The 288,358-nt window shown below is 38.4% G+C and overlaps 5 protein-coding genes across 15 annotated transcripts in view; 2 read left to right on the forward strand and 3 right to left on the reverse strand.

Moving 5' to 3' along the window:
* Positions 1 to 12,703: 12,703 nt before the first annotated feature.
* Positions 12,704 to 128,792, reverse strand: RNF121 (ring finger protein 121). 2 transcript variants are annotated; one of them, XM_051987462.1, is made up of 9 exons: positions 128,714 to 128,792; positions 88,661 to 88,698; positions 78,597 to 78,738; positions 61,286 to 61,440; positions 55,325 to 55,432; positions 45,880 to 46,000; positions 25,359 to 25,492; positions 19,930 to 20,031; positions 12,704 to 15,146 (listed from the first exon to the last, which is right to left on the reverse strand). In XM_051987462.1, exons 1-9 carry the CDS (start codon positions 128,771 to 128,773, stop codon positions 15,026 to 15,028), a joined length of 981 nt encoding a protein of 326 aa, XP_051843422.1. In that variant the 5' UTR covers positions 128,774 to 128,792; the 3' UTR covers positions 12,704 to 15,025. The 2 variants fall into 2 exon arrangements, with proteins under 2 accessions (XP_051843422.1, XP_051843423.1); XM_051987463.1 differs by lacking the exon at positions 88,661 to 88,698 and adding an exon at positions 92,174 to 92,211.
* An 87-nt stretch (positions 128,793 to 128,879) lies between these two features.
* Positions 128,880 to 177,969, forward strand: XNDC1N (XRCC1 N-terminal domain containing 1, N-terminal like). 6 transcript variants are annotated; one of them, XM_051987456.1, is made up of 18 exons: positions 128,880 to 129,401; positions 131,622 to 131,750; positions 132,894 to 133,049; positions 134,081 to 134,222; positions 135,139 to 135,294; positions 137,791 to 137,957; positions 140,176 to 140,261; positions 141,508 to 141,674; positions 143,696 to 143,789; positions 144,370 to 144,491; positions 160,557 to 160,721; positions 164,717 to 164,891; positions 169,207 to 169,299; positions 171,963 to 172,155; positions 174,164 to 174,291; positions 174,509 to 174,581; positions 176,765 to 176,894; positions 177,343 to 177,969. In XM_051987456.1, the coding sequence occupies exons 3-18, from the start codon at positions 133,005 to 133,007 to the stop codon at positions 177,831 to 177,833; spliced, it is 2,427 nt and encodes an 808-aa protein (XP_051843416.1). In that variant the 5' UTR covers positions 128,880 to 129,401; positions 131,622 to 131,750; positions 132,894 to 133,004; the 3' UTR covers positions 177,834 to 177,969. The 6 variants fall into 6 exon arrangements, with proteins under 6 accessions (XP_051843416.1, XP_051843415.1, XP_051843418.1 ...); XM_051987455.1 differs by lacking the exon at positions 131,622 to 131,750; XM_051987458.1 differs by lacking the exons at positions 131,622 to 131,750; positions 160,557 to 160,721.
* A 23,017-nt stretch (positions 177,970 to 200,986) lies between these two features.
* Positions 200,987 to 210,872, reverse strand: ART5 (ADP-ribosyltransferase 5). 2 transcript variants are annotated; one of them, XM_051987465.1, is made up of 5 exons: positions 210,699 to 210,872; positions 209,330 to 209,462; positions 204,121 to 204,850; positions 201,462 to 201,494; positions 200,987 to 201,364 (listed from the first exon to the last, which is right to left on the reverse strand). In XM_051987465.1, exons 2-5 carry the CDS (start codon positions 209,384 to 209,386, stop codon positions 201,261 to 201,263), a joined length of 924 nt encoding a protein of 307 aa, XP_051843425.1. In that variant the 5' UTR covers positions 209,387 to 209,462; positions 210,699 to 210,872; the 3' UTR covers positions 200,987 to 201,260. The 2 variants fall into 2 exon arrangements, with proteins under 2 accessions (XP_051843425.1, XP_051843424.1); XM_051987464.1 differs by having other exon boundaries at positions 209,330 to 209,401; positions 210,699 to 210,868.
* A 3,058-nt stretch (positions 210,873 to 213,930) lies between these two features.
* On the forward strand, positions 213,931 to 277,837 carry ART1 (ADP-ribosyltransferase 1). Of its 3 annotated transcripts, XM_051987467.1 has the most exons (6): positions 213,940 to 214,097; positions 225,191 to 225,256; positions 271,372 to 271,486; positions 271,742 to 272,513; positions 274,374 to 274,415; positions 277,229 to 277,837. In XM_051987467.1, exons 3-6 carry the CDS (start codon positions 271,424 to 271,426, stop codon positions 277,330 to 277,332), a joined length of 981 nt encoding a protein of 326 aa, XP_051843427.1. In that variant the 5' UTR covers positions 213,940 to 214,097; positions 225,191 to 225,256; positions 271,372 to 271,423; the 3' UTR covers positions 277,333 to 277,837. The 3 variants fall into 3 exon arrangements, with proteins under 3 accessions (XP_051843428.1, XP_051843427.1, XP_051843426.1); XM_051987468.1 differs by lacking the exon at positions 225,191 to 225,256 and having other exon boundaries at positions 213,931 to 214,097; positions 277,232 to 277,837; XM_051987466.1 differs by lacking the exon at positions 225,191 to 225,256 and having other exon boundaries at positions 213,941 to 214,097.
* Positions 277,838 to 285,390: 7,553 nt separating this feature from the next.
* CHRNA10 (cholinergic receptor nicotinic alpha 10 subunit) overlaps positions 285,391 to 288,358 on the reverse strand; it is a 9,607-nt gene continuing 6,639 nt past the window's right edge. The window contains exons 5-6 of one of the 2 annotated variants that reach the window (XM_051987470.1): positions 286,470 to 287,002; positions 285,391 to 285,970 (exon numbers count right to left, since the gene is read on the reverse strand). In XM_051987470.1, coding sequence (XP_051843430.1) covers positions 285,504 to 285,970; positions 286,470 to 287,002 — 1,000 coding nt within the window. In that variant the 3' untranslated portion in view covers positions 285,391 to 285,503. Of the gene's footprint in view, positions 285,971 to 286,469; positions 287,003 to 287,034 lie in introns of those variants that run through there. The other variant, XR_007952198.1, reaches the window with a different exon arrangement.

Consider the following 288,358-nt stretch of genomic DNA (forward strand, 5'->3'; position numbering starts at 1 on the left):
AAGGGGCTCTCTGTCCTCCCCTTGAAAAGCTCCAGTAATGGGACACTTACTACTTGCTCTTCTATTTTGAGACTGTTGTAATTGTTCAGAAATTTTCTCGTTATCTGTATAAGCCAAAATTCTTCCTCTTTGCAGCTTTCCAATAAGTATTTACTAGCCTTGCTCCTGTGGTTAACTAGAACGTTGCTAATTCCTTTTCTTCATGACAAGAAAGATCCTCAGAATCTAGTTGGGGAGATGGGATTTCCTCCAGTGAGGTTAATGACAGTAAAAGAGAGAGATCACAAGATAGTTTATGAGCCACGTGAGTAAGAAGAGATTACAAGAACCCTATGAGTTCTGAAAGTGGGTGGGTTGGAAAGATTTCTTGGAGCACATGGAAATCTGCTTTGGACAAACAGTGAGATTGGGAAAGGAAGAGAGGAGTAGAAGAGATTGGAACATGTCTGTAAGCCATGATTAGGAAACCAAGAAGGTCAAGGACTTCATTTCCCAGAAGGGCATTTCCTAATATTCCTGTCACCAATGATGGTATATTAACTCACTGGAGAAAATTTTCCCTTTTTTAAACACAGGTAGTAAATATACTATAACCCGTTTTTATTCACATTGTATTTCTCCACCTTCAAATGTGACTCTCTAAAGATCTTCCTGTTCCAAAATTCCCAGACACCGTGCACCACAAGATTGACAGAGTACTTCCCATGGCACTAAATTTATAACTCAGCAACTCCGGAGTCGTCCCTCAATCTCCACAGCCAGGGTTGTGTGGCAATAGACGAGTGAGCCAGGAAGAGCCTGTCCATTTAATAACTTAGAGAAGAATTAAGGAGAAATGCTTTATTTGAGTAAGTTTCTTAGGGACTCTGCTAACTATCCCTTGGACTTTAAGTGAGAGAAAGAAGGGCTTTATTTAATTATTTTCTTTTCTCCTTTCCAACAGCAAAACTGCACCATATCTCGAGCTCCTGGCAGTGAGAATATTTTCTTGCCGGATCCTTGATTGTCAGTACATGCTTATGAGTTTTATATTTTAAATATTTCTTCTATAATAGAGGAAATAAATAGCTTTCATAGCTAATATCTCATTTGTATTTTGAGAACCTTTCTTAGAAGGGTTATTAATCTCCTTGGGAGAGAGTCCAAATGAAATGGGAAAAATTAGTCCTTGACCAGTTGATTTTTCCATTCAGCATGTAATCCCAGAAAATGAGATGGTCAATCTTTAAGCAAGGGCAGCTAGTTGGTGCAGTGGATAGTGTTGGGCCTGAAGTCAGAAAGACTTCCCTGAGTTCAAATTGGTTCTCAGACACCTCCAAGATGTGTGACCCTGGGCAAGTCAAAATGAATTGTAGAAAGAAATGACAAACTACTTCAGTATCTTTGCCAAAACCCAAATGGGTTCATGAAGAGTCAAACATGCTAAAAAAACAAAACTACTAAACAACAAAAGTAAGCAAGGAGCAACAGAGATTGATAAAGGATTAGTGTCTAACACTCAATTCATAAACATTTATTTAGCACCTACTAAATACAAACCATCTCTGTCTTCAAGGAGTTCACAATCTAATGACGAAGACAATTTTTCTGCCTCTTTAGGAAGTATGGCTCTCTGTCGGAATTAGAGAAGCAGCTTTGTTGGCTGGTGGGAAAAACGACCACTTCTTTAATCACCTTTAAAAAGCTAGTTTGCTAAACGCTGAAGTTAATGCAGCCAAGACTAGCTTATGAAGTATGTCCCTCTGTGGGTATCAAGAAAAAAGGAGATAGGCTCTCCATTCTCATACTCATTAGCCATGACACTGGAGCTACTTCCTGAGTGAGAGAGAAAGCATTCTGTGGGGAGCAGAGACCTCCCTACTCTCAGAAAGATAACACAGGAGACACACAGTCAGTCAAGTTCAGTCACCTGGGAGGTGGGGACCAGCTTCAGGAAGTGGGTTCTCTCAGAGTCAATGAGATCCATCTGTGGACTGGAAGAGCAATAGCCCTAGCAGATGAGAACTGAGCTTCATGGAGGAGCAGCTCCTGGGAGCATGGCTCATTGACCTGACAAGCAGAAATACTGTGGCCAGAAGAATGTAGCAGGAGGGTTCTACAAGAAGAAAAAGTAGACAGGAGTCCTGGAGGAATAGAGATAGGGTTGTCTTGGCTGCATGTGTTTCCCTACATGTGGATCATTAAGTCTGAACTCACTCTTCCTGTGGCTGGCTGGCTGTATTTGTGAAAGAGGAAAGCCCTGGTTTTATAGGAGGGAATGTTTTGGAACTATTATTATTTTGCCATTTTATGAAATATCATTACTTTTGAGGTCATTGTATCTACTTGCTGTTGGGGAGGGGGGAGTCAAGACTCATAAGTTATATGATTTTTGGAGGTTTGGACCAGAAATTGTTCTAGTAGCCACTCTTAAGGAAACAGAGCCATAGACAAGAGCAATATCTAAGCTCTTTTAGATTTTTCCCATAGTCAAATAGAGAAACTTGATCCTTTCCCTTTGAAGTCGGGCCATCCTCAAGAGGATTCTTCTAGGTTTCATATGAGTCAAAAGTTGGAACCCCTTGGGCCAGAAGGCACATTTTAAAAATGAAGTTTTCCATCAAGGAGCAAATGCAAGAATCATTGTGTGCAATTTACAGCATCCCAAATTCATCCCAACCCACTATTTTCTACCTATTCAAATCTGAGCCTATTTCACTATGTATTATACAGTGGATGAATTCAAAGTGGGTTGTCTGCCCAATGCACATCATAATTTAATAGATCACTCATAAAGTCTTTATAAAGCTTTAACATACTTTTAAAATCTGTTTCCTTTTTTCCTCCCTTTGGTTGATAATTACATCTTCTGAGACCTTTTCCATTCTTTTGAAATCTTTTACTATTTCACCTGTTAAGACTCATCACTTGAGAGCCATCATCACAAATGCATGGATTTCTTTTGGGTGTTCATGATCAGATGTAGCTGCTTTTCCTCTGCTCCTCCTCTGCTCCAATGCCTCATTTCCCCATTTAGCACCTCAGCCACAGAGCTGTCAGAAGTCCACACGTATAAGATTCTAATTGTCATCGCTGATGAGAAGTGATTGATTTAAGAAATGTCAAATTGATTTCATTTTGCAACTCTATGTTGTTTTCTTTCTTGTTTTGTTTATAAAAGCTTCTTGGGGCTTGGCTGAGTCTTACAGCTAAGTTCTCTGCACTTTCGCTTCTGTACTGCTGTTTGCAGGTTTGTGAGGTGATCCAAAGCTTATAACCTCCTGCCATTTTCTATCATAATCTTTTGCAAATGAGCTCAGGCTCTAAACACATGAAGCCCAGGGCTGCTGCATCTCCTCGTTTACAAAGGAATCCAATGCATTTACTAGTACGTGATCTTGGGCACATCATTTATCCTTTCTGGGAGCCTTAGTTTCCTCCTCTGAAGATTAGAAGGACTGGACTAAATGACTTTCCAGTTCAAATTCCATCATCCTACGACCGAAGGGATTTCTGGAATCTTTACAGTGACTTTCTTTTTCTTTTAAACTTCCTCTGAACTTCTCAAGAAACAGCAGGAATCAGGATCAGTGCCAATTTTCCCGTTTTCCCAGAATCAATGGCTTGTCTAAGTAGGCTGGATTGGAGCTGTAATCACTCCCGGTGTCTTCTCATCTTCATTTCTATTAGCTCAGTGCTGATTCTGACTTTTGTTTTACTAAAAGACTTGGCTGCACATGATTCTTAAATAACTTCGTCAACAATGAGTAATTTCCTTTCTAATTTATTACTTTCATTTTTGAAGAATGTTGTTTCATTACTTAACTCAATGTCCTCTGACTTAAACTCATAGTCTTTTTTTTCTTTTAGACTCAGATAGTCTTGAAGTTTCTGAGTAATCAATTCACAAGGATCTAGCCTCGGCACGCTTCACTCCTAACCCTACTCTCCAGTTCATTCTTCTATCCGATCCCATCTTCACAGTGAAATCCTCGAGGAGCAACGTGCCTCTTCTCTTGGAAATTACTTGGAGCTCTCGAGGCTCTTTGGGGAGGGGACGAGTCTCTGAATCTTGATCTGGCAACAGGATTGAGTAGAAAAGCTTCAATGATCTTCACCACAATTCTTCCTGGATGCTACAACCTGAGAGGAACAAGCATCCAGTGAAATGGTGTCATATGAAAGCCTTGTCTTGCTCTCTTCAAATGCTGCTTTCATTTTTCATATTTCAACTAGTGGAACATTGAGTCCATTTGCAATGGTTCTTTGGTCATTAGCTAATAATAATGCCGAGCACTTATGTTGTACTTTAAAGTTCGAAAAGCACTATCCAGCAAGGTGACTCAGTAGATAGGTCTGCAGTCAGGAAAACCTGAGTTCAGATCTTAGCTCAGACACTTCCTGTGTCACCTTGTAAATCTCTTAACCTTTATTCGCTTCAGTTTTTTTCGCTGTACAACGGTGCTAATAGTAACCCTACTCCAAGAGGAGCAAAAGTGATATTTGTAAAGTGCTTAGCACTTAGTAGTGCTTTATGAAACATTAGCTAGCATTATGTCAGTTGATCCTCTGCGATGCTGGAAGATGCTATTTTTAGACCTATTTTACAGATGAGAAAAAGGCAGAGATCTAAATGCCTTACTCAGTTTCATGCAACTAGTTAAATTCTGAGACAAAGTTGGATTTTTCTGACTTCAAATTGCACTCTTTGACCTGATGATTCTCCTAGCTGCTTGGGAATGCAGCCTTTCCTACAGTTGGTCTCCAGCTTACATCTGTAACCCTGGCTCAGACACCAAGTTCCTCAGCTTCCTCCCCGCATCCTCCAGGAAAGCCCAGCACAATTTTCTCTCCCATGAGTCTGCTCAGTTCCCTGTTGATTCCCTCTGGCTTTATCCTCTGCTTGCTGGGGACAGGGGAGGGCTCTGCTGTCTTGTGTTTTCCCCGCGTTTCGGATTGGGGGACAGACAGCAGCTGAAGGTATTTCTCAGGTAGGGAGTGAGGGCTGGAGAAAGGTTAGGAGGGAGCTCAGGCTCTAAGACCGACTCAGAGTCCTCTGACCTCGACGAAGGGAAATCTGAGTCCAAATTCAGAGAACCCTGAGAATACTTAGAACTATGTCCTCGATCTCCCCCCATTCACTGAGAGAGATGGTGAACTCATCAGGGACACACAGTGATCTGTATGGTGGGGGATTAATTTCACAAGTACCCTCCTCATGTGCACACACACATTACACTGACCATCATTCTATCCCAGAAACACCTCAGGTCTGAGGGCGAGTCCAGGGTCCTCCAGCTGGGGGGTCCAAAGCCTCGAGCACTGGCCAGGTGGACATAGGCACTGGAGTACTTCCAGCCAGAGGCTCTCCTTCCAGGCAGTGCCCAGTGCCAGGATGTTTCTATGGCTAGGACCTAGTCTCTCCTGTGACGACTGAGCTAGCACCCAGGACACCCCAGAATCATCCAGAGTCAGGATAAGCAAAAGTCTTTAATCTTTATTCTCGGTCCCCAGACACAGGATTGAACAGGATGAAAGCAGATTCTCTGCGACCACCTTGTCCCTCGTCTACCGCCAACTGTGTGTCCCTCACTAGTATTTCTCCATCCCCTAGTCTCTCCTATAATCCTCTATACACCAATCATTGAGCCAGTACGGATAATGGAAAGGACCATTTTCCAAGCATATGCCCATATAGTACTGTCCAATCAGTAGTTAACCTTAAGCGCTCAGCAGTCCCAACCTCAGTGCATCAACCCAATAGTTTCAGCCCTCTACATCTCCTGCTTTCTTTTGTTTTAGAACACAGGTGGTCACACCATCCCTGACTTCTCAGGGAGTTGAGAACCCCAAAAAGTAGGTGATCCCACCATCCCTGACTTCTCAGGAAGGGAGGTGAAAGCACCGAAAAAGAGATAATCACACCCTCCCTGACATCTCAGGAAGGGAGATGAAAAGCACCAAAGGGAAGTGGGGGTTGCTAGCAGGTTTCTCAGCTGAAGGGTCTTATTAGAAACAGGTATGCACAAACCCATCAGTATGGGAGGTATTACACAAGCACATAGCAATAATGCAGAGGTTATTAGTGATGACTCTCCCCACAGTCAATGCAGGCTCGATGTGGTATATCAAATATGAATTATACATGCAGGTAGTGATATAACAATATGAATCAACATAGTGTTGTAAAAGATTTCCAGAAGTCCTAGAAGGAGGGTATGTAAACAACAGTCACACATACACCTTCTTCAGCAGCCAAGAGATAGTCCAAAACCAATCTATTGTCCATTGCTTCACATATCAGGGAATCCAATGATCCCCCCAAGTTTTTGAAGTCCTGCAACAGTCTTATATCTCAGAGAATCCAATGATTCCTGAGGGTTTTGAGGTCCTACAACAAGCTTGTCATGTCTCAGAGAATCCAATGATTCCTGAGGGTTTTGAAATCCTACAACAATCTTGTCATGTCTCAGAGAATCCAATGATTCTTGAGGGTTTTGAAGTCCAACAATTTTCCATGTACATGAGTCAAATGCCATAACTGCCATCCTCTTTCAGTGGTGGGCACAGTCAGCAACGGAACCATCCAATGTTTCTTGGGTCTTTTCCTTTGTTTTGAGGGTCTGTTCCGTCTCCCTCCGATGGACAAGGCAAATATGGCTTGTTGGCACCTATCTGATTACTTCTCCATCTGTAGAGATACAAGCAAACCCTCTCCCCTAAGCAGTTAGCCTATCTGGTCCTTCCATTCACCACTTTCTGGGTCTCTCCATATCACCTAGTGATTATCTAAAGATAGTGGAGCTGTTCGCACTGGACACCGCCCTTCCAGTGGGTTATAAAACCTGTCTGCCGGAGCCAATGCATCTTTGTCAAAAATCAAGAAGTTAATAGTATAAAGGGCTAGATTTAGTAGTTCTGTAGGGTTACCCTTTCTTTTGTTTTTGGAGGATGTCTCTGTTTCTCCTCTCTACTATTGCCTGACCTTAAGGATTAAAGGGTATGCCAGTGGTGTGTAAAATCTTATACTGTGCACAAAAGTGTGCAAAATATTTAGAAGTATATGCAGGACCATTGTCTGTTTGGCTTCTCTGTTCTTAAGGACAGTTTTTGTACTGTAAGCACCTTAGGGTATACTTCGTATCCTAAATATTGAAAAGGAGCATGTCTTTGAAGTTTTTCTGGAGCTATGTACAATTTGTAGTTCCATGGTCTTTTGTAGACATGCTTCTAATATTTGTTCCTCAAGTGCACACCCCAAGATATCATCCATGTAATTTAATAACATTACTTTTGGAAATGCTTTTTTTACTGGAGTAAGAGTAGCAACAACATACATTTGACACATAGTGGGGCTGTTTTTCATTCCCTGTGGCAAAACTGTCCATATCTTTTATAAGGCTTAGATAAGTTAGCACTGGGCATTGAAAAGGCAAATCTTTTCATATCCTCCTTATCCAGAGGGATAGAATAGAAACAATCCTTAATGTCTATGACCCAAAGAGGCCACTCTCTAGGCAATTGAGTAGGAGATGGAAGTCCAGGCTGAAGACTTCCCATAGTTTCCATCTGTTCATTTACTTTTCTTAAATCAGTGAGCATCCTCCATTTTTCCGATTTCTTTTTTACAACACTGGGGAATTCCAAGGACTTAGAGAAGGTTGTAAATGTCCTTGGTCAAGTTGCTCCTGTACTATATCTAATAAGGCCTGAATTTTATTGCTACCAAGGGCCACTGTTCTATCCACACTGGTGTATCAGTTTTCCATTGGATAGGAACAGGTGAAAGTGTTGGCAGGCCTTCGACAGCAGCCCTGCCTAAAAACCAAAATACTCATTTTTAATTGTTGTAAAACATCTCTTCTCCACAGATTGATGGGGATTTTTTCAACTATAAAAGGAGTAAAAACTCCTATTTCGCCTTCAAAAGTCCATCTCATAGGGGCAGCACTAACTTTAGCTGCTATTGATCCTCCTACTCCAGACATGTAGGTGTCTGCTTTAATCTTTGGCCAGTGACTGGGCCAATTGGCACCTCTAATGCCTGTATGATCCGCACCTGTGTCTTCCAATCCTTCCAATGGTAGGCCATTTATATAGATCGTGAGCATAGGTGGGTCAGCTGTTACAGCTGCTGTCCAGTATATTTCTGGATTTTGTGGTCTGGAGTCAGAATCTGGGTGACTATCACCAGATTGCTTATTAGGATTCTGTATGAGAAAACTTGATGCTATTACTTTTCCTGGGTGATAAGTCACACATTGTCTACCTGTATTAGGGACTGGGATATTATCTACACATTCCCCAGTTTCCCACATCAGTGTGTGGATGGACACTGTTTTGTACATATAAAAAGGAGGTGAAATGGTCAAGCCTACTGTGCCTGGAGGCAAGAGATCCATAGGCTGGAGAGGAACAGATTTCACCTCTCCAGGGAGTATCTCAATTGTCCCAGCTGCATACAGCTCTATTCTCCCCAATTGTAATCTCTTTCTCCCATCAGGTTGCTTCCTGGCTGATTGGTCATGTCTGGGTACTGGACTTCTAGGCACTCTCTGGGTGCACCATTGGCTGCCATCATGCCCCAAGTGTTTTTTGCCTTGGGCCCTGGGGCTGGGCCCCTCATCCCGTTTCCCTGAATCTGTCTACATTCTGATACCCAATGGAAGCCTCTGTTGCATTTTGGACATGGGGTATTGGGTCTTGTTCTCCCACCCTGTTTTCCCATTCTATCTCTATACCAACATTGAGCTTTCAGATGCCCTACTTTTCCACACTGAAAGCATCTACGAGTCTCTCTGGAAGTCCCTTGCCAGGAGGGACTCTGTCTCCCCATATTTGGATTTTGGGAAGTCTGCATCATAGCCTGGCTATAAAAGACATCTGTGCCCACTATGGCACAGCGTCTTATGATCTCTTCTAAAGGAGCATCCTTGCGCAGTCCTAGTATAATTCTTCTGCAAACCTCATTAGCATTTTCCTTAGCAAGTTGCCTTATCATAATGTCTGTTACTGCATTTTCATCATATGTTACATATGACATCTGTCTGCAGATGTCCCACAAAATCAGCAAAGGGTTCATTTGGCCCTTGTGTTATTTTTGTGAAGGCCCCCCGCTTTTCGTCTTTATTGTGGAGAGAAGCCCACACTTTGATAGCAGCAGCAGCAGTTTGCTCATATGCTGCTAAGGGGTAATTAATCTGTACTGAAATTTCTGCGTAACAACCTACACCTGTTACTTGGTCACAGGTGACTGGAGGATTAAGTCCACTATGACTATTTTGCTGGGCTTGTATCCTACAGAGCTCACTATATTCAGAAAGCCACAACAAGTTTTGTCCAGTTCTAAGCATGTCCTTGCTATAGATTTCCAGTTCCTAGGGGTTAAGACTTCATAATTCTGTAATAACATCTTAATATAAGCTGATGTATCCCCATAAAGAGTGCAAGCCTTTTTCAGGTCTTTGAGGATTTCTATATCAAAAGAAGTGTATTTTCTACTTTTTTGACCTGAAGAGTCAAACTGTTGAATCACTGGATACATTTCCATTTGCAAATCACTTAAATTTGGCCTTCTTCCCTGCCTTTTGCAATCTAGTCAGAGGAGGGGGTGATTTTTTGGGGGAGGTGCTGGTGGTGTCACTACCCCTCCTACTACTCCTCCCCCCTCCATCCCGGAAGGTGAAGTTGATGAGGGTGTGTCAAGAACCAGTGAGAGCCAGAATCACCACCCCCTCCATCCTGCCCTTCATCCTCGCTTAACTCCTCATGGCCTCTGGTGATATCGCTGTTAATGCCTCCTTTGTCCTCCTCATTTTCCTCACATTTCCTCATCTGGCCATTTTTAGAATTTTCCTTTTTTCTATAACTAGCAGGAGTTTTAGGGCCAATGGTATTATGTTGTATGTATAAAATGTCTCTCCTTGGAAATTGAACAAGGACCTTTATCATTGTAGTATTCGCATAATTGCTCTCCTACCAGCTTCCAGTTATCTGGCCCGATCTCCCTTTCCTTTAAGAACCAGGGGGACATGCATTTTAATGTACCCAACAGTCTAGCCATCTGCAACCAAGTTATGATTTATCCTTGTCCCTTGATCAGCTTAAGCATGCTTTCTATAGCACCTGCTTGGGGTGAGGGGTGGGGGTAGGGGTGGGGGAGAATCTTTTCCCAATATCTGCCCCATTTCAGCTAGAAAAGATTACTAGTTTAGCCCTTAACAAAGTAAGTTCCCTGTTTGTCTATTTAAATACTCACCCTAGAGTCACCGGAGACTTCTTCAGTGAAGTTAGGGTCCTTGGTTCCCACGCTTGGGCGCCAAGTGTAACAACTGCGCTCGCACCCAGGACACCCCAGAATCAGCCGGAGCCAGAATAAGCAAAAGTCCTTAATTTTTATTCTCGGTCCCCAGTTGCAGGATTGAAGAAGATGGAAGCAGATTCTCCCCGACCGCCTTCTCCCTCGTCTATCCCCAAGAGTGAGCCCCTGGCTAGCTTTACTCCACCCCCTATTCCCTCGCCAATCCTCTATACACCAATCATTGAGCCAGTACGGCTAGTGGGAAGGACCATTTTCCAAGCATATGCCCATAGAGTACTGTCCAATTGGTAGTTAGCCTCAAGTGCTTGGCAGTCCGGACCTCAGTGCATCAACCCAATAGTTTCAGCCTCTACACTCTCCCATGGGGGAGATGCTGGCCCTGCCCTCGGAGGGCTTCCTGGCTGACCAGTTCTGTCGCTGCCTTATCACACCACAGCGAAGGTGGGACCGGTTTCCCACTCTGCTCGGCTTCCCTTTTTGGCCTGGGAGCTTCCTAATGCTGACTCATGCTTCATGCCCACTTGCCTGTCATTAGAGGCATATGAAAGATCACTCCTGTCCCGCTCTGCGTTTCTGGTTCTTCCCTCACATGTCCTACGTCAATTCCAGAAATTTGGGGCCCATCTTGAATCATTTTCCTAAGTAGGCTCCAAGTCCCTCAAGGGCGGTAGTCATGCAGTCCCTTCTCCAAACTCCCAGTGCCCAGAAATGAGCCCCTGTGTGCCTGACTGGCACAGGCGTCCCAGGGGGAAATGGAACTCAACAGTACAGTCTCATGCCAGTTCTGGTGAAGTTCAGACACCCAGGATCAAAGACTTCTTTCTAGTTTCAGTCCCTCCTTTCTCTTCAGGTCTGTTTCTTTTCTCCATCTTTGCTTCCTCTCCTTCACTTCCACCCTACAATTTGGAATGTCCTTCATTCCCCAACCAGTTCCTGCTCTGTCCCCACCTTCCCGCTTCCATTGTCTTCCGTATCTTATTCCTACTCCTAATATTAACCAATCTCTACTTAGCTTTCAATTGCTTGGACATCATTCCCATTACAAAACCATCTTCTCCGGCTACAGGAAGACAAATCAGATCTAACATGTAAAAGGCGGCTTGCCATCTAGGGGAGGGGAAAAATCAGAGCAGAAGCGAGTGCAAGGGATAATGTTGTAAAAAATCACCCTGGCATGGATTCTGTCAATATAAAATTATTAAATTAAAAAAAAAAAAAAAAGGAAGACAAATCAGGGTCTTCTCCATTTTGCTGGCAGGCCCCCGAGGCTCCATCAATGGTTCTGACACTGAATGAGTAGCACTTCTTCCATTACCTTTGATGAAATAACAGTAGACTCTAAGGAGAAGCTGCATCAGCCCAACTATGACTGCAGAGGCCCACCTGAGTACAAGGGGGTCGGTTAAGAGTATTTCCTGGCCACTTAGCAAAGTGATTTTCCTAAAGTGTGGGTCCAATCGTGCCACTCCCACTTAAATGCTTGTGACTTCTCATTTCCTCTAGGATCAAATACATAATCCTGTTTGGCATTCAAAGCCCTTCATAACCTGAACCCCTCCCACCTTTCCAGTCTTTTTACATCAATACTGGACTGATAGTGGTTTTTTGACTTCCAGGAACAAAACAATCCATCTCTTGGTTCTGGGCATTTTCTTCAGCTGTTCCCCATGCCTGAAACTTTCCCTTCTCCAATGGATCCGCTGACCTTTCTGGCTTCCCAAACTCTCTAGTGCCTTTCCCTCTTCATTCCCATTTATCCTATACATAGCTCACTTCGTCCCAATCTCTTCATATACCGTCTCCCCCATTAGATTTTAATCTCTGTGAGGGCAGGGACCACCTTTTGCCTCTTTCCTAGTATTTAGCAGAGTGCCCAGTGAATGATGCGAATTGCAGCAGGATCTGTCCCAGACATCTGGTATTTGCTGATGTGCCAGACTTGTGGGATTGAGAGGTCAGATCCTTCCCACTGAAATTGTTTTGATATATAGTTTGATAGCCCTAAAAGCAGGGCGTGTTTCCTTTTTTTGTCTCTGCCTTAAATTTAAGACCGTATTGATTTCATGCCTAAGCATATTTTCCCTAAGCCCGATATAGAGATGAGAAAACTGAGAACCAGTGAGGATAAGTGACTTTATGTGACCTGAAGCAGAGGTTTAGGGAGAAACCTAAGTGGGCAGGAACAGGCTGGCAAAGAACCTGATGGCTGGCTCTGTCTTCAAAGAAAATAGCCTCGGATTGTGCCTCCTCCTTTGGGTAGTGATCCTGTGGGGTTCTTGTAACCTTGGACAAATGAACTCATGTCTCATTGGTGCAGGAGGCTCTGGACACAGGGATAGAGCCAACTAAGTCCAGTCCTTCCTGGAGCAGCATGGGAGAAGCCAAGGAAAAGGAACTCAGGAATTTTCTCTCAGCTCTCTGGGTTTTATTAAAACTGGAGTTGTGAGAAAGGTTGGGCCCAGCACCTCTCAGGGGGCAGTCTCCAGACTCTGGAGTTGACCCCAAAAGCTGAAGGCTCCCCTCTTCCCAGTCTGGCCTTTGCCCTCCCATGATCCCCACCCATATCCCCCACAACTGCAACAACAACAGCAACAAGAAAAACCTACCAATAATGGCCCTCCCTCCCTCCCTGTGAAATTGGTGGGGGTGGGGGGTGGGTCAGCTTTGTGGCCTCCAGTGCAGGAGCCCAGGCAGACACGGGGGGGGGGGGGGGGGGGGGGGAGAGGGGTCCTTCTTCCTCTGAATTAGTGGCAGCCTCAGCCAGCCTGGGGGCCGTGTGTGGGGAAGAGGAAAGCAGACTTCTGGGACGAGATCCTTCAGAGCAGAGAAGGGGGAAAAGCTCCCAGTTGTAAGTCCTGCAGTTTCTGTGGGGCCATCTTCTGTTCCCGCCTTCCTATTATTATTCAATAATATTGAAGTAAACCCTTCTGACTTTAAGCAGCATGGTGTAGGTCCTGGCTAAAAGCTGTCACCCCAATATTTCTAGCCTTGGAGGGGCTTCAGCTCACTTTTCCTATTGAGGGCACTATCCCCAAACCCTCGTGGAATCATGGATGCTGAAAACGTTCAGATACGCAGAGCTGCTGATTGGCCAGGTTTATAGTCTGCTGAGCCTCAAAGATCCCGTGTCAGTAACTTCCGCCTCCCCTGCCCTGCGCCATCATCGGCCGGTAGATAGCCAGACTAAGTAGCAAATGCATCCAGCCCTAACGTCAGGGGCCCCTTCCCCGGGTTGGCCTGTTCCCAGCAACAGACACAGATCCAGGAGTCTGAGAGTCATCATTAGGAGTCTCTGCCTTTGCCTGGTTCCGTTTCTTTTTTGCCTTTGGCACATCCATCACTACTTCCAATTTTGCTTTGAAACTTGCCTCACCACACATGCTTTCAAGCTTTCCTGCCGTGACCCACATAAGTGTCCAAGGCCCCACTAGGGCTTTTTCCCAGGTCTCTGGAGCTTTGGGTGGCAACCCTCCAGCTGGTCAGGGACAGTGATGGCTCTTTTAGGGCACCTACACACCCAGATGACAAAAATAAGACAACCCCCACCTCCCAAAGTAGGCCATGAGGGACTCCTCAAGGAAGGGGTAACTCTTTGCATGGCTGGGTCATGAAGCTCTTCCTGAGGGGACACTCTTGGCTCTCTCCAGAGCTCCCCAGGGCAGTAGAAGGGCCACTGAATGCAAATATTTTCAACTGAGATCTCCAAACCACCAAGTCTTGAATTTCCAACTTTGAAAATGTCAAGAAGGTGTGAGGAGGTAGGATGTAAGTGGATGTGTACCTGTGGGTTTGTCTGGTGGGAAAGGGCAGAGTGCAGGGGAAAGGATGGCTCATAGCTTTGGAAAACTACATCCGGAGGAGAGACCATTTGTCTTGGAAGAAGGTCCCACTCAACCTGATGGAGGTTGCTGAAGACCAGGAGGGAAGGCACCCAAGGCAATATTCCCTCCCAAGAGCCACCCTAGCTGTGCAGCACTGTCACCACCAGCCCGTGACCAGTTAGGAGGGGATGGGGCCTGCAGCTAATGGTACAAAAGGCAGCGCAGTCTCCGCGCCTCACAGCTGCAGACAGCCCTTCCAGCAGATTCCCCGGCTGTGACCAGCTCTTTGGAACGCCACTACCCAGGAACCCTGACTGACAACCCTGCTTAGCCACGGTGTGTGTATGCGTGTGTGTGTTTGGATTTTCAGGCATTGAAACCCCCCAAATCAGCACACCATGCAGGGTCAGAGCTCTTTTCAGAGCTGGGGAGACCCTCTTTTAGGAGTTACACTGAGCTTCAGGAGGGAGATGACTTGTTCAGGGTCCTGCCTGGGACCCAGGCCACCCCACACCTTCCCATTTCAGTCTGGGGCTCTCAAGCCGGCAGACAGGGATGAGGAAGGGGAAGAGAACAGGGAAGGGAGGAGGGGAAGAGAGGGTGGCTATCACCACCTTAACATTCTTGCAATAAAAAAGGTTTTTAAATATAGTCATTAAAATAATTTTCTTTTAAAAAGAACCTCCCTGTCTGGGAGTCCCCAGACTGGGCTGGGGTTCGCTGCCACACCCCCAGACACAAGAGTCTGCCCCTGGAGTCGAGGGAGGGAGTGTTCAGAAGCAGTTGCAGGACGCCGAGGTCTCTGGCAGCGGTGCTGGAGGAGGGGGCTGCCCCAGCCCGGGGCTTGAGCTGGAGGGCGGCTGGCCCCTGACCCCTGTGCCCAAGCTTCCCTTCTGTGTCAGGGTTACTCCAGACCCAGGGTGTAGTTGATTCCCTGTACCAGTCCGATGATGACTGGCTGCCAGGCCACGAGGTAACGGAGCCAGTCGAGCAGCTGTCCATACATGACATGAGGCCGCTCCCATCTGCAGTGCACGTGGTTAAAGAAAAGGGCCACAGTCCGAGAATAGGCACGACGAGGAGGCTCTGGTGGGTTAGACCAGCGGTCGGCCAGGACCGCAGGGACATTTCTGATTCATGGCTTGGTCCTCCCTGGTCAGTGACACACCGAGCCTAGTCACCAACTTCCCTGACAGCCCCACATAAGACAAACTCCACAGAGAGGGCTTCTGAGCCCCAAGAGAAACTATGAGACAGAGGGGAAGCGAAACTCTTTCCTAATAACTGCCTCTCCCCAGTCGTCTCTCCCTGAACCAAGAAGGGTTTACATCAATTTGGGTGAAAAATGGAGATGTGTATATAGCAGAAGAGAGGACAGGGGAAAGGAAAGAAGGAGTAGAAGGGCAAGAGGAAGGAACAAAAGGGAGAAAAGAGTGGAGAAGAGATGGAGACAGGAGACATGAGAGGAGGGAGAAGGGAAGAAGAAGAGAAAGAACAATTCAGAGATGCTGGACTAAAACAGATAGGAGGTATGAATGGGAAGGAGGAGCCAAGACTATTTGGAGAGTTGCTCCTGAGTTGCTGATTACAAGGGAAAGAGAAGCAAATCCTTTCCACTTTCCTTGGATCAAAGGATTTGAATTAAAATCCTAGCACTCATTCTCTTCAGGCTTTCATTTTTTCCTCTACAATCTGAAGGGTTGCACTGGATGACTTCTAGGTACCCTTTAGTTGGAGGTCAAAGTATCCAACATCTTTCTTTTTCCTGCCCACTAGCCAGGGTTAATTGGAAAGTGGTTGTCTCTTCCCCAGGTGTACAAGTATTCTCTACTTGGATCAGGCAAAAAACCCCCAAAAAACAACAAAAAAAACCAAAACCAAAACACACACCCTGCTGGCTCACAGGATATGGCTATACTGGCCATCCTCCCAAATGCTCCATGACCAAGGACAAGATCTGCAACATGAGGGACTATGTTCAGACCCTCACTTAAGATTCTAGTTAGGACTCAGCTGTGGAGAAGCTGAAGTGACTACGATATATGAATATGAATAAACCATGGGGGCAGGGCGGGAAACTGAAGAGAAAAAGTAGCTTAGTTTATCTTGAGAAAATCTGGAGGTGAGAATGGAGAGAGGAAGATTGTGATCTTCAAGCCTACAAAGGATCACAAAGCAGTTAATGGTTCTCAATCATTCTGACTTCAACTATAGCAGGAGGGTCTGAGATTAAAACTCACAAAGAAAAAATACAAAGAAAAATTCCCTAATTTTCAGAGGAAAATATGGGGAGAGATGTTCGACTATCTAGCTTTTTGAGTAAGGAAGTTGTAATATTTCTTCTTTTTGTTCTAATTCTAAGTGTCTGATATGACTGCCTGTAACAAATTAGAGATGTCAGCAGCAGGAGCTGTATGGATGCTAATTTGAGAATCTTGGAAACCTAAGAGAATATTTAATCCAAATCATACCTAAGGAAGAATCCTTTCATTAACATTCCAAACAAATGGCACAGAAGAGAGAAGACACAGGTAGAAAGCAATTTATGTGGAAAAGGAGGATGTTTTAGTGATCAATATGGGTAAAAAGGATATGACAAACAAAAAATGCTAATGCTGCATAAATAGAAGCATTATATGCAGGATGCAAGCAGTGAGCAACTCTTGCTCTCTACTAGGGTCAGACATATTGTGTGCACCTCTATATCATATTTTAGGAATGGTAGTGACAAACTGAAACACATTTTGAGGAGAGTGGCAAGAATGGAGAGGAAACTGGAAAACATGAGAAGCAATTGAAGGAACTGGTGCATGTCTTGAGTTTATTCTGACAGTTTGGAGATTTTTGGTGGGAGGAAGAGGGGTTAGTGTTTGTAAAGAACAGACTCTTTTATTACTGTTGATAATATGAGTTCTGCTACTTCAAATACGTCCGTAAGGTTCTAGAAAAGACCACTTTCCTGGGAAAACAACTAAGGCAAGAAAGAATTATCTGGCAAGTGGGTATAGTGGTAACCTATATTATGATTATGCATTAGTTCAAGAACTGTCCTATCACTTCTGTCAGTAAGGTGAGAATTAGGGTAGAGTTTAGAAAGTCTAAAAATAATAACTCAGCTGGAATGGTCCATAGAGGGTGCAGATTTTTTATAAGGAAATGAAGTAATCTATTCTTGATAATGGGAAGGGATTAGTCTCAAAGTCTTAGAAAAACAAATACAAATTCATGTTGTAGCTGAGTGATAATGGACAAATCATTTAGTTTCTTCATCTGCAAAATCAAAGTAACAACATATGCAATACCTACTTCACAAGGCTGTTGTGAGCAAACATGAGCTATTCTAATGCAGCTTTGGAAAATGCTATCTGGTCAGTGATGGCTAGAGTGGGAGTTAGTTGACTAGTCTTGGGGCCTAGTCTTAGTCACTAGATGAAGAAGTTGTCATTGTTATAAAATCTTTTTAGGGCTGAAATAAGGAAAAAGAAGGGCCATTTAGCCCATTTCCCCAAAAAATGTGCCAGCCAAATCCATACATGGTTGGACTGTGGTTATTTTGAGGAAAAAAGGATATATACACGAAACTTTGTGGATTTGATATTTCCTATTTCTTTAATACCGAAATTTGAATAGTGATTCAAAAATTTATAAAATACTTTCTCCAATAAGGGTCCTTTTGAAAACCCCTCATTGTGATTGGGCTGAAAGGATTTACTCAAAGGAAGACTTAGGGAGCTAAGGGGAAAGAAAAGTCCTCTGGCGTTAACAATACTGGCAGCTGGAGAAACCAAGAATTTCACAAGTGGGGAATGGGAAACTGGGCTATTAGAGAAATGAAAACCAAAGTTCTCTTTATACTTGGAGGAGTTATACAAAATAGGGAATATCCATGTCCTTGACAACTCCAGACAATAGAACTTAGAGCAATTGGAGGAAGTTGGGAAGTGTACCAAAAGAGTAGTTTAGCTCAACACTTCGAAGTGCTAAATTTCTAAACACTTAGAAGAGCTAAACTACTCAACACTTAGGTTATCCTAAGGTAAAGTGCTGGATCTGGAGTGAGAAAGAATTAGGTTCAAATTCTGTCTTTGGGACTTACTAACTGGGTGACTACAGACAAGCCAATGAATTTCTCTAAGCCTGTTTCCTCACCTACAAGGAGGGAACAACAACGCCCATAGTTTCTCCCCCATAAGATTATTATGAGGTGCAAATGAAAAAATGTCTGTAAAGCACTTTGTAAATCTTAAAATGCTAGAAAAATATGCTTTGAATATTGCTTTTCATAACAATTAGATATCCCCAAACAGGCCTGATCTTGCTGCCAGTCAGATGCTGGCAGAGAAGTTACAATGATTTATGGCATTTTTACATTTTACAAAATAACACTGCTTTGGGAAGGGAATGCTACAAAACTTCTATATTCCTTTCTCATTCTGAGGCAATGGATACAAAATTACTTTGAAAACTCTAGTTTGCCATTTATCTGTAAAAGGCAACAAGAGGGCATTGGATGTCCTACAATCAGGAGAGCTTGGTTTGAATTCTGGCTACAATTCTTTCTGTGTGATCCAAGGCAAATCATTTTGGTGAATTCAAATTACTCATCTATAAAATACTGCAACTATCCACTAACCTTCACTGGGATAATAGAGCCTTAAATGTTACAGAATTAGAAGTGAGGAATATGTATGGACTAATTAATAGCAATTGTAGAGAGAAATTATAGTAGAGCATTTTACTGTGGTTAAAGGGGACAAAGAGCTTTAAACCAGATTTGTCCCCTGGTATGATGTAATAGAAAAAGCATTGGACTTCAGAGCCCAAATACTATCTTGTCACTTTTTTAGCTGAGTTTCTAAGCAAGTCACTTGACTTGATGCTGCTGCCTCAATTTCCTTATCTATAAAAAGATTCCTGCTCTATTTTACAAGGTTGCTGTGAAAGTTAAATGAGATTATCTGAGGTAGCTTTGGAAAAGACAAAATGCAATAGCACTGCAGCTGATAGGATTGCTATTCTATCAAGGACAGGACAAGGAGCTAAGTGGGGTTGAAATGAGAGACTATGAAGGAAAGCCAGGCAGAGCTAGCTGGGACATATGAGTCCTTTCAGAGCTGGACTATGACTCCTTATGCCTACAGTGAAGAAATTATGGTATTGGGAAGGGATTAGTCTCAAAGTTTTAGAAAAACAATAACAAATTCATGTTCTAGGTGAATGATAATGGGCAAATTTCAATAAAGTGGCCTAAGAATGTGTTGCCATTGGTGACTTCTTGCTGAGGAGTCTGGGAAAAAGGAAGGTTAAAGGACAACAGGGTTCTGGTCCTGAGGCTTTTGTGCCCAAGTTTGATAACAAGCAAGAGTCATGTTGGCATGCAGACCTTAGCTGAACCTGTGAGCAGCATCTCTTCCCCACCCTATCTGGTATTGTCCGAATGGCTGAGATTCTCTCAAGTGGCCCATGTGACAGATCCACTCCTAAGGAAGGATTACTGGGAGAGAAGAATCAATACTGCTAGCCAGTTCGGGGAGGCTTGTAGTAAGACGTCTGGGTAGGAGGTTAAGAAAGAAAAAAGGGGCTGATGCAGTGAGGGTGAGTATTGAAGAAAGTAATTTTGAGGGCCAATGTGTGGGTCTTGCTATGTTTTCACTAGCAAGAAGCCAAAAAACACTGAAAATTAACTCCAGACCAAGACACTCCATCAAAGGGCTCCTCCTAAGCTCACCCCACTCCTTTGTTGCCCAGCCTTCCAGAAAGAGTCCTTGGGAGGGAACCCATTGATCCAGACCAGGCCCAAAAGGATACGGGTTACTGAACATCCGCTTGAGATCCACCTTTTCTTTGCAGTAGGGACATGTCTGCTTCTTTCCCACAATACACCATCCACGGATGCAGAACTCGTGAAATCTGAGAACACATGATGGTTAAGAGAAACTAATAGAGAGAAGTGAGTTTATTCACCATAGCAAAATAAACAAAACAAAACTCCCCAAACAAAAACCCTTGGGCCAATTCAATTTATCTCCAAAGGATAAGCATTTCCCTGTTGAACCCATCTTCCACCATGGTTCTGGTTCTGAGCCATCATGAGACCCAGTTTCCAGCATGGCTAGGAAACCACAGTAATCACTCTGAGGGAAGAGAGACATTTGAGAATGCCTTTCTCTCTCAAGTAGTCTACCTCAGTCTAAAGAGGGAATGTGCTAGGATCCACTCAGCCTGCCAATGTGAAATGAAGGCCTCACTTTCAAAATTTTTTATTTCTCAAATCAAAAACTCTGCAGGTTTATCTTTTCGTCAAGGTTGGTGTTATCCCACTGATGGAAAATGAGGGGCTATGCCAACAACTGGTAGCTTTTCCCAACCTATCAACTCCCACCCTTTATCTTGTCCAATGATTTCTGGAGCACTTTCACCCAGTGATCCTGTTCCTGCCCCCATGATCAGGACCAAATAGAATATGCCAAATTCCTCTTCCCATGACAATCCTTCAAATTTGAGGACTACTGTGTCCTGTTCTGCTCTCCTCCTGAAGTCTTTTCTTCATCAGGCTAAACATCCCCAGTTCCTCTATTTCCATTTCCCATCTCAGTCACACTCTCATGAAGGTTTTCCAGCTTGTCTATGACTTTCTTAAAATGAACACAATATTACTGATGTGTTTTTACCAGAGTGTTGCCAGATCACACTCATACTGAACTTATAGGATACAAAAAACTCCACATCTCTCCCACTCTGTATTGAGGTGATTTTCTTGAAAACAAAAGTAGAATTTTATATTTATACCTATTCTATTTGATATTTGATTCAGCCCATTATTTTAAACTGAGTTCATCTTGGATACTAATCCCTCCTACCTTTGTGTCAGCCATAAACCTGATAAGCATATCATTTATACTCCCATAGCTACATCACTAAAAAAAACACAGAGAGGCAGAGGGATAAGGAAAAATCCTTGAAGCATTCCAGTAGAGACTAACTCCCAAGTTAATGTAATAATTATTGTTTGGATCTGGTCTTTCAGTTTATGGAACTACACTGTTTAAATAGTTCATCTCTCCAACTTGTCCATGAAGACAGAATGAGAAATTCTGCTTTGCTAAAAATCTAAGGATACCATATTTTCAGAATTCCTATGTTTTAGTAGTGCTGTCCAAAAAAAAAAAAAAAAGGAAGTTTAATCTGAAATGAAACTTTTCCTTCATGAAACCACAAGAGTTATCATTGATAACTGTATTTCTAAATGCCCACAAGTCATTCCTTTAATGCTTTCTAAAATTACACCATGAATATAAGTAAAAGTCACTGGACACTATTCGTCCCACTTTTTGGCAAATGAGGACACTTGTCCTGTAGCAATCTTGTCATGATTCTCTAAAACCTTTCAAAGATCACTAATGGAATCTCCTCAATAATCATATCACTTCCTACCTAAATAGCCTGCTGACTGGTAGTCTTGCTTCAAGGCTTTTATCTACTCCAATCCATCTTTCATTCTGTTGTCAAACTGATCTTTCTAAAGTACAGTCTGATGATATTATACTGCCCCTTAGCACACACATACTTTGACTCCAACTCCAGTGGCTATCATCTCCAGAGCTCATATAAATCCTCTGGGTAGCTTTTAAAACCCCACAGAACTGGGCCTTTCCCTACCTTTCCAGTCTTCTACCTTCCTCCCCTTCAAAGACTGTGAGTGGCTCTTCACTTCTTGCTATTCCTCAAACGTGGCATTCCCATTTGCTGATTGGGCATTTTCTCGGGCTGTCTCCCATTTCTCGAATTCTGAACTTTTCACCTCCACCTCCTGGCCACCAAGTTTCCTTCAAGTGCCAGCTAAAGTCCAACATTCTTCAGGAAGAATTCTCCTCAATTCCCCTAATCTAGTATCTTTCCTTCAGTGGATTTTCTCTAATCTATTTTATCTAAATTTTGCTGATGAATAGTTGTTTGCATATTGGGGAGCAGGATTGCCTTTCTTTGTATCCCCAGCACTTCTGAGAAGCAGTAAGGAAGGATGGATTTATTAAAAACCTACTATGTGCCAGGCACTGTGCTAGGTATTTTACAAATATTCTGTCACTTGAACTTCATAATCTTGGGAAATAGGTATTATTATTGCCTTCATTTTACAGTTGAGAAAACTGAAGCTGATGGAGGTTAAATGATTTGCCCAGGTTTACACAGCTAAGGATCTAAGACAGGGGTCCTCAACCTATGGCCTGCAGGCCAGGTGTGGCAGCTGAGGATGATTATCCCCCTCACCCAGGTCTATGAAGTTTCTTTATTTAAAGGCCCACAAAACAAAGTTTTTGTTTTTACTATAGTCCGGCCCTCCAACAGTCTGAGGGACAGTGAACTGGCCCCCATTTAAAAAGTTTGAGGATCTCGATCTAAGATTTGAACTCCAGTCTTTCTGACTCTGGGCCCAGTATTCTATCGCTTTGCCATCTAGCATTCTGTGGGAGCTGACTGATTAATACTAGTTCACTGACTTATATGCCAATTCTATTGGTATGTAAGGATATAATTTGGTCAGCTCTTGTGAGATAAACTGAGGGCAGTGAGACACTGCTTTACTTTTTCCTTATTAATTTGTGAACCATTTTTTATTCTTTTTCAATACCAAAGATCATTCTTCTTGGAAGAAAAAAAATAGAAGTAAAATAAAAATTGAATCATCCATTCTTTATTGTCATCTCATCCACTCCAATTAAAAGTTCTATGCCCTTTTTTTCCTTTGGTGTGGCAATTGGGGTTAAGTGACTTGCCCAGGGTCACACGGTTAGATGTTAAGTGGCCCAATATGAACTTAGGTCCTCCTGACTCCAGCACAGGTACTCTATCCATTGTGTCCTCTCGGTGCCCTGGTCCTATTCCTAAGCCTTCTCTTATTCCCCATATAGGAAAAAACCATCTCCCTTTCTTGTCCCTAGTATTTATCAGTAGCTTTGTGTCAATCCAGATATTAGCACTTATGATATGGTCAATGCTATACTTCTTTAAATTCTTGTCTTGGTGTGTTCTGTACACATCTTTACTAAATATGGTCAGATGAATTTCCTGTTCAATCACATTAGTTTTTTTAGGCAGCTCCCTTTTTTTCTTTTCAAGGAATTAATTTATGCTAGTCTCTTCAGAATTATACATTATGGAAATGTTCCAATAATAAGATGTTCTTGGGCCAATTTTCACTCCAAAATATTAGGCCATGGGATCCTACCTTTCATTTCTCTGAACCCTTTGAAATTCACTTACCTAAAATCTGGGATGTGAAACACATTATGCTCAGCTTAATTCTCCATTGCATAATTCTCCATTCCTAGCATTAACTCTATAATGGATCAGTCACTCCCTCCAAAACTCTTATATCAAAATAATCAGTTCCTATTCATTTATTATCTGCATTGGACCCCAGAATAGTAGTCATCCACATCATTATAATATCATGCTTTTTTTTATAATTTATTTTCCAAACACCTCATCAAATCCTTCCTACTTTTGAGTAATTTGTAGCACATTTCCATGACAATAACATTTAATAATGGTTCTTCCACTGCTTCTTCCTATTCAAACTCTTCCTACTATATTTTAGCTGTCAGATTCCAGGTTTTGACCTAACAGAACTTATAATATATATTATATATATGCATATATATAATATATAATGCTATTAAACCATCCATTCTATCTATATTCCTTTAGAAGCCAGTATGCCCTTCTAGAATCATTTTTCAGTAACGAATTCCATTCTATTATACCCCACTTAAACCCATAAGGTCAAACTGGCCTCCTTAAGTTTGGATATCAGGTTCAGCTAGATGGCACAATGGATAGAGCACCATCCCTGAACTCAGGAGGACCTGAGTTCAAATCTGGCCTCACAGGCTTAATACTTCCTATCTGTGTGACCCTGGGCAAGTCACTTAACCCCAATACAAACAAAAAACCCTTAAGTTTGGATATCTAGTTCAACAACTTAACTACTCATATTTTCTACATATGTGAACAAAAAGTTAAGGTGAGAAGCTTCATAAGTGAAATTTCTTCTCTGACATTCTCTCCTATGAATTAGTGGTCCTCTCTTCTTTTTATCCTTTTTCCAGTGGTACCAATTACTGCCTATCTAGGGGGGAAGTTTTTCTCACCTCCTAAACCCTTTTCAGTTTAAAACTCTCTAGATTACAGTTTAAAGACTTTAAATATTTAAAAGTAGCTTTTCTTAGGTATATACTATCCCTGATCAAGAATCCATAGACTTATTTTAAAATGTGGTTAAGAATTCCAAATCCTGTTCTTGGATACCATCTTCTTAACTAGATAGCCATTTCCCAAATCTACCTTTCTCTTCTTAATCTCTTCTCTTCCCTTCCCTTCATAATAGTGATGAGTAGACTGTAAGGTCTTCATTTTTTTTTCTTTGGTCTAGGGCTTCATAGTTCTTAGCAATGTTTCCCAGGTTCCTTTTGGTAACTTTCCTCATCATATTAACACAACATTTGTCTTCATATTGATATTCTGAAATGTATGGTAATTACTGAGTTGGACAAGTCTTAGAAACCTTCTGATACTTCCAAGGTTCATGTCCAGGAAAGATAGCAGGCCACTTTACTGTATGCTAGTACAGTCTCATCAAATAGCCATCTTGGCACATCTCAGGAAGGCGTCATCAACCACCACCACTTGTCTTTTTTCTCTCTGACGATCTCTCTGGCACGTTTGGATCCATATCACTGTTCCTCGAAGCACAAGAAGTTGCTTCTTCAGATAGTCCTGTTCTACCCATGACTGAAAAAAACTTAACTCTAGCACTTAGATATTTGGTGGTCTCCCTTCCTTACTTCATCTGTCATAATTTTCTATTCTACTACCAGGTTAGAATTCCCTTGGATCTTGTTACATTTGCTATCTTATTTGTCCTCCTCCATGAAGGATTTCTTCCATTTTTCTTGGAACAATTCATTCCCCATCAGTAGACTGTGAACTATGTAAAGAAAGACAATCTAAACTTTGTATCTCCCTCAATGCTGAGCATAAGACTGAATATTATTAGTGTTTAATAAATGCTTGCTGAATTTAACTGGCCTGCTGTTCTCCTTCACCCCCCACTTGTGGCTAGCATGGGTCAGAATTGCAGGCCTCAATTAGCCTGGTGACATGGATACCACCCTTTCCTTTCTCCAAGGCCAAAAAGGGCAGCCTGGTGGAAGGAGTGTGGACACTAGGCAGGATACACATGGTTGCAGGACAGTCTGTATGTGTTCTCAATGATTCCCTCTTCATTGACATCTACGAAGATCTGCTGCCCGCATACTGCACAGACGCTGTCTGAGAGATGCTTGGTAGGCATCCCCGATGCACTGTAGAACTAGAGGTGAGAAAGAGACAGAGGGAAAAAAAAGCAAGAATGAGTCTAAACTCCTTGTATATAGCAGAACAAAACATGATCATTATCTTGTGAAAAGAATGCTGGAGTTGGAACTGGGAGATCTAAGTTCACATTCAGAGTCATAGAATCATAGATTGAGGACTGGAAGGAGCCTTAGAGGTTATCTAGTTCAACACCCCCATTTAATTATGAGGAAATGGAACCCTAATATTTACTAACTGTAAACCTGAGCACACCATCAGTTTCCTCAATTGTAAAGAGAGGATAATAAGGGATATACTACACCTTCCTCCTTTACTTCTAGTTTTTTAGTCACTTACCCTAAGGCCCAAGGTGGTTCTGAGATAAATGCTCTAGAAAACCTTCAAGTACTAGAAAAATGTGAGCTATTATTACTATTTTAAACAATAACATGGATTGATAATGGTTGCTGATATTAAATCTGTCAATAGAGAGGAAAGCAATGTGATGAACCGGGATTCAGAAAAACTGGCTCTGTTGGCAGTGGACTTTAAGAAAGTCTCATTTAGGCCTTAATCTCCTTTTCCATAAAGAGAGAAGGGTAGATTAGACTATCTCCAAGTGTTTTTTCCAGCTCTTGACTTCTATGGTTCTATGACATTTTAAATAGATGGAATACTCCTCCCCTTTCCTGACTCCCAAGGGTTCATGAGGAGGTGGAAAGACATTTTGTGAAAAGCTGGGAACTCCTTGGAAAAACAATGCTATCTCAGCATCAGTACTAAATATCCTTATTTTATAGGACAGGCATTTTATATCTATTCTTGCAGTGAGGGAAGGATATGGAGTCAAGGATTAAGTAGATAAGGAAATCATGACTGAAATACAGCCAAGATTACTACTGTACTTGGCTCTGGTTTTGCTGGTCCCTGGGTATTTCTTTAAAAGAAAAGGAGAAAACAATATAGACCTACCAATAGGGTCCCAGATCTCCTGTTCAAAACAGAGACCACCAATAAAAACAACAGCAACCACCCTTTATATCTGTATAACTCCTTACCATTTACAAAGTACTTTCGCATTCATTATCTGGCTAGCTGTGTGATCTTGGGCAAGTCACTTCCCCATTCTAGGCTTCACTTTCCCCATCTGTAAAATGAGGTTAATTGGATTAGATGATCTCTAAGGTCCCTTCCAGCTCTAACTTGTGATGTGGATAGTTTTACCTGAATGTCCTGTCAGCACCACAAACTGAACATGTCCACACTGACTGATCACCTTCTTTTCTTGAACTTAGCCCTCTGCCTCCCAACCCTCTAGTTCTACAAAGGATGTCACTATTGTCTCAGGTCCCCAGACTAAAACCCAGGTTATCTTTACACCCTTTTCCTGGAATATACAATGAGATACCAAATCCTGTTAATTCTGTCTTCTCAATATCTTTCATATCTGAACCCTTCCCTCATCCAAACTAAATAACCTAGTTTGGATCCTTCCAGGACTATTATAACAATCTAACTGGTCTGTATGTCTTAAATTCACATAACTACACTAATGAACTTTCTAATGAACTATGCAGATCAAGTTGTTCCTCTGCCGCAGAATCTTCAGTGGCTTTGTCTTTCCTATCTAAGGTCCTCTGGTTCTGACCCACTTTTCCAGCTTTATAAAATCCCCTGCCATCCACTTTAATTCTAGTCCAATGGGATTACTTCCATATCGTCTTACCATTCTCTTTCATTTCTATGCCTTTGTTCATGATGTATCGTATACATAGAATCTTTCCTATCTCTTCTGTCTGCTGAATACCATTTATTGTATGAAGCTTTTCCTTGGTCACCATCCCCCAGCTAAAAGTGATCACCAAATCCTCAAACTTCTGAAATTATTTTGCATGGTTTTTGCATGAAATTGATTTTTTTTAACCTAATAATGAATCTTATTAGTTTTAGTCCCAATGTTCTATCCTAATCCAGATCTGTTTGGATCATGACAATAGAATCAATTCTTTAAGATGGTTTTGAGTCTAGCCTCTGCCACTATTCATATATTCACATATCTGTAATGGAAAGAAATATCTGCCAAATATCCCCTAACTTTCCTCACCAGTTCAATTTAGCAAATGTTTAATTGCTTATAAAGGACGTGTAGTGACTTGTTACATATATACAGTAACAATCAGAGAGAGAGAGAGAAAAAAAAATTTAAGTGTATGCAAGCAAGAGGGCATGCATATATAGGTCTTACTCTCAAGGAGCTTACAATTTAAAGGGAAGCAGACAAATCACTGACAAAAGAAAAAAATTCAAAGGATCACTTTGGATTCAGCATTTGTTAATTATTTAAGTTTGTAAAGCTCTGTAATATAAAGATGAAAGTGAGATGTCCTTGGGCTAAGGAATTTATAGTCTAGTTGGGAGGAGTGGGGAGATGAGACTATAATATGCAGACAAATATTTACAAAATAGACCATGATATGAACAACAAGAGCTGTTAGACATCATCTTAAATCAAGGTTGGATGTTAAGTATTTTGAGGAGGAAATTCTTTTTAAAGTATATATTAAACTAGATATCTGGTCATAAAAGAGTTTTGAAAATATGAACTTTTTAAAAACTAGTCTGTCTGGAACCATTTCTATAGGACACTAGGGAGAGAGCAACGTAAGCCAGTAATGCCCATTCTAAAGAAGAATCCACAGAAAGGAAATGTGTCCTATTCATCTATCAATTGTGGATTCTACCAAAGTCACAAAGAGGCTTATTTTCTTGGGATGTTGGAAGGTTTATCCTGGGAAGTATCTTAGAATCTGAGAACATAAAGGGAAATGGCATTGATACTGTTCCAAGGGAAAATCCCTTAGGATTTTCCAGCCTCAAATCTAAAACTAGCATCACTTTAGAATACAGGAGATACACTGGATTTTCCAATAGGATGGGAGCCAGGTTTACTGAAGGTCCAATTTGACTTCTTCATGATACCAAGTTCTCCGAGGTAAAACTCTTATCTTCCTTCTCAAATTGTTCACAGCACTTTAAAAAAATTGCTCTAACACCCTCTGTATACCTAGATCCTTCCTTACTAAATTGCAAACTCATCAAAGGCAGAGACTGACACTTGTAAATTTTTCATCTCTAGTGTCACATGAGGACACACTGCCTATTGCAGACACTAATAAGTCTTATGAGCTGAAATGAATTCTAGTCCTAATGATGACACTAACTTTCTTCTGTGTGATACTTGTGCTCTCTGGGCCCTGGCTTCATCATTAAAATGAAGATGATCTTTAAGGTGCTCTTAAGCAGTGATATGTCATTGTTATAAGAACAAGATGATCAGAAGAGGCTACGAAAAATTGGTCATTGGCCAAAAGATAGATATCAGGATAGAGTTTCCTCTAGAAACTCATATCAAAACAAGAAATGTTTTCCATCTCCTAGAAGAGAAGTGATGGACTAAATATGGAGAAAGACACATTTTTGGCTATGATGTGGATATCAATTCTGCTTGACTATGCACTTTTTTTTTTTCTTTCACCAGCAAAGGAGATAATGGAAGTGGGAGAGAAAAAATAGAATTTGATGTGGGGAAAAAAAAAAAAAAAGGAATTGATCATAGCTAAGCCCTAGTTAATTCTATGTTTTCAGGTGGGACAAAAGGAAAACAATAAATCGTTTCCATTTTCACAAAGAGATTTCAGGAATAAATTCAGAGAAGGAGCAGGTCTCCTTTACATTTTCTTATCAAAGGAGAAGAGGAAATCCAAGAACTTTATAGAGAGAAACATGGCACCAGAAGTTTAGAGCTGGAAAGACCTTAAAGACTATCTAGTTCAACCCCTTCATTTTGTAATAGTAGTAGTCCACTGTATGTGCCAAAATGTTTGTGGCAGCCCTGTTTGTAGGGGCTAGAAACTGGAAAATGAATGGATGCCCATCAATTGGAGAATGGTTGAGTAAATTGTGGTATATGAATGTTATGGAATATTATTGCTCTGTAAGAAATAACTGGCAGGATGAATACAGAGAGGCTTGGAGAGACTTACATGAACTGATGCTAAGTGAAATGAGCATTATCTATGTGATACTTGTGCTCTCTGGGCCCTGGCTTCATCATTAAAATGAAGATGATCTTTAAGGTGCTCTTAAGCTCTATAGCACAGTGATATGTCATTGTTATAAGAACAAGATGATCAGAAGAGGCTATGAAAAATTGGTCATTGGCCAATAGGAAATCATTATATACTTCAATAACAATACTGTATGAGGATGTATTCTGATGGAAGTGGATTTCTTCGACAAAGAGAAGATCTAATTCAGTTCCAACTGATCAATGATGAACAGATGCAGCTACACCCAAAGAAAGAACATTGGGAAATGAGTGTAAACTGCATTTTTGTTTTTCTTCCCAGGTTATTTTTACCTTCTGAATCCAATTCTTCTTGTGTAACAAGAGAACTGTTTGGTTCTGCATACATATATTGTATCTAGGATATTCTATAACATATTTAACATGTATAGGACTGCTTGCCATCTAGGGGAGGGGGTAGAAGGAGGGAAGGTAAATGTCGGAACAGAAGTGAGTGCAAAGGATAATGTAAAAAATTACCCAGGCATATGTTCTATCAATAAAAAGTTACAATAAAAAAATAAATAAATAAAATAAAAATAGTAATCCAGGTGGCTTTTAACATTACAAATTTTATACCACAGGAATACGAATCTAAAATATTTGTCAATATATATTTTTAGACATTATCTCATAAAATTACTATTTTAATACTTAGGTCTTTTCACAGAATTTTAGTTCTGGATGGGACCTTAGGAAATAGCTTTTCCTCCTTAAAGAAATTATTTTGCAGATGACAAAACTGAGATCTACAGAGGAGGAATGGTTTGATCAGAATCACACTCCAGTATTGGGATATAGAATTACAAAATCTCAGAGATGAATGGGATCTGAGAGATGATTTAACTTTACTACTTCATCTTTATCATCTCTCTTGAAGATTTTTGAATAGGAATATCTCATCTATACTTTCACTAACAGATAAGAAAAGCAAGATGATCTACAACTTCATGAAGGTAAGTAGCAGGTCTTCTGACTTGAAATCCAGTGACTCTTTTATGTCACCAATGATTTACCCTGCAGATTAGCAACCAAACCCCACTCTACATCTTTCACCACCTGATTCCTTATTCCATTCCCCTCAACTCATTTACTCCAAAATCTCAACCAATGCTTCCACTATGCCCTCTGTAATACCTGTTATATTGGCAACAAACTTGATTTCATCTTAGATCTTTTCCTTTCCCATTCCTTCAATCTTCTGACTCTGAGACTTGGCTTGCCCTGATGACATAGTCTTCCTGGTTACCCTTTCCAGCTCTGGTTGCATTTATTGCCTTTGGTTTAGTGGTTGGGGTGTGAAAGTTGGAATATTTTTTACTCCCAATCACCACTTCCATGTTCTCCCCTTACTACCATTACTCAGCAACTTCTCCTTCTTTAAAGTCCACACAACCAACATCTTCCACCAAAAGTAAAATTCTGGTAGCTTTTGTATTTCCTGTATATTTCCTTTTTTTTTTTTTTTTAATTTTTTAATAACTTTTTTATTGATAGAATGCATGCCAGGATAATTTTTTACAGCATTATCCCTTGCATTCACTTCTGTTCCGATTTTTCCCCTCCCTCCCTCCACCCCTTCCCCCCAGATGGCAAGAGTCCTTTACATGTTCAATGGGTTGCAGTATATCCTAGATACAATATATGTGTGCAGAACCGAACAGTTTTCTTGTTGCACAGGGAGAATTGAATTCAGAAGGTATAAATAACCCGGGAAGAAAAACAAAAATGCAAGCAGTTTATATTCATTTCCCAGTGTTCTTTCTCTGCGTGTAGCTGCTTCTGTCCATCTTTGATCAATTAAGGCTCTCTTTATCGAAGAGGTCCACTTCCATCAGAATACATCCTCAAACAGTATCGTTGTTGAGGTATATAATGATCTCCTGGTTCTGCTCATTTCACTCAGCATCAGTTCATGTAAGTCTCACCAGTCCTCTCTGTGTTCATCCTGCTGGTCATTCCTTATAGAACAATAATATTCCATAACATTCATATACCACAATTTACTCAACCATTCTCCAATTGATGGACATCCTTTCATTTTCCAACTTCTAGCCACTACAAACAGGGCTGCCACAAACATTTTGGCACATTTTCCTGTATATTTCCAATATATTTCCAGTATATTTATAATCTTTTTCTCTTCCCCAACTCTGACCTCTTACTAGGGACTTTAACATATATATTGATACTCTCTCAAATGTTTTAACCTCCCAGCTCTTCAGCCTATTTCACCTCTGATGACCTATTCATCTACCCCACTTCAGCTATACACAAAGATGGTCATACCTTTAATCTTTTCATCACTCATAAATGTATAATCTCTATGTTCAAGAACTTTGAAATTCCCTTATTTGCATTCAAGTAAGTGACTTTCCAACTTTTTCCTCTACCTAGCTATACTAAACCTCCCTCTTCACACCGTGATGGCCAATCCCTAGATCTCAGTTCTCTCCTAGGCCATCATATCTGCACTAGCTACTCTTCTTTTCTCCATATTAAGCCCTTAGTGAAACAGTTCAAGTTCATGCTGTCTTCTTCTCAAATCCCTTGACTCTTTGGCATATCACTGATTGTGCCCAGCTAACTTCCAGCAATGGATCACTTTCAACACGTCTTTCCTTCCCTAGGAACTGTTCATTAAACAAAATGGGGAAAAAAAAAAAGTAGAGGAAATGATAAACCATTCTAACTAGGTTCACTATAAATTTATGCTACATAATCAAATACATATGAACTAAATGGTTTTTTATTATTATTAAAACTTTGTTTTCAAAACATATACATAATTTTCTTTTTTTAAATAAAGCCTTTTATTTTCAAAACATATGTATAGATAATTTTCACCATTCACCCTTGCAAAACCTGTTGTTCCAGATTTTTTCCTTCCCTTCCCTAAATGGCAAGTAATCCAATATATGCTAAACATGTATATTTTCACAATTATCATGCTGCACAAGAAAAATCAGATCAAAAAGGAAAAAAATGACAAACAAAATGCAAGCAAACAACAACAAAAAAAGCGAAAATACTATGTTGTGATTCACACTTAGTCTCCACAATCTGCTGAGTACAGATAGCTCTTTTCATCACAAGACTACTGGAAGTGGCCTGACTCATCTCAGCGCTGAAAAGAGCTATGTCCATCAGAATTGATCATCGTATAATCTTGCTGTTGATCTTGTACAATGATCTTCTGGTTCTGCTCATTTCACTTAACATCAGTTCATGTAAGTCTCTCCAGAACAATAATATTCTGTAACATTCATATACCATAACTTATTCAGCCATTCTCCAACTGATGGGCATCCACTCAGTTTCCAGTTTCTAGCCACTACAAAAAGGGCTGCCACAAATATTTTTGCACATGTGGGTCCTTTGCCCTGTTTTATGATCTCTTTGGAATACAAGCCCAGTAGAAACACTGCTGGATCAAAGGGTATGCACAGTTTTCATAGTTCTAAACTGCTTTCCAGAACAGCTAGATGAATTCACAACTCCACCAACAATGTATTAGTGTCCTGGTTTTCCCACATTCCCTCCAAGATTCATCATTATCTTTTCCTGTCACCTTAGCCAATTTGAGAGGTGTGTAGTAGTACCTCTAACTGAACTAAATAAGATACAGGGTGGAAACACTTTGTAAACCTTAAAATTTTATGTAAATGTAAATCATTATTATTATTAATAAAATTCCAGAGCGCTAAAAAGTATTATCTCTATTACAAAGAAGAGGCAACTAAATATTAGAGAGAGTTAAGTGACTTGCCAATGGATCACTTATTAGTGTTAGTGACAGAACAGAATATAGTCTCCTCTAGGTTCAGTGTTCTATTACACTACAATGTTTCCATTACACTTCTAGTAGTATTAGCTTTGGACTAGAACATGTTAAGAAAAAGTACTAAAAGACTTTTCACCATTCACCCTCGCAAAACCTGGTGTTCCAGATTTTTTCCTTCCCTTCTCCTGATATTTCACTATAGCCCATGACTACTAACCATCTTAAAGAGTGTTTTTAAGCTTTTTGTAACTTTATTCCTTTGTTTGTCATTTCAAACACTTATCTACATTCCATGCACAATAGTAATACTGTTTAGAGAGGCTCAACTTATTTCCAAAAACAGCAGAGGGAGAGAGGGAAAGAAAGGACAGATAACGTGAATATGAATAGGACACAGATCAGACCAGACTATGCTTCCTATCCCATTCATAGTCCACCCAAGCCATCTTGCCATCTTTTTGCTGCTATTTGTATATAGCTCCAATCCCTGAGTCTCTCTTTCCAACTCTTGCACTGGTCACAAATCAATTGCATCATTGTATTTGAAAAGTATAAACCAACTGACTACTCCACGCATCAACTTATCATTTCTTTTTTTTTTTTAACTTATCATTTCTATAACTTCTCAGAATAAAATGCTTTTTCCTGCCTACATAGCTTCCTATCTCCCAGACAATATTTACTGGATCTCATCTGAATATAAGTACCTTAAAGACAGGGACTGCCTTACTTTTTGTGTTTACATTTTCTGTGCTTAGCACAATGACTAATACATATAAGCTTTAAAAAAATCCCCCCCCCTTTTTGTTCCATATTTGTAGGGGATGTTAACAAGATAAGCAGGATGCTCATGGCATTAATATCAAAAATCAGAAGATCATTAAATCTCTCTGGGGAAAGGGAATAAACAATTTATATAGTACCTACAGAGTGCTAGGTACTGTCTTTAGTATTTTTACAGATATTTCATTTGACATTCACAGCAACTCTCTAAGGAAGGTACTATTATTATCCTTATTTTACCACTGGGGAAACTGAGGCAAACAGGTTATGTCATTTGTCCAAGGTTACACATACAGTTAAGTGTGTTAGGCCACATTTGAACCTAGGTTTTCCTGAATTCAGGTCCAGCACTCTTTGGTGCATGGACACAGCAGTCCATCCCATAAGCCCACCTGTCAGAAAGGCTGAGGCTGGCCTATGTCTTAAGGTGTAGAGAGTTCTGTTGTCAAGCATCCATACTAATGACATCAAAAATAATGAGTCAATGGAGGAGGGGAGAGTGGCTGCCAGCTTGTTTAAGGAAGAGGAAATGACTAAAGCTGGAAGTGGAGAGGCCAAAGCTCTTGTGCCAACTAGAAGATCAGGCTTGTCACTAACTAAAGACTATACTTCCAAGGTGAGATAGCAAAACGTAGTGTTTTAGAATTAATTAATGAAAAGGGTGAAGAAATCTCTCTGCAGGTTTCATGCCTAGTAAGTAAAGTAGCCCAAGATGGAAATGCTCATTTGATCATTTTTCAGAGTTTTATATGATGACATGTGTGAGAGAGTAAAAGAAAAGATCTATTTTTCTAGGCATTTCTCAAATAGTACAATGGACAGCCCACCAGGATTGCTCTCTCCCTCCTCCTCTTCTCCCCGCCCCCCACTCTACTCTAGGTTCTGCTATTTTTTCCATTTTAACTGGTGCTGGCAGAGTTCTGTCTCAGAGACACATCATTCATTCAATAAATATTTACTACTATGTGCAATCCCAATTCTAGGAATTGGAAATATCAAGTTGAATAAAACTTATCTTTTTCTTTCTCAACAGTATTTTCTTTTTCCAAATAGAAGTAAAGTTTTTAACATTCATTTCTGAAAGATTTTGTGTTCCAAATCTTCTTTCCTTCTCTTCCTTATCACTCTCCTCCCTTAGACTGCAAGTAATCTGATACAGGTTTCACATGTAAAATCCTTTTATCCTCTTGAGGGGAAGGGAATAAACATTTATATAGTACCAGAATGCCAGATACTGTCTTAAGTGCTTTTATAGATATTATTTCCATATTTGTTATGTTGTGAAAGAAAAATTAGACTAAATTAAAAAAAAAAAACATACAAGAAAGAAAGAAGAAACAACCCCACTCCCCAAAAAGGTATAAATACTATGCTCGGATCCATATTCAGCCTCCTCTCTCTGAATATGGATGGCATTCTCCATCTACTGGAATTGTCTTGGATTTCTGTATTGCTGAGAAGAGCTAAGTCTATCATGGTCGATCATCACATAATCTTGCTGGTACTGTGTACAATGTTCTTCAGTTTACTTCACTCTGAATCAATTCATGTAAATCTTTCAAGCTTTTCTGAAATCAGTCTGTTCATCATTTCTTATACAACAATAATATTCTATTACATTCATATACTATAACGTATTTGCCATTCTGCCATTGATGGGCATCCATTCAATTTCCTTGTCATTACAAAAAGAACTGCTCTTTCAAAACAATAACACATATATCTTGACCCTGTTTAACTTAAAAAAGACCTTGGTCTAGTCAGAAAAAAGCTGGCCTTCAGGAAGGTAAGCAATTGGCTTGGCTTAAGGCTCAGATGTATGCCTTTCAAATGCATCTAGGAAGCAAGCTGTTCTAGTCTCCTAAAGCCCATACTAATTTTCTTGGTCCTTCGTATTTCCTACATGGGGCACTCATTGGGGACTTTGTAAACATTTCACTATATTTAATATGAATGCTAAGGCTCAAGACTATTTAGCAAAGTGTAGTAGGGTGTTAAGGGGCGGGTCAGTTCTCCAAAAGCCCCCACAGCTGTGAATCATAACACCCCTGAAAGAATTGCAAATCAGCCTTTACTGACCCAGATGTTGCTTGTGGATTGGGAATGAAATAAATTGGAGGCAAGAGAGAAGAGAGAGGTCAGAGAATGCAACTGTCTCTCAGTCTCCTTGTATTGTTATCATCCTCTCACATAAAGGGATCTGGTTTGCTTGTCAGAATTAGATCCCCAGCAGCCACTACCAGGTGGTTCCCCTAACAAATGGCACCCAAAATTGTGGTATATGAATGTTATGGAATATTATTGTTCTGTAAGAAATGACCAGCAAGATGAATACAGAGAGGCTTGGAGAGACTTACATGAACTGATGCTAAGTGAAATGAGTAGAACCAGGAGATCATTATACACTTCAACAACAACACTGTTTGAGGATGTATTCTGATGGAAGTGGATTTCTTTGACAAAGAGAAGATCTACCTCAGTTCCAACTGATCAATGATGGATAGAAGCAGCTACACCCAAAGAAAGAACACTGGGAAATGAATGTAAACTGTTGGCATTTTTGTTTTTCTTCCCGAGTTATTTCTACCTTCTGAATCCAATTCTTCTTGTGCAACAAGAGAACTGTTTGGTTCTGCACACATATATTGTATCTAAGATATACTGTGACATATTTAACATATATAGGACTGCTTGCCATCTGGGGGAGGGGAAAAATTGGAACAGAAGTGAGTGCAAGGGATAATATTGTAAAAAATTACCCTGGCATGGGTTCTGTCAATAAAAAGTTATCATAAAAAAAAAAAATAGCACCCAACATGGGACATAAGAAACAAAGAAGCAGCAACACTTAAGTTCCTAAGTAGGATCCTCCCAGAAGAGTTCCTTCGGTAACCCATGGAGAAGGAAAGGAAGAAGAGACCCTGGTAAGACTTTTTCAGTTGTGGTAATTAAATGGGCCAACACATCAAAGGCCCAAGCCAGGAGACTGATGAGGGACTTATGAAAAATGTCTACTCTGGGGGCAGCTAGATGGCACAGTGGATAGAGCACCAGCCCTGAAGTCAGGAGGACCTGAGTTCAAATCTGACCTCAGGCACTTAACACTTCCTAGCTGTGTGACCCTAGGCAAGTCACTTAATCCCAATTAGCTCAGAAAAAAAAAAAAAAAAAAAAGAGAGAGAGAGAAAAAGAAACATGCCTACTTTGACTACAATCTTCTCCATTTGTCAGAAAGTTTGCCTCCATGACAACTCACAAGATTCAACACTTACTATAGCATCTTACCCTGCAACCATCCAGAGGAACAGGATGGAAAAGACTGACAATGCTGTTTGCATTCCTCAGAATGCGGACTCAGATAACAGCCGCTTCAAAAAACTGGACAAACTTACTGACCATGTTGTTGGGGGAAAAATAATTGTGTTGCCATAAAACAAAAAATGGGGAATTGCTAAGGACCATGCCTAAATGTGAAGGGACAGGTCAATTCTCCAAAAGCCCCCATGCACAGCTGCACCATAACATACTTGAAAGAATTGCAAATCAGCTTTACTGTCTCAGATGTTGCTTGTGGATAGGGAATGAAATAAATTGGAGGCAAGAGGGAAGAGGAGAGAGGTCAGAGAATACAACTGCCTTTCAGTCTTCTTGTATTGTTATCCTCTCACATGAAGGGATCTATTCCCAGAAGCCACTAGCAGGTGGTGCCTGTAACAGTAGGGGAAAAAGAAAAATCACACTGGGTAACTCTTTCCCATAGCAGAACATGCTTCTAAACTATTTTGAGGTTCATATGTACATAGTCTCTGCTGGTCAAGTTCTTTACTATGTCCTCCTGTGTCACCAAGCTCAGTAAATTAATGACTGCCGAAACTTGAAGCCTCAGCCTTATTTGCTATGCCTTTAAGAAGGCTCTTTCCTTTACATTCATGACCTAGCAAATTCTCCATTCCTTTAATACACTTTTTCTAAGTGCATAATAAATGTTTGCTGAATGAATGAAAAGATTTCCAGGAGTATACTGTACTCCTTGTACTACCATGGCAAATCACTTAATGTCTCCGTGCTTCAATTTCTGTACTTATAAAATGATGGGGTCCCTTCTTGTGCTAAAGCTATGATCCTGTGAATGCATGATCCCAAACACTCCTAAGATAGTGAACTCTAGTTTTTAATAATGCTGCAATCAATGCTATTGACTCTGCAACCTCTTCCTGGACAGTCTCCATTTTCTCTGCTTCTACTACTTTCCCATTCCCCTTTCTCAGCCCTTCTCATTTTACCTGGACTATTATAATATTCTCTCCAAACAACTGTCAATCAATCATGGCATATGCTGCTAAAAAACAATAGGGCTCTAGTCATCTGTCATTTCCTATCTCATGGAATCATTTACTAAGAATTTGAAGGGGCCTCAGTGGTCATCTAGCTCAACCTCTATATGAAAGGAATTCTCATTATACCTGACAAGTAGTCATCTGGCATCTTTTGAGGACACCCAGTGGACTTTTGGATTCTAATTATAAGGAAATTATTCCTGATGTCAAATATAAACCTCAAACCTTTTCTGGAATTTCCCTCTCCAAGAAATCTAATCCCTTGTCTAAAGCAGGTCATCCCTGACAGTGGCTGCCATATCAGTGGCACTCTGATTCATAGTGAACTTACAATTCACTAAAATCCTTACATTGTTTTCAGAACTGTTATCTTATTTTACTTTCCCATCTTATTCTTGTAAAGCTTATTTATCCAATGACAACTTGTGAAGATCTTTTGGATTCTGATTTACCCATTCACTGTTAGCTATCTCTCCCACCTTGGAAATTCAATGGACACCTCAACTAGACCTTTTGCCAACTCACTAATAAAAACGTTAAACAACCCAGGCTCAAGCACAGATCCATAGGAAACCTTACCAAGCTGACACGATCCATTAATAGCTCTTGAGTTTACTTATCCAATCAGTTCTAAATCCATCAGACTATATCATCATCTATCAATAGCTCTCCATATTCTCCATAATAATGCAGAGATATTTACCCTGTAGTCAGCCTGTTTGTATATACAAAGTTGTTTGTATATTGCTTTCCCCATTAGATTATGAACTCCTCAATGGTAGGCACTATATCTTTCACCTTTCTTTGAATTTTCAACACTTAGCATAGTGCCCCCAAATATAGCAGCTGCTTAATAAATGTTTATTGACTATTTTTAATTCTACTAGTTGAGTAATCCCATCAAAAAAGGAAATGAGGTTAGTCTGACATAACTGATCTATTCTAGCTTCCCTTTCTTGATGTTCATAGTCTCTCTTTAATGATTCATTCTAGACTTTCCCAGTCAGTCAAAAAACATTTACGAAGCATCTATTACGTGCCTGGCATTTTGTTAAGCAATGGAGATACAAAGAAAGGCAAAAGATAATTCTTGCCTACAAGGAGCTTATGAGGGAGACAAAAATGCTAACAACTACGTACCAACAAATTGTGTATAGGATATGAGTTGAAAACAATCCTAGATTGTGATCCTGGATGACTAGGAAGTGGTAATAAATTTGACAGTAATAAGGAAAGTGGGGGGAAGGGAGTATTTGAGAGGAAAAAATTCAGACGGGATATTTTGCATTTAAGATGTCTATGGGAATGGAGTTCTAGATGTTTAACAGACAGTGGGAGTTGAGGTATGGAGAAGACAAGAGAGAAGTTAGGGATGAATAAGCAGACTTGAGAATCATCAGTACAGAGATGAGAATCAAACAATAGAAACTATTTCAAATGAATCAGAATAAATAGAAAATAGAAGGCACAGGACAGAGCCCTCTAAGGATGATGTGGCATAATCTGGATCAAGACCCAGTGAAGGGTTCTGAGAAGGAACAATCAGATAGTTAAAAAAAGGAATGATAGGTAGTAGGGATGGATGGTAAAGTGAGGGTTTTTTTGGATGATGAGAAGAGGAATAACTTCAAATTTTCACTGAAATATAGGGCATTTCTCAGCTGAGAGAGTGGGATTAAAAGGAGCTATAGACATTTAAGTAGGTATGAAAATATTTTGAAAAGCTACTATGATGAATGAGATAATGAATTAATTAGGAAAGAATAAAAGAATTGCCTTGCTACAATAGGGATCCAGTTAAGATTATAGTCAAATTCACTGGTCTAGAATTTGCAGATTACTTACTTTGTGTCCTGCCTTCCTTTCTCGGGTGTGTGAAAATTCAGACATTTCCCCTTCTCTAATTTTGTTTTTTAATACTTCTCTTTTTACTTAAGCCTTTCAAATACCACTGACAGTAAGTCAGCATGATATCTGCCTGTCCTTTCAGGACCCAAGCATATATGTACTTTATTTGGACCCGGTAATGCCAGTTCATTAAGAGAAGTTAGTTGCTCTCTTGCTATCTCTTTATTTTAGGTTTTTGAATCACCATCAGTTATATTTTTGTTTTGCACAAAGGACATTATCCTTTGCAGAGAAAACAGAAGGAAAAACAAAACTGAGCAACACTTTCTTCCCTGAATTGTCAGTTATCTTCATTTCAAGTAAAAGTCCTATCCTTTTTATTCCAATTTATTTTAAAATAAGTTATTTTTGTCATCTTTAGTGTCCCTTGATAGTCTCAATTCATCTAAATTTTAGTCTCCCCTACTACTAATCTCACAGATGCCTTCCCCCACTATCTCTTCACCCTTGTCTCAAAAACAAGGGGGCCCTCCTCTTGCCAAGGAAAATCCCTCTATATGCAGAAGTGATCCCATTTCATCCTGTCTTCTCCAGAAGATGGCCTTTCTATCATCTCTTTTCTTTTATTTATCTTCAATTTCTCCTTATCAACTGTCTGCTTTCTTCCTGCCTATTTTTACAGAGTTCTTTTACAGTCATACATTAGTTGTTCTTGTGTCCATCTTAAGTATATTTATTTTTAAAAACCAAGGTTATTTAATGATTCAGTTCTATAACTGAACTATTCAGTTCTATCAATAACTACATTTACCTCTTCAGAAAATTCAATTTTTCCTCCTAATTTGAATTGTTTTCTTTTGAGCCCTCAGAATTTTATTTTTCATCACTTCCTATCCTTGGGCTGATGTTCCTTGAAACATTTACTCCATGGGATTTTATTTTTCTCCTGAACTCTTTGAAATTTGCTTTCCCAAAGTCTAGGATGAAGTGGTCATTTCCTCTCAAGGTCCCCATCATTTCTACCCCATCCACCAGCTCCTCTCTTGAGAATGAAGCCCAGAAGAGAATTTCCCTTTTTCAGTGTAGGAGACTGAATAATTACCAATGAGGCAAGATTGGGAAGTTATTGTCTACTCAACTTTCTGCAGATGTCTGGATCATGGGGATCTGTCACTACTCTATGCCATTCTTTTTGTCTAGGTGAACTGTAGTGTACCCCAATAACTGAAGTTCTTTTTGTTTCTCAAATGCTTGCCACCTTAATCTATACTCATATGAGTATACTTTCTTAACATTTAATCCTATATCACTGTACATTTTCGATCACCAATTTTTTAAAAATAAAACTATATCTAGGTAGGTCACAAGCCACTCAAAGGTTTCATACTACCAAATCTCAGTGATAAACATGAAGTCCAATTTATCTTATTAGACTAGAGAGTCTTAAGGATTTCTGACAGTAATACTATAAAGAAAAACAAGTATGAAAGATTTAAAAACTCTAATCAATGCAATGACTGACTAAATAGAAACAAGGTATGAAAAGACATACGCCCTGTATATTTCCACTGTTATGGATTTAATTTGTTTTAACTCTGCTTCTTTGTTAAAAGACTAGATTCTTCTTTACAGGAAGCTAACAAAACATTAAAAAAAAAAAAAAAAACATTCACAGATCATGGCCTAAGAACTTGTTTCAGAAGCTTTAGTTTCTTATATCTGTTACTCTGAACTTTGAGCATTTGCCCAGAAATCCTGAGGTTCTTCCCCTCCCAGATTTATTTTTAAAAAAATTTTATTTTTTTTTTGGATTAGGTGAAAGGAAATTCTTTGCCTTAATTGCTACCTAGCCTTAACTACTGAATGGGTGCAGCCTCTATCAATCTGAGACCTGTTAAAGAATTTAGCTTAAAAAGACCAAGGTTTCCCATTTCATCCAGGGCCATCTACAGTCATCCTGACTCCCTCTGGCCACTGGACCCAGAAGGTTCTGGAGGGGAAAGTGAGGCACAATTCACTTACATGTCATAGCATTACTTCTCTGATGTTTGTCCTTTGTTTTTGAAGGGGAACAAGACAACAACCCAAAATTGTGGATTTTATTACTGATTCTTTTCTTGGATTTTGTTTCCTGTGAATTTTTGAGTACATCAGCACCACTTTTTTTTTTTTTTTTTTTTTTGGTGGCTATTCTTTATAGTATTTACTTGGAGGACATGCATGGGAAGTATTCTCCTTCCCTCATTTTTTGAATTTTTTATCAAAGTCAAATTCTACTCCAACTTAAACTGTTTGCCATCTATTCTATGCTTCTACCCTACCCTAAATGTAAACTTCTTCAAATTCTCTACCTATTGAAATTATACTCTTTTAACAAAATCTCCAGCAAATATTACCCATCCATTCTATATGAAACTTTCTTTCAATTACCCAGTCCAAAGTAATCTCTTCTTTCTCAGATTTCTAAAAACACTTTGGATCTATTCTATACACTCATCCTAATGCAGCTTTTATGATAGTGATTTATGTACATCTTAAATTATAGCTATTTATGAACATATGATGGGAGGTAATATAGTATAGTAAACTCAAGATCCTAGACTGGCTAACACCCATGTGACTGTGGTCCTGTTTCTTATATGTAAAATAAGGGGATTAGGCTAGATAATCTCTAAGATCAGATTTCTAGATCTTATGATCCTAGTCTTCCTCCTAGACAATAAGCTCCATGAGGACAAGGATTGGATTATTAACTGTATTCTCCACATTGAATACAAGTACAGGGCTTTGTGCAAAGTTCATTACTTTTTAAAGTGAACTATCATCAGAACAGCTCCAAATTCTTCTCCTAGAAGAATCACAGAGAAAAGAATATGAAAACTTGGTGCAATTTTGAGGCTATCTAATTCAACTCTACTTCACAGAGGAAGAAACTAAGGTCAAAAAAGTAGGACTTGCCTAAGATCATTCACCTTTACTAACTAGAAAGAATCTCAAAATATTCCAGATTTTACTGGAGTGACTGGTTAAGTATTAATATGAAGGAAAAAAACCCCTGGAGGGGGTTCCCCTGGATTCCTGGAAGAACACATCATCATTATTATTATCATTGGCTAGGAAGCAGTCCTGAATACTGTGCATTAGAAGCCCGGGAAAGAAATCTGTCTCCTGATTTAGTCACTATATTTAAAAACCAACGTGGAAAGACTGGAGTGAGTCAAAGGTTAAGTAAAGCAAGCAGAGGAACAGAAAGTGGGTATTTGGAAGAGAAGCCCAAGCTTCTCTTATTCTGGAGAAGAGAAAGCCTAAGAGGATGAGTGAGTGACTCTGGAATAGGTTACTCCAGAGGACTGTGGATTTTTCATCATGTTAGAATTTAAGGAAAGGAGAAGCAGTGATCTGCCTGAAATCAGGGCACTAGTTCAGCTGATTTCTCAAAAACTCCTTTAGCCATCCCATTCTGTGATAATACTGGGTGACAAACTTTTGGTGTTTCATTTTATTTCTTTATTAAAAATAAATACTTCAAGTTTTCAAGGATCATTAGTGTGAATCTTTCTCCAACTTAAGCTCATCCCAAACTCTTTATTTTATGCCTTTGAAAATAGGTCAACATATGTTTACTCTGGCCCCAAAAAGCACTCCTGGAGGTCTACTTTGAAAAGAACAATGCTTTCCCTAGGGCTGGTAGACTGGGCTTGCTTTTTCAAAGGCTCTACCCCATATAGGTTAGGCCAATTTTTTTCTTTAAGAATTTTAGTACTGAAACTTTTCATGAGACTTGATTGGCTAAGAAGAGTTGCTGAGGGAGCTTCCTGATTGCCTGAGTACAAAAGGCCATAAAGGGGTTGAACTTCCTCCCTATGGCTTACGACTATGGAATGACAGCAAGAGTAGCACTAAGAATTGGTACCCACCTGAATTAACGCGTTTACTTATTGAATATCTTTGTTTAATGTCTTTCCTCACTGATGGCCAAGTTCTGTTACCTGATGAATGACTTACTAGTTTTTCATTTCATTCAAACTATCAGGAACTAGCCTGTATCAGCAGTCACGATCTAATGATGACTTTGTCTACAATTAATTAAGATGGGTCGTAGATGATGGGCATACAATCTATAGTTGGAATAACCCAAACTCAGTTTGTTCACATTAGCAGAAACTCTGACAATTAGAAAAATTCCTGCAACAATGAAGTATCAGAAGAGATCATGTACATTAATGGTAAAATTTCATTATTGTCATACCTCTAAAGTGGTATGACTTTAGCCAAAACTCAAGAGTTAAGTGGATTGACTACATTCATGTGGCTAAGAAGTAGCAGGTTTCAGGTTCAGAGCTCTTTGTACCATCTCTCTGAATACCAAACTTGGCGTCTCTGACTTTTGGATATAATGGTGGACAAAGGAGACAATATTACAGAGATAATGCTTGTCAGGCACCCATGGTATCTCAAAGCCAGGACTTTGCCTTACTTGGGAGTGTAAAGAAGTGCAAAGTTGGACAAATTAACTGTACTTTATTAATATCCTGAAAGCAAGGGATGGATGCTGAATATTCAAAGTTATTTGAATTCCATATTATATTAAATGAGATCTAAATAAAGTACTTCCTCCCCTGGAAAGTACCACAAAAGTATCAGCTGTTATTCAAATCATTCTTTAAACTGACATTTTTAGTCTATGTAACAATTTTCATAAAAGAGCCATTTCCCTTTTTTGACCTACTAGGCCCTTGGAAAGCAGAATTCTGAAATTTGGTCAACAAAACCAGGTTAACATTTATTTTCATCTTCAATGATGTTAAAAACTTCAACCAAGATACTCAGCCTTTATCTTGATACCTGTTCTCATAATGGATGATATCATTTAGTGCTTTACAGTTTGCAAAGCAGTTTATAAACTATTACTGGATAGCAGCCTGGGTCAATGAAAAGTATAGTGATATAACTGGAATAAAAAGACTTAGGTGAATATTCCAGCTATGACACTTCTAAGCTGTTTTGACCATAAAAATGTCACTCTCTCTAAGCCTCAGCTTTCTTATTTATAAAAGGGGGATAAGAACATTTATACCACTTGCCTAATGGTATTATCACGAGGAAAATAAGTCTTAAATATATGAAAAGAAGGAGGCTATTTTTCATCTGTAAAATAGAAATCATGCCTATAGTCCTAGCTTAAAATTATTTTGAGGCTCAAATTAGAGAATATAAAGTATTTTATAGATCTGAAATCTTTACATAAATTTCAGTTATCATCATTATAATCTCCATTTTACAGATAGGAAACTGAGGCTTAGACTGGTAAAGTGACTTGTTCAATGTTAATAGAATTAGAAAGTGACAGTGTTTCATGTCTTCTGACTCCAAATCCAAAGTCCCCTCCCACCCATCCCCCAAAGTTCTATCATGTTTCCCCCAGTCCAGGTCAGTCTGACCCTTATATTCCCACACCTGAGAAATTATCCAAGGTTCTCTGGTGACAGCACCAGAGGAAGATTTGTTTTTCTGGATGAACTTACTCCTATTGTAGAAGCCATGTAGTCTGCACACATTTCTGCAAAGTCCCTCTCAAGGACTCCATAATAAAGGCCATAAAACAGGAGGGAGATCCCAAAATCCATTGCATCTTCTGGTTTGACTCTGTAAAGGAAGCAGGAGGATCACTTGGAGAAGTGTAGGATTGCCATAGCTACAGCTACATCTAATCTCTGTTTGGGTTGTTCTCTAGGCCTTGCACAAGCCTGAGGCTATAACTGGGGAGGGGAGAAAAAGAGGGAGGGAAGGCACGAAACTAGGAAGGTGAGGAGAGAAGGAGAAGAACATTTAAGTTTGGGAGTGAGGCATGAGAAAATCTTGGCTTTGAGCAAAGTTTGCCTCAGAAAAGGAGAAGCCCTCTGAAGATGGGGATGGAAAAGACTTGGGTTTTCATGACAGTAACATGCCACACTAGGCACAAGGCCTCTCCTTCCAGCTCTAAGTGCAGATAAATCACTAATAATGGGTTGGAAGGCCAACAAACTTGGGAGACAACTGTTTCAGACTACTCTGCTAGGAAATTATTCCTCTATTTCTAACAACCTGATGCTAGTTTTCTCTATTTTAGTGGTCACCACCATGCCTAGGATATCAAGTTACATAGCCTTGTTAGTTCATTTACTTAACAGATATCTATTAAAAAGCCTATGTTAAATTCGCAGTGCTAGGTATTATCCTTGCCCTAAAGGCTTAGCACAATGCCTGATATATAGTAGGCACTTAATAAATGTTAACTGATTGGTTTTAGTAGGGGTAAATAGAACCTATACACAAATATAAGTTAGAAAATCAGTGAATAAAAATTATATAAAAGATCAATGTGATCAGATGAGAGTGAGATAACTTTGAGATAGTGAAAGCAAGGACACTTCCCAGATGAGGTAGTCTATACATAATAGATATTTAATGAGTTGTTGAAGAAATGAATGAATGAGTTGTGCCTTAAAGCAAGGATAGGATGTCAGTTGGCCATTATCAACTCTCTTGCCAGAAACCTTCAATGGCTTCCTATTGCCTTTAGGATAAAATATAAACTACTTTGCCTAGTATTCAAGGACTTCCCCAAAATGGCTGCAAACTATCTTTTCAGACATATCTCACATTATATCTCTACTTCATACATTCTACTTTCCAAACAAGATGGACATCAATGTTTCCTAATCTCAGCTTGCCCTTTCTGTTTCATTCTACCTGCTTCTATGCACAAGTAATAACTCCTGTTAACCCATATTAAAAAAAATAAGAAATTATGTTTCTTTAAGTCCAAGCTCAGGTTTTAAATCTGGGTTAGCTCCCTTGAGGCCTCACAATCAGTCAGGTACTACTATTCTCTGTAGTTTTCCATCTTTTTCAAAGCTAAAAGTAAATTTTCTTCCCTCTCAGACTCTATCTGGGTTTTTCAGTTTTCCTAATTACACAGTACTTCCAACACATGTGTTTCTCTCACCCCCTTCCTGCTCCTCTTCCCCCAAGCCATTTTAGAAAGAAGTTCTTGAGAGACTTTAAAGTGCCATTTCTCATCTTTGAATATGCAGAGCTGAGTAGTGTTGGGCACATAACTAGAGTTTAATATCTGTTGCTAAGTAGGTGATGATGGTAAATATGGCATGGCATTCCTTTTTTTTTTTTTTTTTTTTTTTTTTTAATAATAAATTTTATTTTATTTAATAATAACTTCGCATTGACAGAATCCATGCCAGGATAATTTCTACACGACATTATCCCTTGCAATCACTTATGTTTCGTTTTTTCCCCCTCCCTCCCTCCTCCCCCCCCCCAGGATGGCAAGCAGTCCTATATATGCTAAACATGTTGCAGTATATCCTAGATACAATACATATTTGCAGAACCAAACAGTTCTCTTGTTGCACAGGGAGAATTGGATTCAGAAGGTAAAAATAACTCGGGAAGAAAATCAAAAATGCAAATAGTTCACATTCATTTCCCAGTATTCCTTCTTTGGGTGTAGCTGTTTCTGTCCATCATTTCTCCAATGAAACTCAGTTAAGTCTCTTTGTCAGAGAAATCCACTTCCATCAGAATACATCCTCATACAATATCGTTGTCGAAGTGTATAATGATCTCCTGGTTCTGCTCATCTCACTTAGCATCAGTCCATGTAGGTCTCTCCAAGCCTCTCTGTATTCATCCTGCTGGTCATTCCTTACAGAGCAATAATATTCCATAACATTCATATACCACAATTTACCCAGCCATTCTCCAATTGATGGGCATCCATTCATTTTCCAGTTTCTAGCCACTACAAACAGGGCTGCTACAAACATTTTGGCACATACAGGTCCCCTTCCCTTTTTTAGTATCTCTTTGGGGTATAAGCCCAATAGAAACACTGTTGGATCAAAGGGTATGCACAGTTTGATAACTTTTTGGGCATAATTCCAGATCGCTCTCCAGAATGGCTGGATTCGTTCACAACTCCACCAACAATGCATCAATGTCCCCGTTTTCCCGCATCCCCTCCAACATTCATCATTGTTTTTTCCTGTCATCTTAGCCAATCTGACAGGAGTGTAGTGATATCTCAGAGTTGTCTTAATTTGCATTTCTCTGATCAATAGTGATTTGGAACACTCTTTCATGTGAGTGGTAATAGTTTCAATTTCTTCATCTGAAAATTGTCTGTTCATATCCTTTGACCATTTATCAATTGGGGAATGGCTTGATTTTTTATAAATTTGAGTCAGTTCTCTATATATTTTGGAAATGAGGCCTTTATCAGAACCTTTAATTGTAAAGATGTTTTCCCAGTTAGTTACTTCCCTACTAATCTTGTTTGCATTCGTTCTGTTTGTACAAAGGCTTTTTAATTTGATATAATCAAAATTTTCTATTTTGTGATTGGTAATGGTCTCTAGTTCATCTTTGGTCACAAATTTCTTTCTCCTCCACAAGTCTGAGAGATAAACTATCCTATGTTCCTCTAATTTATTTATAATCTCGTTCTTTATGGCATGGCATTCCTAAGGTGCAATAAATGATGGGAAGTGTTTGGGGCCCGGCCATTACTCCAGTTTGGTCAAAGAACACAAAGTAATATGATGACTACTAGTATGCAATAGAAGGGGAAAGGAAGGGAATAATCATTTATATAGCATTATCATGTACTAGGAACTTCATAAATATTACCTCATTTTATTCTCACGACAACCCTGGAAGTAGGTGCTGTTATAATCATTATTTTACAGATGAGGAAACTGAGGCAAACAGAGATTAGGTGACTTGCCCAAGATCACACAGCTAGTAAATGACTAAGGCTAGAGAGATCTGCATTCAGATCTTGATTCCAGGCCTAGGTCTAGCATTCTATCTACTTCATCACTTACAAATAATAAAGCTAAAAAACTGCTGTGCTGTATATAGAAAGCCCTAAAGGTTTATGAAGAACATGAGAGGGATCTTCAAGTATTTGAAGAGTTGTCCTATGGAAAACATGTACTTATTTTGTTTGGCTACAAAGGAGCAATGTGTAAAAGTTACATAAAGATAGATACTGTCTTGATATAAGGAAACATTTCCTAACAATTATTGCTACAAGTGAATGGGCCACCTTGGGAGGCTGTCGGTTTCTTCTCACTGGAAATGATGGAAGCATAGATTTAGAAGGGAGAGGGGGCCTCTTTTAGTTCCAGCCTCCATTAAGTCCAGCTTCTTTTTGCAGATGAGGAAATGGAGATATAGAGAGATTAAATGATTGGGTGAGAGTTCCACAGATTTTTAAATGAGGGAGATAAGACATGAACCCAGCTCTTCCTGACCACCAGTGTCTCATCAATTATAGCTCCACTATCTTATAACCAAGGTAGGATGACCACTTGATGTTACAGAAGGAACAGATGCGTACTTAGGTAAAGACTGGGTTCCAGACGACTCCAAAATTCCTTCCAAGACTATAAGTCTATGATCCTAGATGAACTTTCTGTTCCAGGCATTGAAGGCCAAAAGAATACCACTGAAGGTTCTGAGGAGGAGAGGGACATGACTGGAGCTAAGCATTAAGAAACAATCTGGCTATAATATGTTGGGTAGATTAGAAGAAGCTAGAGATGGGTAGGCAGGTTAGGATGCTAATTTAATAGTCCAAATAAAAGGCAACAGAGGCAATAACGTCTGTCCTGGATGAGAACATATCTTTTAAAAATCTGGGGATGTCCTCATATATATAAGTGATAAAGAAAGGAGAGCATCTATTAAATTATTTCTGACAAAACTTACCATGGGCATGTTTCAAGAGCTATAACTTGAGTACTGCAGTCATAGGTGGGGCTGGGTAACTGCTAGAAACTGAAGGAAGAAAGGCACATAAGAGTTGTCATCCTTATCAGATGGACAGCAGGAGTCAACCAGGGATTACTGTGCCAACCTGTAAATAAGCTGCCAACTTTGATTGCTTGTAGCACAGTTCTAATGAGCTCAAAGTTATTCTGGGAGAGAAGTTTCATGAGGGAAATAAACTGGACACAGTGGGAAAGGTTCTAGATACTTGTAGGGAAATCTTTATTGGCACCTCTCAACCTCAGCTCAATGTAAGAAACATTAAAGTTCTCTACTTGGATGATAGATAATAAAAACCAACAGAATCCCTGTCCTAAAAAAGCTTGCAATCTTCCAGGGAATACATAACATATATATATATATATATATATATATATATATATATATATATATATATATAAATAGGCTATAAGAAAGAAAGGGCATAGAAAAAGTACTCTTGGTTCTTGAAAAAATAGAAAGACTTCAGTTGGTAATGATGTGGATAGAAAGTAGAAAGTATTTGAGGCAAAAGCTGATCTTCAAGATTGCACAAACCAAATATTAAATGTATCTATGTATATAAAGTAACTAGTAAACTTGAAGGCATCAAAGAAATGTGAGTTATTTTATCATGATTCTTTTTTCCCTAGTAGACTGCAAATACCATGAAAGAAGGGAATATGTTTTAACAGTAACATTCTTTAGAACCCAGCAATATCTTTCTATATAATAGGCATTTAATAACTATGTTACTACATTGGAATGTAATTGCAATCCATTTACATTAGACTGAAATTTGCTTAACAAGACAGTATCTGAGAGGACAATATTCTTAAGTGAACTTGGTAGGGACCACTAAGGCCATGTGTTTTAGGATAACCAAGCCTACAGAGCAGTTTCAATTAGCCAGGTGAGTCCTTCCTGGGCTCATTCCAGAACTGCTCCATTTCCACTTTTTTCCCCCCAAGATCCCAAGCTTTGACCTTCAATGTGGCTAAACTTACAGGAAAGGAATTTGTTCACATCTTAGTCTAAACAAAAACACAGATCAGGGTATTCAGGAAAAGCCAGGCATAATGATAACTATGCCTGTCTGTTTGGAGTTCCCAGAGGAGTGAGAGGCAGAGAGGGAAAAAACACAGGCAAGGGAGAACTGAGAACCTAGATCTGTTTTTGCTTTGGATTCATAATAAGTAGCCCAGTGAATGAGAAGATGTTGATTAGACTCAGTACAAGCAATTAAGAGCTGTCCTAAAATGGAATGGGCTGCCTCTGGAGGTGAATCTTTAAGTGGAATCTATAAAGTTTTATGACAAGCTTTTTACAGAAAGGTTCAAGTAGGAGTTGGACTAAGATGACTTAGAGTTCCCTTTAAGGCCCGATCTTTTTTGACAATATATAAGCTCAAAAGAGAGGAAACTTCCAAGATATATACCATAGATACCTAGGAGGAAGGAAGGATTCAGAGAGCTCTTGCACGCCTATTTGAAAATCATATGCTAAAATTTAAGTGAAAAGTCCAAGTAGTTTAACCAAAATACTGGCCTTGTAAGCCAGTTATGAAGGTAAAACTCCTTCCTAGGACCTATCAGGAAGAAGGCACTACACCCCATTATCAATACCCAAAGCCGATATTCTATTTAAACTACTTCCTGCACACTGAAAAAAAATTCTTTTTTCTTTACAAAATTCAATTTATATACTATTGTTAAGCCACAGTTTTCTTTAACTGTCCTGACTCAGTTTCCCTGTCTCAGTTATCTTAACTGTTCTGTCTCTGACCCAGTAAAACTAAGGATTATTCGCTCTCAGGTTATAAATTAGCAAGATAAAAGAGTAGATCTCCTGATTCTTTTAGGGATTTACAATATTCCTTTAGAATATTCCAAGATCAACCCATGATATCTTTACTTCTTTGTCTCTGGAATTTTTAGGTTTTATGGCTTCCCCTCCCTGATAAAAAAACCTTCCCTCCCTTTCTCTTCTTTATCTCCAAAAAGGTATTTAAGAAGTTGGGGTTCTTCCATTCATTGCTGGAGAATGGCATCTGGCAGCTGTATGCTGGACGCTGGATTCTTTGGGTCCTCCAGCCCTGGGACCAATATGGATTCCTTGGTCCCAGTATACTTATCTCTGTCTGACTGGATAATCTGAGACGAGAGTCCTGTCCAGTCAATCTTACTCTCCCATTAATAAAATATTAAAAACTCTCTAATCTCTCTCCTGCCTCAGTTTCTCCGGCATTACACTATCTCAGTATTAATTTTTTTTAATAAAACAAAAAAATTTTTTCTAAAATATATTACATAATATTAATGTTATTAGACATACTTATTATCTGGAGGGGGAAACATGACCCCCCCAACTATAATTCATAATTTAAAAGAAGAGACAGATCTTTATTCATAGGGCTGATTTATTCCGCTTTCTTTAACTGGAGGAAAACCAGTTTTATATAGTGGCATTTTTTTATCTCTTGCCCAATGGACTGGGTGGAGGAGGGAGAAATGTCTAGGATGGTGATACTAGTGGGAGAGATGTATTTTGTTTTGGGGTCGAGATGGAATAACACAATGGGCTTTATGCTATAGATCGAATTAGGTTTGGGGAATTTTAGGTAGAGATGATGTTGACAGGCTCAAGTATTATCCAACTGGAGTCCTATTCTTAATCTTTCTATAATTTTCTTTTCCATTGTGAGTAAACTCTAGAAATGAACTCTTGTGATCCGGTTGTATAGAGATGAGAAGTTGAGAGAAAATGAATGCTAGAATTGAGCATCAGAAGGCAGCAAAAGATAGAAAGAATTGTCAATTAGATACATGGGAAGCAAGTTTCTAAATTAAAGGGACAGAGCAAAATCAGGGACCAATAAGGTCAGAATGCAGAACTTGGGAATTTACTAACAAGAAATACAGAGACTAGTAAGAGAAGAAAGGGGTAAAGCATGAGGTCTTCTGGATTGGTTTCTGGAAGAAGTTGATAGTAGAAGGTAAGTTGCTTGAGGATAAGGAAGGTTTCTTTGTAACTTTGGCCATTAAAACAGTGCTCTGCATGGGGAACATGTTTAATAAATGTGCTCAATAAGAGTTGAAGATATGATGCCCTAGGAACTATGGCTGTCAGCAAGGCCTAGAGGCCACAACAAGATGCTTTCCATGGGCTACTGTACCCTCTGATGTCCTTGCCACATATCATCTTGTATACAGTAGTTATATTTATAGCTTAGATCCTCAACTAGGTTCCATTATGTTCAAGAGGGTAAGGCCTATCTTAGCTAAACTTTGCCTAGAACAGTGTTTTACACAAAGTACTAACCCAATAATGATTGTTAATAATGGCACCAATCAGAGAAGCTTCACCAAGGAACAGAAAGTAGAATTGCTTTTCATTTGTTCTAAAATTCTTCCTTAAAGCATGAAAAGTTGTCCCCAGGGGCAGAGAAAAGTTCATATGATAATCTCTGCTTTCTCTTCATAAATTTACACAATCAAGATCTCTACAGTCTAGATCTTAACAAAATAAAGTTCTTCTATCTGAAGCAGTGTGACATTTGAAAAAGTACTGAGCTTTGGAGTCAGAAACTGTAGGCTAGAGCTTCAGTTCTGATATTTAATAATGCATAACTACTCAAAACACATTCATGACTCCCTATTTACATGAGAATTAAAAAAAAAACTCCTTAGATAAGCATTATAGCTCTTCTATAATATGGCTCCAATCTATCTCTTGCAACTTCAATTTCATATTAATCTCCCTTCAGATTGTTTTAGCAAAATGTACTGACTTGCTAACACTTGATCAAATCCTGGCCCCTCCCACATTAAGTGCATTAGTTAAGGCCTCAACAATACTCCTTCTCATCTGCTTGTGGTAATTAACTATTCCTGTGAGGCACAACTCATCCATAAAGACTTCCCTGACTTCCCCTTACCCTCACTCCATGACCTCTAATTCCTCCCTTATCTACTGAGACCATTCCTTATCTGCTCATATGTATCCACATTAGTCCTTCTTGTTAATCTCACTTAGGGCAAAAACCTAAATCTGTGTCGAACTGAACTGAATCACAAGTTAGGAAAACTGGGACAAATTGTTTAACTTGGGCAAGTCACTGACATTTCAGACTCCTCATTCGTGAAATGGGGATAATATTTACATTGCCAACCTCCCAAGTTTACATGAAAGTTCAATGAGAATGTCTGTCAGCACTTAAGAAAAGTCAAATCCATCAGAAGAGTGAGCTTCTTGTTCTTATGTACAGCTGAGCTTGGCCAAATGTATTAGAATTGCCCTCCTTGGAGATTCCAGACTAGTCTTCCACTGCTATTAAAACTTAACAACCAGGACCTAGGAAGCCTGAACTCATAACTGCTCAGGAGACAGTCTTTTCCAAAGACTGTTCACATCCACTTTCTTATCTGTTTCTCACAACAGTCCTATCCTAGGAGAAAGGTAGCTCTTAGAGCAAGGACTTGAGTTCTAATCCCAACTTTGTCTTTGACTTTATATGCAAATTTCTTTCTTCTGCCTCCGACCTTGATGGGTCTCAGGTTCCTTCCCTGGAAGAATGAAAAGGTTGAACCTAAGGATCCCTTTTTAGCTTAAAAGTCGACAATCAGTCATTGCTATTGCTCTTTATGAATGCCTCATAAGAGATTGGATTCCTCTATTGCTTCCCTCCCAATTCTTTGCTCATTAGTTAATTTTAATTATCTAGATTCTTCCAGCTCCTCATTATCATAAAGTACTAAGAATAAGTTCTACTGATAACAGTAACAATTGTCACTTAGATAAGACTTTACCTTCTTTATATCACTGGACCTTCAAAATAGCTCTATATGGTAGGGAAACTTCATTCTCCCATTTTAAAGGTGAAAGAATTAAGGCTCAGGGATGTCATGTAAATCAACTGAAGTCAGAGAGTCATTTCTCCTAGCTCTTGTGCAGGTTCCTTTCTACCACATCCAAGGTCTCAAATGCAAACTTACTTGGTGCAGTGCTTTTAAGCAAGTTAGCACTTAATAAATGTTTGCTGACTGAGTAAATGAATAAACAATCAAATCAACTGAGAACCTCTTAAAGAATAAGGCCACAATCATCCTTCCCCCTACCCAGGAACTAAAGTACAACACACATCAGACATTTACTTACCTGAATAACAAGTTAATCCCAAAGAGGGTGAACATCACAGCCATATAGCCAACAATTCCAGTGGCATAGCTGATTTTGTATATTAGCAAGAACCACTTATAAACCAGCCTAGAAAGAAAACATGGAGAAGGGGAAAGATTAATACAATCAAGTTCTCAGGTCTCTACCAATTTTCTTCCCAAAGTCAACCAACACTAAAGTCCTAAGATGACATATTTTGGAAATGTTTGATTATGCTGAAGAAGTGGCAGGGCTGCTCAGTCCTCACACAGATGAAACTCTGAATTCTGGAGCTTACTTTCCTTAAGTTAATTGGGCCTTGCCAGGACCAGGGAAAGGAGAAGATAATTTCCTCTTTTAAATGTCAAGGGGCAGGTTTCTGCCATCTGGAACAGCAAGAAGTACTGGGTACCATGACCAATTCATCCTTTCCATGGAACCATCCTCTCTTCCTCTGGAATCTTGGTAAGATAGTGAAACAGGCCCTCCCATTACAATACCATACTGTTCTGCTGGGACCCTGAAGTTAGCTTCAAAGTCTCCCTATCCCTAGGGCTATTTCTGGGCTGTTTCTTAATGAAGAAAATTTGGAGAATTCTATCATAACCTTTATGGATTGTTTGGAAGACAGGACGTACAGCAGTGAGATTACATGTCTTGGATCTAAGTTTAAATTCAGGCATGAAGCTATGTAATATAAAGGAAAGAGTACTGGTATTGGGAGTCAGAAAATCATCTATGAATGGGTCCAGATTAGACTCTTGCTAGATGGATAAGTCACTGCTCCTTACTTTGTACCTTGAAAAACTGAATTAACAAAATATTAGCATAACCCTGCCCGTAGTGTTGCTGTGAATAAACTCTTTACAAAGCCTTAATATACTTAAAAAAAAAAAAAAGTGGGACAGAATAGGCTCTCTATATTCTGAGCTTCTCTTAATAGTTTCTTATGATTCTATCATCAATATAGTTATCCAAAACTTAAGTTTTACATGTACTCTAGCAAAAGCCAGGAGAATCAGAGGGAAGGGATATCCATTTCCCTGGTAACCAAGAAATCATTGGAGTGGGTGAAGGATAAAAACAAAATAAAAATAGGGTGCAATGAAAAGAAAAACAGGAATCTTATACAAGTAGGATGTTGGTGTGATGAAAGAAGGGCTGGGTTCAAAAGACTGGATAGAAAGATATAAGACCAAGGGATTTGTCTCATAATAACCTTATGTTGTACACTGGTAATTTTGCCAATCTATTTTGCTGTCTATCCCTTTTACACTCCACAGTACAAATTACACTATCCTAAAGGGCTAGTCTAGAGTGTATGGCTGCTGTTGTTAATGATGTAGGGTTGTGACCTTGTGGTCACAACTTGGAAAGGAGGCTGGTGACTTTCTTTTTTTTTCTTTTTGAGAAGGAAGAGGGGGGGTGGCAGAGGAAACAAGGGAAGTAAGAGGAGACAGAATGACATTAAAACACTGCCCACAAAAAAAGAATAAGCAAGGGATAAAAAGGATGGAGGCCCTACTTAAGGAAACTCAAGTTATGCTCACTTGTCAGAAACATGGGGATTTTAGAGTCTCAATCTCAAAATCTGGGATCACATATTATTCAAGTGTAAGAAGAGAATAAAGACAAGGTTGGTACTGTGGGCCAAATAGCCCAGATTGCTTCTCTACTATTAAATAGCTTCTTGATCCATGAAAAGGCACTTCTCAAACTATCAGCTCCACCCCTTCACTCCCCAGCATGTACTGTGCACCCTATGTGCAAGACACTGTGCCTTTAGAGAATATGTGGTGTGTTAGGAGTTATTTACTTCATATAAAGTGGTGGTAAGAATGCTAGATCAGGGGGAAAAATCATGACATAGAATTAAATTCGATAGCATTTTATGGGAGCGAATGCAAGCCACAAATCTAATAACTGGCCCAGCCAGGACTTGAACTGGCAAGCTTCTTCCTTTAGGCTCCCAGTCTCAAGCTTTTTCTATGACACCAGAACTAGAGCTGTATTACTTACAATATCCTCGTGAAAAACATGGGGAGATTTGGGCTATAAAACTAGAGGAACTTTTCATTGGCAGAAAAACTGGAATAGACTAACTGATGTCAGTTTGGAGAGTGGCAGCCTCTTTAGACCTTTCTCAGACAACTTTTCTCATCAACAATCTGAACAGTAATGCTGATGGTATCACTTTTCAATTGTATGGATGACATAAAATTGGAAGGTGGGGAAGAAAGTATGTTGGAAAGTAGATTCAAAAACCTGAAAGATTTGATAGGCTAAAATTACAGGCCAAAACATAAGAACATGAAATTTCATTATAATAAATATAAAATGCTAAACTTAAAGATCAACTGCTCAAATATAGGATGGGCAAAACATGGCCAAAAAGCAGCTCTTGGGGAGTTTTGTAAATGACAAGATCAATTTGTCAATAGTGCAACATGGAATTCAAAATGTAAATTTAATCTTAAACTGTAAGACAGGGTAAACTCCTCTGTACTTCGAGACAGACATTTTTCCCACAATTAAAATGGACAATATCCCAAAATGGAACGGGCAGGTTTTGTAAGTTTTCTTATACTGGAAATAATGAAGCAAAGACTGGAAAAACATCTGTCAAGGAAACTATAGGGAGGATTCCTATACTAGGTGGGTAGTTGGACCAGCGTCTCAGCTTTGAGACTCTTAAAAATAAACAAATATATTAAACCACTCTGAAAGTTAAGGGACTGAAGAAAATTTAAGGAATAATTATCATAATGACCTCAAAACAAGATGCTGCTGCCAGGGAACTAGGGGAAATCAAGTTAATTACTTAAAAACAAATGGAAATAATTTAATTTTTACCAAATTTTTAAAAAAAGCACGTTTTCAGAGAAAGGCCTGTAATTTAGATAGTGAACAGAAAACACGGTTATAATTCAAGAAAACAATTTAAAAATCAGCTCTGTTGGGTAACAGGATGGTATTAGATAACTGTGACAGTGACTCTACAGTGCACAGAGTGCCAGACCTGAAGTTGGCACTTACCTCACAAAGTAGTTGCAAGGCTCCAATGAGAAACTATTTTGTAGAGTATCCAGCAGCTAACAGGGGCTTAAATGTTTGTTTCCTTTCTCCCTTCACTAGCTCCATGTAATCGTATGCAATTCAATTAACCTCTGTGCCTCTGTTTTCTCATCTGTAAAATGGAGATAATAATAGCACCTATCTCAAAGAATTGTTGGGAAGATCAAATAAGATACTTGTAAAGTGCTTTAGTACAGTGTCTGGCACACAGGGGACTCTTCACAAATCCTTGTGCTTTTTTCTGCTTCATCTTTCTGAGCTTCAGTTTCCTACCTATCAAACTGGGATAACATTCCTTGAGTTTCCTACTACAGAAGCTGACTTTGAGAGTAAATAAAAACAAATTTATAAAAGTGTTTTAAATGGACATAAAGTTTTACAGAAGCAATTGGTACTCAAGAGGGGAGGACACAAGGAGGAAAGCTGATCAAGGAGGACCACATAGAACATTGTGTTCAGTATTGGAAATCACATTGTGGGAAGATAATTGACAAGCTGGAACAGATGCAGAAAAAATGACATAAAAGGTCTGTGAAGGAATTAAGCAATGTTATGGCTAGAAAAGAGATTGGGGGACAGATGTTAATTCTTGCTAATTATTTGAAGGATTGTCAGGAAAACGAAACAGAATAGTCCCGCTTGGTGCTCTAACGCAGAACTAGACCAATAGGTAGAAACTGCAAAGGAAAAATTTAGACTAGGTAGAGGAAAAAGTTCTTAAGGATTAGAGCTGTCCCTGAGTACAATGGGGTTCCTTCAAAGGGAAGTTGGTTTTGTATTACCAGTAGTCTTCAAGAAGAAGCTTCCAAACTACTCACCAGGGATGTCACAAAGAGGATTTTTACTCAGATATCTGTTAGGTTATTACCTTAGAATCTTTCCAGTTTTTGCGCTTTGTGGCACTCTAGTCATGTTTTAGATTGGAGGTGAAAAGAATTGGAAATAAGCCCCCAAACCTGCCAACACTGAGAAACAGGGACTATTCAAAAATTGAGAGAAGAGGGCTAAGGAATGAAGCTTCCAAATAAACCATTCAGATCAGAGCCTCAGATTGCTAGGATGTGTGTTATTGTCTATAAGAGGGACAGAAGTGTGAGTATGGGTCAAAGGACCACGACTAGAGAAAAGTCAGATAGAAACAAAATGTGGTAGGATCCTATAAACAAAATTTTTATGGTAGACAATTTCAGAAAATGATGATAATCAAAGTACTTTTCACTTTGCATCTTAAAGTTAAAACAATTTTTTCCTCATAAACCTGTGAGATAAAAAGCCCTGTGAACCTTTAGAAATAACCATTTGCCTTCTTTCCTGAAAGCTGAACTTACATACAGACATACACAGCATGTCATATGTTTATAGGTAATAGTTATGGATCCATAGAAGTGGATCATGTAACCAAGAGGATATATAGAGAGAAGAGGGCACAGACTAGGGGACGTGACAAGGATGATCTGGAAAAGAAGACTGAGAATAGCCCATCTTATTCAGCAATTAATAGACTATTGTTATTTTATTAGATCAGACATCAAAATCAGTTGAAATTAGGGACAGGGGAATGAAAAAGTCTTGGGGTGTGAGAAAGAATACTAGGGGTAAAGCAAGTTAACGTTCTGAGAGCAATACATAGTTGCACCCTCTTACAGTTTGGGAAGATATTTTATTTTGTTCAGTGTCATAGTTCACAATATTAACTGTAAGCTCAAAAGTGGCTGAATTGCTAGTAGTGGTCAATGTAAGAAGCTTATAAATAATAAACATTATCTTCTTTCTATCATCAATTATCATTGTCTCAATCAGGGCTAGTCCTAACATAGCTTAAAAAAAATACAAATACCACACCAATTTGTTTTTAGCCTTTCTTGTCCATTTCAACTCATTTTGATCTTTGACTCAGGTATTTTGACATTATTTTGCTATCTGCTATACATTTTATTTTCTGCACATTTTATAAATTCTCTAAGAATCCTTATCAGTCTCTTCTATAACTCCCATTTTTCCTCTAAATCAGAACTATTTCCCCTTGTGGATACAGACTTCCTTCTAGAGGGCCTTCCATACTGAATTGACTTCCCTTGCAGAATTTTAGTACATGGGAACCACTTTTCCTTTCTCTCAAACCTTTGAAATCTGCTTTTCCAAAATCTAGGAGATAGGCAAACTAATCTTGGCTCCTCTTTCTCTCCCTATTATTATTATTACTCTTTTTTTTAACATTCAATTTTTTTCCTGTCATCAACAAACTTTAAGAGGGAGTAGTTAGTGTCAAAAGGAACTCATTTCTATTCCAGAAACCAGTTCCTCCCTATAAGTGAAAATCAGATGTAGGATAGAATTCTCTTTCTGATTCCTGCAGATTTTGAAGTCCATCTGGTCCAATTCATCGGTGAAAAAGTGTTCCTTTTAGAACAAACTTTACAAGTGATTATTCAAACTCATCTTGCAGTTCTACAGTGATGTAAAAGTCATTACCAGTCCACTTCACTTCTGACTGAAGAAAATCCAATCCCATGTCTGATCAACTAGTCCAACCCCTTCACTTTGAAGATGAGTCATTCCTAGCCACATTTTGCTTGACTACAAAGATTATAAACTTGAAATGAACTTCTAATGATAAAATGCCCAGCAGGAATCAAAATTGCAGGGTAACAGGGTCTCTGGGAACTCCAGGCTACAATGAGCAGTCTTTTAGAGAGCTAAAGTATTCCATCAGACTTTATAAGGCACTGAAGTGAATTCTGCTCAGCAAATGTACATCAATGGAGGGATATAAGAAGACAGATAAGGAAATGATGAAGAATAGAGTAGCATTCTAAATAAGGCTGTCTCTACAGTGCTATGATTTTATGACCCAACCCTTTCTCTCTTCCCTGACACAATTCTCACCTTGGAGTTGTCTGGACCAAAGGTTTGCGAGTGGCTCGAAAAGTAACAAAGGCGGTAACAGTGGAGAACAGGACCCAGATCACCAGGAACCTCCACCAGTGTAGCTTCACTGTGAAATAGAGGGGGACAACCCACATCTGAAAGAGGGTCACCATCTGAAACACAAACACAATAACAACAGCTTACATAAAGTGTTTTATGTTAGAAAGCTCTTCTATATTTATCACCTCTCTTCATTTCAACAGTATTTATTAAGAATCAACTGTGTACAGAGCTTTCATTATGTTAGATACTGGGGAAATTAAACAGTTTGACTAATATATAACCTCTGTCCACATGGCAGGCAAAATTAATATGAAAAATACACAAATGACATAAAAAGATAAAGGTTAAATACTTGAGGGAAAAGTAGGCAAAGTGTTCAGTGAGAAATACTGGTGAGAAGAATCAGGAAGCAAATAAGTAAAGAATTATGGAGAAGGTTGTTGTAAGTTGGGTCTTAAAAGATGAGTAGAAATTGTAAAAAATTTCTAAGATTCTCCATGCCTAAATATTAAATAACTTCAATGTGAAGATGGGTTGAGATGAGGATGGGTAAAAGTATGAAAAGTATGGTAAGGATATAAAAAGGTCTCTCAAGTTTACAGATTATTCAGAAATACATGGTGTACATGGCTGTACAACAGAAGTACTTTCTTCAAAAGAATCAGGAGGGACCAAACATTACACAAAATGAGTGACTATCTTAACAGAAAGAAAGCATTTGTTTATTAATGTAGGAATTATTTCAGAATCTGCTGTTTCTGTACCATATCAACTATTACTTGGAGCAAAGATCAAAATCATCCCCAAACTAGAAAGAAAAAAGAAGAGAAAGCTTTGCATGCAATTCCAACCATCAGTTGACAAGCATTAATTAGACACCTATCATTTGCTACTCCATGCTAAGTACCAAGAATACATAGAAAGGTAAAGACTTTTAACCTGCTCTCAATGAGTTCACTGTCTAAGGAAAAGGCAATGTACAAAGTACAAACAAGGTACAGACAAGATAAACAGGAAATAATCAACAAAGAGAAGACATTAGATTAAGGGTGACTAGGAAAGACTTCCTGTAGCAGGTGAGATTTGGGGTGCATTTTACAGGAAGCCAAGGAAAGCAGGAAGCAGTAATAAAGAGGGAGGTAACAAGTTCCACAATACCATCTGCTTATTAGGTACTTCAAATGCTGGGGTATGTCATGAGCATCTCAAACCACATTTCTTTTCTTTTTTTTTTTTTTTAAATTTTATTTTATTTAATAATAACTTTATATTGACAGAATCCATGCCAGGGTAATTTTTTACAACATTATCCCTTGCACTCACTTATGTTTCGATTTTTCCCCTCCCTCCCTCCACCCCCTTCCCAAGATGGCAAGCAGTCCTATATATGTTAGATATGTTACAGTATATCCTAGATACAATACATATTTGCAGAACCGAACAGTTCTCCTGTTGCACAGGGAGAATTGGATTCAGAAGGCAAAAATAACTCGGGAAGAAAATCAAAAATGCAAATAGTTCACATTCGTTTCCCAGTGTTCCTTCTTTGGGTGTAGCTGTTTCTGTCCATCATTTATCCATTGAAACACAGTTAAGTCTCTTTGTCAAAGAAATCCACTTCCATCAGAATATATCCTCATACAATATCGTTGTCGAAGTGTATAATGATCTCCTGGTTCTGCTCATTTCACTTAGCATCAGTTCATGTAGGTCTCTCCAAGCCTCTCTGTATTCATCCTGCTGGTCATTCCTTACAGAACAATAATATTCCATAACGTTCATATACCACAATTTACTCAACCATTCTCCAATTGATGGGCATCCATTCATTTTCCAACTTCTAGCCACTACAAACAGGGCTGCCACAAACATTTGGGCACATACAGGTCCCTTTCCCTTCTTTAGTATCTCTTCTGGGTATAAGCCCAGTAGAAACACTGCTGGATCAAAGGATAACTTTTTGAGCTCAGTTCCAAATTGTTCTCCAGAATGGCTGGATATGTTCACAATTCCACCAACAATTCAGTGTCCCTGTTTTCCCACATCCCCTCCAACATTCCGCCTTGTCTTTCCCTGTCATTCTAGCCAATCTGACAGGTGTATAGTGGTATCTCAGAGTTGTCTTAATTTGCATTTCTCTGATTAATAATGATTTGGAGCATATTTTCATGTGGCTATAAATAGTTTTAATTTCTTCATCTGAGAATTGTCTGTTCATATCCTTTGACCATTTATCAATTGGAGAATGGCTTGATTTCTTATAAATTAGAGTCAATTCTCTATATATTTTGGAAATGAGGCCTTTATCAGAACATTTGACTGTAAAAATGTTTTCCCAGTTTATTGTTTCCCTTCTAATCTTGTCTGCATTTGTTTTGTTTGTACAAAAACTTTTCAATTTGATATAATCAAAATTTTCTATTTTGTGGTCAATAGTGATCTCTAGTTCTTCTTTGGTCATAAATTCCTCCCTCTTCCACAGGTCTGAGAGGTAAACTATCCTATGCTCTTCCAATTTATTTATAATCTCATTTTTTATGCCTAGGTCATAAATCCATTTTGACCTTATCATGGTATATGGTGTTAAGTGTGGGTCAATGCCTAGTTTCTGCCATATTAATTTCCAATTTTCCCAGCAATTTTTCTCAAATATTGCATTTTTATCCCAAAAACTGGGGTCTTTGGGTTTGTCAAACACTAGATTATTAAAGTTATTGGCTGTTTTGTCTTTTGAACCTAACCTATTCCATCGATCAACTAGTCTATTTCTTAGCCAATATCAGATGGTTTTAGTAACTGCTGCTTTATAATATAATTTTAGATCTGGTACAGCTAGGCCACCTTCATTTGATTTTTTTTTCATTAATTCCCTTGAAATTCTTGACCTTTTGTTTTTCCATATGAACTTTGTTGTTATTTTTTCTAGGTCATCAAAATAGTTTTTTGGGAGTATTTTTGGTATAGCGCTAAATAAACGATTAGTTTAGGTAGTATGGTCATCTTTATTATATTTGCTCCCCCAATCCAAGAGCATTTAATATTTTTCCAGTTGGTTAGATCAGACTTAATTTGGGTGGAAAGTGTTTTTTAATTTTGCTCATAAAGTTTCTGATTTTCCCTTGGCAGATAGATTCCTAAATATTTTATATAATCAGTAGTTACTTTAAATGGAATTTCTTTTTGTATCTCTAACTGTTGGGTTTTGTTAGTGATATATAAGAATGCTGATGACTTATGTGGGTTTATTTTGTATCCTGCAACTTTGCTAAAGGTGTTTCTAATTGTTTCTAATAACTTTTTAGGAGAGTCTCTGGGGTTCTCTAAGTATACCATCATATCATCAGCAAAGAGTGATAATTTGGTTTCCTCATTGCCTGTTCTTATTCCTTTAATCTCTTTCTCAACTCTTATTGCCAAAGCTAGCATTTCTAATACAATATTATATAGTAACGGTGATAGTGGGCAACCTTGTTTCACTCCTGATCTTATTGGGAATGGTTCAGTTTGTCCCCGTTACATATGATGCTTACTGCTGGTTTTAAATAGATGCTCCTGATTATTTTAAGGAAAAGTCCATTTATTCCTATATTCTCAAGAGTTTTTAATAGGAATGGATGTTGGATTTTATCAAAAGCTTTTTCTGCATCTATTGAAATGATCATATGGTTTTTGTTAATTTGATTATTAATATGGCCAATTATACTGATAGTTTCCCTAATATTGAACCAGCTCTGCATTCCTGGTTTAAATCCTACTTGAGCATGGTGTATTAGCCTGAGGATGATTTTCTGGAGTCTTTTTGCTAATATCTTATTTAAGATTTTAGCATCAATATTCATTAGGGAGATTGGTCTATAATTTTCTTTCTCTGTTTTCAATCTACCTGGTTTAGATATCAGTACCATGTCTGTGTCATAAAAGGAATTTGGTAGAACTCCTTCATTCCCTATTTTTTCAAATAGTTTATAAAGCATTGAGGCTAATTGTTCTTTGAATGTTTGGTAGAATTCACATGTAAATCCATCTGGTCCTGGGGATTTTTTTTTAGGGAGGTGATTAATAGCTTCTTCCATTTCTTTTTCTGAAATGGGACTATTTAAGCAATTTACTTCCTCCTCTGAAGATAACTTTTTGAGAAATCAAGATACAATACAACAAAATCAAAATAAAAACAAAAAGAGAGAAAAAAAAGAGAGAGAGAAATATCTCTTTGGAAAAACAACTGACCTGGAAAATTAATCCAGGAGAAATAATTTAAAGATTATGGTCTATCTGAAAGGGATGGTCAAAAAAAGAGCTTGAACATCATTTTTCGAGAAATTATCAAGGAAAACTGTCCCAATATTTTAGAAGTAGAAGGTAAAATAAAAATTGAAAGAATCCATTCATCACTTTCAAAAAGAGATGCCAAATGAAAACTCCTGGGAATATTATAGTCAAATTCTGGAACTCCTGGGTCAAGGAGAAAATATTTTAAGTATCCAGAAAGACACAATTCAAGTACATTGGAATCAGTCAGGATAACACAAGATTTAGCAGCTTCTCCATTAAAGGACTGAAGGGTTTAGAAGAGAGCAATGGAGCTGGGATTACAACCAAGAATCACCTACCCAGCAAAACAGTATAATCCTTCAGAGAAAAAGGTTCAATGAAATAGAGGAATTTCAAACATTTGTGATAAAAAGACCAGAGCTAAATGAAAAATTTGACTTTTAAATACAAGACTCTAGAGAAGCATAAGGAGGTAATCAGGAAAGTGTTAAGAGATTTAATAGATTTATCTGTTTACATTTTTACAGGGGAGGATGATACTTGTAACTCATTAGAACTTTCTCATTATTATGGCAGTTAGGAGGAGGAAGCATATATAGAGAGAGCACAGCTAAGTTGAATATAAAGGGATATGAAATTAAGGGATAAGATAGGAATGTAGTGGGGAAAAGGAAGGGGTGAAGTAGAATGGTGTAAATTATCTGCCATAAAAAAAAGCATTTACAGTGGAGGAAAAGAAGGAAAGGAGAGGGGGAGTGAGTGAACATTATTCTTATCAGAATTGGCTTAAAGAGGAAATAACATACATACTCAACAGGGATATAGAAATCTATTTTACCCTGCAATGGAAGGGAATAGAATATGGAAAGGGGAGGGTGATTAAAGAGAGGGCATATTGGAGGAGGAAGTTGTTATGGGCTAGAAGGTGGAACAAGATGCTATTGTAATAGACAATGCTTATGTACTGAGTTCACACCTTTAAGAGAGTTCACACCTTTAAGAAAGTTGAAGCCATTAGAGACTCTGGGAGATTCACAAGTCAGGATTCGTCCAGGAGCTCCCACAAGCCCAGAAAGAACCCACAATCCTACTCTCCGAGGCTCCGAGGCGGAGCCAGATTCATTCCATATTCCAACTTTGTGCTAGCTGGAGGCTTTGGAGTCGGAGTTGAGCTAGAGGAAGAAGCTGGAAAAGCTAAAGGACTAGCAACAAGAGCTCTCCGAAACAAGGAGAAAGATAGGCCTCTAAGAAAACTAACTGGGCTATTTTGGAAGAGACATTAAAGGACTGGACTTTAACAGCTGGCTGCATTTGAGGTGATTATTACTCTGAACTGAAATGAAGGCTGCCTCCAGAAACCCCACAAGAAATCTGCTCCCAGAGAACATTGCATTTTAGAGAAGAGAACATTACAGGAAGTGGTCAGTAGCAAAACACTTTGAGGAGGGACAGGGTCAAAAGAGAGAAAGAAGAAATGGGGGGAAATACAGTTAATAATAGTAATTGTCAAATTTGTAAAAAAAATAAAAACCATGCCTGGAAAGACTTACATAAACTGATGCTAAGTGAAATGATCTCCAGAACCAGGAGATCATTGTAAACGGCAATAATAAAATTATGTGATGATCGATTTTGATGGACATGGCTCTTTTCAGTAATGAGATGATTCAGGCCAGTTGCTATGGTTTAGTGATGAAGAAAGCCATCTACACCCAGAAAGAAGACTGTGGGAACGGAGTGTGAATCACAACATAACATTTTCACTCTTTTTGTTATTTGCTTGCATTTTTTCTTTCTTTTTTTTCCTGGTTTGATTTGAATTTTCTTATGTGGTACAATAATTATATAAATATGTATGCATATATTGGATTTAACATGTTTCTATCATATTTAACATATATTGGACTACTTGCCATCTAGGGGAGGGGTGGGGAAAGAGGAAGGAAATTAGAACACAGGGTTTTGCAAGGGTTAATGTTAAAGAATTGTCCATGCATATGTTTTGAAAAATAAAAAGCTTAAAAAAAAAAAAAAAAAAAAAGAGCCATGCTCCAATTGATAAATAATCAAAAGATATGATCTGTGCCCAAAGGGCTATAAATTCACACATATCATTTAACTGAACAATACCACTACTAAGCATGAATATCAAAAGAGATTTGGGTGGAGGTGGAGAAGAGAAGGAAAATGACCTATATGTACAAAAAATATTAAGGGCAAAAAAACTGGATGTTGAGGGGATGCTCATCAATTGGGGAATAGCTCAATAAACTGTGGTATGTGCTTGTGATTGAATATTATTGTTCCATGGGAAAGGATGAGCAGCTTGCTCTCAATTTAAAACAAAACAAAACAAAAAAAACGGAAAGTTCTCTATAAACTCAAGCAAAGTAAAATGTACTGTACACAAAGCAATAGCAATGTTTTGAGATGACCACTGTGAATGTCTTTGCTATGCTCAGTAGAGCACAATCATCCACAATTACTCAGAAGGACTTATGAGGAAAAAGCCTATCCATATACAGAGAAGGAACTGATTGTGGATGAATACAGAATAAAGTGCTCTCTTTCTCTCTCTGATTCTCTCTCTCTCTCTCTGACTGTCTCTCTCATTGTCTGTCTCTGTCTCTCTCTCTCTCATTGTCTCTGTTTCTCTCTCTGTTTCTTTCTCTCTCTCTCTCCTTTTCTTGAGGTCTTTATATTTATTAGGGTGGAAGATCTGTTTTCTTTCACAACTTTACTTTTATGGAAATGTTTTCCATAACTTCACATGTGGTTTCTCAATTGTGGGTGGGGATAAGGGAGAAAACCCAGAACTCAAAAATTTTAAAATCAAATGTTAAAAAAAAAAAAAAAAGTTTTGAATGTAACTGGGGAAAAACATTAAATTAAATTAAAAATTAAAGAATCCATATTACCTAGATTTTGACATGCAGTTGGATAGGTGGCTCACTGACATAGCCATTTAGTGTATCTATACTGGACAAAAAACTAAAAAAGGACAACTTAGACCCCAAGTGGAGCAGGTGTATTTGTCCATCCTGGATAGCATTTGGGTAATTATGCAATACTTTGAATAACTCCAAGCTGTTCTCTGCTGCAAACCCATGTTTTTAACCCCAATATTCTCCAGGTAATGTCATATGGCTCCATGGACCACCACACTCATAGAATAATTAAAACTAATGGTAACTCAAAGGACAATGGCTGTAACTAGGTAACAGCATATTAGTAACATTTTATGCTTTAGAGGTAGTGTGAAGGCATGAAGACAAACAAGGAGGTGGATTACATCATGAGTACAAGGGATAATTAGCATTACTAACAGTTGTTGTACTGGCACAGATGACATTTAAGGAATATGAGCATGGTTTCAATTATATGAAGAGATATTCTGGGATTTGTGGCAGAATGTGAACAATGTTAGAAAGGCTGAAGGGATCTGCTAAATGGGCACATATATTAAGATCTGTATGTAGGAGATAAATTCAAAAATACTGAGTATGAAGCCAGGTGATAGCGAGGCCTAAACACCACCCTCTTCTCTGACCATCAGGGTTAATACATTATTTTTAATAAAAGCTCGTTGAAAGATTGATTGTAGTACCTCTCTCACAGGGTTTTAAAGATCTAGTGATATAATAATGAAAGCAAAGCATTCTGAAAACCTTTAAATGTAATATATTATTAACAAAGCAAGAATTTAAAAGGCAAAGGTGGGAGAAGAGGATGGAAAGTATCAACAATGTCATGAGATTGATGTGAAAACCAGGTTTACTACAAGAGAAATGAACATACATGTGTAACCCAAAGAGTGTCCACATGGATATTTATGGCAGTACAACAAAAGGAAGAGAAAACATGAAGGGGTGGGATATAGGAAGGACAGGTACAGTAATGATAGAAAAAAAGGATAAAGCTCCCAAAGGGGAAGAATAAGGGAATGGCAAAAGAAGCATTTTTTTTCTCTTGGGAACCCCTAGGCTATGAAGACTAAGCTCCAGTTATCTGCAAAGGCCCCCAGCTACACATTCATTTTCTCATCCTGGCATAGACTGGCTGGTACCTGTCTTGCCTCCCAAGGGCATGCAGGGCACCAGCTTGTGATACAAACAACGAATTATGTCAGTGGGGTTGAGGATGGGGGAGGGGTGAAGGGCATTTGTCCTTGACATTATACACATTGATATAATGTAGGTGGTTCTTCATGCTCTGGGTCCAGTGTTTCTGGAAAATATGGCAACTCAAAAGAACACAAGTTCAAGGGACTTTCTTAATAATCATTAAAAAAAGACAGCTAGCTTTGGAGTCAGAGGTCTTTGGTTTGAATCCCAACATTCCAATTTGCTGCCTCTGTGATCCTGGGGTCACTGCCAGGGCTTCTGGTTCTTTACCTATAAAAATGAGGGTATTAATGATGAATGTTGGAGGGGATGCGGGAAAACTGGGACACTGATGCATTGTTGGTGGAACTGTGAATGAATCCAACCATTCTGGAGAGCAATCTGGAATTATGCCCAAAAAGTTATCAAATTGTGCATACCCTTTGATCCAGCAGTGTTTCCATTGGGCTTATATCCCAAAGAAATACTAAAGAAGGGAAAGGGACCTGTATGTGCCAAAATGTTTGTGGCAGCCCTGTTTGTAGTGGCTAGAAACTGGAAATTGAATGGATGCCCATCAATTGGAGAATGGCTGGGTAAATTGTGGTATATGAATGTTATGGAATATTATTGTTCTGTAAGAAATGACCAGCAGGATGAATACAGAGAGGCTTGGAGAGACTTACATGAACTTTTGCTAAGTGAAATGAGCAGAACCAGGAGATCACTTTACACTTCGACAACGATATTGTATGAGGACATATTTTGATGGAAGTGGATTTCTTTGACAAAGGGACCTAATTGAGTTTCAATTGATAAATGACGGACATAAGCAGCTACACCCAAAGAACGAACACTGGGAAACAAATGTGAACTATTTGCATTTTTGTTTTTCTTTCCGAGTTGTTTTTACCTTCTGAATCCAATTCTCCCTGTGCAGCAAGAGAACTGCTCGGTTCTGCAAACATATATTGTATCTAGGATATACTGCAACATATCTAACATATATAGGACTGCTTGCCATCTGGGGAGGGGGTGGAGGGAGGGAGGGGAAAAATCGGAACAGAAGCGAGTGCAAGGGATAATGTTGTAAAAAAATTACCCTGGCATGGATTCTGTCAATATAAAGTTATTATAAAATAAAACAAAATATTTATAAAAAAAAATGAGGGTATTAGATTAGATGGGCTCCAAAGTTTCTTCCAGCCATAGAGCTATGATCCCATGACAGAATGATCTCTCTGGTCTATTCCAACTCATCTGAGGATTTTTTTCTATTTTCTTTGCTCAGAAAGTTTTTTTCTGAATTGTTTACCATTGTTTAACTTATACTCATTTCAGAAGTTTTACTAGAGAGCATAACTATAAGCTAGCATTGCTGCTAATCTCTTCTGACATCTGGTGGTAACAAATGAATATGCAGCTGCAGTATAGAGCAGCTTAGATTTATAAAGTTCCTTACAATTTACAAGCACATTTCTTATTACTTTTCTCATTTGAGTCTCACAAAACTCTGTGAGGGAGGTAAGAGAAAATTATCCTTTTTACTTAAAAGATGAAGAAACTGGCTCAAAGAGAAGAAAAGACATACTTATTTTTAAGTCACACAGCTAACAGGTGGTGAGGAAGCCCAGAATCTGATTGCAAACAGTGTGCTTTCTATACTCTGCTGACTGTCTTCAGCACCAAAAGATGCAATGTCGAAAGGCTGTGGGAGAAAAATTAGACTTGTTCTGTTTGGTCCCAGGGGGCAGAACTTGGATCGAAGGGTCAAAAGTTAGAGGGAAGAAAATTTCAGTTAGAAATAGTGAACTTCTGAACAACAAAAGCAATCCAAGAGTAGAATAGATTGCTTTTGAAGACAAGGAATTCCATATCACTAGACAGGTGTCTACAAGAACAAGGACAAATCACAACTTCACTGAACCTGTTCCTCATAAGTAAAACGAAAGGTTTAGAGTAGATCACCTCTAAGACCAATTCTGGCTCTAAATTTAACAAATAGTTGTCACTTGATTGTTAATTGGTTTTACATGGATATAGGTCTGGATAGCCATTTGTTGGGGGGGAGGGGGAATTGTAGAAGATATTCTAGCTATAATGTGCTGCTATCTAGATTCCTCCTTCACTCAAGATTTTCTATAGCAATCTGCTTGGCAGTGAATTCAGTTGTTAAGAAGTCAATAGGCAAGGGAGGGAGGGGGAAAAATGGTATGTTGGAGGAAGGGAGACAGACAGACAGACAGAGACAGAAAGCAAGAGAGAGAAAGAAAATTAGGTTCAATAAGGAGAAGTAGAATTTATTGAGAGGAAAACTCCAATTGTACATAAAGATTTAAGGGAGAGAATCCAGAACTTTTTTTTTTTAAGTTAAAATCTGACCTCATACCCTTACCAGCTGAGTGACCCAAGTCACTTATCCCTGTTTCCCTCAGTTTCTTCATCTGTAAAAAGAGCTAAAGAAATGACAGCTCACTCTAGTATCTTTGATAAGAGAACGTTCAAAAAAGTAGTCACAAAGAGTTAGATAGCACTGAGAAATGACTGAACAACAACATTGACATATCCTTGCTATTTTAAAAAACATCACTGGTTAGAGCACCAGCCTTGAATTCAGGAGGACCTGAGTTCAAATTTGCCTCAGACACTTAACACTTCCTAGTTGTGTGATCCTGGGTAAGGCACTTAACCCCAATTGCCTCAGAGGGAAAAAAATATTGGAAGATTTAGACACTCTTCCCTAAGAGTAACAAAGTCAGAAGAACAATAATTTTGGCAACAAGTAATGACATCTATTTGGAGACTATTAAAAATAGGAAAAGTATTTTGTGTCTATCAACTTATTACTTTTCCCAGTGTACCTAATGGAACTAAGGAATAGATAATATTAAACTCACTGAAGAAAGAATGAAAACTGATACAAAGGAAGGTTCATGCAGGACACTGCTCCACATTTTCATTTGGACTCTTTTGCCTTCCTTGTAAAAAATTTCATTAGATGCCAATAGTTTTTTTGGGGGGAGTACCAAAAGATGGAGAGAAGAGACCAATGGATGGAAATCACAAAGAGACACATTACAGTTCAATATAAGGAAAACCTTAATAACAATTAATAACAGTTTGCTTCATGATGTAATGAATACTCTATTACCAGAAATATTCAAGCAAAGGGTGAATGGGAGATTATAGAAGTGATTTCTATATCAGGAGAGATATAAGGACATTTAAAATTCCTTTCTACACAGTCTATATATACACCAAAATACTTATAGAAACAATTTTTGTGACATGAAAAAATTAGGGGGAAAAAGCAGATACTCATCAAATAAAAAAATGACTCTGCTGGAAGAAATACATGATGAATACAGAAAAGCATGGAAAGATCTATATCAACTAAAGTAAACAGAACCAAGAAAACATTATATAAAATGACTACCACAATGTAAATGGATAAACACACAAACATATCTGAAAGTGTGGCTCAAAAGAAAAGCTATGAGAAGACATCCCCACTCTACCCCCTTGAAAAGGTAGAAGATCAACAAGTGTACACTGCATAGATTTTTGGACTTTTTCAATATGTTGATCAATTATCATGAGTTTTCCCTCTTTTTTATCTTTTTTTTTGTGTACAAAAAATTATTTGTGATATGGGATAATTTTCTAAGAGGAAAGAGGAAGATGTACTATGGAAATTATATATATTAAAAAAAGAAACAAGAGACATCAATAAAAATGTATTAAAAACAAATCAATAAAAAAATTTTCTTTCTACTTTTAGGATTCTATGATCCTCTTTCTGAATTTATCATGATGGAGAATAGTTAGGGAGTGCCTGAAAGGGGATATTTTAACCAAATGGGAAGTCTAATTCTCTTCCATGAATCTTTAACAAAGCTCCCAGTAAATAATTACCTTCAGAAAATATTAATTACTTTCTCTAGAGTATCTTAAAGTTGAGGACTGAATGAAGTAAGATATTTTTAACCCAAATGACAGAGAAATATTGTGCTTAGTTGAGATTCCCTCTTCTCCTGAAACTAAGGTTACAACAGAATGGTCTGTTGTCAAAATTTTACTTGATTTATGTTGACTCCATGTTACCATTCTTGAAATGGATACTAGCAGAAATTATGGTAAATGTTTAAAAAATTTCTTAGGATTCTATGATTCTCTGTTGTTGTGATCTTTTTCAGATGGATCTGAATCGGTCCCTGTTCGGGCACCAAAATGTGGTGATCTTCTTCCCAAATGCAGCCAGGTGATGAAAGTTCAGATCTTTTATTATCTCCAATATAGCCCGGTTAGCTTAGAGGCCTATCTCTCTGCTTGGTTCCAAGAGCTCTCTCCGAATGTCGCCAAATCCAAAGGTCTGGTCCTTCAGCCTCTGCCTCTGCTTTCTTCAGCCTCCAGCCAGCTCCACTCTTCAACTCATTCCGGAGAAATCCCGACTTGTAGCTTCCTCACTCTAAAGAATTCCTCGACTGGCCCATTGAAGCTCTATTTATGTTCAAGAGAGGGATTGTGGGTTTTCTCCCATAGTGCTCTCTGGCCCAAAGAGCTTCAAGGGAGGTGTGAACTCATTGAACTCCAATGAGTAAAGGTGTGAACACAAGCCTTGTATTAATTAGTTCTACTTAGTACCTTGTTTCAGGTTCTGCCCAAAACATCTTCTTGTAAGATTAGATCAACTCTAATTAGTTAGCAGTTAGTAAGGATTTCAACATCTCCCCCTTTCTTTTGTTAGATGAAAACACCAAAGGAAATAGGAAATCTAATCAGATTAGTGGGTTTCTGAAGGGGTACACATAAATCCATCAATATGGGCCAGAACTTTGTAACAGATATACATGGTATACATAAATCCATCAATATGGGAGGCATTATACATAATTTACAAAAGCACAAAGCAATATAACACAGGCTAGTAGTAATGTAACAACATGAATCAACCTGAAAATTTACACATGTCCATAAGTCCTAGAAATAATCCATAAGGAATACATTGTCCATTAGTTCATGTGCCAGGAATCTAATAATTCCTGTAAGCTCTGAAGTACTGCAAAAGGTCTCATCAACAATTTTTCATCTCAGGGAACCCAATGCTGGTTTTTCAAGAACTAAAACAGTTTCATCTTGTGTCAGGAAATCCAATGATTCCTGAATATTTTAAAAGTCTTTTTAACAGTCTCCTTGTCAGCCATTTGATTCTTTCTCCATCTGTGGAAATATAAGCAGATCCTCTTCCCCAAGCAGTTAATCTAATTCCCTTCTATTTACCAAATTTGGGATTTCTCCTCATCACCTGGTAATTACATTGGAGCTGTTTGCACTGGATATTGCCTTGTTGTCTTAAAAGGCCTGTATTCTTCCCAACTGTAATCCTGATTGCTTTTCTGTTGGTTGATGACATCAGAATCCTGAATTTCTAAAGTCTCTCTGGGTGTAACCTCAGCTGCTATCATGCCCCACCTGTCCTTTGATTGATACTTTGGAGCTGGGCCTTGCCTCTCCTTCCTCTGGGTCAATATACATTTAGAGGCCCAGTGAAAGCCTCGGTTACATTTTGGACATGGGGTTTTGGGTTTTCTCTCACCCTGTCTTCTCATTGTATCTCTGTATCTACATTGAGCTCTCAGATGTCCAATTAAATTGGACTAAACTATTAGTTACCTGCCAAAAGAAACTCCAAAATGAAAACTCCAAGGAATACTGAAGACAAAATCCAAAGTTATCATATCAAAGAAAAAAAAATTACCGAAAACAATCAAAAAGAAAGAATTCAAGTGTTGAAAGTTGCAGTTTGGATATATGGTTTAATAGGAACAACATTAATGGAGCAGACAGCTTAGAATATGATATTACAGCAAACAAAGGATATATCTATCAACCAAGAATAACTTATCCAGCAAAAAATAATAGATCTGTAAAGAAATAGAGGACTTCCAAGTATTCCTGATAAAAAAGTTCAGTGCTATGTAGAAACTTTGAAATGGAAACACAGAAGTTAAGAGAAATATAAAAAGGTAAACATGAACAAATAATGATAAAATTCTAATAGATAAGAGTTCATGGAGTTTAATTAAACAGAAGGCCTAGAAGTATGTAGAACAAAGCACTTTGTTTTGTTTTTAATATGTCTAGATGACCTTAAAAGAATGAAAAGAAAAGGAAGAGGAATATATTGAGGCAGGGAAAGGAAGGATGAGGAAAATTATCTCACACAATTGGGGTATATAATCAGAAGTATATAAAAATAAGGAAGGAGGAGTAGTGGAGTGGCTGAGATTTAAACCTCATTTTCATCTGAACTAGTCAAAGGAGGGAAAATAGCTACACACAGACTGTTGGATACAAAAATAAATTTCATTTAACAGGGAAACAGGTGGGAAAGAAGATAAGGGAGAATTAAAAGAAGGGAAGATTAAGAGAAAGCCTAATAAACCCTAAGGAAAACAAATTCTAAAATAATGTACAAAAATATTTACAGCTGTTTTGAGGTAACAAAGAATGGGAAATTGAGGAAGCGTTCATCAAGTGAAGAATGGCTTAATTAACTATAGTATATGAATATGATAGAACTAAAGTGCTTTAACTCTGTTTCTAAATTCATCATGATTATGGGAAATGATTGGGGAGTGCCCAGAGGGAGACATTTGAAACAAATAGGAAGTCTAAGCAAGGAAAATAGCCCATATCAACAGTGGTAAAACTCAAAATTTGGCTAGATGGAAGCTACAGATGTCACCTTAGTGACAAGCTTTACCAATCATCCTAGCAGTTTTCAGGGCTGGACAATCTGTTATCCTCTTCAATCATACTTTATGTAATAAAAAAGTTATGAAATTGGGCCTTATTAGTAAAACTCAGAATTGAAATAGTAACTTTCTATAGTAATAATGCTATACAAAATGCCTCCTTAAACAACCTGTAAGGTGTTTGTAAATATAAATGTAAAATATTGTTCTACTTTCATTTTATATGAAAAACAGGCTCAGTAATATGAAGAGATTGTCTGAACTCACACAGAAACTATGAAGGCCAGGATTTAAACTCAGTTCTTTCCTAATTCCAACTCCAATGCTCCTTCTACTAGGCAATACTGCCTTTCAACATAAAGAAGACTCCAGAGGTTTATCTAGTCTAACTTTCTACCCATTTAGAGTCAGCTAGGTGGTACATTCAAGAAAGCACTAAGGATCAATCAGTAAGACCTGAGTTCAAATCTAGTCTGAGACATTTCCTAGCTATGTGATCCTGTGTGACATAATCTCTGTCTGCCCCAGCTTTTTCCTCTATAAAATAGTTTTAATAATAGCACCTCCTCCTTCTAGAGTTATAAGGATTTAAATGAGATAATATTTGTAAAGTGCTTTGCAAACCTTAGAATGTTAAATAAATGCTTTTATTGTTGTTATTACTGTTATTATCTAAGGCAGGAATCTTCTCTAGCATCTCCAACAAAGGTAACCAATCAGAGCAATAACATTTGTAAAAAGGCTCTCACTACCTCATTATTTGAATGTTGGACAGCTTTGATTTTTGAGAAGTTATTCCTTAAACTGATACCAAGTCTATCTCATGAGGTTTCTACTTTCTGGTCTCTAAAATTATAATAGGATCAGCAAAAACTAACATTTATATAGCACTTACTTTGTGTCAGGCACTGTGCTAAGAGCTTTACAATTATTATCCTACAACAACCTTTTTTTCTTTTCTAAATGATATTGTCTTCTTAAGTAAAATAGGCACTAGGTCTTATTTTTCTCTTTTTCTGAATTCAGGATTATAATTATGAATACCAATTACTACATTAATTTACAGAATAGTGATTCCCCCAGAGAATTTTGAAATATATGAAGCTATTTTTTCCAGTATTCAGAGGTCATGAGGCTATTGGTTTTAAAATAATAATTCACACTTTAAATCCAGTAGTCTCTTCCTTTTACAAATTTTTTTTTTAGCTCTAATGTCAGTTTTTAAAATATATTTTCTGTTTCTTCCCTTATTATCATGGTCTTAACTATGACTTTTTACTACTGCTAATGTGCCTCTAGGCACATTAATCACAGCAATCTGTAGTTCAAAGTTATAGATATCTAGGCCAAACTCTTCATTATATATAAGTCAAGAGACTGAGGGGTACGGTGGCTTATCTAAGGCTAAACAGGAATAAGGCCCAAATACCCAAGATGTTCATGAGAAGATGTCTTTTCATTCTGGGTTCAATATTTTTTCTTCTGTGTCATGTTGTAGCCTCAACCCACACTCTGAATTTTCTGCTCCTAATTTGTTGTAGATTTAGAAACCAGATATTCACACATATTGGAATTTCACATAAAATTTAACAGTATGAATGGGAACTGAGGGGCTCATGTCTACATAAAAGAAAAAAATCTTTTTTTTTATCATTTTAACTACTTTCATTATTTAGAGATCTTAAAAAACTGTTGGTGCAATAGTTTTTCTTGTATTTGGAATCAAGAGACCTGGGTTCTCTATTCCAATTTCCTTAGCTATGTGGCCTTGGATAAGTCATTTAACTATTCAAGAACCTTAGTTACCTTTTCTGTAAAATAAGGAGAATAGAATGTGTGTGCCAGATGTTTTTCATAGGGTAATTATAAAGAAAGCATTTCTTAATCATTTCTCTAACACATTAAGCTTTATCTTATGGTGATCACAAGTTGAGTTCAAAATTGGTAGGGTAGTACTGGATACACCTTGCCCATCTATTCACATATATTAAAGAATATTCACAAATATTCTGTAGAACTGTTGTCTGTATTTGGGTTATTGAGTTCACACTGAGCTCAAGAGAACTTCCCCAGTGCTACAGGTATTAATGGTTGTCTAGGAAGAACAGAGGGAATGGAGGAAAAATGGCTTACATTGTAGGATCGAGGATGCCTCTGTTTCCATTGCACCAAAAGCAGCTGTGCCACTACCAGTGTGGCGATTAGGATGAGGACCATCTCTGCGTGCATGGCCTCGTGGCCACGGTGCTTGGCGTGCATCCGAGCATGTTCGATCCTGAAAACCAAACAAATGTGTTAGATGAGCAATGGGAGAATTGAAAGCATCCCATCCTGCCACTACAGATTTAAAATTATAGGACATCATAGCTGGAAATGATCCCAGAACACAGAATGTAGAATGTTAGTATAGTACTGGAAGGGACCTGAAAACAAGTATATTTAAAGCTAAGAAAAAAGCCTGTTATTGCAGAGACAACCTTCCTGGCACTGGTCAACCTAAAACAAAGGGAAGCCTAGTTCAGAATGGTTTTAGAATTAAGTCCCTTATTGTAACCTGTACCTAGAAAAATCCTTCCATTCATCTTTTTTGACTTTAAATAACTGTTAAGTAATAAATTCAAGTTGTTGTTCAATTGTTTTTGACTCTTCATGACCCCATTTGGGGTTTTCTTGAAAAAGACACTGGAATTGTTTGCCATTTCCTTCTTCAGCTTATTTTGCAGATGTGGAAATGAAGGCAAACAGGGTTAAGTGACTTGCTTAGGATCACACAGCTATAGATGTCTGAGGCTATTTTTGAACTTAGGAAGAAGAGTTATTCTGATTCTAGGCATTGTAGTGCCTAGCTTCCTGGCTGAATTTAAACCCTCAATTCAAATGACATTTAATTTCCTTCACGAAACTTCGTTGATTTCTCAATTTGATAAGAACCGTTTCTTTCCAAAAGATATGCCTCAATCTCACAAAGTACTGTGTACCTAAATAAAGTTAGATCTAAACAACTGGAAGAATATCAAGCACTCATGGGTTGGCCAAGTTAATATAATAAAAATGACAATTCTACCTAAATTAATCTACTTATGCAGTGCCTTATCAAATTGCCAAGAAATTACAGAGCTAAATATATATATATATAATTCATCTGGAAGAACAACAGGTCAAGGATTTCAAAGGAATTAATGAAAAAAAAATGCAAAGGAAGGTGGCCTAATTGTACCAGATCTAAAATATTACAAAGCAGCAGAATAGTGGATCAATGCGATAGGTTGGGTTCACAAGATACAATAGTCTACAACTACAGTAATCTAGTGTTTGATATACCTAAAGACTCAGGCTTCTGGGATAAGAACTCATTATCTGACAAAAATTGCTGGGAAAATTGGAAAACAGTATGACAGAAACTAGGCACTGACCAACATCTAACACCTTATACCAAGATAATGTTGAAATAGGTTTATGATGTATATGTAAAGGATGATACTATAAGCAAATTAGAAGAATGCCTCTAAGATCTATGGAGAAGGGAGGAAAATGTAAAACGAATAATTTTGATTACATTAAATTTAAAAGGTTTTGCACAAACAAATCAAATGCAGCCAAAATTACAAGAGAAGCAAAAAGCTGAGGGAAAATTTTTTCACAATCCATGTTTCTGTTAAAGGCCTCATTTCTTTCTTTTTTAAAAATTTGTTTTGTCTATCTATTTATTTATGTATTATAGCTTTTTATTTACAAGATATATGCATGGGCAATTTTTCAGCATTGACAATTTCAAAACCTTTTGTTCCAATTTTTCTCCTTCTCCCCTTACCCTCTCCCCCAGATGGCAGGTAGACCAATACATGTTAAATATGTTAAAGTATATGTTAAATACAATATATGTATACATGTCCATACAATTATTTTGCTGCACAAAAAGAATCAAACTTTGAAATAGTGTACAATTAACCTGTGAAGGAAATAAAAAATGCAGGCGGACAAAAGTAGAGGAATTGGGAATTTTATGTAGTGGTTCATAGTCATCTCCCAGAGTTCTTTTGCTGGGTGTAGCTGGTTCAATTCATTACTGCTCTATTGGAACTGATTTGGTTCATCTCATTGTTGAAGAGGGCCATGTCCATCAGAATTGATCATCATATAGTATTGTTCAAATATATAATGATCTCCTGGTCCTGCTCATTTCACTCAGCATCAGTTCATGCAAGTCTCTGCAGTCCTTTCTGAAAACATGCAGCTGGTCATTTCTTACAGAACAATAATATTCCATAACATTCATATATCACAATTTATTCAGCCATTCTCCAATTGATGGGCATCCACTCAGTTTCTGGCCACTACAAAGAGGGCTTCCACATACAGGTCCCTTTCCCTTCTTTAAGATCTCTTTGGGACATAAGCCTAGTAGTAACACCGCTGGATCAAAGGGTATATAGAATTTGTAAAGGCCTCATTTCTAGAATATCTAGAGAATTGATCCAAATTTAGAATACAAGCCATTCCCCAATTGATAAATGGTTAAAGGATATAAACAATTTTCAGATGATGAAAAACTAAAGCCATTTCTGTCATATGAAAAAAATGCTCTAAATCACTACTGATTAGATACACAAATTAAAACAACTCTAAAAATCCTTTTTTTTTTTCATAAAAACCAATGTAAATCCCTCTACATGCCCAAGTAATCCCATTCTGTCTCATCTTCTCCAGTAGACTATTCTTCCATTATTCTACTTCATATTAGCTAAGATAACAGAAAAAGATAACAATGAATATTGGAGAGGATATGGGAAAAACGGGAACATTAATGTATTGTTGGTATTCTGAAATAATTCAACCATTAGAGTAATTTGGAACTATGCCCAAGGGGTATAAAACTGCATACCCTTTGATCCAGCAGTATCACTACTAGGTCTATATCCCAGAGATAATAAGGAAAAGGACTCTCACGTGCAAAAATGTTTGTAGCAGTAATAAAGAACTGGAAACTGAGTGGACGCCTATCAATAGAGGGGAGTAATTTCTAGCAAGTCTGAAAAAGCAGTCTGAAGCCAAATATAAAAAGGGCTTTAAAAAAACAAAGGAATCTGTGGTTTAAAGGCAACAGAGAGTCACTGGATATTCCCGAACAGGGCAGTGACAATCATATGTGTGCTTTAAGAATGGCCCTTTGACATCACCAACAAAACCCAACAGCAAGATATACAAAGAGAAATTCCATTCAGAATAACTGTTGATACCATAAAATATTTGGGAATCTATCTACCAAAGGAAAGTCAGGAATTATATGAGCAAAATTATAAAAAAGTCTCCACACAAATAAAGTGAGACTTAAATAATTGGAAAAATATTAAGTGCTCTTGGATCGGCCAAGTGAACATAATAAAGATAACAATACTCCCTAAACTAATCTATTTATTTAGTGCTATACCATTTATTTAGTGCTATTTCATACTTCCAAGAAAATATTTTAATGATCTAGAAAAAATAACAACAAAATTCATATGGAACAATAAAAAGTCGAGAATCTCAAGGGAATTAATGAAAAAAAAATCAAATGAAGGTGGCCTAGCTGTACATGATCTAAAATTATATTATAAAGCAGCAGTCACCAAAACCATTTGGTATTGGCTAAGAAATAGATTAGTGGATCAGTGGAAAAGGTTAGGTTCACAAGACAGAATAGTCAACTATAGCAATCTAGTGTTTGACAAACCCAACGACCCTAACTTCTGGGATAAGAATTCATTATTTGATAAAAACTGCTGGGATAATTGGAAATTAGTATGGCAGAAATTAGGCAAGGACCCACACTTAACACCATATACCAAGATAAGATCAAAATGGGTCCATGACCTAGGCATAAAGAACGAGATTACAAATAAATTAGAGGAACATAGGATAGTTTATCTCTCAGACTTGTGGAGGAGAAAGAAATTTGTGACCAAAGATGAACTAGAGACCATTACTGATCACAAAATAGAAAATTTTGATTACATCAAATTAAAAAGCCTTTGTACAAACAAAACTAATGCAAACAAGATTAGAAGGGAAGCAACAAACTGGGAAAACATCTTCACAGTTAAAGGTTCTGATAAAGCCCTCATTTCCAAAATATATAGAGAACTGACTCAAATTTATAAGAAATCAAGCCATTCTCCAATTGATAAATGGTCAAAGGATATGAACAGACAATTTTCAGAGGATGAAATTGAAACTATTACCACTCATATGAAAGAGTGTCCCAAATCATTATTGATCAGAGAAATGCAAATTAAGACAACTCTGAGATACCACTACACACCTGTCAGATTAGCTAAAATGACAGGAAAAAATAATGATGAATGTTGGAGGGGATGCGGGAAAACTGGGACACTGATGCATTGTTGGTGGAGTTGTGAACGAATCCAACCATTCTGGAGAACAATCTGGAATTATGCCCAAAAAGTTATCAAATTGTGCATACCCTTTGATCCAGCAGTGTTTCTATTGGGCTCATATCCCAAAGAAATACTAAAGAAGGGAAAGGGACCTGTATGTGCCAAAATGTTTGTAGCAGCCCTGTTTGTAGTGGCTAGAAACTGGAAAATGAATGGATGCCCATCAACTGGAGAATGGCTGGGTAAATTGTGGTATATGAATGTTATGGAATATTATTGTTCTGTAAGAAATGACCAGCAGGATGAATACAGAGAGGACTGGTGAGACTTAGATGAACTGATGCTAAGTGAAATGAGCAGAACCAGGAGATCATTATACACTTCGACATCGATATTGTATGAGGACATATTTTGATGGAAGTGGATTTCTTTGACAAAGAGACCTAATTGAGTTTCAATTGATAAATGACGGACATAAGCAGCTACACCCAAAGAAAGAACACTGGGAAACGAATGTGAACTATCTGCATTTTTGTTTTTCTTTCCGGGTTATTTTTACCTTCTGAATCCAATTCTCCCTGTGCAACAAGAGAACTGTTCAGTTCTGCAAACATATATTGTATCTAGGATATACTGCAACATATCTAACATATATAAAACTGCTTGCCCTCTAGGGGAGGGGGTGGAGGGAGGGAGGGAAAAATCGGAACAGAAACGAGTACAAGGGATAATGTTGTAAAAAAATTACCCTGGCATGGATTCTGTCAATATAAAGTAATTATTAAATAAAATTAAAAAAAAATATGGAGTATATAGACAGTAAAGATCCTGAATGTAGAGTATTATTTCCAGAGGATGAAAGTGCACTTGATGATTGCCATTTATTTTTACTAATAAATTTACATATAGTAAAAAAACAAAAAAAAAGAACGGCCCTTTGGAAACTGTATGAAAGATGGACTGAAGAGGAGATAGGCAGGAAGACTCACTAGAAAGCTATTTTAATAGTTTAGGAGAAAGATGGTGAAGTTTTGAACAACAGTGTAGCTACATGAACAGAGAGGGAGATAGACATGAGAAATATAGAGAGAGAGACTAACAAGTCATTTTGGTAATTGACTGGCTAGCACAGTTCATGAATGAAGCGTCAAGGATGACTCCAAGATTATCAATTTGGGTACCTATAAGATAGGAACTTTAAAGGAAACAGGAAAGTTAAGAAGAGGGATAACTAACACAGGATTTACTGTTACCGAAAAAACCTCTCAATATTATTTCTCCCCAAACATCTTCCTTTTACAAATTTTTCTATTTCTCTGTTATAGGCAACAAGGTTGTAATGTGACAGCTATAAACTCAGAATCATCACTAATATTTTTAAAAAATAAATTTAAGGGGCAGTTAGTGGATAGAGTACCATCTCTGGGGTCAAGAGAATTTGAGTTCAAATCCAGCCTCAGATACTTAACACTTCCTAGCTATGTGACCCTGGGCAAATCACTTTACTCCAATTGCCTCACCAAAAACAAAACAAAACAAAACTTTTTTTACTGCTATCTTGTTTTTATAATATCTGTATTTCCCAATCACTCCCCCTCCCAGAGAACCAGTACTATGTATGTAGAATAAAAAAAGAGGGGAAAAAAATCCCCAAATCAACAAAAATAACCAAATGCACTGAAAAATATTCTACACCCACAGCCCCACACACCTTTGCAAAGAAGGGGTGTAGGGGGCTGGTATCTCCTCATTAACACTTCTATGGGACCAACCTTGGTCATGATATTTTATAGCATTCAATTTCAACTGTTTTACTGTTGTCTTGTCAATTTACTTTACTGTGCTCACTATGTATATTATTTTAATGCTCTTTTGGGATACGGTGTCTTTTGTAATTTGGCATCTTCCTTAGGAGCTAGAAAAGCCTTTTGTATATAGTAAGGACATGATAAACATTTGTTATATTATATTGTAAATACTGTGATTCTGTCACCCTCCTCTGAATGCACTCCAAATTATGATAATAGTTTACTAGGACTGCTCTGCTCCTCCATTATCTCCACACTCTCACTTACCTTCAATCTCTCCTATCTACTCACTGTTTCTCTAATGCCCATAAACATACTCATGCCTCCTCTATCCTCAAAAGAGCTTCAATTTGATCCATCCATTTTGACGACTTATCGGGCCTCTATCTCTTTTTTCTTTCATATCTAAACTCCCTAAGAAAACTATCTACAAGTGTCCCCGTTTCCCTTCCTCTCATTCTTTTCTTCATTCTCTCCAGTCAGGCTTCTAACCTCATCTCTTACCAAAGTTATCAATGACCTATTGACAAATCTAATTAATCCTTATCCTTCTTAACCTCTTTGTAAACTTTTAACAGAGGCTGCAGAAGGAAGTAAGTGTACAAAGATAGCCTGAAGTCAGATTATTAAATACCAAATAAAGGAGTCTTCATTTTATCCTAGAAGATGTCTTCCAAGATTATGCCAAGGATATCCTTAGGACTCCCAAAGCTCTGTCCCGGTCCTCTTCTCTTTTATTTCATTCACTGACCTCATCAGCTGTCATTGATTCAAGCATTTTTAAGAAGACTAATCTATTTATTGAGCCCTAACTTTTTTCTTGACAACACCTGCCTATTAGATATCTAGAACTGGATGTCCCACAGAAATCTTAAACCTTAGCAATCTAAAACCCTCCCCTCTTCCATTATTACTGAAGGTATCACAATCCTTCCAATCAACCAATTTCAATCATCCTTAAGTCTTCACTGCCTCTCATATCCCATAGCCAATCTGTTACTAAGTTCTTTCAATTCTATCTTCAAAACTCTGCCTCCTCTCTAACACTGCCACCACCTTGGTAAAGGCCCTCATCACTTTATGCCTGGACTATGATCTGTGGGTTAGTCCTACCTCAAGAATGCCCCGACTCTAGACCATCCTCTATTCTATCAAATTGAATTTCCTAAAAGAGAAAGTCTAACCAAGTCACTGAACCTTCACCCCCATTCCCATTCAATAAATTCCAGTGGCTTCTTATCACCTCTGCAGTCAAATACAAAAATCTTCAATTTTGCTTTTAAAATCCTTCATAATCTGGGCTCTTCCTACTTTTCCAGTGTTTCTACATTTTCTTCCATTCTATATACTCTGTGTACTTATTTGCTGTTTTCTGAGTTACACTCCATCTCTCAATCTTTAAACTTTCACCAGTGTCCAATTTCTAACTTTTTTCTTTTCCTTTTTCCTCCCCCTGCCTCCTTAAATTTGGAGGCCAGTGCCAAAGCTGAGAAAGGTTACTGATCTTGATTTGTTAGGCAATTGGCTTAGATTGCTTAAAAATTTAAAGGTTTGGAATCTTGCACTTTTGCTTCCTCCCTTTCACTTACCAAAGTTCTTTCTGTACAAAGCACTTTGTAACTGAATCTATACAATTCTTTTGTGTGTTTTGAAATATTGATTTCCAGATAGTTTTAGATTGTGGTTATTTGGAATGGAATTTCCCCTTCTATTTTTGGTTTCCAGATTTTGTTATTATACTGAACTGCTGCTGATTTGTATGAATTTTATTTTATAGCCTGCACCTCTGCTGGAGCTATTAATTGCCTCAATTAATATTTTTGCTGATTCCCTATAAGTTATATCATCATATTGTCAGTAAATAAAAGGAAGGTTCCAGTGCTTCTCCAATTGTATCATGCTTTCCCTCAATTTATCAATGTCCCTCTTAAGGGAGAACTTAATACAATATCCCAGATGTATTTTAAGTATTAAAGAGAAGTATAGAATTATTCCATGACCTGGACATTATCTTATAAATATAGCATTAATTTACTTTAGGAGTTGTATCCTACTAAGGACTCATTCTTAGCTTATAGTCACCTAGCTCTTCAGGTTGTTCTTCCAGTCATGCCTTTCCTATCCTATTTAATCTATTTAATCTAAATGCAAAACTTTATCCCTACTTAATTTCACTTAAACAGGCTGTTTCCTATTTCTTGAATGCATTCTTTTCCTATCTCTGCACTTAAGAATTCTTTTCTTATCGTCCCTGTGATATCTTTTCTAAGTTTCCCAGATGAAAGTATTCTCTCCCTCCTCAAATTTTCCTACATTTTAACTGTAATTCTGCCTGGTCACATTCTACCCTGTGTTATATTTATCTGAATACCACCTCCCTCCTCCCCCAGTTTTGCAAACTCTCAGAAAACATCCAATCCTAAACATACTTAACAAAAAGTTCCTTATATAACATTTCCTAATAAATGGTTGATCTGCCTTCACCTAAACACTAAGTGAAGAGAAAGCCACTACCCAGAGACAGCTCATACTGCCTTTTTACTACTTACTTCAATTTTAAATCTGTCTCTTTTCAACTTGATTTATTCTTTCAAAACTGCATTTTATTAATTATCGTTTGCCATTTTTATTAATTATAATTATTTATTAATCACCAACTATATGAAATGCATAGTGCCAGTCACCAGAGATACAAATAATAAAAGGAAAATGATCTACCCTTTAAATGATTACATTCTAGTGAGAAGGAAACAAGTGTGTAACAAGATTAAATCAATTTAAAAATATACAAAATAATTTTGAGGGTATATAATGGAAGGAGAATATTAACAACTGAATGAATAAAGATTTTGCATAGCTTACCAGAACACAGTAAGTTTTATTAAAAGCTTAACACAACATGTTAGGACAAGCTGTGGCCTAAGGAGTATAAAGTGCAATGGACTATTTATTACTTCCAATATGCTGAAAACTATTCTTTTCAAGATTCTTTTCAAGAAAATGAAAGTTCTCAGAGGACAAGGACTGTCATTTATTTATCTTTGCATCTAATACCCTGCATATAAAGGCCTTTAATGCTCACTAAATAGTAAGACAACTCTGATTATTAAAAAGTTGTTTATTATAATCTGCTTCCAAACTCCTAATTTCTGAATCCTAGGGTTATTGTAGGGTGGAATGTTTTGTTTCTTAAGGGTATTTTCATGCTTTTCCCCCCCACCTTTCCTATCTTCACTGAAAAGAAAAGGAAGCTCGGGTGTGGAACACTGCATATAATAACATCAAACTTTTTTGATAGGTCAGTTAGTCTTGTGGAAATTTTTTTTGGCCTCAGACACTTAATACTTCCTAGCTGTGTGACCCTGGGCAAGTCATTTAACCCCAATTGCCTCAGTAAAAAAAACAAACAAAAACCTTTATTATAAGGAATGTTTTTTGGGGTAGTGGAAAGAGAGATATAGTAGACAATGTAGTGATGTAAAAACAAAAGATAAAAATTTACTTTAAAAAGCAAAACCAAGCCAAAATCTACCATTCTTAAGGTGCTGGACAGAACGTGCTAAAGACTGAATGGCACATGTTCTGGGCAGAAATCTTAAACTTTTTAGTATTTTTGAGGTCTTTAGGGAAAGAAATGATTTCTAGCTTGCCTGTTTACTATGAAGCTGCTGTCAAATATTAGTTTCATATAAAATGATAGGTGTCAGAGGGCCCTTAAGAAGAAGGGTTTATAAACCAGTTTGAGAATTATTTTGATAATTTTAAAAATTAATTGGTTTCTTTTGTAATCCTATGTATTTCATACATTTAAAAAACATGATTTTAAAGAATACTCGGCCTTCAGCAGACTACCAGAGGCATCCGTAACCTGACCCTCTAACTCCAAATCTAGGGCTTTCCTACTATACTACACTATAATATGAAATCAATGGATAATCAGTCATTTTGTTCAGCTCCACATAGGTCCAGTTATTAGGCCATCACATGGAACAGTCCCAGCAACAGCACTTACCTCCATCGTTCCTCAGGGGACAGGTCTGAGAGATCAACCTGGAAAGAAACACCACCAGAAAAACAGTTACTACTACTGTGACAAGACAAATCCTGCTAAACACTTTACTGACATGGCCATATATCTTCAACAATGGCCACCAAGTTCTCTAAAGAAATATAAGCTCATCTCCAAGAAGATGTCTTCCAAGATTATGCCAAGGATATCCTTAGGACTCCCAAAGCTCTGTCCCGGTCCTCTTCTCTTTTATTTCATTCACTGACCTCATCAGCTGTCATTGATTCAAGCATTTTTAAGAAGACTAATCTATTTATTGAGCCCTAACTTTTTTCTTGACAACACCTGCCTATTAGATATCTAGAACTGGATGTCCCACAGAAATCTTAAACCTTAGCAATCTAAAACCCTCCCCTCTTCCATTATTACTGAAGGTATCACAATCCTTCCAATCAACCAATTTCAATCATCCTCAAGTCTTCACTGCCTCTCATATCCCATAGCCAATCTGTTACTAAGTTCTTTCAATTCTATCTTCAAAACTCTGCCTCCTCTCTAACATTGCCACCACCTTGGTAAAGGCCCTCATCACTTTATGCCTGGACTATGATCTGTGGGTTAGTCCTACCTCAAGAATGCCCCCACTCTAGACCATCCTCTATTCTATCAAATTGAATTTCCTAAAAGAGAAAGTCTAACCAAGTCACTGAACCTTCACCCCCATTCCCATTCAATAAATTCCAGTGGCTTCTTATCACCTCTGCAGTCAAATACAAAAATCTTCAATTTTGCTTTTAAAATCCTTCATAATCTGGGCTCTTCCTACTTTTCCAGTGTTTCTACATTTTCTTCCATTCTATATACTCTGTGTACTTATTTGCTGTTTTCTGAGTTACACTCCATCTCTCAATCTTTAAACTTTCACCAGTGTCCAATTTCTAACTTTTTCTTTTCCTTTTTCCTCCCCCTGCCTCCTTAAATTTGGAGGCCAGTGCCAAAGCTGAGAAAGGTTACTGATCTTGATTTGTTAGGCAATTGGCTTAGATTGCTTAAAAATTTAAAGGTTTGGAATCTTGCACTTTTGCTTCCTCCCTTTCACTTACCAAAGTTCTTTCTGTACAAAGCACTTTGTAACTGAATCTATACAATTCTTTTGTGTGTTTTGAAATATTGATTTCCAGATAGTTTTAGATTGTGGTTATTTGGAATGGAATTTCCCCTTCTATTTTTGGTTTCCAGATTTTGTTATTATACTGAACTGCTGCTGATTTGTATGAATTTTATTTTATAGCCTGCACCTCTGCTGGAGCTATTAATTGCCTCAATTAATATTTTTGCTGATTCCCTATAAGTTATATCATCATATTGTCAGTAAATAAAAGGAAGGTTCCAGTGCTTCTCCAATTGTATCATGCTTTCCCTCAATTTATCAATGTCCCTCTTAAGGGAGAACTTAATACAATATCCCAGATGTATTTTAAGTATTAAAGAGAAGTATAGAATTATTCCATGACCTGGACATTATCTTACAAATATAGCATTAATTTACTTTAGGAGTTGTATCCTACTAAGGACTCATTCTTAGCTTATAGTCACCTAGCTCTTCAGGTTGTTCTTCCAGTCATGCCTTTCCTATCCTATTTAATCTATTTAATCTAAATGCAAAACTTTATCCCTACTTAATTTCACTTAAACAGGCTGTTTCCTATTTCTTGAATGCATTCTTTTCCTATCTCTGCACTTAAGAATTCTTTTCTTATCGTCCCTGTGATATCTTTTCTAAGTTTCCCAGATGAAAGTATTCTCTCCCTCCTCAAATTTTCCTACATTTTAACTGTAATTCTGCCTGGTCACATTCTACCCTGTGTTATATTTATCTGAATACCACCTCCCTCCTCCCCCAGTTTTGCAAACTCTCAGAAAACATCCAATCCTAAACATACTTAACAAAAAGTTCCTTATATAACATTTCCTAATAAATGGTTGATCTGCCTTCACTTAAACACTAAGTGAAGAGAAAGCCACTACCCAGAGACAGCTCATACTACCTTTTTACTACTTACTTCAATTTTAAATCTGTCTCTTTTCAACTTGATTTATTCTTTCAAAACTGCATTTTATTAATTATCGTTTGCCATTTTTATTAATTATAATTATTTATTAATCACTAACTATATGAAATGCATAGTGCCAGTCACCAGAGATACAAATAATAAAAGGAAAATGATCTACCCTTTAAATGATTACATTCTAGTGAGAAGGAAACAAGTGTGTAACAAGATTAAATCAATTTAAAAATATACAAAATAATTTTGAGGGTATATAATGGAAGGAGAATATTAACAACTGAATGAATAAAGATTTTGCATAGCTTACCAGAACACAGTAAGTTTTATTAAAAGCTTAACACAACATGTTAGGACAAGCTGTGGCCTAAGGAGTACAAAGTGCAATGGACTATTTATTACTTCCAATATGCTGAAAACTATGATTCTTTTCAAGAAAATGAAAGTTCTCAGAGGGCAAGGACTGTCATTTATTTATCTTTGCATCTAATACCCTGCATATAAAGGCCTTTAATGCTCACTAAATAGTAAGACAACTCTGATTATTAAAAAGTTGTTTATTATAATCTGCTTCCAAACTCCTAATTTCTGAATCCTAGGGTTATTGTAGGGTGGAATGTTTTGTTTCTTAAGGGTATTTTCATGCTTTTCCCCCCCACCTTTCCTATCTTCACTGAAAAGAAAAGGAAGCTCGGGTGTGGACCACTGCATATAATAACATCAAACTTTTTTGATAGGTCAGTTAGTCTTGTGGAAATTTTTTTTGGCCTCAGACACTTAATACTTCCTAGCTGTGTGACCCTGGGCAAGTCATTTAACCCCAATTGCCTCAGTAAAAAAAACAAACAAAAACCTTTATTATAAGGAATGTTTTTTGGGTAGTGGAAAGAGAGATATAGTAGACAATGTAGTGATGTAAAAACAAAAGATAAAAATTTACTTTAAAAAGCAAAACCAAGCCAAAATCTACCATTCTTAAGGTGCTGGACAGAACGTGCTAAAGACTGAATGGCACATGTTCTGGGCAGAAATCTTAAACTTTTTAGTATTTTTGAGGTCTTTAGGGAAAGAAATGATTTCTAGCTTGCCTGTTTACTATGAAGCTGCTGTCAAATATTAGTTTCATATAAAATGATAGGTGTCAGAGGGCCCTTAAGAAGAAGGGTTTATAAACCAGTTTGAGAATTATTTTGATAATTTTTAAAATTAATTGGTTTCTTTTGTAATCCTATGTATTTCATACATTTAAAAAACATGATTTTAAAGAATACTCGGCCTTCAGCAGACTACCAGAGGCATCCGTAACCTGACCCTCTAACTCCAAATCTAGGGCTTTCCTACTATACTACACTATAATATGAAATCAATGGATAATCAGTCATTTTGTTCAGCTCCACATAGGTCCAGTTATTAGGCCATCACATGGAACAGTCCCAGCAACAGCACTTACCTCCATCGTTCCTCAGGGGACAGGTCTGAGAGATCAACCTGGAAAGAAACACCACCAGAAAAACAGTTACTACTACTGTGACAAGACAAATGACAAGACAAATCCTGCTAAACACTTTACTGACATGGCCATATATCTTCAACAATGGCCACCAAGTTCTCTAAAGAAATATAAGCTCATCTTCAAGAAACTTTCCCTTATTTTTCTATCCCATATTGCTCTCTCTCCTCTCCCTTCCAAAGAATATTATCACTCACTTTGGCCTTAAATGTATAATGAGACAATTATTTAACTTTCAGAGCAATGCCATAATGCAGTACAATAACTATTGAGTCAGAAGTAATGGAGTTCAAATCTTTCATCTGTCACTTTCCCTTGCATCTGGTCAAATCCTTCACCCTTTCTGGGCTTCAGTTTCTGTAAAACGTGAAGGCTGAATTACAAGGTCTCTTCCAGCTCTAAATTTATGATCTTATAAAAATTCATACTTATTTACACCACCACCACTCATTTTGGTTCTTAATTACTGATATTCTTATGTTATCCCTTCCACTAAGGCCTTTTCTCAATGTCTTTACTACAACAGAGACTTTGATGGATCAGTGGAATAAAAGTTCCAGAAAGTACTATCAAACAGGACAGGCTTTCAATGTGACTTTGGAAATAAATTTGTGTGCTGGTTATTCAAACACTAGACAAAATAAATTTAAAAAAGCTTACCATTAAGAGAATAATTACTAAATGCTGATTTTTTTTTAATTCTAGTTATCTTTGGCTAAAGTCCTTTGATCAAAGCCTGCAGTGAATGAGTCCCACCTGGTGGAAGGAGGATCCACATCAGTAAAATCACAGATTCTTAAAGTGTTGAAGAATTGAATATGGAATCAAGACTACCTGGGTTAAAATTCTGGCTTTTTAGTTAAGTGGCATTTTACAATTTTTTTTAAACAAAATTAAAAAAATTTTTTTTTTACAATTTTACAAATTGTTACATTTACATTAAAATGTAATATTAATAATGATCACAGGAAAAGCTGACGTGGATATATGAATATACATTACAAAAAAATAGGTAACTTTACAGTTAACAAAGCAATTTACATGACTCATCTCATTTGATACTTTAAACAATTCTGTAAGATAGTCAAAGCAGGTATTATCCCTACTTTGCAGATGAGAAAATGGAAGCTCAGATAAAAGTGACTTATTTTAACATCTTTACTAAGATTCAGCTAGGTCATGAATCTAAGTATGTAGAATCCAAACACAGAGCTTTTTTCATTACACCACAAATACTGCTCTGGTGATTAAATAAAATGATGAAATATAAAGCACTTTGTAAACTGGTATGACAACTATCATTATTATGGACACAAGTCAGGAAGGGGAGAAACTGTTGGTATCCTACACATTTGCTTTCACTCCTTTTAAGAAAGGCAGGATAAAAAGCAAAAGATTGTAAAAGTTGGTCCTTTAATTTATAATAATAAACCTAAAGTTTGGTTAGCACTTGGAAACACAAGTGCTACTCAAATGCTAAAGTAAACCTAGGACTTCGTTTCTACCATCTGTTTCTGAAAGGACCAGAAAGTTGATAATCAACAAGCATTCAAAGGCCCTATTCTCAAGGGTTTCATAGTGTAAACAAGAAATATATGGAGAAAATTGGAAATTACCAACACAAGAAATATATTAGCAGAAAAGGGGATCATGAAGGGTTTCTGGTAAAAGATAGGATTTTAGTTGGGCCTTCAAAGAAACTAAAGATGTCAAGAGATTTGATCCTGGAGGTGACAGGAAGCCACTAGAATTTATTAAATTGGTGAAAAGGTTGGGTAACATGGTTAGATTTGAGCAGATCAATTTCCTGGCCCCTTTCCTCCCCTCATCCCAACCCCCCCATATGGAGAAAGGAAGCTTCAATGGAAAATGTCCCGGTATAGGGAGAAACTAGAGACCCATCAGAAAACTATTGCAATAGTCCAAGTATCTTCTAGACCAGAAAGTTGGGTTATTTAAATAGCATCAAAATTCTCCTCTGGGTAAAATGGTCATTCACTCAGTATAAGAAATCCATAAAGCAAACTTAAAATTAACCTGTAGTAAAATTAACCAGTCTGGAAAGACATCTTCATCCTACACCCTGGTAAAGTTTATTCACATGAAGCCAAATACATTGTAGCCTAAGGTATCTAGTCCAAAATTCAGAAAGCCAGCAACCAATACTGTTAAGCCATGTACTGATTTTCATCCTATAAAATTCTAATTTGTGACCTTTGGTATATAGTCCAAAGCATTAGAATCCAAAGTATTAGAGGACTTCCTCTGGCTCTTTAATATTTCATGCATATCATCAGAATAATCTGCCTATCTTCCTGCTCTTGTTACATGACCCATTCATCTTTTTCCATAATGACCAAACATTTGTTTCATAAAATATATAAGATCAAAAGCTGGAAGGCCCATTAGAAGTCATCTAATCTCTTCATTTTACAGATGAGGAAATAAAGGACTAGAGAAATTCTATAACTTTTCCAAAGTCATAGGCAAATATTATAATTCACGCCTCAAGGTCTGTGTATTGTGCATTGGCCTGTGTTTCATACATACACATATACAAATTTTTCCAGAGCCCTTCCTCCTCCCCTCCTGCTTATCTCATATTATTCCAATATATCCCTATACTATCTCTTCCTTCTAGTAAAGGAAGTCTCAAATAGAGAGGTGGCCCTTCTTGTCAAGGTAAATCTCTACATATATCCTTGATTCTTTCTCTTCCTAACTTCAAAAATTTGCCCTCATTAAATCCTCACTCTATTTTCATTTTCTTCTATCTACTGGCTCCTTATCTGCTTGCTGCCTACTAGCATGACCAGGTTTCCCACATTCTCAAAAAAAAACAAACTTCAGTCGATTCATTCGAGCTAAGCTACCATCCAAATGTCTCCTCTTCCTTTCTCAGTTAAACTGGAGAAAGCCATCTACAAGCAATGAATGTCCTTCCTCTTTACAATCTTCAAAATTGCTGTGCAATTTGACTTCTGACTTTATCATTCGCCAGAAACTGCCTTCTTCAAAGTTACCAATGATCTAAATGCCAAAACCAATGGTCTTTTCTCAATCCTGATCGTCCTTGATTTCTCTGCATCAATAAACAGTAAGTAAGAAAGATCAGGAAAGGATTTTTAGAAAAAGATGAGGTTTTAGATGGGACTTGAAGGAAGCCAAGGAAACTAGAAGGTGGATAATGGAAGAGATTTCTAGACATGGGAGATGGACAGTGAAAATGCACAAAGTTGGGAGATGAATATTTTATTTAAGGAACAGCAAGGGGACTCAGATTATTGGATTTGAGTAGGTAGGGGGTAGGGAAGGGAGGGAGGTAAGCTGTAAGAAGACTGCCAAAAAAAGGATTTTACATTTAATCCTAGAGGTGATAAGCCACTGGAGTATACTGAAATGGGGGATGATATGGTCAGACCTGTATTTTAGGAATATAATTTTGAGAGCTGAGTGGAAGATGGATTGCAGTGGGGAAAGACTTGAAGCAAGAGACGAACCAGAAGGATAATGTAATAGTCCAGGTATGATGGAATGAAGGCAGATGGTGGTGACAGTATTAGGGGAGAGAAAGGGAGCATATAGAAAGATGTTACAAAGTTAAAATTCACAAGCCTTAACAACAGATTGGATATGGGGAAGGTAAGAAAGTGTAGTGTGGAGGATGACAATTAGGTTGAAAGCCTGGGTGACTATTATCAGCATATAAATCATAGTTGAATCCACTGGAAGTGATTAGATTGCAGTATAGACAGAAAAAAGAACAGGAATCAGGAAAAGACTTTGTGAGGGCACCCTTGGTTTGTAGATGCAACTTGGAAGAAGATCCAGCAAAGAATACTGGGAAGGACCAGTCAAATAAAAAGAGGACAGTAGTTTCACAGAAACTTAAAAGAGAGAGAAAAGTATTTAAGGGAGTATGACTGACAGTGTCAAAGGCTACAGAAGTCAAGAAGGATAAAGATTGAGAAAAGGCCATTCAGGTTTGCAATCAAGAAATTATTAGCAACTTTGGAAGAAACAATTTCTGTTGAATGAGGTCAGGAGCCAGACTGCAGAGAGTTACAAGAGTTAGAGGGAAGAGAGATATGAGATAACAGCTAGCAAGGATGGATGGATCAAATGATGATTTGGAGTAGGTTTTTTTTGAGGATGTGGTAGACATAGGCATCTTTACAGTCAGTAGGAAAGCAGCCAGTAGACAGGGATAGGTTGAAAATAAATGGGGATACAAAATTATTATTAAAAAAATAAAATTAAAATTAAAAAAAAAAAAGAAAATGGGGAATGACAGAGGATAAAATGTGCTGGAAAACAAAGAATAGAATGGGATCATTTGTATATGTAAAAGGCTTTGCTTTGTTAGGAGAAGGACCACTTCATTAGATGAGACAAGAGTGGAGAAGCCAATATCCAAGACATTTAAAATTAGGAAAAGAGGAAAATAAAGAGCTCTTGGTGAATGGTCTCAATTTTTTCCCTGCATTTATATGAGACAAGTTTCTTAGCTGAGAGTGTAGGGGAAAGAGGAGTCACAAGGAGTTTAAGAGAGATGAAAAGGTCTGGAAGTCATTGTGGTGAGTGGAATAATGAGTTTATTAGGGAGGTATAAAAAGATTATGATGCCCAATTAAGGATACATAACATAAATCAACTAATTTCAAAGTTTTCATAATACTGCTCTCATTTCTCCTATCTTTCATAGTTTCCTATGCTGGTTCTTCAAACATCACACCTTCTAACCATGGATGTTCCCCAAGTCTCTTTCCTGGACTTCCTTCTGTTTTGTCTCTATACTATCTTACTTGGTGATGTTACCAGCTCCCATGAATTCAATGATCATTGCTATAGAGAATTCCCAGAGCTATACACCCAGTCCTAGTGTCTCTCCTAAGCTATAGTCACAGAACTCCAATCACCTCTTAGACTTTTCTCAAACTGGATGTCTCAAAATCAACATGTTTAAAATAAAACTTTTATCTCTCTTCCTCTCAAGCTCTCCTATCTTCCTGATTTACCATCCTCCTAGCCACACAGATTCACAATGCCAATGTTAAACTTGATTCTTCACACTCCCACTTACCCCATACATTCACAAATCTTATAATTTCTTAGATGATGTAGTGATTAGAATTCTGGGACTAAAATCAGGAAGATTTCCTGAGTTCAAATCTGGCTCAGAAACTTACTAGCTGTGTCATGTTACTTAACTCTATTCTTTCAGTTTCTTCATCTGTAAAATAAGGCACAGAAGGATATGGCAAATTATTTCAATATCTTCACGAAGAGAATCCCAAATGGACTCATGAGAACCAGATATACCTAAAACAAGTGACAACCAACAAGACTGTTTCTACCTTAATCTTTATTTAAGTCTCCTCTCCCATTCATCAATTTCCTTCCTGGACTACTACAATTAACCACAGCCTGGCTCAACTCTCTTCTCCTTTTCTCTCAGTCTCCATTTGGCTGCTAAGATTTTTTCCAAAGGCCTGACCCTTTCTCTCCCTTGGGAATGAATCCCAGTGGTTCCTTAGTACTTGTAGGATCAAATATAAACTCCTTTGGCATTAATACCTCTTCCTAACTTTATCTAACCCCAAGTTTCCTATCTTATCACATTAGTTGGAAGAATGTTTATTAAATGTCTTACTTTCTAATTCATAGAGCCTCCCGCCTAATTCTGTACAGTATTCCAGGCCTTCCCCTTCTCTCCAATACATTTTACATAACTATGCTCTGTTACTCTTAAAACTCTGCCATCTAAGTCTTCCCAATTCACAACTTTTCAAATGGCTCCCCAGCAACCAAAGTAGTATGAGTTTCCTTGTCTAAATTCCTAATTTTGACAAGCAGAAAGGAAAGCAATTAGGCAAGTAGAGGCAGGTCCCAGTTAACAGACCAGGATTATATAGGGGCCTGGACTAACATTCGCTATAGGTTGGAGCTTTGCCATTGTGTGGGACAGATTATAGACCCCTTTCCCAAATTAACTAATCAGAGACATCTTCAGGTACAAAGAGAAAGCATTTATTAAGTAGCTGCAGGGAGAGGCCCAGATACACACCTGGAGCTATCTCAACTCCAACCATGTACTTCTGGAACCTGACCAGCTTGTGGAGGGAAAGGGGAAGGAGAAGTTTAAAAAGCAAAAGACCTGAGTCTTTTCATTGGATAGACTAAAAAAACATAACCATCCTTGACCAATGGTCACCAATGATGTCGGCTTCCCACAGGTCACATAACTTCCTGAGGGTCTGATCTTTAGAGACCATGTGATTCCCTGCAACCAGGGTTCAAAACCTGACCTTCCTGCTCTAGGAATGGGGGTCATGTGACAGTCTCAAAATGAGAAAACTTCATTTAATCAGTCCCATTCACCATTAGTCAGGACAAATGACCTCACATTCTAAGTCATAAATGAGGAAAAAAAATTCCAACCTAACCACATCTTTAGAATTACTAAATTACCTTATCTGGGAGTTTTAATGCCAAGGTAGCCCCAAATTAGTCTCACAAAGAAAAAGTCCCACTCCTTGTAAACCACATGATCTCTGGAGAAAGAAATCTGGCCCTGAAGCACCACCGACCTTTACTCAATTTTCAGAACACTGCCTTTATCTTGGGAGATAGTTTTCACAGTTCACTTAATTCAAGGGACTACCATAATCTGAGACTAATCAATTTCTCAATATAACAACAAATATTTATTAAGTAGCAACTTTGTGCAGAAAACAGTATCTAATTCTGGGAAAGACACAACATTCGGATTCAATAAGAGTGCCTGCTCTCATGGAACTGGAATCTGGTACAACATAAGATATTAAATAACAATATATAAATAAGCTATAATATATAATAGACATTAGAACTTTTGACTAGAAAGTGATGTTAGGTGGATGAACTTTATTTGAAAGAAACAGGACAAGTTAAAATGGGGGAAGTGGTGGGGAAGAGAAGGATGGACAGCATCATATATTAAGAAGATAACCTCCTGTAAGGAAATCCAGGAACCAGGAATAAAAAGCATAGTCAACAAAATGTGGGTGAAGATCAATGATGAATGGGATTGATTGGATGAAGTTTTCTCAGTTTATGAGACTAGGCTTAAATTATATGATCCTCAGTCCCAGGGCCAGGGGAAGTTACAGGAAGTGACCTGACCTACAGGGAGCAGACAACATTGGTGACCACTGGTCAAGGATGGTTCCATCCTTTTACTCTATCCAAATGGGTCTTTTGTTTTTTAAACCCCAACAAGCCAGAAGCTAGTCAGGTTCCACAAGCACATGGTGGGAGCTGGGATGGCTGTGCTTGGGCATCTTCCTTCAAGGACTAAATAAATGCTTTCTCTTTGTACCTGAAGATGTCTCTGATTAGTTAATTTGGGAAAGGGGATCTAGTACCCGTCCCACACAATAGAAAAGAGTGATTCTGTCATTAAGAATATCTCTTATTTATGTTACCAGTCCTACAAAAATAGTTTTTTATATGTATAGATATATGTATATATTGAATGTATATTTGCATAGATACATGTAGATTCTTTTTTCCACAAATACCACTATCATCAATTTTCATAAAAATAATAATTTCCATGTCCATCCCGACAGATGGCCCATAAAAACATCTTTGCAGATACAGATATAATAAATTCCATTGAACAGGAAATCCTATGTGACAGATGCCACTTGTTCAGGTAGCCAAAGTTATTGAACTGGGATGTCCATTCTGATATTTGTGCATGTTGATTACCAATGATCTGTACATTGTTAAATACTAAATTAAAAAAAGAAAGAATATATTTTACAGACTTACCTGAACAAAAGTGAAAACAGAAGAAAAGATCAACAGTCTGGCAAAGAAGAAGCAGCACAACACAGTAATGTTGGGGGTTTAAATTAACTAGACACGAATGAAGGAGTGAATGCTAAATACTATGTAAAGTGCAGGGGAAACAAATACAGAAACAAAGATAGTCCTTGCTCTAAGGCAGTTTATATTCTAATAGTGGGACATATCATATAAAGGAACACACAAACAGAGAAAGATTTTGATTTCTGAAAATTACAATTTAATTCTTTAAAAAGTGGAGGCCAACAATAGGAAATTCTATTCTGGATTTGATTCTTAGAAACAGGAAGGATTAAATTGCTGTGAAAATGATAAAAATTTACAAAAGAGAAGAAAGTCAAAAAGAGTCTTTGACTTAAACCCCAAATTTTAGGAAAGCAGATTTCTGAGTAATCAAAATCTGAAGCTATAGAAGATCCCTAAGACTAACATTCAATAAGGAAAAGCTCATACTCATACTGAGCTGGAGCTGAAAACAAAAACTAAAATTGATTAAAAGTTTTCTAAGTTATATTTGGGAAGAGGCTGTTATGTTAATGTGCTATTAGTATGGTGCAATTGTTACAACCATTTTGGGATTATACCCCAAGGAAACCATTGATAAGAATAAAGCCTGTTATACCAAAACATATATAGCACCACTTTTTTTTTGACAGCAAAGTACTGGAAATAAAAGAGATGTTGTGGCACATAAAGATAATGGAATTATTACTGTGCTATTTAAAAATTATGTATGTCAAGCCATTGTCCAATTGATGAATGGTTAAAGGATATGAACAATTTTTCAGATGAAGAATTTTAGATCATTTCTAGTCATGAAAAATGCTCTAAATCACTATTGATCATAGAAACGCAAATTAAGACAATTCTAAAGTATCAATACACACTTCTCAGACTGGAGAATCCGAATGACAAAAAAAAAAATAGTGATAAATGTTGAAAGGGATGTGGGAAAACTGAAATACTAATAATACATTGTTGGTAGACTTGTGAATTGATCTAACCATTCTGGAGAGCAATTTAGAACTAAGCCCAAAGGGCCATCAAACTGTGCATACCCTTTGTTTTTTTTTTTAAACAACTTTTTATTGATAGAACTCATGCCAGGGTAATTTTTTTACAACATTATCCCTTGCATTCACTTCTGTTCCGATTTTTCCCCTCCCTCCCTCCACCCCCTTCCCCAGATGGCAAGCAATCTTTTACATGTTGAATAGGTTACAGTATATCCTGGATACAATATACGTGTGCAGAACCGAACAGTTTTCTTGTTGCACAGGGAGAATTGAATTCAGAAGGTATAAATAATCCGGGAAGAAAAACAAAAATGCAAGCAGTTTATATTCATCTCCCAGTGTTCTTTCTTTGGGTGTAGCTGCTTCTGCCCATCTTTGATCAATTGAAACTGAATTAGCTCTCTTTATCGAAGAGATCCACTTCCATCAGAATACATCCTCAAACAGTATCATTGCTGAGGTATATAATGATCTCCTGGTTCTGCTCATTTCACTTAGCATCAGTTCATGTAAGTATCACCAGTCCTCTCTGTATTCATCTTGCTGGTCATTCCTTACAGAACAATAATATTCCATAACGTGCATATACCACAATTTACTCAACCATTCTCCAACTGATGGGCATCCATTCATTTTCCAGCTTCTAGCCACTACAAACAGGGCTGCCACAAACATTTGGGCACATACAGGTCCCTTTCCCTTCTTTAGTATCTCTTCTGGGTATAAGCCCAGTAGAAACACTGCTGGATCAAAGGGTATGCACAGTTTGATAACTTTTTGAGCTCAGTTCCAAATTGTTCTCCAGAATGGCTGGATATGTTCACAATTCCACCAACAATTCAGTGTCCCTGTTTTCCCACATCCCCTCCAACATGCCGCCTTGTCTTTCCCTGTCATTCTAGCCAATCTGACAGGTGTATAGTGGTATCTCAGAGTTGTCTTAATTTGCATTTCTCTGATTAATAATGATTTGGAGCATATTTTCATGTGGCTATAGTTTTAATTTCTTCATCTGAGAATTGTCTGTTCATATCCTTTGACCATTTATCAATTGGAGAATGGTTTGATTTCTTATAAATTAAGAGTCAATTCTCTATATATTTTGGAAATGAGGCCTTTATCAGAACCCTTGATTGTAAAAATGTTTTCCCAGTTTATTGTTTCCCTTCTAATCTTGTCTGCATTTGTTTTGTTTGTACAAAAACTTTTCAATTTGATATAATCAAAATTTTCTATTTTGTGGTCAATAGTGATCTCTAGTTCTTCTTTGGTCATAAATTCCTCCCTCTTCTACAGGTCTGAGAGGTAAACTATCCTATGCTCTTCCAATTTATTTATCATCTCATTCTTTATGCCTAGGTCATGAACCCATTTTGACCTTATCTTGGTGTACAGTGTTAAGTGTGGGTCAATGCCCAGTTTCTGCCATACTAATTTCCAATTTTCCCAGCAATTTTTGTCAAATACTGCATTTCTTATCCTAGAAACTGGGGTCTTTGGGTTTGTCAAACACTATATTATTAAAGTTATTGGTTGTTTTGTCCTTTGAACCTAACCTATTCCATTGATCAACTAGTCTATTTCTTAGCCAATACCAGATGGTTTTAGTAACTGCTGCTTTATAATATAATTTTAGATCTGGTACAGCTAGGCCATCTTCATTTGATTTTTTTTCATTAATTCCCTTGAAATTCTTGACCTTTTGTTTTTCCATATGAACTTTGTTGTTATTTTTTCTAGTTCATCAAAGTAGTTTTTTGGGAGTCTGATTGGTATAGCGCTAAACAGATTAACTTAGGTAGTATTGTCATCTTTATTATATTTGCTCGCCCAATCCAAGAGCATTTAATATTTTTCCAGTTCGTTAGATCAGACTTAATTTGGGTGGAAAGTGGTTTGTAGTTTTGCCCATAAAGTTTCTGATTTTCCCTTGGCAGATAGATTCCTAAATATTTTATACAATCAGTAGTTACTTTAAATGGAATTTCTTTTTGTATCTCTAACTGTTGGGTTTTGTTAATGATATATAAGAATGCTGATGACTTATGTGGGTTTATTTTGTATCCTGCAACTTTGCTAAAGGTGTTTCTAATTGTTTCTAATAACTTTTTAGTAGAGTCTCTGGGTTCTCTAAGTATACCATCATATCATCAGCAAAGAGTGATAATTTGGTTTCCTCATTGCTTATTCTTATTCCTTTAATCTCTTTCTCAACTCTTATTGCCAAAGCTAGCATTTCTAATACAATATTAAATAGTAACGGTGATAGTGGGCAACCTTGTTTCACTCCTGATCTTATTGGGAACGGTTGCAGTTTGTCCCTGTTACATATGATGCTTACTGCTGGTTTTAAATAGATGCTCCTGATTATTTTAAGGAAAAGTCCATTTATTCCTATACTCTCAAGAGTTTTTAATAGGAATGGATGTTGGATTTTATCAAAAGCTTTTTCTGCATCTATTGAGATGATCATATGGTTTTTGTTAATTTGATTATTAATATGGCCAATTATACTGATAGTTTCCCTAATATTGAACCAGCCCTGCATTCCTGGTATAAATCCTACTTGAGCATGGTGTATTAGCCTGAGGATGATTTTCTGGAGTCTTTTTGCTAATATCTTATTTAAGATTTTAGCATCAATATTCATTAGGAAGATTGGTCTATAATTTTCTTTCTCTGTTTTCAACCTACCTGGTTTAGGTATCAGTTCCATGTCTGTGTCATAAAAGGAATTTGGTAGGACTCGTTCATTCCCTATTTTTTCAAATAGTTTATAAAGCATTGGGGCTAATTGTTCTTTGAATGTTTGGTAGAATTCACATGTAAATCCATCTGGTCCCGGGGATTTTTTTTTTTTAGGGAGTTGATTAATAGTTTCTTCTATTTCTTTTTCTGAAACGAAACTATTTAAGCAATTTACTTCCTCCTCGGATAATCTCGGAAGCCTATATTTTTGGAGGTAGTCATCCATTTCGCTTAGGTTATCAAATTTATTGGCATAAAGTTGGGCAAAGTAATCCCTTATTATTTCTTTAATTTCCTCTTCATCAGTGGAAAGTTCTCCTTTTTCATTTTTAAGACTGCTAATTTGATTTCCCTCTCTCCTTTTTCTAATCAGATTTACCAAAGGTTTATCGATTTTATTGGTTTTTTCATAAAACCAACTCTTAGTTTTATTTATTAGTTCAATAGTATTTTTACTTTCTATATTATTAATTTCTCCTTTTAATTTTAGAATTTCAAGTTTAATAATTGATTGGGGGTTTTTAATTTGGTCTTTTTCTAACTTTTTAAGTTGCAGGCCCAATTCATTGATCTTCTCTTTTTCTATTTTATTCAAGTAAGCCTCTAAGGATATAAAATTTCCCCTTATTACTGCTTTGGTTGCATCCCATAAATTTTGATATGATGTCTCACTGTTGTCATTATCTTCAGTGAAATTATTAATTGTGTCTATAATTTTGTGCATACCCTTTGATCCAACAGTATCTCTACTGGGTCTATATCCCAAAGAAATAATAAAAAAGGGAAAAGAACCCAAATGTACAAAAATGTTTGTAGGAGCCCTTTTTTGTAGTGTCAAGAAACTGGAAACTAAGTGGATGCCCATCAGTTGGAGAATGGCTGAATAAGTTATGGCATATAAATGTTATGTAATGTTGCTGTTCTTTAAGAAAGGATCAGCAGGATGATTTCAGAAAGGCCTGGAGAGACTTAAATGAACTGATGCTGAGTGAAGTGAGTAGAGCCAAGAGAAGAACATTGTACACAGCAACAAGATTATACAATGATCAATTCTGATGAATGAGGCTCTTTTTAACAATGAGCTGATTCAGGCCAATTCCAATAGACTTGTGATAAACAGAGCCATCTGCATCCAGAAAGAGAACTTTGGGGATTGAATGTGGAGCACAACATAGTATTTTTACCTTTTTTGTTATTGTTTTATTGCTGTTCTTACCTTTCTCATTTTCCCCCCCCTTTTTGATGTGATTTTTCTTATGCAGCATGATAATTGTAGAGATGTGTATAGAGGAATTCAATGTATTTAATAAATGTTGGATTGCTTGCTTCCTAGGGAAGGGTTTGGGGGGAAGGGAGAAAAATTTGAAACATGGGGTTTTGCAAGTGTGGATGTTGAAAACTATCTGCATGTAATAGAAAGCTATTATTTAAAAGTAGGCAGAGACAAGAAAACATAACAATGTAAATGAAAAAACAACCAAATGCACAAAAAAATTAAAAGTAAATGTAACAAAATTATAAAGATCAAGCATGACCTGAATAGAGAGATGTAAGAGGATAACATTAAGTTAATTTCTTCATGAAAGCGAGAGGCCTACAGATATTACACGTTGCACATATTTTCAGACCTTTTCCACTTTTTTATTTGGTTGTGCTAATTTTTTCCTTTTTCTTTTTTTGTCTTAAAAAAAAATTAATTGTTATATGGAATGGCTCCCTGGAAAGGAAAGAGAAATCATGGAAAACCAGAATATAAAAGACAAAAGGAATCAAATAAAAACTTATAAAATTTATAACACTGATTTTTAAAAATTTACTAAAAGTTAAAAAATAAACCAAAATATGTGAACAAAAAGAGGATTACAAAAAAGATTAAACTGCTGATCAGGGTGAATCTAAAGATAATTGACAACAGAAATGATAAAACTGCTTAGTTTTTGTTTTGTTTCTATTTTCTCAGCAAAAGAGAATGATCTTTGGAATGCAAAAGACAGAACCAAAAAAGCTAATAATTGTTGATTCCAAAGAACACCTAATTGCCCTGGATGAATTTAAGTCACCTGTGCAAGATAACAGTATAACTTACAGAAAGAACAACACAAAAGTTATTACTAAGCCTCAGACAACATATAAAAGAGCATGAAAAACAAGAGGCCTGAAGGACAAATATTTAAACACACACACACACACTCTCTCTCTCTCTCTCTCTAAAATATAGGCTAGTGAGCTTTATTTTAATTTTTGGAATGGATAAGTAAGGAGATAACTAGTGAAAAATCTAATTAAGGAATCAGTAATTATAAAGCTCATGAAGCAGTTTTATTAAGGTCATATAATGTCAGGTTATATTTATTTTACTTTATAGAGAAGTTACTAAATTAGTGGGTCAGAGGAATTTCATAGATATTTTAGCCAAGCAATTAATACAGTATTTTATACTGTTCTTATGGAAAAATATGAAGATGTGAGAACTAAATGGTAATATAATTAGATTATTCAGAACTGTTAGAAGAGGCAGACTTAAAGAGTCAATGTCTTCAATGAAGTGCTCCAGGGCTCTGTGGTTATCACAGAACAATTTAACATTTTCGTGAATAACTTAAAAGTCATGGATGCAACCAAACTTTCAGATAACTCAAAGTTGGAAGGGATAATTACACACGCTGAACTACAAAGTCATCTTGACAGACTAGAGAATTGGGATAAACCTAGAAAAGAAATGAAATTAATTTTAAAGATGGCTGCAGCCAGGGATTTTAAGAGGTGGAAATGGAGAGGGAGAACATTTTAGGAAAAAAACAGAGAATGGCTTCATGTCAGGCACCTGGAATAAACAAAAAGTAGAACAAAATGGCTAAATGTCAAGGCAAATATAAATAAAGATAAGACAACTGGAAAAATAGGAAGGGGGGTTATGGTGTTAAGAGATTTACATGCCAAGTAAAGGACTTTATATTTGATCTTGGAACTAACAAGGATCAATGGGACTTACTTATCAGACTTTAACTTAACCGCACCCCCACACACACACTTTTTTTTGAAAGGGGACTTAATGGAATGCATTGAGAAGAAATTTGAGGTATAGAGAGTAATTAGAAAGCTATGCCAATAATGCCTTTTAGAGACTACAATCTAAGGATGGCACTTGCATGAGTAGAAAGTGATGTAGAGCAGAGATGTGAAGGTAGAAACAAAAGGTTGGGCAACTGACATGAAATAAGTGAGAGTAAAGAGTCAAGGATAAGACTGGAATTATAAAGCTGGGGGTATACTTGATAGTTACAGGGACATTTCAAACTGAATGTCCCATAGACAGTAATAGGGAAAAGAAGTGAGTTTTGGGGAAAAAACATCAAGTTTTGCTTTGCATATTTTAAGTCTGAGATGCCTGAGACATAATTTGAAATGTCCAATGGACAATTGGTGATGGAGGGTTTGGAATTCAGGAGAGAGACTGGGACTGGAGACAGAGATCTAAAAATAAATGAACTCAACTAAGTCCTTTTTGGGATTAAGCTTTCTAAGAGAAACAGACTGAAAATCTTATACAATAATTAGATGCAATATCTTCAAAAAATAGATATTTGGAATTAACAAATAAAAGTCTTTGAGAAGAGTTATAGTCTATGAAAAATTTGCCAAAAAAAAAAAAAAAAGTATATCATGCTGGGTCTTAAGCATCATTTAGAAATGCCTAAACTAAAATATAGTCAAATAGAACAATATGAACTGAAGATTATACAGATTTTTAAAACTGTTGAAAACAACAACAGAGAAATTCAGAGAAGATGTAGAAGGAGGTGTTGTTCCCCAGAATAAACTGAAGCAAACATTCTGATGTAGATATATAAATGAATAGCTTACAAAATAAGACACAAGGAGCAGAAAAACATTACTCAGAAGAATTAAGTGACAATATACAAAACCAAATGGAGTATGAATTCAATTTGAGAACTGGAAGCTGAATTCTCCAAAAGGAAAATCTCACATCTGGAGTCTAAGGCAGAACTAGAGAAAAACAGAAATCTTTATTCTCAAGAATACAGATTTACTACAAGATCCTTTCTGAAGAATGCTGGATTCTTGGTACTTCTATGATCCTTCCTAGAAGAAATTCAGTATCTTCTGGAAATAAAGTGTCTTCAGAAAACAGCAGAAAGACCTGCTTTGCAAAGATACTGCAGAACTTCAACCTATATCTTGCTGGGCTTCTCCTATAGGATCTACTTATGAGTCCACAAGAATTTCAAATCTGAATCATGATCCAGTTTCCAGGGTAACTCAAATATTTAAGGAGGTTAAAAAAAATACATGCTTTAAATAAAGGAAGAAATAATATACATTAAAAAAAAAAAAAGTAAATGAACTCATGGAGTTGATGAGAAAGTATACAGCAAAAAGACAGTTCAGCGTGGGGGAGGGACAGAAGGTAAAGGAATGAGTATGACATAAATGAAGATATAGATAAGGAAACTGAGGAATGTCATAGGTAGGAGAAGTAAAATAAATACCTAGAAAGGTACAAGTATCCAGGAGAGTTGGTCAACAGTGCCAAATGCTTCAGAAGTCAAGAAGGAAAAGGATTGGGAGAGAAGGAGAGGAAGGTCATTACATTTTGTAATTAGGAAATGAGGAAATCTTTGGATAAAGCAGTTCTGGTTAACTGACGGAGTCAAAAGCAAGATTGCACAGGGTTTAGAAGACAGCAAGAGAAGAAGTGAAGTTATTGTGTATCTTTTTCACAGTTCAGCTAAGATGGAAAGGAGAAATACAGAAAGATAACCCAAAAGGAAGAAATTAGTAAATTAGAAAACACAGAAGAGAGAAAGGGAGGATGACAATCCATTATACATTTCAAAATTCCCACTACACAAGGCTCATTGGTATGTTGTGGAGAATGGACAAGCATTTGTTAAGTACCTACAATGTGCCAGGCATTACATTAAATTACTTATATCTCATTATCTAAGAATTAACAGCAAATGGAGTTAGGAGAAATAATTACAGGAAAATTAAAGATGGTGATCTTTAATGAAAAACATTGCAGAAAGGAAGAGGAAAAAGAAAGTGAGGAAAAAAATGGGAAAAAAGCTGAAGAGTAGAAAGTAACACTATTCAAGAGAAGCAGGCTGCTATTTAATGGGCACAGTCCTAAAACTGCTATTCATCTTCCAGCTTAATTTGCCTTGTTTTAGTCTAGCCAGGTACAAACCACCAACACAGCAGTGGCTCTGAGGCAAAGGAGAGCCCCACAAATATCTACTCCAAATAGCTTGGAGTATAAGAATAACCTGTTCTGTAATGAGGAGAAACTATGTTAAGAAAGGACTTCTAGGCTGGACCTAAGCAGACATATGAAGAGTTTACCACATTTCCTTTCCAAAAGCAGTCTTGGGGAATAAAGAGTTAGCTTGATTTCTTTAAGCAATTTTCCTGAAATAAACGATTCTTAATGTTCTTTCTTGCCCTTCAATGTGAAGACAATTAAATTAAAACTTCCATTAACACTCCCCCTCTTATCCTTCCAGAAAAGACCTTATCTTTGGCTCTATACTGAATGTGCCTTCCAGAGAAAAAAGGAAGAAGGAAATCTATCAGGCTGGCCTCACTATTAACTGCAGTAAAAATTACCCTGAGAGAATTATAGTTATAAGGGCAGCTGAAGGTCTAATGTCACGGTACTCAAAGGCTATTAACCAGGATTCCAAATGTTACAATGGGCTGCACCTATTTCTTTGGCACACGTGCCAAGGAAAGTTTAAATGGCTTCTGTGAGGGGTGAAAATTAAGTGTTCCAAAAGTCCAAGTTTAGCTCCTGACAATCAATATGCTCAGCAAAGGAAGCTTTAGTATTCTCCCCAAAGGGATCAAAAACAATTCACAAAGCATATGAATTCTTACTACATTTCTAATAAGGGTTGAAGGAGGTAGGTAGGTAGGTCGGAGTATAATGAAAGAAAGTTTTATGGAAGGGTAATGTGAATAAAAGTAATAATTAATAATAATAGAGAACATTTCTAAAATGTCCTACAGCCACCTCCATGTGTGTGACAACCTCTTCTAAATATCTCTGCCTACTGAAATCTGGTAGGGGAAACCAAAACAGGTTCCGAGTTCTCCACAGCTGATAGTGACTCTTCTCTTTCCAAATTTTCCTCGAGTAAATTTAGATTTCTCCTTCATCCTTATTACATCCTATCTGGTATTATATTTATTTGTGAAAATGTCCCTAGTAAACTGCAAACTTCTTGAAGACAGAAACTTTTTTCCATTTTTCTATTTCTTGAGTTAAGGACAGTTTTACAGATGGAAAGTGTTTTGGTATCAGTTGAATTGAACTAACTATACATAAGGATTTTCTTCCCAGGAAAAAGAAGAAAACTGATTTAAGAACAACAGGTCAAACAGGTCAAAAACTGAATTTAACCAAGAGTTCCAGAAAGAGCTAGGCATGAATAAGTTCATTATCTATTGGTATACATTTTTCTGAGTGCTGTAGTAAAACTGTGATGAACTATGTGTATCAAATGGACCAACACAGACTTCAGTGATGACAACCTGAAGCAGACTAAACCTGGTCTCCTAAGAGGCTCCATTCTCTAGGGATCTCTGCTTTCAAAGTTCAGTTACTCATGCTTTCTACCTATTCACTGCTCTAAGCACCAATCCAGGACACTGTGGGCTAGAGGAAGAGAATATACAATTCAGTGGTCAGAGACAATGTGAGATTAAGGACAGATTCTAAGTGATTTTCATAATCAACAAAATGTTAGCTCTTGGCTCTTCCCTAATGCCCAGAACAGTAGGTAAACATTTGTAATGTAGTTGATTCTGTTTACCTAAGAACAGAACCCAGGAGACTCAGGCATTACATTGTTAATTATTATACAGCTAATGGGCATCAGATATAGAGAGGGAAGAATATCAGTTTCTTACAATAAATATTAATAACAATAATGACAATTCATGCTCTTAGTTTATTAAACACTTTCTTCACAATCATGTAAGGTAGGCCAGGTAGAAATTATTAACTCCAGTTTCCAGATAGCCATGAGGTCAGTCTATTGTCACATGGTTAGTCAATAGATACACTAGAATGCAAACTCAGATCCTTAAAGTTTTCAAATTCAGTGCTTTTCCCATTACAACAAAATGTCTGTAGGTCTTTTTGAAGGTTTTTCTCCCAGTCAGGCCTCACTTCTCTCAACCCAATGTAAGCAGCACTTAATCTAAACTTTAGAATGTGGGCCTGTCTTACCAACTTAACTAGATGTAATCAGAGGGTAGTGAAAATATGCCTTTTATTTCGCCTCTTGCTCCCATTCAATAGGGACATAGACCTAAGCATTTTAATGGTATCCACAAATTTTTGTAAATAACTGATAGAGCTACGTTTTTTATATGCAAGAATTGGGCAATTTTGTAAAACTAAAAATGTGACCTAAAGGTGTGGTTTTTTTTTTTGCTGAGGCAATTGGAGTTAAGTGACTTGCCCAGGATCACACAGGTAGAAAGTGTTAAGTGTCTGAGATCACATTTGAACTCAGGTCCTCCTGACTTCAGGGCTGGTGCTCTATCCAATGTACCACCTAGCTGCTCCCCTAAAAATGTTTTTTAACATTTAAAATAAAATTTTACTTCAAAGACTATATATTTATTCATTTAAAGTATTTGTTGACATATTAGTCCCCCCACTGAATGGAAACAAAGAAAAGAAATAAAGGCATATGTCTCCAGGAATCAATTACCATCTGGTTGGATTGAAAAAATATACAAACTTGAGTTCTAAAAGTGGCTCCACTTGCTGGGCACTTTAGCTGCATTCATCAGTTCAAAAAAATCATTTTTGTCACTTTCTCTTCCAGAGTGTAGTCAGTTTTCTTCAATGTAAAAGGAGAGCCTAAAAGGAAAGGCTGACCTTAATCTCTAAAAGGCCATTTTAAAATATGTCATTCTAAGATGATGAGGAAAGGCAACTTGTCATAGTTGGCCCTTAAATCAGAAGACCTGGTTTTGCCTCTGACACATACTGACTGTGTGATCCCAAAAAGTTCATTAATCCCATATTGTCTCAGGCAATTCCCTAAAACTATTAACTGCAAAGCAGATGACAATTTGCATCGATGGAAGAAATTTCCTAAGCCAATATTCTCTCTACCAATGAAATAGCCGATCTGGACAGGAAAAAATAGTCAGTGGACTAGTTGGGACTGGAATTTGGGCTTTGATCCCTGAAATTCAGGAGTTACAGCTCCATGAAAGAGGTACAATTCTCTAACTTGCCAAGAGTTAGAGAACAGGTGGGAATTCAGCAGGCCAACGATCCAAGGATGGAAAGCAGCACTATGAAGGGCATAGAGGCAGAAAAGGAAAGGGAATATTTAAGTATCAGCAGTAGTACAATTTAAATAGACCATAAGATATATGGACTGGGTATATCACAAGATACATCTACAAAAGAGAATGACAGATTTTGGAAAGACTCAAAGTCCTTAACTGTATTTGAATGAATTTATTAAAATTTATTAAATACTTACTATGTACAAAATATTAAGGAAACAAATAGATACCAAAAAAGTCAAATCTCAAGGAGTTCACATTTCTTATGAGGAGATGCATGCAATTTTAGCTATAAGTCAGACGGAAAAGTCCTAAGGTCCCTAGAGTGCAGATGATAATGTATTTTCTTCAATGTCAAAACTATCAGTTTACTTTGAAAGGAAAATGTAAACTACTTAAGATTTCTGAGCAAAACAGAGGTATGATCACATCTATGCATAAAGATGATAGGTCTCCTTTTTTCCTATTATTTTAATTAAAAAAATTTTTTCCCTCAATAGTATTTTATTTTTCTAAATACATGTAAAGATAGTTTTGGGGAGCAAGCTATAGAGTTGCAATTTCATATAGGGACAAGGATTTGTCAGAAAGAAAGGACATGTCAGCTGACCAAGTTATTTGTATAAAATAAGATACTGAGCTGCTGAAATAATAAACTAATAAAAATCACTCCCCCAAAAGTAGTAGGTTAGAGGTAACTGTAAGTACTGATTGTGTGTGCTTACTGAGTTAATTAACATTACCTTTTCCTCAAAGGAGGAGTTTTCTGCCATGGCTTTTTTTTTTTTTTTTTTTAAGTAAGGCAATTGGGGTGAAGTGACTTGGCCTAGGTTCCACACAGCTAATAAGTGTTAAGTGTCTGAGGTTGGATTTGAACTCAGAGCAGTGCTCTATCCATTGTGCCATATAGCTGCTCTAGGGGACAGAAAGAGGGGAACATGTTAAGGAGGAATATACATTGGGAGAAGCAAGACATTTGTAAATTTCATCATCTTCAGCCACTGGGGAGATTGGGGGGAAAGCACAGGAGAGGAACCTTGTGTTTCAGGATAGGAAATAAAAGGACTGCCCCCTGGGTGAATCATCCATTTCTTACAAAAAGTATAAATAAAACAACTTACTCCACACACTCGTGAGTCCTTTATTTTTGGAGCAGGTAACAGTTTTCAACATTCATTTTTGTAAAACTTTGTTTCAAATTTTTCTTTCTTCCTCCTTCACCTCCCCCTCCTCAAGACATCAAGCAATCTGATATAGGTTAAATATGTGCTAAAATAATTAGTTCCAAAGAGGATGAAAGATGGATTAGAGTAGAGATGAGACAAGATCTGTTAGGAGGGATTATGAATCGCTGATACTGAGTGCAGTCCTCTCCTGTAGGGAGCTCCAAAAGGTCTCTCATTGCTGAAATGAGACTAGTACTTCCATAACAAAAGCTCTACTTTTCAACTATCAAGAAATAGACAGTACTTTTCAGGAATGTGGACACTTTCAGAGGTGGTCACGAGTGGATGAGCCTCAAAGCATTTTCTTGTTGTGCTATGCAATTTTCTTAGTCCTCAGGTACTCTGAGGAAGCAGCTTAACCCAGAGTTAAGAAGATAAGAAGGAAAGTTGTATAGTCATATCTCTGAAGGGCCTTAAGAGATAATGTAAATCAACAAACATCTTTTTGTTATACTTGAAGAAGCCTAAGTCCAGAGAGTAGAAGGGAGTTGCCTGAAGTCACATAGGTTGTTAGTAACTAGACACCAAACATGAATGTTGAGTTTCTGACCCTAGTCCAGTGCTCTTTCCACTATACCAAAGAAATGGATGAAAATTAAAGAGGCAAATGTCAGCTTACTAAATTAAGACTTTAACAGCTGACACTGTCACATAATGAAGGTTTACTTGTCCTTCCATAACAAAATGAAGACGACATTACCTGATGTATTCAATTTGAGAGGAAGACTACTTATCTGGGGAGCTAAAGCAAAGTTCCTACTTAAGTAGAAGAATAGATGAACTCGGGGCCCTCCCAGCTTTGAGATTGTATGACTCACTATGGACTAAGTGCTACTCTTTAGGACTACAAATATTAGTGACCTATTGAAACGAGATTTTTCCTGACATCTCTATCTACTACAGCTCCAATGACTCAAGCCATGCTCTCCCTCACTTCCAGCTATATACAACTACCTGACTTCACCCTGACACTGACCTAATTAATGATGTAAATACCTGCCTAGAACCCCCATTGTGAATAGGTACAGACTCACTGCTCATTTTCTCCTACCAGTTTACCTTTTAGCCTGCTCTCCCTTCATCCTGAATTTATTCCTGAATGCCTGGCATACTCCCATACTATCTTATCCTCCCCATTCCAATGATTTAAAAACTTTAGATGCCTTTGTGCAAGTTTTGTTTCCATTCACCACTGTCCACTTTCTTGTTCACATCCTCCTCCATGTGTCACTCAAGACCTGTTGTACTGTGCTCTCTGGAATGCTGGCTCCAACTGGTTAACAAACCTGCTTTCATCTTTAATCTGTTCTTTTTTCACATCACGTTTTTGCACCCACAAAGACTGGTTCCCTTCTGATCATACAGGCTTCATAGCCACTCTTTTCAGCACTTGTTGCACTTTTACTAATACTCTCACTTTAAGTAACCAAGTAATCATAATCTTCCTCGTTTCCCATTGCCACTTCCACTACCACCATTACTCAGTAATCTCTCTTCTTCTAAGGTTCATTCAACCCATATGTTATTACTTAATCAAGAATCCAGTAGTTATTTATTAGGGGAAAAAAGTACTCATGATAATCATTGATCTTAAACAAAGTCAAACTTAACGATATAATCGAGGGAAAGCTACATTATATGTCGGCCATACTAATACTGTTTTAAGATGCATGTTGAAATGTGGATAAAAATGCATGGATATGTGTCTGAGTATATGTAGATATGTATATATACACATAGATCTATGTATGTGTATATAGATCTACATATATGTGTATGGGTCCGTGGGTGTGAATGAATAAATGGATATATCTATGCTTAACCATAGCCTGCTTAAGGGAAGCTGGAGGGATGAAAGGGGGAAAAAAATAATAATAAACTAGATATCTCAGAGACATCTTAAACTTAACATGCAAAACTGAAGTCGTATCTCCTCCCCTCTACCTGGTTTCCCAAGCCTTCCACTCTTCCTAATTTCCCTACTACTAGCTGCCATCCTATGTCTCTACCCTTTTGTGACTAAACTCCTTAAGACCATTGTCTAGAACATTTGCTCCCTCTATTTCTTAACTTTTTATAGTTTAGCTACTAATCTGCCATTCAACTGAAACTACTACCTCCAAAGTAACTAATGATCTTTGAATTTCCAATGTCTTTTCTCAATACTCATCTTTCCTGACCTCTTTGCACCACTGATACTGTCCATCAATCTCTTCTCCTTGATACAATTTTCTCTATAGGTTTTCATGATTTTAAGTTCACTTCCTACCTGTCAGATTGTTCCTTCTCAGTATTCTTTGCTAGATCTTTATCCAGCTAATCCTGGTTATCCTCCAAGGCTCCATCCTTCCTTTTCTAAACTATTTCACTTGGTGATGTCACCAACTCCTGCAAATCCAACTATCATCTTTATGTATATGGTTCTCACATCTATTGTCTATCACTAATCTTTCTCCTAATCACCTATCTCACAATTCCAAGTGTCAAGAACTGGATGTCTCACATATATCTTAACATGTCCAAAACAGAATTCTTTGACTTTCCCATCCAACCCTGCTCTCTTCTTAGCTTCCCTATTACAAGGAGTCCACCAGTCTCACAGTCATCCAGGCTCACCCCTTAGGTGCCATCCTTACCTACTATTGCTCACCTCTCATATCTAAGCAGTTGCCAAGTTTTATAATTTCTAGATGCCTAGTTTATCTATTTCCTTCTTACAGGCAGCTCTACAGCACAACTAACAGAGCTCTTGCCCTGCAGTAATGAAGACCTGAATTCAAATACAGTTTCAAATACTTCCTACTTGTGTGATCCTGAACAAATCACTTAATCTGTCTGCCTCAGTTTCCTCAACTGTAAAACAGGGATAATAATAATACCTACCTCCAGGGTTGTTGTGAGGATTAAATAATTTGTAGAGCAGAGTGGCACATATTGTTTAATAAATGCTTTTTCTCTTCCTTCTTTCCTCTTTTTTTCTTACAATGTCACCAACCTGGTATAGAACCTCACGGCTAGGCTACTGCAAAAGTCTATTGGTTTGTATCCTTGCCTCTAGTTTCCTCTCTAGTCAGCTATCAAACTGATCTTAAAACACAAGTCCAGAGTATAAAACTGTGCATACTCTTCGATCCAATGTTGTCATTAATGATTCTATGTCCCAAAGAAATCATAAAAGAGGGAAAAAGACCCACATGTGCAAAAATGTTTATAGTAGCCCTTTTTGTAGTGGCAAGGAACTGGAAATTGAGTGGATGCCCATCAGTTGGAGAATGGCTGGATAAGTTATGGTATATGAATGTAATGTAATATTATTGTTATGTAAGAAATGATGAGAAGGCTGATTTCAGAAAAGCCTGGAAAGACTTACATGAACAGATACTAAGTAAAGTGAAGAAAACATTGTACACAGATTATGTTATTATGATCAATTATCATATCAATTATATATTATAAATTATGATGGACTTTATTCTTTTCATCAATGTGATGATTCAAGACAATTCCAACAAACTTGCAATGGAAAATGCAACCCACATCTAGAGAGAGAACTATGAAGATTGAATATGGATCAAAGTATAGCATTTTTACCTTTTTTATTTGTTTGCTTTTTCTTTTTCATTTTTTTTCCCTTTTAGTCTGATTTTACTTGCATAATATGACAAACATGGAAATATGTTTAAAAGGACTGCACATATTTAACCTATAAGAGATTTCTTGCTGCCTTGGGGAAGGAGGAAGTAAAGGAGTGAGGGAGAAAAATTTGGAACACAAAGTCTTACAAAACTGAATTTTTAAAACTATCTTACATGTATTTGAGGGAAAAAATACTATTAAGAAAAAAAAAAAGATACAAAAAAGTCCCCCACAAGTCTAGCCTTACTTTTTAATAGGGAAGGAAATATGCAAACAATTATGTTATATATATATCCACTACACCATATATAGATATAGATTATACAGAATAAGCTGGAGATAGTCATACAGGGAAGGGACTAGCATTAAGGGAGATGGGAAAGGTTTCTTTAAAAGGTGGGATTCTAGTTGTGACTTGAAGGAGATTAGGGAAGGTAAAGTAGAGCTGAGAAGGGAGCGTTCCAGATAAAGAGAACTGCCTGGAAAACTGCCCAAGAATTGGGAGTCTTCAAGAAACAGCAAGGAGATCAGTTTTGCTGGACCAAAGAGTTTGAATGGAAACAGCAGATGTAAGAAGGGGCCAGGTAATAAATATAAAAAAGAATTTTACATTTGATTCTGGAGATGATAGGGAGTAAGTGTAGTTTACTGACAAGGGACCACCTCAAAACTTATAGAATGTGATATTTGATTCATTTTGAGGAGAAAAAAATGGTTCAGCAAAGTACTCAAGGCAAGTGGTCAAGTTGTAGAGATTGGCCAGCCCCTGCCACCACTTCCGTTGCTATTGTTCTCTGCTATGGACAGCTTCTCCCCAGGGAAGGTAGTGGTATGCAGATTGGAGCTCATGATGTTGAGATTGTGCCCATCAGCAGGCAGCTCTCAGGACAGTTCCTTTGTGGCTACAGCATTTAGTCACCCAGCTCACACAATAGTATTGAAATGGGCACATAGTCAGTGTGTTCAGAAGGAGAAGCAGGAGCAGCAGCGGTACTAGCAAAAGCAGCAGCAGAGGGAGCATGAATGGCAGAGGACTCAGGACTCCTGGCAATTCCAAGGAGTGGCCAGAGACCTGGGTTGTGGAGTGCATGGGACTATATCTTCAATCTCCACATCCAGGCACTCCCCTTTCCCTGTCCTTCTGCCAAGGAAGCTTGGATGACGTGGAGTAAGGGAAAGAAGGTCATAGTCCCTTTCAGAAAGTGATTTGGCATCAAGTAGGGAAGTGCCCAGCAGGGCTGGCTTGTTTCTCTGAAGCTGGAAGCCCCACTTGCTCCTTAGTAGAACTAGGTGCTGACAGAAGATGTCCTTCTTATGGGAAAAATTCTTTTGGTACTTGTAGTTTTTGCCATCTAGAACCAATTAATAATGAATACTGAGGTACCACTGTGCTTCTAGGATATGTAAACCCCTTTCTTTGGATTTTAAACCTTGTAAAATCTGGTTCCAATATTATCTTTTTAATTTTTTTAAATATTATTCAACACTACCACCAACCCTCCTGTTTGATTTAGTCAAACTTGTCTTCTCTCTGTTCCCTCATTGGATGGAGCTCTGTGTCAGTGAGTTCATCATGGAGGGGAGGGGAATATGGTGCCTGCAAACTTGGAGAGCGCCAACAAGGCTCAATGCTAGGCCAAGACAAAGAAATCCTCAAATTTCTCCTTCACAGAAAGAAGCCATTCACTTTTTACACACAAGAGAATACAAGATAATATGAAGAAAGGAAGAATACTAACCACTAAGAGAATAAAGAAAAACTTCACAATGGAGACGGAACTTGTTTTAAGCATTTGAGGTTTAGTTTTGGGAGTACCCACCACACCTAGAATCCTTATGAGGCATGAAGGGAGCACAATGAATAGAGTTAGGCCTGGCATAAGGAAAATCTGAGTTCAAATCAAGCTTCAGACACTGACAAACTGTGTAACTGGGAAAAATCACTTCACTGCCATCTGCCTCATTTTCCTCAACTGTAAAATCAGGATAATAATAGCATCTACTTCCCAGAATTGTTAAAAAGGACCAAATGAGATAATGAGATATTAAGTGCAATGTAAATGTTATCCATTATTATTATCTAGGTTCAATTCATCAACTCTTCCCAGGTAAGGTTTTCCCAGGTCCCTTCGGTGGTAATATTTACCTCTTGGCCTTCATGCCTAACAAAATTTAAGGTATTACAGGGTAGGAATTCTTGGTTTTGTCTTTGTAACCCCAAAATCTAGCACAGCACCTTGCATACAACAGGTACTTAATAATGGCAGAATTGAATTTAGTCTAAGTGTTGGGCAGGTTTCCTCCTGGCACAGGGTTAGTAGTAATTTAATTTACTTCCCCAATTGGGAACTGGCTATGTCCCAGAATGAGTAAAAAGCCTTCTCACATACAATCTAGACTGGCCAGCCAATGCTGGCTATATAGGGCTATTTCCAGTAGAGTACACATGCTTCCATGTGTTTTCACACCTGCCAGAAAAGTGGGCACTCTTCCAGATGACTGAGTTTCCTCATGTCAAGTCAGTTCATTTTTCTCAAAGTTTAAGACATGTACTTTGTTCTTAAACTCCTCCTTCCCTTCTAGTAGTACACCCCCAGACTCAAGACAATTTGCTCCATGACACAAGTCACTCTCCCATCTAGATTTTAGTTTTCTCTCTGGTAAAATGAGAATTAGGCTAAATTATTTCTAAGGTCTTATCTGGTGCTATTGATGAGGTCCTTAGTAATGAGATAGGATTGACAGAGAAAGACTAAAGTACTGATGGAATTACTACTTTGAGGCAAAACAAGGAAGAGCATCTTTGCTGAATCCCTTTTGGGCATTTACCTCATGGTGTCTTTCCCCTGACCCCTCTCCTCCATGCCACACTCTTCTTCTTATGGCTAACTAACTCTTTTAGGGTATTAAATCCCTTTTAGGATTTAGCTTGCCAGCAAAGAGCATAGTCCAACCTCATGGAGTGATCCCTTTGTCCTGGTTAACTGTGAGTCCCACTAGGGAACTTATCTTTTCCATCATTAATTGTTAAAACCCCTTTCCTTGCTAACTATATGCTCTTCCAACTATTTCATATTTATTTACCATTCTTGGTGTCTATTGTAACTCTTCATTTTGTCTGTAACCTCTTTTAAATAAATTACCTTTTGCCAAAGAAAATGGACATTATGAATTACTCACAACTGAACCCCAACATTTGGCGCCTACATCAATCTCATAATTTGGTGCTAAACCCCAAACACATCATTTGGAACTAGAAATTGCTTTTCTAAATCACATCACTGTAATTTTTCTGCTTTTACTCTAACTATAAACCAATCTTACCATGTCCATCTCTTTCAGTGGACTGGCTCTCAATGCAGAATGCTCTGGACTGGAAAGTCAGAAAATAAGTTTTGATCTTAACTCTTTCACTGACTCACAATGAGACCTTAGGCAAAACCATCTCTTTCCTGAGTCTCAGTTACTCCTATACAGCGAGGATGTTGGATTATTTGCCTTCTTAGCTCTCTTCCATTAGAATTCTGGGTATCTAAGGGCCTGTTACATATAGGAGGCTCTGTAACCACTCCCTCCTTGTGTCCCCTTTTCCAGTTGAGGGTTAGGTTCATTCTGAATGTTGAAGAGGATGTGGGAAAGCTGGGACACTGATACATTGTTGGTGGAATTATGAATGGATCCAACCATTCTGGAGAACAATTTGGAACTATGCTCAAAAAATTATCAAACTGTGCATACCCTTTGATCCAGCAGTGTTTCTACTGGGATTATATCCCAAAGAGATCTTAAAGAAGGGAAAGGGACCCACATGTGCAAAAATGTTTGTGGCAGCCCTCTTTGTAATGGCAAGAAACTGGAAACTGAATGGATTTTCATCAGCTGGAGAATGGCTGAATAAGTTATGGCATTATGGAATATTATTGTTCTGTAAGAAACGACCAGCAAGATGATTTCAGAGAGGCCTGGAGAGACTTACATGAACTGATGCTAAATGAAATGAGCAGAACTAGGAGATTATTATACACGGCAACAACAAGACTATGTAACGATCAATTCTGATGGACGTGACTCTCTTCAACCATGAGATTATTCAAACCAGTTCCAATTATTCAGTGATGAAGAGAGCTGTCTACACCCAGAGAGAGGACTATGGGAACTAAGTAGTTCCCAACATAGCATTTTCACGTTTTCTGGTGATGTTTGTTTGCATTGTTTTTTTTCCTCAGGTTTTTTTTTTCTTTCTAGATCTGATTTTTCTTGTGCGGCAAAATAACTGTATAAATATGTATACATATATTGGATTTAACATATATTTTAACATATTTAACATGTATTGGATTACTTGCCATCTAAGGGAGGGAGTGAGGAGGAGGAAAAAATTTGGAACAGAAAGTTTTGCCAGGGTCAATGTTGAAAAATTACCCATGCACATATTTTGTAAAGAAAAGGCTTTCGGGGAGCGGGGGAGAATGTTAGGTCCATTCTTGCTATTATTCATCCTTTGTTTACTTTCCTTTCCTATCCTTACCTCTATTTTAGTCTATTCAATCTTATCTACTCTTCAATGTCCAACTCAAGTCTCTCATCCTCCAGGAAGCTTCACAGATTCCTTAGAGCACTTATAAATCCTTGTTCTCTCAACATTTTATTTGAATATTTATAGTATCTGAACAACCTTAGGCAAAGGATTATAACTCTTATTTTCCCTATCTTTAAGCTGAGAAGTATATCTCCCCCTCTTCTACAAAGGAGAAAACCGAAGCAATGAGAGATGGATTCTGTCACAGCGAGGGAAAAGAATAAATTAAAGCTGATGATGAAAGCTCATATTTATACAGAAAGGGTTTTATAGTTTCCAAAGTGATTTTACATACATTATCTATTTTGATTTTCAGAATGTTCCTATGGGATAAGGAAAGCAATTCCTTTTTAAATTCCATTTTACAGGTAAGAAAATTGAGGTTCACTATCAAGGGACCAATACCTTGAGTCACAAAACTGATAAAGAACAAAACTGGATCTTAAATTTGGCTCTTCTGACTGTTAAGTAACAGGGCTTTTTCTTGTCAAGTCAGTAAATGTTTATTACATACCTATTATGTGTCAAGCACTAAGAGAAGCATTTTTCACAAAAGCACACAAGGCAGCCTCATAGAGAGAAAAGAAAGCAGTGATGAACACTGAGCTACTTCTCTGGTCAATATATAGTTTTTTTAAAATTTCATGATGTAATTTTGGACATGGTTAAGGTTTCCAAGAACCTTTCAAAGAGTACTACCTGAAGGGTAAAAATGTTAAAGTTGCCCTTTCTCAGTCAAGAATTTCTAGCAATAGTACCAGACATGTTAGAATACGTGAACAATAGTACAAATCCGTTTTGCATTATAATGACAGAGTTTTCAACATTTTCCAGGAATGTACTATGGGATTAAAGCAGGTACTAGACTTTAAAAAAAAAGGAAATAAAATTTCTTCTCTATGATCTTATAATCCTATGAATTTATATGGTGAGAGAGAAGCTATACATTCATTAATAATAAATTAATATTTTCTCTATGCTTTGATGTAATATAGAAGGTATTTTATTCAACATTGGTTCTGCCACTTATTAACTGTAGGATTGTAGACAGGTTCCTCCCACATTTTATATCTCACTTTCTACATCTGTCAAATAGGAACAACAATATTCACAGGCCTCTTGTGAGTAAAGTGCTTTATAAGAGGGAAAAGGCTACAGAAATGGGGGCTATCATTTTTTAGGTAGTATAAAAATACAAAATGTTTTCCAAACCTTGACTGATTTTTTTCAATTCACTAAGAGGTAAAAAGGTATTGACCCTGACAAACAGTCAAGATAGTCCTAGCAGTTATATTTCACAGCTAGCAGCACTCGACTATTTGTGACACAAATTGTGATGGTTCCTGTAGTAGCTACACTGTCAACAACTATAATTCTTGGATTTACTATTCACCATGTTCCACGTTCAAAACTTTTTACTCTTCAATTTGGAACTATGCCCAAAGGGCTATCAAACTGTGAATACCCTTTGATGCGGCAGTATCTCTACTGGGTCTATATCACAGAGGTCATAAAAAAGGGAAAAGGACCCATATGTGCAAAAATGTTGTAGTAGCCCTTTTTGTAGTGACAAGGAACTGGAAACTAAATAGAGGTCCATCAATTGGGAAATGGCTGGACAAATTATGGCATAGGAATGTAATGGATTATTACTGTTCTATAAGAAACAATCAACAGAATGATTTCAGAAAAGCCTGGAGAGCCATACATGAATTGATGCTAAGTGAAGTAAGTAGAACCAAAAGAACAATGTACACAGCAACAAGATTTTGTGATGATCAACTATTTTCAACAATGAGGTGATTCAAGCTAATTCCAAGACTTGTGATGGAGAAAGTCATTTGTATCCAGAAAGAAGATTATTCAGAGGGGACTAAATGTGGAATACAACGTAGTATTTTCACCTTTGTTGTTGTTATTGTTGTTTGCTTGCTTGTTTTTTTCTTTCTCATTCCCCCCCCTTTTGATCTGATTTTCCTTGTGTAGCATGATAAACATGTAAATATGTTTAGAAGAATTGTTCATGTTTAATATATATTAGACTAGAAAAATATATAGAACACAAAGTTTTGCAAGAGTGAATATTGAAAACTCTATTTGCATATATTTTGAAAATAAAAACATTATTTTTTTTTAAACATTTTTTTACTCTTTCCCCTCTCTCAGCATTCATACCCAATCAATTACTAACCCTTGCCGACCAACTTATAGTTGTAATAGACTGCCTCAGAGAGATACTATGGTTGTGGTCAACTTTTGTCTCTGTATTGCAGAACCAAAAAGGATCTGTAAGTTTCTCATGAAAACCTCAACTTAGCCTCATACACTAGATCAAAGAAACAAGCATGACCATAGAGTGACCTTGCCTATTTTTGTTCTACTTATTTGGCTATCACACCTCATAAGGTCAGTTATGTAATATTAAAGTAATAACCAGATGCACATAATGATGGGAATGGGTTTGGGATGTATACAATAGGAGGAGTAACAGGATGCATACCATGATGGGAATGGGCTTAAGGGAACCTTCCAGGGTCAGGATTTTCGGGAAAACAATAACTGACCTTATCTGTAGAAGCACCTCACAGGTGTGACATCTTTATTTGTATCCCTAGCATAGCCATTAGAATCTTTCACTGAACTCAGCTGCTGGAAGGGAAGAGTGAGGCTAATAACTCTGCAGAACTCTGTCACACTAAAATCCAATTCACTTGCAAGTCAAGACAACTCTTTTTAACTCACTGGTCTTCTTGGGAGAACAATGGGTGAACAAAAACAATTGTTCTTTGGCATAAAGAAACTTAAAAATATCTTATTTATTAATCTTTACGCAGATAACTCTTAAGACTTAACCTTTCTCCAGAGTTCCTGTTTTGAATCATCAACTGCTTTACTTCATATTTCCTTCTGGATTCCTATAGCTATTTCCAGTGTAGCATGTCCAAAACAAAATTCACTTTTTTCCTCTAAAACTTCTTAACTTTTTTCTATTAGGGGTACCATTATTCTTTCAGTCACCCATGTTCACAATACCAGTCATTTCCCAATATTTAAGCAGTTGCCAAATTTACTGATTCTACCTCAATAACACTTTTCAAATCTATCCCTTTCTCTTAAAAAAGATCCCTGGCCTAACACTGCTTCTAGGATCAAAAACAAACTCCTTATTTGACATTTGAAGTGTTTCACAATCTGGCTCCAATCCACTTTTTAAAGCATCTATCCTTTCCAGTATTATACAATACTTCTTTTAACACACTTTTACAATCCAGTCAAACTGCTTTCTTAATATTTCTCAAATAAGATAGGTTTTTTCCAGTTTCTTCTATGCCTTTGCTCAGACTGTCTCCTATGCTTGGAATGCTCTCCCTCCTCACCTGATCTTTCTAGACCCCTAGCTCTTTTAATGCTCAGTTCAAGTGCCCTTACCTAAGAGATCTGTTCCAACTACCAGATTCTTAGGATTCTCCAAGACTTCTCAAAATTACTTTGTATATTTTTGTAGTTCATGTGCCACATCCAATAAGAAGTCTTTCCTAACTCCTCCAGCTCTTAGTGCTCTCCCTGCCTCTTCAAAATTACTTTGTATATTTTGCATTTACTTATCTGTTTACATGGTCTTCTCACAGAAGCTTCTTGTAAGCAGAGGGCTGTTTCATTTTTTAATTCGTATTCCGAGTACCTAGCCCAGCACGTTATATATAGGTAAGGGCTTAATAAATGTCTATTAACTTGAATGCTTTCTGATTTCTCTCCAGAATGCCAAAATAAGATACTAAGTATGGTCTTTAAATGGAGAAAATAAAAAAACAAAAAAACAAAATAAGTATGGTCCTTGGCTTTCATCAGGTGGAATCCAGGACCAATAATTTAACTCCATGTAGCAGGAACAAAGCAATTCAAACCAAAAACTCCAGCCTTTTTAAAAATAGTTTTATTCCTCTAAATTAAGTATCTCTTGATAGTCAGCAAGTCAGATAGACTTGAAAGTCTTAAAGTAGGGGAAATTCTACAATTTTAACAATTCACCCTAGGACACAAACTGCAGCACAGGAAACAATATCACCATCCATACAGATGCAATTTCCTCAAGTGGTGTTATAACAAAGTCGAAAAAGCTTGGATTTCATATCAGAAGATCTGAGTTCTAGTCTTAATTCTTGTCAAGTTCTTATATGACTTTAAGAAAACATCTTCCTCAGTTTCACCATTAAATAATAGTCCCTAAGATTCCTCCCAATTCTACTCTACATTCTAAGGGTTCTTCTGGCTCTGACACTCTTTATTCTAGTCAATCTAATGCTATATTCTAAAGTTCCTTTCTATACCAACAACTGAGATGAAATGATACAAGTCAAGGCTTTGTAAATATTAGTTTCCCAGATCAGATATTCTAGGATTCTAAGATCATAGTATCATCAGGATTCTCAGCACTCAGCTCTTTCTTCTAATCATCTCACCAATACAACAAGGCCTTAGTTGATAAAGTCCCATTTCCCAAATTTTAGGATAATTCAAAGGGGGGAAATAATGCATATTCCTATTAAGAAACATGCCCCTTCAAAGCTCCTATGGTGTTAATAACATCTTAAACCCATAATCCTCATAGTAGCTTTACAATTCTTATACATGGCTAGAACCATTTTCCCAAAGGAAATGAAAATGCATCCGTTCTACTGCTCAGCCAAGTTGTTCTTTAGATAAAGAGCTTTCAGGTTCATTTTCTTTGGATAGCTAAGATTTTTATAGGCATATATGTCCTCCTCGAACACAGTTGGAGAGTATGATAAGTAATATTTTAATCGCACATTATTGTATATTTACAAAGGTAATGGGAGAGAACACTGGACCTAGATTTTTGTCACTGCTCTGCCACTAGTGGCTTTCAACAAGTTAATTTCCATTTCTGGACTTATAGATATGATCTTCAGTGTCCCTTCCAGTTCTAAAAAGTTCCAAGATTTTATGAATTGGAGGGAACTTGAGCTCATTTAGTTCAAACAATATCTAACTAAGTAGGAATCTTCTCCAAAACACTCCCAATATCATGGTCACTCAGTCTCTTAAAAGACCTCAGTGATATGGCAACTCACTACCTTATGAATAAGCCTTCCACATTTTTTGCCAGCTTTACTTGTTAGGAAATATTCCTGACATTAAACCTAATTCGATCTCTTGACAACTTCCTCCCTCTGTTCCTAGATCTGTCCTCTGGATCCAAGAAAATTTTTTTTACAGTTTTATGATCCTGATGCCAGATGCAATTACTGAATGCTTTTCTCTGTGGATTAAAGATTTTGAAATTCAAATAGTTACAGGGACCACAAATGCTGGGTTCTTTTACAATACATTATGTTGGCTATATTCTCATTCACTTTCCTTCTAAAGTTTATTTTATAGATGAGGAAACAGAGACAAATTTAGAAGTTTTTACCAGTCTAGAATTTCTAATTAACTAATGGTTTATAATAATAATAGCTTATGTTTATGTATAAGGTTTTAAAGCACTTTAAACACATTTCCATATTGAATTTATGTACCTTATACCTTGATTGTTTTCCCCAACATATAAAACTAAATGTCCTGGATCCATCTCAAGGGACTAGAGTTATATGAAAAACTGGGTCCCAGGTTTAACTCCCATAGCAGGTTGTAATACAACACCACCATTCATTCCAGAACAAACTATAATTAATTATAATATAATGGGACTGAAATTTTTTTCATAACCTGGCCTGACAAAATCTTTATAGGTTCCCCATACATTACTCCCCTCCACATGCTCTATGATCCAAACGTAAGAGTCTACTTTCTGTTTAGCACTAATTGAAGATTCTTCTCCCTATTTCTACATTGTATCCCCTGTGTTTTGCATTAGAATTTCAGAATCCTAGGACTAAAAGGGAACCTCTGAAGGCATCTAGTCCCAAGTTAAAATATTCTTTACAGACAGTCAATCAGTCTGTGTAGGATTGCTCCAGTGACAGATAATCATTACATAAGAGAATTTAGGTCCAAAGTAGGAAAAAGACTTGCCCAAGCTTATAAAGCAAATTAGTAAGCAGAGAACCATGGAACCTGGGTCTTCTATTTCCCCATCCAGAACAAGAGACCATTAAGAGAAAAAGTATCCCTTTCTTAATCCTTACCAGTTTTTCATCTATTCCCTTGATCCTACTGTGAGTCTCTTGGCTGCATTAGTCCAGAGGCTCCTTTCCCCTTTTATGTAAGGTCTCAGACCCATCTCCATTGAACAAAGCGCCTTTATTAACTGCCTAGCAATGACCCAATCTCTACCATTCTATCACACATTCCCATAGATACTGACAGGTAGGTGACTTTCCCCTTGCTCGAAAGGCTTTTTTTTCTCTCCCCACCTTTCCCTTGACACAGCCAACTCTTTTGACTCTTCAAAATTCTTCCTCTTCTATACTAGGGACTTCTGCACCATCTCCTGGATCTGAGTGTATAATCATATATGAGAGACTAAAGGGAACCGACAGGTCTGGTTCAACCCCCTCATTTTATAGAGAAGTAAAGAAGGGCCCCAAGCTGTGAAGTGTCCAGGAAATGAAAGTTCCGTGAAGCCAGACTCTGTCTTATTTTCCTATCACGGCTTCTGGCAAACAGCAGGAGTATAATAAGTGCTTACTAATTGGCTGACTGACCAAGGTCACAGCGACATTTAGTCGCAAAGTGAGGATTCGAACTCGGGTCCTTTCTACTTCCAAACTACCACTGTCTCTCCCACTGTCCCTGCCTCCCCAGCTTTCCCCTTAACGATCTTCCTTGGTCTGTCTCCTCCGCCCCTCTCTTCTCAGGATGCACTCACCCCTCAGTGACCCCTTTAGTCGCCCCTCCTCAGGACACCCCCAACCCCCCTATCCCCAGTCTGGCAGGGTATCCCTCGGGCCCTGCGCCTTCCGAGCTCCTTCGCTGGTCCCTGGGAGCCTTCGAGGGTCCGCCCCCCGTGACTCCTTCAGGCCCTTATTCTTTCCCCAAGGGTGGTCACCCGCTTCCCGGGGGCCTTTCCCCGGGGACTGCTCCTCAGGCTCTTTGGAGGTCCCCCCAGGCTTCTCACCTCCTCCAAATCCCGTTCGCCGGCGGCACCTCCAACCTCCACCTCCACCACCGCCGCCATCTTCCCCACTCTCGCTCTGCGCCTGCGTCCGCCCCCTCAGGCCAGCGCCAGCTGCTTCCGCTGCTCTGTATCTGCTAGCCAATCATCGGCCACAGCTTGGGTCCGGAGAGGTGGGGGCCTCTAAGCAACCTCAAGGAGCTGTCAGCGTTTGAGGGAGCGTCGTCCAACTTCTCCTAGTGGACTATCCTCGTATCTCCCCGAGGGAACATTCACGAATCCTACGAATAATGTAAGCGAAGGTTTTGTTGAGGAAAATTTTCCATTTCTTTCTCTACAACTCTCCCCGATTCCTCGGGAACCGGATAGAGTTTTGAAGAAAGGACGCACTTGGGTGATGCTCCCTTAGAGCGCGCTTACCTCGCACCCCCTCCTTCCCCCGCGACGCTACTCCTGGGGCTGAGAACTACAGGTCCCAGCATGCACCGAAATATTGTGGTATGGAAAGTTACCTAGGAGAATTGTGCCTTTCCTCTCAAAGAGAGTAAAGAGCGCCTGCGCGAAGGCGGAACCTGGGGTTTGGAGGTCGGAGGTCAGAGTGTATTTGTGGCGGGAACTAAGGCGCTCCGGCTGGAAACCTGGCTCTCCCCTGAAGCGAAGAGGCAAGGAGGGAAGGAATGAGGCTGGAAAGGTAGGTTGGCGCCAGCTTGCCTTCACAAGCTCTGAGTCTCGAACTTTAGGAAGATCCCTTTGGCAGGAGTGGGAAGGTATCTGGGTCCGAGAGCCCAGCCAGCTGGCTCCCGCCGCGATTCGAACGGGAGGGGATGAGGCCCTCGGCGAGTCAGATCTGTCAGCACTTACTAACCTCCTCCTATGTGCTAGGCAGAGGCTGCTAGGCAGCGCAGCGCATAGAGCGCCGGGCCCGGAATCTGGAAGTTCAAATCTGGCACCAGACACCTTCTAATTGTGCAGCCCCTGAAACCTGTTTGTCTCAGTTCCCTCATCGGCAGAAGCAGCTTTAGAAGGAGGTGGCAAACCTTGTCACTCTCCCTTCCAGGAAAACCCCGAAGGACCCTCAACGGGGTCGTGCAAAGTTAGACCCACTTGAAACGACTCCATTACAGCAAGGTGTTTCAAGTGCTGAGGATGCAAAAAAAAAAGAGGCAGAAAAAACAAATCCCAATTCACAGTCTGTCGTTTGTACTAAGCAAACAGCTTAATACAAACAATATATACAGGAAATAACTGACAGAGGAAGACCCTAGCATTGGTCAAGAAAGGCCTTGAAGATGGAATTTTAATTGGGATTTTGGTGGAAGCAAGAGTATTGAGAAGCATTCCAGAAACGAGGACAGCCAAGGGAAAAGCTAAGAAACAGGGTGGAAAAGGAAAGAATATGGCCTCACCTCTTCCTCTTGTGTCCTGTCTTACTCTTCTTTATATAGGAAGCTTTTTTTATTTGCAAAACAATTGGAATTAAGTGACTTGCCCAGGGTCACACAGCCAGTAAGTGTTAAGTGTCTGAGCCTGGACTTGAATTCAGGGCTGGTGCTTCATCTACTGAGCCATCTAGCTGACCCAGATTGTAAACCCTTTGAGAGCAGGGATTTGGTCTTTTTCTGATATCCTTAGAACTTAGTACAATGATTATTGAATTAAATTAAAGTATAAGTAGAGCAAAAGGGGTAGATATGAGGATGTAAAGGATAAACCTTCTTTGAGATTCTAGTTAAATTTGAGGGATCTAATGAAGTTGCAGAGAGAAAAAGAAAAAAGATGACAAGATTTAAATCTTAGAGAACATATACTGTTAGGGAAGGGGAGGAGTCAAGATAAGATGTGGGGTAATGATTCCACAGAAGAGACTGAGAAGGGGCCATCAGACAAAGGAAGAGAACAAAGAAGGAACCTAGACACAAAAACTCAAAGAGGGGATCCAGGAGCAGAATGGTCAACAATATGAGGTGGACATTTAGAGATCATTGGGAACTCTGGAAAAAACATACTATACAATGTTGAGATCAGAAGCCTCTTGGCCAACGGTTGTGAGGGAGTGGGAGATGAGAAAGTATTGTCCTGGAGAATATACCTCTTCTAGGAAAGGGAAAAGAGATTAAGGATCATATACATGCTGACCTGCTCTTGCTCATATAACCCACATTTCTTATATTATCCGTACAGTACACCATGCACAGACTTCCTCTGCATACATGCATCCCTCTTTTGCCCTTGTATCCTCACTTATATTCTTATGGGCCCTATAAAAACCTCTCTTTCTACTCTCTTTGGGTTTCAGGTGCTCCCCCTTGCACACATTCCCATACATACTGACTAGCTCTACACACTTGGCTCCATTCCCAGTACTCTCCTCCAACACTCATTTCCTGTCTGCATGCATGTGCCCTCATCGTCCCTACCCACTCCATCTCTGAATCCCCTTACACTGTGTTCTTCTTTCTTACACTATACTTATATGATCAACACTAATGCTCTGTTTCACCCACTTCATCCCTTACCTCACCCCTAATACCACGATATACCATTCCCTGGCAGAGCCTAATACAGACACACCACCCTCAGGGAGGAGTTTAGATTTTATACTGTAGGCAATGAGCAGCCATCAGTTATTTTTGAGCAAGAGAAGAATGTTCATTAGAAAGTAACTGACATGCTTTTTCCCAACACCCTCTCATATGCATTCCTGGACTTGCCAAATACATTTTTCTTTATCTCACTAATCTTTACTTGTGCTCTTTACGCAATACACATCTGTTTTGTTCATGGTTCCACTGAAACCAAATAGCCATACCCATTCCTACAGACCCCTGCTATTCCTTACACACACACACCACAGACAAAGCTACGTGTTTCATTTGTTAACCATGTTTGTGATTGATTTTATCTTGCACAGGCATGTTCTGGATGTTGTGAGGGATAGAGAGAAGACAGGTACCTGTCCAAGAGTTCACAGGCAATTATCATACAAGACAGTGTATAGTTTCCATTTATCATGCTGCGAGATGGGAACTGTATGTGAAAGGTAATAAAACATTTTACAGATGAGAAAACTAAACCTTGGAAGACAATTACCAAATAGCTGATAAATGTCAAGACTATGATTTGAACCCATAATTCCTACATCTTTCTATTATCCTCCACTGCTTCTCAGTGTATGATAAATGCTATAGAAATAGTTAAGTGCAGAGCAGAGATCTTTTAGTGAGATATTCAAAGGCTTCTTGGAAGAGCGAGTTTGAAATAGTGCTTAAACTGTAGCTTCAAATTCATTCAGTAGAAATAGGTTGAATATTCCAAAGCAGAGGGCAAAGGCATAAATGTGGAGAAGCACAGCCATGTCCCCAGGTCAGTGCAAGGATTACCTGGCTGGAATGTGTAAGTATAGAGTGTAAGAAGGAGAACAGTGAGAAATGTGGTTGAAAAAGAAGGCTGGATTAGCATGCCAGAGACCCCGAATGGGAGGTAGAGGAGTGGGATTGTATCCTGTTGGCAGTCAGGAGCCATCAGTTATTTTTGAGCAGGAGAAGAGAATTAGAAAGAGTAATATAGCAGCATGTACAGAATCCTATCTTCATTTTGGTGGGACTTTACAAATTTGTTTTCCTTACATTGATCCTGTGAGGTAAACAAAGAGGGTTCAACAACTTGTCTGTGATCACCTATGAATAGCTCACGTTTTTATGGTTCCTGATGATTCGTTCACAAAGTGCTTTTTTCATGATATCCTGGAGAGAAGCAAGAGAATCTTCATTAGCCCCATTTTAGTGTCAAGGAAATACAGCCCAGCTTCAAAGAGTGTGAAGAACTTGCTTAGATTGTACAGCTGTTGTCTCTTAGAAGGTAGATTGGAAGAAAGGACATTGAAGACAGAGGGGATAGTTAATTTTTTTTGCATTAATTCTCCATATGTTTCTTGGGTGTGCTTCTTTGCTAGAAGAGACTACTCATTTCCCAAAGATCATAACAGGTCTTTGTTTACAATGTCCTTACGTTGTGCTTCGTCAAGGGGTGTCAGTATAAAAACCATGCATTTGACAAATCCTTTTTTTCCCTGTGGATAAACAGACTGTTTCTTTGGACAGTTTCTCTTTTCTTGCTTCATCTTGCCCCATGTTCCCTCCCCATTTCTTTCTCCTCAAAATCATCATGTATCTTTTTCTCCCAGAGACTGAAGGGACCAAGAAGAAGCTGAGAAGGCCAATGTGGTGACAGGGTGTGCACATATCTTGAGAGAAAGGGCTTATGGCTACCTTCTTTCTGTGACCTATGTCTTCTCATGGCTCCTGTGAAGATCAGTCACGTGGTGTCGTTCTCCTCTCAGGTAACAAAGAAAAATTCAGCTAAGGATCTACCCTAGGGGTAATAGATGCAAATCTTGGGCAGCTCTGAGTCAGAGCAGGAGGTGTGGTCCTTTCTTTGGGGAGCTCTAGATCTGATGGCAGGTATACAGCCTTTGATCTGATAGAGAGGACACAGTTCTCCTCTTGGAAAGCTTCCAGTTTGCTAGGGGAGATATGGTTTCTATGCAAGGATCCCTCTACATTCTTAGAAAGGAGATGGCTGAACAGCCATTTGGATGGTCTTATGTAACACTTCTCGCCCCAGCCATTTGTGATAAGCCACATGATGTAGCAAATGGAGTGCTAAACTTGGATTCAGGAGAGCTGAGTAAAATCAATCATTTTATCTCTGTGAGACTAGATCTTTTCATCTATAAAATGGGAACAATAACATTTGGACTACCTACTTCAAGAGATTATTATGAGGAAAGCACTTTTTATAACAACATACTGTATAAATGAGAATTATTAATCATAAGACAGATATTTTTCTTAAATTAGTAATGTTACTAGAAAGTAGAAAGCCTTCCTCAGAGTCAGGAAACTTAGGTTCATATCCTATCTGACACATACTGGCTGCATGATTCTGAGCAAGTAGCTTAATCTCTCGATATCCCTGGGAACTTTTAGATTACACATTACAAAGCACAGATATTGGGGAGCATCCTCTCCTTCTGTAAGGCTGAGGTTAGAAAGGACAACAGTCCCTGAGCCACCCTGGGACTCCTTCCTGTTTGGGAGCAGAGAAGGGAATGACGGAGCTAAGCCCACGAGGGAGCCCCCATTCTGATGGCATAGTTCTAATTTCTTCCTTTGCTATCTGTTCTGCTGTTCCTTCTCAAATAGTTTTCTTGGATAAAATCAAGAAAACTAAGCTCACTAGTTTTCCTTGGCACAAGAAGTTGGGGCTTATTCTCAAGGGTGTCTCTCCCACTCTTAGGAACTCCTTTCCCTCTGGCTCAGTAATGCCTCCTCTTGATGATCTCTACTCTTTTGGTGGCCTCTATCCCAGGACTCCAGGTACCCTGTGGAAAACCTGCTGGACTCAAATGAACCAATAAGACCTTGGCTCAGCTCCCCTCGGGACCACAGTGGGCAGCTCAAAGTGGAGCTACAACTAGAACGAGCTGTGCCCATCAGTTATATTGATGTGGGTAAGGAAATGTAGCCAGGACCCTTGTAGTACAGGTTGGGAGATACAGGTGGCAAGATCAAGGAAGATCCACTCTCAAAATGGGGTTTAACAGTTCTCAAACTTCTTGGTCTCAGGACCCTTTTACGCTTAAAAATTATTGAGAAGCCTTGAAGAGCTTTCATATATGTGGGTTATATCTATCATCATTTAGCACATTAGAAATAAAAATGGATTGTGAAAACAGTTTTGATCTTTGCAGACAAACTGAAAGGATTTCAGACCTCTAGGGGTCCCAAGACCCTGAATGGGAGGTAAACACTTTGACAGCCATTGAACAGATCATTTTGGTTGTAAACACTGAGCAGCTGTCATGTAAAGAGTCATTTCATGCAAGAGAGAGAAACAAGAATGAAAAAATCTAAGTCAGGTGTGGGAGTTAGGGTCCCCATTTTCAGTGATCCCTCAGAGACTTTCTGGTTTGAGACAAATCTACTTTGGGAAATCTGAGGGGAAAATACAAACTTGATCTTTGTATTCAAGAATACCTCTTTTTTCAATCTGAACCAAGAGATAGATCACAAATACTAAGAAATAGTTGTTATCTCTGCCAAATCAGAGCTACGAGTTGCTGAAGGAATTGGTTTGGGCAGAGGTTTCTTGGAGGAGATGGAGCTATATAAACTGAGAAGGTTATAATAGGAATAATCTGAAATGAAAGGACTTGTCAAGGAATTAGCAGAGACTTCTGCATGGGCAGAGGGGTATTGAAGCAACTAATAGTCATTAGACAGAGCCAAGATTTAGGCCTATCTAAATCAAGTTCTTAAAGGAAGAGAGTACTTGTTACAAAAACTAATGGGGCTTGTATTCCATCCCCCAACCAATTGTTAGCTAAAAGGAAGTGTTTCTTACTTCCCTGCTCTGTTTGTTCCTAGGGAACTGTGGCTGCGCTTTCTTACAAGTGGATGTGGGACGTTCCTCCTGGCCTCCAGGCAGGCCTTTTCTGACCTTGCTTCCCATGGCCACACTGATGTCACCTGCTGACTCTAAACTGGGAAAGAACCGTTCTGGGGTCCGCATGTTTAAAGATGGTAAGAGGGGAGAAAAAGAGAGTATGTGAATATTTTTTTTTTTTTTTAATGATTACTTTATAATGACAACATTATTCCTTGCACTCGTTTCTTTTCCAATTTTTTTTTCCCCCTCCCTCCCTCCACCCCCTCCCCTAGATGGCAAGCAGTCCTTTATATGTTGGATATGTTGCAGTATATCCTAGATACAATATATGTTTGCAGAACCGAACAGTTCTCTTGTTGCATAGGGAGAATTGGATTCAGACGGTATAAATAACCCGGGAAGAAAAACTAAAATGCAGATAGTTCACATTTGTTTCCCAGTGTTCGTTCTTTGGGTGTAGCTGCTTATGTCCGTCATTTATCAATTGAAACTTAGTTAGGTCTCTTTGTCAAAGAAATCCCCTTCCATCAAAATATGTCCTCATACAATATCGTTGTCGAAGTGTATAATGATCTCCTGGTTCTGCTCATTTCACTTAGCATCAGTTCATGTAAGTCTCGCCAGTCCTCTCTGTATTCATCCTGCTGGTCATTTCTTACAGAACAATAATATTCCATAACATTCATATACCACAATTTACCCAGCCATTCTCCAATTGATGGGCATCCATTCATTTTCCAGTTTCTAGCCACTACAAACAGGGCTGCTACAAACATTTTGGCACATACAGGTCCCTTTCCCTTCTTTAGTATTTCTTTGGGATATAAGCCCAATAGAAACACTGCTGGATCAAAGGGTATGCACAATTTGATAATTTTTTGGGCATAATTCCAGATTGCTCTCCAGAATGGTTGGATTCGTTCACAATTCCACCAACAATGCGTTAGTGTCCCAATTTTCCCGCATCCCCTCCAACATTCATCATTATTTTTTCCTGTCATCTTAGCCAATCTGACAGGTGTGTAGTGGTATCTCAGAGTTGTCTTAATTTGCATTTCTCTGATCAATAATGATTTGGAACACTCTTTCATATGAGTGGTAATAGTTTCAATTTCATCCTCTGAAAATTGTCGGTGTATGTGAATATTTGTAAGGTCCTATGTCATTTAGTATGAAGGATTGTGTGCTTTATGGGAAGGTATATAGGGCATGTATGTGTTTGTGTGTGTGTGTGTGTATTGGAATATATGTGTATTTTGAGGAAGTATATGATGTATGATATTGAATGCAGAGCTATATGCAAAGGATATAGGATGTATGAGAGAATAGATCTTCTTTGTATAAGAGATATAATCTTAGGTATGTGAATATGTAGACAATGTGATATTAGGTCTGTGTAAATAAAGGATTTGGCTTTGGGGTATAGAGGACAGTATTTGGACTTTTGTATGTATAGGATTTGATGCTAGGTATGTAGGAAGTTATGAATGTGCTAGATAGTAGGTCTATATTGGGATGATGGTGAGGGGTGACAGATATATATAATGTCTAATCATGCAATGGTTCTCAAACTTTTGTTCTCAGTATCTTCATGTTAAAAAAAACTATCGAGGATCTGTTCAAAGAGTTTTTGTTCATATGGGTTATATTTATAGTTATTTACTATATTAGAAATAAAAAATAAATTTGAAGTTGTAGACCCTCTGAAAGGGTTTCAGAGACCCCAACAATTCTTTGGACTATACTTTGAGAATCACTGGTCTAATGTGTATCAGGTGGCAGTGATGGACTTCTTTTTGCAAAGGATCTGTATAAAGTTTGTGTGTATCTATGTAAAAATGATGTGGAATTTGTGTAGCAAAAGAGGACAGATATAATAAGATACAACCTCAACTTCTTGGGTTCAAGGATTGTATCATTTTTATCCTGACATCTAGTAATCCCTTCACAAATGCTTGTTGCTTAATCAGCTAGAGTAGTAATATTCCATGTCACTCCATGGAGCAACTGGAGAAAACCTCTACCTAACGTTGTTTAGCGAGTTTAGAACTCGCAGGTAAAGGGTTCCCAGTCTCTGCTGCATGCTGCCTATAAACCAGCCTTCCACTCCTGTTAGCCCTGTGTTGAACATTAGCCATAGCAGACAGAAGTGATGTGGGATACTGAGAAAGTGGCTGCTGTTGGGGGGCAAGAAAATGGTATTGGTGGAACATGGTAGGAAATGGAGTTAGGAAGGGAGGCTAGATCTATCCATTCTCACGGCTGCATAAGGGCAAGGCTCAGCTTTACCTAGTCAGACCTTTCAAACCAAGGCCTGGGAAAGAATGAGAGAACTTCTGTTTATCTTCTTTCTTCCCTTTCCTTTGATTCCATGACTTTCCTCTTTCTTTCTCTTATTCTCTTTCTCCTCTCCCCTATCATCTTTTCATGCTCCCCAAAACTCTCTTCATTTCTTTTCCTACTACCTTCTTTCCTTTTTTCCCTTTCTATTCCCCGCCTTCTTCCTTATCTTGTCCTTCTGTTTCTTCCTGTCCTCCTTTTGCTACCATTTGCTTTCTCCCCTACCTCCTTACCCTTGCTTCATTTTTGTTTCTCCATAACTTTGTTCATTCCTCCTTCTAATTTTCCAGGAGATTTCCTGGCCCCAGCAGTAGATGAGAGTTGGGATAGGCTTCGAGTGACCTGCAGCCAGCCTTTCAGCCGTCAGCAGCCCTTTGGTCTCATGTTCCTTCGTGTGCGTTCTTTGCTGGAATCCAGAGAAGCCCCTGAGAGTCCTCAAGCACCTGACTACAGCCAGGTATATTGGAAGTTAGAAAAGTACTAGGTGCTTCCTCCTCTTTCTGTGCCATTGTTGGGTTTCAGTTAGAAATCAGAGGACGAGGAGAGTCAGAATCATATAGACACATCCATACATATTTAGAATCAATCACCAAACTTTCACCAATTTTGTGCCTACTTTGTGCCAAGAACTGAATTCCTCATATTTATATAATGGCTTGAAGCTTGCATAGAGGTAATTCAAGTATTCATTGTGTAAAGAAGTAGGTTCTAACACTGTAACCATTTTTCAGATGAGAAAATTGAGGCTACATAAATTACATACTTCTCCATGTTCACATATCTGGTAATTGACTAAGGTGGAATTTGAATCCAGATCTCTTGATTCTAAGTTCAGCACTATTTCTTCTGTCATGGCCAAATGCATGTGTACAGTTACACTCATTTTTTTTTTTTCTTACTAAACTAAGAAACTGTCATGTTCATCTCTCGGTCCCTGACGTATTCTTAAAACAGGGCTTCATCTACATCACTTAATCCTAAATAGTCCATAAGCATAAAGCACACACAGGCAGGAAATGATATTCTGGCATTTCAGTGAAAACTGAAAAGTAGTTTGGCAGAAATTAGATTTAGGCCTATCACAGACACAATAAGTCCCAAATAGATGTAAGAACTAAATATAAAAGGTCACACATCATTAAGATGCTGGAGGAGATAAAATTATGGGGAATACGTAACTAAACAAGGGGTTGAGCTGATCATAAATGATAAAATTATCAACTTCATTTCCATAAAATTAAAAACTTTTTTACATGAGAAAAATAAGTGAAACTAGAGTTAGAGAAATAATTGAGAAAAAATATTTTCAGCAAATATCTCTAAGTAACAGCAAATTAAAATAACTTAAATTTCATCTCTAACTCATCAGATTAGTTAAGATGACAAATGTTGGGGGACATGTGGGAAGAAAGACTCGCTAATGCACTATTAGTGGAGCTATGATTTGTAATTATTTCATTCCTTTTTGTAATAGCAAAGATTAGACAGAAAGTAGATATCAAGTGATTGTGTGTTCGATCTTTTTTCCATCAAGTCTGACTCATTATGATCCAATTTTGGGGTTTTCTTATCAAAGATACTGGTATGGTTTACCATTTTCTTTACCAGCTCATTTTAAAAATAAGGAAACTGAGGCAAACAAGATTAAGTAACTGCTCAGAATCACACAAGATAGTCAATGTCTAAGGTGAGTTTTAAACTAGGAAAGATTAGACTTCCTGACTCCAGATCCAGCCACTAATTGGGAAATGGCTAAGAAAATTATGGAGTTTGAAGTAATATTACTGTATTGGAAGAAATGATGACTATGAACTACAGGGAACTTTGGGAAGACATTTGTGAAGTGAAGCTAATTGAAATTAGCAGAAGCCAGATAATAAAACACCTAACTATATAAGAGTAAAAGAAAACAACATTGAAGCACTTGACTTTAGCAGAGTCTCATAATTGCAGAGGGCTCTAGAGTAGGATTTAAACTTTTTCTACTAGCAAGCCCTTTTGACCTGAGAAATTTTCACATTGCCCTGGATTTATGAGTACATATAATGGATATACATGTCAAAGATTTAATGAGAATGAATTATAACTTCACAATCCCCACATTCAGGTATGAGATCCCATAATTTAAGAAGCTTTGCTCTAGAGAAACCTATCTCCCCCTATGAAGCTTATGTTTTTAGATATGGCCTTTGGGCCATTTTGTTTTTGCCCAGTGTAGTGAATTTGTTACAAGAGATGATTTAATGGATGGAGAAATGGAATCTTAGTGAGTGACAAAATATAAAAAGAAAGCATCAGTTAAACATTTAAAGGCACAGGTAGGGCACATTCAAGAGGGAAAGAAATCAATCTCAAGTTTGTGGAAACATATATAGAAGAATTACACATGTTTAACATATATTGGATTACTTGCCATCTAGGGGAGGGAGTGATAATCCCTGAGTGGGGTGTCAAAAGATTTCAGTGGGCAGAAATGAATAAGAGAAGAGATGGCAGTCCATGCACATAAAAATGGTATATCAATCATAAGTTCACCGTAAATATAGATACTTATAAACTGGATCATAAATTTTGAAGATGGAGATAGGAAAGAGAACTGATAAGCTGATGTTTGTAAATGGTGCCCTCTGGTGGTGAGCATTTGTATTTATGTGTTTCAATCTCCCTTATTAAAGGTGGAGCCTTCTGTACAAGTGCCTGAAGCCAGCCCTTGGCTTGCCAGCCCTGCCATCCGGAGAACATTCTTCCCAGATCCACAACCGTATGTAGTATCAGGGGCAAGAGAGAATGCATTTGAGGGAAGAGAAAAGGCCCCTTTTATGTTGGCTCCTGTGGAACTACTCCTGATCGTCTCTTACCCAATATGTTATTAAAACAGAAAAGGTTTCAGCTTTCATATTGTCCTGGCAAAGGTGTCTGAATAGCAGTATTGAGACCCGAATCTGTTCCTATTCCTTTTCCCCTTCTCTGACCTTCCAAGTTTCTCCTAATCCTAAAGGTAACTTGGTTTTTTCTTCCCTCCCTTCAGGTTTAGTACTCTGGGGCTGGTTTCTTTGTTGCCTCTTCACCCTCCTCACATTCATAACATCTTTATAGATCAATAGATCCAGTCCTTCTGAAGGCACTATTTTATCTGGCAAGAATACTTAGTCTCATACCGTCATAGCCTCTTAATTTGACATATACATAAACTATATCTCCTGGGTCCCCTCCTTCCCCAATCTGAAATAGACTTAACCTTCAAAGTCATAGTTTAACATACATAATATCTTAGCTATAGAGGTGGAAGGAATCTCAGGGGCCATCTAGTACCAGCCCATTTTACAAATGAGAAGACAGAGGCCCAAGATTATTTTCCAAGTACTAAGTATCAGAGTGGCTGATTCCTGACCATTTTTCTTCTTCTTCTTTTTTTTTTTTTTTTAATTTTTTTATTAAAGCTTTTAATTTTCAAAACATATGCATGGATAATTTTCAAGATTCACCCTTGCAAAACCTTGGGTTCCAAATTTGTTCTCTCCTTTCCCCCCACTCCCTCCCCTAGACGGCAAGTAATCTAATATATGTTAAACATGTGTAATTCTTCTATACATGTTTCCACAATTATAGTGCTGCACAAGAAAAATCAGATCAAAAAGGAAAAAAATTGTCAAAGAAAACAAAATACAAGCAAACAACAAAAAGAGTGAAAATACTATGTTGTGATCCACACTCAGTTCCCACAGTCCTCTCTCTGGTTGAACATTTTTCTATGTATGTAATATTGTTGTCAGGTCAGGATCTAGGTATCTGTATAGCCAGATAAAGAAAACATGGAAATGGTATCTGGGTGTCTGTATTAAGCTGGGTATTTTCAGACTGGACGCTCTCAAAGCAGGATCACATTGTTTACTCTGATGTCTTGCCTAATCAAAAAAAGAATATGTAGTTCTGCTAACCATAGAAAGGGCCCTTGATCTTGTGCTTGTAACTGAGCATACTGCCAAGCTCTCTCTCTGCCCCTACAGGAGCCATGGACGAGTGACTGAGCTCAGAAACCGCCTACAGCAGCTGCAGCCTGGGGCTTTGGGGCGCTCAGCCCACATGGTACTGTCTGCTGCCTGCCGGGCCCTTCCATCTACCTCAAAGAGGTGTCACCAAGGAGAACCATCAACCAACCACACAGACAGCCCAGGTCAGACTACCACCCCATGTATATTTTACCCTTGGTTCCCAACTTCTTACTTTCTTTGGCACTTGTTATCTTTATACTCATTTCTCTTGGCCTGGGGCTACAAACAAGAGCTGGCCTACAAACCAGTTTCTGATAGAAAAATTAAAAGCAAGGAAATTAATAGTTTGTATTTGTTTTCATTGAAGAAAGACTAAAAAGGGATGAGTTCTTATTCCTCTAGAAGAAATGAGAAAGGGAAATAATTTGTATATCAATTTTTTTTTAAAGATAAAAAGGGATTATTTATCATTCTGAAGGGAGAAATAAGGGAAATAATAGTATGTATTCATTCCTAATATCCTTTATGGTTTCCTTGGGTATCCTGAGTTCACTTCATGTATTTGTGAGATATTCTCTCTAGGATATCCCCTCTAAGGAAACTAAGTACTAATGGTGAGCCTTGGGTGCCTAGAGGTCTCAAAGAATAACAATTGTCTTTTTAATAGCAGTTTATAGTTCGTTTTTACAGCACTTGCCATACATGGTCTTACAACCACCGCAGCTCAGTGAATTAAGCATTCTGGGTATTATTAGCCCAGTTTTACAGATGAGGAAACCAGGACACAGAAAGTTTCACTAATTTGTTTATGGTCATACTAGCTAGTGGCAGAGATAGTTTCTGAGCGCAAGTCATCCTGGTGCCAAGTCCATCACTTTCCCCTACACCAAATTGTCTCAGGATGAGGAAACTCCAGGTTTTCATCCATTTCATTGTTTTCTCAATTCCCTTAGGAAAGTCATCTAAAGATATCTCCTCAGCAAGTTAACTATGACCTGAGGTAATGGTATTTTGACTAATGGATCCTTTTGGTTAAGAAAGAAGAATATTGAAAAGACAGAATTGAGAATTAAAGAATTTGTCATTGTGTCATTGTGGACACTTTGCTGGGTAACCAGTCCTTGACCATGACAACTTACTTGAAATTCTCCTTACAAGATGTCCACCTTATTTTGTTGTAACTCTATGCTCACCAATCTCCTATATTCTGATTAGAAGCTTCAGATCATATCCATTATGCTATTTGATCTTTGTAATGACTTTGTGAAGTAAGGTGGAGTAGGTCTTAATATCCCCACTTTGCAGATATCAAAACTAAGGTTCACAGAAGCCAAATAACTTATTTAGGACCATACAACTGATAAATGGAATGTCTGCATTTGGAATCCAAGTCTTCCTTTGTTTTTGTTTTTGTTTTTTGTTTTTTTCAGGATATCTAATTACATTTGATTAATGTGGATTTTTCTTTTCTTTTTTCTTTTGATAATTTTTTTCCCCAAATACATGCAGAGATAGTTTTCAACTTTCACCTTTACAAAATCCAATTTTTGTGTTCCAAATTTTTCTCCTTTCTCTCTCCTTCCCTCCTCCCTGAAACAGCAAGCAATCCAATATAGGTTACACATGTGCAATTCTTCTAAACATGTCCATATTCATCATGCTGCACAAGAAAAATCAGATCAAAAAGGGAAAAAAATGAGAAAGAAAAAAACAAGAAAGCAAACAACAGCAAAAAAAGGTGAAAATACTATGCCTTGATCCATAGTCTCCATAGTTCTCTCTTTGGATGCAGTTGGCAATTTCTATCCCACATCTATTGGAATTGCCTGGTTTTTCTTCTAAGTGTTCTTTCCATTGCATTTGAATATATTACATTGTCTTCCTAAACCAGTTTGACAAGAACAATCCAAAAAATAGAATGGAATGCTTCAAAAGAAAGGGAGTTTGGTAAGATTTAGGTAGAATTGGAATGACATTTTTAAGAACTGTTGTATAGAAGTCATTCCTATTTAGATAAAAGTAGTATTGCATTTTCAGATCAATCTATGATTTCATTGATTATGCTAAATCCAGCTTGCAGACCTTTGATTGTATAAAGGTTACTGACATACCAGCATCCAGTTCTGAGAATCTAAATTGTGAACTTGAAGTGCTGTACGTTTGGGGGATGTTGTCATTAGTGATGATGACCTTGGGTTGACAGATGTCCCTGAAGCTGAGGAACTGGGGCCACGGGAGCAGAATTCAGAGAATGAATCAAGGACAAAGAGACGGAAGCTACCAAACCCAAAGAGAAGGTAATGAGAAACCCCACGACACTGCCCCTCACCTGTCTCAGCACTGTCCTCCTTAGCTCCCCCATGTCATCTTTGGAAGGATGTTCCTGTTTCCATGGCCCTCTCCCTAATGTCCTTCTGATGACTGACTATTTTGTGGCTGACTGATCCCAGGGTCTCAGTGGGCTACCAGCTATGGCTACTGCTGAGATGACTGAACATCTACACAGTATCCACAGAAATTGTGACCATTCTTATTCTTTATGGGAGCCTCTGGTCAGTAGAGAGATGTACAGCCCTGTTCAGGGAATGGAAGCCTTCATAAATCCCCTGAAAGGTATTTCTGTAGAGTGGCAATTTATCTGTTGTCCCCAGTTATTCTGGTGTGCAGCTGAAGGGTCTTTCATTGGAAAAGTTGAGAGGATGGGCTGGGGTCAGTCATGGAAAGCTGCTTGGAGGAGCTAGGTTCATAAAAAAGCTTGGATTGATGTTGAGTCCTGGGAGAGGGTCCCTGGAGTGGTAAATACACCTTCAGAGCTTTAATGCCCCCCCTCCCCAGGCCTCTGGCTAGTGACACTGTACTCCACATTTTGTCCTTCAGGCCTCCAGCTGCTGCAGGTCCTCGGCAGTGCAGGAAGATGAAGCCACGACGTCAACAGGCCCCCCAGCCACAAACGGGCAGTGACCCCAGTCCGGAGAGTGGACGGTGCCCCATCTGTGCCGGTAAGGAACACTGCTGCTTCCTCTTACTTGGAGGAACTTGGGCCTGTCCCAAACCCCAGTCATCTAACCAGCCTGGCTAAGTCACTACTGCCAGCACTCCCGGGTTTGGGGGGCAGTGGAGGTCCTCTTTTCTCTATTATTCTCCCTTCTTTTCCCTACTCCTACTTCCCTATCCTGTCTCCCCTTCATTGGGTTGCCCTTTAGTCTAGTCCATCTATAACAGTAGGAGAGGGATCCTCAGAGGAATGTTGTTTGTGCATTTAGGTTTTTAGAATACTTTCTTCCTTTCTTTTTCTTTTTTTTCTTTTTGGAATACTTTCTTGGCCACCACTTCATTACACAGGTTGTTAAGCTGCCTCCTTGAGCTTTTTGAGGGTAGGGACCATCTCACTTTTGTGTCTGTGTCTTTGGTGCAAAGCAAAGCACACATAGTAAGAAAGAAGACTTTGGTTAGGATTTTCACAGGAATGGTGAAAGGTGCCAGGAGGTGCTTGGTTATCACTCTTTCTCAGAGCAAAGTGGGGTGAGAATGAACACAGGTTCAAGGCCCATGGCAAGATGCCCAAAGTAGATGAGACTTGGGACATGAAGGGTGGGGTGGGGCCAGGTGTGTGTGTACTCTCCCCATGCTGCCATCTAGCCTTTAGGCAGAGATCCAAATCTGAGTGCATTAACTCCTCTTCTCTCTTCCCCCCATCCACACCCTCTACCCCCCATTCCCATCCCTGAAAGTGGAGAAAAGGAGTTTGGCAAGAATCAGTTGCATGGGTCACTCCAGACCTGGAGTGAGGTGGGAGTGGGGGGTGGTTGAGGAAAATATGTGACCCTTCTCCCCAAATCCAACCCATAATTGTATATTCCACCCAGAACATATCCCTGTGTATTCCAATTAGAGTACTGATATAGGAAGCCAGCTCCACCATTTCTTAGTCATGTGAGTAATCATATGACTTCAGCTGTCTGAGCCTCCCTTTCTCATCTGAAAGGTGGCAGGAGTCCTGTGCTGTGGCTTTCACAGGGTAGGTATGTGAGGAAAGCTCTTGGTGTACCTTGGAGCACCACAGAGACAAGAGTTCGGGTTTGTTTTTTCACTTATCCAACAAATATTTTGTGTGCATGTACTGTATATAAGAACCTGCCCTGTAAGTAGATACAAGTTAAGAGGCAAAGTTGCCCTTCAGGAGTTTTCTGCCTAGTGAGAGGAGAGCCCAGAGAAGGGTTGCACAAGCTGCTTGGGAAAGGAGGAGAGATTGTGGCTGGTTGTCTCCCATATCTGAAACCACAGAGCTCTTGGGCTCTTCTTAGCTCCTCATCTCTTAGTGTCAGTCAGTTACCAGCATCCCTTCAGTCTCGACTGCCCTCCTTGGACTGCTGTAACAGCCTCCTGACATGTCCCACTTCCACCCTCCTTCCTTCTGGGTGTCCTTTTGAATGCCACAGCCTATCATTTTCAGACTCAGAAGTCTTTGGTGGTTCCCTGTGGCTTCTGAGTAAAGTTCACCTGACTTCAGGGCCCTCCACACTCATATCACCCTAGCCTTTCAGCTTTATGACATATTATTCCTCTGTAAGTTCCAGCCCAGACTGGACTTAATTCTTTGTCCTCCAGATGGAGCTCTGCTTTCCTGTCTCCCTGTCTTTGTTGATCAACCTCAAGCCTGAAATTGCCATGCAAAACAGAGGTACAAATAGTTAATTGAAATCCAATGTGTATAACCATTTAAAATTCAATTTAGTTAGATCGGGGATGAGAAAGATGGAATAGTAGTTGTAAATTAGGAAAGATTTACTTGTTTGAGGAAATCCAAGCCCTAGAGGACTGGTAGGAAGTAAAGAGCATTTGTGTCTCATCAGAAGCAAGAACAGAAGCAATATTGCCAATAGTTATCAATATATCAGCTAAAGCACTCTGTCTAAAGCAGAGTAGCTCAAGATTTCTGGGCTTGTCTTACAGATAATTTCTGGATTCTTACCAACATAGAGCAAATAGCTGCTGAGATGAAAGTCATTAGGCACCTTAGGAAGAAATGACCACTTCAACTTAAGAGTTTGGGAGAGAAGAGAAAGCCAGACAGTCTGACATGCACCATAGGTTGCTGAAGAGCAGTCTTCCAAGAGATCAGAAAAGGGATTGACAGGATCCCATGCCAAATTAAGTCAACCAGTATATATTAAGTAACAGGCATCATGCTGAGCACCATGAATACAAAGAAAGGTACAACACAAGCCTCTGTGCCTGAGAGTCATATGTTTAATGGGAGAGACCTGAAAGGAAGTACATAATGATGTAGCACCTACTAAGTTCCAGACTTTGTGGAGGTAGTTTGCAAATATCTGACTTTTATTCTCATAACATCCCTGAGAAGTACAAGATACAGGTGCTAGAAGCTGAAGAGGACTAGCAATTAGAATTTTTACATAAAGGAGAAGGAATTGTCTAAAGGGAATGATGAGGAACTCCCCCTCCAACTCAGATTAAAAAAAAACAAAAACAAAAAACACAGAAAATGGAAACAAGGACCATTGACAAGTGTGAGCCAGTCCTATAAGAGCATTGTCAGATGTGATAAAACTCAAGTGAACCAAGCCTTGTAAAGAAACCAAGGAACAGTAAGAGGGTTTTATTGTTAGGAAAGGAGACTCAGAGAAGGGCTAGGGCATAGGGTGGATGAAATGATGAATGACTGTGGCCAGACAGGCATCTGACTTCCCCTTCCCTTCTAAGAAGAATGATTTTTGTATGACAGAGGACAGAAAACTTGACAAATAGGGAGTGGATGCCCAAGATAAGGAAGAGAGAGGTAAGATAAATTTATGCCTTGAGGCTCAGATGAACTGTGCCCCAGGATAGTAAAAGAGTACTTAGGGAGGGGAGAGGGAGAAAGTATTGAATTCCTGCTAATGATCTTTGAAGATCATGGGGCAGAACTAGAGGGGAGCAAGCTTCCTGGTTCTCAGAAGCAGGAAGAAAGCAAAACCTGTACAAGTTGTTGAGCTTGATTTCAGTTCCTCACTGAATTCTAAACAACATTACGTAATGGGTTATGAACTACTGAGCTACTATTCTTGGTCTCCAGCAGATGGCTCTGTTGATTGATCAAGGAATGCTTTACAGAGACAATGCGGTAAAAAAAAAAAAAAAAAAAAAAAAACCTTTCTGGAGATCTCCAAGCAAAGGTCTAATGGAGAGCTGTTGAGGACAGGTAGAGCATCCTGTTTAGGTATGTGTTGAATTGTGGATCCTCAGTGGACTTCTCCAACTCTAGATTCTATGAAATGTCCCTGAAACTTTTCTTCATCCTTTCAGTTAGTCATATTTCCCCCTTGAATCTCATGTACCAGTTTGCACTTAACATGTATTGACTCAGCTTATTCTCCCAAACTTATTCATCATTAAAAATTTTCCATATATACTGCAACATATCCAACACATAAAGGACTGCTCGCCATCTAGGGGAGGGGGTGGAGGGAGGGAGGGGGAAAAAAAAATCGGAACAGAAACGAGTGTCAATATAAAATAATTATTAAATAAAAAATTAAAAAAAAAATTTTCCATATATTTGTTGAAAATAGCACCATTCTTCCAGTTTCCTCATTTTATACTCTCAGTTTCATTCTCAAATGTCCAAACAGTTGTCTAGTCTTGTCATTTCTGTCTTTGCTACATCACTCTCATTCTATCCCTACTTTATACTCACACCCTCAGCTGCCCCTCTTCCCCCTTCAGTTATTCATTACTTCTTGCCCACAATTTTACAGTGGTCTCCCTGCTTTAAGCCTCTCCATCTTTCTGGCTTCCTTATACACGTCTCCCCTTTTCACTCTTCATCCATCCAAACTAGCTCTCTCTTTGTTCTTTGCACTTGGCATTTTGGAGCCAGAGTCTTTGCGTGGGTTCTCCCCTAAGTGCTCCCCTCTCACTCTTTACAGAGTCCCCTCATTGCCTTTAGGGCTCTATCCAAGCTCCAGTGCCCCGCCCAAGCCTTCCCCAGCCCAAGACTACTTCATATTTATTTATTGTGCGTTTGCTAGCATATATACCCATGGTCACCCTGACAAAGGGGAAGATCTTTGAGGAAGTACTTGTTCCAGTTTTTATATTCAGTTTTTATATTGCAGTGCCTGGCAAGTAGTAGGCTCTCAATACATGTTTGTCGATTGATTGACAATAGTAGTTTCCTTTTTATGAGTTTTATTCCTCAGAGTATCAGAAAGCTACTATTCATGGTCTCCAGCAGATGGCTCTGTTGATTGATCAAGGAATGCTTCATAGAGACAATGCGGTAAAATGGCGGATGTTTGCTTTAGACCTACGTGCTCTGTGATTCTGGGTGGATCCCTTAAGCTCTCTAAGCAAAATGGGAATAATAATATGTCTCACAAGGTAGTTGTATGGTTCAAATGAGATAAATTATGTAAAATGCTCCACAAACCTTGAAGAACTGTTTAAGTGTGGACTGTTATCATAAAGGTATAAATGACATTTGAGCTAGACCATGAAGGATGGGGTACAGTATCCACAGGCAGAGATGAAGAAGCTTTGAGGCTCTTTGCTAAGGATTATATAGGAAAGAAACAAATCTGATAAGTAGGAAGTAAATGACCATAATCTAGTCCAGTTCAGAAAGGTGTGATACATATTCATAGAGCTCAGGTCATCCAAGAAAGGAACATTGCTTTGAATCTAGACTTCGTGTTGGAAGGCATCCTAGTGGAACAGGGATTTCAAGAGTTATAAGAATGGTTCAGCATGTAATTACTAAGCACTTGCTGTATATAAATGAAACTCCATGTTGGCCAGATTGTGGGTAAGTCGGGAACAGGAAAAGAAGCAGCCTCTGCTTCAGCTTCATGCCTGGGGAGATGGTGCAGCTGTGTTAGCTGGAGGTCAAGGCCTGGCAGGATGGGGTGTGCCTCTCTGATTCAGAGTCCCACAGCTAGGCTAGCTTTTTCTTTGCTAAGGAACTCTTTTTTTCCCTCACTCTGGACTTTGGCTTAGTGCAGGTTTTCATTTCCATGAAAAAACATGCCAGTTTTGTTGATTTCCTCCACCCTTTCCTCTTTCCTAGGGTCCTTCACCTTTAAAGACCTTCCCCTCCATGCTGCCACCTGTGGAGAGAGCTCTCCGCCTCATCCAGGCTCACCCTCTTCCTCATCTTCCTCCTCATTGTCCCCATCTTGGACTCCATCTTCATTGCACCCTGAGCCCTCTCTGGAGAGCACACCACCACCCCCCTGGGTGCAGTGCCCCATCTGCCAGTGCTATTTCCCAGTGAGGGAGGTGGCATGGCATGCCAGCAGGTGTGGGGAACCCCCTGAGAGTTCTTGGATGAGCCTGGACTAGACCTCGCCCCACATGCTTTGATTTCCTACACCCAGCCATTCTGCTAAATTCCAGGAAGGTGGAGGTACAAACTACAAGATAAGCCCTTGAGTTTAGGGGTCCCAGCCCTCCCCCCACTTCCATTTTTATTTTACCCTTGGTTATGGAAAAGCATGAAATGGCAGAACTTAAGGCCTGTGGGATTGCTGATAACATTAGGCTCAGCTTCATTATTATTCTGGGTTGCCATGACAATTGTTGCCAGGATACTCCGCTCTCTGCCAACGTTCTGCCTCTCTCCCAGGGAAGTCAATTTAGATTAATGGATAAACAGACTTGGGCTATGGTGTTCTGCCTCGTGCCCCCCTCCCCCCTGGTAGCAGGAAAGGAACTCAGCCTTGTTTGAAATGATTCTACAATGCGGCAGAACATGTACTGCAATATTAACCCTGCGTTTGCCATGGGAGGCAAGGGAGGAGAAAACAGTGAAGATGTTTTTTATGCAAAAACTTCTGGTTCTCTGGGGAGCTGGCCAAGATGCCTTTTAATTAGTGGTCTGACTGTGTGACCTGAGTAACTCATGAAACCTATTGGATCTCAGTTTGCTCATTTTTAACTAAGGGATTATAAAATCTGCACATCTCAGTATTGCAGGCTTTTTGCAGGTACCCTGCAAGTTATGTCATAGTCTGAAAACTGATTTGTAAACAATAGACAGTAATCTTCACAAAGTATTAGAGACAGACTTGGAGAAAGCTTCCCTCTTTTGCCTCCAGTAGCCTAATGGGACAAGGGGATGATAGAATAGAAAGAACTATGAGGAGGAGAGACCCCACAAGGAGAAGCAGCAGCAGTGGGGAATGGGCTCCCCTTCCCCTCCCTCAGGCCCATACTGAGATAAAAACAGCTGGACATTGAGCCACATGGGTGTCTCTAGGAAGGTCAACATGCTGAAGCAAGTATAGAAAAGAGCAACCAAGATGCAGAGAGGCTTGGAAGTCTTCCCATATGAGCACTGGTTAAAGGCAAAACTAGGACCAATGATAGGAAGGTACAGAGAAAACAAGATTCCATTTAATAAAAGGAAAAACATTTTGAAAATGGCATTGTTTTCCTAAACTAAAATGGAGTCTTTAAAGATATTGCATTGCCCATTACTAGTGGTCTTCCCATAAAAGCTGAATGACCACTTATTGAGGATTTGGGCACAAGTAGGATTAAACAACCTCTATGCTTGTGCTCAAAGGACCCAGCCAAGCTTCCTCCCATCCTGCTGTTCTTCCCCAGTTGCTGTGCCATGTTTGGCCTGCCCTCCTCTCCACCTCAAACTTGCTGTAATACATGTGTTTGATCTCCAGGTCTCTGAGGGGCAAAGCTGGAGCAGAGAATGGGGCGCAGCTGGTCTTGGCAGGGGGCAGGGCCCAGCCTAGGGCGGGGTCTGGGTGCATAAGAAAGTGTTGGGCATCCCAAAGGGAGCAAACAGAAAAAGAAGACCAGAAAGGTTTAAGCCATGGATTCTCTCACGGTAAGGAACTTTGCCACCGCCCCTTTCCATGCCTTCATTGAAGATCTCATGAAATCTCAGCATAGGGCCTGCTCTCCCAGAAAGAAAGTCAGCTACTAGACCAGAACTGAAAATTTTTTGATTAGAGATTAGAGACCCTTTCATCTTTTCAATTTAGAGTTAGAGAGTGAAAAAACTAAGGACAAGAGGGGATATAGACTAGAAATGTTGGAGTCTTGTCTGGGGGAAGGTATTGGAGGGTTTGGAAAAGGACCCAGAGTAGCAATCTCCAGAAGCTCTGGGCTACTGTATACCTGTTTGTTTCAGCTTCAGGGAGGGTGCCTTGTACTGGGGGACTCAAGGGATTCACTGGGGTAGAGGAGAAGCAGCTGGCAAGAAACAACAAAGTAGTTTCCCCACTATTTCAACTTATACTTGCTTGTCCCTAGAAAAGGGGCAGCTGCAGAGATCATTTCTGGCCTAGGCTCATTCAGGGACTGGTGCCAGGATTTAAATTTTAACAGTGGAAGGCACCTTGGAGAGCAGAGCTTTGGAAGCCAGGAATCTAAGCTCCTAGCCCATTATATCAAGTAGCCATCAAGGGAAGGAAGAGTTAGGCGGTCCTGTCAATCTTTGTTCATAGAACCTTCTGTAATTTAGTTTATCTCCCTCTCTTCCCATGAGGCCCTTAGGTTGGGTTGAGTGTAATACAGAGATACATAGAGCTGGGCATGGTGGTGCATACCTGTAACCTTGCCAAGGATTCTGAGGCTGGTGGATCTTGAACTTGTTAGTTCTGAATAGCAGGTATACTATATAGCAACACAGCAGGGCTATGCTGTTGGGTGCTCCCACTCCACTAAGTTTGATGCTAATGTAGTGATCCCTCAGGAGTTAGGGGGGAGGGAGCATCAGGTTGCCTAAAGGAAAGCCTAGTTCAGAAATAGGAGGTCAAAGCTTCTGGGTGGATCACAATGAAATCAAGGGCTTCTGTATGTGGCCCCTGATTAAGATAAGGAAACTTGGTCTTTAAAAAAAAAAAAATTGTTTTTAAGCCACCAAAGTGCATAGAGAGATCTGAGCCCTGACTCATATCCTTTACAAAATAAAACGTAAGAAGTCTTTATTTATAGCTCCTTGTATTATTGCTGAAGGCGTAGTTGGGGGAGGGGGAGGATTGGAACTTGGGAGGTGGTAAGAGAGAGGGCTTGAGTCACTTGTTGGAGACAAATGGAGTAGTCAGGAAAAGACTGACTACTCCACAGGGGAGAGAAATCATCAGTGTGGGAAAATGCATCCCAGCTCAAAAGATTGGAGAGGGAAGAGTGGGCTGAAGGCTCCTGAGGCAGAGATTGGCAGAATCAGAATTCTTGGCATCTGCTTTCCTCTAGCCCCAACCCAACTGGAACGAGATTGTAAACCGGAAACTCCGCTTTCCTGCGCCCCTGCTCAGCGCTATCCAGGAGGGTCGGCTGGGCCTGGTGCAGCAGCTGCTGGAAGCAGCCGGGACTGAGGCAAATGGAGGCGGGGGTGGGGGCGCGGGAGGCCCACAGCGTCAGCTGGAGGAGGCAGAAGACCGCTCGTGGAGAGAGGCTCTGAACCTGGCCATCCGCCTGGGCCACGAAGCCATCACCGAGGTTTTGCTGGCCCAGGTCAAATTTGACTTCCGGCAAATCCACGAGGCCCTTCTGGTGGCAGTAGACACAAACCAGCCTGCGGTGGTGCGCCGCCTGCTGGCCAGGCTGGAGCGGGAGAAAGGCCGCAAGGTGGACACCAAGTCCTTCTCTCTGGCCTTCTTCGACTCCTCCATAGACGGCTCTCGCTTTGCCCCCGGTGTCACGCCGCTCACACTGGCCTGTCAGAAGGACCTGTACGAGATTGCCCAGCTGCTCATGAGCCAGGGCCATGCCATCGCCCGGCCCCACCCCATCTCCTGTTCTTGTCTGGAGTGCAGCAACGCCCGCCGCTATGACCTGCTCAAGTTCTCCCTCTCCCGAATTAATACCTACCGGGGCATTGCCAGCCGCGCCCACCTCTCCCTGGCCAGCGAGGACGCCATGCTGGCGGCCTTCCAGCTCAGCCGGGAGCTCAGGCGGCTGGCCCGCAAGGAGCCCGAGTTCAAGGTTGGTCTCTCCCGGCAGAATGCTCCTCTGGGCCTTGTGGATGGGAGCGGAGGTGCCCGTTCCTGCCTTCAGGAAGCTTGGATCCCAGCGGGGAGGAGGGGGAAGAGCCCCTTCTCTCAGATGCTCCGGTCTTGGTAGGAGTGAGCCGACAGTGTCCTTCCCCGGGGTAGCTCCTGGTCCGAGTGAAAAATAACCCTGCGAATCAGGGAGCTCCCAACATTTGGGAGACAAGACATAGAGCAGAAGCCCTGGTTAAAGGCCCAAAGGGTTACGGGCTCTAAGGGTTCATAGAAGGGAGAGAACGTCGTAGGGTGGAGTGATTGGAGAAGGCTTCGTAAGGAAGAGAGAGTTGAATTCTAACTTGGCTATCAGAAGAGGGAAGAGCTATTCCAGACCCAAGTAGGCCCCCCACCACCGGAGGCTTGGAAAACCACAGGTTGGGTCTAAGATAGAGGGGGTTCCTTTTCAGGTACAGACTGGACAGACTGAGATTCTGTGATTAAGGGAGGTGGTCTAGTCTTTACCACCGTTCTGGGTAGGCAAGGCAGGAGTGATAATCTCCATTTTGAAGAGGGAGTAATGAAGGCCCAGATATGAGATACTGAAGTCTCAGTATGGCATTCTTTGCTGGGACACTTACATACACATTTACAGTAACACAACCACATACTCTATAATAAATGTCTGTAGGCATAGATCTTGTATATTATATAGGGAGTCCAATTTAAACTATTAAATATTCAAGCTGCACTAAACTTGGGATACCCCATAGACATGTAACATCCAAAATAACATGCATCTATATGTATATTATATGCAAATATGAATTATACAACTTGTTAAAATGAGAAAATACACATAAGTATTTGTATCTCTATACATACATATTGAGTTCTTCCAGTATTTAGCACAGTACCTGGTACATATAGTAGGCACTCAATAAATGTTTATTGATTTATTCTTCCATTTGACAGCCCTTCAGATACGTAGATACCTATATATAAAATGCTTCTTTTTGCATTGATATCCTTACCCAATAACTCCCCTAACAGCAGAATCCTCCCATGAAAAACTGAGGTATAATTAAACAAAGTGACACATTGATTATGTCTGGCAGCCTATTTCTCATTCCAATCTGTAGTTTGCTACCTGTCTAGGGAGAAAAGGGAGGTATATATCATCCTCATTCCTCTGGGGTAAAAATTGGTCATCATCCTTTGAGCTATATATACCATACTGTCAAAAATCACATGGCCCTAAGCCAAAGAATCTAGTCTAGATGTCCTCCACTGATTAACCAATTATTTGGCTTCTCAGGGTTCACCAACCCCAGCTGTGACCCTCATCTGGAAGAAGGACCTTGGGTTCCACAAACCCACCACCATCTTTAGGCGTTTTCTTCTTTCAAAGAATCTCTACCTTCTTGGAGGAAGAACTAAGGCTCACCTCTCTTCCCCTTAATATGCTGCTATAGCATCAACATCACAAAATCAAAGAAGGGCTCTCCTGAATTGGAGAGACCTTTAAGGGGCTTCTAGTCTGATCTAGATTTCTCAGTCTTTATCCCTCTTGACCTTTCTGTAGGCTTTGACTGTAATCTACTTTTTAATCATCTTTACCTTCTTCCCTTTAGATTTTCATTACACTGCTGTCTCCTTTTTTTCCTATTTACCTGACTATTCCTTCTCACTCTGCTGTCCTATATCTTTGTCCTATATTCTGGGGGTCTCTCACTATCTCAATCTTTACTAAGACTGGCCATTGTGGTTTTGAATGGTTAATTTTAGGAAGCTTTTTTCTATATGGAGATAAATTCTTCCAGTAGATGACATTACCCCCTTGTTCCTGGTGCTTTTGGAGCTAAGCATGACCCATCTAATTCTTCCAAAGCTTAGCAGTGTCTGGCATATGGTAGGCACTTAATGTTTAGTGATTGATTGTTCTACTTGGTTGCCTTTCAGATACTTGAAAATAGCTGTTTTCCACTTGAATCTCTTCAACATAAACATGTCCACTGCTTTCACCCAGTACTGTCCAAAGAGATCATTAGGGACAGGGCCCCCCAAATATATGGAGAAAAGTGTTTCCTCATGGCCCAGATATCCTGCCTCCTTGGCTAGGGGTCCTGGTGGTGGGTGACAGAAAGTACAGAGTTTGAGTAGAGATAAGCCAAGCTGAAGGCAGAAGATGAGGGAATTAGGGCAGAGCAGACATAGGCAGGTTAAAGCAGAGACTCCAGGCTTTGCCCAGCAGTTGAGCAGACTTAAAGCTTAAAGTGGTCTTGGGAAACCCAGGCCAGAATGGTACCCCCTCTCCCATCTCATAGCCCGAGTACATCGCCCTGGAGCAGCTGAGCCAGGACTATGGATTTGAGCTGCTCGGAATGTGCCGCAACCAGAGTGAGGTCACTGCCGTACTCAATGACCTGGGCGAAGACAGTGAGACCGAGGCCGAGGGCCTAGGCCAGGCCTTTGAGGAGGGAATCCCCAACCTGGCCCGCCTGCGCCTAGCCGTCAACTACAACCAAAAGCGGGTCAGATTCTGTTCCCCTGCCCCATTGCCCTCTCTCCCTCTCCCTGCCCAGCTTGGGATCCTATCTGGTAGCTAGCCCTTCCATCATCAAGACTCCTTGAACCCCAGCCTGGACCCTAACCCTTCCCCCACCTAGCAATAGCCCCAAGCATTCCCCTTCCTAATTCTGAGACCCTAACCCAGGCAACCCACAGCCCTACCATATTCTGGTCCCCTGCTCTCACCCTCAAATTTGGCCTTCCCTTTACCCTCCCTATTCCTCCTGTCTAGTCCCTTCTCCCTATGCCTAAGACAACCAGAACCTAGGTTCAACTTAACCTGCACCCCCATCAGCCCAAATATGCCAGTGTCCCCCTCTAAGGACACCTTCCCTTTCCACTGTGCTCTTCTGGAATCCCTGCTTCATAACTGACAAACTCGCTCTCAGTTTCTTTTCCCACCATCTTCTGGCTCTTGGCCATCTTCTTCAGCACTGACTACACTTTCATCCTTTCCAGGATCCACCAGTTGAGATGGAGGAGTTGGAATATTCCTTGTTCCCCATTGCCACTTTACTTCCTCTCTCCCTCCATCACTCAGTAACCTTTCTTCTTTTGTGATTCATTCAATCCATAACTGTCAGTCAATCAAAATTCCCTTGTTTCCTCAATGAGTTCAGGACAAATAGCAATAGGGCCTGACTGATCCCTCCTCCCCAACTCCTACCCTCCTACAAGGGGACATCAACATACATACTGATACTCCCTCAAACACTCTTAACTTCCAAGTCTTCTACTTAGTCATTTCCCACGACTCCTCCACCCTGCCTCAGATACAAAGAGATGGTCACACATATCTCTGTTTTCACCATCACCCTCAAGTGTTCTACCTAGGTTCATAAACTCTGAAATCTCTTATCCAATCACAATTTGTTATCCTTCCACTTCTCCCTTTGCCTTGCAACCCCAAATCCTGTTCTTAGTTTTCATTGTGACCAGCAATTCTTCCAGCTCTGGCTACCTTCTTCCTCTTTCTCCATCTTGACCCATTAATGAACCAGTTCAACTCCATACTGTCTTCTTCTTTCTAGTATCTCACTCTTTTGTGCTATCTATCTAGCCCTGCTGAACTTCAGCCTAATATTATTACCACCATCTGATACCTTTGCTCTTTTTAACATCCTGATGAACAAAGAAGTTGTAGTGGGTCCACAATAAATCTGTTGTATAATCTTAACTGATCCCTCAATGCCACAAGGCAATCCTTTTAAACTTCCCTATTCAACTCATTATCCCACTCATCACAGACCCTTTTCCCAAACTTTTTCATCTCTCCTCAAAACTACCAATTCTTTGTTTTCCACCATCCTCTTAGCTTATTTATTTATATCATATTTTAGGGAGAAAATAGTTGTTTTATTATTATTATTATAACTTTTTATTTACAAGATATATGCATGGATAATTTTTCAGCATTGACAATTGCAAAACCTTTTGTTCCAATTTTTCCCTTCCTTCCCTCACCCCTTCCCCCAGATGGCAGGTTGACTAATGTTAAATATGTTAAAGTATAAGTTAAATACAATATATATATACATGTCCCTACAGTTATTTTGCTGTACAAAAAGAATTGGACTTTGAAATAGTGTACAATTAACCTGTGAAGGAAATCAAAAATACAGGCAGACAAAAATAGAGGGATTGGGAATTCTATGTAGTGGTTCATAGTCATCTCCCAGAGTTCTTTCACTGGGTGTAGCTGGTTCAGTTCATTACTGCTCTATTGGAACTCATTTGGTTCATCTCATTGTTGAAGAGGGCCACGTCCATCAGAATTAATCACATAGTATTGTTGTTGAAGTATATAATGATCTCCTAATCCTGCTCATTTCACTCAGTATCAGTTCATGTAAGTCTCACACAGAGAAAATTGTAATCATTTTCTGAGATCCCTCTTTTTCTTCCTTCCTCATTTTACATCCATTTATCCCCTCTGTCACCTCTGTCTTACATGGAGAGGTGACCCTTTTTCTTGCCAAGACTGACCCCTTCACATAAACAAATCAAATCATTTCACTGTCTTTTTCACCAGATTCCCCTCATTATCATTCTCACTTTCATTTATCTTCAGTCTTTTCTGTTCTGTTGGCTGTTTCTTTAATTCCTACAAATTGTTCATGTCCTACCTCATCCTCAAAAGTTCTTCATTTGTCCCTGATAGCTGTCATCTCACTTGTTCCATTTTGTGGCTAAACTCTTTGAGAAGACTATTTACATTTGGTGTTTCCACTTCCTTTACTCTCATTTTCTTCTTAACTTTCTATAACATGGCTTCTGATCTTGTCATTTACTCAAAACTGTTTTCTTTAAAGGTATTGGTGATCTCTTAATTAAGTCTAGCAGGCTTTTCTCAGTCTTTATCCCTCTTGACCTTTCTGTAGGCTTTGACTGTAATCTACTTTTTAATCATCTTTACCTTCTTCCCTTTAGATTTTCATTACACTGCTGTCTCCTTTTTTTTCCTATTTACCTGACTATTCCTTCTTACTCTGCTGTCCTATATCTTTGTCCTGTATTCTGGGGGTCTTTCAAGGCTCTATGCTGGATCCTTTTCTCTTACTATACTATTTATCTTGGTCATCTAATGGATTAAAGTACCATCTCTGTACAAATGATTCTCAGATCTAATTCCCAGCCCTGACCTTTCTACCAACCTTTAATCTCACATTCCAATCACCTTTTGGATTTCTTCAACTGAATGTTCATAGAAATCTTAAATTAAAAAAAAAAAATCTTAAATTCATTATGTCTAAAACTAAATTGATAATTTTTTCCACCAAACCCTCCCCTCTTCTGAACTTCCTTATTACTATTGAAGATACCACCATCCTTCCAGTCACCCAGGCTTGCAATCTAAGTATCATCTAAGAGCCTCCCAAAATCCATTTTGTTGCCAAGTCTTATTTCTACCTTTGAAATCATTCTCTCCAATCTACCTCCCTGGTGCAGGCCCTAATCACTCACATCAGATACAGTAGTCTGCTATTATTACAGTCTCCCTGCCACAATATCCTCACTGCAGTCCTTTCTCCACTCTGTTGTCAAATTGATTTTCCTACAGAACAAATCTGATGACGTCACCCTTGTTGAATAACTGCAGTGCCTTTTCTCCTTCTGCACCAAATACAAAATCCTTTGTTTGGTATTCAGAGTCTATCATAAAGTAGCTCTCTCCCCACTTTCCAGGCACTTTATACTTTACTCACCTTAGGTTTTCTCTGATACAGTGACACTGACCTTGCTTTTCCTTGAACAAGGTACTCCATTTCCCAAATCCAAGAATTTTCACTGATTGTCTCCCATACTTGAAACATTCTCCCTCTTATTCTCTCCCTCCTGGTTTCCTTCAAGTCCCAACTAAAATCTCATTTTCTACAAAAAAATTCTTTCCTGATTCCCTTTAATGCTAGAGCCTTCCTTTTATTGATGACTTACTAGTAATCCTGTATGTAGTAGTTTATTTTCTCATTTTGTCTCTTTCCTCCTCCTCTCTTTCCCTATTGTTTCCTATACTTGGAACATTTTCCCTCTTACTCTCTACTCCTGTTTTTCTTCAAGTTCCAACTAAAATCCCATCTTTTACAAAATTTTTTTTCCCTGATTCCCTTTAATGCTAAAATCTTCTTTTTATTGGCTACTTACCAGTGATCCTATAAGTAGTAGTTCATTTTCTTATTTTGTCTTTTCCTTCCTCTTTCCCTTAAACTATGAGCTCATTAAACTCAAAATGAACTGTCTTTTATCTTTCTTTATATCCTTAGTGCTTATTGATTGACCAAAGCTCAAAATTGTAAAATTTGGAGCTAGAATAGATAACACTTTAATTTAAATTTTTAATTGGAACTTTTTGTTTTTATACCACATTCATTTCCAAATAGATCTTTCTTCTTCCCCCAACCCATTGAGTTTTCTCTTATAAGAAAGAAAAAAAAGTCAATTCATCAAAATCAAGCAATTCATTTAGTTTTGTCTGATAGTGAACATAATATGCAACACCCATATTTCACCACCTCTGTAATGAATGGAAGAAGAAGTATTTTCTCACCTCAGAGTCAATTATAGTTAATATTGCTTAATAACTGTAATTGACCTTGAAGTGAGAAAATGATTGTTGTAATCATTGTGTATATTATTTTCCTGATTCTATTTATTTCACTGTTCATGAATTCATTTAAATCTTCTTGAACTTTTTTTATCCCTTCATATTTATCTTTCCATGGTTTTAAGCCTCTGGTTTTGAAGGTAAGGAAACTGAGTTGCAAAAACACTAAGTACCTAAAGTCAGCCTAACCCTCTTGCTGTTACTGACCCCACTTAAATTCAATCCCCACCAGCTCATCAGCCTCCAGTCTTCTTACTTTATCCCAAGTTCTACTTCATTAACAACACCCTAAGCCATAGTCCCTAGGCTTTTCTGATCTCTTTCCTTCCTCCCCTTTAAGCCTCTTGGCATTTGGAGTCAAAAGACAGCCTCAGGGAGGAGGATTGGGTAGGGTCATGGTGGGAAGACCCTGGTCATCTCCTAACTCTGCTATCTGTGTTCAGTTTGTAGCCCACCCCATTTGCCAGCAGGTCCTTTCCTCCATCTGGTGTGGAAATCTAGCTGGCTGGAGGGGCAGTACCACAGCCTGGAAGCTCTTTGTCTCCTTTATCATCTTTCTCACCATGCCCTTCCTCTGCCTGGGCTACTGGCTGGCACCCAAGTCAAGGGTAGGTACATTTTGCCCGTTCCTCATTCTCCATTCCTTCTCTCCCCTCTCAGGAGAGAAGTTGTTCCATGTAAATCAGTTTAACAAGGGGTTAGAATCATGGACCTAAAGCTAGAAACAGACTTTGAAAGTCATCTGGTCAAACTCCCTCCTTTTACACATGAAGAAACTGAAACCCAGAAAGGCTAATTTATTTGGCCAAGGTCACATTAAGTGCTGACCCAGGATTTGAACTCAGGTCCCATGACTCCAAGTTCTTTTCCCTGATCATTGGTGCTCAGTACCATGTCCTTTGTGACCTTCAGGTTGCAGGCTAGCTCTCAGCTCCTCCAGAAAGCCCTTTCTAATTGCCTTGCCCATTCTAATCTTCCCCTTTCTAACCTAAAAATAGCAGCTTCCTCTTCTGGAGCACTCCCAGGTTACAAATCAATTTTTTCAGAGTGCCAATAACCACCTTCTGTGAGGAAGGTAATGAGAACAAAGACTATGTTTTTGTCTCTCCTTGAGTTCCCAGATTTTGGCAGAATGCCTGGCATATGGTGAGTGCTTAGTAAATGTCTATGGATTGATTGATGATAACTCACATTTATCTCAATGAATGACATTAATGAAAAAGCACCGATTAAGCACTTGCTAGGTACAGAGCACTGCGAGAGGCACTGAGGGTGCAAACAAAAACAAGATGCTTCATATTCCATTTGGTGGAAGAACATAGATAGGAGGCTTTAGCTAATGAAATGAGAAAGTTCATACTAATACATCTTCTTAAAGGTCATTTCCACTAATCAAATCATACCCGTTTCTGAAGTTAAACCCTTGGACTGGACCAAGAGTCTTGGAGAGTAGACTTCTGATTTTTAATAGCTTTGACTGCTGAGGATAGATACAGGGGCTGCAAAAAGACCCTGCAGAAGAAATTTATAGGGGACATTACAGATGCTGAGCCTGTGGCAGATTTGCTGGCATGAGGGAGGCTAGTATCCCTGCTGCTGCTCCTGGGGCTGATGGGCTCAATCTGCCTGTGTGCAGCAATTGTCTGGTGGTAGGTGTTGGTGGTCACAGAGATGGCAGACCTGCCTCCCCAAGGGTTGTCCCCCTAGAGAATGACTGTAGGGTGCAGACTGATAACAAGGTTGGAGGCCTGGGGACACGCAGTTAACAGGGCTCTTAGGTTCCATTCCCAGCTGTTTGTCTACCAGAGTCTGAGAGGAGGTGGCTTTTGGAGTGTTGGTGCTAATTTGGCCTGCCTGGTACATGCTGCCTCCTGTCACTTCCTCAGAAGCTTTTGCAGCGTATGATATATAGGGTACTTTTCTCTTATCCCTGTTTTACAAAGGGTGAAACTGAGAATTAAAGAGGTAAAGGAACCAGGGTTAAATGGCTAAAAAAGTAGGTATCAAGCCACACATTCTCTCTCTCTCTTTTTTTTTTTAAATAACTTTTTATTGACAGAACCCATGACAGGGTAATTTTTTACAGCATTATCCCTTGCATTCACTTCTGTTCCGATTTTTCCCTTCCCTCCCTCTACCCCCTCCCTCAGATGGCAAGCAGTCCTTCACATGTTGAATAGGTTACAGTATATCCTAGATACAATATATGTGTGTAGAACCGAACAGTTCTCTTGTTGCACAGAGAGAATTGGATTCAGAAGGTATAAATAACCCGGGAAGAAAAACAAAAATGCAAACAGTTTATATTCATTTACCAGTGCTCTTTCTCTGGGTGTAGCTGCTTCTGACCATCTTTGATCAATTGAAACTGAATTAGTTCTCTTTATTGAAGAGATCCACTTCCATCAGAATACATCCTCAAACAGTTGTTGAGGTATATAATGATCTCCTGGTTCTGCTCATTTCACTTAGCATCAGTTCGTGTAAGTCTCACCAGGCCTCTCTGTATTCATCCTATTGGTCATTTCTTACAGAACAATAATATTCCATAACATTCATATACCACAATTTACTCAACCATTCTCCAAATGATGAGCATCCATTCAGTTTCCAGCTTCTAGCCACTACAAACAGGGCTGCCACAAACATTTTAAGCCACACATTCTCATAATAAGATCAGAGAGCTCTCCCATAGTACATTTCATTTCTCCCATAGTGACCCTAGCACAAGTATCCTGGAGTTACTGATCTTTCCCAGTCCTGTCTCCTTAACTAGACTTTGTGAAGTTCATGGTTGGGCCTGAACTCAGGAACACCTAAGTCCAAATCTAGCTTTCAGACATTTACTAGCTGTGTGACCCCTGGTAAGATCCTACTGAAGATCTCTAGTGAGAGCTACACCATGTCAGGCTGCTGTAGGAGATTCTTTTTTCTTTTTTTTTTAAATTTATTTATTTATTATAGCTTTTTATTTACAAGTTATATGCATGGGTAATTTTACAGCATTGACAACTGCCAAACCTTTTTTTCCAATTTTTCCCTTCCTTCCCCCTATCCCCTCCCCTAGATGGCAGGATGACCAATACATGTTAAATTTGTTAAAGTATAAGTTAAATACAATATATGTATACATGTCCATATAGTTATTTTGCTATTCAAAAAGAATCGGATTTTGAAATAGTGTACAATTAGCCTGTGAAAGAAATTAAAAATGCAGGCGGACAAAAATAGAGGGATTGGGAATTCTATATAGAGTTTCATAGTCATCTCCCAGAGTTTTTTCTCTGGGTGTAGCTGGTTCAGTTCATTTCTGCTCTATTGGAGCTGATTTGGTTCTTCTCATTGTTGAAGAGAGCCACGCCCATTAGAATTGATCATCATATAGTATTGTTGTTGAAGTATATAATGATCTCCTGGTCCTGCTCATTTCACTCAGCATCAGTTCATTTAAGTTTCTCCAGGCCTTTCTGAAATCATCCTGTTGGTCATTTCTTACAGAACAATAATATTCCATATTATTCATATACCACAATTTTTCAGCCAATCATCCCCTCAGTTTCCAGTTTCTAGCCACTACAAACATTCTTGCACCTACAGGTCCCTTTCCCTTTTTTAAGATCTCTTTGGGGTATAAGCCCAGTAGAAACACTGCTGGATCAAAGGGTATGCACAGTTTGATAACTTTTTGAGCATAATTCCAAATTGCTCTCCAGAATGGCTGGATGTGTTCACAATTCTACCAACAATGTGTCAGTGTCCCTGTTTTCCCACATCCCCTCCAACATTCCCCATTATCTTTCCCTGTCATTCTAGCCAATCTGACAGGTGTGTAGTGATATCTTAGAGTTGTCTTAATTTGCATTTCTCTGATTAATAATGACTCGGAGCATCTTTTCATATGGCTAGAAATAGTTTCAATTTCTTTGTCTGAGAATTATCTGTTCATATCCTTTGACCATTTATCAATTGAGGAGATTCTTATATGAAGACATATTAGATGCTTTAGATCCCTTCCAACTCTGAGGGTAGGTGACTCAAAAAATAATAAACAGAGGTAGGGAAGTAAAGTGATTTACCAAGATCATATGGATGAGAAGTGTCAGGGCTAGGACTGGTACACAAATCTTACTAGTCTAAATCTAGTCTACTGTACTGGGTGAGTGGGTGAATTGGTCTGTATTAAATTGAATTAAATTAAATTGAGTTGGGTTGGGTTGAGATGAGTTGGAATGAATTAAGTTGAATTGGGTTGCATTGGATTGGTTTGGGTTGAGGTAGGATTAGCTGGATTGAGTGAGGTTGATTGAGCTGGGTTAGATTGAGTTGAGTTGGGTTGAGATGAAATAAGTTAAGAAGGGATAAATTGAATTGGGTCAGGTTGGAAGGGGTTAAATTGAGTTGAGTTGGGTTGGATTGGATTGGATTTCTTTGGGTAGAGTTACATTGGATCTGGTTGAGTTGGGTGACATTGAGTTGAGTTGGGTTGGTTTCTGTGACATATTCTTAAGTCTATAGTAGATGAATGTTGTCTAATACAGTTAAAAAAATCTGGAGAAGTCTAGTTGCTGGCTCAGAAGCCTCACAATTACTCCTCTTCCCACAGCTGGGTCGTCTGCTGAAGATCCCAGTGCTCAAATTTCTTCTACACTCAGCCTCCTACCTATGGTTCCTCATCTTTCTCCTGGGAGAGTCACTGGTCATGGAGACTCAGCTGGGTACCTTCAAGGGTCGCAGCCAAAGTGTCTGGGAAAACTCACTGCACATGATCTGGGTTGCAGGTATGAGGGATGGTTAGGGAGATGGTTGCGGGGCTAAGGCAAATAACCTCCCCTCTTCCCCCCACCCCGGCTGAGGATCCTTCACCCATGTGGGGACCTCAGATCAGGAATCCTCTGGATTACCCAGAAAATGTCACTCATTCTACCCCAAGATAGTCTTGATGAGACTGAAGACAGTGATTGTTGTTCCTTGAATCTTCTCTAGATCAAGTACACTCACTCAGCCTGGGAATCTTAGCACCCCTCAATCCCTTGTATTTACCCTGTAATGTTAAAAGAATTTCATAAGATTTAGACCTGGGAACTTTAATTTAGCTCATCTAGTTCACTCCCCTCATTTTATAGATGTGGAAACTATGTCCCAGAAAAGGGAAATGACTTGCCCAAGATCACACAAGTTGTAAGCAGCCAAGCTGCCATTCAAACCAGGACCCTCCAACTCGTGCTGTATCACTAACTCCTCTTTCTGAGTCCCTTCACATGAATGGAAAGAGAATCAGAGGACTTGCCTGGGTTTGAGTCTTGGTTCTGACATTTCAATTAAACAACCAACATTTATTAGGAAGCACCTATCAGGTTGCAAAGATAAAACTGAAAAAAATTCCGCCAGGAAGGAACTTCTAGTTTCATGGAGGAGGATGTATACATATAATTAAATACAAAATTCTTTACACAGCAAACGCAAAGTAGTTCTAGGAATGTCTAGAAACTCCCCAGATATAGAGATCAAGAAAGGTCTCACATAGGAGGTTAAATTGAGTCAAGTCAAGAAGCATTTATTAGGTGCTTATGGACCAGACCCATTGTGCTAAGTACTCAGGATACAAAGAAAGGCAAAATCACTGTACCTATCCTCGGAGGAGGTCACATTTTAATGCAAACCACTATGTACATACAAGATTATACAGGTATATCTGTACCTAATTAGAAACTTGGAGGTAATCTCACCTAAACCACAATCTCAGAAGGAAAGAAGTCCCTAGCAGTGGGAGAGCTGGGAAAGGCCTCTCTCAGATGCTGCAGATGCTAATTATGAGCACAGGCAAGTCCTTTTTTCTCTGGACTTTGGTATTATCTTCCTTTGTAAATGGGATTGGAATAGAATAAAAAATCTCTAAGATCTCTTCCAAATCAGCAAGTCTCTGAATCTATGAGGGTGGCCAGTCCTGGGAGGTGACCCCACCTTGGGGAGAGACTTGAGTCCCATGCTGAGCTCTCCCCACCCTGACCTCTGGCCATAGGCTTCCTGTGGTTTGAATGTAAGGAGGTGTGGATTGAGGGCCTACGAAGCTACTTCCTGGACTGGTGGAACTTCCTGGACGTGGTCATCCTGTCCCTGTATCTGGCTGCCTTTGCCCTCCGAGTGCTCCTGGCAGTGTTAGCCAGGTTGCATTGCCAGGCTGCTCCAGATGGCGCTGCCTGTCGCTACTTCACCACAGCTGGTGAGTGCCATGCCCTGAAGCTGTTACTCCTTGTGTTCCAGGACCTCAGCTTCCCCAGCTCCCAAACACTCCTCCCTTGGCAACTGTTAGGTCTTCTAGGAGCCTCCCAAATCCCACAAGGTCTACCCTGCATCAGGCCTCCAGCATCTTCCCAACCCCAAGGTTTCCCACCTTCTCGTTCCCCAGACCCTCAGTTCCTTTACTCTGTGATCCCTAAGTCCTTTAAAGCTTGAATTCTTACTATGCCTCCGCCCTGTGAATTAAAATTTTATTTTGTCAATGAGCAAAATCTCTTTTTTCTCTCTCCCACCTTCCCCATCATTGACCCTACCCAAAAAGGAACTAAAAAGAAAACCCTTGTAACAAATATGCACAATCAAGTAAATATCAAGGGGTTGTCTAAGATGCTTTTTACTGGGCCTCTCCAGAATCTTGTGCCTGGATTTCCTCATAGAATTTTATTTTCTTAACAGACAGTTGTGCTCTAAACCTTCCCCTGACCCAAGTGTCCCTACCCTATGATCTCTAGCCTTCCAAGGTTTTCATAGGTTCATGTTTCCCTTGACCAGTGAGCTTTAGTCCCACTTAGCTTAATGACACCTCATCCTATAATTTCTACCTCCTAGATGCACCCCAGTTTCACAATATGATGTGCCACCACCATATGATGCTCAAGTCTCTTAAAACCCCTTTGGCCCATGGTGTTCCTAAGCTCTCAACTCTTAAATCTCCCCAACCAGAAAATAATAATAATGATAATATCTCACATTTCTCTAGCTCTGAAGTTTAAGTGCTTTACATCCATTAGTTTATTTGATCCTGGGAAACAGAAATTATTATTGTCTTCCATTTTACAGGATGCTAAAGCTTAGGGAAAATTAGTGTTACACAGCTAGTAAATATGAGTCAGGATTTGAATTCAGATCTTTCTAACTCAGTGGTGGTGGTGGAATCTAATGAGCTGAACTTAATCATCTCATATTAGCAGCTAGGTGACAAGGTGGATAGAGAGCAAGACTTGGAGTCAGCAAGATCTGAGTCCAAATTTGGCCTTAGACATTTATTAACTGTGTAACCTTCAGTGAAACACAGAACTTCTTGACTCACTTGATTTCCTCATGTATAAAATGGGGATAATAATAATACCTACCTCCCAAGATTGTTGTGAGGATGACATAATATGTGTAAAGCTCTAAGAAAAGTCAATAAAAACAAAATAAGATCATAAGACAAATTGTTAAGACAAGGTAGGGGGGTAGTGAGAAAAGGGAAAGGAAATTGAGTGTGGAAAGAAATTGGTGAAGAAGAAAGTAGCAGTTCCAGAGTTCAAAGTAGTTTGTCAGACAGAACCCACCTGTAAAATAGGTGGGTTAATCCATCATCCCTCATGGACCAGAGAATGTCACTCTTAATTCCTATGGTGGTATGAGGGAATCCTTCTCACCCATTCCACATCTTCCCTTGAGCAGAGCGCAGTGAGTGGCGCACGGAAGACCCCCAGTTTGTGGCTGAAGTCCTATTTGCCATCACCAGCATGCTCAGCTTTACCCGCTTGGCCTACATCCTGCCTGCCCACGAGTCTTTGGGCACCCTGCAGATCTCCATTGGCAAGATGATTGATGATATGATCCGGTGAGGGCAACTTCTCACGCAGGTGCCTGGGATCCTCAGGATTCTGTGTGGGAGAGGGGAAATCATCTCTTTTTGGTGACTCCCATCAAACTCCTTTGTCTTGGAAAGACCTGGTCATTTGCCCTGGACCTGCCTCCCCACCAGCTGGTCATGGAATAGCAGAATCCTGGTTTTAACCTTCACCTAAACCACAATCTGAAACCTGGCCTCAGGCCACTTCTTAACTTTAACTATGACCTTGAATTCATCCTAAAAATAATGGAATCCCTAAATCTCTGAGTTAGCAGGAACTTCTGAAGGTTTTAAGTCCAGGAAAATGAATTTTAGAATTTCCTGTTTCACCTTAACCTTTACATGACCTTAACACTGATTCTGAATTTATCCTATCACCCTAATTCAGAGGTTTTTTTTCATCACAGACCTCAGAGAGTCTATGAAATAGGATAGGAAAAATAACATTACTAACCAATCATGGAAATTGAATATTTCCTTCAATTACTTAAAAATCTTTTTCTGAGAAGGAGCCTATTCTTCAGTAAACTTCCAAAGAAGTTCCTGACACAAACAAGATTAAGAAGAACTATCCTAATTCTAATTTAAAACCCTTCCTCTGACAAGGGATCTCTGAGACTCCTGATGTTGACCCCTAATTCTATCCTCATCCCTACACAGAAACCAACCCTTATATGAATCCTTATCCATTCCTCCAGAAAGCAACCTTCATTTGAGCTCTCACTCCAATTCCATCTTAACCCTCAATTTCTTTAGGACTCATCCTCAAGTCTTATCCTACTTCTATCTTGCCTTTACTCTTTTTTTCCCCCAAGGCAATCAGGATTAAGTGACACAGCTAGTGTCAAGGGTTTGAGGCTGCATTTGAACTCTGGCTCTCTTGACTCCAGGACTCTAACCACTGCACCTCCTAGCTGCCCCACTAACCTGTACTCTTAATTCATTCTGATCCTCACTCTGACCCATCCCAGTCATCATCCAGAACCTAACCTGGCCTTGGCTGTCACCTCAATTCCATCCTAACTTACCCGGAAGCTAAACTGAAGTTGCAATTGGGTTTTCTTGCTTAACCAACATTTTTCCTGTTCCAGCCCCTTCTGGGCTGCTTCCTCCCAGAAATGAAGACTGATGTTGGGGGATGGGGACCAGACACAAGGGGAAAGGACAGAAAAGAGTCGTCAGCAGTCCCCTTGACCAAAGCCTGACTTCTCTTCCTTACCTTTCTACAGGTTCATGTTCATCCTTATGATCATCCTGACGGCCTTTCTCTGTGGTCTTAACAACATCTATGTGCCCTATCAGGAGACCGAGAGACTGGGCAAGTATGTGGGCTGGGGGCTGGGGAAGGAGGTGGGATTTGGGGGTGAGTAGGGAATCCAGAGGGTATAGCCTGGGAAAGTGGGCAGACCTCCTAGAATCATTGTAGAGAAAACTCAAGGACCAAGGAGGGAGAGCTGCTAAATAGGAGGTGGAAAAAGGGCTGTGAAAGTATGTGACCGGTTCAACAAGCAGGACTGGTTCATGGCCTTGGTCAAATTATTCCATCTCTTTGTGCCAATGAAGAAACTGGACTTTATGCATCTCAAAGATCTCTTCTGGCTCCAAACCTTTGTGATGTTTGTGGTCAGGCAAAGTCTGTAGCTTACCTGGGAAATATAATCCAGAGCCTAGGGAAGGCTCCCGTTTCCCCCAAATTCCCCCAAGCCTAAATTCCTCTTCACCTGTTTATTGGCACCTGACTTTCTCTAAGGGCCATAACCTTGTTCTCTGTGAACACCCCACAGGGAGCAAGCCTATATATTCATTCACTTTCAGGGTGAGAAAGGATGATTTCAGAACCTCTTAGGAGAACCCTGTCACCAGGGAGGTAGGACAGAACTCGGGTCACACAGAATCCTGATGTCATTTTCCTTGGGAATACCAGCTTCTCTACTTGTCATCCTAGGGACCTCAGGATTTTTACTTTGTGCTACTTTCTGAACTTTTCCTAATCCTCAAACCCCAGTCTGATCCCCTGGAGTCTAGTTGTTCCTTAGGCCATGAAATCTGCCAACTCAGATTTTTTCCTGCCTCTCCAGCTGATGCCATTGCTTCCTCAGGGGTCTTTTTCTCACACTCATTTCTCACATTGTCTATCTCCATTCTATCTTATACTTATGAATGTGCGGTTTTTTGAACCCAAGTACAAAACTTCACATTTATCCCAGATGAATTTCATTATGCTAGATTAAAATCCAATGCTTTCTGTTCTATCAAAATCCTTTTGCATACTGATTTTCTTTGCAATGTCATGCTGGTAAATATTTAACAAGCAGCTTGGTTGGGGAAAAATATCCAACTATTTACTTAGGATATCCTTTTAAGTTTAATCTGCATTGTTAACATTTATCTCTCACTTTGTTAACTCTAGACAATCAACAGAACAATAAATCAAGTCCTGAAGTGAGGCATTTGCTGATTTCCAAAGTGTTAATGCTCACATTGAAAATTTAAAAACCAAGTAAGGTATAGCTAGCTCTAGGAACATGTGACATCTTTGCATCTGTCTTTATCCAAGTCATTGATAACAATATCAGACTGCACAGCCAAGCACAGATTTCTGGGGTGAAATTCAATGATCCAGTCAACAAGCATTTATCAAGTAGCTAGACACCAGAGATATTCCAATGAAGAACTGCCTCATTGATATTAGCCATTAACACCTACTCTTTGGCTACAACTCTAGTCTGTAATACTCTATTTTTTTCCATTACAATAGTATGAGATACTTTTTACAAAAAGTTTTATTAAAGTCTGGGTGAACAGTAAATATAACATTCCCTTTATCTACCAGGTTAGTAACTCTTTCAAAGAAAGAAAGTCTGGTATGACCAAATCTTAAAACCATGCTGGCTCTTTGTAATTATTGCTTACTTGGTTTCTAGATGTTCACCAACCTTTAATGGTTTATTCTAGAACTTTCTCAGAAATTTAAGCCATCTTTTGTTGATGTTCCATCATTTGTATTTTGAAAATCAGGACAATATATTTCTCCTTTCTTCTGCAGTCTTTCAGATATTAATGGTAATGACTCAGTAATCATGACTTCCAGTTCTTTGAAGATCTGGGCCTGTATTCTCTGGGTCATGTACTAGTTCAAGGACAACTAAGTGCAACCTTATTATCTCCCTACTTATCTTGAATATCAATTCCCTGTGAGCCACTTGTGTTTTGTCCTTTCCAGAGCAAAGACTAATCTTCTTGACAGAGAAAACAGGAGGAAAATAAAAATTGAGCAGCTCTGCCTTCTCTGTCAATTTTCAGCATCTCATCTACTCCAAACATCTCTTATTTGATATTTCTTTTTCTCCCAATAAAATAGAAACTAGACCTGTGGTTTCATTGACATGGAGGATTCAAGGGAGGAAAATCAGAATGGCACCTTCTTTCCATTTTATGTCTTACAAGGTTGCCTAGTGCTCAGGGTCATATAATCAGCATATGTCAGAAACAATACTCAAAATCAGATCTCCCAACTCTTTATCTATGGTGCCATCATATGTCTCCTTTCTTCCTATACTGTTCCTAAAAATCTTAGTGCAGTTTTAATCTAAGACTTTTAAGAAGCCCTTTGTGTCTTTAGAAACCCCTTTGTTGCCTTTATCTTCCCATTTTGCAGATGAAGAAACTGAGGCAGGGAGGTTCAGTGACTTGCTTAGAGTCACCCAGCTAGTAAAAATCTGAGTCAAGATTTGCATTCAGGCTGCAAGTCCAATACTGTATCTCTTACAACATCCTTCCTTTCCACTGGCATAAGGAGATAATTCTAGCTGAGTCCCAGAATACCCTAATTGGGGAGAATCCCCAGCATCCCAGTCCCTATGTGGTTCTGTCACTGACTGAGAAGGTCAGTTTTCTGTAGACAATGACATTAAAATAAAGGGAAAAGCGGAGACTGGGCTTAGCTCAGCTCTATTTCTGATCCACAACTCACGTCTTTTCCCAGCTTCAATGAGACATTCCAGTTTCTGTTCTGGACAATGTTCGGTATGGAGGAGCACAGTGTGGTGGACATGCCCCAGTTCCTGGTGCCCGAGTTTGTGGGCCGCGCTCTTTATGGCATCTTCACCATCGTCATGGTCATCGTACTGCTCAACATGCTCATTGCCATGATCACCAACTCCTTCCAGAAGATTGAGGTGGGGGAGAAGTGAGGGCAGAGTGGCAGGGGAAGACTAAAGACCTCCAAGGAGATGCAGGTCTTGTAAAAGAATAGAGGAGCACAAGAAGACTAAAGACCTGAAGGAAGTTGGTGGGAATGAGGGGGGTTAGAACAGCAGCAAGGGCGCAAGCCCCTATAAGCAGATGAAAGGGATGAGGAGGGATAGAGAGGCAGAGGGAGACCAAAGGACCTGTAGGGAGATAGAAGGGCAGAGGAAGACCCAAGACCTGCTGGGAGATAAAGGGGATAATGGGGGATGGATGAGAACCAGGGACCTGGAACACAGTTTGGATCAAAGGAGGGACATGAAAGACAGCAGAACAATGAGGGAAAGGACCCAAAAGGATAATATATAATTATAGACTTAGAGCTGGAAGGAACTTTAGAAGTCACCTAGTCCAACCCCCTTTTTTTACAGAGGAAAAAACTGATTGGAGGTAAATATGGGGGCAATAAGGTACTAGAAATACTTAATCTTTGCTCTTACAGAGCTCAGTCTGTTAAGAGAAAATGTGATAAAGGGAGATTCTTTTCAAATCATTGACCATTTTTTAAATTCCTACTTTGTGCAGATCCCTGAATTCAGCACTGGAGAAGGTATAAAATTTAGAGAAAAGTCCAGTCCTTCCCATAATGAAAAATAAAAATTTTTTAATAGAGATCTAAGATACACATAGTAGATAACTAGAATATACAATACTGCTCATTAGATGGAGATAGAGATAAAAAGCAAATGCCTCATAATGGAGGACTTTATTTGGGTGAGGGAGGAGAAGGGAGATCAGTTTCCAGGAAGCAGTACCTTTGAATTGGACTTTAAAGAAATTCTGTAGGCAAGAAGGAGAGGAGATGGGGATGAAGAAGTCATGGGGTAGGAGGGAGAGAAGATTAGGAAGGGTTAGGGCTGTGGCAGAGTTAGGAGGCGAAGAGAAGGACAAAAGGAGCAGAGTGGTTTGAAGGCAATAAAATTGGATGAGTCAGAAGACCTTAGTTAAAAGCTTGTGGATTTAAAAGCTTGCTGATTGACTTATTGAATACCTAAAGGTCCTGTGATTTACTATGATTACTTTGTTTCAAATCTATGATCACGTGAGTCTGTCTCAAAACTTATCAGAAAGTAATTTGTTAAGTGCAATTAAAAATATATGGGCAGTTAGGTGGCAAAAATGAATGCAGCATTAGGCCTGGACTCAGGAAGATTTATTTCCAAATTCAAAACTGGCCTCAGACTCTTACTAACTGTATGACACTGGAAGTCACTTAATCCTGTTTGCCTCAGTTTTCTCATATGTAAAGTGAGCTGGAGAAGGAAATGGCAATACCTTTGAAGAAAACCCCAAATGGGGTCACAAAGAATTGGACATGTTGTTCACAACACCACCACAAAATAGAAATATATACATGTTTTTATTAGAATGCTTGGAAAAGAGATGGGGAGGTATCTGGTGAGAAAAGGAGGAAAAAAGCATGAAGTTAAAGGATGTAGTGAAAAAATGGATCCAGAGAATGAGAAGGGGATGGAACAGGAGATTGGGAGGACCAAGAGTCCTCGCAAGGGAAGGAGGATGAAAAGCAAAGGCTAAGGTAAAGGACTGGGTGATTGGGGAACAGCATGGTAAAGAAGGAAAGGGGTTGGAAAGTGGAATGAAAAAGGGGCTGAGGAATAAAAGGGGTATTATGGAAGGAGAGTAAGGGATAATCAAGAGTGGGTGGATAAAGAACTGAAAGGAAAAGGAAAAAGAAAAAGGAAGAGAATGGGAATAGAGATGGCAGCAGAACAGAATGGGACAAAGAGATGGAGATGGGAATATAATGAGGCAGAAAAGAGGAGAGGGAAGGGAAGTGAAATGGAGGGTGAAAGGGAGATGGGGAATAGCAAAGGAGAAGGGGGATTAATGTGAAGGATATAGAATGAAGAATGAAAGATTTGTAGACATAAGGGAGGGTATAGGTCCCTGAGCTTCTCCCCCATCTCTGTCCCCCAGGATGATGCTGATGTGGAATGGAAATTTGCCCGCTCCAAGCTCTACCTGTCCTTCTTTCGGGAGGGCTTGACACTGCCAGTTCCATTCAATATCTTGCCCTCACCCAAGGCCTTCTTCTATTTGCTCAGGTAAATTCTTAAGAGAAGCTCCACAGCTTCATCCCTCCCCTCCTTCATCCCCCTATTCTGTGCCTCCATTCCTCCTCCAAGAATTCCCTACAGCCTCCAATTCTCCCAAGTCCCAGTCCATCCCCCAACCTCCTTTTCTTATCCCTTATTTCCTATCATCTAACCTAACCCTAGCCCCTCATCCCATCCCCCTTGACTCTTCACCCAATTTTCTTAGGAGAATCTTCCGATTTTTTTGTTGCTGCTGCTGCAAGACCAAGGAGCCTGCCTATCCCCCCATCCCCACCTTTGTGAGTGTCCCATCTGATTGCTTGTTCCATGTCTATCTTATAGCTGCCCTGTATTAATCCTAGTCTTTCTCTTCATCCATCTCATCTCTGCTCCATTCTGTCTCCACATCCCACAATCTATCAAATCTTTCACGTTTGTCCTAGTTTGTCAGATGGTAAACTTTATTCATATCTATGTGCCTGTGTGTCTTTCTGCTGTCTCTGAGTCTAGACTAGTCCCCGTGAGGGAGATGCCAGACAAGAAGGGACCAGTAACTAAAAGCTGCTCTCTCCATCTCCCCCCAAGCCAGTGGAGGCCCTCTCTAATGAGCAGTGCTTCTTAAAGCTATTTACTGCTGCTTTGTCTCTGTCCTAAGTCAATATCTTGACAATGGTCATGTTCTCCCTTAGTTGTCCCAACTTTCCTGGAGATGGATTATTCCTCCTCTCTCCTCAGGGCTGCCTTAATGAGGCTGACATTTGTGCAGAGAAGCTTAAGTGGCTTGGGGGGAAATTAATTGGGATCCCAAAGCAGAGCTCTACCATGAGTGATGGAACAAATATTTCTTAGTTCTGAAATAGTATCATTCTGTGATTTTAAATAACAGGGATTAGTCACAGCCTGACTAAGACAATAGTGTCAATGGAATTTAAACAATTTCTTTACAATATTTCTGAAAGGTGAATAGTGCATGTATAGCTTATTACAGAGAAACTGGGGCCCAGAGCAGTAAGATGACTCACCTGAGACAACAGAGTAGGTTTAGGAGCCTGGATTCAGTTCCAAATCCCCTGATATGAAATCCAGTGCTGTTTCCTTTATGCAAGATTGCCTTTTTAAAGAAGAAAAAGGGTTTGTCTATAACTCACCCAAGCCAGGATAGGGTGAGGATGGGGAGAAGCAAAGTCCCAAGCAAGGGACTGTACCCAATAACCATGGAGAGCTAGCTTTGTCACAATTATTACCCAGCAGGTGATTCATGAGGGTTTTAGGAAAGAGGGAGTTATGGCCAGGTAAGTTTCTCCCCAGCAACAGACTAGGGTGAGATAGGGCATAGGCTCCCCATTCTGTCCAATCTGTCCTTTTTCCTGAAGAGTCTTTAGGCTAGAAGTTGGGAGAACTGGGTTCCCATCCCAGCTCTTCCACTGACTTATTATGGAGGAGCCATAATCAAGTCACTTATTAGTTAACTGTTACCCTTAATTACTCCCCATAGTTACCTGTTTCAGTTTCCTTTTTTTTTGTAAAATGAGGAGATTGAACTAGATGATCTCTTAGATGCCTTTCAGCTCCATCAATCTATAATCTATGAAATGATGGATTATTGAATCTTTCTCCACCATTTCTGACCCTAGCTTCTTACTCTATCTAGAAAAGAATTTCCCTAGATCTCGGAATAGGAATGATACACTGGCATTTAGAACTCCCAATTGGGAATTCTATCACTGATCTTTTCCCCTGGGCTTTGGTTTTGTGGGTGAAGGGAATTATCAATCAATCAGTCATTACTTATTTAGCACCTACTATGTGCCAGGCACTGTGCTAAACATTGAGGACACAGAAAGAGTCTAAAGAAAGTTCCTTCCTTCAAGGAACTCACAATCTAATAGAGGAGGCTACATGCAAACACATATTTCCAAAGGAAGTTATATACAGGATAAATCAGAAATAATTAACAGAGAATTACTAGAATTAGGAAGGTCTCAGAAAGGTTTCCTGTAGAAGATGGGATTTTATTGGTACTTAAAGGAAACCAGGGTGGTCAGGAGTCAGAGTAGAGGAAGGAGAGGATTCCCAGGCATGGGGAATAGTCAGAGAAAATGCCCTGAACTGAGAGATAGAATATCTTCTTTGTAGAACAGATAGGAGGCCGGTGTCACTAGATTGAAGAGGACCACCAGAGAGTAAGTTGAAAAAACTGGAAAGTAGGAGGGAAGCTCAGTCAAACAGAACATTTTTTATTTGCTTCTGGAGGCAATCGAGATCCACTGGAGTTTGTTGGGGAGGGAAAAAGGGGAGGTGACATGGTCGGACCCAGACTTAATGGAAATCATTTTAGAGGCTGAATGGAGGATGGATTGGAGTGGAGAGGGATTTGAAGCAAACAGACCCAGCAGAAAGCTATTATAATAGTACAATTATTTTGGGGGGAAGTACAGACACTGGGGGATGGTTCAAACTCTCTTTTCTCTAAATATTCCAGGCAAACTCTGGGGTAGGGGCCGGGAATGGGGAAGGTGAGGGGGGCTCCTACCGAGTCCGAGTCATCAAGGCCTTGGTGCAGCGTTACATTGAGACTGCAAGGCGTGAGTTTGAAGAAAGCCGTCGGAAAGGTCAGTCTCTGAAGCTTGTCCCTATTACCAGTTCCCTGCCTTTGTATTCCCCAGACCCTGTTCTCCTTTCCCCAGATTCCAAGGCCTGGGCCTGTGGACCCTTTCTTGATTTTCTATATGTCTTTAGTCTGTCCCTTTTTCTGGAATGCCTCTTTCACAAGGACTTGCCCTCTCTGAGGGCAATCCACCAATTCAGGTGTTTAGCTCTACTGATCCGGAATCACTCTTAAATTTCTCCTCTCTTCTCATAAGCCTGAAACTCTCTCAGGGCAAATGAGTGCCAGCCCATAGGTTAAAGTGTTTCTTAAAGACCCATTCTGACAGTTCTGGGCTCTCTTGGGACTGTGACTCATGGAAAATTCATTCAACTTGGGGCCTTCCACGGTGTTCCCAGAGGTGGGAAGCATTTCCCCACTCATATTCCTCCTGCTCCTTTCTTTTTCTCTAGACCTTGGCAACCGACTCACAGAGCTGACCAAGACAGTGTCCAGACTGCAGAGTGAGGTAGCTGGTGTAAGGAAGACACTGACCGAAGGCGGGACTCCTCGACTCCCCGATGGTGTTAGTATCCTGAGCCGGTACATAACTCGTGTCCGAAATAGCTTCCAAAATCTAGGTCCCACCATCCCTGAGACCTCTGAAGTGAGAGGAGAAAAGGAGGAAATGGGAGAGAGAGGGCCTGAAGAACTGGGGATACAGTTATCTGAAAAAATGGGGAGCCAGGAGTTCAGAGACCCAGAGTTAGGAGCTCAGGATACTGAAGAACATGCAACTCAGGAAGTTGAGAAATCCAAGACCCAGGCATTTGAGGGCTCCTACAAAATTCCCGCTGACCAGGTGGAGATTCACAGGGCATTTAGGGAAGAAGGGGATGTGAATGTATCTCCAGAGGAAGGGTTAGTGGCCAGGCACAATCCCCCAGCTGCAGGAGCTGAATAAAGAATACTTGTATAGCAAATGACCTAACCCTGTACCACCTATACCACCAATTCTAGGAAGAAATGCTGATGAAATCTCCTTTTTCCCTCCCCCTCCTCAAAAGCTTTGCTGCCTTAATAAAATTAGATACAACTGACTATTGGTGATTACTGAATAGAAATATAAAAGAATTTATTTTTCATTATCATACAGTGCTCTTAAAAAATTGACTATGTGATGCACCAAGTGGTGTAGCATCTAAATTCTTAAAAGAGAAATTAAGAGAGCTGCAAGAAGAAACAGACAGCAAAACTATAATAGTGGGAGATCTCAACCTTGCACTCTCAGAATTCGATAAATCAAACCGCAAAATAAATAAGAAAGTCAGAGAAATAAATAGAATACTAGAAAAGTTAGAAATGATAGATCTTTGGAGAAAACTAAATGGAGACAGAAAGGAGTACACTTTCTTCTCAGCAGTTCATGGAACCTACACAAAAATTAACCATATATTAGGACAGAAAAACCTCAAATTCAAATGTGGTAAGGCAGAAATAGTAAATGCTTTCTTTTCAGACCACGATGCAATGAAAATTACATTCAATAAAAAGCCAGGGGAAAATAAGACCAAAAAATAATTGGAAACTAAATAATGTCATATTAAAGAATGACTGGGTGAAACAGCAAATCATAGACATAATTAAAACTTCACCCAAGAAAATGACAATAATGAGATGTTGTACCAAAATGTGTGGGATGCAGCCAAAGCAATAATAAGGGGAAATTCTGTATCTCTAAAGGTCTACTGGAATAAAATAGAAAAAGAGAAAGTCAATGAATTGGGCTTGCAACTAAAAATGCTAGAAAAGGAACAAATTAAAAACCCCCAGTCAAACACTAAACTTGAAATTCTAAAAATTAAAGGAGAGATTAATAAAAGTGAAAGTAAAAAAAAACTGTTGAATGAATAAAACTAAGAAATGGTTCTATGAACCAACAAAATAGATAAATTCTTAGTAAATCTGGTTTAAAAAAAGGAAAGAGGAAAATCAAATTGTTAATCTTAAAAATGAAAAGGGAGAACTTGCCATCAATGAAGAGGAAATTAGAGCAATAATTAGGAATTACTTTGCCCAGCTTTATGCCAATAAATTTGATAACTTAAATGAAATGGAAGAATACCTTCAAAAATATAGCTTGCCCAGATTAACAGAGGAATAAGTAAATTGGTTAAACCATCCCATCTTAGAAGAAATAGAACAAGCTATTAATCAACTCCCTAAGAAAAAATCCCAGGATCAGATGGATTTACATGTTAGTTAGAATCTCTGGGGTTCTCTAAGTATACCATCATATTATCTGCAAAGAGTGATAATTTGGATCTACCAAATTCTACCAAACATTTAAAGAACAATTAACTCCAATGCTATATAAACTATTTGAAAAAATAGGGATTGAAGGAGTCCACCAAATTCCTTTTATGACACAAGATATGGTACTGATACTTACACCAGGTAAGTTGAAAACAGAGAAAGAAAATTATAGACCAATCTCCCTAATGAATATTGATGTTAAAATCTTACATAAAATATTAGCAAAAAGATTACAGAAAATCATCCCCAGGATAATACACTATGACAAGTAGGATTTATACCAAGAATTCAGGGCTGGTTCAATATTAGGAAAACTATTAGCATAATTGACTATATCAACCAAATTAACAAAAACCATATGATCATCTCAATAGATGCAGAAAAAGCATTTGATAAAATCCAACATCCATTCCTATTAAAAAAAACTTTAGAGTATAGAAATAAATGGACTTTTCCTTAAAATAGTTAGGAGCATATATTTAAAACTGTCAGTAAGCATCATATATAATGGGGATAAACTGGAACCTTTCCCAGTAAGATCAGGAATGAAGCAAGGTTGCCCACTATCACCATTATTATTCAATATTGTATTAGAAATGCTAGCCTCAGCAATAAGAGTTAAGAAAGAGATTAAAGGAATTAGAGTAGGCAATGAGAAAACCAAATTATCACTCTTTGCAGATAACATGTTGGTATACTTAGAGAACCCCAGAGATGCTACTAAAGAGCTATTAGAAATAATTCACAATTTTAGCAAAGTTACAGGATACAAAATTAATCTCCATAAATCCTCAGCATTTTATACATCACCAACAAAATCCAACATCAAGAGGTACAAAGAGAAATTCCTTTCAAAATAACTGTCGATAGCATAAAATATTTAGGAATCTATCGACCAAAGAAAGTTAGGAATTATATGAACAAAATTACAAAACACTTTCCACACAAATAAAGTCAGATTTAAATAATTGGAAAAATATTAAGTGCTCTTGGATAGGTTGAATGAATATAATAAAGATGACAAATACTCCCTAAACTAATCTATTTATTTAGTGACATACCAATCAGACTCCCAAAAAGCTATTTTAATGACCTAGAAAAATTAACAAAATTCATATGGAAGAACAAAAGGTCAAGAATTTCAAGGGAATTAATGAAAAAAAATCAAATAAAGGCATCTAGCTGTACCTGATCTAAAACTATATTATAAAGCACGTCACCAAAAACATTTGGTATTGGCTAAGAAATAGATTAGTCGATCAGTGGAATAGATTATGTTCACAGGATAAAATAGTCAATAACTATAGCAACCTAGTGTTTGTTTGACAAACCCAAAGATCCCAACTTTTGGGATAAGAATTCATTATTTGACAAAAACTGCTGGAAAAACTGGAAATTAGTATGGCAGAAATTAGGCATAGACCCACACTTAACACCATGCACCAAGATAAGATCAAAATGGGTCCATGATTTAGCCATAAAGAACGAGATTATAAATAAATTAGCGGAACATAGGATAGTTTACCTCTCAGACTTGTGGAGGAGGAAGAAATTTGTGACCAAAGAAGAACTAGAGATCATTATTGATCACAAAATAGAAAATTTTGATTATATCAAATTTAAAAGCCTTTGTACAAATAAAACTAATGCAGACAAGATTAGAAGGGAAGCAACAAACTATGAAAACATTTTTTACAGTTAAAGGTTCTGATAAAGGCTTTCCAAAATATATAGAGAATTAACTCTAATTTATAAAAAATCAAGCCATTCTCCAATTGATAAATGGTCAAAGGATATGAACAGATAATTTTCAGATGATGAAATTGAAACTATTTCTACTCATATGAAAGAATGTTCCAAATCACTATTGATCAGAGAAATGCAAATTAAGACAACTCTGAGATACTATACATCTGTCAGATTGGCTGACAGGAAAAAATAATGATGAATGTTGGAGGGGATGCAGGAAAACTAGGGACACCGATACATTGTTGATTGAGTTGTGAATAAATCCAACCATTCTGGAGAGCAATCTGAAATTATGCCTCAAAAGTTATCAAATTGTGCATACCCTTTGACCCAGCAGTGTTACTACTGGGCTTATATCCCAAAGAGATACTAAAGAAGGGAAAGAGATCTGTATGTGCCAAAATGTTTGTGGCAGCCCTTTTTGTAGTGGCTAGAAACTAGAAAATGAATGGATGCCCATCAATTGGAGAATGGCTGAATAAATTGTGGTATATGAATGTTATGGAATATTATTGTTCTGTAAGAAATGACCAGCAAGGTGAATACAGAGAAAGACTTACATGAACTGATGCTGAGTGAAATGAGCTGAACCAGGAGACTATTATACACTTCAACAACAATACTGTATGAGGATGTATTCTGATGGAAGTGGATATCTTCAACAAAGAGAAGATCTAATTCAGTTCCAATTGATCAATGATGAACAGAATCAGCTATACCCAGAGAAGGAACACTGGAAAATGAGTGTGAACTGTTTGCATTTTTGTTTTTCTTCTCAGGTTATTTTTACCTTCTGAATCCAATTCTTCCTGTGCAACAAGAGAACCATACGGTTCTGCACACATATATTGTATCTAAGATATATTATAACATATTTGACATGTATAAGACTGCCTGTCATCTAGGGGAGAGGGTGGAGGGAGGAAAGGGAAAAGTCAGAACAGAAGTAAGTGCAAGGGATAATTTTGTAAAAAAATTACCCATGCATATGTACTGTCAATAAAAACTTGTGATAAAAAAAAAAAGAAAGAAAAAAATTGGCTATGTGCTAGGACATAAAGAACTTATGGCAGAAATTTAATACATCCTTTGCTGACCAAAAAATACAAGAAAAGTTGTAAATGATAAGGGACATTTGATCAAAGGAATCAGAATTCAGAGACTGAATAATATAATCCTAAATAATAAATTGAGTCAAAGAACAAATCATAGGTATAAGAAATAATAATTATATTAAAGAAAATTAATTGAAAGACACATAGCAAAATTTGTCAGGTGCTAAACCTGTATATCAATAAAAAATTAGTGACTTGAACATTCAATTAAGAAAAATAGAAAATCTACAGTTTAACCTGAAAAGAAACATAAAAATTAAAATCCTGAAAAATAAAAAAAATTGGAAAATTTATCATTAGCATCATAAATGAAACCAAGGTCTAGGTTCTCTTTTTTAAAAGACTAGTGAAATATACAAAACATTAGTAGAAAATCAAATTACCAAAGTAAAAAATGAGAATTCATAGTTCACAGAAAAAGCAAAAGCAATTATTAGTGTAATGGAGTGATGAAGCTAGCCATTTACAATGATCTCTTAGGGTTTTACAGTCTTCATAATGATGAGATAATCCCTTATTGGTTGCCATCATTAAAAACTGTATCAGAGGACAGGATGAACTGCCCATTTATTAGTTTATAAAATGAAATGTGAACCAACTTCTTTTCTTTTGAATGAGTTACTAGTAGCTGACAGCTTCTAACAAGATGAAGATAAGAGAAAAAGCCTGATCTTGTGGGTATCACTAAGACTATGGATGTGATCCATAACTAGACTGATTTTGGAAGAAAAATCTTACTCAAAAGACATAGGATAGATAAAATGAAAAGTAGGGTATGGTATATTAAGAAGATATTTTCATGTGAACAAATCCAAGTAGAAAAGAAGCATGGCAGAGAGCATTTGGATGAAGATCAATGGAGGAAGGAAAAGTAGCAATATTATTTATGGAGTGTACTATAGACCACCTAACCAAAAAAAAATAGATAAGGAGCTTGGAAACCATTAGAAGCCTATCAATAAAACAGGGATGAGGGATCTCAATTTTCCAAACATCTACTAGAGTTCTTTTTGTCCAAAACAGCCTAATAGACATTTAACAAATATTTGTTGATTAATTGATTAGTTCAGAAAAAGAGTAAGATACAACAGATCAAAATTTTATAGGGGAAGTGAACTTAAAGTTAGGAAGCTTTTGAGACTGAAATTTTGAAAACACAAGAAAAAATAGTTCTGATGAATAACAAGTAAGTTTCCCTAAAGAAATTATATGAAAACAGAAAATTCATCACCAAACTTGAATTTAAAGATATGCATAGAAGATGGAAAGAAGCATCATGGTAAAGTTGATAAAGGACTGATGACCTGCAACCTTAAAGATAAGTTCAAATTCCATATTGGTAAATATTGTCTGTCTGATCCTGGACAAACTACTTAATCTTTTACCAAAATAGGCAATTATACAAAAGTATCGGTTACAGAAAAGGTGAGACCCTCCTAAAGGGAGTTTTCTTATGTGAGAGTTCCTTGTACTGATGTAATCCCAAATTTAGACCTTATTCCTTCTCTTAACAAAATGGAAGCAAGAGAAGATAGTAAAAGTCTGGTCAAGAAACTAACAGAAATTTCTTTGCAATTTCTTGCCTTACAGTTTCCTGGAAGCATTGAAAGTTTAAGTGATTCCACCATAGTCACATCTTTTTCAGAGACTTGAGCCCAAATCACCCAAAATGATTAGATCCATTACAGATTTATGCAAACTAATCTCACCTGCCAGGCAAACCTATTATTTTTTCCAGATTCCTTATCCCATTCACCAAAACAGCTATTCAAAATCTTTTTTTTTCTCCTCAAGTCTTTCCCATCACTTCCTCTTCCTCCCCCCTCTCCTATAGACATCATCTCATATTTCACGAATGAAAATGGGACAATTTGACAAAAATTCTCTCTTCTCTCCTCTTCACCTAATGTTCCCCTGATATTGTCCCCACTATCTTCTCCTGCATTCTAAGCTCTAATGAGGAGATAATTTTTCTGCTTACTAAGGTCAGTCCCTATACATACATACATATATATGTGTGTATATTGTTGACCTATTCTCCTACTTTTTTCTAGTAAATTGCCCCCAACTATCTTCATTCTCTTCCAATCTTTAGTTTCTATCTACTAATTCCTGCTACTTACCAAAACACTCAGGTCTCTTATAATCCTTTTAAAAATTGTTAGTAAATCCTCCCATGGCTACTAGCTGTCATCCTATATCTCTCTTCCTTCTACAATCAATCTACAATACAAACCGCGTAGAAACGGTATCTCTAATTCCTCTCTTCTTACTCTTAAATCCTATGTAACCTGGTTTCTGAACTAATCATTCATCTGAAATTGCCTCTCCATCATTGTCCTTGACATTGTTGCAGTATGTGATACCGGTGTCCACTTTCTTCCTCCTAGATACTCTTTCCTTCCTGATTTTAATGATAGATTTCTCTTCATTCTCCTACCTGTCTGACCACTTTTTTTTTTTTTTTTTTTTTTTTGCCAAATGTTCATCCATAGCACACCAATTTTAGGTGTCTTTCAAATAATATATTCGAGATCTTTTGTTCTTGTTCATATTATCTCATTTGGTGATATCAGGTCCCTTAGTTTTTAAAGTACCATTTGCATGCAAATGATTTCCAAATCTGTTTATCCAGCCCTATGTTCTAGTGTTACATCAAAAACTGTCTATTTTATTTTCCCACTGGGATGGCCTATAAACATCTCAAGCTTTTCATTTACAGAACTGAACTCAGCCTCTTCCTTGCCCAAGCTCTTCCTTCTTCTGAACTTTCCTGCTATTGTCAATATAATTACCATCCATCATCCAAGTTTTCATAGTCAATGAGTATGATATGGATGAAGGTCAAGCAAGGGAGACCAAGAATGCTCTAGCACATAAGAGAGAATCAAGTTCTGAGAAGCTAGAAAGAAAAGAATATCAAGAAGAGTGTGATAAAAAGTGACTACAGAGAGAATAATGAGGACTGAGAAAACCAGCTTTCAAAGAAAGGAAAACAATGGAATTAGAAAACCATAGGTTAGAAAACTCTATTCCATTTCCAAGTATCTTTCTAAAATGCATTATTAAAGGGATGATTAAAGAAAAAGGAAAAACTAACATCAAGCATTTATATAGCGGCTTCAAGGTTTGTGAAGCATTTTGGGGGCGAATATTTGATTCTCACAACAACCCTCTGAGGTACATGCTATTATTCTTCCTGCTTTACCATTGAGGAAACTGAGGTAAAAGTTAAATGACTTCATGTCCAAGATCATACAGCTAGTGTCTAAAGTGGGATTTGAGTATAGGTCTTCTTGAATCCAGATTCAGGACTCTATTCACTATCCCACTTAAATGACAGTAATCTCTAAGAAATCAAGAATAATCATCTGGGGGCAGCTAGGTGGCTCATTGGATAGAACACCAGTCCTGAAGTCAGGAGGATCTGAGTTCAAATCTGACCTCAGACACTTAACACTTCCTAGCTGTGTGTCCCTGGATAAGTCACTTAATCCCAATTTGCCTCAGCAAAAACAAACAAATAAATAATAGTAGTCTGCTAGTTGGTCTCCCTACTACAAATCTCTTCCCATTCTAGTCTATCATCCATTCAGATATAAAATTAATCTTCTAAAGTGCATGTCGAATTGTGTTACCTTCTACTCTATAAATCCAGAATAAGATATAAAATCTTCTATTGTTCAAAACCTGTAATAATCTACCTCCTACTGTAATGGGCTGAAGCTAGAGTTGATGCACTGAGATCCCAAGCACATGAGGCTAAATAGTAATTGGACCATACTCTATTAATATATATGCTTGGAGAAAGAATGGCCCCCGCCTACTCTTTGTGCAAGTCCTGATGTATTGTATAGGAAATGATGATTTTGGTGGGTGGAGGCAGAGGGGCAGGAAGAGAGGTGGGGAGGGACTGCTGGCTGGCTTCTTGTTGCAGCTGCTTATGTTGCTATCGTGATTCCCCTTCACCTCTGATCCCCCTTCACCTCCAATCCCTCTTCACCTCTACAAAGAATAAAGATCGAAGATTTTCCCCTAATCTGAATTCCTGACTCCGGCTGATTTTAAATACACGGTCATAACATCCTACCTCTCAAGTCTTTTTTATATCGTATAGCTTGCCACCGTGTATTCTGTAATTCAGTGACAATGACCTCCTTCCTATTCCTTGAATAAGATACTTATTTCACACCTTCAGGAATTTTCACTAACTGTCATCCAGACCTAGAATTCTCTCCCTTATTACCTCCACTTTCTGGCTTTTCTGACCTTCTTCATTTCCCAAATAAAATCCCACCTATAGGTCATAGTCATTTTTTTTGTTATTCAGTTCTTTTAATTGTGCCCAACTCTTTGTAATCCCATTTTGGGTTTTCTTGGCAAAGATACTGGAGTGGTTTGCCATTTCCTTTTCCAGCTCATTTTACAGATGAGGAAACTGAGGCAAATAGGGGTAAGTGACTAGCCCCAGAATCACACAAGTATCTGAGGCTGGATTTGAACTTTTGAAGATGAATCTTCCTCACTCCAAGCCCAAAACTTTGTTCACTGTGTCCCTAGTTGTCCTTAGTTTCTACAAGAGTCTTTCCCAGTTTCTCTTAATTTTAATGTCTTCCCTATATTGATTCAATTACACACACACACACACACACACACACACACACACACACATATGTGTGTATATTTGTATGGACCAAATAGATACTATTTATAAAGTGCTTAGTATAGAGTTTGGCACATAATATGAACTATATAAATGCTTATTCCCTTCCCCTTATTTTCTTATATTTACATGGTTTTTTGCATGTTATTTCCTGGATCAAACTGAGCTTTTTGAGAGCAGGGACTATTTTTTATCTTTAGCATTTGATATGGTACATTATAGGTGTTTAATAAGTATTTATTGACTAAAATCCTGTCAACCAGACTTATTTCATTTTTTGACAAAGTGACAAGGTGATCAGTGAAAAGATAGAGCTTTTGACATAGATGTTTTCAAAGCATTTGGTAGTTTTTTCATATTTTGAGGGACAGGAAAAGAGGTATGAGCTACATAATGATAGTAAGTTGAGTTCAGAACTGATTAAATAGCCAAATGCAAAGAATAGCAAAGAGAAAGATACTTTCAGTGGAGTGCCCTGGGAATCTGTGCTTGCACAAAGGCATACAGTTGTCATAGTAACAAACTCTGCAGATGGCACAATGATAGAAGGAATTGGTTACACTTTGCATGACAAGGCCAGGATCTAAAAAGTTCTTGAAAAATTAGAACAGATAAGATAACATTTAATAGGAATAAATGTAAAGCCTTACATTTTGGTTTTTAAAAATTATACATACGAGATGGGAGCAACATGGCTAGCTAGTAGTCTTTCTGAAAAAGGATCTGGGAATTTTAATTTGCTGCAAGGTTCATTATGAAGAAATTGTCAAGAAATTTAAAGGACCTTAGGCTGCATTAAGAAAACTGAGTAAATGAGTAAAATGAGCAGGACCAGGAGATCATTATATACTTCAACAACAATACTATATAATGATCAATTCTGATGGACATGGCCCTCTTCAACAATGAGATGAACCAAATCAGTTCCAATTGTACAGTAATGAATAGAATCAGCTACACCCAGAGAAAGAACTCTGGGAGATGACTAAGAACCATTACATAGAATTTCCAATCTCTCTATTTTTGTCCGCCTACATTTTTTATTTCCTTCACAGGTTAATTGTATATTATTTCAAAGTCCGATTCTTCTTGTGTAGCAAAATAATTGTATGGATATATATATACATATATTGTATTTAACATCTACTTTAACATTTTTAACATGTATTGGTCTACCTACCATCTGGGGGAGGGGGAGAAGGGAAGGAGGGGAAAAATTGGAACAACAGGTTTTGCCATTGTCAATGCTGAAAAATTATCCATGCATATATCTTTTTTTACATATCTTTTTTATTTTATAATAACTTTTTATTAACAGAACCCATGCCAGGGTGATTTTTTACAACATTATCCCTTGCATTCACTTCTGTTCCAATTTTTCCCCTCCCTTCCTCCACCCTCTCCCTCAGATGGCAAGCAGTCCTATATATGTTAAATACATTGCAGTATATCCTAGATACAATATATGTGTACAGAACTGAACAGTTCTCTTGTTGCACAAGGAGAATTGGATTCAGAAGGTAGAATTAACCTGGGAAGAAAAACAAAAATGCAAACAGTTTGTATTCATTTCCCAGTGGTCTTTCTTTGGGTGTAGCTGCTTCTGTCCATCCTTGATCATTTGAAACTGAGTTAGCTTTCTTTGTCAAAGAGATCCACTTCCATCAGAATATATCCTCAAACAGTATCGTTGTTGAGGTATATAATGATCTTCTGGTTCTGCTCATTTCACTTAGCATCAGTTCAAGTTTCGCCAGTCCTCTCTGTATTCATCCCGCTGGTCATTTCTTACAGAACAAGAATATTCCATAACATTCATATACCACAATTTACCCAGCCATTCTCTAATTGATGGGCATTCATTCATTTTCCAGTTTCTAGCCACTACAAATAGGGCTGCCACAAACATTTTGGCACATACAGGTCCCTTTCCCTTATTTAGTATTTCTTTGGGATATAAGCCCAGAAGTAACACTCCCATGCATATATCTTGTAAATAAAAAGCTATAATAAAAAAAAGAAAACTGCAGCATGTAATACAAAATGTTTTCATTGATAGGTAGAGAGAAGCATGGAAAGATCTACATGAACTGAAACAGAGTGAAGTTAGTAGAACCAAGAAAACAACATACACAATAATGATAGCTATGGATAGAAAGAATAACCACACATAAACACACACACACAAATTAAAACTGGATATTACCAAATTATAAAGTACAAGCATGACTCAAAAAAAGAGATATGACAATACACTCCCATTCTTCCCTTGTGCAACCATGGGAGGCCCACATGTGTTGCACATTGCATATATTTTCAGACTTTATTGATATATTGACCAGTTATATTGAATTTTTTTCTTTTCTTTTTTGTCTTTTAAAATCTAGTACTTGTTATATGGGACATTCTCTGGGAGAGAAAAGAGGGAAGGAATATGAAAAGAAACTATGGTGACATGAAAAAATACCCAAAAATATCAACAAAAACTTACTTTTAAAAAATTGTCTCATAGTAGAGATATGATGGTTCTGCTGCACTTTGTCCTAGTCAGAGCACATCAGGAATATTATGTACAGTTTTCAGGGCCCCCTTTTGGGATACATATTGGTGAAGAACAATCAGAGGAGGTTCACATCTATGCCTTGGTTTAAGGCAAAACTCCCCAAGGGGGGTTTATGTGGAAATCCACTGGTACCCTTTTAATCTTACTTCACCTCTGATCATCTTTGTTATGCCTTAGAAGAGACACTATCTTTTTCAACTTTAAAACTTGTATACCATGCTATCCATCATATTCCTGCCCTCTAACATAGTCAAAATTCTTATTAAGTGCTTTTCTCTGGGTTAATAGTCACTTTTGACTCTCAGCTCGTTGATCAAAGAAAGGCAATGGACAAGTTCTGGATCCAGTAGCACTTTTTCTAAGCTTTGATTACCAATTCCACCTTTCCCCGCCTCCCCCACTTCTCTTAAAATAATAAGTCATTAAAATCTTACTAAACTTCTACAATTTTCAAAAACAATGACTAATGTTTATTTAGTTTCTCTTATAAGCCAGGCACTTCCCAAAGTACTATAAACACAAAGATAAAAATGCAACAATACCTTATGCTACTTTCCCTCAAGAAATTTTCCTTCTTATGTCTTACAAAAATTTCAATGATTAAGGGTAGGTTTTTGGAATGTTATTCTGACAATAATTTAAGGGAAGAATTACTTGAGAGTTAACTCTTATCCCAGGTTTACAACTTTCCAGGAGCTCAGCTCAGGCTCCAATTACTTCCTGTTCCCCATGAGAGATAGACCACTATGGCATTCCTCTGGAGCATATGAAGGAAAAGCTATTCCTGTCCCAAACCAGCGCTGGCAGCTCTAATAGAGCCTTCCTGCTTTATTGGATAGGCTGATTCAGAACCATGGCCAGCAGCCAACCTCTCGAAAAAACAAAATTTCCTCCTCTGACCAAAAAAAAAAAAAAAAATACTTCTACCACCTGAGAATATTTACCTTTTAAAAGAGGATCCATGAGAGGGTAATAATTGGGAAGATTTTGGCAGGACTTGGAAGGAAAATGTTAGGAATCCATTACTAATTTGAGAGACATTTTGGTATCGTGGATAGAGTTCTCAACTGGGAGTTAGAAAATCCTAGATTCAAATGTCACAGCAGATGTTTATTAGCTATATGACCCCAAGTACATCCTTAAAACTCCCTGAGCTTATTTGCTTATGTGTAAAATTGGAATAATAATACCTATCTCATAAGGTTTATTGGGAGGCTAAAATGAAATAATGTAATAAAAATACTTTGCAAACAGTAAAGTATTATGTAAATGTCAGTTGTTGTTGTTACCCCAAATTAGATCCTATTCCTCCCTAACAATAGATTAGAAGAAAATTATTTTTTTTGGTCAACCCATCATACTGTTCACCATTTGAGTCATATGAAGGTACAACACAAAGGCTCTGTGACTATGATGGTGTGGTGAATTCTCTCCACCAAAACAATTCAAAAATGTCTAAGCTTTGGGACAGAAGTCTTAGGGAATAGCCCAAGCACATAGCAACTCACCCAGTGTCACACAGCTAGTAAATATCAGAGCGGAACCTGAACCTCTCTGATTCCTTACCCCAGTGCCATGCTGCCCTTTCATTAGTCTATCTAGTTATCCTATCAAAAAGGAAAAGAGTTTAGTCAGGAATCACTTATTCTTAATGAAGTCATGCTAGGGTATAGTAATTTCTGCTTCCCTCTCTCAGTGTTTATATAGCATCCTCTTTGCCAAATCTCCTTGCAAGAAATAAAAATCAACTTCCTTAGTCTCTGTTGCATGACCAGAAGATGCATTATTACAAGTTTGAACTTGTATTCTTTTATAAATAAGATTACTCTCTCATTGGTCATAACAAGATTGAGTATGGCAACTCTAGAAAACTCCAGAGCTTATGTATTTCATATTAGAAAGAGTAAAGATAAGTAAGTTTTTCAGATTCTTCCATACAAAGTGAATACTAAATTGATATTCATGGTATACCAACCCTATTGGAAGAGATAGTAGCAGGAATTCTATAAATATAACAAGAAATATATATGCATACATATGTATATGTATATGATTCTCTTTTTTCATTTTGATTGGATTTTATTTTTTTATATAAAACTTTTTATTTTCAAAATTCATGCACAATTTCAACATTCACCCTTGCAAAACCTTGTGTTCCAATTTTTTTTTCTTCTTCCCTTCTTCCTACCCCCTCCCCTGGATGGCAAGTAATCCAATATATGTTAAACATGTGCAATGTTTCTATTATATTTCCTCAATTATCATGCTGCACAAGAGAAATCAGATAAAAAAGGAAAACATGATAAAGAAAATAAAATGCAAGTAAACAACAACAAAAAAGTAAAAATACAATGTTTTGATCCACACTGTGATCAGTATGTTCCCACAGTCCTCTCTCTGGATATAATAGCTCTCTTCATCACAAGATCAATGGAACTTGCATCAATCAGTTGGAAAAGAGTCATGTCCATCAGAACTAATCATCATATAATTTTCTTGTTGCTGTGTACAATGTTCTCTTGGTTCTACTCACTTCAATTAGCATCCTAATGTAAGTCTCTCCAGGCCTTTCTAAAATCATCCTGCTGATCATTTCTTATAGAATAATAATATTCTATTACATTCATATACAGCATCTTGTTCAGCCATTCTCCAGCTGATGGACAGCCATTTCATTTCCAGGTCTTTGGCAGTATAAAAAGGGTTGCAAAATTTTTTTGTACAGATATGGATTCTTTTCCCTTTTTTATGATCTCTTTAGGAAACAGCCCCAATAGAAAAACTGCTGGATATAATCCTCTTTTTATGTTGTGCTGTGTATGTGAAAGTGTTCTCTTTTGCCTTTTTTATGTAAGTTCAAAATTATTTTAAAAAATAAAATAAAACAAAGAATATGCTTTATTTAGAATTTGGTGCATGGTACAATTATATGTCACATAGATCTGACCATATTACTCCTACTAAAAAAACCAAAACCACATTCCATGACTCCTTTTTGCTTCTAGGATAAAACATTTTTATTTAAGGCCCTTGATAATCTGACTGTGATCTACTTTTTTTTAAAGCATAACCTCTTCTTTATCTGTTATAAGTAGTCTTTTTTTCTTGGCCAATGTGTGACTGCCCAACACAAGATTCAAGCTACCATTGAAATATTAATTTTCTGCTGGGAGAATTGAAGTTATAAGATGTAATGACTACTGTGTGGGATTGATTCCATTAGTTACCTAATCATATATTGAAATTGTTAGTACAAACCCCATTTTGGGAGATTTTCTTCCTAAGCAAAAGGGATAATTTCATTAAATATTTTGATAGTTATTAATGGTTTTCTATTTCCTAAGTGACTGTCCAAAAATTCAACAGTTTTTTTCCCTTTAAAACTTTTGTGAGAAACCTTATTGTGCAGACTCCCTTACAAAAGATTACAGTAACTGTTTAAAGATCTTCTTTTGCTCAGATCAACTGTCTAGTAAAGGCAACAGTGTTAGTCACAAATAGTTATTACTTGCAAAGTATGCAAAGGCTAGATCAGTCAAAAGATCAATCATGAATTCAGAAGGACTATCCGTGAATTCAGCCATCTGTATAGTGCTCACCCAATCCTTCAAATCTAGATCAAAAGCAAGATTGCTCATAATCACATCAAAAATGAGAGTTCTTTTTCAATATAAGAAAGAGAAACCTAGGTTCAAATCATATCAGTGTTGAAGATTTATAGATATCTGGCCTTCACAGATGGGAAAATTTAACATTGGTACAGAGATATGAAGACTGGGCACAGTTCTAGAAGGGATGGTCAAGACAGTCAAATGTCAACATTTTTCTCCATCATCTTGAGACTCACTTATTTATGCAATATGCTTCAATAAATCCCACTTTGATACATGTTATATAGAGAGAACTTTTCTTTCAATTCTTATGATGTAGATCATGTAATTATTTAGAAAGCCTTTGCTTTTACTCAAATATATTTATGATTTCTATGACTCAGAAGCTCCCTCCAACCATGTAAATCACAACTTATCCATGCCTCCTCATCCTGGGCTATGTTCTCCCTTCTTATCTATGTCCTTCCATAAGCTCATTCCAGGGAAATCTACCTAATGTGCTAAAGACTTTCTTTTCATTTTCCTGACATTGAAAATGTCTTAGTGGAACACTCTGGCTGTCCACTTGTCATCCCTTGTTCTTGCCTTATAATCAACCCATCTTTTCTTCATATAATTTCCTGATCTTATATATATATATCTTATTTCTGTTCTTTAAAATTCATCACTGGTGATATTTTATAGCCTGTTCCTTCTTCTTCACTATATGTCTCTCCATTACCTTCTGTGTGACATTTATTTTTAATTCTTTGGAGATTGTTTGATTCCATGGATTTCTGTCATTTTGCAAAATCAATAGAATGCTGTTATTAAAAGGCTGGGCCTTTGTCTTCATAGAAAACTTGAGGTCACAGGAATCATATTTTCACAGGATATCTTGCACTTTCCCGAAGGTAAGTTAAAGAATCTCCTTCTTCTGTTCAGTGCTAAATCCATTTGCTTCTAAATATGAAGAAATGGGCAACAAAGACTGATCAATTGCCTAGTATAGAGGGCCAAGAAGTAAGAGTCCATTTCAGATTTTGAAACCTACAGTAACTTGGCTCACTAATTTTTTGATAATTATTTAGAGAAACTAATTTATCCCTTCTACTTTGGAATTGTATCCAGAACACCTTTTTTTCCCTGTACCTACAAGATCTTCACTACCCAGAATTTTTTAAAAATAATTATAACTTTTTATTGACAGAACATATGCATGGGTAATTTTTTACAACATTATCCCTTGCACTTCTGTTCCAATTTTTTTCCCTCCCTCCCTCCACTCCCTACCCAAGATGGCAAGCAGTCTTATACATGTTAAATGTGTTATAGTATATCCTAAATACAATATATGTGTGCAGAACCAAATGGTTCTCTTGTTGCACAGGGAGAATTGGATTCAGAAGGTATAAATAACCTGGGAGGAAAAACAAAAATGCAAACAATTCACACTCATTTCCCAGTGTTCCTTCTCTGGGTGTAGCTGATTCTGTCCATGATTGATCAATTGGAACTGAGTTAGATCTTCTCTTTATCAAAGAAATCCACTTCCATCAGAATACATCCTCATACAGTATTGTTATTGAAGTGTATAATGATCTCTTGGTTCTGCTCATTTCACTTAGCATCAGTTCATATAACTCTCTCCAAGCCTCCCTGTATTCATCCTGCTGGTCATTTCTTACAGAACAATAATATTCCATAACATTCATATACCATAGTTTATTCAGCCATTCTCCAATTGATGGGCATCCATTCAATTTCCAGCTTCTAGCCACTACAAACAGGGCTGCTACAAACATTTTGGCACATACAGGTCCCTTTCCCTTTTTTAGTATCTCTTTGGGGTATAAGCCCAATAGAAACACTGCTGGATCAAAGGGTATGCACAGTTTGATAACTTTTGGGGCATAATTCCAGATTGCTCTCCAGAATGGTTGGATTTGTTCACAACTCCACCAACAATGCATCAGTGTCCCAGTTTTCCCACATCCCCTCCAACATTCATTATTGTTTTTTCCTGTCATCTTAGCCAATCTGACAGGTGTGTGGTGGTATCTCAGAGTTGTCTTAATTTGTATTTCTCTGATCAATAGTGATTTGGAACACTCTTTCATATGAGTAGAAATAGTTTCAATTTCATCATCTGAAAATTGTTCATATCTTTGACCATTTATCAATTGGAGAATGGCTTGATTTCTTATAAATTAGAGTCAGTTCTCTATATATTTTGGAAATGAGTCCTTTTTCAGAACCTTTAACTATAAAAATGTTTTCCCAGTTTATTGTTTCCCTTCTAATCTTGTTTGCATTAGTTTTATTTGTACAAAGGCTTTTTAATTTGATGTAATCAAAATTTTCTATTTTGTGATTAATAATGATCTCTAGTTCTTCTTTGTTCACAAATTCCTTCCTCCTCCACAGGTCCCTGAATTTTTTTCTTTGTTACATATATATTTTTAAATTTTATTTTTATGCCTTTCCTATTTTTTTGTAAGGTACTAATACTTGTGGCATTTTATCCCCTTTTTTATTTAAGAAAAATACCATGGTGATTATTGGCATAGCAAAGAATACATTTTTTCTCAAAAATTCAAAATAACCTTAAACCTTGGCAATGCCTATAAATTGCATCCTAAAATAAGACCTAACATACCAGAAGGAAGTGGACTCAAATGGATTTCTAATGAGGAGAGAATATCTTCTATATTATCTGTAATTCTGTATAAGGCTGGCCCTTCCCAGGATAATATGCATTAAATTTTGTATTCTCAGAAAGTAGGATTTTAAAGGTTTATCTACTGAATTGTGATGAAGTGTAACCTTTTGAGTAATACAGTTTGTTTTTTATGTAGCCCAATTGTTCAAAATTATAGCATTTACCAGAAATTGAAGATTTTTGAGACTGTGACTTTTTCTGATTTAATGCAACAAGCCATGACTATTATTTAACAAGTCAAAGTTCCTACATTCTGACATTTTTGAATCATTTGTACTAAAGTCATTTTAAGATTTCCCCCAGCTAAAGCTTTTTTGCAATCAGCATTAGCATTTTCAAAGGCAGGTTGTTTCAATAGAGTTTAAATTGCCTCCCCACGCTGATTGAAAACTGGATTTTGATTTTATAATTTGCATTGGATTATTTGGATCAGAAGCTGCAATAACAGGAAAGACTAATTGTATTTTGAAAAGAATATCCTTTTCTCTTTCTTTAGCTCTCTTAATTGCTTTGGTGAAGTAGCCCCCGAGGTTATAAGGATTTGACTTCTCCTCAAATCTGTCTGAGAGAGAGATCCAAACAGGAAGGAGTGGGAGGAAAGGAGGCACTGATTCATCCCTTTCTTCTAATATTTAAACATTACAGTTTTTGCCTTTCTATCTTCCTCCAGAGTACCATTTACTTTAAGGATTTAAAGGATCTGTCTCTGAGGGCTGGAGACATATTTTCAAAATATTCCAAATAGAGAATACAGAAACTGGAAGAGCTCCCAGTCCTTTTTCTTAAATTAATACTTTCAGATAATATTCTCTGTCCCTGCTATCTGATTAATTTTACTTTAGTCCAAACTCAATATGTATACTATATTGATATCAGCTGGACTATAATCAATCTTATAAATTTTATCTTATTGAAGCAGGTTGTGGTCCCTTTAAGAAACTGTATTTCATATTGATTTGTGATTCCTTGCAGATTCTCAGCCCTTCCTGACTGCGGCATATCAGTCCAGGATGCCAGACATTCAATTACAAATCCTGGTCAAAAGCATCCCTTTGAATTCTAATAGGGATCCAGACTTGTCCCAGCCCCCGCTAGTTCTGATCAGCTCTGGTTGTCCCAGCCCCCATTCTGACTTGCTTGAGCCACCCAGCCCCCACTGGTTCTGATCTGCTCCGGTTGTCCCAGCCCCCGTTCTGATTTGCTTGAGCTGCCCAGCCCCCACTGGTTCTGATCTGCTCGGGCTTCCCAACCCCCACTAAGATACCCAATATTATAATAAGCTTCCATTAACTAAGGTCTTTGCAGATGGACCTCGAGTAGCTCACTCAGCTGCCAGGACTTTTTGTCCAGTGAGAACTGCATTCTCAGTGCAAAACTCCATTTTCCATAGATCTGCCACGATAGAAGTCAGTCTCTGGTTAAACTGATTTCTATCTAACAATAAACTTTCATTTTGCAACTAATATTCTGGAATGAGTGAATTCTTTCACTCCTAGAACCTGCAGCCAATTTAAAGGGGATTCTTAATAACTCTCTTATAGCCACTAACCTCTAGACCACCAAGAATCTAGACCACTCAAATAGCATCATTTTATATATATATATATATATATATTTATGTATGATATCTGCTATATTCTAGACCTTATATATTTACCTGATATTTGAAATCTTCCCCTTGTGTCAGCCTGGTGATAAACTATTTCCAGTGATAAAGTACTTTTGATGATCACCTTTTCCCTACTTGATCCTTATTTTTTTATTATCTATATCCCCTCTTACCTGTATATGTGCGCTTCTAAAAGGGCACCCTTTCTGCAAAACTCCATCTGCTATCCGGCAGCCACTTGTTGAAGTCCTGCTCCAATAATGATAAAGGATGTGAAATCAGGGGCCAGGCAGAAGAATGGCTTATGCAGGGTTCAAATTTATTGGTCAGAGAGGCAAATATATATATATATTTCCAATGTTTATAGTGTAAATACATAATATACTCTTTGATATTCCTTTATCTACTCTAACAAAACTATTCCACTGAGACACAAATGGTGGCCCCAATTTTGGCCACTTTGACAGAATTGTAAATAGTTATGATATATATATCAGAGCATAATTATACCAATGTCTTCAAATGCATTTCTCCCAAGTGCCTTTGGTCTCCATTGTGGATTGTTTTTCCTGTTCTAAGTTCAAAGGTATATTTTTGATCTATTATATAGAAGAGTTTGCTTTTTTCTTCAGTTGCAGGAATCTTTATCAATATATTATACAAGTCTGTCTCTGCTATTGTTTGTTGGAAGAGGAACTGATGAGCTAAGTTACTGTAGCTTTCAAAACCTGAAATGGATTCTTACTTCCTAGCCCTTTACAGCATAGGCATTTTGAACTCAAAATGTTACAGCCCAATTGGATTACCAATTGTTCCCTGAATTTAATATTTCATTTTCTGACTCTGACTGTTTACACTGAATCTCTTCTATGCCAGAAATTCATTCTTCACCTCTACCTCTCAGAGCTTTTCAAAAATGGCTTACCTCACCACCTCCTTCACAAAGCTTTCCTTTATTATGTTGTTTACATAACTCTTGTTCCAAACTGTATTCAAACTTGTAGATTGAGGTCTCCTAGAGGAATAGCTGCTTTCTCAAGTTCTAAGGTTACCTAACTCCTATAACTGTAGATACTGAACCTTGTTGATGTATTTCCCATAAACAGTCAACTATTCCCATAACTGACAATTCAACAAAGACATTTACTCAAATGGCATAGAAGGAAGAATGGTTACAACACATCCTTCCCATAAATCTGGGGCCACTTTCCCACCAATACAAAGCATTCATGACAGGAAGGGTGGGCACAAACTTCAAGTCCAATAATTGTGAGGTATACGGAAGGAACATTTGTGTCCAAGACAATTCACTACTCCAAGCCTTGATGTTTTGTATTTCTTCAGAACTTAAGGGCTTTAATGTCTTTTCTTTCTTGAACTGTCTCCTCACAGAAATACTTCTGGGCTACAAGAGTGGCTCTGCTGCTCACTGGACACATATCTCAGCTAGATGAGTTGCTCTCTGGGACCCCCTCACCTGGGCTGTTAGCTATTGGTGCTGTTGGGACATTCCCCCACTCAGGTGGGCTCACTCGCTGATGACAGCTATAGTTTCTTCTATTTTTAGTGTCAGGCTCAGCTGAAGCCCTCAGGTGGGGGAGTGCTGTGTGTTTTCAGAGACAACAAAGACCCCTATTTTGAGATTGGTAGAAAACTTTCCATTTGGAGGCTCTGAATTTTCATTTGTCAGGTAACAATATAAAGAGATACAGCCTCTCTTTTTCTTTCTTTGGATGATAATCATTTCTGATTCAAGGCTGGGTCCCTTTGAAGAGGGAACCCCAAAACTGAAAATCCTTAAAGGAGAAAACCTCCTTCAACTCTGCCTCAGTGAGGGGACTCCACCCCAAGCACAAATAGTTTCATCTTTGTTATCTGGGTGGGGTCAGCTCAGTCCCAAAACCCATTGAATTCAATTCAAATTCTAGCCCTAGCTGAAACCCAGCAAGGAGCCAACCTGGGACTCCACCCATGAGACCCCTTCAGCTTGTAGCCAAAGCCCCTTATTATAAAAGAGCCAAACTAAAACCCTCTCTTTACAGAGGTTCCAAAAATGCTAGCCATACCATGCTTGGTGCCCCAAGGACCTTCTGCCCACTAAAATACTGTTTCCAATGCCCTCTTATCTTTACCTTCACCTATTTCCTTACTTCCAATCCCCATAATAAACCTTTTTTTTTTTTTTTAATCAATCTAGGTTTTAGGGTCTGTAAATTCCTTTACAGAGAACTGTGCCTCCAAAAAGGGAATCCTCAGAACTCCCTACCCTTGCACCGCCACTAGACCTTATTTAACTCCCTGATCACCAGAAACCCTAATTTCATTTAGGTACCCCAAATCTAAACCTCATCACCTTCAGTGAGAAACCTCATTTTAACATATGGGAGCAGAAAGGTAAGCATTTATTTAATGCCAGGTTCTGTGTTAAGTATTTTTTTTTTAACAAGTATTATCTCATTTGATCCTCACAACAGCCCTGTGAGGTAGGAGCTATTATTATCCCCATTTTACAGTTGAAGAAACTGAGACAGACAGAGGTGACTTGCCTTATTCAGGGTAACACAAACTAGGATTTTTCTTAATGAATTTGAACCAACAGGTCTTCCTGACTCAAAACTCTATCCACTGTGCCACCCAGCTGCTTCTGTGCTGACCAGCTGCCTCTATGGAAATAATTCAGTACATTTCCCAAATCTTTTCTCTACAATCTATGGCTGTCTAATAATCACCAGACCAGCTTCCTTGGTTTTTTAATTCTTAAGTTTCTTCTTTGTCCTTCTGCAAACAAGTGGCTGGGTAATGAGATCGAGACAGTCTATGTCCTCAGAAACAAGTCCATTGATTCTGATGCTTTCTTAGATTTTCAAATCAATCAAAGTTTCACATTGTTTCTGTCTTGGGCCTTTATACCTAAAAATTTAACCAATTCTGAAAAGGAAACACCATTATATCTATTTATCAAGTGTGTATACATCCTTCCTAAAAGACTGTAAGATACTGGAAAGCAAGAAATACCATTTTAGTAACTCCCAACTCTCAACACAATGACTCATCCAAAGTAGGTACTTAACATAGCAACATCAATATTATACAAAGATCAATTCTGAGGAACCATGACTCTCTCCAACAATGAGATGATGGAGGGCAGTTCCAATGATCTTGTGATGGAGAGAGCCATCCACTCAGAGAGAGGACTGTGAGAACTGAGTGTGGACCACAACATAGCATTTTCACTCTTTTTGATGTTGTTTGTTTGCATTTTGTTTTCATACTCATTTTCTTTTCTTTTTGATCTGATTTTTCTTGTGCAACAAGAGAATTGTATAAAAATGTTTACACATAAAAAAAAAGTAGGTACTTAAGGAAATATTTTTAAATTGAGTTGAGGTTAAGGAACAGACCTTTTTTGTGGTCACTGAAACTTCCCATGTTTGGCCAAAGTCAACAAAACAACAATCACTTTGTAAATATAACCCATATTATGAAACAAGTTGGGTTCTCTCCCCTGCAATTTCCTGAATCTCTAAGCCACTGCACGGGCAGGAAATGCAATCAGATAGGGAGATGAATTGCCTAAAAGGAGATGTGTATATTTGTTTATATTGGGAAGTAGCTGAACATTTAAAACGAAGACAATAAATTGCTTTATTGCAATACATCAGAAGAGAATGCATGGAAAACCCTGTCTGAGACACATTAGGGGCTGAACAAATGTAAAACTCACCAGCCCAGGGACCTACCAGTTAATGAACGGGGCCATCCCCCTGTGCCTGGAAGAATGAGACAGACATTTTGCAAGGTCTTTTATTGAGAGATGGCTATGGCAACAACCACAAAGTGGAGTGACCTCACCTACTGCAGCTTCCCCTCCGCCTGGTCTGTGGGGCCTGCGGTCCCTGCCCTGATCCCAGGACACTATTCACAGACACTCCCAAACACCTTCATCATCATCATCCTTATCTTCTTTTTCCTCTGCTTTCTTCTCCAGGCTGTCTCAACCTGGCAGGGCTTACACAACAGGGGACCCAGAGGTCCCTACAACTTCCCAGCCCGGGGCTGGAGGGTCAGGGCACTGGGCCTGAGAGTTGGAAGGCTCCAGGAGGCAGGAGCAGAGTCCTTGGCATCAGCTCAAGCCAAGATCCTGGGGGGAGAGCATCCCAACTTTGTCCTGCCAGGAAGAGAAGAGGGGGAATGGATCAGCTGAATCTGGGAGAGGTCTGGGGTCTTTCTTTCCCAATCCAGGGTAAAGCAGATAGAGGACTCACCTGCATTAGATTCACAGTCCTCCTTCTTCTCTCCTGGAAACCCAAGAGAAATAGATAAAAGCCTTGCTCTGGATTAACTGTCCCCAAAGCTTCCCCGAATTTGTCCTTTCTTTATATCCTGACATAAGTTATTCCACTCAGCCACCCCACTTCTAAGGGAACCCATTCTCCTTCCCCTTTCCTTTCTGCAGGGCGCTAACCTTCTTTCCCTCAGCAACCTTCTTCTATCTTCTAGTTTCAATTTCTTCATTCTATCTTTATGATCCCAGTAATGTTTGAGTGAGGGTTGTCTCCTGTCTCTCCTAGGGGATCAACTCCCCACACATTTAATCTTTAAGTTGGAAGGGAACTTGAAGACAGAGGACCACCTGACAGATTCCATCTGAGTGGGAATACCCTCTCCAGTGTTCTGGCAGGTGGTTATCCAACCTCCTCTTGAAGAAGTGATAAAGATCTCACTAGTTTCTGAGGGAGTCCATCAGACTTTTGGGCAGCACTCATCATGAGGAAATATTTCTGCCCTCAAACTTCAATCGGCCCTTTTGATCTTTGTCCTGGAATCTGAGACCAAGAAAAACAAGTCTGAGCCTGTCCTACATGTTCATCTTTTAAATACTTGAAGAGCTAAATGCTGCTATCCTTTCTCTTCTTCCTGCTAAATAAGCCCAGTGCCTTTTGTCTCAGAGATGGAATATGCTGACCCAGTAGCAATAGAGGTGTTGAGTTTCAGCTTCTCTAGGAAAAGGGACATCTTTTGTGAACATTAGAGAGGAATCACAGAAGGAATTAAATCATTCTGACTTCTAAGATGATGAGAATCCTATTAGCATCCATCTTTCTTCTTTTTTTCTTTGTATTGGGACAGGGGAGGAAAAGAAGGTATTGAGTTACATTAGTGACCATGTTGTCACGTGGATAGTGTCCTCAATCCCACCAAGTTGTGAAGAAACTTGAGAGGAGTGAAGGGTTCTAAAGAGGAGCATCTTCCTTAATGAGTCCTCAAATCAACCAGGGCCAAGGATTCCATGCTAGTCTAAGTAAGGTGAGTAAGTAAGTAAGAGTTGTAGTTTGAGAGATCTTAGAAATGCCTTCTAACCTGGGCCTGAGAAGTTTTCTTTTAGAAGAACTTCTAATGATCTTTCCAACATTAATTTCTCTCTTTTTAATGTCTAGAAAATTTCATTCTATCTGGAATGTGTGGAGTCTAGAGACTTGAAGAGGGGGACTTCTCAGGGTTGTAGGGGAATTGGTAAAACCATTGGGCAAAGGACCTGAACTCAAATGCTTCCTCTGCTACTTGTTCCTTGTTTGGTCCTGGGCAAATCCCTTTTATCTTCTACAAAATGATAATGGAATGTGATCTCTGATGCTGTAATAGAGTCCTGGACTTAGCATGAGTTTAAATCACATTGTACACACTTGCTAGCTGTCATCTGTAAATGGGGGATGGGATTTAATGACTTCTCATGTCTCTTCTAACTCTAATTCCTATTATCTTTAAAGTCTAAGAACTAGGTAGCAAGACATAATTGGTTGCAACAGGAAAAGGAAGGTAATTAGGAAATAAAGGCAGCAGAGGGAACCAAACAGGCTTAGGAGTCAGGAAGGCCCAAGATCAACAAAGTTTAGAAAATACAAGAAAATGGAAGTCCTAAGAGGAGAAAGTAAGAGTCCCCTGACGTGGCTCAGCTCTGAGAGGAACTGGTGTCTCAGGAAGCTGAGGTGAGTTAGTGATGTCTGAATTCTGAGGTGGGGTCCTTGGATCTGAAAGCAACAGGGTGATGAGTGTCAGGGAAAGTATCCAAGTAGAGACTGGATAATCCCATTAGAGAGAAGGTGGGTTTTCTTGCATTGGGGATGGAACTAAATGCCTACTGAGGGTTCTGCCACCCTAAAGCTTTAGAATTGTGATTCCATGATCCTATAGGGTCTTCCTCTTTCCTAACAAAATCATAAAATCACAGATCTTCCAACCAGAAACAACTTCCTTTCTCTAACCAAGCAGGATAAAGCACTGACTTTAAAGTCACAGGATCTGAGTTCAAATGTTGCCTGTGACATATACAAGTCTGTGAGTCTCTTAAACCTCTCTAGGTCTCAGTTTTTCATATATAAGACTTGAGGGTTGGATTAAATGTTTTTAGATATTTCCTTTCCAACTTTAGATCTAAGATTCTAAGAATCTTCCAGGCTACAATCCAGATAAGAAATTATTCATCTTTCCCAGAAGACTTCCAGGGATGGGAAACTCTTTACTTCCTAAAATCAATCATTCTACTTTGGGAAATGTCTTGTTGGGAAATATTTTCTTTGCATTAACTTTACTTTTTAAAGAACCTTTATAATTCTATCCCTCCACTGCTGGTCCTACTTCTGGCCTTTGGGTCAAGTAGAATACATTGTCTCATCCTTCTACAACATTACAATCCTCCAAATATTTAATCATAATGAGCAATGTGGTCTAGAGGAATGGGCATTGGCTGTAGGGCCAGTAGACTGAATCTTGATCTTGCTTCTTGCTCTCTCTCAATTAATTTCTCTGGGACTAATTTTCCTTCTCTGTAAAATGAAAGACTTAGACCAGAGGGTCACAAAGTTCCCTTCCAGCTCTGAATCCTAGGATGGTCTGTTTAGCTCCTGCCCCTATCCCTCCACTCACCGCCCAGGTAGGCACAGTTGAAATGGCTGCAGGTCCGATTGAGGCTCCTGATGGTCACTAGGTTTCGGGTCCCATCCTGAGAGAAGTCAGACACCAGGAAAACCTCATGAGGCGGAAGGAGAACCTCTCGCTCCTCTGGGAAGACTGAAAGGGCTTGTATAGGAACTCCAAAACAAGTGTTCATGGTGAAGAAGGTGGAGTTTCCAAATCCCTGGGCCACCCCTTTCTCCTCAGAGGTGGAGGTGAACTGGCCAAGGCGAATGACATCTCCCAGCTGCGTAGGCTGGAAGCGGAGGCTGCTCACCCCTCGGAACACCTCCTGCCCAGGGCCCTCCTGGCAGCTCTCCGGAGCTCTCAGCAGCTGCAGGGCCCGCATCAGGTAGAAATGTAGGGCCTTGAAGGGGAAGTGCTCCATGTAGTCCTCCCGAGAGCTGCCCGCGGTCCTCACGGCGGAGTTCAGCTCCCGGTACAGAGGGTTGGATGAATTGGTGTAGACCATGACGGCCACAGCGTGCTGGGTTCGGAAGCCCAGGGGCAGCGTGAGCCCCCTTCTCTGGCTCTCCCAGGCAGCTGTGGCAGCTCCCCAGGACTCCCGGAGGAGGGAGTGCTGAGCCATCTCCTCCTGGAGCAGGTGGGGGACCTCCTCCTCCATCTCCTCCACACAGTCCAAGTAAGCATCATCAAAGGCATCGGGAGCTGGGCCCAAAGGCACAGTGGGGACAAGGTGGGCCTATGGACGGGGGGAGCGGGGATTGAAAGAGAGGAACAGAGAAGAGAGGCTATGTGGGGAAGGGGGTGAATCTGGAGCATCTCCCATAGCTGCCGGGGAGTGTCCTGGTGCTTCAGATACAAAACAGTCTCACTGACCCAGCCCCCACCCAGCCTTCTCTGAGGTACAGCCTCACTATACTCTACACAAATACTGTAGGCAGGACCCTTCTTCCACATTTCTGTTCCTTCTTGGTTTCTTGGGTCCCCTTCAATTCTGAAAGTCTAGCAATTGTGATTTAGATTTCTTTTTTTTTTTAATATATATATATATAAATTTTATTTTATTTAATAATAACTTCACATTGACAGAATCCATGCCAGGATAATTTCTACACGACATTATCCCTTGCAATGTGATTTAGATTTCTAAAGTGTAATGGCACTAGGTGACATGGACAGTGAATACATGTGGGATGCTTTGAAGTTCTCTGGGCAACTTCAGCCATCTGTCCTTATTGAATGATCAGGAAAATCAGGCATATGGGAGGGTTCCAGATCTTCCATATTGGTTCTGGACTGCTTACTTGGGAAAAATCCAAGAGATTCTAAGTTCATGGTCTGTCGGGGGAGGGACATCAATTTGACTTCAATCTACTAGGTTAGGGATGTCCCCAGATATCACAAATCCTTTGATTACTGAAGATTGTTATGTTAAAGAATTATAGAATCTCAGAACTGACCATCTCTGTTCCCCCAAAGCTCAACTAAAATATAGCTTCCAAAAAGAGACCTTTCCTGATCCATCTCTCTCCCCACTTGTTAGTTTGGAAAGTGTTTACAATAAATAATGGCAGTAAAAGAACAGGGTCTACTGGCTAGAGCACACTCCATGGATTGCCAAGGCTTGTGTATCCTAGCTATTTCTGGGGAACTACATTGGCTCAGTTCCAAAGGGCTTGGCTGTGTGGGATGAGACAGTTGAAGTGGTCCCTTGGTCAGTACTTCCTGAAGCAATAAAGTCAGGAAAGAATGAAGAAGAGGGAGAGAGAAGCTAAGCTGCCTCCCCTTTGCAACCATCAGCATACCCCCCCACTTCCGTTAGGAGAAGTGAAGAATGAAGGGATCCCTCAGGGTCTGCTGCTTTATCCCAAAGCATCATAATCCTTGAGAGTTAAACACGTGTTCCTTTCTCCAACAAACTAGGTCACAGACTTTATAGGATAGGTATGTATGTATATGTGCAAATATGTGTATATTTTGAATATGAGCTTGGATAGACTGGGAGGTAGTGAAGATTAGAAGGTCCGGAGTACTATAATCCATGGGATCATGAAGAGCTGAACAGGATTGACTGACTGAACAACATATATATGGTATTTATATAGGTGTTTACTTATTCTTTCTCCCAATAGAATGTAAGCTTCTTGAGGACAGGGACAATTTCATTTTTTGCTCTGTATTCAACAGCACTCAGCACAGTGATTGACAGGTAATAGGCACTTAATAAATAACGATTGATTGATGATATTACCCCTTTCTTGTTCCTTTCAGCAATAGCACAGCAAAGCTAACAGTATGATATGGCAGCCAAAAAAATAATCCGATCTTAGATTTCAATATGAAAGATGTTGGAGCTCATGGAGATGGAGATATGCTGATGACCCTGTTCTTCTCTGCCCTAATCAGACAATATCTTGAGGATTATGCTAAATTGGGAGAACATTTTAGGAACTACAATGATAAACTAGAATGTGATCAAAGGAGAGTGGCTGAGTCACACATGGTTAAGCAACCATGCCTTTGAGGTTCAGTTGTTGCTTATCCAGTTTTGAAGAGGACTTAAGATATTATGGAGTGATATCTTCACTTTGTGCTAGATGGATTAAAGGAGGACAGGATTGTACAAACTCATCAGCCTCATTATCTCTTACAGAGTTACTGGAGTCCAGTAGCAAGGCAAAAGTCAGGATGACTGCTCAGGATGCAGTGGATGACCTTGGCCATGAATGACCAAACTCTGAGCACTCCTCAGCACTTGCTTCTGTTGCCTTGATAGGTGTTGGCGAAATTGTTCTCATCTACCCATTCTCCAGGGAAAGTTTTTACATGCTTGGAGTAGACTTCCACTTAACACACTGACAAATTTAAGGCCCATAGATTACCCTCAACCTTGTTTAGTCAGTCTGCCAAGACAATTTACCAGTGTCTGGCTGCTGCCCATGCTACAGCTGTAGCCACAGATGACACTTGGCTGACAGTTGGACAGCAGAGATAGATGAATAGCCCTGGTTCTATAAGCCCTCACAGCAGAGATGCTAGTTCTCCCTGAACAACCCATACACATAACCAGGGAGGAGAAAATAATATTTAAGTGTGATTAAATACTACACAGAAACATTATTCTTATTCTGCTAGGCTCCAGAATTGTAAAGGAGCTCAGAAGTTATTGGTTCCAGTTCATCACTGAAAAAGAATCCATCCTAGAGAACATCTGACAAAAAAGACCAAAATAAAGTCTTTAACTAAAGACCTTCAAGGAGAAGGGAGCTCATGATTTCATGAGGAAGTCTATTCCATTTCAGAAGGCTCCACTTGTTTTTGAAAGTTCTTCCCAACATCAAACCCAAATTTGTCTCCTGCAATTTATACCCATTAATCCCATTCCATCCAGTTCTGCTCTCTAGGGTCAAATAGAATATGCCTTTCTACTGTAGGAGACAATCTTTCAAATACTTGAAGACAGATATCATCTCCCTTTCCCCCAGTTTTCAGTTCTTCTCTTCTCAGGGTTCCTTTAACTAATCTTTGTGATTGTCTCAAATCATCTCCCTTTCCCCCAGTTTTCAGTTCTTCTCTTCTCAGGGTCCCTTTAACTAATCTTTGTGATTGTCTCAAGACATTCACTTTCCTGTCCTTCTTTGGAAACTCTCCAATTTATTAATACCCTCTCCAAAATGTGGCTTATTGAATGAACTACAATACTTTCTCCATAGTCTGTTCAGGCTGACTATAAAGGAACTATTACCTCTATTTTTGGATGTCTCTCTTAATGAAGCCTAAGATTGCTTCAGCTTTCTTAGTTTCCATATGATATGGTTAACTCACTCTTGAGTTTGTAGTCCCCCAAAATCCTCAAGTCTTTTCCAGATAAACTGCTATCAAGTCAGGTCTCCCCAATTTTGCATTTGTGAAATTGATTTTTTGAGCCCAAGTGTGGGACCTTTCATTTATCACTATTAAATTTCATTTTGTTTTGACCCAATGTTAAAATTTCTGCCTTCATGAAGAATTCTATGTTTGTGTCATCTGAAAATTTAATAAGCATGCCATTTTTGTCTTATCAATGTCATTAATATAAATGTAAAAAGTCCAGGGCCAAGCATAGAAGAAAGGGGACACTCCTCTGGGGATCTTCTTCCAATCTGATGTTATCTTATTAGTGCCTGAATTTTGGGACCTACCATTCAATCAGCTCTGAGTCTTGAACTGTGTCAGATTCAAATCTGGCCCAGCACACAACTTCCAAGAGACACACATGGTGTAGGGAAATATAAAAAAAAAAAGAGACCAGGAAAAGTCCCCTGGAACACTCCATCCCTCCCTGAACTGAGCCTCCCCCACTTCTCTCCTCCCCGCTCTCCCTTCCAAAAGCTACATTGCTCCAATGAGATGAAAGTCCATCTGGTTCTTACTATTTGGTTCTCCTAAAACAATTAGATATGCATTAGTAATATAATTTGACCAGCCCTATAACATCTTCAGGCATATCCAGTGTGGGAACTGCTGCTTCCTCTGAACTATTGTCATTCTTTGTTGCCCTTCCTTCCTTATCTGCACCCCATTCTCACTCCCCTTGTAAACTCACTCCCTTTAAAAATATCTACCTATTAGTGCAGAACTAACGGGTCAGCTATATCCTGTAATTTTCAGAATGCCTACATATCAAGCTGGAAATCATGGATTCTTTTTTATTTCCAGGTCCCATTCATCCATTTCCTCTAAACCCAGCTGTAATGGTCCCTCCGTTCCTCCATTCTTTCTCCTCCCCTATTCAGACGGTCCAACCCAGTATCCAGACCCCAAGTCTGACCACAATCACCTGCCTTGAGAGGTGATTAAAGGGAGACAAGGACACATGAGAAGGGTGGAAGTCACAGGAAGGGCTTGAGGATATTGGGAACAGTGAGGGTCTCAGGAAGGATATGAAAGTCCTGGGAATGCAACTGTTCTGGGGAAAGGACTAGGGAGAGGACTAGTGATCTTGAGGACATTGTAGGTCCCAGGAGGTGTTTGAGGAGGAAGAGGAAGGTCCTGGGAACAGCAACTGTTTTGGGGAGAGGACTAGGGAGGGGACTAGTGATCTTGAGGAAGTCCCAGGAGGTGTTTGAGGAGGAAGAGGAAAAGAGCTCAGTGAGATTCCAGGAGGAGGCTTGGAGAAGGAGGCTAGAGGTCCAGGGGAGGAGGACGAAGGGGGGCGGATGGAGGTACCATTCATTACCTGTGTCAGGGAGCTGAAGCCCAGGCAGCTAAGTGTAATCATCAGGGCGGGCAGCATTGTCCCTGGGGGAGACTGGAAGGAAAGGGAGTGACTTGTGGAGATTGGGGGTGAATTTGTAGAAGGCTGAATAATTCTGATTTTTAAAAAAACAATTATGTGAGCATTTTTTCTATCCCCTCCCTGTTTTGTAAGGAGAAATGAATTAGTTCAAGGATTCTATGACAACAGGGTTGGAGGAAGGTTTCTTTTGTTTGTGTGTCTAATGCTATTCATATGGGGTGAATTTTTTTTTCTGAATTATTTCTGAATTTTTACATATAAACCCTTGTGAATAACAACGACTGAACTCACCCTTCTGTTCTGGAGTTGGTGGAAAAGAAAAGAGAGGGAAGGGTGTGTATGGGGAGGTGTGGGTGTGAACCAGCTCCCCCATTATGGTGATAACAGCAGGAAAAAATAAAGGTGTATAGGGATTGAGCCAAACAGGTTCAGGAGCCAGGAACTCCCAGGAGTCTTGGATCACAAGTGAAGGGGCAAGAAAGTTTAAAAAAAAATTATCAAAATTCTGGGGCCAAAGGCAGAGGGTTCAGTCTTCTCTTGAATTAGCCATCAAGAAGTTGGGGTCCAGGGATGATAATGGCTAGTCAATGAAACCTGAAGCAAACTTCCAAATGCTGCATGAAAAGAGACAGCATTTGAAGGGTAGGGGAAAGGTTGTCAGAAAGCCAGGAGGGAAAAGCTGAACCTGCTCCAGGAACCATCTGACCTTGCACTCAGACTGCAGGCTGCATCCATTTTGAGTGCTTTGACAGTATGAGAGAGAGAATAGGAGGAAGAAAATGCAGCCTGGAGAGATTTTTTTTCTCTCTCCATCCTCTTCTCCCTCCTCCCCGCCCCCATCCCAACAGACATACAAACACACACAAAGAGAAGAGATAACGCGAGGTTTGGGAGAAGGAGATGAGGTTTGGGGCTGACGAAATAAAAGAAGGGGGGCTGCAGATAGGGGCTGCGGAAAAATCTTAAGGGCAGGGCTGAAGAGAGGAAAAGAGAAAGATTAAGGATAGAATGAAGGGTGGGGCTGAAAAATAAAAGGGTGAAGAGGGGAGAATGGAAGTGGGGCTAACGGGATGGAAAGGGTCTTGATTAAAGGAGAGAAAAGAATGATAAGGATAGAATGGAGGAAGGGAAAGAAAGGATGGAATGAGGGAGGCAATGAAGAGGAGAGGATCAAAATGGAGGAAAAAGGGACGGGGATATAGGGGGGAGTGGACAATTAGGTGGGTCAGGGTGGGTGTCCCAAGGGGTGGCGCAATGCAGCTGCTCAAAAGCCTGGACCGAGGTAGCCCCGTGGGGACCCCGTACCCACCTCGGGGCACAGCGTGGAGCCGATGCCTTGGGGCCTGGAGCCTGGAACACAGCTGGAACCAGAGGGACGGAGGCTGGGGTCTCAGCTGATACTATAGCAGTTCCAGAGTGGGCAGGATAAATAAAATCCTGCCTAAGTATAGTCGGCTCCACGATCACCCGCACCCCCCTTCCCTGAAACCCGACACGGCAGTCCCTCCTTCCTATCCCTGCTCTAGGAGGGGAGAGGCTACAGCGGCCAGTTATCCCCTTCCCCTGGCTGTGCTTGGGGAAAAGAGACAGTAACCCCACATCAAATTGGAGGCTTCCTAAGGGCTGGTCAGAGCGGGTCTCCTCAGTCCTAGGGTTCCCAGACGGAAGGGGCCTTGAACTGATGTACTGTAAATTGATTCACAATTCCTGCATCTGGACTTGTCCTTTTGTCCCACCCTCCCATCCCCCACTCCGCCGCATCCACTGGAAACGGGGGGGATGAAGCCTCAGAAAAGAGTCTGAACTCCAAACCCTCACCCGCAGCCAGTCTCCCAAAAATTCTTCCGCCTCCCATCAGGTGACTTCTTGTTTATAAACACTCTCTCCAGCTCCCTTGTGTCCTTGTTCAATCCCACTATAAATAGACCCCGGACAAGATTTCTAGGGTCCTGCCAGAGGTTAATCAAAGAACTAGGACAATTGGAGAGAAATCATGGGCGGCCGGCACATTCTGTCCCAACTTTCCGCAGCTCAAGTACTCTCTCCCTCTCCAAGTCTACATTGCTCTCTCAATATCCTCAGTATCTCTCAACCCTGAGAGAATGGCTCTCAATACCTTTTTTTCCTCACAGACATCTTACTTATGGGCCTGAACACATCCTTAGTGATATCTAACTTCCCTGTCAGATTGATCTCATTTCTTTTGAAATTAATACATTCTCCACTATCGAGGAAATTTTTAAGCAGAGGCTGGATAAATTACTCAACTTCTGATTGATGAGAATTTTCCCTATCTAACCCAATCTCAAACCTACCACCCAGCTTTCTAGCTTTCTTTATAATTTTCTTCATAACTGTAGCAACTCTATCTCACTCACACATCTTCCTTTTTCCCCCTACCTCTATCTCTGGGAGCAATAATCAAATCAATACTACTATTCCAGAAAAATAATTGTTCACATAAAGTATAGCTCCATTCACTATCCTTGTAAATTTCCAGGCCAAAATACCCCTTCTTAATCACCATTCCCTTTATCTATTGTCTTCCCCTTTTATAATGTAAGCTCCTTGAGATCAGGAATTGTCTTACTACTTCTGTTTATTTCCAGTACTACTTTTATTTCCAACCCAGTGCTGGACACAAAGTGCTAAATACAAATGTTTTATACTTGGCAGGTATGTCCTTCTGTCAATTATCCACCATTTATTAATTCTGTAAAGAGTTAAGGTTGTGGGGATAGCTAGGTGGTACAGTGGATAGAGCACCAGCCTTGAAGTTAGGAGGATCTGAGAGTTCAAATCTGACCTCAGACATTTAACATTTCCTAGCTATGTGACCCAGGGCAAGTCACTTAACCCCAATTGCCTCAGCCAAAAAAAAAAAAAAAGAATTAAGGGGATGGGTCCCCTGAAGTCCTTTCCAATTGTGACTTCTAAGATCTTAAATAATTCTATGATTTGATGCTTGAACTCTATGGTTTTAAATGTAAATTATTTTCTAAGCAATATGTAAGAGCATTAGAATGTGGACTCCTAGAAAGCAGGATTCCCCTGGAGTCTAACCTTTACTTCAACTTGACTTATGTTAATGAGAGTTTCATCCTTCAAAGGGGATAATTCTTTTTTTTTAATATTTTATTTTATTTTATAATGACTTTATATTGATAATTCTTTTTTTGTATCTGATCCTGACTAAAAGGTAGACAGAAACTTGCTGAGGTACAAATGATGGTAACCTTGCATAAAAGTGAATGTTTCAGCTTAGATTTTGTGATCCAGAAGGAAGGAATAGAAATCTGAAATGAATTTGACATTCACCTCTGATTTTGGAAGAGCAGATTTCAAGATGTTCAAAGGAAGGATAGAACCCCATCGTCTAAAATTCTATCCAAGAAGACTACCTACTAGAGATAGGAAGCTCCCAAGGATGAACTTTTAAAGACACAAAACATAGAAAATTCCATTGTGGAGGGGAAAAGATAGTTATCTAAAGAGATAAATGTGGATACACCAAGAATTGACCAACCAAATTAGATTTTGAAGAAAACAGATATAGAATGTAGAATGAATACAACACCATGGCAGTAGTGTTAGAAGTACCATTGTTTAGAATGAATGTGAGTGATGAGGAAAATTAATTCCCTCCACCATCCCCCCCCCAAAAAAAAAAAAAAAGACACCAGAAAGATTCAAAGGAGGAATAGAGTTTGCTGCTCAGAATAGACAGAATGAAGATATTGGATGAACTAAAGAGAGACAAAAGTTACAAGACATGTACAGAGTCACATAGGAAATAAATGGGTGAGGCTGGATTTGAATTTAGTTTTTCCTGACTTCAGACCCAAGGCTCTATCCACTGTATCAATAAGCTGCTAAAAAGAAGATCTTGGATTGAAAAAGGCTGAATAAATATGGCTATTAAGAAGGTAATAATACCCAAGATAAGTTAGAAGATAGTGAGAAAGCCTTTGATGAGTTAAAGTCATCTGGCCCAATGAAATACAATCTTGGTAATGAAAGACCTAGAATATGTGATTACTGAGCCATTGTCCTTGACCTTTGAAAGATCATGGAAAATGGGAGAGGAACTGAAGTATTAGAGAAAGTCAACTGTTACCCTCATTTAAAAAAAAAAAAAAAAAAAGGAGAATGGAGTTTCTAAACTATAAATTATAGGCTTGTTTTCTTTTAGCCCACTGGCTGATATCTTTTTCACCCTTCATTAGATATTCTTTTAACTAGTCTTTTGGATTTATTTTCAGTCTTTTTTCTAATTTATTTTTATTTCCCAGGCTCATTTCCTTCTAGATTTCTTTTTATCCTTCTATTTGACTTCTTTTTAGATTAATCTATTTAGTCTTCACCTTTTTTTTTTTTTTTTTTTTTTTTGGGTCTCCTATCCAATTTATTTTTATCTCAGACACTTGTATGCCCAACTCTCCATTCTGGAATCAAGAAAACATTCCAGGGAGGGGCAGTCTCAGAGCCAAATTGGGACCTGGGCAGGAAGGAGCCCATCCAGAAATAGAAGGCAGAGGAGGGGGGAGATTGAGTTTCCAAGCATTTGTAGGGAAGGGGGAAAAAGGGAGGAGAAAAGAGAGAAGAAGGGTTCTTATATAAAAGAAACTTCTCCTCCCCCTGGGCCTGGGGCCCTGAAGTCCAGTACCTACCTTCCCCTCCCCTGTCCTCCACCCATGAGGAGGCCCAGGTAAGAGATACAAATTTCTGTTTTGGGAGGGAGGTGTGAAAACTACAGGAGTCACCAGGGAGAAGTTCTTAAAGGCTGACAGGGGAAGGGGAATAAGAGAGAAAGATAGAGAAAAAGGAAACCAGAGTCAAAGAGACAATGGTGCAGAGAAACAGGGAGACAGAAAGAATTGTAGATCCACAAGATTTTAGAGATTCCAAACCTGAAGGATTTAAAAGGGAAGGGAAAAGGGCTTGTTAAAGGTCATGAGTTAGAGGTGAAACCAAAGCTAAAACCTATGTCTCTAGACTTCTGGCCTAATTCTTTCTAATACAAAGAAAGACAGGATGAGAAAGGGAATGAGACTGATAAATCAGGTTACAAAGGGGATTCTTTCTAGGTCTATAGTTCAGCACAATTGTGAGAGGAGACGCGATATATTAAGGTTAATCAAACTTTTATTCTCTCCCTAAAGCATGAACTCCAGGCCCAGGGAAAGGGCAGGGTAGGACTGGGGCCAGCATTGGTCCAAGGGCCTCCTAATTATTGAACTAAGCCCACTAAGAAGTATGATCTGCTAATTATTGGAGCTATTCAGAAGTGCAATGGGACCTTTTGAAGACAGTGGGATTCCCATCATTGGGGAATTTTAAGCACAGGCTGGATGTCCTCTTGTTGAAAAGGAAAGGATTCCTGGTCAAATATGGATTTAACTATATATCCTGTGAGAGCCCATTCAAGAATGAGATAATGAGTTTAGAGTCAGAGTTATTGGTGTTTCAAAGAAAAACTCTAAGCTATAATTTCTTTCCTAAGATCTTGCTTGAGTGGGAAGAAGAGGAAGTCTTCCTACACTCTGATTTAAAACTTTTTCTTCACTCATGTAGCTTATCATTCCCTGTTTTGATGTCAATGTTCAATAAATATTTATTAAGTACCTTCTATGTGCCAGGTCCTATGCTAGCCATGGGGATACAAAGAAAGACAAAAGATAAACCCTGGTCTTAAGAAAATCACATGCTAAGTGAAATGAGCAGAACCAGAAGATCATTATATACCTCAACAATGATACTGTTTAAGGATGTATTCTGTTAGAAGTGGATCTCTTCGACAAAGAGAGCTAATTCAGTTTCAATTGATCAAGGATGGACAGAAGCAGCTACACCCAAAGAAAGAACACTGGGAAATGAATGTAAACTGCTTGCATTTTTGTTTTTCTTCCCAGGTTATTTTTACCTTCTGAATTCAATTCTCCCTGTGCAACAAGAGAACTGTTCGGTTCTGCACACATAATATTGTATCTAGGATATACTGTAACCTATTTGACATGTATAGAACTGCTTGCCATCTGGGGGAGGGAGTGGAGGAAGGGAGGGGAAAAATTGGAACAGAAGTGAGTGCAAGGGATAATGCTGTAAAAAATTACCCTGGCATGGGTTCTATCAATAAAAAGTTATTAAAAAAAAAAAAGAAAATCACAATTTATTGGGGAGACAACAATCAATCAATACAGATTTATCAAGCCTTTACTATGTTCCAGGTGCTGTACTAACCCTGAAGGATACAAAAAGAGGTAAAAGGCAGCTCCTGTGCTCCAGAAGCTTATAATCTAATGGAGAAGGGGCAATTGGATAGCCCTGAGCACCAACTCTGAAGTCAGGAGGACCTGAATTCAAATCCTGTCTCAGATACATAATAGTAGCTCTGTGACCCTGGGCAAGTCACTTAACCCCCAATGCCTTGCCAAAAAACAAACAATCTAATGGAAGAGACAATATACAAACAATTATATACAGGACAAATGGGAGGTAATCAACAGAGGGAAGGCACAAGCTTCCCATAGAAGATGGGATTTTAGATGGGACTTGTCATAAATAAGAAGGATTCTGGAATAGCCAGATTGGAATCCCAACTCTGAAATTTGACAGATAGGAGAACTTTGACAAGTCACCCTCTACTCTAAATCTCAGTTTCCTCATCTGTAATGCCACTTGTTTTCTCTAATTCCAAGGTGCAAGGAAAGAACTTTTTTTTTAAACTTTAAGATTGTATTATTAGGGATTTATCATTATTATCATTGGATTTAAGAAACAAGTGAAATATTTTGTATGATATTGTATTTTCTTATTTCAATGGCTCAGCCCTATGATCTCATCAAGTTGAGTATTCTCTCTACTGATTCAGGCTGCAACCCATTTGGTATATTCTTATGTTAAATTCTCCACAGAAGATGTACCTGATGTGATGGAAAATTTCTTTTTTAGGTCTTTTTTCACTTTGCAGGTATTAAACCATTCATCTGTTATTTCTTATTCTCGTCACATGATTCGTCTACCTTTTCTGATGCTACATTATTCAATCACACCACATATGTAGCTCCTTATATGCTGCAGCCCACTTTTGTCCACCATACACCTCTTTCCATTGTCTGGTGACCTGGGAAAGCTGGCTGGCCCAGTGGCTAGAGGACTGGATCTCGAATCAAAAAAAGACTTGAGTTCAAATCCTGCTTTACTTGCTTCCGATTATATGACCCTGAGCAAGTCACTTAAGATTTCTCAGACTCAGTTTCTTCCCTGGCAAAATGGGGATAATAATATTTATGTCAGAACATTATTGTATGGATCAAATAAGATAACATCCATAAAGAGCTTTACAAACTTTAAGGTGCTCTAGAAACATAATATAGTAAGGTATTAATATATTATACAATAATATGGTATATGTAAAAATAATAATCCATATTATTAATTAATAATATATGACATTAAGATATGTATGGAAGATTTCTTATTAGAGGAGAACATTCAAGAGTGAATTTTGTTTTATAATTTCAGCTTCATTTTGTTTTGTTTTTACCATTAAAACACTATAAATATAGCAAGGTCTCACTTTACTCACTTTTCAGTCAATTGTTTGATGATGATAGTGATTATAATTGTAGCTAGCTTTTATATAAGACCTATTATGTGCCAAAATACTGCACTAAGAATACCTGACTGTGATCTCATTTGATCTTCATAACAACCCTGTGAAATAGGTGTTTATATTCTCCCTATTTTACAGATGAGGAAACTGAAGCAGACAGAAGTGAAACGAATTGCTGATGTTCACACAGATGGATTTAAAATCAGGTCTTCTTGACTCTAGACCCAGCACTCTATCCACTGTACCACTTGCTACATCCACTTAAGTGTTTGATCAAAGACAATTTCTTCTGTAGAAAAACATCTGTAAAATTTTCCCTCACATTTTTATCAGGGATGCCTCTGATAGATCATTCTTGTAAGGACTTTATAAAGATGATATGATAAATGCATAGATCGATAGTTACTACTAATGTTTTCTCAACTAATCTTTTGGGGGGAGGAGTATTAATCTCCTGCATGATTTCTTCCATTTGTTTAACATCTTCTGCTCCCTGAGATCTTTTCCCAAATGATGCTTGGATGCTTTCAAAAATTTTAACTCCACCATGAATTTCTTCCGGTATATATTTAGTCTAATGCAGCTGATCTTCATGGGCAAATAGATGGTACAGAGGATAGAGCACCAGAACTGAAATCAGGAAAATCTGGTTTCAACCTGACTTCAGACACTTAGTAGCTGTGTGACCTTGAGCAAGTCCCAAAAGCTTAACCACTCTGAATTTTTTTATTTCTTTTTCTAGTTTTTATAAGGTATTATTAATAATTGTGCTATCCTCTCCCCCTTTTTTTATTGATATATCCTGGTGAGGAGCAGCATAGTAAAGGATACCTATTTCCCCTAGAGAATCAGCATTCACTACGGCAGGCACAACCATAAGCCCTAGGAAAGATTGCGAGCTACGACCTATAATAAGCCCTAGAGTACCGGCTGGAAGTGGACCTGCAACGCCCGTAGGGAGAGAACATATTCCCATATCATCAGTAATTTGATGTGAGACCGAAGAAGATAAGTCTCGGGGTAGCACGCATTAAATCCTGCACTGTTAATAAGTCTGATTCAAAGCGTTTTTCCCCGGCACCTATTTGGGGGGAACGAAGGAGAGTGCAGCTCCTATTGTTTGATGTGCCCGGGGAGCAGTTTCCATGTATCTGCTCACATTCCCTATTATACTGTGAGTAGCAATCTGACGCCCATTTTGGACATAACGGCGAAGGTCTATTTCCCGAATTACAATGAGATCCGGGTTGTGGAACAGTGAGATTTTTCTTTATGTGACCGGATTGCCCACAATTATAGCATCTATGAGGATTTGAGAATTTTTGAGAGCGTGACTTTTCCCTATCTAATACAGCAGCCATGACGGCTGCTTGAAACGCTGAGGTTCCTACATTCTGACATGTCTGAATCATCTCTACTAACATCATTTTTGTCTTTCTCCCGCTAAAGCTTTTTTGCAATCATTGTTCGTGCTCTCAAAAGCAAGTTACCTCAGTAAAATGAGAGCTGCTTCCCCATCCTTAAGAGAATCCTGAATGTCCATTGTTAAGTGATTTACAAAATCAACAAAAGATTCATTGATTTCTGTAACATTTTTCATATGCTGTATCCCTATCAAGTTCTCCTGGTATTTTTTAACCATGCTGCTCTAGCTGCTTTCATTATTGTTCACAATCTATAAGTTCATAATTTAATTGATCCAGTAACTGATTATATACCCCTGTTCCAGTAAGCATTTCCAAAGAAATTCTGACTGCTATATAATCATTGATCCTAGACTATTCTTGACATTCGTCAAAAAATGCTGCCTTCCATATCAAATAGTCTCCTCTATCTTGAGTGGTTTTTGCTAGCGAACAGCAGTCTAAAGGTGTCAGAGCTGTTCGGGAGATTAAATCCAATACAACATGGATATATGTACTATTAGGACCATAGTTGTTTGCAGCCTGATGTAATTCCTTCAATAGCTTAAAATCTAGAGATTGATATTCTTTTATATTTAGATTCGGATTATTGGGATCAGGAATCTCAACAACCGGGAAGGCTAACTGCATTTCAATCCGGATATCTTCTCCTTTTTCTTTAACATTCTTAATAGCTTTCTCAACTAGCCCTTTGGACTCAGAGGATTTTGGCTTCTCTTCAGCTTTGTATTTGCAAGAAATATACGAACAAGAAGCCAGGGGGAGGAAGGGAGGTTTTGATTTTTCCTTCTTTTTATCATTTATTTTTTCCACAGCTGTTTTCATTTCTTCTTCCTCCAGAGTATTGGTGGAAGAATCTACTTGAAGGATATTTTAATGTAAAGGAACTGTCTCTGATGGCTGAAGGTATATTTTAAAAATATTCCAAATAGAAAATAGAGAGGTTTGAAAAGCTCCTGGTCCTTTTTTGTTTAGATAATCTCTCATGCCTTTTCCTACCTTGTCCAATTTTTCTAAATCATTTGTTCCTTCTGGAGGAAACCAGGGACAGCATATTTCTACAAATTCCAAGAAATCTTGTAACTGTCCTGTGCTAATTAACAATCCTTTTTTTCTAAATTAATTTTTTCCATACTTTCAGATAGTATCTCTGTCCCTGTTGCCTGACTAATTTTGCCCCATTCTTATTCAATATGTTGCACTGTATCAGCCAGAAAAGAATCAATCTTATAAATTTTATCTTATTGTATATTGAACATAAAGTATCTTATGTTCAATATTTATGTGATATTTGATATCTTCCTCCTATGTCAGCCTGGTGATGAACTCTCTCTGTCAATTTATTTCTAGTGATAAAGTGCCTGTTGGTGATCACCTTTTCCTCCCCACTTTATTCTTATGTCTTTTTACTTAATTTCCCCCTTTACCTGAATATGCGCACATCTAAAGAGGGCACTCTTCCACAGAAGCTTTGTCCACTTGTGAAGTTCCACTCGTGTAAGGCTCCATCTCGGTTTCGGCAGCCACTGTTGCAAGTCCAGCTCGTGCAGGGAGATGAAGAGTGTGATAATCAGCAGGCAAAAAAATTCAGTTAGAACTCTTCAATTTTATTGATCAGGACTACAAATATATATACCTTAAATGGTTATAGGTTTGATACAAAATACATTCTATTAAAATTCTTATACTCTAACGAAAGCTACTATGATGTAAATAATTAAATCCCTTAATTGCAGAATTTTGATTACTTAGAAAAGTAAATAGTTGAGATACACATCAGTGTAAAATTTATTATACCATTATCTCAGGTACCCTTCTCCCAAATGCTTTTAGTCTCCTTGTGGATATTCTTTCCTGTCCTAATTTCAAATTTTATCTTTAGTCTATTGAATAGTGTTTGCATTTTGCTTCACTCAATTTATAGTATTATAGATCCCAATTTATCGTATTATCAAGCATGTTTCTGCTATTAAGAAAAGAGATGTTGGTGAGCCAAGTTACAATAAGATTTAAGACCTGGAATGGATTCTTACCTCCCCGTCCTCTACAAATCCCATTTTCTTATTTAAAAAATGAAGTCTATTGACTTCAGTTCTCATAGATGAGACTTAAAAGTACAAGGGGCTAAGCCAATGAGTAGCAAAATAAAACATGTGAGAGCAACAAAATGCAAAAGCATAGAGGTCAAATTGTTTACAGGATCTATCGTTTTTAACCATTGAAATATTTGGTTAGCTACAGTATCAGGATCAATTCCATGGATACTACCCTTTTTCATTTGTTCTATTAGGACAGTTAATTGAGATACATCCCAAGTGAGATTAGAATCATGTATGGCCCCATATATTCTGTTTCTAATTTGAAGCCATGTCACATTGATTTCATTGTCTTGTCGTCTATAAGGAGTCACACATACATTAGCATGTCTATAGCAAGCTAGCTATAATCAAGATTCTAAATTATTTACATGATTTCCTAACCAAATTAATGAGTGTTCCACTAAGTTTAATTCTTGTTTTAACTCATTATCTATGTTAATCTGTTCTTTAAAGGCTTGTGATATATTTTTTTACTACTTTATTAGCAAAATGAGCAGTTTGAACAGATTCTGTAAGAGCTGTAGCTGAAAACAGCAAATGATGTGATAATTGATATAGCTGCTAGAATTCCAATAGTAAGTAGCCCAACAAATCTCTTCTTCCTTTTGCTAATGTTTTTTAATCAATTTTTAATATTATCCCGAGTTTGTTCACCCACTGACCTATGCCAGTTATGCTTAATTGAGGTTAGTACCATCATATAGGATAGATGTTCAATAACAACAACTATAGATAGTGAATCAGCAGTAAGACATTGAATTATATTGCAATTGTGACATTTTACAATAAATCCTCCTGGTACATTGCTGTTTGAATGCCCGTGCCATTTTAAAAAATGATATTTGTAGTGAGAAACATCTGTGGATATTCTAAATGTGCCTATACAGTATACTTCTGAATCTTCTGTAAGTCTGCAAAATCCCAAATCTGAGTTGTAAAAATAGTCCCCATAGCTGCCATGATTTTCCATAAATTCTCATAAACTATTTCTTCCCTGGAAAAAAATGACGTCTTCCACAAAGCTTCCTATAGAAGCTTCTGTATTAGATCCTGAGCAGGAAAATAAGTTATCAGAAGCCTTTTGTATAATCACGTAAACACATTTGTTCCAGGAAGGAAAAGTTACTTCTTGACATAAATTTCGATTTTTCTTAGGACAGGATGGATAACTAGGTTTAGAAATATTCTCATCATTATTTGTGTAATTAAGATACAATTTAGAAATAAACCACCACCGTATCACCCCCACATTTTCCACCTTTTTGTTTCAATGTATCAGCTTTTGACAAACATAAACAAGGTTATCATTACTTTCCATAATTTCATTCTCTACTCTATAAAAATATATAGTTTCCTGGTTGTAACTACCTATATAATATTATTAACAGTCTTTGGTTCCTGCATATTAGACTTCTATAGTCCTCCCAAGAGCTTTGAATTTGAGGTTGATACAGGTGTCAGTTTATCTGCCCATATAACTACTCGAAGTATTGGAGGAAAAGGTATCTAAGTCCAATGGATGTATTCTTTTTGTCCTCCTAGCACTTGAATAATAAATAATGTGAACAAAGTAAGTAAAGTTTTTTCTCCTTTAGCTCTCCTGTGCCTCGGTCGCTGCTTCCGGTTTCTCTTCTCTTTTCTCTTTCTTCCAGGCTGGAATCCCAGCTATTGCATTCGAAGTGTCAGTAAATTCACAGGGTCCCAGGAATCTCTCTGGAATCCAGATAGGTTTTTGAGCATTTTCTGGGAAAATACAAGCATAGCCCTGTCCCCAAGCTAATAATTTATCTGGACCATTTCATTTTCCAATTTTAGGGTCTTTCCACATTAGGCTCTTTTTGCCATGTCATATTTTTGTTTTTAAAATTTAAATTGTTTTTCTGCTGGTGTAATACCATATGAATCAGGTGTTAAGAAATTTAAAGTATACAGTGCTATTGTTAATCCTCTGTTAGTCCTTCTTTCACTGGTTTGTTTTTCTAAAAATGTATTTAGATCTCTATGCTTTTGTTCCACAATGGCCTGGACAGTAGTAAGGGTATTCGAGTCACATGCTGAATATGGAATGATAGACAAAATGTTTTGAAAAAATACTAGTATAAGCAGGGGCATTATCTGTCTTTGTTACATGTGTAACTCCCAAATCAGAAAAACAAAATAGTAAAGGATCGATAACCATAACTGTGGATTCCCGGGTATGGAAGGTAGCAAGTGTGAATGAAGAGAAAGTGTCTACAATGATATGAATATATTTAAGCCTCCCAACAAAAGGATAATGGGTTACATCCATTTGCCATAAATCAAGAGGGGGCAAGCCTCGGAGATTTCTGGCAACAGGTTTCAAAAATGGTAAATAAGGAATACAATGAGTGCAAGATCGAACTATTTGTCTTCCTTGTTCTTTAGCAATATTGAATTGACGAAGCCACATTTTTACGGATTGATGAAATCGAATGTGAGACATAGTTAGTAAAGAGGGTTGTATTAGAAAATCAGCAAAAGCATAACCTGCTCTTATATATCCTGGAAGTCAGTATGTGAGAATATATGTGTACCCAAAAAAAGGTTCTTTCCTATTTCTTATAACATGTTGCGATTGCTCAACCAATTGATAAACCAATAAGTTGCTAGAAAAACTTATTTGGGCTTTTTCTATATTATTTATCACATACACAGCATATTCTCTACCAGAAAAAAAATTAAGACATTCTTGACCAATATGTAATGCAGTAATAATTGCATATAACTCATTTTGCTGTGTTGGTCAAATGGAGTATGAATAATATGTTTAGTACTGGGCAGTATATATAAGGAAGCTACTTTTTTCTTAGTAGCATCTGTAAATAACATAACTGCATCAGTGATTGGATTTATTCTGGTTAGTCATGGAAATATGCATTGAAACTTAGCCATGAATTGTAAAACTGGTAGTTGAAAAATATCATCAATTGGACCTTGGTACATAGTAAAACTTGCCCATCATAATTAGAGGCTAATAAAGATTCAACCCGGTTTTTAGAGTATGGCTGACGAATTATGTGTGAGAGATCTGTTAATTGCAAAAGTCTTTTAAAAGCTTTTTGAATCAATATCGCTACCATCTGAGGGTATGTAGAAAGGCTTTTTTGAGTCAGATTAACCAAATAAACCCATTCTAAAATTGCCTGTGTCTGATGTATTGCTGCAAAAGGAATATTAGAAGTAGCCATGACGATTATCTGTACTTTCTCTTGTAAATTTGTTCTGTCCAAATAGCAGGAGCTTATTGCTTTTTCTACTGCTTGCAACTGAGTTTCAGCCTCTTTCAATTTGGGTTAGGATGCCCACATAAAATTTCAAATCGTTTTATCAATTCATGAATTCCTAGCTTTAAGTATGGTCTTATCCAATTAATAATTTCTAATAGTTTTTGACAATCATTTAAAATAACTAGCTTGTCTCTTCTAATTTCTATTTTTTGTGGCCTTATTAACCATTTTTTCAATTACCTGTCCTAAATATGACTATGGTGGGGCTAATGATACTTTCTCTGGAGCTATCTTTAATCTGTATTTTTCTAAAGCCTCCTTTGTGTCCCTTAATATTTGTTATGCAATATTCTGATCATAATGTGCACACAAATGGTCATCCACATGATACCCCATATATCTTCTTTATATTTAGCTCTAATAGGAGCTATAATTTCTGCCACATATTGTTGACACACAGTGGGACTATTTTTCATGCCCAGTGGAAGAACTTTGCATTAAAATCTCAAGTAAGATCCTTCCAAATTTGTAGATGATAATGAAAATGCAAAATAAGACTGTCCTTATTTTCTCAAAGGAATGGAATAAAAACAGTTTTTAATATTGATGATCTATATTTGCCATTCACTGGGAATCATATGGGGTGAGGGAATTCCTGATTGTAAGCTGCCCATAGATTCCATTCTATTATTAATATGCCTTAAATCTGTTAATATTCTCCATTTTCCTCATTTCTTTTTTACTGCAAATATGGGTGAGTTTTTTTTTTTATTTAACAAATGGTATTTAATCCCAATCATTCCTCATGTATTTTTTCATCACTTAGTAAAATGCTTGTGAATGTTTGTGAATGAATATGAAGTATGTTTGAAACCATATCAAATCATATCAAAAGACTAAACTTTATGAATCTTGCATAGAATTAAAGCATTTTTTAAAAAATGGGTTGAGACTGCTCTCCAGAATTTATTGAGTATGAAAAGTTATTTAGCAGAACTATTGGTTCAGCTAAATTGCTAATGGTTAACCAAATTAATTTATGACAAATTGCTAGCTATAATCAAAAGATGTATAACTAATGATACTTCACTAGTTCTTTCAATTATTGAATATTTTGTGATCTAAAAATCTTTCTGGTGGTGCCTGGATAAGAATTAAGTATTTACTTTAATTTCTTATTAACATCTCTAATTGCTTATATTGCCCCTTCTCTCACACACAAAGACTTTTTGTCTTTCCAGTGTGTTCACTAAAAGAACTTTAGAAAACTGATCTCTATATGAAGTTATTTTTATTTTTGGTCTGTCAGCAATTTACATGACTGTTACTATATTTAGTGATTTTAGTGAATGTTTCCCTAATTAAGAAATTATTGCTTATTTCAAATTTTCTATAAACATGCTGTTTCCTTCCAGGTATGCAAATCTCTCAAAGTTACAAGTTGTTAGGATCCTTTGAGAAATCTGGACATTTTGTTATGGGTGAGTTCTTATTTGAGTGTTCTATATGACCAGCCTGTTATTGTTCTTTAATAATTTCCCGAAAGGCCTCTAATTTTCATTTGTTTGGGGCCACTGATCAAGCCATGGGGTGGTCCTTCTTTCCATTTGATTTTAGGTACTTGTATTTTCTGATCAGTGACCCTATGAAAAATTCTGTATAACTACATTCATTCCTTTTAACGACTCTCTCCCCCATAAATTAATAGGGACCACCTGAAGGATATAAGATTTGAAGCGTCTTTATTTTCTTTTCTCCAGACTAACCATTTGGCACTTTGTTCTGGCATCTGTACATCACCTATGCCCTATAAAGCTGCGTGTACCTGTATCTTAGGCCAGGTCTATGGCCAGAAGCACTGTGATATGAATGATTTATCAGCCCCTGTGTCCACTAACCCTTCCAATATTTTCCCTTCTATTTCTCGTTTAAAATTGCCCTGGAGTCAGTTATAGGTTGCATCCAGAATGCCTCTTTTCCTGTGCTCCCAAAACTCCGAATTTTTTTATATTCTTTTCCTATTTTTTATAAGGTATTATTAATAATTGTGCTATCCTCTCCCCCTTTTTATTGATATATCCTGGTGAGGAGCAGTATAGCAAAGAATACATATTTCCCCTAGAGAATCAGCATTCACTACTGCAGGCACAACCATAAGCCCTAGCAAAGATTGCGAGCTACGACCTATAATAAGTCCTAGAGTACCGGCTGGAAGTGGACCTGCAACGCCCGTAGGGAGAGAACATATTCCCATATTATCAGTAATTTGATGTGAGACCGAAGAAGATAAGTATCGGGGTAGCAAGCATTAAATCCTGCACTGTTAATAAGTCTGATTCAAAGCGTTTTTCCCCGGCACCTATTTGGGGGGAACGAAGGAGAGTGCAGCTCCTATTGTTTGATGTGCCCGGGGAGCAGTTTCCATGTATCTGCTCACATTCCCTATTATACTGTGAATAGCAATCTGACGCCCATTTTGGACATAACGGCGAAGGTCTATTTGCTGAGATCCGGCTTGTGGAGCAGTGAGATTTTTCTTTATGTAACCGGATTGCCCACAATTATAGCATCTATGAGGATTTTTGAGAGCGTAACTTTTCCCTATCTAATAAGCAGCCATGACGGCTGCTTGAAACGCTGAGGTTCCTATATTCTGACATGTCTGAATCATCTCTACTAACGTCATTTTTGGCTTCCCTGCTGCTAATGCTTTTTTGCAATCATTGTTCGTGTTCTCAAAAGCAAGTTGCCTTGGTAAAATTTGAGCTGCTTCCCCATCCTTAACAGAAGACTGAATGGCCATTGTTAAGCAATTTATAAAATCAACAAAAGATTCATCTTATTTGATTTCTGCAAAATTTTTTATATGATGTACCCCCTATCAAGTTTTCCTGGTATTTTTAACCATGCTGCTCTAGCTGCTTTCATTACCTTTTCATAAGCTATAAATTTATAATTTAATTGGTGCCTTAACTGACTGTATACTCCTGTTCCAGTAAGTATTTCCAAAGAAATTCTGACTCCTGTACTATCATCGAGCCTAGTCTGTTCTTTACATTCCTCAAAAAATGCTGCCTTCCATATCAAATAGTCTCCTCTATCTTGAGTGGTTTTTGCTAGCGAACACCAGATGTCAGAGCTGTTTGGGAGATTAAGTCCAACAGAACATGGACATATGGACTATTGGAACAATAATTGTTTGCAGCCTGACGTAATTTCTTCAATAGCTTAAAATCAAGAGATTGATATTCTCTTATATTTCGATACTTATATTCTATAATATATTTATATAATGTGTAATAATGCCAGGAATCTCTCTGGTACCCAGATAGGTTTTTTGGTATTATCTGGGAAAACACAAGCATAGCCTTGTCCCCAAGTTAATAATTTATCTGGACCATTTCATTTTCCAGTTTTAGGGTCTTTCCACATTAGTGGTGCTCTTTTTGCCATGTCATATTTTTGTTTTAGAAATTTAAATTGCTTTTCTGTTGGTATAATGTCATATGAATCAGGTGTTAACTAGTTTAAAGTATACAGTGCTATTGTTAATCTACTATTAATCCTTCTTTTCTCGGTTTGTTTTTCTAAAAATGTGTTTAGGTCTCTATGCTTTCCTTCCACAACGGCGTGGCTAGTAATTTGTCATAAATCAAGAGGGGCCAAGCCTCGGGGATTTCTGGCAACAGGTTTCAAAAATAGTAAATGAGGAATACAATGAGTGCAAGATTGAACTATTTGTCTTGTTTGTTCTTTAGAGATGTTGAATTGATTACCCCCCGCAGTTTTGCGGATTGTTGAAATCGAATGTGAGAGTTTGGGGGTTCAAAAAAGACATAGTTAGAAAAGAGGGTTGTGTTAGAAAATCAGCAACAGCATTCTTTGCTCTTTTATCTCCTGGAAGGTCAGTATGTGAGAATATATGTGTACCGAAAAAAAAATTCTTTCCTATTTCTTATGACATGTTGCAATTGCTCAAACAATTGCTAAACCAGTAAGTTGCTAGAAAACCTTATTTGGGCTTTTTCTATATTATTTACCACAAACACAGCATATTCTCTATGAGAAAAAATATTAAGACATTCTTGGCCAATATGTAATGCAGTAATAATTACATATAACTCATTTTGCTGTGTTGATTCAAATGGAGTGTGAATAATATGTTTAGTTCTGGGCAGTATATATAAGGAAGCTAGTTTTTTCTTAGTAGCATCTGTAAATAACATAACTGCATCAGTGATTGGATTTATTCTGGTTAGTTGTGGAAATATGCATTGAAACTTTGCCATAAATTGTATAATTGGTAGTTAAAAAATATAATCAATTGGACCTTGGTTCATAGTAAAACTTGCCAATCATAATTAGAGGCTAATAAAGATTCAACACGGTTTTTAGAGTATGGCTGATGAATTATGTGTGGGAGATCTGTTAATTACAAAAGTCTTTTAAAAGCTTTTTGAATCAATATCGCTACCATCTGAGGGTATGTAGAAAGGCTTTTTTGAGTCAGATTAACCAAATAAACCCATTCTAAAATTGCCTGTGTCTGATGTATTGCTGAAAAGGAATATTAGAAGTAACCATGACGATTATCTGTACTTTCTCTTGTAAATTTGTTCTGTCCAAATAGCAGGAGCTTATTGCTTTTTCTACTGCTTGCAACTGAGTTTCAGCCTTTTTCATACGATTTCTCTTTGAATTTGGGTTAGGATGCCCACATAAAATTTCAAATCGTTTTGTCAATTCATGAATTCCTAGCTTTAAGTATAATCTTATCCAATTAATAATTTCTAATAGTTTTTGTATCATTTAGAGTAACTAACCTGTCTCTTCTAATTTCTATTCTTTGTGGACTTATTAACCATTTTTTCAATTACCTGTCCTAAATATGAATATGGTGAAGCTAATGATAGTTTCTCTGGAGCTATCTTTAATCTGTATTTTTCTAAAGCCTCCTTTGTGTCCCTTAATAAGTATTAAGTTGTGCAATATTCTCATCATAATGTGCACACAAATGGTCATCTATGTGATGCCCCATATATCTTCTTTATATTTAGCTCTAATAGGAGCTATAATTTCTGCCACATATTGTTGACACACAGTGGGACTATTTTTCATGCCCTGTGGAAGAACTTTGCGTTAAAATCTCAAGTAAGGTCTTTCCAAATTTGTAGATGATAATGAAAATGCAAAATAAGACTGTCCTTATTTTCTCAAAGGAATGGAATAAAAACAGTCTTTAATATTGATGAACCATATTTGCCATTCACTAGGAATCATATGGGGTGAGGGAATTCCTGATTGTAAGTTGCCCATAAATTCTATTCTATTATTAATATGCCTTAAATCCGTTAACATTCTCCTTTTTACTCATTTCTTTTTTATTGCAAATATGGGTGAGTTCCAAGGGTTATTTGAGTGTTCTATATGCCCAGCCTGTAATTGTTCTTTAATAATTTCCTGAAAGACTTCTAATTTTACATGTGTTAGGGGCCACTGATCAATCCATAGGAGTGGCCCTTCTTTCCATTTAATTTTAGGTACTTGTATTTTCTGATCAGTGACCCTTATGAAAAATTCTGTATGACTACATTCATTCCTTTTAACAAATCTTTCCCCCATAAATTAACAGTGACCACCTGAAAGATATAAGGTTTGAACTGTCCTCCTTTATTCTCTTTTCTCCAGACTAACCATTTGGCACTTTGTTCTGGCATCTGTACATCACTATGCCCTGTAAAGCTGCGTGTACCTGTATCTTAGGCCAGGTCTGTGGCCAGAAGCACTGTGATATGAATGATTTATCAGCCCGTGTCCACTAACCCTTCCAATATTTTCCCTTCTATTTCTCGTTTAAAATTGCCCTGGAGTCAGTTATAGGTTGCATCCAGAATGCCTCTTTTCCTGTGCTCCCAAAACCCCGAATTTTTTTATATTCTATTCCTATTTTTTATAAGGTATTATTAATAACTGTGCTATCCTCTCCCCCTTTTTATTGAGATATCCTAGTGATGAGCAGCATAGCAAAAGATACATATTTCCCCTAGAGAATCAGCATCCACTACTGCAGAGCACAATCATAAGCCCTAGCAAAGCTTGTGAGCTACGCCCTAGAATAAGCCGTAGAGTACCGGCTGGAAGCGGATCTGCAACGCCCATAGAGAGAGCATATTCTCATATCATCAGTAATTCTGTGTGAAACCAAAGAAGAAAAGTCTAGGGGAAGCATGAATTAAATCCCTTACTGTCAATAAGTCTGATTCAAAGTATTGTTCCCGGCACAGATTTAGGGGGAACAAGTAAGAGTGCAGCTCCTATTGTTTGATGGAGCTAGGGCTGGCCCCGGGAGCAGTTTCCCTGTTTCTGCTCACATTCCCTATTATACTGTAAGGAGCACTCTGACGCCCAATGTTTCCCTTTTTTTGCATTTTATACATAAAGTCGAAGCTCTATTTGCGGAATTACAATGAGATCTGGCTTATGGAACAGTGCGATTTTTCTTTATGTGACTGGATTATCCACAATTATAACATCTATGAAGATCGGAGGATTTTTGAGAGCGTGACTTTTCCCTATCTAATACAGCAGCCATGACGGCTGCTTGAAACGCTGAGGTTCCTATATTTTGACATCTCTGAATCATCTCTACTAATGTCATTTTTGGCTTCCCTGCTGCTAAAGTTTTTTTGCAATTATTGTTCGTGTTCTCAAAAGCAAGTTGCCTCGGTAAAATTTGAGCTGCTTCCCCATCCTTAAGAGAATCCTGAATGTCCATTGTTAAGTGATTTACAAAATCAACAAAAGGTTCATCTGATTTCTGCATAATTTTTCATATGACGTACCCCTATCAAGTCTTTCCGGTAGCTCTAGCTGCTTTCATTACTGTTCATAAATTAATTGATCCGGTAACTGATTATATACCCTTGTTTCAGTAAGCATTTCTAAAGAAATTCTGATTCCTCTACGGTCATTGATCCCAGCCTGTTCTTTACATTCCTCACAAAATGCTGCCTTCCATATTAAATAGTCTCCTCCATTTTGAGTGGTTTTTTCCTACTGAACACCAGGTGTCAGAGCTGTTCGGAGATTGTGTCCAACAGAACATGGACTATTGGAACCATAGTTGTTTGCAGGCTGACGTAATTCCTTCAATAGCTTAAAATCTAGAGATTGATATTCCCTTATATTTAGATTCGGATTATTAAGAACTGGAATCTCAACAACTGGGAAGGCTAATTGCATTTCAGTCGGGATATTGTCTCCTTTTTCTTTAGCTTTCTTAATAGCTTTCTCAACTAGCCTTTTGGGCTCAGAGGATTTTGGCTTCTCTTCAGCTTTGTATTTGTGAGAAATATACGAACAAGAAGCCAGGGGGAGGAAGGGAGGTTCTGATTTTTCCTTTCTTTTATCATTTATTTTCTCCACAACTGTTTTCATTTCTTCTTCCTTCAGAGTATTGGTGGAAGAATCTACTTGAAGGATATTTTTATGTAAAGGAACTGTCTCTGATGGCTAAAGGCATATTTTAAAAATATTCTAAATAGAAAATACAGAAATTGGAATAGCTCCTGGTCCTTTTTTGTTTAGATAATCTCCCATGTCTTTTCCTACCTTGGCTCATTTTTCTAAATCAATTGTTCCTTCTTGAGGAAACCAGGGGCAGCATATTTCTACAGATTCCAAGAAATCTTGTAACTGTCCTGTGCTAATTAACAATCCTTTTTTCTTAATTTTTTTCCATACTTTCAGATAGTATTCTCTGTCCCTGTTGTCTGACAAATTTTGCCCCATTCTTATTCAATATGTTGCACTGTATCAGTCAGACAAACATCAAGCTTATAAATTTTATCTTATTATGTATTGCTATATGAGCTAAATGTCAATTTATAGTATTTTCAATCATATTTCTGCTATTAAGAAAAGAGATGTTGGTGAGGCAAATTATGATAAGATGTAAAACCTGGAATGGATTCTTACCTCCCCACCCTCTACAAATTCCATTTTCTTATGTTCAATATTTATGTGATATTTGATATCGTCCTTCTATTTCAACCTGGTGATGAACTAACTCTAATGTCAACTTATTTCTAGTGATAAAATGCCTGTTGGTGATCACCTTTTCCCCTCCCCCGCACTTTATCCTTACTTCATTTTACTTAATTTCCCCCTTTACCTAAATATGAGCGCATCTAAAGAGGACACTTTTCCACAGAAGCTATGTCCACTTGTGAAGTTCCACTCATGTAAGGCTCAGTCCCTGTTTTGGCTGCCACTGTTTCCAGTCCAGCTCCTGCAGGGAGATGAAGAATGTGATAATCAGGAGGCCCAGGAAAAGAATTCAGTTAGAATTATTCAATTTTATTTATCAGGACTAGGAATATATATACCTTAAATGCTTATAGGTTTGATACAAAGTATACTCTATTAAAATTCTTATACTCTAATGAAAGCTACTATGATGTAAATAATTAAATCCCTTAATTGCAGAATCTTGATTACTTAGAAAAGTAAATAGTTGAGATACACATCAGTGTAAAATTTATTATGCCATTATCTCAAGTACCCTTCTCCCAAATGCTTTTAGTCTCCAGTGTCCTAAGTTCAAAGTTTATCTTTAGTTTGTTGAATAGTGTTTGAATTTTGTTTCACTCACTAGAATGTCAATTTATAGTATTTTCAATCATGTTTCTGCTATTAAGAAAAGAGATGTTGGTGAGGCAAGTTATGATAAGATGTAAGACCTGGAATGGATTCTTACCTCCCCACCCTCTACAAATCCCATTTTCTTATTTAAAAGATGAAGTCTATGGACTTCAGTTCTTATAGATGAGAACGATTGCAGAACATGCTTAAAGCACAAGGGGCTAAGCCAATAAGTAGCAAAATAAAATATGTGAGACTAAAAAAATGTAAAAACATAGAGGTCAAATTGTTCACAAGATCTGTCTTTTTCAACCACTTAAATATTTGGTTAGCTACACTATCAGGATCAATTCCATGGATACTACTCTTTTCCATTTGTTCTATTAGGACAGATAACTGAGATACATCTCAAGTGAGGTTAGAGTCATGTATATCCCCAGATATTCTGTTTCTAATTTGGGGCCATGTTACATTGGTGGTTTCATTGTCCCATCTATAAGGAGTCACACATGCCTGAGCATATCTATAATCACAACCTAGCTGTGATCAAGATTCTAAATTATTTACATGATTTCCTAACCAAATTAATGATTGTTCCACTAAATTTAATTCTTATTTTAATACATTATCTATAATACTCTGTTCTCTAAAGGCTTGTGATATATTTTTTCTAGTTTATTTGCAAAATGAACAGTTTGAACAGATTCTGTAAGAGCTGTAGCTGAAACAATAAATGATGTGATAATTGATATAGTTGCTAGAATTCCAATAGTAAGTAGCCCTACAAATCTCTTCTTCCTCTTGCTAATTTCTTCTAACTGTTTTTAAAAATATTATCCCAAGTTTATTCACTCACTGTCCTATATCAGTTATACTTAATTGAGGTTGATACCATCATATAGGATGGATGTTCAATAACAACAACTATAGATAGGGAATCAGCAGTAAGACATTGAGTTATAATAGAATTGTAACATTTTACAATAAATTATCCTGGTACGTTCCTGATTTGAATCCCTGTGTGATTTTTAAAATGGTATTTGTAGTGAGAAACATCTGTGGATATTCTAAACATGCCTGTACAGTACACTTCTGAATCTTCTGTAAGTCTGCAAAATCCCAAATCTGAGCTGTGAAAATAGTCCCCATAGCTGCCATGATTCTTCATAGATTCTCATGAACTATTCCTTCCCTGGAAAAAATGACATCTTGTACAAAACTTCCTATAGAAGCTTCTGTATTAGATTCTGACCAGGAAAATAAGTTATCAGAAGCCTTTTGGGTAATCATGTAAACACATTTGTTCCAGGAAGGAAAAGTTACTTCTTGACATAAATTTTGATTTTTCTTAGGACATGATGAATAAGTTTAACTAGGTTTAGAAATATTTTCATCATTATTTGTGTAATTAATCTATAATTTGAAATATACCACTACCTTGTCACCCCCACATTTTCCACAACTTTTTTCTTTGGATGTATCAACTTTTGACAGAAATAAACAAGGTTATCATTATTTTCTATAATATCATTCCCTACTCTATAAAAACATATAGGTTTTCTGGTTGTAACTACCTATGTAATGTTAATAACAGTCTTTGTTTCTTGCATATAATACTTCTGTACTCCTCCCAAGAGCTTTGAATCTGAGGCTGATACAGGTGTCAGTTTATCTGCCCATGTAACTACTCAAAGTATTGGAGGACATGGTACGTAAGTCCAATGCATATATATTTTTTTTGTCCTCCTGCCACTTGAATAGTCAATAATGTGAAAAAGCAAGTAAAGTTTTTTTCTCCTTTAGCTCTCCTGTTCCTCAGTCGCTGCTTCCAGTTTCTCTTCTGCTTTCTCTTTCTTCCAGGCTGGAGTCCCAGCTGTTACAATGGAAGTATCAGGAAATGCACAGGGTCCTAGGAATCTCTCTGGAATCCAGATAGTTTTTTCAGCATTATCTGGAAAAACACAAGCACAGCCTCGTCCGGAAGTTAATAATTTATCTGGATCACTTCCAGTTTTAGGTACTTTCCACATTACCGGTGCTCTTTTTGCTATGTCATATTTTTGTTTTAGAAATTTAAATTGTTTTTCTGCTGATGTAATACCATATAAATTAGGTGTTAAGAAGTTTAAAGTAGACAATGCTATTGTTAATCGTCTGTTAATCCTTCTTTCACTGGTTTATTTTTCTAAAAATGCTTTAGGTCTCTATGCTTTCGTTCCACAATGGCGTGGCCAGTAGGATTGTAAAATATTCCAGTCACATACTGAATATGGAATGATAGACAAAATCTTTTGAAAACGATACTAGTGTAAGCAGGGCCATTATCTGTCTTTATTACAAGTGGAACTCCCAAATCAGAAAAACAAAATAGTAAAGGATGGATAACCATAACTGTGGATTCCCGGGTATGGCAGGTAGCAAGTGAGGTATGTGAAAAAAGAGAAAGTGTCTACAATGACATGAATACACTTCAGTCTCCCAAAAGAAGGATAATGGTTTACATCCATTTGCCATAAATCAAGAGGGGGTAAGCCTCGGGGATTTCTGGCAACAGGTTTTAAAGAAAGTAAATAAGGAATACAATGAGTGCAGATGGTACCATTTGTCTTGCTTGTTCTTTAGAGATATTGAATTGACTAAGCAGCATTTTTAAGGATGGATGAAATCGAATGTGAGAGTTTTGGGCCCCAAAAAGAGACATAGTTAGTAAAGAGGGTTGTGTTAGAAAATTAGCAAGAGCATAACCTGCTCTTATATATCCTGGAAGTCAGTATATGAGAATATATGTGTACCAAAAAAAGGTGCAATTGCTCAAACATAAACCAATAAGTTTCTAGAAAAAATTTTCCTATGTTATTTACTACATACACAGCATATTCTCTATCAGAAAAAATATTAAGACGTTCTTTACCAATATGTAATGCAGCAATAATTGCATATAACTCATTTTGCTGTGTTGATTCAAATGGAATGTGAATAATATGTTTAGTATTGGGCGGTATATATAAGGAAGCTAGTTTTTTCTTAGTAGCATCTGTATATACCATAACTGCATTAGTGATTGGATTTATTCTGGTTAGTAGAGGAAATATCCATTGAAACTTTGCCATAAATTGTATAATTGGTAGTTGAAAAATATAATCAATTGGACCTTGGTTCATAGTTAGTAAAGCTTGCCAATCATAATTAGAAGCTAATAAAGAATCAACCTGGTCTTTAGGGTATGGCTGATGAATTTTATGTGGGAGATCTGTTAAAAAAAAAGTAAAAAAAAGTCTTTTTAAAGCTTTTTGAATCAATATCGCTACCATCTGAAGATAAGTAGAAAGGCTTTTTTGAGTCAGATTAACCAAATAAACCCATTCTAAAATTGCCTGTGTCTGATGTATTGCTGAAAAGGAATATTAGAAGTAGCCATGACGATTATCTGTACTTTTTCTTGTAAATTTGTTCTGTCCAAATAGCAGGAGGTTATTGCTTTTTCTACTGCTTACTTTTACTGCTTAGAGTTTCAGCCTCTTTCATATGATCTCTCTTTGAATTTGGGTTAGGATGCCCACATAAAATTTCAAATCATTTTGTCAGTTCATGAATTCCTAGCTTTAAGTATGGTCTTATCCAATTAATAATTCCTAATAGTTTTTGATAATCATTTAGAGTAACTAGCTTGTCTTTGCTAATTTCTATTCTTTGTGTCCTTATTAACATTTTTTCCAATTATCTGTCCTAAATGTGAATATGAAGGGGCTAATTGTACTTCCTCTGGAGTTATCTTTAATCCCTATTTTTCTAAAGTCTCCTTTGTGTCCCTTAATACTTGTGCAATATTCTGACCATAATGTGAACACAAAAGGTCATCCATATAATGTACCATATATGCTTCTTTATATTTAGCTCTAATAGGAGATATAATTTCTGCCACATATTGTTGACACACAATGGGACTATTTTTCATGCCCTGTGGAAGAATTTTCCATTGAAATCTCAAGTAAGGTTCTTTCAAATTTTTACATGGTAATTAAAATACAAAATAAGGACAGTCTTCAGTTCTCAAAGGAATGGAATAAAAACAGTCTTTAATATTGAGTATCCATATTTGCCATTCACTAGGAATCATATTGGGTAAGGGAATTCCTGGTTGTAAGCTTCCCATAGATTCCATTCTATTATTAATATGCCTTAAATCCATTAACATTCTCCATTTTCCTAATTTTTTTTTTTTTTGCAAATATGGGTGACTTCCAAGGGCTATTTGACTGTTCTATATGCCCAGCCTGTAATTGTTCTTTAATAATTTCCTGAAAGATCTCTAATTTTCGTTTGTTAGGGGCCACTAATCAATCCATAAGGGTGTCCCTTCTTTCCATTTGATTTTAGGTACTTGTACTTTCACTTTTAGGTACTTGTACTTGTCACTGATCAGTGACCCCTATGAAAAATTCTGTATAACTACATTCATTCCTTTTAACGAATGTTATGTCCCCCATAAATTAATAGGGAGTGCCTGAAGGATATAAGGTTTGAACCGTCCTTCTTTATTCTCTTTTCTCCAAATTAACCATCTGGCACTTTGTTCTGGCATCTGTACATCACCTATGCCCTTTAAAGGTGTGTGTACCTGTACCTTAGGCCATGTCTGTGGCCAGAAGCATTGTGATATGATTGATTTATCAATCCCTGTGTCCACTAACCCTCCCGATATTTTCCCTTCTATTTCTCGTTTAAAATTGCCCTAAAGTCAGTTATAGATTGCATCCAGAATGCCTCTTTTCCTGTGCTCCCAAAACTCCGGATTTTTTTTTTAATATTCTTTTTGTCATTTTTATAAGGTATTACTAATAACTGTGCTATCCTCTCTGCTTTTTTATTGAGATATCCTGGGGAGGAGCAGCATAGCAAAGGATACATATTTCCCCTAGAGAATCAGCATCACTACTGCAGGCACAACCATAAGCCCCAGCAAAGCTTGTGAGCTACGCCCTAGAATAAGCCCTTCCGGCTGGAAGTGGATCTGCAACGCCCATAGGGAGAGAGCATATTCATATATCATCAGTAATTTGGTGTGAGTCCAAAACAAAATAAGACTAGGTGAAACATGCATTAAATCCTATACTGTCAATAAGTCTGATTCAAAGTGTTGTTGCTGGCACCTATTTAGGGGGAACTAGTGAGAATGCAGTTTCTATTGTTTGATGTTGCTAGGGCTGGCATCGGAAGCAGTTTCCCCATATCTGCTTACCTTCCCTCTTATACTGTGAATAGCACTCTGACGCCCAGTGTTTTCCTTTTTTGCATTTTGGAAATAAAGTCGAAGCTCTCTTTGCCGAATTGCGATGAGATCCGGCTTTTGGAACAGTGTAATTTTTCTTTATATGACCGGGTTGCTCACAGTTATAGCATCTACGAAGATTTAAGGATTTTTGAGAGCATAACTTTTCCCTTTCTAATACAGCAGCCATGACTGCTGCTTGAAAAACTGAGATTCCTACATTCTGACATTTCTGAATCATCTCTGTCATTTTTGCCTTTCCCCCGCTAAAGCTTTTTTGCAATCATTGTTCGAGTTCTCAAAAGCAAGTGCCTCAGTAAAATGAGAGCTACTTCCCCATCCTTAAGAGAATTCTGAATGGCCATTGTTAAGCGATTTACAAAATCAACAAAAGGTTAATCTGATTTCTGCATAATTTTTGTATATGATGTACCCCTATCAAGTCTTTCCGGTATTTTTAACCATGCTGCTCCAGCTGCTTTCATTATTTGTTCATAAACCATAAGTTCATAATATAATTGATCCGATAACAGATTATATACCCCTGTTCCGGTAAGCATTTCCAAAGAAATTCTGACTCCTGTATGGTTATTGATCCTAGCCTGTTCTTTACATTCCTCACAAAATGCTGCCTTCCATATTAAATAGTCATTATTTGGGAAAACACAAACATAGTCTTACCCCATGTTAATATATATATCTGGGCCATTTCAGTTTTCAATTTTAGGTACTTTCCATATTACCGGTGCTCTTTATGCCATGTCATATTTTTGTTTTAGAAATTTAAATTGTTTTTCTGCTGATGTAATACCATATGAATCAGGTGTTAAGAAGTTTAAAGTATACATTCTGTTGTTAATCAACTGTTAATCCTTCTTTCCCCTTTTTGTTTTTCTAAAAATGCATTTAGGTCTCTATGCTTTCTTTCCACAGTGGGGTGGCCACTAAGATTGTAAGGTATTCCAGTCACATGTTGAATATGAAATAGTAGACAAAATTTTTTGAAAATGATACTAATATAAGAGCAGCGGCATTATCTGTCTTTATTACACGTGGGACTCCCAAATCAGAAAAACAAAGTAGTAAATGATTGATAACCATAACTGTGGAATCCCCAGTATCGCAGGTAGCAAGTGTGAAAGAAGAGAAAGTGTCTACAATGACATGAATACACTTAAGTCTCCCAAAAGAAGGATAACAGGTTACATCCATTTGCCATAAATCAAGAGGGGCCAAAACTCGGGGATTTCTGGCAACAAGTTTCAAAGAAGGTAAATAAGGAATACAATGAGTACAAGATCGAACTATTTGTTTTGTTTGTTCTTTAGTGATATTGAATGGACTACCCGGCATTTTTGTGGATTGATGAAATTGAATGTGAGAGTTTTGGGGCTCAAAAAGAGACATAGTTAGCAAAGAGGGTTGTGTTAGAAAATGAGCAACAGCATAACCTGTTTTTATATATCCTGGAAGTCAGTCTGTGAGAATATATGTGTACCGAAAAAAGGTCCTTTCCTATTTCTTATGACATGCTGATTGCTCAAACAATTGATAAATCAATCAGTTGCTAGAAACCTTGTTTGGATTGTTTCTATATTATTTACCACATACACAGCCTATTTGCTATCAGAAAAAATATTAAGACGTTTTTGACCAATATGTAATGAAGTAATAATTGCATATAACTCATTTTGCTATATTGATTAAAATGGAGTGTGAATATTATGTTTAGTATTGGGAGGTATATATAAGGAAGCTAGTTTTTTTCTTAGTAGCATCTGTAACTACCATAACTGCATCCGTGATTGGATTTATTCTGGTTAGTCGCTGAAATATCTATTGAAACTTAGCCATGAATTGTAAAATTGGTAGTTGAAAAATATTATCAATTGGACCTTGATACCTAGTTAGTAAAACTTGCGAATCATAATTAGAAGCTAATAAAGATTCAACCCAGTCTTTAGAGTATGGCTGATGAATTATGTGTGGCAGATCTGTTAATTGCAAAAATCCTTTTAAGGTTTTTTAAATCAATATCGCTACCATCTGAGGGTAAGTAGAAAGGCTTTTTTGAGTCTGATCGGCCAAATAAACCCATTCTAAAATTTCCTGTGTCTGATGTATTGATGCAAAAGGAATATTAGGAGTAGCCATGATGGATATCTGTACTATCTCTTGTAAATTTGTTCTGTCCAAATAACAGGAGCTTATTGCTTTTTCTACAGCTTGCTACTGAGTTTCAGTCTCTTTCATACGATTTCTCTTTCAATTTGGGTTAGGATGCCCACGGAAAATTTCAAATCGTTTTGTCAATTCATGAGTTCCTAGCTTTAAGTATGGTCGTATCCAATTAATATCTCCTAATAGTTTTTGATAATCATTCAGAGTAACTAGCTTGTCTCTGCTAATTTCTATTTTTTTGTGGCGTTATTAAGGTTTTTTTAATTACCTGTCCTAAATATGAATATGGTGCGGCTAATTATACTTTCTCTGGAGCTATCTTTGATCCCTATTTTTGTAAAGCCTCCTTTGTGTCCCTTAATACTTGTTGTGCACTATTCTGATCACAATGTGCACAGAAATGGTCATCCATATAACATCCCATATATGCTTCTTTATATTTAGCTCTAATGAGAGCTATAATTTCTGCCACATATCGTTGACACACAGTGGGACTATTTTTCATGCCCGGTGTAAGAACTTTCCATTGAAATCTCAAATAAGTTCCTTTCAAATTTGTAGATGATAATGAAAATGCCAAATAAAGACAGTCTTCAGTTCTCAAAGGAATGGAATAAAAACAGTCTTTAATATCGATGATCCATATTTGCCATTCACTAGGAATCATATTGGGTGAGGGAATTCCTGGTTATAAGCTGCCCATAGATACCATTCTATTATTAATATGCTTTAAATCTGTTAACATTCTCCATTTTCCTGATTTCTTTTTTATTGCAAATATGGATGAGTTCCAAGGGCTATTTGACTGTTCTATATGCCCAGCCTGTAATTGTTCTTTAATAATTTTCTGAAAGACCTCTAATTTTCTTTTCTTAGGGGCCACTGATCAATCCATAAGGCTGGTCCTTCTTTCCATTTGATTTTAGGTACTTGTACTTTCTGATCAGTGACCCCTATGAAAAATTTTGTATGACTACATTCATTCCTTTTAACGAATGTTATGTCCCCCATAAATTAATAGGGAGTGCCTGAAGGATATAAGGTTTGAATCATCCTTCTTCATTCTCTTTTCTCCAGACTAACCATTTGGAACTTTGTTCTGGCATCTGTACATCACCTATGCCCTTTAAAGTTGTGTGTACCTGTATCTTAGGCCATGTCTGTGGCCAGAAGCATTGTGATATGACTGATTTCTCAGCCCCTGTGTCCACTAACCCTTCCAATATTTTCCCTTCTATTTCTCATTTAAAATTGACCTGGAGTCAGTTATAGGTTGCATCCAGAACGCCTCTCTTCCTGTGCTCCCAAAACCCCGAATTTTTAAATATTCTATTCATATTTTTTATAAGGTATTATTCATAACTGTGCTATCCTCTCCCCCTTTTTACTGCGATATCCTGATGAGGAGCAGCATAGCAAAGGATACATATTTCCCCTAGCGAATCAGCATCCACTACTGTAGGCACAACCATAAGCCCTAGCAAAGATTGTGAGCTACGTCCTATGATAAGTAATAGAGTACCGCTGGAAGCGGATCTGCAACGCCCATAGGAAGAGAGCATATTCCCATATCGTCAGTAATTCTATGTGAGACCAGAGAAGACAAACCTAGGGGTAGCATACATTAAACTCTATACTGTCAATAAGTCTGATTCAAAGTGTTGTGGCGGGCACAGATTTAGGGGGAACGAGTGAGAGTGCAGCTCCTATTGTTTGATGTCGCTGGGGCTGGCCCCAGAAATAGTTTCCCCGTATCTGCTTACCTTCCCTCTTATACTGTGAGTAGCACTCTGATACCCAGTATTTTCTTTTTTTGAATTTTGGACATAAAGGCGAAGGTCTGTCTGCCGAATTATGATGAGATCCGGCTTTCGAAACAGTGCGATTTTTCTTTATGTGGCTGGATTGCCCACAATTATAGCATCTACGAGAATTTGAGCATTTCGGAGAGTGTGACTCTTCCCTATCTAATACAATAGTCATGACTGATGCTTGAAAAGTCGAGGTTCCTACATTCTGAGATTTCTGAATCATCTCTATTAAAGGCATTTTTGCATTCCTCGCCCTCCTCCCCTAAAACTTTTTTACAATCATTGTTCGTGTTCTCAAAAGCAAGTTGCCTTGGTAAAATTTCAGCTGTTTCCCCATCCTTAAGAGAATTCTGAATGGTCATTGTTAAGCAATTTACAAAATCAACAAAAGGTTCATCTGATTTCTGCATAATTTTTGTATATGATGTACCCCTATCAAGTTTTCCTGGTATTTTTAATCATGCTGCTCTGGCTGCCTTTATTACTGTTCATAAGCTATAAGTTCATCATTTAGTTGATCCAGTAACTGATTATATACTCCTGTTACAATAAGCATTTCCAAAGAATTTCTGACTCCTCTATCGTCATTGATCCTAGCCTGTTTTTGACATTGCTCAAAAAATGCTGCCTTCCATAGCAAATAGTCTCCTGATCTTGAGTGGTTTTTGCTAATGAACACCAGTCTAAAGGTGTCACGGCAGTTCCCGTGAGACTGAGTCCAACAGAACATCGATATAAGGACCATTGGAACCATAGTTGTTTGCAGGCTGACGTAATTCCTTCAATAGCTTAAAATCTAGAGAGTGATATTCTTTTATATTTAGATTCAGATTATTGGGATCAGGAATCTCAACAACTGGAAAGGCTAATTGCATTTCAGTCGGGATATTGTCTCCTTTTTCTTTAGCTTTCTCAATAACTTCCTCAACTAGCCCTTTGGACTCAGAAGACTTTGGCTTCTCTTCAGCTTTTTATTTGCGAGAAATATACGAACAAGAAGCCATGGGGAGGAAGGGAGGTTCTGATTTTTCCTTCCTTTTATCATTTATTTTTTCCAAAACTGTTTTCATTTCTTCTTCCTTCAGAGTATTGGTGGAAGAATCTACTTGAAGGATATTTTTATGTAAAGGAACTGTCTCTGATGGCTAAAGGCATATTTTAAAAATATTCTAAATAGAAAATACAGAAATTGGAAGAGCTCCTAATCCTTTTTCGTTTAGATAATCTCTCATGTCTTTTCCTACCTTGTCCAATTTTTCTAAATCAATGATTCCTTCTTGAGGAAACTAGGGACAGCATATTTCTACATATTCCAAGAAATCTTATAACTATCCTGTGCTAATTAACAATCCTTATTTCTTTTTTTTAATTTTTTTTTATTATAGCTTTTTAGTTACAAGATATATGTAGGGTAATTTTTCAGCATTGACAATTGCAAAATCTTTTGTTCCAACAACGATCCTTTTTTCTTAACTTTTTCAATCCTTTCACATACTGTTCTCTGTATCCCTGTTGCCCGATTGATTTTGCCCCTTTCTAATTCAATATATTGCACTGTATGAGCCAGAAAAGAATCAGTCTTATAAATTTTATCTTATTATATATTGCTATATGAGATCTGATATCCTATGTTCAATATTTATGTGATATTTGATATCTTCCTCCTATGTCAGCCTGGTGAAGAACTATCTCTAATGTCAACTTATTTCTAGTGATAAAGGACCCGTTAGTGATCCCTTATTTCCCCCCACTTTATCTTTATATCTTTTTACTTAATTTCCCCCTTTACCTGAATATGCAAACATCCAAAGAGGGCACTCTTCCACAGAAGCTCTGTCCACTTGTGAAGTTCCACTCATGTAAGGCTCTGTTCCTGTTTCGGCCACCACTGTTGCGAGTCCAGCTCCTGTAATCAGATGAAAAGTGTGATAATCAGGAAGCCAGGCACAAGAATTCAGTTAGAACTCTTCAATTTTATTGATCAGGACCACGAATATATATACCTTAAATGCTTATAGGTTTGATACAAAGTACATTCTATCAAAATTCTTATACTCTTAATGAAATCGACTATGATGTAAATGATTAAACCCCTTAAGCCCGGAATCTTGATTACTTAGAAAAGTAAATAGTGGAGATACACATCAGTGTAAAATTTATTATACCATTTATCTCAGGTACCCTTCTCCCAAATGCTTTTAGTCTCCTTGTGGACATTCTTTCCTGTCCTAACTTCAAATTTTATCTTTAGTCTGTTGAGTAGTGTTTGCATTTTGCTTCACTCGATTTATAGTATTATAATAGATCCCAATTTATCGTATTATCAAGCATGTTTCTGCTATTAAGAAAAGAGATGTTGGTGAGCCAAGTTATAAAAAGATTTAAGACCTGGAATTTAAAACATGGTGTATATGGACTTTAGTTCTCATAGATGAGAACGATTGCAAAACATGCTTAAAGCACAAGGGGCTAAGCCAATGATAGCAAAATAAAACATGTGAGAGCAACAAAATGCAAAAGCATAGAAATCAAATTGTTTACAGGATCTATTGTTTTTAACCATTGAAATATTTGGTTAGCTACAGTATCAGGATCAATTCCATGGATACTACCCTTTTCCATTTGTTTTATTAGGACAGTTAACTGAGATACATCCCAAGTGAGATTAGAGTCATGTATGGCCCCAGATATTCTGTTTCTAATTTGAGGCCATGTCACATTGGTGGTTTCATTGTCCCATCCATTTATAAAGAGTCACACATACATGAATATCTATAATCGCAAGGTAGCTGTGATCGAGATTCTAAATTATTTACATGACTTCCTAACCAAATTAATCATTGTTCGACTAAGATTAATTCTTGTTCTAACTCATTATTTATATTAATCTGTTCTTTAAAGGCTTGTGATATTTTTTTTTAGTTTATTTACAAAATGAGCAGTTTGAACAGATTCTGTAAGAGCTGTAGCTGAAACAGCAAGTGAATGTGATCCTTGATATAGCTGCTAGTATTCCAATAGTAAGTAGCCCAACAAATCTCTTATTTCTCTCGCTAATGTCTTCTAACCGTTTTTTAATATTGTCCCAAGTTTATTCACCCGCTGACCTATACCAGTTATGCTTAATTTAGATTGGTACCATCATATAGGGTGGATGTTCAATAACAACATATATAGTGAATCAGCAGTAAGACACTGAGTTAGGATACAATTGTAACATTTTACCATAAATTGTCCTAGTACGTTCCTGATTTGAATCCCCGTGCGATTTTTAAAAATGGTATTTGTAGTGAGAAACGTTTGTGGCTATTCTAAACATGCCTGTACAGTATACTTCTGAATCTTCTTTGAGTCTGTAAAATCCCAAATTTGAGCTGTGAAAATAGTCCCCATAGCTGCCATGATTCTCCATAAATTCTCATAAAATATTCCTTCCCTGGAAAAAAATGATATCTTTTCTCATGCTAATTATAAAAGCTTCTATATTAGATCCTGACCAGGAAAATAAGTTATCTGAAGCCTTTTGTATAATCATTTAAACACATTTGTTCCAGGAAGGAAAAGTTACTTATTACCATAAATTTCGATTTTTCTTAGGACAGGATGGAAAACTTGGTTTAGAAATATTCTCATCATTATTTGTGTAATTAAGATACGATTAAAAATATACCACCACAATATCACCCCCACATTTTCCACAACCTTTTTGTTTCAATGTACTAGCTTTTGAGAGACATAAACAAGGTTATCATTACTTTCCCATACTATCATTCCCTACTCTATAAAAACTATAGGTTTCCTGGTTGTAACTATCTCTATAATATTTTTTTTTAATTTATTTTTTAATGATTACTTTATAATGACAACATTATTCCTTGCACTCGTTTCTTTTCCGATTTTTTCCCCCTCCCTCCCTCCACCCCCTCCCCTAGATGGCAAGCAGTCCTTTATATGTTGGATATGTTGCAGTATATCCTAGATGCAATATATGTTTGCAGAAGCGAACAGTTCTCTTGTTGCATAGGGAGAATTGGGTTCAGAAGGTATAAATAACCCAGGAAGAAAAACTAAAATGCAGATAGTTCACATTTGTTTCCCAGTGTTCGTTCTTTGGGTGTAGCTGCTTATGTCCGTCATTTATTATCTCTATAATATTAATAACAGTTTTTGGTTCTTGCATATAACACTTCCGTACTCCTTCCAAGAGTTTTGAATTTGAGGTTGATACAAGTGTCAGGTTATCTGCCCATGTAAGTACTCGAAGTATTGGAGGATAAGGTATATAAATAAAATGCATATATTCTTTTTCTCCTCCTGCCACTTAAATAGTCAACAATGTGAACAAAGCAAGTTAAGTTTTTTCTCCTTTACCTCTCCTGTTCCTCAGTCGCTGCTTCCGATTTCTCTTCTCCTTTCTCTTTCTTCCAGGCCTGATTCCCAGCTGTTGCATTCGAAGTGTCAGTAAATTCACAGGGTCGCAGGAATCTCTCTGGTATCCAGATAGGTTTTTCGTCATTATCTGGGAAAACACAAGCATAGCCTAGTGCCGATGTTAATAATTTATCTGCACCATTACATTTTCCAGTTTTAGGGTCTTTCCACATTACCGGTGCTCTTTATGCCATGTCATATTTTTGTTTTAAAAATTTAAATTGTTTTTCTGCTGGTGTAATACCATATGAATCAGGTGTTACAAAGTTTAAAGTATACAGTGCTACTGTTAATCGACTGTTAATCCTTCTTTCCCTAGTTTGTTTTTCTAAAAATGCATTTAGGTCTCTATGCTTTCGTTCGACAATGGCGTGGCCAGTAGGACTGTAATGTATTCCAATCACATGCTGAATATGGAACGATAGACAAAATCTTTTGAAAACGATACTAGTGTAAGCAGGGCCATTATCTGTCTTTATTACACGTGGAACTCCCAAATCAGAAAAGCAAAACAGTAAAGGATCGATAACCATAACTGTGGATTCCCGGGTATGGCAGGTAGCAAGTGAGGTATGTGAAAAAAGAGAAAGTGTCTACAATGACATGAATACACTTCAGTCTCCCAAAAGAAGGATAATGGTTTACATTCTTTTGCCATAAATCAAGATGGGCCAACCCTCGGGGATTTCTGGCAACAAGTTTCAAAAAAGGTAAATAAGAAATACAATGAGTGCAAGATCGAACTATTTGTCTTCCTTGTTCTTTAGCGATATTGAATTGACGAAGTCGCATGTTTACGGATTGATGAAATCGAACGTGAGAGTTTGGGGCCTCAAAAAGAGACATAGTTAGTAAAGAGGGTTGTGTTAGAAAATTAGCAACAGCATTCCCTGTTCTTATATCTCCTGGAAGTCGGTATGTGAGAATATATGTGTACCCAAAAAAGGTGCTTTCCTATTTCTTATGACATGTTGCAATTGCTCAAACAATTGATAAACCAATAAGTTGCTAGAAAACCTTATTTGGCCTTTTCCTATATTATTTACCACATACACAGCATATTCTCTATCAGAAAAAATATGAAGACATTCTTTACCAATATGTAATGCAGAAATATTGCATATAACTCATTTTGCTGTGTTGATTCAAATGGAATGTGAATAGTATGTTTAGTACTGGGCGGTATATATAAGGAAGCTAAATTTTTCTTAGTAGCATCTGTAAATGCCATAACTGCATCATTGATTGGAATTATTCTGGTTAGTCGCTGAAATATCTATTGAAACAGCCATAAATTGTAAAATTGGTAGTTGAAAAATATTATCAATTGGACTTTTGGTACATAGTTTAGTAAATCTTGCCAATCATAATTAGAGGCTAATAAAGAATCAACCCGGTCTTTGTATCAGTGTATAGCTGATGAATTATGTGTGGGAGATCTGTTACTTGCAGAAGTCTTTTTAAAGCTTTTTGAATCAATATCGCTACCATCTGAGGGTAAGTAGAAAGGCTTTTTTGAGTTGGATTAGCCAAATAAACCCATTCTAAAATTTCCTGTGTCTGATGTATTGCTGCAAAAGGAATATTAGAAGTAGCCATGACGATTATCTGTACTATCTCTTGTAAATTTGTTCTGTCCAAATAACAGGAGCTTATTGCTTTTTCTACTGCTTGCTACCAAGTTTCAGCCTCTTTCATACGATTTCTCTTTCAATTTGGGTTAGGATGCCCATGGAAAATTTCCAATCGTTTTGTCAATTCATGAGTTCCTAGCTTTAAGTATGGTCTTATCCAATTAATATCTCCTAATAGTTTTTGATAATCATTCAGAGTAACTAGCTTGTGCCTGCTAATTTCTATTTTTTTGTGGCATTATTAAGGTTTTTTCAATTACCTGTCCTTAAATATGATTATGGTGCGGCTAATTGTACTTTCTCTGGAGCTATTCTTGATCCGTATTTTTGTAAAGCCTACTTTGTGTCCCTAAATACTTGTTGTGCAATATTCTGATCATAATGTGCACAGAAATGGTCATCCATATAACATCCCATATATGCTTCTTTATATTTAGCTCTAATAAGAGTTATAATTTCTGCCACATATTGTTGACACATAGTGGGACTATTTTTCATGCCCGGTGGAAAAACTTTCCATTGAAATCTTAAGTAAGGTCCTTTCAAATTTGTAATTGGTAATGAAAATGCAAAATAAGGAGAGTCTTCCTTCCATTCTCAAAGGAATGGAATAAAAACAGTCTTTAATATCGATGATCCATATTTGCCATTCACTAGAAATCATATTGGGTGAGAGAATTCCTGGTTGTAAGCTGCCCATACATTCCATTCTATTATTAATGTGCATCAAATCCGTTAACATTCTCTGCAAATATGGGTCATTTCCAAGGGCTATTTGAGTGTTCTATATGTCCAGCCTGCAATTGTTTTTTAATAATTTCCAGAAACGCCTCTAATTTTCGTTTGTTAAAGTCAACTGATAAATCCATAGAGGTGGCCCTTCTTTCCATTTGATTTTAGGTACTTGTACTTTCTGATCAGTGACCCCTATGAAAAATACTGTATGACTAGATTCATTCCTTTTAATGAATGTTATGTCCCCCATAAATTAATAGGGAGTGCCTGAAGGATATAAGGTTTGAACCGTCCTTCTTTATTCTTTTTTCTCCAAATTAACCATCTGGCACTTTGTTCTGGCATCTGTACATCACCTATGCCCTTTAAAGGTGTGTGTACCTGTACCTTAGGCCAAGTCAGTGGCCAGAAGCATTGTAATATGACTGATTTATCAGCCCCTGTGTCCACTAACCCTCCCAATATTTTCCCTTCTATTTCTCGTTTAAAATTGCCCTAGAGTCAGTTATAGATTGCATCCAGAATGCCTCTTTTCCTGTGCTCCCAAAACTCCGGATTTTTAAATTTTCTTTTCGTATTTTTATAAGGTATTATTAATAACAATTAATAATTATTATTATAACTGTGCTATCCTCTCCGCTTTTTTATTGAGATATCCTGGTGAGGAGCAGCATAGCAAAGGATACATATTTCCCCTAGAGAATCAACATCACTACTGCAGGCACAACCATAAGCCCTAGCAAAGCTTGTGAGCTACGCCCTAGAATAAGCCCTTCCGGCTGGAAGTGGATCTGCAACGCCCATAGGGAGAGAGCATATTCACATATCATCAGTAATTTGGTGTGAGACCAAAACAAAATAAGTCTAGGTGAAACATGCATTAAATCCTATACTGTCGATAAGTCTGATTCAAAGTGTTGTTGCTGGCACCTATTTAGGGGGAACGAGTGAGAGTGCAGCTCTTATTGTTTGATGTCGCTGGGGCTGGCCCCGGAACCAGTTTCCCCATATCTGCTTACCTTCCCTCTTATACTGTGAATAGCACTCTGACGCCCAGTTTTTTCCTTTTTTGCATTTTGGACATTAAGTCGAAGCTCTCTTTGCCGAATTGCGATGAGATCCGGCTTTTGGAATAGTGTAATTTTTCTTTATATGACCGGGTTGCTCACAGTTATAGCATCTACGAAGATTTAAGGATTTTTGAGAGTGTGACTTTTCCCTATCTAATATAGCAGCCATAACTGCTGCTTGGAACTCTGAGGTTCCTACATTCTGACATGTCTGAATCATCTCTACTAACGTCATTTTTGCCTTTCCCCCGCTAAAGCTTTTTTGCAATCATTGTTCGAGTTCTCAAAAGCAAGTGCCTCAGTAAAATGAGAGCTGCTTCCCCATCCTTAAGAGAATTCTGAATGGCTATTGTTAAGCGATTTACAAAATCAACAAAAGGTTCATCTGATTTCTGCATAATTTTTGTATATGATGTACCCCTATCAAGTTTTTCTGTGTATTTTTAACTATGCTGTTCTAGCTGCTTTCATTACTGTTCATAAGCTATAAGTTCATAATTTAATCGATCCCTTAACTGACTATGTACCCCTGTTCCAATAAGCATTTCCAAAGAAATTCTGACTGCTATATAGTCATTGATCCTAGACTGTTCTTGACATTGCTCAAAAAATGCTGCCTTCCATAACAAATATTCTCCTCCATCTAGAGTGGTTTTTGCTAGTGAACACCAATCTAAAGGTGTCACAGCGGTTCCCGTGAGATTGAGTCCAACAGAACATGGATATATGTACTATTGGAACCATAGTTGTTTGCAGCCTGACGTAATTTCTTCAATAGCTTAAAATCTAGAGATTGATATTCTCTTATATTTAGATTCGGACTATTTGCATCAGGAACCTGAACAACTAGGAAAGCTAATTGCATTTCAATCCGGATATCATCTCCTTTTCTTTAGCTTTCTTAATAGCTTCTTCAACTAGTCCTTTGGCCTCAGAGGACTTTGGCTTCTCTTCAGCTTTGTATTTGGAAGAAAGATCTGAACAAGAAGCCAGGGGAAGGAAGAGGTGTTCTGATTTTTCCTTCTTTTTATCATTTATTTTTTCCAAAGCTGTTTTCATTTGTTCTTCTTCCAGATTATTGGTGGAAGAATCTAATTGAAGGATATTTTATGTAAAGGAACTGTCTCTGATGGCTGAAGGTATATTTTAAAAATATTCCAAATAGAAAATACAGAGATTGCAAGAGTTCCTGGTTCTTTTTCGTTTAGATAATCTCCTATGTCTTTTCCTTCCTTGGCTCCTTTTTCTAAATCAATTGTTCCTTTTGGAGGAAATCAGGGACAGCATATTTCTACAAATTCCAAGAAATCTTTTAACTGTCCTATGCTAATTAACAATCCTTTCTCCTTAAATATTTTTTCAATACTTTCAGAAAGTATTCTCTATCTCTGTTGCCTGGGTGATTTTGCCCAATTCTTATTCACTATGTTGCATTGTATCAGCCAAACAAGAATCAGTCTTATATATTTTATCTTATTATATATTGCTATATGAAGTCTGATATCTTATGTTCAATATTTATCTGTTATTTCATATCTTCCTCCTTTGTTAGCCTAATGATGATCTATCTCTGATGTCAACTTATTTCTAGTGATAAAGGGCCTGTTAGCGATCCCTTATTTCACCCCCACTTTATCTTTATGTCTTTTTACTTAATTTCCCCCTTTACCTGAATATGCAAACATCCAAAGAGAGCACTCTTCCACAGAAGCTCTGTCCACTTGTAAAGTTCCACTCATGTAAGGCTCTGTTCCTGTTTCGGCCACCACTGTTGCGAGTCCAGCTCCTGTAGTCAGAAGAAAAGTGTGATAATCAGGAAGCCAGGCACAAGAATTCCGTTAGAACTCTTCAATTTTATTGATCAGGACTACGAATATATATATAATGAAATTGACTATGATATAAATGATTAAACCCCTTAATCACTGAATCTTGATTACTTAGAAAAGTAAATAGTAGAGATACACATCAGTGTAAAATTTATTATACCATTATCTCAGGTACCCTTCTCCCAAATGCTTTTAGTCTCCTTGTGGACATTTGTTCCTGTCCTAAGTTCAATGTTTATCTTTAGATTGTTGAGTAGTGTTTGTATTTTGCTTCACTCATTAGAATGCCAATTTATCATATTATCAAGCATGTTTCTGTTATTAAGAAAAGAGATGGTGGTGAGGCAAGTTATGATAAGATGTAAGACCTGGAATGGATTCTTACCTCCCCGCCTTCTATAAATCCCATTTTCTTATTTAAAAGATGAAATCTATGGACTTCAGTTCTCATAAATGAGAATGATTGCAGAACATGCACAAGGGGCTAAGCCAATGAGTAGCAAAATAAAACATGCAAGAGCAATGAAATACAAAAGCATAGAGGTAAAATTGTTTACAGGATCTATCATTTTTAACCACTGAAATATTTGGTTAGCTACACTATCAGGATCAATTCCATGGATACTACTCTTTTCCCTTTGTTCTATTAGGACAGTTAACTGAGATACATCCCAAGTGAGGTTAGAGTCATGTATGGCCCCATATATTCTGTGTCTAATTTGATGCCATGTCACATTGGTGTTTTCATTGCCCCGTCTGTCTATAAGGAGTCATACATACATGAGCATATCTATAGCAAGCTAACTGTAATTAAGATTCTAAATTATTTACATGATTTCCTAACCAAATTAATGATTGTTCCACTAAGTGTAATTCTTGTTTTAACTCATTATTTGTATTAATCTCTTATTTAAAGGCCTGTGATATATTTTTTTCTAGTTTATTTGCAAAATGAGCAGTTTGAACAGATTCTGTAAGAGCTGTAGCTGGAGCATCAAGTGATGTGATCATTGATATAGCTGCTAGAATTCCAATAGTAAGTAGCCCAACAAATCTCTTCTTCCTCTTGCTAATGTCTTCTTCTTCTTTTTTTTTAAGTCTTTTTTTTTTAAATAGCTTTTTATTTACAAGTTATATGTATGGGTAGTTTTACAGCATTGACAATTGCCAAACTTTTTGTTCCAATTTTTCCCCTCCTTCCCCCCACCCTCTCCCCTGGATGGCAGGATGACCAGTAGATGTTAAATATATTAAAGTATAAATTAGATACATAATAAGTATACATGATCAAACTGTTATTTTGCTGTACAAAAAGAATCGCACTCTGAAATATTGTACAATTAGCCTGTGAAGGAAATCCAAAATGCAGGCAGGAAAAAATATAGGGATTGGGAATTCAATGTAATGGTTCTTAGTCATCTCCCAGAGTTCTTTCGCTGGGTGTAGCTGGTTCACTTCATTACTGCTCCAGTGGAACTGATTTGGTTCATCTCATTGCTGAGGATAGCCAGGTCCATCAGAATTGGTCATCATATAGAATTGTTGTTGAAGTATATAATGATCTCCTGGCCCTGTTCATTTCACTCACTTGCTAATATCTTCTAACCGTTGTTTTTTTTTTTTTTGTTTTGTTTTGTTTTGTTTTGTTTTGTTTTGTTTTGTTTTTTTAAATATTATCCCAAGTTTGTTCACCCGCTGACCTATGCTAGTTATGCTTAATTGAGATTGGTACCATCATATAGGATGGATGTTCAATACCAACAACTAGAGATAGTGAATCAGCAGTAAGGCATTGAGTTATCATACAATTGTAACATTTTACAATAAATCATCCTGGTACATTCCTGATTTAAATTGCCGTGCCATTTTTTAAAAATGGTATTTGCAGTGATAAACATCTGTGGCTATTCTAAATATGCCTGTACAGTATACTTCTGAATCTTCTGTAAGTCTGCAAAATCCCAAATCTGAGCTGTAATAATAGTCCCCATAGCTGCCATGATTCTCCATAAATTCTCATAAACTATTCATTCCCTGGAATAAATGATATCTTTTCCCATGCTTCCTATAAAAGCTTCTGTATTAGATCCTGACCACAAAAACAAGTTATCAGAAGCCTTTTGTGTAATCATGTAAACATATTTGTTCCAGGAAGGAAAAGTTACTTTTTGAAATAAATTTCAATTTTTCTTAGGACATGATAGATAACTAGGTTTAGAAATATTCTCATCATTATTTGTGTAATTAATATACAATTTAGAAATATACTACCACCGTGTTACCCTCACAACCTTTTTCTTTCAATGTGTCAGCTTTTGACAGACATAAACAAAGTTATCATTGCTTTCCACAATATCATTCTCTATTCTATAAAAACATATAAGTTTCCAAATCAGTTCCAATAGAACAGTAATGAATTAAACCAACTACGCCCAGCGAAAGAACTCTGGGAGATGACTATGAACCATTACATAGAACTCCCAATCCCTATATTTTTGTTCGCCTGCATTTTTTATTTCCTTCACAGGCTAATTGTACACTATTTCAAAGTCTGATTCTTTTTGTACAGCAAAATAACTGTTAGGACATGTATACTTATATTGTATTTAATTTATACTTTAACATTTAACATGTATTGGTCAACCTGCCATCTGGGGGAGGGGATGGGGGGAAGGAGGGGAAAAATTGAAATAAAAGGTTTGGCAATTGTCAATGCTGGAAAATTACCCATGCATATATCTTGTAAATAAAAAGCTATAGTTAAAAAAAATTAAATATAGGTTTCCTGGTTGCAACTACTAATGGTAGTAATGGTGTGTAATATTAATAACAGTCTTTGTTTCTTGTACTAAAGACTTCAGTACTCTTCCCAAGAGCTTTGAATTTGAGGTTGATACAGGAGTTAGTTTATCTTCCCATGTAACTACTTGAAGTATTGGAGAATATGGTACATAAGTCCAATGGATGTATTTTTTTTGTCCTCCTGACACTTGAATAGTCAATCATGTTAACAAAGTAAGTAAATTTTTTTTCTCCTTTACCTCTCCTGTGCCTCGGTCGCTGCTTCCGATTTCTCTTCTCCTTTCTCTTTCTTCCAGGCTGGATTCCCAGCTTTTATATTCGAAGTGTCAGTAAATTCAGAGTCCCAGGAATCTCTCTGGAATCCAGATAGGTTTTTCGGCGTTATCTGGGAAAACACAAGCATAGCCTGGTCCCGAAATTAATAATTTATCTGCACCATTACATTTTCCAGTTTTTCCACATTACCGGTGCTCTTTATGCCATGTCATATTTTAGTTTTAAAATTTTTAATTGTTTTTCTGCTGGTGTAATACCATATGAATCAGGTGTTACAAAGTTTAAAGTATACAGTGCTACTGTTAATCGATTGTTAATCCTTCTTTCCCCAGTTTGTTTTTCTAAAAATACATTTAGGTCTCTACGCTTTCGTTCGATAATGGTGTGGCCAGTAGGACTGTAATGTATTCCAATCACATGCTGAATATGGAACGATAGACAAAATCTTTTGAAAACGATACTAGTGTAAGCAGGGCCATTAATTGTCTTTATTAAACGTGGAACTCCCAAATCAGAAAAGCAAAACAGTAAAGGATCGATAACCATAACTGTGGATTCCCGGGTATGGCAGGTAGCAAGTGAGGTATGTGAAAAAAGAGAAAGTGTCTACAATGACATGAATACACTTCAGTCTCCCAAAAGAAGGATAATGGTTTACATTCTTTTGCCATAAATCAAGATGGGCCAACCCTCGGGGATTTCTGGCAACAAGTTTCAAAAAAGGTAAATAAGAAATACAATGAGTGCAAGATCGAACTATTTGTCTTCCTTGTTCTTTAGCGATATTGAATTGACGAAGTCGCATGTTTACGGATTGATGAAATCGAACGTGAGAGTTTGGGGCCTCAAAAAGAGACATAGTTAGTAAAGAGGGTTGTGTTAGAAAATTAGCAACAGCATTCCCTGTTCTTATATCTCCTGGAAGTCGGTATGTGAGAATATATGTGTATCCAAAAAAGGTGCTTTCCTTTTTCTTATGACATGTTGCAATTGCTCAAACAATTGATAAACCAATAAGTTGCTAGAAAACCTTATTTGGCCTTTTCCTATATTATTTACCACATACACAGCATATTCTCTATCAGAAAAAATATGAAGACATTCTTTACCAATATGTAATGCAGAAATATTGCATATAACTCATTTTGCTGTGTTGATTCAAATGGAATGTGAATAGTATGTTTAGTACTGGGCGGTATATATAAGGAAGCTAAATTTTTCTTAGTAGCATCTGTAAATGCCATAACTGCATCATTGATTGGAATTATTCTGGTTAGTCGCTGAAATATCTATTGAAACAGCCATAAATTGTAAAATTGGTAGTTAAAAATATTATCAATTGGACTTTTGGTACATAGTTTAGTAAACCTTGCCAATCATAATTAGAGGCTAATAAAGAATCAACCCGGTCTTTGTATCAGTGTATAGCTGATGAATTATGTGTGGGAGATCTGTTACTTGCAGAAGTCTTTTTAAAGCTTTTTGAATCAATATCGCTACCATCTGAGGGTAAGTAGAAAGGCTTTTTTGAGTCGGATTAGCCAAATAAACCCATTCTAAAACTGCCTGTGTCTGATGTATTGCTGCAAAAGGAATATTAGGAGTATCCATGACTGATAACTATACTTTCTCTAGTAAATTTATTTGGTCCAAATAACAGGAGCTTATTACTTTTTCTACTGCTTGAAATTGAGTTTCAGCCTCTTTCGAATGATTTCTCTTTGAATTTGGGTTTGGATGCCCACATAAAATTTCAAATCGTTTTGTCAATTCATGAGTTCCTAGCTTTAAGTGTGGTCTTATCCAATTAATATCTCCTAATAGTTTTTGATAATCATTTAGAGTAACTAGCTTGTCTCTGCTAATTTCTTCCCCCCCCCCCCCCGTGGCGTTATTAAGGTTCTTTCAATTACCTGTCCTAAATATGAATATGGTACAGCTAATTATACTTTCTCTATAGTTATCTTAAAACTGTATTTTTCTAAAGCCTCCTTTGTGTCCCTTAATACTTGTGCAATATTCTGATCATAATATGCACACAAATGGTCATCCATATAACATCCCATATATGCTTCTTTATATTTAGCTCCAATAAGAGCTATAATTTCTGCCACATATTGACACACAGTGGGACTATTTTTCATGCCCGGTGTAAGAATTTTCCATTGAAATCTCAAGTAAGGTCCTTTCAAATTTGTAGATGATAATGAAAATGCCAAATAAGGACAGTCTTCAGTTCTCAAAGGAATGGAATAAAAACAGTCTTTAGTATCGATGATCCATATTTGCCATTCACTAGGAATCATATTGGGTGAGGGAATTCCTGGTTATAAGCTGCCCATAGATTCCATTCTATTATTAATATGCTTTAAATCCGTTAACATTCTCCATTTTCCTGATTTCTTTTTTATTGCAAATATGGATGAATTCCAAGGGCTATTTTGAGTGTTCTATATGCCCAGCCTGTAATTGTTCTTTAATAATTTCCTGAAAGACTTCTAATTTTACATGTGTTAGGGGCCACTGATCAATCCATAGGGGTGGCCCTTCTTTCCATTTAATTTTAGGTACTTGTATTTTCTGATAAGCGATCGCTATGAAAAATTCTGTAAGACTACCGTAATTCCTTTTTAACGAATCTCTCCCCCATAAATTAATAGTGAGTGCCTGAAAGATATAAAGTTTGAACCGTCCTTCTTTATTCTTTTTTTCCAGACTATCCATTTGGCACTTTGTTCTGGGATCTGTACATCACTTATGTCCTGTAAAGGTGTGTGTACCTACATCATAGGCCATGTCTGTGGCCAGAAGTACTGTGATATGACTGATTTCTCAGCCCCTGTGTACTCTAACCCTTCCAATATTTTCCCTTCTATTTCTCGTTTAAAATTGGCCTGGAGTCAGTTATAGGTTGCATCCAGAATGCTTCTTTTCCTATCCTCCCAAAACTCCGAATTTTTTTTATATTCTTTTCCTATTTTTACAAGATATTATTAATAACTCTGCTATCCTCTTCCCTTTTTTATTGAGATATCCTGGTGAGGAGCAGCATAGCAAAGGATACATATTTCCCCGAGAGAATCAGCATCTACTACTCCAGGCACAACCATAAGCCCTAGCAAAATTTGTGAGCTACGACCTATAACAAGCCCTAGAATACCCGCTGGAAATGGACCTGCAATGCCCGTAGGGAGAGCATATTCCCATATCATCAGTAACTTGGTGTTAGACCTAACAAGATAAGTCTCGCGGTAGTATGCATTAAATCCCGTACTGTCAATAAGTTTGATTCAAAGTGTTGTTGCTGGCACCTATTTAGGGGGAACGAGGGAGAGTGCAGCTCCTATTTTTTTATGGCGCTAGGGTTGGCCCTGGAAGCAGTTTCCCCGTATCTGCCTACCTTCCCTCTTATACTGTGAATAGCACTCTTATGCCCAGTGTTTTCCTTTTTTGCATTTTGGACATAAAGTCAAAGGTCTATTTGCCGAATTGTGATGAGATCCGGCTTTCGGAACAGTGTAATTTTTCTTTATGTGACCGGATTGTCCACAATTATAGCATCCACGAAGATCTGAGGATTTTTGAGAGCGTGACTTTTCCCTATGTAATATAGCAGCCATGACTGCTGCTTGAAAAGTCGAGGTTTCCTACATTCTGACATCTCTGAATCATCTCTACTAACGTCATTTTTGCCTTCGCCCTCCCCCCCCCAAAGCTTTTTTGCAATCATTGTTCGCAATCTCAAAGGCAAGTTGCCTCAGTAAAATTTGAGCTGCTTCCCGAACATCCTTAACAGAATGCTGAATGGCCATTGTTAAGCGATTTACAAAATCAACAAAAGGTTTATCTGATCTCTGCATAATGTTTTATATGCTGTACTCCTATCAAATTTTTCTGGTATTTTCAACCATGCTGCTGTAGCTGCGTTCAATACTGTTCATAAGCTATAAATTCATAATTTCATTGATCCCATAACTGATTATATACTTGAGTTCCAGTAAGCATTATTTCCAAGGAAATTCTGACTCCTGTATGGTCATTGATCCTAGCCTGTTCTTGATATTCCTCAAAAAATGCTGCCTTCGATATCAAATAGTCTTCTCCATCTAGAATGGTTTTTGCTAGTGAACACCAGTCTAAAGGTGTCAGGGCGGTTCATGAGATTGAGTCCAAAAGAATATGGATATATGGACGATTGGAACCATACTTGCTTGCCGCCTGATTGTAAGGTATTCCAGTCACATGCTGAATGTGGAATGATAGACAAAATTTTTTGAAAACGATACTAGTGTAAGCAGGGCCATTATCTGTCTTTATTACACGTGGAACTCCCAAATCAGAAAAACAAAACAGTCAAAGATCGATAACTATAATTGTGGATTCCCCGGTATGGCAGGTAGCAAGTGTGAATGAAGAGAAAGTGTCTACAGTGACATGAATATATTCAAATCTCCCAAAAGAAGGATAATGAGTTACATCCAATTGCCATAAATCAAGAGGGGCCAACCCTCCAGGATTTCTGGCAACAAGTTTCAAAAAAGGTAAATAAGGAATACAATGAGTGCAAGATCGAAGTATTTGTCTTCCTTGTTCTTTAGCGATATTGAATTGACGAAGCCGCATTTTTACGGATTGATGAAATCGAATATGAGAGTTTGGGGCCTCAAAAAGAAACATAGTTAGTAAACAGAGTTGTGTCAGAAAATGAGCAACAGCATAACTTGCTCTTAAATCTCCTGGAAGTCAGTATGTGAGAATATATGAGTACCGAAAAAAGGTACTTTCCTATTTTTTATGACTTGTTGCAATTGCTCAAACAATTGATAAACCAATAAATTGCTAACCTTATTTGGGCTGTTTCTATATTATTTACCATATTCACTATCAGAAAAATATTAAAACGCTCTTGACCAATATATAATGCAGTAATAATTACATATAACTCATTTTGCTGTATTGATTCAAATGGAGTGTGAATAATATGTTTCGTACTGGCCAGTATATATAAGGAAGCTAGTTTTTTCTTAGTAGCATCTGTAAATACCATAACTGCATCAGTAATTGGGTTTATTCTGGTTAGTCGCGGAAATATCCATTGATACTTAGCCATAAATTGTAAAATTGGTAATTGAAATATATTATCAATTGGACTTTGGTACAGAGTAAAACTTGCCAATCATAATTAGAGGCTAATAAAGAATCAACCTGGTCTTTGTATCAGTGTATGGGTGATGAATTATGTGTGGGAGATCTTTTGCAAAAGTCTTTTTAAAGCTTTTTGAATCAATATCGCTATCATCAGTCAGATCAGCCAAATAAATCCATTCTAAAATTGCCTGTGTCTGATGTATTGCTGCAAAAGGAATATTAGGAGTAGCCATGACTGATAACTGCACTTTCTCTTGTAAATTTATTCGGTCCAAATAACAGGAGCTTATTACTTTTTCTACTGCTTACAACTGAGTTTCAGCCTCTTTCGAACATTTCTCTTTGAATTTGGGTTAGGATGCCCACATAAAATTTCAAATCGTTTTGTCAATTCATGAGTTCCTAGCTTTAAGTATGGTCTTATCCAATTAATATCTCCCAATACTTTTTGATAATAATTTAGAGTAACTAGCTTGTCTCTGCTAATTTCTATTTTTTTGTGGCGTTATTAAGGTTCTTTCAATTACCTGTCCTAAATATAAATATGGTGGGGCTAATTGTACTTTCTCTAGAGCTATCTTTAATCTGTAGTTTTCTAAAGCCTCCTTTGTGTCCCTTAATACTTGTTGTGCAATATTCTGATCATAATGTGCAACACAAATGGTCATCCACATGATGCCCCATATATGCTTCTTTATATTTAGCTCTAATAAGAGCTATAATTTCTGCCACATATCGTTGACACACAGTGGGACTATTTTTTCATGCCCGGTGTAAGAACTTTCCATTGAAATCTCAAGTAAGGTCCTTTCAAATTTGTAGATGATAATGAAAATGCCAAATAAAGACAGCCTTCAGTTCTCAAAGGAATGGAATAAAAACAGTCTTTAATATCGATGATCCATATTTGCCATTCACCAGGAATCATATTGGGTGAGGGAATTCCTGGTTATAAGCTGCCCATAGATTCCATTCTATTATTAATATGCTTTAAATCCGTTAACATTCTCCATTTTCCTAATTTCTTTTTTATTGCAAATATGGATGAATTCCAAGGGCTATTTTGAGTGTTCTATATGCCCAGCCTGTAATTGTTCTTTAATAATTTCCTGAAAGATCTCTAATTTTACATGTGTTAGGGGCCACTGATCAATCCATAGGGGTAGCCCTTCTTTCCATTTAATTTTAGGTACTTGTATTTTCTGATCAGTGGGTCACTATGAAAAATTCTGTAAGACTACCGTAATTGCTTTTAACGAATCTCTCCCATAAATTAACAGGGACCATCTGGAGGATATAAGGTTTGAACTGTCCTTCTTTATTCTCTTTTCTCCAGACTAACCATTTGGCACTTTGTTCTGGCATCTGTACATCACGTATGCCTTGTAAAGGTGTGTGTACCTGTATCTTCGGCCATGTCTGTGGCCAGAAGCATTGTGATATGATTGATTTCTTAGCCCCTGTGTCCACTAACCCTTCCAATATTTTCCCTTCTATTTCTCGTTTAAAATTGCCCTTGAGTCAGTTGCATCCAGAATGCCTCTCTTTTCTTGTGCCCCAAACTCCGAATTTTTTAAATATTCTTTTCCTATTTTTAAATAAGGTATTATTAATAATTGTGCTATCCTCTTCCCCTTTTTATTGAGATATCCTGGTTATGAGCAGCACAGATAAGAATACATATTTCCCCTAGAAAATCAGTATCCACTACTGTAGGCATAATCATAAGCCCTAGCGAAGATTGTGAGCTATGACCTACCATAAGCCCTAGATTACCCAGTGGAAGTGGACCTGCAACGCAGGTAGGGAGAGAGCATATTCCCATATCATCAGTAATTCAGTGTGAAACTGAAGAAGAAAAGTGTAGGGGTAGAATGCGTTAAATCCCACACAGTCAATAAGTCTGATTCAAAGTGTTGTTCCAGGTACCGATTTAGGGGGAAATGAGTGAGAGTGTACCTCCTTTTGTTTGATGGTGCCGGGGCTGGCCCCGGGTATCTGCTCACCTTCCCTATTAAACTGTGAGTAGTTTAATACTACTCACCTATTTTGGTGACGCCTATTTTGGACATAAAGTCTGAAGGTCTATTTGCTGAATTGCGATGAGATCCGGCTTTTGGAACAGTGCAATTTGTCTTTATGTGACCAGATTGCCCACAATTATAGCATTTACGAAGATTTGAGGATTTTTGAGAGCGTGACTTTTTCCTACGTAATATAGCAGCCATGACTGCTGCTTGAAAAGTCGAGGTTGCCTACACTCTGACATCTCTGAATCATCTCTACTAACGTCATTTTTGCCTTTCCTCCGCTAAAGCTTTTTTGTAATCATTGTTAAGAGTTCTCAAAAGCAAGTATTTTTTGAGCTGCTTCCCCATCCTTAACAGAAGGCTGAATGGCCATTTACAAAGCGATTTACAAAATCAATAAAAAGTTCATCTGATTTCTGCAAAATTTTTGTATATGATGTACCCCCTATCAAGTCTTTCTGGTATTTTTAACCATGCTGCTCTAGCTGCTTTCATTACTGTTCATAAGCTATAAGTTCATAATTTAATTGGTCCCTTAACTGATTGTATACCCCAATTCCAGTAAGCATTTCCAAAGAAATTCTGACTCCTCTACGGTCATTGATGCTAGCCTGTTCTTGACATTCCTTTAAAAATGCTGCCTTCCATGTCAAATAGTCTCCTCCATCTAGAGTGGTTTTTGCTAGTGAATACCAGTCTAAAGGTGTCAGAACGGTTCGGGAAATTGAGTCCAACAGAACATGGATATATGGACGATCGAAACCATAGATGACAGATTCGGATTACTGGGATCAGGAACCTCAGCAACTGGGAAGGCTAATTGCATTTCAATCGGGATATCTTCTTTTTCTTTAGCTTTCTTAATAGCTTCCTCAACTAGCCCTGTGGGTTGAGAAGACTTTGGCTTCTCTTCAGCTTAGTATTTGGGAGTAAGAGCGGGAAGCTAGGGAGAGGGAGGGAGGTTTTGATTTTTCCTTCCTTTGATCATTTATTTTTTCCACAACTGTTTTCATTTCTTTTTCCTCCAGAGTATTGGTAAAAGAATCTACTTGACGGATATTTTTATGTAAATGAACTGTCTCTGATGGCTGAAGGCATATTTTAAAAAATATTCCAAATAAAAAATACAGAGATTGGAAGAGTTCCTGGTCCTTTTTCGTTTAGATACCAACCCCTCCCCCCCCCCCATCTTTTCCTACCTTGTCCCGTTTTTCTAAATCAATTGTTCCTTCTGGAAGAAATCAGGGACAGCATATTTCTACAGATTCCAAGAAATTTTGTAACTGTCCTGTGCTAATTAACAATCCTTTCTTCTCCTTAAATAATTTTTTCAATACTTTCAGAAAGTTTTCTTTATCTCTGTTGCCTGATTGATTTTGCCCAATTCTTATTCACTATGTTGCACTGTATCAGCCAGACAAAACTCAATCTTATAAATTTTATGTTATTATATATTGCTATATGAGAGCTGATAGCCTATGTTCAATATTTATGTGATATTTGATATACTCCTCCTATGTCAGCCTGGTGAAGAATTATCTCTAATGTCAACTTATTTCTAGTGATAAAGTGTCTATTGGTGATCATCTTTTTCTCTCCACTTTATCCTTATGTCTTTTTATTTAATTTCCCCCTTTACCTGAATATGCGCACATCCAAAGATGGCACTTTTTCACAGAAACTCTGTCCACATGTGAAGTTCCATTCATGTAAGGCTCTGTCCCTGTTTCAGCTGCCACTGTTGCGAGTCCAGCTCCTGTAATCAGATGAAAAATATGATAATCAGGAAGTCGGGCAAAAGTATTATTAGAACTCTTCAATTTTATTGATCAGGACCACAAATATATATATATATATACCTTAAATGCTTATAGGTTTGATACAAAGTACACTCTATTAAAATTCCTATACTCTTTTTTTTAATAGCTTTTTATTTACAAGTTATATGTATGGGTAATTTTACAGCATTGACAATTGCCAAATCTTTTGTTCCAATTTTCCCCTCCTTTCCCCCAGTCCCCTCCCCTAAATGGCAGGATGACCAGTAGATGTTAAATATATTAACCAAACCGTTATTTTGCTGTACAAAAAAGAATCGGACTCTGAAATATTGTCCAATTATCCTGTGAAGGAAATCCAAAATGCAGTCAGGCAAAAATATAGGGATTGGGAATTCAATGTAATGATTCTTAGTCATCTCCCAGAGTTCTTTCCCTGGGTGTAGCTGGTTCAGTTCATAAAATTTTTATACTCTTAATGAAATCAACTATGATGTAAATGATTAAATCCCTTAAGCCTGGAATCTTGATTACTTAGAAAAGTAAATAGTCAGATGCATATCAGTGTAAAATTTATTGTGCCATTACCTCAGGTACCCTTCTTCCAAATGTTTTTAGTCTCCTTGTGGACATTCGTTTCTATTCTAAGTTCAAAGTTTATCTTTAGTTTGTTGAGTAGTGTTTGCATTTTGTTTCACTCACCAGAATCCCAATTTATAATATTATCAAGCATGTTTCTGATGTTAAGAAAAGAAATGTTGGTGAGTCAAGTTAAGATAAGACTTAAGACCTGGAATGGATTCTTGCCTCTCCGCCCTCTACAAATCCCATTTTCTTATTTAAAACATGGAGTCTAGGAATTTCAGTTCTCATAGATGAGAAAGATTGCAGAACATGCTTAAAAGCACAAGGGGCTAAGCCAATGAGTAACAAAACAAAACATGCAAGAGCAACAAAATTCAAAAGCATAGAAATCAAATTGTTTACAGGATCTATCCTTTTTTTGCCACTAAAATATTTGGTTAGCTATACGATCAGGATCAATTCCATGGATACTACTCTTTTCCATTTGTTCTATTAGGACAGTTAAGTGAGATACATCCCAAGTGAGGTATGGCCCCAGATATTATGTTTCTAATTTGAGGCCATGTCACATTGGTGGTTTCATTGTCCCGTCCATCTATAAGGAGTCACACATACATGAGTATCTATAATCGCAAGGTAGCTGTGATCGAGATTCTAAATTATTTACATGATTTCCTAACCAAATTAATCATTGTTCGACTAAGATTAATTCTTGTTCTAACTCATTATTTATATTAATCTATTCTTTAAAGGCTTGTGATATGTTTTTTTCTAGTTTATTTTCAAAATGAGCAGTTTAAACAGATTCTGTAAGAGCTGTAGCTGAAACAGCAAGAGATGTGATAATTGATATAGCTGCTAGAATTCCAATAGTAAGTAGCCCAACAAATCTCTTCTTCCTCTTGCTAATGTCTTCTAACCGTTTTTTTTTTTAATTTAAATTTTATTTTATTTAATAATAACTTTGTATTGACAGAATCCATGCCAGGGTAATTTTTTTTTACAACATTATCCCTTGCACTCGCTTATGTTTCGATTTTTTTCCCCTTCCTCCCTCCATCCCCCCCCCCAAGATGGCAAGCAGTCCTATATATGTTAAATATGTTGCAGTATATCCTAGACACAATACATATTTGCAGAACCGAACAGTTCTCCTGTTGCACAGGGAGAATTGGATTCAGAAGGTAAAAATAACTCGGGAAGAAAATCAAAAATGCAAATAGTTCACATTCGTTTCCCAGTGTTCCTTCTTTGGGTGTAGCTGTTTCTGTCCATCATTTATCCATTGAAACTCAGTTAGGTCTCTTTGTCATAGAAATCAACTTCCATCAGAATACATCCTCATACAGTATCGTTGTCGAAGTGTATAATGATCTCCTGGTTCTGCTCATCTCACTCAGCATCAGTCCATGTAGGTCTCTCCAAGCCTCTCTGTATTCATCCTGCTGGTCATTCCTTACAGAGCAATAATATTCCATAACATTCATATACCACAATTTACCCAGCCATTCTCCAATTGATGGGCATCCATTCATTTTCCAGTTTTTAGCCACTACAAACAGAGCTGCTACAAACATTTTGGCACATACAGGTCCCTTCCCTTTTTTTAGTATCTCTTTGGGGTATAAACCCAATAGAAACACTGCTGGATCAAAGGGTATGCACATTTTAATAACTTTTTGGGCATAATTCCAGATTGCTCTCCAGAATGGTTCTAACCGTTTTTTAATATTATCCCAAGTTTATTCACCCACTGACCTATGCCAGTTATGCTTAATTGAGGTTGGTACCATCAGGGTGGATGTTCAATAACAACCTCTATAGATAGTGAATCAGCAGTAAGACACCGAATTATGATACAATTGTAACATTTTACAATAATTCGTCTTGATACATTCCTGATTTGAATCCCCAAGCGATTTTTTAAAATGGTATTTGTAGTGAGAAACATCTGTGGCTATTCTAAACATGCCTGTACAGTATACTTCTGAATCTTCTTTAAGTCTGTATAATCTCAAATCTAAGCTGTGAAAATAGTCCCCATAGCTGCCATGATTTTCCATAAATTCTCATAAACTATTCCTTCCCTGGAATAAATGATATCTTTTCTCACGTTTCCTATAGAAGCTTCTGTATTAGGTTCTAACCAGGAAAATAAGTTATCAGAAGCCTTTTGTGTAATCATGTAAACACATTTGTTCCAGGAAGGAAAAGTTACTTACTGCTATAAATTTCGATTTTTCTTAGAACATAATGGATAACTTGGTTTAAAAATATTCTCATCATTATTTGTGTAATTAAGATATGATTTAGAAATATACCACCACTGTATCAACCCCACATTTTCCACCACCTTTTTGTTTCAATATACTAGCTTTTGACAGGCATAAACAAGATTATCATTACTTTCCATAATTCATTCTCTATAAAAATATATTATTTTCCTGGTTTTAACTATCTGTGTAATATTAATAAGTCTTTGGTTCTTGGACATAAGACTTCTGTACTCTTCCCAAGAGCTTTGAATTTGAGATTGATACAGGTGTTAGGTTATCTGCCCATATAACTGCTGGAAGTATTGGAGGATAAGGTATATAAGTCCAATGCATATATTCTTTTTCTCCTCCTCCATTTGAATAGTCAATAATGTGAACAAAGCAAGTAAAGTTTTTTCTTTTCTCCTTTAGCTCTCCTGTGCCTCAGTCGTTGCTTCCGATTTCTCTTCTCCTTTTTCTTTCTTCCAGTCAGGATTCCCAGCTTTTACATTCAAAGTGTCAGTAAATTCAGAGTCCCAGGTATCTTTCTGGTATCCAAATAGGTTTTTCGGCATTATCTGGCAAAACAGAAGCATAGCCTGGTCCCGAAGTTAATAATTTATCTGCACCATTACATTTTCCAGTTTTAGGATCTTTCCATATTACCGGTGCTCTTTTTGCCATATCATATTTTTGTTTTAGAAATGTAAATTGTTTGTCTGCTGGTGTAATACCATACGAATCAGTTGTTAAGAAGTTTAAAGTATACAATGCTATTGTTAAACCTGTTAATCCTTCTTTCCCCTTTTTGTTTTTCTAAAAATGCATTTAGGTCTCTATGCTTTCATTCCACAATGGCGTGGCCAGTGATTGTAAGGTATTCCAGTCACATGCTGATTATGGGATGATAGACAAAATTTTTTGAAAACGATACTAGTGTAAGCAGGGCCATTATCTGTCTTTATTATACGTGGAACTCCCAAATCAGAAAAACAAAACAGTAAATGATTGATAATCATAACTGTGGATTCCCCCGTATGGCAGGTAGCAAAAGTGAATGAAGAGAAAGTGTCTACAATGACATGAATATACTTAAATCTCCCAAAAGAATGATGATGGGTTACATCCATTACCCATAAATCAAGAAGGGCCAAGCCTCGGGGATTTCTGGCAACAGGTTTCAAAAACGTAAATGAGGAATACAATGAGTGCAAGATCGAACTATTTGTCTTCCTTGTTCTTTAGTGATATTGAATTGACGATGCATTGATGAAATCGAATATGAGAGTTTTGGGCCTCAAAAAGAGACATAGTTAGTAAAGAGGGTAGTGTCAGAAATTCAGCAACAGCATTCCCTGCTCTTATATCTCCTAGAAGGTCACTATATGACTACATATGCGTACTTATTTCCAAAGTACCTGCTGGAAGTGGACCTGCAACGCCAGTAGGAAGAGAGCATATTCCCATATCATCTGTAATTCGGTGTGAGACCGAAGATAAGTCTAGGGATAGCATGCATTAAATCCAACACTATCAATAAATCTAATTCAACATGTGATTGCCAGCACCTATTGAGGAGAACAAGTGAGAGTAGCTCCTATTGTTTGACGGTGCCTGGGAGCAGTTTGCCTGTATCTGCTCACCTTCCCTATTAAACTGTGAGTAGCAATCTGACGCCCATTTTGGACATAAAGTCGAAGGTCTATTTGCCGAATTGCGATGAGATCCGGCTTTTGGAACAGTGCAATTTTTCTTTATGTGACCTGATTGCCCACAAATATAGCATCTATGAGGATTTGAGAATTTTTTAGAGCGTGACTTTTCCCTATCTAATACAGCAGCCATGACTGCTGCTTGAAATTCTGAGGTTCCTACATTCTGACATGTCTGAATCATCTCTAATAACGTCATTTTTGCCTTTTCCTGGCTAAAGCTTTTTTTGCAATCATTGTTCGTATTCTCAAAAGCAAGTTGCCTCAGTAAAATTTGAGCTGCTTCCTCCATCCTTAACAGAAGGCTGAATGGCTATTGTTAAGCGATTTACAAAATCAATCAAAAGTTCATCTGATTTCTGCAAAATTTTTGTATATGATGTACCCCTATCAAGTTTTCCTGGTATTTTTTAACCACACTGCTCTCTCTAGCAGCTTTCATTACCTGTTCATAAGGTATAAGTTCATAATTTCATTGATCCTGTAACTGATTATATACGCCTATTCCAGTAACCATTTTCAAAAAAATTCTGACTCTTGTACGGTCATTCATCCTAATCTGTTCTTGACATTCCTCAAAAAATGCTGCCTTCCATATCAAATAGTCTCCTCCATCTAGAGTGGTTTTTGCTAGTGAACACCAGTCTAAAGGTGTCACAGCGGTTAGTGAGATTGAATCCAACAGAAGATGGATATATGGACTATTGGAACTATAGTTGCTCCAGCTTGACGTAATTTCTTCAATAGCTTAGAATCTAGAGATTGATATTCTGTTACATTTAGATTCGGATTATTGGGGTCAGGAATCTCAACAACTGGGAATGCTAATTGCATTTCAGTTGCAATATCTTCTCCTTTTTCTTTAGCTTTCTTAATAGCTTCTTCAACTAGCCGTTTCGTCTCAGAGGACTTTGGCTTCTCTTCAGCTTTGTATTTGCGAGAAAGATCCGAATAAGAAGCCAGGGGGAGGGAAAGAGGTTCTGATTTTTCCTTCCTTTTATCATTTATTTTTTCCACAACTGTTTTCATTTCTTCTTCTTCCAGTGTATGGGTGGAAGAATCTACTTGATGGATATTTTTATGTAAAGTATTTCATGGCTGAAGGAATATTTTAAAAATATTCCAAATAGAAAATACAGAAATTGGAATAGTTCCTGGTCCTTTTTCATTTAGATAATCTTCCATGTCTTTTCCTACCTTGGCCCATTTTTCTAAATCAATTGTTCTTTCTTGAGGAGATAGGACAGCATATTTCTACAGATTCCAAGAAATCTTGTAACTGTCCTGTGCTAATTAACAATTTTTTTCTTAATTACTTTTTTCAATACTTTCAGATAGTATTCTCTATCCCTGTTACCTGATTGATTTTGCCCCAGACAAGAATCAATCTTATAAATTTTATCTTATTATATATTGCTATATGAGATCTGATATCTTATTTTCAATATTTATCTGATATTTGATATCTTCCTCCTATGTCAGCCTGGTGATGAACTATCTCTAATGTCAACTTATTTCTAGTAATAAAGTGCCTGTTGGTGATCACCTTCCCCCTGCCCACACTTTATCCTTACTTCTTTTTACTTAATTTCTCCCTTTACCTGAATATGTGGGCATCTAAAGAGGGGACTCTTCCACAAAAGCTCTGTCCACTTGTGAAGTTCCACTCATGTAAGGAAGGCTCCATCCCTGGTTCAGCTGCCACTGTTGCAAGTCCAGCTCCTGTAGTCAGATGAAGAGTGTGATAATCAGGAAGCCAAGCAAAAGAATTCAGTTAGAACTCTTCCATTTTATTGATTAGGACTTAAGAATATATATCTTAAATGTTACAGGTTTGATACAAAGTACACTCTTTTAAAACTCTTATACTCTAATGAAATCTACTATGATATAAAATGATTAAACCCCGAAAGCCCAGAATCTTGATTAATTAGAAAAGTAAATAGTTGAGATACACATTAGTGTAAATTGTATTATACTATTATCTCAAGTACTCTTCTCCTAAATGCTTTTATTCTCCTTGTGGACATTCTTTCCTGTCCTAAGTTTAAAGTTTATCTTTGATCTATTGAGTAGTGTTTGTATTTTGTTTCACTCACTAGAATCCCAACTTACAATATTATCAAGCATATTTCTGCTATTAAGAAAAGAGATGTTGATGAGCCAAGTTACAATAAAATTTAAGACCTGGAACGGATTCTTACCTCCTGGCCCTCTACATATATGTAAAATCTACTGTATCTATGTGTGTGTGTGTGTGTGTGTGTGTGTGTGTGTGTGTGTATACACAATTAATCTATTAAATCTGTTATATATCATCTGATTTGATCCTCACAACAGCTCAGTGTATGACCCACCCAGGGTCACACAGCAGTATGGGAGACAAGATTTTCATTTAGGTCTTCTTAAATCCAAGAATATCATTCTATCTAGTATGCAACCTAACTTCATGAACTCTAAATGGTTCTGGTCCAGTTGCAGAGTAACCTGTCACTCCCTCAGAAATCTTCCATGGCTCCCCAATTTCTATAGGATAAAATACAAGTTTCCTAGCCAGCCAGTCAAAAATCTCTATAATCTGTTCCCAATATACATTTATATTCTTTATTTCCCATTACTTCTCTTCATTTAGTCTCCATTCTAGCCAAATAAGACCATTAGCTGTTGCCCAAACTCATCTTTGCAAACCTACTCTCCTTTATCTCTTCCTCCTGATCTTCTCTGCCCTCAAGACCCAGCTCAAGTGCCACAAACCCTCCCTCAGGTGGACTTGACCCCCTCCCTTTTTACATTTTTTTTTCAGAGTACTTTGTCTTCCCCTTCTCATTCTATAAACCATCTCTTTTCAGACTAGAAGCTTCTTCAGATCAGGGATTGTTCTTTGTTTTTGTTTTCAATCTTTGCATTTCTAACATTGAGGACAAGGAATCTGAGGGCAATAGAGATAGGGATATGTGATTTCCTTGACATAGGGAACTCCCACACAAAGAAATTCCTTTCACCAGTTCTGTTTGACACATTCTCTGCAATTTATCATGTAAAGAGGCTGCCCGGAGTACTGGGAAATGTCAGGTGCAGGATTTGGATTCAGATTTTCCTGGATCTGAGGCTGTCCCTGTTAGTTGGTTGAATGAAATGGAGAGAGGGTCAGTCAGGTAGCTGGAAGGATGGTCAAGTACAATGGACCAATTGATGTTGGGGAGAGTCAAAGGCTCTGGCTTGGAATCTTGGCTCTTTTACTTAGCACCTGCAGGCATTTAAACTCACTGAGCCTTAACTTCCTCATCTGTAAAATACAAAAGATGGGATTCCACAACATAGTTGTTCCTTTTCAGCTTTAAATCTGATTCTGTGAGGAGGGAAAATAGGGACCTTTAGATCCAGCTTCTTGCCTTCTTTTCCTCCAGATCCTCCTGGCTCTGACCTTGACTCCCAGGAGGACAGACATACTGAAGGACAATGCAGGTCCACGCAGTCCCATCTCTGTTGCTGACCATCTTCCTCCTAGCGGAGCCCCCAAAGGTACTTGCAGGTCTCTACTCCCAGCTGAAGTAGAGGAAGGAGGGCTCGATTCGGAGGGGAGGGTGTCTGCCCTAAGGGAGCCCTTGGGTTGAAAAGAAGACAAGACCCCGTCTTCAGAGAGCTTCTGGTCAGATGCTCTCACCCCAATGCTTTTGAGTTGGGCCTTTTGTCCTGAGCTGTCCAGGAGATGGGTGATGGCTGGGGCCACCGAGGTGAAGACTGCACTGAAACATCTTGACCCTTCCTCCTTCGCAGGCTTGGAGCCACCGGGTCTCCCGCCGCGACCTCCTGTCTCGAGAGTCCCCCCTGGACATGTCGCCAGCCTCCTTCGATGACCAGTACGCTGGCTGTGCAGCAGCTATGGAGGCCGTCCTACCGGACCTCAACCGCACAGAGTTTAGTGCCAGCCCAGTCTATGCCGAAGCCTGGAACTCAGCAGCTGCCCGCTGGCAGGAGCGCCGGGACTGGGAGCTGAAGGGCACCCCTTCTTCTCGGCAACTGCCGCCGCCGGGCTTCAGGGACGAGCATGCTGTGGCCCTCCTGGCCTACACGGCCAACAGCCCCCTGCATCGAGAGTTCAACGCGGCGGTGAGGGAGGCTGGCAGATCTCGGGCTTATTACCTGCGATATTTTCCTTTTAAGACGCTTCACTTCCTGCTCACAGAGGCTCTGAGGCTGCTGCGCTCCGGCCAGCAGCCCAGGTGCTATCAGGTCTTTCGGGGCGTGCATGGGGTCCGCTTCCGACCCCTGGGGCCGGGGGCCACGGTTCGCCTGGGGGCCTTTGCCTCCGCTTCCCTGATGGATGCCGCCGCCCACCAGTTCGGAGAGGATACCTTCTTTGGCATCTGGACTTGTCACGGAGTGGCTATAAAGGGCTATTCCTTCTTCCCCGGAGAGGAGGAGGTCCTCATTCCTCCCTACGAGACTTTCCTTGTGGTCAATGCCTCGGTGCCGGCCCGGGGTCCAGTCCGTATCTACCTCAAAGCCCAGGACAAGGCCAGCACCTTTAACTGCGAGTATATCAAAGGTAATACAGCCCTCACCCTCCCAGAGCTCCAAGACAGACAGGAAACACGGCCCGTGCCCTTAGAGAGCCCTTGGCTTGAGAGGGAGTCTTGACCAGACCAGGTGTATGTAATGTATATTGCTAATTCTCTCCATGCTGGGTCAGCTGTCCCGTGGTTGTCGGGGCTTCTGCCCAAAACCTCAGGGCCCAGTCCTGGTGCCTCCAGGGCACCCTTAAGTCCCAGGTATTTCCTCCTGTGAAACTTCCACACTTAGGTAAAACTCACGCAGCCGTAATGGTGGGGCAGGAATCCCGGTGAAAAAGATCTAGTCAATTAGAAGAATTACTTTGAGTCATCAAGGGAACAACTCGATACTCAGGGAACTCATTGGATAGAGCTGGCGTCGGGAAAGTTCACGTGTGACGTCAGATACCTATTAACTGTGTGACCCTGCACAGTCACTTAATTTCTGAGCGCCTTAACCCACGGAGAAGGAAATAAACCACTCTAGGGTCCTTGTCAAAAAAACAAACCCCATGGATAGTAGGATGCCCAGGTCGCGTCTGACAACAGCATGAATCATCAGTGGGGAGGTGAGCTAATTAATGCAGTCTTGGACTGAGCTAAAGAGGCACAGCTGTCCAAAATGCAGGAACTGAAAGCCCCAGTCGCTTCTAGAGGGCAGGCCTCTCAGAAAGACATGCGCACATAGCGCTGAGGTCTGAAAAGCTCGTTACAAATACGCCCATTTAATCCTCAACAACTCTGAGGGCGGTACCATTATCATGTCCACTTTATGGATGAGAAAACCGAGGTTGGAGAGATGTTAAGTGAATTGCCCAGGGTCCTATATGAAGGGAGAAAGGGAGGGGGGAAAGAAGGAAGAAAGAAGGGAGGAAGAAAAGAAGGAACAATAGAGGAAAACAAGGAAAGAAGGGAGTAAAGGAGGAAGGAAGGAAGAAAAGAAGGAAAACAGGGAGGGAGGAAAGAAGCCAGAAAGGGAGGAAGGAAGGAATTTCATTAAGTATTTACTCTGTTCTTTGGCACTATGAACTTTACAAAGATCTCATTTGATGTTAACAACTCTGGGAGATAGATGCTGTCATTCTCATTTTACAGTTGGGAAAGCTGAGGCAGACAGAGTAAATAATTTGTCTAAATGTGTCTAAGGTGGGATTTGAATTTAGATCTCTCTGTGCACTCTGGTACCATCCTAGTAGCTTCATTGCTACCTCCATGGACAGGAGTGTTTAGCTCAGGACCACCAGTGTTGAGAAGGAACTGGAGATAATATCATCTGAGGGACATTTGGAGGAAGTGAGGAGAACAATCTTAGTGTAAGCATGATAGCTTTCTTCAAGGATCTGAAAGTCTATGATATGGAAGAAGCAGCAGATAAGGGCATTAACATTATATAGCACAAAGCACTTTAAAGTTTGCAAAGCACTTGATAAATATTATTTCATTTTATCCTCACAACAAAAATAGTAAAAGTGCTATTCCCACTTTACGGTTGGGGAAACTGAGGCAGACAGAGATTAAGTGACTTGTTCAGAGTTGCATAGCAAGTAAATATCTGAGGCTGAATTTGAACTCGTTCTTCCTCATGCCAGGCCCAAGACTCTGTCCTCTAGCTGCCTTCTAGCTATCCTGCTTGGCTCTGGAGTTTAGGAGTCGGAGCAATGGGGTGGAAATCAGTGAGTGAAAGATTCAGGATCAGTGAAAAGAAATACTTCCTGATAATTAAAGCTACCCAGAGGTAGCATGGGGTTCCTCCTGGTATATGAGCTTCCTTCCCTTTACCCTCTGTCTGCAATGGACAGTCAAGTAAGTGATGAGCTCCAGCTTCTGAGATCTTTCACTGCCTTATTCTTTTCCAGAGAAGCAGTGCACTTCAGGACGTTGCAAACAAAATAATTCAGGTAAGACAAGCCAGAGCTTCAGGTCATTTTCGGGGGAAAATCTCATTTCCTGGAAAGTGGTGGGTAGGGTTTGGCAGTCACCAGCTTAAGAGAGTCCCAAGAGTTCTCTCTTGTATGCAAGCTTCTGTCTCTTGTTCAGCGTATGATAGGTCCTTCTAAGTCTCACGGTTTTCTATGTTTGGGATGAATGAAATGGAATGTTATCTTGAAGAGACAATTAATTATGGGGAAACTCCTGGGGCTGGGGGAAGGGTACTGTGTCAGAAAGAGCTCTGTCCTGGGATTTAGGAGCTCTAGGTTTGAGTCTTTATTCTGCCACTAACTTTCTGTGTGACCTTAAGACTTCCCTTCTCTGGGCCCTAGTTTCTTCATCTATAAAATGGGAAGGTTGGGTTCAGGTCTCAATGATCTCTTCCAGCTATAACATTCTACTTTATAGGGTCCTTCCAGCTCTTAGGTTTTGTTCTACAGTTCCTTTCACCTCTGACATTCCATTTTTTTGTATACCTATGGCAATTAGCTCTTCTTTTCTCCCTGCTTAACTTTTCAAGCCCTCAGGGTTCTGTTCCCAAAAAGAAAGACATTGTCTTTAGAAGGAAAGAAAGGAGAATACAAGTATTTTTTAAGTACCTACTATGTGTCAGGTACTATGTCAAAGTTGTGAATATTATCTCATTTAATCCCCACAACTACTCTGTGAGGTAAATACTATTATTATCTCTGTTTTACAATTGAGGAAACTGAGGCAAATAGGATTAAGTGTTGTGACCAGGATCATCCAATTAGTAAGTATCTGAGGCTAAATTTGAACTCAGATCTTCCTGATTCCAGGCCCAGAGCTCTATCCCTGTTGGGCACTACAGACATGGCTGTCCCTATCTTAGCCCCTTGAACTCTCCTTTATCGGCCTCTTCTTTAGATCTGAGCCCATGGCCCAGTCAATAGTACATATTTAACAAATAATAGTTAATCAAGTGAAGATCATAGGATCATAGATTTGTTGCCAGGAGGAAGGCCAGATGGCCCAACTCCCTCATTCTACAAATAAGGAAACGGAGGTACAGATAAGTTAAGTGACTATATAAAGTAAGGTAGTAAAACAGAGATACAATTGAACTTTGCTTAATTTATCAAATTTTCATTAAGCACCTACTGTGTACAAAGGCATATGTTTAATGCTGAGATAGAAAATTTTGATGTCTGTTGGAGCTGATGGAAATGGGGGAAGGCAGTTGATAAGAGAGGGGAAAGTTAGGTTAAAAACAGACACATAGATAATAGAAAGAGCACTGAAGAACTGTGGATTCAAGTTTTGACTCTATTACTTACCATGGACATATATTTCACTTAATGTTAAATTTCCTTAGCTGTAAATAAAGGATGACATCATTATTGTATTATCTACTTCACAGGTGATCTAATAAATCTAATCTAAGTCCAGTCTAAATAAATCTAATAATAAATTTTTTTTGAAGGGAATTGCATTCTGATTCTACCTCAGGTGTTGCTAGCCTTTTCTAATTAATAGAAATCTTCCACTTCTAGATCTCCTTTGATGTGCATATTCTTGAGATATGCAGGGAAAATATTATTACATATCTCTTTTCTGAAGCGAAGGAAGAGTTCCAGGAGTAGGGACTTGCCCAATGAACCAATGATGAGCCCAAATTTGTGCTCAGACTTTGGGGTGCCTCAGGACATGACACTTTCCTTTTCTGGCTTCCTCTTTTAAATGCCTTTGCCCAAAGCAAGCACATATTTAATGGTGGATTTTCAGGTATTGTAATAGACCAACTGGGGAAAGCTCAGTAAGGGTGCAGATTAATGACATTACTGAACCCCTCCTCCTTCCTACATCATTCTTATGAGAGTCTGGAGAGGTCAAGAGGAAAAAAGATGAGCTCAGAACAGATTAGGAAGGGATGGGAACAGAATTTTCTGAGGTCGTCCATTAAATCTACTAATGGTGGAAACACTTCCATCAGGGAAGAAGGGAGGAGCTGTGGGAACCTACTCGATACAGCACTGTATCTCTGGTTCCCTCCTTGGGCCCATGAACCACTGGGCCTGCACACACATCTCCCACCCCTCACTGAAGGAGTCAGACCCCTAGGAAGGTGGGAGTCTGCAAATAGGGATTTTAAAAGCCCTGGCTTTGGAGGGAGGCTGGGAGTGTCAGTTTCTGTTTCACCTGCTTTCACTTTTAAAAACCTATCTCTGCCTCTGCATCTGTCTCTTTCCCTCTCAAACTATCTGTCTTTGCTATGAGTCATTTTCTCCATCTCATTTTGCTTCTCTCTCTCTCTCTGTCTCTCTCTGTTTCTGTTGCTACTATCTCCCCCCCTCTTCCCTCCTTTATTCTCATTCATTCTCTTCCTCTCTGTCTCCATCAACCCTTCTCCATCTTTCTCATTTTGTCAATCTCTCCCTTCATCTCTTCTTTCTCATTCTCTTTTTGTTGGCATGTTTTTGTCTCTGCGTTTCTTTCCATCCAACTGTTTGTATCCATCGCTGTTCCTGTCTCGGTCTCTCATTCTCTCCATCTCTCTTTTTATTTCTTCCATTTCCTTCTCTGCCCTAATCTCTCGGTTTCTTCTCTGTGCTTTCCTCTTTTTGAATCTATTTTGCTTTATCTTACATTCTCTTCTTCTTTTTCTTATGCCTGTGTAATGAGCTCTCTCCCTGTCTCTGCCAGTCTTATTTTCTCTTTGTGCTTCTTTCTCCATCTTTCTCTTGGTATTCCTCTCTCTCCTCTGTTCTTACCTCTATGCCTTCTTTTCTCTTTGTGTCCCTGGCCTTCTTTCTCTCTCCAGCAGCAGCAGTGAGGATAGAGCCCTTCTCCCCATCTCAGCAGTACCTGCCTCTGCTCTGGCTCCTCACCATGTTGATATCTCTTGACCCTCCGAGTCTCCTCTGACGACCACCCAGACTCATTGATTTTCTTCAGCTCAGGATGCCTGAGCTCAATGCGTACATGATAAATGTGTGCGAGTCAAGACAGAGCTGAAAGATGGACCTGGCCTGCTATCTTGGCACCTCAGTGCAGAGCAATGGTGGAGACCAAAGTATTCATAAAGGTCAAAACTTTGGGAGGTTTAATTTTTAGCCAATACACTCCAGTATTTGGCCCTAGAAGACTGGAGACCACAATCATCTGGAACTTCTCCTGTCCTGTGGCTAGCAAACTCCCAACCTGATACTCCTGGACTCCCTCTGATGTTGAAGTGAACACCCCTTTTCTTTGCTTCTCTGTTTATGATCTCATACCTGTATACAGCAGTGCCCCACTCCTTCCCCTTCCTAGTCTCCCCTGCTCTCCCCTTTACCTATGTCCTCTGGAATCCTCACCCTATCATTTAAATTTTTTTTTTTAATTTTCAAAATACAAGCAAAGATAGTTTTCAACATTCACCCTTGCAAAATCTTGTGTTGCAAATTTTTTCCTTGCCTTTCTCTCAACCTCCTCTCTTAGACAACCAGTAATTCAATATAGGTTCGACATATGCAATTCTTTTAAACATATTCCTACATTTATCATGTTGAATAAGAAAAATCAGATCAAAAAAGGAAAAAAATGAAAAAGAAAAAAAAAGCAAGAAACAATCACAAAAAGGATGAATGTTATGGTCCACACTCAGTCTCCATGGTTCTCTCTCTGGATATAGATGGCTTTCTCCATCACAAGATCATTGGAACTGGTCTGAATTGTCTCATTGTTGGAAAGAGCCACGTCTATTCTAATTGACCGTCATATATTGTTGTTGAAGTGTATAATGATCTCCTGGTCCTGCTCATTTCACTTAGCATCAGTTCATGTCAGTCTCTCCAGACCTTTCTGAAATCATTCTGCTGATTGTTTTTTATAGAACAATAATATTCCATAACATTCATATACTATAACTTATTCAGCCATTCTCCAGCTGATGAGCATCCATTCAGTTTCCAGTTTCTGGCTACTACAAAGAGGGCTGCCACAAACATTTTTTGCACATGTGCTCACCTTATCATTAACAAACTCCTTTTTATCCTAGATCTTCCCTCTCATGCTCTATCTCTTTGAGCTAAGGGAAGCCTGGCTCTATTTGGAAGACACTATATTCCTAGATAACCTCCCTACCCCACTCCCCTCACATCCATTGCTAGTTGTTCCTTGTCACCAGAGGATACTGGGTCAAGAGACAAAGTTGACATAAATAGTCCTTGCTCTCTACTGTCACTGCTAGATTTTCTCTGTTATTGTCATTCAGGAACAGCTTCATATTTGAGGTCCATCCCATCCATCTATACTACCCAGCTGAGATCCTTATCATTCTATAATACTCTCTCATTATTCCCTCATGGACTCTAATATCAGACTCTCTTCTTCAAACTCTCTAACACCTATCACCTACATATTCAATATACTTCATCCACGTACAATAGTGGTCCCATACTTAGCTTTCACCATCACCCAAAAGTTATTCCATTTTTATGATCCTAAAGTATTAAATGCCTCTCTCTGAAAACTTATCTTTCCTTCTCTGTCTCATTTTTAAACTTATTCTTTGGGCTTACCTGAATCTTAAGTTGTTCAATACCTCCTATTTGTTTTGACTGGGACTCGTTTTCCTGCTTTTATAGTCTTGACCCTTTATGTAACCCAGAGCAGTTTGGGAGTTCCTAGATCCCCGCCAACAGAGAATATTCAATCTTCCACTCTTAAATCCATTGCCCTTTTGCCCTTTTGCTATTTGCTCATATCTTTCTAATCCAGAATTCTAGAGGCTGGTCATCTTCAAGAAGTACTGGTGAGGTTGATAGTAATTGCTGAACTACAGCTATTTGGCTAAGGATGCAGGAGCTCTTCTTGAATTCCAAGGTTGCTTCCAAGTCTAGAAATGTCCCTCCTGGGATTATCTCTTAGTTACCATGTACTCTCACCAGTCACCATGTTTCAAAGGTGAAGGAAGGGAAACCCTTTCACCTTTTACAGAAAGAGACTCCATGAATACTAATATAATCAGCAGATGAAAGACACATAGAGAGAAATAGAGAGACAGAGACAGAGAGAGACAGAGACAAAGAGAGACAGAGCATAGTAATGGTCCAGCTAAGGCCCAACTCCTCCTGGCCTAAAAGCCAATCCTCCTAACAGAACTTTGACACACCTTCCTCTCTGCTCCTTCAGTTATCCTGAGGTCTGAAGAACAAGGAACAATTCAGGGTTTCTTCATTGTCCCCAAATGACAAGTCCTCCAGTGTTGAGTTTACATGTCTTTCTGGAAATGGCCAGGGTACAAGTTCATAATTCTATGAAATGTTCTACCCAGAGCATAGCAGGGAGACTGTTATTTTAAGTCTCATTACAAGGAGAAAATTAAGGCCATCTTTCAAGAGAATTCTCATTTCCATTACTTTCCACTCAAAGTACTTCTCTGTATATATTATCACTCATCATTTTTGTTCCAGTCATTGAAAAGGGATCTCTTCTCCTTGTCAAGGTTAATCCTATACTGGTGCCTTTTGTTCCATCCCTTCTCTTCTCTTCCAGGAGATGAAAATTCCTTTTCTTTTCTTATCTTTAACCTCTCTCTAACTATTGGTTCCCTTCTTGATGTCTAAAAACACAACCAGGTATCTTCTATCCTTAAAATCTTAATTGGCTCTTATCATCCTCTCAAACTACATCTCTCTCTCTCCCTCCTCCCTCTCTCTCCTTTCCTCTCCCTTTCTCCCTTCCTCCATCTATCTGTCTCTCTTTCCCTAGCTCCCTTTTCCCCTCCTTTTTCTTTTCATCCATACATCTCTCTGTCTCTGCTCTCTGTGTCTCTGTCTCTGTCTCTGTCATTGCCAAATTCCAAAAAAGAATACTAATAGGAGTTATCAACATTCATTATCTCCACTTATCCCCCATTCACTTCTTCCTTTTTGGAATTTGGTGTCTGGCTCTTCTGGTCTTCTTGACTTTCCTAGCTTTTGATAATGTTGACCAACTCCTTTTCCTCTGCACTTTCTTATATACTATCTTTTTTCTGCTAAATGTCCTTGTTCTCCTCATACTTGCTAATTACTCTTTCTTAGGCTTTCTCAGAATCATCATCCAAATCTTACCCTCCAATTGTGGTGCAATTCCCTCTCTTTTCTCATGGTGATCTCATTAAATCCTCTAAGTTGAAACATTCTGCATACTAATGACTCCCAGAACAATATACCCAGCTCTAACCTCTTAGATTATGTCCAGAGTACTATAATAATTGTGCCTGCTCTAATCATCCTTGATTCTTTTCTCTTCCTCACTCTTCACCGTCAGTTTGCAAATGTTGTTGATTCTATTTGGGTCATCTCTCATTTCTTCTTCCTTTGTTCTATTTACAGATCCATCACTACTTCTCATTTCCTCTGTTATAGACTATTATAATTGCTTAACTTGCTTTCTCTTCTCCATTCCATCTTCTAAACACCTGAAATTATAATTGCCCTAAGGAAGAGGCCTGATGTGCAACTTTACTATGCACATATTAGCTTCTTATAGCCTCTAGGATAAAAGGAAAATTTAACTGACTTAGAATTTAAAGCCCTCAACAATTTAATTCCATCTTAATTTTTTTCTTCCCTTCATGTTCCAGCCAATTGGACTACTAGCTGTTACCTAAACTTGACATTCCATCTCTTGCTGATTGTATGTTAGTTTAAGCAATCTGCCACTCTACTTGTCAGAGTGTTTATCTTCCTTCAAGGTCATGCTTGAGTGCCACCTACTTCCTTTATCTTCTCCTGTCCTTTGGGTTCTCTCCCTCCTCAAATTACCTTTTTATTTACTCATCTGTATATGTAATATTTCTCCTTAATAAATAGCTTCTTGAGGGCAAGAACTGTCTTATTTTTGTCTTTGTATTTTCAGTCCTAGAAAAGTGCCTTGCATGAAATAGATGTTTAATAAATATTTGAATTTATATTTGGTAACAATTTTACCACTTTATACCCCAGATTTCTTTTGGAGAAGATCATGGATCTGGTGATCATAGAGCAGATCATAGCAGGCTTTAAAAATGAAGCAGTCTGGACAGGTAGGTGATGCAGTAAATAGGAGTTCAAATCCAAAGCCAGACAGTTTTTTTTTTCCTATTTAAAGCTTTTTTATTTTCAAAACATATGCATAGATAATTTGACAACATTGATCCTTACATAGCCTTGTGTTTCAGATTTTCTCTTCCTTTCCCCCACCCCTTTTAGATGGCAAGCAATCCAATATATGTTAAACATGTTAAAATGTTAAATCCAATATGTGTAAACATATTTATATAATTCTCTTGCTGCACAAGAAAAATCAGATCAAAAAAAGAAAGTAAATGAGTAAGAAAACAAAATGCAATCAAACAACAACAAAAAGAGTGAGAATGCTATGTAGTGATCCACATTCACTTCCCACAGTCCTCTCTCTGGGTGTAGATGGCTCCTTTCATCACAAGATCATTGGAAAGAGTCATGTCCATCAGAAATGATCATCTAATCTTGCTGTTACTGTGTATGATTTTCTCCCAATTCTGCTCATTTCACTTAGCATCAGTTCATGTGAGGTCTCTCTGAAATCATTCTGCTGATCATTTCTTACAGAACAATAATATTCCATAACATTCATATACCATAATTTATTCAGCCATTCTCCAATTGATGGGCATCCATTCAATTTCCAGTTTCTTGCCACTACAAAGAGGGCTGCCACAAACATTTTTGCACATATGGGCCCCTTTCCTTCCTTTAAGATCTCTTTGGGATATAAGTCCAGTAGAAACACTACAAAGCCAGACAGCTGATACTTTCTAATGTGTGACCTTGGGCAAGTTACTAATCCTGATTGCCTAGCTAAAAAGCCCAAACTGAAGAGGTTATCAATCCCAACTATTGCTGTGCTAAATGAGTTCCACACAAGCAAAGTGATTTTCTCAAGGTCCAGCAACTAGTAGCAGAAGCAGGATTTAAATTCAGGTATTCTAACTCCAAATATTTCACAACACTAACTTGTTCTGATTCCAACTGGTACATTTCTCTTATACAAATGTGTGTTACTCTTGTGAGAAATTAAAAATCTGAGAGGCATAATTTCTGGGCAACTAATCAGTTTTTTAAAATTATGGCTAGCAAATAATAAAATGAGGTCAGTGGCACTCTTGGAAGTCAAAGACACCTCTTGGAGAACATTGAATGCTTTGAAAAAGAGGATATACCTGAAGGTAGAAATCAACTCTGATTAGTTAATAATCAATGAGGGAAGGGACATATTAATGAAGAGGTAGATAAACAATCTTTAGCTTCTCCTGCTGAGAACTGGACCCAACCATGAGACTCAGCAGCTTCCAGCAATATGGACCATACAATTCATCTCTACCCAGACTACTCTGGCTGATTTTTCCTTCAAAAACTGGGTAAACCTAAATTTTAATGGAAGATCCCAAGGATAGCAGGTATTTCCTATGGGTAAAAATCTCCCCTAGAATAGCTTTTATTTGTAAGGTCTAGTCCAGTGGGGTTCCATTTAAGATCCAAAAGCACGTATACTGAGGATTTAGACAATCTCCATTTATTAGCAATATTCTTCAAAGACTAGCTAAATAATCTATAGAGACTAGTTTCTGAATGAGGAAACAGAAAAGGAAAACCTTAATCATAATTTAATAACTGGTTGTTAATATGAGAGAAATAATCATTTTTATCACTCTCATGGGACCACCTCAGTAAGGAAGTCATGGAACCCTCCCATACTCACCCAATTGGAATCTCAGAGATCATTTAGACCAACTTGTACCTAAACAGCAATTCCTCTACAATATATTTACTTGAAGATTTTTAGTCTGAAGGAGAACTCATGTCCTTCCAAATCATTTTATTTCAGTTGGAGATAATTGATCCAGGTAGAGGTTGGACTAGATGGTCTTTGAGGTCCTTTTCAACTCTAAAATGCATCAATTGTTTTTCTTTACCTAAGCCAAAGTCTGTCTCCCTACAACTTTTGCCTCCTATTTCTACCAGGTTCTTCCTCTGTCTTAAGCAAACAAACGGCGTCCATTTTTCACATGTAAGGACTACAGAGGTTTAGTTCCTGAGGGAAAATAACCAACCAATTCACCAACTCTACTGATCTCTTTTTAACCCGCTTCTAGGTTGATGTCAACAAGGAGCATTATGGCTTTGAAAAGAATGTCTCTATTATGTCTATTTTACAATTTGTTTAAAGGCATTCTTTTCTGTGATAAGTATAAGGGAATCTAGGCTAGCAACCCAAATATATAATCGAAACTGGCCCAACTCAATACAAGAGTTTGAATTGGGGAGTCCAGGAGACAGAGAGAATTTAAAAGGCTGCCTGGAAATGTAGAAGGTCTTCTCCAGTTTGCTGGATGAGTGAGGTTGACTGGGTTTACAACAGCTCCTGGAGCTATGAGTTAAGTGTTGGTGGTCCCTCTTCCTGCTGAAAAGAAGCTATATTGCAACTGAAGACCATGGATGGCAGTGGAGAGACTGGGTAGAGTGGCAAAAAAAGGAATGAGTTATATCAATAAAGAGATCAACTGTGATCATAGTATGAAGAATCATGAATTGTCCCAACCATCTGTCCTCTGCATGTACCCTTTAATGCATATTCTCTGGACATGTATATTCCTTTTGTGTGTTCCCTCTCACTTATTGAGGTATTCTCCCCCCAAAAAACTCCATATATATGGCGGAATCTTTCTTATTACTTGTTTTGTCATATCATTCAAAATTGACCTAGTAAAAGAAACATCTTGGCAGGACTTGTGAGTTATAGTTGTGAGTAAATGTTGACCCACAAAGGGCTTCAAATTTGGGGTAGTTTTCTTGGGATCTACATGTGAAAAGAACCTGGAAGCCATGCATAGGACTCAGTTATTGAGTCTGAGGAAGAAGAATTTGCTCTTTGAGTGTAAAATATTGAGTCTGGGCAGGGAAAAAATGAGGTCAACTTATAGCAATGGAATACAGATAAATGGGTCTGTAAGCCTTACAACAGAGAAGCTTCTTCTCCTCCTTCAGTGTGGTCTAACCAGAGCAAAGAATGGAGGGGCTATCTATCATCTTCATTTTGGATATTAGATCTTTGTTAAAGAAAACTAAAGTTGTATTAGATTTTTTTTTGTCTGCAATGTCACATTGATTTATATTGAGATTATTATAGTCCAATAAGACTCCCCAAATCTTTGATACACAATGTTTTCTAGCCTTGGGCCTTCCATGGCTCAAGTAAGAGAAGGTAAAGAGCAAGCCACAAATGTATTAAAAAAAATAGCTATTCAGTTGGCATTTGGAACAAAACTATATATGGAAACAAACCCTACAGGCTGAGAGGCTACTCAGAAGCCTTTAGAGAAGAAGAAGAAAGAAGGAAGGGAGAACTGGATCCACTTCACCTGGAGGCCATGAACTAAACATCCTAGAATCTTAAAGCCAGATGGGACCTTTGAGAAAATCTTGCCAACTCCAAACCTGAACATGAATCACTTCTACACTATCCTTCTTAGAAATGGGCATCTCATTATCTCTTCTGGTGACCCATTCAATTACAGGATGTCTGCCTCCTTATAGATTGGATTAGTGGAAAGGCAGCTGTTTGGGGAACCAGAGGATGTGAACTCAAGCCTTGAGTTTGCCCTTTCCTGGGGGCTTGAGCAAGTAATTTCTCTTCTCTGAACTTTTGTTTTCTCTTCTGTAAAATAGAAATAATTATAATAATAATACATGAATAACTTTCCTCACAGAGTTGTTTTGAAAAAAAAAAGTACTTTGTAAACACAAAAGAGTTATAGAAATATGAATCACTTATTTATCTGTCTTCCTTTTGGATTTATATAGAGCAATTATACTCTAGCCTGAAGCAACAATTATGGATCTCAGTTTCTTCTTCTGTAAAGAGGAGTTAGATTAGATGAATCTTAGATTACTAAATCTTATAAATCATGACATTTTATCACTCACTCACGTTCTCCCTGGGTCTAAGCCCCGGTTTTTCCAGGTCCCAGTTCTTGCCCCATCCCATGCTCCTTCTGGGTCTAAAGTTTTTTTCTCTGACCTACACTAGCCTAGCATGTTCAGTCCTCAGATGGCATGGCCCAGGACCAGCAAGCTCATGGCAAGGACCATGGCAAAAAAGACTGCCAGGAAGAATCGGTCAACGACCCGAGCCAAACGCTTCCAGTCCCCTCTGAGACGCTGGGCAGCCCGGTGGCTCCGACAAGCCACAGCGATGGCGCCCACATGCCGCAGCAGGGCCTCCTGGTGACAGGGGCATCGTGGCTCTGGACATGGCCCAGCTCCCGATCCAGGTCCCAGGTGAGGTTTGGGATGGATTGAGGGGCGAGGAAGAAGTGGGGGATGCTGGGAACCCCCACAGGGCTCTCCCCGCTCCCGGACACATAACCCTCTGGCCAAGTAGCCTAAGAGAAGTGTCTGGGCCCAGGCTGGCACTGGGCGGACTCCAGGGCCGCTGTAGTGAAGGTTCATGATGAGGATGGTCAGCGCCGTGGATGCTGTCACCAGCGCCATGGTAGTCATGTAGTACTTCCCTGGGAAGAGACAAAGTAGGGGATGAAATGAGTGTCTCCTCAAAGGCTCGAGGCCTCGGAGACGTGGGCGGGACTTCAGAGAACACACGGCTTAGCCCCGCAGAGCCACCAGTGCGGTTCGGCATTCTTTGTCCGGAGGCCACCGTGACTTCCGGAGGCCACCGTGACTTCCGGGGGCTGGCTTTTCCGGCGCGGCACTGTGGGGATAACTACTCCTTCCCTGCTCTGCCCGCCATAGGCACTTAGGGGCTTCTCCTTCATTCATTGTTGTGTGTGCTTTCTACTTTTCCTCTCCATCTTCCTCCCCAATGTCCCCATTCTCCTTTCTAGCCCTTCTTTCTTTACTCCTCCAATTCTGCTCATCCACGAAGGATCTCTTTCCCTTTCTCCAGAGCGCCGTTGCCCGGAATCCACCCAGACTCGCTAGGGGGGATGGGGTGAGGTGGGGAAGGGGCTGGCGGGATGGGGGGGGGCCCAGCTGTCTCCCCCTGGCGCTCACCGATGAGGGGCACACTCTCCGCCGGGGGCATGTTCTCGGCCAGGAGCAGCTGAAAGACGGTGAGGGCCAGAAGGACGGTGACGCCCAGCGACACCTTCTCCCCGGAGTCGGCCGGCAGGTGGAAGGCGAGCGGGGCCAGCAGCGAGATGAGCACGCAGGGCAGCAGGAGGTTGGCCACGTAGGCTGCGGCTCGGCGCTGGAGCAGCAGGGTGAAGGTCACGTCCGGGTAGGGCTCTGAGCAGCAGCCGTAAGTGACCACGCTGCGTCGCGCAGGCATGCCCAGCACGCGCCACTCCACGTTCTCCACGAAGTCGTCCAGCCTGGCGCCCGGCGCGCCGGGCCACAGGTCCAGCTGGTGGCCGCCGTGGGTCCACGAGCCAAAGGTCAGGCGGCAGCTCTGCGAGTCGAACGGAAAGGCCGCCACGTCCACGCGGCACGAACTGCGGGTGATGGCGGGGGCGTCCCAGCGCACGCGCCCGTCGTGGCGAAGGACCACGTTGGTGCTGGCCGAGGCCTGCGGCTGCGTGTCTGCCCTGCGGGGAGACGTGGTGGGGAGAGTGGTGGGGACAGAGGGACCCTGTCTGGGAGGCCCGTCGTGAGTGAACAGAAAGGTGCGTCCTTGGTGGGGAAGGAACTTGAATTCCCAAACCCATCTCTAAAGGGGATAGAGGGCCATGGATGTCCAAAGTACCCATCTAGCTCCCCTCGCTGCTCCTTTTCCTTGCCAACCACCGCATCTCAGAGTTGGGAGGGATCTCAAGGGGCCAGCTGCTCCAACCTTCCTGAAGACTCCTCCTACAACATATTAGCCATCCACCTTTTATTCGGAGACTACGAGCAAAGGAGAATCCTTTGTTCTCCACGGATCCCATCTTGCTTGGGATCTGCTGCTTCCCTATATTTCCCTTCCTGCTTTTTTGCTCCCTCTACCAAATTCTCTATTCCCTGTTTCACTTTTCTCAGTTTCCCTTAACTCAGATTCCTCACTGCTCTTTCTTATTCTTCCTAGAGCAATTTCCTTCCAGCTCGGCCTCCTCTGGGCTGTTTCCCCCTTTGCTCTGCCTTGAATTTATTTCTCCCATGCTAACTTTTGCATCAACCGTTATCTTCTACTCTTTCCTCCATCACCACCCCACTCCGGTTCTTGCCTTCTGTCTCCCTTTATTCTTGTGTCCGTTTCCTTCTACCCTGTAGTCTGTTTCCCCTCTTGCACTGTTTCCCCTACTTCACTGTTTCTCTTCTACTGTTTTCTTTTCTTCCGGTTTTGAGGACCACTTCTCTGGTTCCCCTCTTCTTCGCTTTGCTCTTTTGCTTCTGTACTTTTCCTACTTAACACCAATGACCCTTTTCTCCTTTGGGCCAATTTCTTTCTCTGCCTTGTTTCTTCTCTACCCTCTTTTTCTGCTCTATTTCATTCTCTGCTCTGTTCAATCCCCTACCTGCCTCATTGCGCCTTATGCTTTCTTTGCCCTAGCCTGTTTCTCCTTCTGCTTTGTATGTTTTGCTGGTTTTCCTGAGTTTTGTTTTTACTTTATCTCTCCATTATAACATCTCTCCCCTACTGGTGTGTGTGAAACAGTTATTTTCATGTCATCTCCTGTATTAGAATATGACCTCAAAGGAAAGGGACTGTTTTTGCTTCTCTTTGTGTTAGCATGGTGCCTGACATATAGTAAGTGCTTAATAAATGCTTGTTGACTGACTTATTGACTATTTTCCCATCTGCTTTATAACTTATGCTGGTTTCCCCAGAATTTTGTGTTCTACTTGATATCTCCTTGTTAATAAATTCCCTCACTGTATATGTCTTATTTACATGTTTTTGTTTTTGTTTTTGTTTTTTTGGGGAATGTGAGCTCCCTGAAGGAAGGGACAGTTTTTGCTTCTCT

The sequence above is a fragment of the Antechinus flavipes genome, chromosome 3, assembly GCF_016432865.1.
Source record: "Antechinus flavipes isolate AdamAnt ecotype Samford, QLD, Australia chromosome 3, AdamAnt_v2, whole genome shotgun sequence".
Taxonomy (NCBI): Eukaryota; Metazoa; Chordata; class Mammalia; order Dasyuromorphia; family Dasyuridae; genus Antechinus; species Antechinus flavipes.

What these genes read in the sequence shown, in the direction of transcription:
- XNDC1N (XM_051987456.1), top strand. Translation starts at nt 133,005, where the DNA reads ATGGCTCCTGTGAAGATCAGTCACGTGGTGTCGTTCTCCTCTCAG. An exon ending in TTCTTCCCAGATCCACAACC is followed by an intron (nt 140,262 to 141,507) that starts GTATGTAGTATC and finishes CTGCCCCTACAG; the next exon opens with GAGCCATGGACGAGTGACTG. An exon ending in ACGGTGCCCCATCTGTGCCG is followed by an intron (nt 144,492 to 160,556) that starts GTAAGGAACACT and finishes ATCTGTGTTCAG; the next exon opens with TTTGTAGCCCACCCCATTTG.
- ART5 (XM_051987465.1), bottom strand. Translation starts at nt 209,386, where the DNA reads ATGCTGCCCGCCCTGATGATTACACTTAGCTGCCTGGGCTTCAGCTCC. An exon ending in GCTTCAGCTCCCTGACACAG is followed by an intron (nt 204,851 to 209,329) that starts GTAATGAATGGT and finishes CCCCGTCCATAG; the next exon opens with GCCCACCTTGTCCCCACTGT. An exon ending in GGACTGTGAATCTAATGCAG is followed by an intron (nt 201,365 to 201,461) that starts GTGAGTCCTCTA and finishes TCTTCCTGGCAG; the next exon opens with GACAAAGTTGGGATGCTCTC.
- ART1 (XM_051987467.1), top strand. Translation starts at nt 271,424, where the DNA reads ATGCAGGTCCACGCAGTCCCATCTCTGTTGCTGACCATCTTCCTCCTA. An exon ending in TAACTGCGAGTATATCAAAG is followed by an intron (nt 272,514 to 274,373) that starts GTAATACAGCCC and finishes ATTCTTTTCCAG; the next exon opens with AGAAGCAGTGCACTTCAGGA. An exon ending in TTGCAAACAAAATAATTCAG is followed by an intron (nt 274,416 to 277,228) that starts GTAAGACAAGCC and finishes TTCTCTCTCCAG; the next exon opens with CAGCAGCAGTGAGGATAGAG.
- RNF121 (XM_051987462.1), bottom strand. Translation starts at nt 128,773, where the DNA reads ATGGCGGCGGTGGTGGAGGTGGAGGTTGGAGGTGCCGCCGGCGAACGG. An exon ending in TCCCCTGAGGAACGATGGAG is followed by an intron (nt 78,739 to 88,660) that starts GTAAGTGCTGTT and finishes TTTGGTTTTCAG; the next exon opens with GATCGAACATGCTCGGATGC. An exon ending in AGACTGTCCTGCAACCATGT is followed by an intron (nt 20,032 to 25,358) that starts GTATCCTGCCTA and finishes ATGTGTTCTCAG; the next exon opens with ATTTCACGAGTTCTGCATCC.